Source organism: Ostrea edulis, chromosome 5 (assembly GCF_947568905.1).
Source record: "Ostrea edulis chromosome 5, xbOstEdul1.1, whole genome shotgun sequence".
Taxonomy (NCBI): domain Eukaryota; kingdom Metazoa; phylum Mollusca; class Bivalvia; order Ostreida; family Ostreidae; genus Ostrea; species Ostrea edulis.
In genome coordinates this window covers 56,425,656-56,705,096 of record NC_079168.1, presented here as the reverse complement: position 1 = coordinate 56,705,096, position 279,441 = coordinate 56,425,656, and the positions used below count along the sequence as shown (strand labels likewise).

At 35.4% G+C, this 279,441-nt stretch overlaps 6 protein-coding genes and 3 long non-coding RNA genes across 17 annotated transcripts in view; 5 read left to right on the top strand and 4 right to left on the bottom strand.

Annotated features, from left to right (window-relative positions):
- Positions 1–9,601: 9,601 nt before the first annotated feature.
- On the bottom strand, positions 9,602–24,806 carry LOC125661512 (uncharacterized). The gene is made up of 3 exons (XR_008802905.1): positions 21,840–24,806; positions 13,002–13,182; positions 9,602–11,969 (listed from the first exon to the last, which is right to left on the bottom strand). It is a non-coding gene; the product is annotated as an uncharacterized LOC125661512 (long non-coding RNA).
- A 19,117-nt stretch (positions 24,807–43,923) lies between these two features.
- On the top strand, positions 43,924–53,400 carry LOC125649205 (uncharacterized). Its single transcript, XM_048876501.2, has 9 exons — positions 43,924–45,105; positions 45,202–45,285; positions 47,235–47,360; positions 48,335–48,561; positions 49,547–50,657; positions 50,830–51,001; positions 51,300–51,580; positions 52,442–52,627; positions 53,243–53,400. The coding sequence occupies exons 1-9, from the start codon at positions 43,993–43,995 to the stop codon at positions 53,279–53,281; spliced, it is 3,339 nt and encodes a 1,112-aa protein (XP_048732458.2). The 5' UTR covers positions 43,924–43,992; the 3' UTR covers positions 53,282–53,400.
- Positions 53,401–63,680: 10,280 nt separating this feature from the next.
- On the bottom strand, positions 63,681–68,996 carry LOC125649221 (uncharacterized). The gene is made up of 3 exons (XR_007360624.2): positions 68,695–68,996; positions 66,459–66,582; positions 63,681–64,342 (listed from the first exon to the last, which is right to left on the bottom strand). It is a non-coding gene; the product is annotated as an uncharacterized LOC125649221 (long non-coding RNA).
- Positions 68,997–70,796: 1,800 nt separating this feature from the next.
- On the top strand, positions 70,797–85,247 carry LOC125649208 (hillarin-like). Of its 2 annotated transcripts, none has more exons than XM_056164867.1 (11): positions 70,797–70,975; positions 71,188–71,386; positions 75,819–75,896; positions 77,308–77,382; positions 77,576–77,680; positions 77,933–78,162; positions 78,287–79,361; positions 79,499–79,670; positions 79,894–79,994; positions 80,142–80,312; positions 85,081–85,247. In XM_056164867.1, the coding sequence occupies exons 2-11, from the start codon at positions 71,195–71,197 to the stop codon at positions 85,123–85,125; spliced, it is 2,244 nt and encodes a 747-aa protein (XP_056020842.1). In that variant the 5' UTR covers positions 70,797–70,975; positions 71,188–71,194; the 3' UTR covers positions 85,126–85,247. The 2 variants fall into 2 exon arrangements, with proteins under 2 accessions (XP_056020842.1, XP_048732468.2); XM_048876511.2 differs by having other exon boundaries at positions 70,798–70,975; positions 77,576–77,683.
- LOC125649215 (heat shock factor 2-binding protein-like) lies at positions 85,056–128,072 on the bottom strand. 2 transcript variants are annotated; one of them, XM_056164868.1, is made up of 10 exons: positions 128,005–128,072; positions 127,754–127,852; positions 127,300–127,438; positions 126,891–126,994; positions 123,272–123,421; positions 120,185–120,317; positions 119,843–119,966; positions 119,517–119,620; positions 87,613–87,713; positions 85,056–85,385 (listed from the first exon to the last, which is right to left on the bottom strand). In XM_056164868.1, exons 1-10 carry the CDS (start codon positions 128,053–128,055, stop codon positions 85,275–85,277), a joined length of 1,116 nt encoding a protein of 371 aa, XP_056020843.1. In that variant the 5' UTR covers positions 128,056–128,072; the 3' UTR covers positions 85,056–85,274. The 2 variants fall into 2 exon arrangements, with proteins under 2 accessions (XP_056020843.1, XP_048732511.2); XM_048876554.2 differs by lacking the exons at positions 85,056–85,385; positions 87,613–87,713 and adding exons at positions 116,748–117,078; positions 119,314–119,414.
- Positions 90,375–98,219, bottom strand: LOC130054589 (uncharacterized). Its single transcript, XR_008802904.1, has 2 exons — positions 94,576–98,219; positions 90,375–91,686 (listed from the first exon to the last, which is right to left on the bottom strand). It is a non-coding gene; the product is annotated as an uncharacterized LOC130054589 (long non-coding RNA).
- LOC125649216 (hillarin-like) lies at positions 98,781–116,939 on the top strand. Of its 6 annotated transcripts, none has more exons than XM_056164865.1 (14): positions 98,781–98,996; positions 99,095–99,195; positions 99,407–99,599; positions 99,692–99,757; positions 101,186–101,263; positions 105,601–105,678; positions 107,888–107,962; positions 108,156–108,260; positions 108,513–108,742; positions 108,867–109,941; positions 110,079–110,250; positions 110,475–110,575; positions 110,723–110,893; positions 116,773–116,939. In XM_056164865.1, exons 3-14 carry the CDS (start codon positions 99,414–99,416, stop codon positions 116,815–116,817), a joined length of 2,382 nt encoding a protein of 793 aa, XP_056020840.1. In that variant the 5' UTR covers positions 98,781–98,996; positions 99,095–99,195; positions 99,407–99,413; the 3' UTR covers positions 116,818–116,939. The 6 variants fall into 6 exon arrangements, with proteins under 6 accessions (XP_056020840.1, XP_056020839.1, XP_056020841.1 ...); XM_056164864.1 differs by having other exon boundaries at positions 108,156–108,263; XM_048876556.2 differs by having other exon boundaries at positions 98,857–98,996; positions 99,071–99,195; positions 108,156–108,263.
- A 1,801-nt stretch (positions 128,073–129,873) lies between the features above and the next one.
- LOC125649204 (S phase cyclin A-associated protein in the endoplasmic reticulum-like) lies at positions 129,874–219,744 on the top strand. Of its 2 annotated transcripts, XM_056164863.1 has the most exons (30): positions 130,013–130,276; positions 132,613–132,727; positions 138,740–138,987; positions 143,140–143,243; positions 144,525–144,656; positions 145,339–145,562; positions 147,156–147,739; positions 149,914–150,090; positions 151,883–151,952; positions 153,649–153,772; positions 154,588–154,699; positions 157,702–157,842; positions 163,274–163,375; positions 169,840–170,036; positions 170,338–170,419; positions 170,979–171,137; positions 174,886–174,987; positions 177,228–177,358; positions 179,929–179,994; positions 180,468–180,594; positions 180,868–180,980; positions 182,991–183,114; positions 183,605–183,852; positions 184,422–184,568; positions 200,032–200,269; positions 207,727–207,876; positions 214,867–215,058; positions 218,555–218,612; positions 218,764–218,852; positions 219,466–219,744. In XM_056164863.1, the coding sequence occupies exons 1-30, from the start codon at positions 130,148–130,150 to the stop codon at positions 219,469–219,471; spliced, it is 4,491 nt and encodes a 1,496-aa protein (XP_056020838.1). In that variant the 5' UTR covers positions 130,013–130,147; the 3' UTR covers positions 219,472–219,744. The 2 variants fall into 2 exon arrangements, with proteins under 2 accessions (XP_056020837.1, XP_056020838.1); XM_056164862.1 differs by having other exon boundaries at positions 129,874–130,276; positions 218,764–219,744.
- Positions 219,745–274,216: 54,472 nt separating this feature from the next.
- LOC125649211 (insulin gene enhancer protein isl-1-like) overlaps positions 274,217–279,441 on the top strand; it is a 30,612-nt gene continuing 25,387 nt past the window's right edge. The window contains exon 1 of the mRNA XM_048876545.2: positions 274,217–274,948. Coding sequence (XP_048732502.1) covers positions 274,942–274,948 — 7 coding nt within the window. The 5' untranslated portion in view covers positions 274,217–274,941. The remainder of the gene's footprint in view (positions 274,949–279,441) is intronic.

Here is a 279,441-nt window from a genome sequence, read left to right as displayed (position 1 = left end):
TGTTTTAAAAATTCTAATATTTCCAAATGATAAGGTCCAAGCTTTATAGAAATTGAATCAAACAAAAATGGCTTCAAACGAACGTTTTGAATAAAAGCCGTATTAGAAAAATGTTAAGTTTTGGATTGTACGCAACACCAGATCAATGGGCTTTCAGTCTGCAACTGGCCCTAGTTTATACGTGGAAGGTATCCCTGTAATTCCATTATAGTATGGACAACTGTGTTTCAAGATATATATGTCTCGTATTATAACTTTTTTATTTCATGTTAAAAACCAGACCGAAAGCTTTGTCCAGGCGCGTAGCTGCTTAAACACAACAGCGTACACATTTTAGAGATCTTTGCCATTAAAATATTTGTGCCTCGAAAATAACTGCATTATATAGACCCGATTTATAATTTAATCGGCTTCATTATGTTATTCAATCAAAGAAGATGGGTGACTTTATCGAGCCGAGAACTCGCAGAAAGATAAATATCAAAGGTAAAATTGAAACTCCAGAAAAAGAAATATTGCATTCTAGTTCCGTCCGTCGCCCCCCCCCCCCCCCCCCCCCCCCCCCCCCCCCCCCCCCCCCCCAATGCTTTTTCGATGTGCCCATTTCAAAGGAATATTGAAAAAATCCTATTTAAAATCGCGAAAAACGCACAAAGTAACAAAAAATTCGACTTTTCCAAGCAGATTTTCATATGGAGTGGGTCAAGTCTACATGGTGAACGGAGTAAAATATGTTGGTACATGTTCAGATGTTAAATGTTTTGTAAATAAAACTTAAGTATGGACACTTGACTCACTCTATAAAAAAATTACTTCTTGTGTTTAACTTTTGTCGTATTATCAAGAAAATTTCTATGTCCATGTCGGGTGACTTAAGATGGCTTGAAATTCGGAGATTATGCATGGGATGGATAGCCGAGGTGGTATAGCGACTGCCTCATTGAATTTTTTGGACAAGTCCATATTGCATATTTGGTTCGAATACCAATTTTTCCTAACTATTTTTTTCTTGTGAATTACTAGACTTCCCATAATTAATTGTCTCCGGCATTTTATGCTAAGTTTTACTCATAGCATGCAGTCTTAATAATGATCACAAGTAATTGATTCCAACATGCAGCTAGTGAATAAATGTAAACAAGTGTGGGACTTCTTGTGAAGTATGGATGTTGTTTATGTAAACGACAACTTGAAGGAAAGATAAAAGAGAACAATTTCTTGAAGATATCATGACAAAAGCCAAACACGCAACCAGTGTAGACTGTCTAAAAGGCACAGTGAACTACAGTTCAGTACAAAAGCAAGTCAAGTGTGTTTCTGTGCTGGGAAATCTAACAGCAAATGTGCGCTCTGTAACTGTAAAACTGGCCTCCGAGTTGTACTAAATGAGACGAGAACTGATGGCTTTATTATATTCGGTATATTTGTACCAGTAGGTTGTAAATGCTGTTCAAAACATTTGTTGGGGGAAAAACTGAATCCAAATCAAAGCATTAATACTGCACCATACAGAAAACGCTATTCCACATTTGATTTACACCACAAAAATCTGAGGTGTCTCATTCACATTGGTTAATATGGAAATTATGCGGAGGATGTTGCGAGCATATATACAACTTGTGATTTGGTACTGCTTTAGGTACTCCAGGCATCAGTGTAATCATGTGTGTGTTAAAAACCGCGTATTTATAATGTCTGGTATACATGATACTGTCCGTGAAACAAATTCTGATGATGATTTTGATTGATTATTCTTCAGTATGATCTATATATTTGTATACATGTAATTATAAATATTTTAGACAGCGTTTTAGTACGGTACTGTATTTATTGTAAATACGGGTACCATCAATGCGGATTTTAAACTCCCGATTCGCGACCAGTGCCCAATCATGAATAGGATTATTGTTCGCCAAGTTCACACATCTTTAAAGTCTATTTTGAATTTCAAATCGTTAACACGTCGAATATCACTTTAAAGTAATTCGATCCATCCTCGTGTGATCACGGTCATAAGATTTTGCAAAATCATTGATTTATTTATAGATTTATTCATGATAGGAACATAAATTTTGTTGCAGTCTTTTCCTATAATTATTGTAAAAAAAAATCTTGTTAAAAATGAAATATTTCAAAAGTCTTAAGTTATAGATGAATAATTAATGATACGTTTCAAAATATTGAATCCAAGGACAATAACTCTGTTTCTATTGATTTCTTTATCAAGTCTATTATGCAATATATTTCCTTTATTTTTTACAGACATTTTGTCTATATTTGTGAAGATACAGTTTCATGAAATTGTTATGAATGCTACTATATCGTCATAACCAGTTTGTATGGAATTTTGATAACGCTGTTTAAGGGAAATTGCAATTTTCTGACGGTGACATATGATTCTGTTTATGCACGTCTCACATCTTTTTGGGGGGGAAAAGTGTGATGACCTATGTATTTTATTTGATAATTTGTTAATTTCAATCTAATAAAGGGAAATAAATACACATTTTCAACTTGTATCAGATAAAACTGCGAGTATGGAGTTACCTCAAAATGTACATAATATATGTATATGTAGAAGACCGCTTAGGATCTTCTATCTTTGGTATTAGTAACAATTGCCATAATATAGCAGTCGCAAACAACATGAAAAGTTGGACAACAAAACAAATTGTAAAATCACTCCGAAGTCCACATGGAGTGTTGACATTATAAAACACTTTAGAAAATAATTTTGTGAATTCTTTCGATTTTGGAAGTTGACAAGAAACCATGTTTCTATGCACAAAGAATAGGTGATTTCATTCGTAAAACCGGGGGCTGGGCCCCCACCAGGACTTTGCCCTGGACCCACTGCCATTCTTTGCGTAGACTTCATTTTCTTTCCGGCTACGCGCCTGTTGTCAGTATGATAAAGCTATGAAAAATAATATCTGACTATTTCGACTTGTATACACTGGTATTTAGGGAGTACTGATCTATTCAATTTATCACAGCAGTAATTGTCTTATCAAAATGAATTGTAATTCCATATGATATATATAAGGCCAAATAAAAAAAATATGTGTGGTTCCGGTTACCCGACCGTTCCTAGTTTTTACCCCCGACCCTAAACTTTTTTTATGACTGTTTCCAAAATCAGTTATCGTATTTTGCCGAATGTAATGCACACTTTTTTTCAAGATTTTCTTTTATGAGAAGGGGTGCGTATTATATACAACTATGTATAAATTTTTGACCCGTTTTCCTTCAGGTGTAGTTTGACTGCAAGTTCATTCATAGTCAATATATAGATACAGCTAAAATGCTAAGCTGTAAACACTTACTACAGGCCATCTAACATTAGACAGAAAGTAACTTAGAACTAAAGAGCGCTTACATAAGCAATAATGCAAATTTCAGGTTGTTTGAATATACTGAGCGATCACCCTCCTTATTTTTGTAAAAGTTGGATAGATTTAAGAACTTGGAAGTGCTTGAAAACAGTACTCTGGTTGAAATATCATTTCCTACTTTCATGTTCAAAAAGATGATTTTGGCAAATGCACCGATTATTTTTTATTTTTGTTGTTGTTGTCTTTTCCATATTTCCACAGGAGCTAAGCCCGTTTTGGGCCCGAACTATGTGATACCATTAATATAGAAAGGGGTCTAACTCTGAATCAGATAAAAACTTCCCACTTGCTCGTACAAAATAATTCTTTATTGCGAAAGACATACATATTATAGCATTATAACAAAATTGAACATGGATAATAATTACAAAGCTTACTTGAAGGGAACAGCACTGTTGTACCTATAATAATTGATAGAACCGACCGAAGCTGAATGTTAATTTCGACTCGGACATGAATTATAAAGGAGCACTCCGAGATTCGGCGGAATCCGTCCAAATATCCAGCCAAGCCGAATCTCAGCTGAGATTAGAATAGGGGTGATCAAACTACCAATATATCAAGTACCTATGATCTGAGCGTCTGCATGTTCAATATTGAACCAGCATCTCAGAGCAGAGAGCTACAGGTGAAAAATTATTTCTGTCGCCGTCCAATCGACCTTCTGGATATTGATCTACGACATACATGTAGATTATTTGACGTACAATTATCATAATGAAAGGTGAAGATAACGAACAGTGATCAATCTCATAACTCATATGATACAAAATAGAAAATTGGGCAAACACGGACCCCTGGATATAACAGATGGGAACAGGCGCCTAGGAGAAAGTCATGATCCCCTGTCGACCGGTCACACCCGCCATGAGCACTATGTATTGATCAGGTATACAACGTAATCCGTAGTCAAAAATCAGTGTGCCAAGAACGGCCTAACAATCGGTCTGAAACAAGCCAGACAGCATTTGATTGTATTGGCAAACTACATCCATGTACATGTACACATGTATATCATTATAACGACCATTGATTTACGAAATGCTGACTTTAAACGAAACTGTTGAAACTTCTGTAACATCAACTTGTTTGTCAATAGCCTACCTCAATTTAAAAACTGATCATACGCAGAACAAGTTCTTGCATATCGAATCAGTTTTAATATTTGAAGTTGACGATGGAGATGCTAAAATCATTCCGTTTGTCATAAAGCTGAGTTGTTAGTTTGCGTTAATATTTATTTTCAATAAAATATCTAAGTACGAAGCAGATGTGGAGGACTCTGTGGTGTCTTTTATTTCGAGTTCACAAGGATATATCGAATCGACATATGAATGAAAATGATTATAGTTAATAGATAAAAGGTCCTCATTTATATCTAAATGTCAAATTGAAGTTCACAGCAAGAGAGGTTTTTTTCCCCCCATATAAAGCCTTTTGAATAAACTCTATAAGAATATAAAAACAGGTCAGCTGCATGTAACAAAGGAACACAATTCGTGTCCATGGGAAATGCAAACAGACTGTTGGAAGACCTGATCACCAAAGACTACGAAGATATTGTCAATGAGGAACTTCAGCATATTTTTTTTTCTATTTCAGAGTGTACATGTGCATGGAATCAGAGTGGTGTTTAATCAGATTGGTAGATTTTGGATGACTGATCACTAGATACGAATATTTCCATTTTTGTTGAAGAAGCAACTGTTTATGATGTCAGAAAGTCTAGTCTTTAATTTATCGTGAGGAATGGTCATGGAAAGTGTTGAAAAGGCATACGTTTCGAACGATGTTGTTGATCTGAGAAAATGTGTGCGATTTCAAATTTACTAAAAGTTCTTTAAAATTTTTCAGAACCCACACTTGATTTACACCAGGCCACTTCTGACACAGTACGTTTGAAGTTTCTCCTTCACAGCTATTAACATTTTCGTGAGGAGCAAAGATAGAGGCTTGATAGAACATTTACTCGATCCAGCAATATATCTTTCTTTGTAAGGTTTTTTTTTAATGAAGTTTAGGAATCCAGTATAGGTACGGTAACTCATATTCATCCGACCCATTGACTGGGATATTAAATGTGTCTAAAACTGAAGCATGATGTTGAATAATTACATCTTTTGAAAGGGCAGTTAGAGTAAAAGTACGATTACCGAATGTGGAATTAATGCCAAGTTCGTTTTTATGCCCCTGAGATCGAAGATCGGGAGGCTGGTAAAATTTCATAATTTAATGCAATTTAATTGTTTATTTGTATGTATACCACTTAAGTAAACATGATTATATAATAATATTGCAAAATTTATCAAAAGTATTTGGTTTTTAGTGATATTTTGACCAGAAAACAGCATCAAATTAATTGAAGATTTATGGCATCCCGATCCCGATTATTACTATTTCGTTTGGAGAATTTACGTTTGATTGATAGTTATTCGGAATTCATGATCTTTGATTTTCTTGCCCCCCCCCCCTCCCCTTTGGTTGTTTTGGGTGTTTTTTATGCCTTTTTAAACCTCCCTCTTCAATTCATCAATTTATTTTAGAATTTGTTTCTTTGTCCACTGGCCAATTATTGATTCAAATCAATTGAATAATTGCTGGCCTTAAAACACACACACAAACACACACACACATACGTGTAACGCGTGTCAAATGAACACCTTAACTTCCCACCTGCAACTGAACACTTCTACAGTTATTGGTATTTTAGTACGAAAATTTACTATTTGGTACTAAAAACAACATAGAAGACATTGCTGCGGTCGAAATTTGTGAAATATCGTTTTATTCACTCCTTGAATTTTTGCTTATCAAGTGAACACTTTCCTTTACACACGGTCAATTGAACACTTTCCTTTACACACGGGCAATTGAACACTTTCCTTTACACACGGGCAATTGAACACTTTCCTTTACACACGGGCAATTGAACACTTTCCTTTACACACGGGCAATTGAACACTTTCCTTTACACACGGGTAATTGAACACTTTCCTTTACACACGGGTAATTGAACACTTTCCTTTACACACAGGCAATTGAACACTTTCCTTTACACACAGGCAATTGAACACTCTGACACACACGGGCAAATGAACACTCTGACACACACGTGTAATTGAACACTCTGACGCACATGGCCAATTAAATACTCTGATACACGCAGCCAGTTAAACACTCTGATACACACGGGCAATCAAACACTCTGAAACATACAAACAATCATTCTCACCACGCTAAATAAATAAGGCCAAATCTCTAAAGCTTACAAAAAAGCGTGAAACGATGATATAAATCGAAATTGGGATGGGATAGACAGGGAATCCACACATTTCGTTGAAATTATCGCCGCAAGAAAATAAAAAAAAGGGAGGGGGGTAGTATTGATTGGATGATTGATTATATATTTTACGTCCCGTCGAGAATATTTTATTCATATTGAGACGTAACCAGCTTTAAGCGGAGTACCACGAATTTAGACCTATCCAATGTATCCATAGGGTTCAGGGTCGTAGCAGTGAGGGTTCTTTGAAATATCGTGCCAACACCTACTACATGTACGACAAGGGATATACGTTTATAAGGTCACATCCAAAAGATCCGTGATTCTCACTTCTAAATGTCGAGCGTTTGGCGAAGGAGCAATTAACACTACCAATTTTAACGTCTTAGGTTTGACGCATGAACGATGCTTGAACTCACGACCTCCCGGTTACGAAGCGAACGCTCTACCATTGAGCTACCGCGACCGGTCGGGGGGAGGGGTAGTAGTGTCCATAATGATGACTTTTAATGTAATAATAACTTATGATAATCATCATTATATATATATATATATATATATATATATATATATATATATATACACTTCTATGATTATAGACTCCCTCGTTTGCCAATGCATGCTGTACGGGCCAGACTCTGTAGTAATTCGACCAAAAAGTATGATAAATAAAATCAAAATTCTGTAATACAGTGCCTAAAGGATCTAAAACAAGTATTCATAATTATATACATTTTTTGTATCACTTTAAGTTTTTTGTTGACTTTTGACATGAATAAAAATTAGATATCTTTGTAAAGAAATGTTACGCGATATCTTAATTCCACTCTAAAAGGGAACATTTTCATGAACATTCTGTTTATATATGTAACTACATAGATGTGACCTTACAGAAAACTTTAATCAAACGTTGCAAAAACCATAAATTCTTTGAAAATCCGGTTTATAACACCAGTTTATATAACATAACTTCAGAATCAGGATTTGTTCCCGGTTCCTTTATATACTGTTACAAAAATATCTACATGTTTATGATATGTACATGCACATTATGTCAATTTTGACTATCATCTCACCTTGAAATATGAGGACAAAATTGTAATAGAGAACTCCCAAAAATCACGATTTTGCTTCATCTTAGATATTTTTGTTTAGAGATTTCGTGCCTTTGGCACTCATTACGCCCTTCCCTAAACGTGTTGGACCCCCCCCCCCCCCCCCCCCCTCATTAACCACGTCTGAAACACACCGACAATTGAACCTGGTACATTGCGCATAAATTGAACTATTATAACGGAAGGTAAAATTCAAGTTACATATTTGTAAGTTTTATTGATGAACTTAGTCCAGTCTCGAAAGGCAAGTAGAGATTTAAAACATTCCCTGAACATCGGCAATTCGCGCCTTCGAATGAGAAATAATCTCCCTCATAAATGTGATTTGGACCCCCACTCCTTTCCCTGCCGATCTGAGGACAGAGATGACCAATTGCAAATTCAAGGGAATATATTACCTTCTGTTTTTGTTCAAAAACTGGACGTGTCCTCTCATGACCTTTATAATACAAATTCACCAGGTTGATTTTTAAAATCTTATTAATGTTTTACATAAGCTCAAATTAAAGTCCAATAATATACGCACATCAAATCAATTATCTCTCTCATTAATTCAATTGATGCGCACATCCATGTGGTGGAAATATTGCTCGCAAAAATTAATTTAGAGCTCTGTATGAATGACTTGATTATCTCTTTTAATTCAATGGAGGATCTTTTTAATTATATATACAAGGCTATTTCATAAGCAATTAATTCGCGCATCATCTTTTTTTAAAAGAGCAACAATTCAATTAAAGAAATCATTCAATTGTGGATATCTTGAATTGAAGATTATATCTCAATTAGATAATCTCTCTAAAATAATTATTCCACGCATCAATTTAATTAATGATATCATTAATTCAATAGAAGAGAGCAATAATTCAATTATTGTGCACATTAAGTGATGTTAGCATTAATGAATTATTGCTCTCTTCAATTGAATTGTAGCATGCATTAATTCTATTGTTGGTATCATTAAATTATAATTCATTTGAGGAGAGCAACAATTAAATTATTGCGTGCATCAATTCAGCAGAATAAATAATGATATCAATAATTCAATTCATGCTCGCAATATATATATAATGCAGAATTGAAGATATTAATTATTTGAAGAGATCTTTGATTGCAATGTTGCGTGCATGAAATGAATTGATAATATCTTCAAATAATTAAAGATATCTTCAAATATTTGAGTTTGTTAATTTGGCGCTCCATAGATCTAAAACTATTCCTAGTGGATTCTGGTGCTTTCTGACTCAGACATCATAACAGCTCTTGCCACAAATGAATCTCACCATACAAGTGATAAAAACACACTTGAATATGTTGCAGAAAAATAAAGATCAGGTGGGTCGCATATACCTATAGCCACCTCTCTTTTAATTTCTTCATAGGATTCATATACTTAAAGGGATTTTTCTCCTTGAAAAGGTGATATTTAAAAATATGTCACTTTTCAAGGAATTTTATAATCCCCCAATAGTATGTACCGGGGTAATTTCTAAACTGTTTGGTGAAAATGTTGACAATTAAGAATCAGTCACTGGTTATCCATGTGGAATTTAGCTATCTCATATGAATAAACTTTTGATTATTTTACTACAATGTACCATATTAACCAATTTCGGAAATAATTCCTTATTTGTCTTAAATTTTGATTTGATATAAAGAGCAAACTGAAATGATAAACCAAAGTTCACATTGAACACCAGTGAGGCAATTGTATACAAATATCAAATTCATATATTACAGAATTCATTAAGATATTTGAATTATTCTAATCTTTTAATATTCCATGGTAGCAATGAAAACAGCAGGTCTTTTATTCTCAGTCATATATTTTATTATATTACAGGAGATGTTATATGTACAATTAGTATATATATATATACATTATACATGTAATTGCATGTGCCAAAAAAATGTATACATACATGAGTAATTCAACCACAGACATTTCAATAAATTTGCATTTAATACATTGAATGTAGTCCTTTGATTAAATAATCAACACAGATGGATCCATATGATAATACATGTATTTGTAAAAGAAAAAAAAAGAGTTCCATTTCTCACACAAATGATATCTGTACAAATATCAAAATCAACAAGAGGCCCAGGGGCCACATCGCTCACCTGAGTCACCTTGGCCCTGCTGTTTTGATTTTTAAATGCTATTTTATCAATCTTATTCTCATGAATAATGTGACCCAAACCTACCTCTAAAGAACACAACATTACTAAAATGAAATCATATAACACAAAGATATGACAAGCATGATATTGCTGTTCTGGATAAGACCAAGGTATGAAGTCATAGGTCTTGGTATGATATGAAAGACTTAGCCATAAGTAATCTATATACAATACATGAAAGCCCTATCTAAAATAGTCCTGGATATACTTAATAAGTTATACTTTCTTAAAAGTAGGTCAAACTCAGAGTTCAGGGTCACAAGGTCAAAGAACATAATATGATTGATTGTTTTAGCTGTTTTCCGCCACACTCAACAATTTTTCAGTTATCTGGTGGTGCCCAGTTTTTATTGGTGGAAGAGAGAACCCAGATACAATGTACCTGGGAAGAGACCACTGACCTTCTGAGAGTAAACTGGGAAACTTTCTCACTTACCGGTGCAAGCAGGATTCGAACCCACGCCAACCACTGAAGAGACATTATTTGTCGAAATGCGCATCTGGTGCATCAAAATTGGTACCGTATAAGTTTTACCTTAAACACAATGTAGTTCAGGACACACTGAATAGGTCAGATTTGTGACCTAAAATTGTATAATTTTTCTAAAGCTTTTGAAAATTGATAATGCTATTAAAGCCTAGTCTGATCCCTTACACTCCATTTCAATAGTTAAGCATAAAAACAGACTGGAGTGGATGGGGACCAAACTTAAGAAAGCTGTGAGATTAGTTCAATATTCAAACCTACAGTTTTTGAATAATAAGTATTTAACCCAACTGGGATGATTTCATCCAAAATATTTCACTAAAAATATTTGTGGGGATATTAGTTCACACAGACATTATGTTTCAAAATGAGTACGAGTATGGAAATGAACTGGGGTTCAAATTGACTGGCTACGTATACCTAACATGGCTACATCAACAAAGAAAACCACTTGAAGCTGTGAGTTTTTAGGTTATATGTGGGTTTAAGGAATATTTGAAAGTATGCTTGGAAACAAGTATAGTGGGAAAATATGTTAGGAATTATTTAATATTAAATTCATGAGACAGCGATGCAGGAATGCAGTGATAGAGGGACTTAACCATGCACTTTTTTTCTGTGCCGTAAATTGAAGATTTTTAATACGGGGCTCATCTGAAGCTCTAGCGCTCTGACTTGCCCCAATATCTTCTCAAAGAGCTACGATTTTGGGTTTAGTTCTGCATCTAGTTTTTTAGGAGAAGATTTTAAAAGATTTTCCTTGTATATATTTCACATATAAAACTTAGATCCCCTATTGTGACCCCACTCTACCCCTGTGAGCCATGACCTTTAACAAACTTGAATCTGTACTATATATGAATGTAAAACTTTGATCCTCAATTGTGATCTCACCCTACCCCCGGATACCATGATTTGCACAAAACAGGAACCTTTTATGTGAATTCAACTTTCCTGGTCCAGTGGTTCTTGAAAAGGTTTTTTAAATGACCCCACCCTATTTTTGCATACCCTTTATCTATTGATGATGCATACCAAGTTTGATTGAAACTGGCCCAGTGGTTCACTCTGGAGAAGAAAATGAAAATGTGAAAAGTTTACAGAGAGACAGACGACAGGCAAAGGTGATCAGAAAAGCTCATTTGAGCCTTTGGCTCAGGTGAGCTAAAAAAGTATATAAACATGTTCAATGTTAAACCTGTTTGTTGTATTGCTTAACAGCTCCATTGCCAGCATCTACCCTTACTGAGCTTACAGTGTCAGACCTTGATATCATCATCATCACTCATTTTGACTATCCAGGCCAAATTAATATTTTTGCAAGGGTGAGGCCTGGCTGTCCTGTCGAGGTTGAAGTTTGTACTTCCACACTTGGCGACCCAGTGGATTGATCCTATCCAATCCTCTAAACTCTAGGTCTCGTTTTAGGATCTCATCCCATGTCAGCTTTGGTCTACCTGTGAAGTTCTTTTCTGTTGATCATGATGCATAACATTCTGACAAATCTGCAAAAATATTTAGAGAAGTGATTAGTAAAAGGTCTTCGTAAAAGGTAGCAAGAAATGTACAATTAGATAAAAATCATAATTTCTATTTCTACAAAGTAAGTGTTTATCAAATGATCAGCTGTAAATATTAATTCACACATCAATTATCATTTTTAAAGATTCAAAGTGATACAGATATCAAAAACATTTTATGACAAATATATCATAACTTCAGATTGTTTTTATGAAAAACAAATGTATCCCCAGCTCCCCAAATTGGAAGTGCTCCAAATGAAACCTCCAACCCCTTAATGCACTGCATGGTATGGATGATAAAGCATGAGCAGGAACATAGACATTATGAACTCCAATAATTAAGCCACATAGGAGAAGGGTTCACAAACTATTTTACACCCTCCACCCCTACAATCCACTATATTAGGGACAACATTTGGATCTTTGATCTGTCCCTGCAATATGCACATCGCAAATGGCATTGAAGTATTCTACAAAATTTCAAGTCTATCGGATAAGCCGTATAGGAGAAGTATTCACAAGCTATTTTAACATCCTCCACACCTCTTAGATCTACTATTAACTTTTAGAAAAATAATTGGACACTCCTGTCCTGACAATATGCACATCTACAAATGGCAATGAAGCATTGTACAAAGTTTCAAATCTATCCAATAAGCCATATAGGAGGAGAAGTGTTGACAAGGTATTTTACATCCTCCACCCCTCTAAGATCTACTATTAACTTTTAGGAAAATAATTGGATCCTTCCGTCCCACGAATATACACATCTACAAATGGCAATGAAGCATTGTACAAAGTTTAAAGTCTATCCGATAAGCCATATAGGAGAAGTGTTCACAAGATTTTGTGGCAGACGGACAGAAAGTACAAAAACAATATGTCTCCCCTTAAAGAGGGGAGACATAATTACAGTACTGCAGCAATATTTTCACTGTATTTCAGTTGGAGGCTGTCAAAATACAAATTATCAATATACTCTTAAGGTGCAAATCAAAACTTGTATATATATACCTTTTCTCAATACATTTTAATGCGTTTTATTTCATCTCTAGTGGACTCTCTTTAGGACTGGCTCATTTTGCTGGGAATATGGGCATCTAGCTATCCTGGTGCCATGCTCTTTTTAATGAATATTGTATTTTCTAGGTTATGTCAAAGCCACTTTTTCTCTTTGATGCAAAATTATGTTTGACTGAAATTAAAGTGAAGGTTATTTAACAAGAAATCTAGTAGACACATTCAAGCAATACCTGTTCCCTACCACTACTAACTATATATTTATTCAACATATGTTCAAATTCAATGGAACCACTGGACTTCATATACTATTTTGTCAAAATGCACAGTATTAATGAAGAGGGTGTTACAACTTACATATACCAGATAAGACGTATCATTAATGTTCTACCTAATATATTAATATCTGCTCTAGAACCTGATTTTCATGCACCCATGTTATGATGGACTGTATTATGGTATTTATCAAGCTCTTTCATCTGTCTGTTAGCTTTTTTAAAAATTCAAAATCTTAGTTTATCAATCCTTATACCCACTCAGGTGATCTAATCAGTAATTAAAAAAACTGATTAATCTTTTTGAACATCATATCTAGCAAAGATACTTACGTACATATGTAACTTTAAAATGATACTTATGCCTTGTTCAAACAGCGGTTTTAATGCATATTTTGAATTAAAATTTTCAAACTTTAATGCGCATCAAATATACTTCGTAGAATAGATATAGGTCCCTCCATAATGACAAATTTGGGTCACATGCATCATACCCCTGGTTAGCTATAGATTTATATTTATGCTAATTTTGACTGAAAAACTAATTTTAAAAAACTTAATTGATCGCTAAAAATAGTGAACATTAAGTAATTAGAAAATGCCAGATGTAGATCTGTGCTCTGCAGAGACATACTGGGTCATATATGCATAAAGAAGAAAAAAACTATAAAACAATTCTCTTTGATCCACTGTAAATTGTAGGAAAATATTCGATCCCTGGGTCAGAAGAACGTGAACAACATTAAATGATAATGAAGTATTGTACACAATGGCCTTCATTTTTGCAGTTACTGCCATTACACCGGAAGTAGGGGGCGTGCTTACTGATGGGGTCCCCCCCCCCCCAATTGTGGCCCCATCCTACCCCCGGGGGCCATGATTTGAACAAACTTGAATCTGCACTATGTCAGAAAGTTTTCATGTAAAAATCAGTTTTTCTGGCTCAGTGGTTCTTGAGAAGAAGATGTTTAAAGATTTTTCATATATATTTGTATGTAAAACTTTGATCCCCTATTGTGGCCCCATCCAACCCTCGGGGTCCATGATTTGAACAAACTTGAATCTGCATTATGTCAGGAAGCTTTCATGTAAATCTCAGGCCATCATTAAAAATATTTTTGTTTGATGTACTCTGACTCACATTTTTCAAGGTGGGTCGGTAGGTAGGTTTTTTTTTTGTTTTTGGTTTTTTTTTAACGTCATGCAAATTTGTAATATTTTCTTTTAGAATAAGGAGAATTTTCTATTTTTCAAGGGACCCCCCCCCCCCCCAAAAAGTTTTAAATTGCTGGAAAAAAATGGTCGGGTTGGAGCAAATTTGATTGGTCGGTCGGAGTACATCAAACAAATCAATGTTTATTTTTGGCCTCAGCTTTTCTGGCTTAGTGGTTCTTGAGAAGAAGATTTTTAAAGTTTTTCCCTATATATTTGTATGTAAAACTTTGATCCCCCCTTATGGCCCCATCCTACCCCCGGGGGCCATGATTTGAACAAACTTGAATCTGCAATATGTCAGGAAGCTTTCAGGTAAATTTCAGCTCTTCTGGCCCAGTGGTTCTTGAGAAGAAGATTTTTGAATGACCCCACCCTATTTTTGTGATTATCTCCCCTTTGAAAGGGACATGGCCCTTCATTATACCCCCCGCAACAAGTTGTGGGGGGGGGGGGGTTATACTGGAATCGGGTTGTCCGTCTGTTCGTCCGTCCGTCTGTAGACGCAATGGTTTCCGGACTCTAAAGCATTATCCTTTCCACCTACCGTCACCATATCATACATATGGACTACCCATGGGATGAAGATGTTCCCTATCGATTTTGGGGTCAAAAGGTCAAAGGTCAAGTGCACTGGACAGCGAAGTAGCAATATGGTTTCCGGGCTCTAAAGCGTTATCCTTTCCACCTACAGTCACCATATTATACATATGGACTACCCATGGGATGAAGATGTTCCCTATTGATTTTGGGGTCAAAAGGTCAAAGGTCAAGTGCACTGGACATCGAAGTAGCAATATGGTTTCCGGGCTCTAAAGCGTTATCCTTTACACCTACAGTCACCATATCATACATATGGACTACCCATGGGATGAAGATGTTCCCTATTGATTTTGGGGTCAAAAGGTCAAAGGTCAAGCGCACTGGACATCGAAGTAGCAATATGGTTTCCGGGCTCTAAAGCGTTATCCTTTCCACCTACAGTCACCATATCATACATATGGACTACCCATGGGATGAAGATGTTCCCTATCGATTTTGGGGTCAAAAGGTCAAAGGTCACGCGCACTGGACATCGAAGTAGCAATATGGTTCGGTTTGTCATGCCATTTGTTTTTTACACTCAGAAAAGAGGTAGTTTATACCTATTACCAACACCCTTTGGGAGATTGGGGTAAGCGGGGGATATTCTTAGTGAGCATTGCTCACAGTACCTCTTGTTTGAACAAACTTGAAAGCCCTTCACCCAAGGATGCTTTTGGCCAAGTTTGGTTGAAATTGGCCCAGTGGTTCTGGAGAAGAAGTCGAAAATGTGAAAAGTTTACAGACGGACAGACAGACAGACGACAGACAAAATGTGATCAGAAAAGCTCACTTGAACCTTTGGTTCAGGTGAGCTAAAAATCAATTAAAATATGCAAATTCATTTTTGGGTTGAATGTATTAATTGTTACACAAATTTACTACATGTATATGTATCTATAGTTTACAAATCATTACATTTTGCTAAATGATATAATTATTCTACACATATCATCTAAGATTTTAATTATACAAAATAAGATCATATAAAATCTGTAAATAAATTATGGATCAACAAAATTGTTAAATACTAAGATCTGCTTTCATATTTACTATACTTAAAGGTCATAGGAGACGATTTTCAAAAAATATTTGTTTTGCACGAAAATGTGTTCTTCTTTAATTACTTAACATATGTAAAGAAGTCATTCAGAAAAAATCGTAAGGTAACAGGCGCTACAGACCGTCAAATGTTGCCGTGGTGTGAAGTATCAAAATAGTAAGATGACTTATCTCCCTTGCTTGATGACGTCAAAAGAGACCAGCCTGACGCAAATGTGTATTTGTTTATACTAACAACTGCGGGTTTTAGCCGTCAAAATGTTCAATGTGCTTACATTCAACTGTAATTTAGCAAGTCAGGTATTTCTATATACTTTTGTCTAAATGATCCAACGTTCAGAAAGACTTGGGTGTGAAATCTACACCGAGAACACAGAACTCGAAGTTGTTTGACAATCATTTTACGCGATTACGGGGGTTGATGAGGATCAGTTTCGTTATTGTATTCACTCTACTTTGGCAAAAACTAATGGGTTTATGAAATTAAATCTTCGACCAGATGCAGTTCTAACTATTTTCGACTAGGCTACAAACCAACGGCAAGCACGGCGAAGACGAGAAAATCCTGCAAAACGTTGACTGTATATAATGACGGTAGACTACATGTAGTACAGATATTCATAATTTAGTATAAACATGCACGATCTGATTAGTTTAGAAATGAAATCTGACTATGAAATAGTTATATGAAGCTCTTCTGATCAGAATTTTTCTCTCTGAATACATAAGTAAATAAATTGAAGATGAATAGGTCTAACTTTATATGTTGAAAGTTGCATTATCAGACCCCCCCCCCCCCCCCCTTTTCTGTTTGAAAAAGAATGCTCAAAGCAAATGGTGGAACATATTGAAATTACAAGTTTTTATATCGGGTGAAATAAACCAATTTTTACAGTCATGCAAGAGTTGGGGGATGATTTTTCTCCCCTTTAAATGAAGCACTTTACACGTTGGTTTCCTTGTTAGGGTAAAAAAATTAAACAAATAATAACGTTAAAGGCCGAGGGTTTTGAACAACCGGTCAGTTGAATGAATCAACATGTAAGAATTAAAGCTCGATAAATTTATTTTGTATAAATGAGAACGTTAGCCATTGATAAATTAGGCAGATTATTCTTTTTTCTACGTTTTCTTGTATCCATTTGACTGCCTTCGTCGGATACCCAGTATCCGACGATGTATGACAGCCAAACATATACAGTTTCCGACCTGAGTTCCTGCATACTGTGCAGATTTTCTAGCTATGTACAGCTTATGAACCGATCATCGTCCCACACCCCACGATGACTCAATATATTCCAGAATTCTTTGGCTACCTAAAGTTGTCTGTGTGACTCGTCCATAACGCATGGCCTACAAAAACAGTGAGGACATTCGGATTTTTCGACAGTTCCTTCAATAACTGGTCCAGACGAAGAATTCGTTTTTTCTCTGGCTTCCAGTTCCAACCATTATACGCAAGAAAGAGCCCTTATAGTGTCTAATGTTATGGTAAATTATTTTTTCATATACATGTAGGCCCCAATGTCGCAAATTTTATTGTAAAAGAATGTTAAAGCCATTTATATTTATTAGATTCACCTGTTAAACTAAAATAGCTGTACACGATACTTGTAAAAATCCTATGAAAATAAATTTAAAAAATGGCGCTCACGATGTGTGTAAAGGAAATTTCGATCTGGCTATAAAATATATCCGAGTCAGGGTGGAACTTGGGCGCATAAAACCAAAGGGGGATGAGGGGGTGCCCACCTTTTTTGTCAGTCAACCTTCACCCCCCCCCCCCCTTTGGGGAAAAACCGATGCTGCGTCGCTGTGTCTGCATGGGATTAGAAAGCGCAAGTAATAACTATCTATATTTCTCTTATTGTCATCAGAGAATGTACTCTGGAATTATCATACATTTATCATTAACCAGTCAGTATTGTTTCAACCGATTCGGAATAAATAGGATCTTGATCGATCTTCTTCTTCGTCCTCCGATGAAAAATCGTCGATGTGGCTGGCATTTACATTAATTATGAGTTCAAAGTGATATCCTTGTATAACAAACTATGGTTCCCCATTCAAAAACTCCTCCAGTTGCGAATAAATCGTCTATGGATGTGCTTTTGTTTTGATTCGCAAATCTGAGTGTGGTCTCTTATGACGTCACAAATTCAGGAAATCAGGAACGATAATCGTGTAACGATTTTCTATTCCGACTACCTTTGCACTTCAATTTCTTCGAGTTAATATTGTTTTTAATCTTTAAAAAGTATTTTTATGAGGAGTCTATGAAACAAAGTTGATAATTATGGAGAGAAAACGTATTGTTAAAAACCGTCTCCTATGACCTTTAAGGCCACATAGAATTTCATATTTACAGATTATCATCCACGCCCACCCCTCTCAAAATTATCCACCCCATTGTTTTTTATTCTACCTTTTTTTTAAAAAAAAGAAGTTGAGAACAAATATTTGGCTTGTATATCAAACATTTAGAGCATTTCAATGACTGACCCTAACATTTTGGCATGTTGTGGTTATATTTGACATGTTTCTATTATAAGGGTACCCAAAGATGTGGTAGTTGTGAAGGACTGTTGCAGTGTGATATGACATGTTCCATGAAAAAGGCTTGTATTGACTCCCATTTGGAATGTTTTTTCAAAGTGCCAAACTGTGGTAATTTTTTGTGGTAACTGAAAATATTAACACTCAGGATGAAGAAAATGTAAAAAATAAAATTATAAAAGTATTCTTTCACTTTTAATTTCATTTTTTTAAAAACGGTTGCTAACGTCACATTTTTATGACGGAACACTTGACGGAAAATGAATTAGCAATTAATAAATCTTCTGTTTACTAAATAAGTTATGAAATTATTTAACTACATGGCTCTCTTAATGAAAGGTTTAAATGTAATCTATATACATTACATCGAGACCAATGTTTGTTGTGCTTTAATAATGACTCCGAATCTTTTATTTTCTGACAATGCTAATGTCGGTTCTTGACGGAACTTTTTTTATGCTAATGTTATTGTTTGACGGAACAAAATCTTGCAGAACTTTTTCGCAGTGATGTAAATCATGATAGAGTATAAGTAGTTTCCCATGATGAGTTTTTATTGCAATAAAATAGTCTTTGAATTCATAAACCGGTAGTTTGACGTACAATTTAGTACAAATAGAACGATTTCTTATGCTAACGTCAGCAATTTTGACAGAAAGTCTATCGCTTGAAGTTTTACGGAAATCTGGATACCTCATTCACTCAACCTGCCATTCAATTGGAAAATCCCATTACAACGCCCCTTGCAGGGAGAGGTGTAGTAATAATAAAGAACCACAACTCTTACAATGGTTTGGTAAAGAAGTGTGCTAATGTCACATTGTGCCGAGTAGAGTTTGACAGAATGATGTTAGACCAAATATCAATGTAATTTCTTAAGTTAAATATTTTGTTTAAAGAAAATAAAATCTGTTCCACAATTAGATTATGACTTTTAATGCTTAATTCCAGAAAAATAATCAAAGCAAATTGTTTTGCAGTACATCTCTATGTACATATGTACATTAGTGCTAACGTCAATATGTTTGACAGAACGAAAGTTACAAAAACTGCTTACTTTGAATTTACTTTTGAATAATTTGTTTTCAAAAATAGTTTGCAATTTTTTTGATAAAAATTAAGTAAAAGTACATACATTTTTTTACATCTTTTTCGCCCCTTGTTTTCTTATTTAAGTTGAAATAAAGTACCCGAGAAGTTGGATACCACTTCTCATGGGAGTTAATTCTGTCAATTTTTCTCATATTTTGAACATTCACATTCCAAAATAATTTTAACGATTTATGTGTGGCAAAATATTTTTGATTTTATAATTAACTCTAGTCCATTCAAGTTTGTAATTAAAAACATTCTTTACTTTTTGAGCATATTTATTTTTAAATACGGAGGGGAAAAAATTGACGGACATTTTATGCTAATTTGGTGGAATATGTCATATGCATTTGGTCAAGTGACTGCACATGTATGCCTTGTTAAAATTGATTAATGGAGATGCTATTGAATGTGAAAGTATGCGATACCATGCCATTTCCCAATTCTGTGTTTGGAACTTTTATTATTGAGTGTGCGTGTCTTAGACTAGAAGAAGATGATGGCAAACTGAATTGAATAATGTTAAGCAAAAGAACTACAGTACAGTGACTGTTGCTTTGCGGTACAATGATGGTAATTATGACTCATTAATTAGCGGATACGGCAATGGCATATCCTGATCCTGCATAAACTGCATATTCAAACAAGAGGCCCATGGGCCACATTGCTCACCTGATTCACCTTGGCCCATATTTAAAGATTTGTTCTACATATTCGCTTCTAAAACTTTGATCCCTGTTTAAGTATTGTGGCACAACCTACTCACGGGGCCATGATTTCTCCTACCTAAAATCTAACTCCAAAAAACCCCACACAAACATAGCTTGTAAAGGGGATAGGAGGACGTGCCTGGTGTTTAATAATTCAATGTGTACAGGCATTAGAAAAATGTGTATATGCAAAAACATACTTTAAACTGTATGCAAAATAATACCCATGTCTAGTCCTATTATAACATTGGAAGGAAAATTTGATCTGGCCACCATTGCTACACGACATTTTAAGTTACGAAAAATAAAAAATTTACATATGAACACCTAGGCTGTGTCAAGCTGAGTGAGCAAGTTTGTGCAGAACGAACAAAAATTACACCAAACACAGCGACACCTTTTCGAAATTTTATTTTTACAAACTTGAATCTGCACTACAGAGCTGTATGTCAGGAAGCTTTCATCATGTAAATTATGTAAACTACTCTGGCCTAATGGTTCTTGAGAAGAAGATTTTTATGGCCCCATTCTACCCCAGGGGGTCATGATTTTAACAAACCTGAATCTGCACTATGTCAGGAAGTTTTTATGTAAATTTGTACTTTCCTAGCCCAGTGTTTCTTGAGAAGATGATTTTTAAAGATTTTCCCTTTATATTTGTATGTAAAATATTTGATCCCCTATTGTGGCCCCATCCTACCTATGGGGGTCATGATTTGAACAAACTTCAATCTACACTATGTCAGAAAGCTTTCATGTAAATTTCAGCTCTTCTGGCCCAGTGGTTCTTCAGGAGAAAATTTTTAAAATGACCCAACCCTATTTTTGCAATTTTGTAATTATATCTTCCCTTTGAAAGGGGGTGTGGCCCTTTATTTGAACAAACTTGAAAGCCCTTCACAAAGGATGCTTTTTGTCAAGTTTGGTTGAAATTGGCCCAGTGGTTCTTGAGAAGAAGTCAGAAATGTGAAAGTTTACAGACAGACGGACAACAGGGGATTGGAAAAGCTCATTTAAACTTTCAGCTCAGGTGAGCTAAAAATTACTATTATTCAAAAAAGCGCAAAAGAATGTTCAACTTCAGTGTTACATGAAAATGTACTTCAAAATCACTTAAAAACAATTATAATATTGCTGTATGAAAATTTTCTGTCCAAAGAAAACAATGTAAAAAAAAATATGAAGTAATCTACACTCTACAGCAACATGTGAGGATAATGAACGGGAAATATATATTCTGAAAAATAAAAAATACACCACCTGCCCCATTTTTGTCCAAGCAAGGATGGAAATCTAAAAAATAATTTTATGACTATGTGGCCTAAAATATTTTGTATACTTACTAATTTCAAAACTCGAAAAGGAAATGTTATCCATGTGAAGCACTCTGTTCATCCTCTGGGGAAGACAATCTTTGATTTGCAGTTTGTGTCATGACTACACCATGATATCTTCTAATCTCGTCATACTATCAGAAAGTAGTTTTGGCAGTTGGCAAGTGTATCAATGGTGTAACTTCTTCATGATCAGATCTTCTATACTGTGTCATATTCAGCATAAAGTAACACGGGCTATCATCTAGTTCTGAGGTACTGAGGAAGGGCTGTTTTTCTCAACACAGCCTTTCTTCTGGTATTCTTAGGGATACTTTATTCATCTTTTAATTACATTTCCTTCTTGGAGATTAAAAGTTGAAGACCACTGAAAGAAAAAGAAGTGATTTAATGAGTTCCATGTACAACTGTAGTTTATCGAATGTGCTGACCAGAATATTATCTAACTGTAGCCCCCCTCCCCGATCAAGCATGCAATGTCATACATGTATCTGAAATCAATACTTATAAAAATTAATTAAAATTAAAATGTTCAAATCTACAATCTTGTTACACATCTCCTATATTTTTTACTTATCATAACTTTGAATTTTTAATAAGTGTGTCCTTTTGTCCACAAACTTTAACAACCCCTCATAAACAATTTACAAATATGATATCAGAAATAATAATCTAAAAACATTATCCTGTTGTTCATAGATGCCATCAACACCAAGAGTATAACAAATAACAAAAGCTCTCCTGACATTGTCCCATTCTGAAAGAAATGATGTGCTTATATCCCCAAAGGCAGGGGGTTACCCTGAATTGTGTCTAGAGAGAGGAATAATATTTATGGAATTAACCAAAAAATTAGTTATAAATTTTTAAAATTTTTAGCTATGAATTTATGTTAAAAAATTGGTAGCTCAGTGGTGAATGTATGTTCGTTCGCCCATGACGCCGTTCGCCCTTATTCCCGTTCGCCCAGAGTCCGATCGCCCTAAAACTTGTTCGCCCATGGTCCGTTCGCCCTCTTATTAAGTTGAATGTCTGAAACATAGGAATTCTTCATTTTTCTATACATATTTTTCTATAGATGAACCAAAAAAAATATTTTTCACGTATGCAACGGGTCTTACTAATGACCTGTCATACCAAATACCTGACAAACAGAAATTTACGACATTTGAAGGTTTTATATTAAAGTTCCATCTCCTTATAAATCATTCTTGAGATCAAAGGACTGGTTTGTAGTTGAAAATCAAAAAATTCTTCAAAGATAAAACCGGTGCTCATATCCATAATGGGCCTATTAACGTCTCATTGTCTTCAATATTGCTTTCAAAACATCGAGAATCGTTAAGAAAACAAAGGAGCTGATTCCCCAAATTACAGTATTAAAAATAACATACATTTAAACTAATTATGTCTTTTATAAACACTACAATCAGAATTAAAATACCAGTCTATTTATTTAAGAAACTTAAAATTGTTAATTGCGAAAAAAAAAAATCGATACGTAATAAATGTCTTAAAAAATAAAAAAAAGCTTAATATATACTATATACTATATATATATGGTGAACGGGATATAGGGCGAACGAGGAAAAGGGCGAATGAGAATTATGGCGAACGGACTCTGGGCGAACGGACGGACGCGAACATGTAGAGAGGGCGAACGAACCCGATACCCTCAGTGGTAACAGAGCATTTGCTTCATGATGAAGAAATCATGGTTTCGAGCCATGCTAATGCACTTTATTTAGGGTGTAAATGTACGTAGTTAGGTGAATGCTCCATCGTCATATTTAGCATTCAAAAGAGAAAGTTGCTGGTCTTTCAGATGAGACCTTCAAACACCACATGCATGCGTCTAAATGTGTCGCACTTCATATTACTGAAATATTCTCTACAGGTATTATACTAAAATCAAACAAACACATATAATCATATACATGTTAAAAATCTTAATTTTAGAAATTTCTTCTTCTGACAAAATGATGCGCAAGCATATAAATGGAAGCTATGCCACTATATGTCATGACACTGTACAGCTTGATCAGTTTATACATCACATAAACAATCACAGATGTAAACAATCAAGAAAAACTCAGTACACAACATCATCCTTTAATTTTGTATTGTAGCTGAAGATCATTCTTCCAAGATCGAAATGCAGCTTGGAAATGATTAGCGAGGGTTGAATTATTCTTAAAAAGTAGATTGAAAGCAAAAGGTAACTGCCAAAGTTACCAGGAGACAATAATCCATACATCGTTCGAATTTCCTCCATTGCCACCTAAAGTGCACGTGTAAACCACGCGTGTGACACCACAGCCCGACAGGCTACATTGTAAACAAGTAAAACGCATTCAGAGTAATAGTTTTACATATCATATTCTGTTTGGTTTATAGTCTTAGTAGTTACATACCTATGCGGTACGCCTGTACCATGTACGTACTGCAAGCAGTGCGGCGTAATGTACATTTGCATCCTCAGGGATTTCAACCCGGACAAAGTGGAACATGCCAATCCCAATACATATACATCTTTCTTTTTTATTTTTGCATTTTTATTTATTTTTCTATTTATTATTTATGTCATGGCGTTGGAAAAAACTTCAAAGTAGGGAGACAGATGTAAAGGGGTATACGTTCCAATCATCCAAAAAATGTGCCGTGTGGGGGGTGGGGTAGGGGGGTTGATTCCTAAGGACCTGGCGCATTTCTTTTTGTGAAATTCTATCCAAAATCAATATGAATTCTTAGTATACAGAGTACATTAACTGCAAAGATTATATTTCAAAAAGAAAAAAACCCCAAACAGTTCACGCAGATTTATCACTTTTATCATCGAAATTTTCAGTAACTCGGGTACTCTGTCGCTTGTACATAACACGATCGGTATGAAACACCATTTAATCAGTCTATGTAATAAAAAACCCATTGATAACATCCAAAAAAATTCTTTCAACCGTGTTTACTTACCTCAGATGGGCCAACTTCTTTCCCTGGAAAACTCCATGGCATTATGATGATATCACAAATGACGTCATTTAAAACAGAGCATGCGCACTTCGAAAGTGTGTAAGCCATGCTCGCAAGGAAAAAAGATGGACGAGTGCTAAATCTTTACACACCTGTTACACACATCTCATAAATCCTGTTAAGTAAACACTTCAGGATTTTGATGGTAGATGACCTATATAATGATTTTATGCTGATTTTTATAAAAATCCAACTGAACACCACCATTTCCGTGTTCCTTTGGCCGACCCCGTGTTGATTTACACGTGTGCCTTCTTATTCACTGGTTCAATTGACAGGGCTTACAAACACACACACACACACACACACACACACACACAGTGTTGATTTAAAACAACAGCGATAATAATCAAAGAACTCATCTTTATAGCTGTAATCATTTCATTTTTATGTAAATCTATATACCACTGAATGATTTATTTTCCGTCAGGCATGAAATTCACTGTTCAGTTGACTCAAAATGACTTAATACTTTAAAAATAAAATAAAGTCATAATCTTGGAAAATTAAATGTAATGCACTGGTACTTTATGTAAATATGTAGTTAAATTTGATTGGGATCAAACGGTAAACTGTAATTCAAAATAATTCCTAAAATAATGAAAACAAACACAATATATTCCAGATATATATTTATAAGGTTAAACTAAAGTAAGAACACCTACAAACAGCAATTAAATTGCATTAAATTATGAAATTTTACCAGCGTACTCTAAAGTACTCTAGCGTACTCTGTTTAGTAGGACCGCTGTAGTTCCGTCATTCTGTCATCCTGTCTGAAACGTTAACCTTGCTAATAACTTCTGAACAATAAGTGCTAGAGCTTTAATATCTAACTTGAATATTCCTTGTGACAGGACCTTTTCGTGGATATCAACATTTTTGACCCTGTGACCTTGACCTTGGAATTTGACCTACTTTTTGAAAACTTTAACCTTGCTAATAATTTTTGAACAGTAAGTGCTAGAGCTTTGATATTTCACATAAGTATTCCTTATGACAAGACCTTTTCGTGGGTACCAACATTTTTTACCCTTTGGCCTTGGGAGTTTGACCTACTTTTTGAAAACTCTAACCTTACTATAATAACTTTTAGTGCTAGAGCTTTGATATTTCACATGAGTATTCCTTGTGACAAGACCTTTCCGTAGGTACTAAACCTGTTGACCTTGACATTTGAACTACTTATTATTTTTTTTTTTTTACATTGGTCATAATTTCTAAATGGTAAATATTAGAACTTTCATATTGCACATGAGCATTTCTTGAGACAAGATCTTTCTACTGGTGCCAAGATATTTGTCCTTGTTACCTTGGCCATCTTTGGAATTGACCATTATCGGGCGCATTTGTGTTTCACAAACACATCTTGTTAAAAAATACAGTTGTAATAATGAGCCTTACAAACAAATACAATGTTGTTACAAGCTTTGTCAGCTAGAACCAAAACATATTCCTCATGTAATTTATCTAATTCTTTGATCACTTCTGGTTTACTAAACACAGAAGGATAGATGGTAAGTATTTTTGTTTTGATGTGTCTAATACGGGATTTTAATATTTTTCTTATACTTTTAATCCATTCTGACAAGGAATCATTTAGCCCATCAACTGGCATAATCTTCGGCAGAATTCATATGGGACCGGTCAATACAAAAAACGTTGCTGTTCTATATCTAATGCATAATTTAAACAAGAGGCCCACAGGCCTTAAGGCTTATTGGTCACCTGAATACTAGTGAAAAAGTATCACTACTTCCACAGGCTATGAAATCTAGAAAAAACTTCCTGTTCTGAACATCTAAGCTAAATTCTAATGTTCAGCAATAGTATATATAAAGCAAGATGTGTTCTTAAAACTTCACTGCCCTCAAAAGTGCATACACTGATGAAAGACTTTAAATAATAGGTGTATTGATATTAAAACATCAAAAGATATGACTAATTTGGACCCATAACCCAGGGTTGTGAAATTCACCATTTTTTTGGTACATCCTTCTGTGCTATTCATAAGTATGCATTTGGATTTTATACAATAACAGTAAACTTACACATAAATACTATATACTAAGTTTGGCCCACCCTGGGGTCAGAACCCCTACCCCGGGGATCATGAAATTTACAATTTTGGTAGAGGCCTTCCTGCTCTACATCACTATGCATTTAGTTTTTCTTACATATGTGCGGTTCTTGAGAAGAAAATTTTTGAAAATTGGTCAATTTTGGACAGTTTTTGCCCCGCCCCTAAGGCCCTAGGAATCCTGAAATTTACAATTTATGTTCCCCTCGTTCCAAACGTTTCATACCAAATTTGAAAAGAATTGGAATGATAGTTATCAAGAAGAAGCTAAATATGTCTATTGTTCACATATTTAATAACTGACCATTTTTGCCCCACCCGTCACTGATACAAAAACCCCACCCCTGGGATCATAAAATTTACAATTTTGGTAAAGGACTACCTGTTCTTTCTAAATATCTATTTACTTTCAATTCAGTATCAATAGCACTAAAGAAGATGTTATTTGAGTGTTTTACACATAAACACTATATACCAAGTTTGGCCCTGCCCTGGGAGTCAGAACCCCTACCCCGGGGATCATGAAATTTACAATTTTGGTAGAGGCCTTTCTGCTCTACATCACCATGCATTTTTTTGGTTTTTCTTGAACATGTGCGGTTCTTGAGAAGAAGATTCTTGAAAATTGGTCAATTTGGGACAGTTTTTGCCCCGCTCCTAAGGCCCCAGGGATGCTGTAGTCCTGAAATTTATAATTTATGTCTACCATGTCTTAAAGATTCTTCATACCAAATTTGAAAAGAATTGGAGTGGTAGTTATGAAGAAGTTAAAAATGTTCAATTGTTAACGCATGACGACGGTCACCTGAGTTTACTCAGTAAACTCAGGTGACCTAACTAAGTGTGTGTACTATCTGATAAATAAATACATAAATATGTATGATTTTTCTTCATTATCATTGTTACAGATTACAAATGATAGTCCTTGATGGAACCTTTACTCTTCTCCTTATTAATAAAAAAAAATCATCATTTTAAAAATCTCTGGAGTTCTTCAAAATTATCTCTTATTTTTTTGTCCCCATTGTTATATCAGCTGAGGGATTCAAGCTCCTGAAAAACTTTTGTTTACTTTCTCATGTTTGTTTAGTAATTTGTCTAGTGACGTTACGAATCTCATTATTTTCAACTTAGTTTTTTCTTCTTTTGTTAATTTTTTGTTTAAAGTGTTTTTAAATTAATGTTTCACTGAATAGTACATACAAGTATTTTTCACATCTCAGTATTCTCTATCACATTATCAAAGATGTCAAAGATTATCAAAGATGTGTTTAGACTTCAGTTAAAGTCTGGTCTGTATCCTTCTACTCTAGTTATGACCAACATGATATACCATTTTTATTTTCTATGACTGAAATCCATCTTACATGTATAAGTTTTGCAATTCTATTTACAGCTGAATACTTATTTTGTGATTTTTAATTACATTACATCCATGTTTTAATATTAAAAAGGTCTAGTATTTTATTGCAAATTGCCTCTATAGTATATTCAACTTTGACAAGAAATAAAGTATGCATTCAATTCAGTATTATTGTTTGTAAGATAGATCTAGCCTACGTTCTAGGATTTATATTTTTCTTTTCATTGATACATTTGCAATAAGAATATTGCTGTCCTATCAATGTTGAAAATTAATAAATTTTGGTGTAAAAAAATAATTTAAAAAAAGAAAAGAAAAAAAAAACCACAAAAAAAACAACGTGCGTGTCCTATCGCATTTTGCACCAGTCCCAACTCCCCAATGAATATTGACTGGTCCCAAATGGAGACGAAGTTCTGTCTCAAATTGAAAGGTCGATGTTCTCTGAATTAGGACCTTTTAGAATAAGTGATTTCAGGTCCCCATTTTAACTATATATCCATATATACATGTCCAATTGTACTATAGTTGAAAGAAGACGAATAATAAGAAAACGTAGGTGGATTAAAAAAAGTTAAAAGATAACAAAAATGAAAGAAAAAACTTATATTGTGCTTCGCGAAGTGGAACACGAATTACATTGCTCACGACTTAACTAACACCGATTGCGCCGGTCAGTGAGAAGAAACAAGTGTTTATCAAAATGCCATCAGGTTTGACGCCTCCCCCGTCTCTTATGGGCAGACTCCTTAACCAGAATCAATGGACAAGGTTTTTGTATAGTCACTGGTGAGTTAGGAATAGTTTTCAGATGATTTTTGGCAATGTTTGTTTGCAATGAATTCGGTGATGACATGACCCGTGTCCTTGAGACTAACTCGGGGATTCTCTATTTTCTATGTACAAAGATCTATACATTTTATTAATAGCGTTGAAGTTCTACAATTGAGTTAACCCAAATCATGTTATTTAGAATTTTAAAACTCGAATCACTTAGGAAACCTTGACAGCAAATTCAACAACAGAGTAAATTCGAACTAGTCGTTTCTGTTCATATTCTGTAAAATACTCATTCCTAGCGTTATTTATATTTGTTTGAATCTTTTATCTATGAATTTGCTTTTTGTCGAAATGGATTTAAATTTAAAAAGCCCTTGTGACCATGTAGATAAAAATGGTGTGTATTTATTTTTTTAATTTGAGACAATCACCTTTCTAAAGCTAGTACTTGAACAATACACATTAAAAAGGCATTCATTTTGAGAAAAAATATATTTAAAGTAAAGTAGGGCTGTCACAGTTCCTAATATTTTCGGGTTGGGTCATTCAGGATTTTTTAATTCGGGTTAGCTTAGGGGCTATATAGCTATTTTGAAAATGTTATAGATAAGATAAGATAAGTTTATTCCAATTTTGGGCCCAGAGGGCATAACAGTAAAACAGTTTATAAAGAAGGAAATTCAAAAAAGAAAAAGTTTACAACATTAACTACAGGTTACATAGACTGCAAACTGCATGTGGATGCAGCATGGTGGGGAAACAAGTACTTACATATATGAATTGCTAATCATGTATATACACAAGTAAATGGACAGTATCAGTATTATACCAACATATGAATAATAAACTATAATGATTTTTGCAGTTTTAAAGCATCACTTCTTTTTCTGAAAGTTTGCACTAAATATTCACTCAATTTGACAATTACTGGTTTGTCTTCATTAATCATCAACCAAGTAAATTTGTCCTTATTTGTTAGATAGATAAAATTTTTGTTGAGCTTGTATATACCATTAAAAAACATTTCTCTCTTCAACAAACTCAACATAGAATGGACAATCAGTAAGGAAATGAAATTCATCTTCTACACAATTAAGGTTACATAATTCACATATTCTTTGTTTGTTTCTAAAGAAATCTTCTGGCCAGAATTGGTTTTTGTAAATTCATATCTTCCTCTTTCAATTCGAAGGTCATGTGCACTAATTTGAAATCTACATAGAGTTTTTCTTAATTCCTGTTATATACAAGTTAAAATCAAAATTCTTTATTGTATTTTGTTACAATAATTACACACAGGTGTTGACTCTGCTTTAGACTTGACATCCATGGTACTAGAAACAGCATTGTAATTGCTGGTCGTTGTCATTCCATGCTTTCAATGTTTTGTCATTGACAATGTTGATCCTATGACGTATTCTAAATGTGTCTGACATATTTTACATACTGTCATTGTTTTGTCCACAATGCCATCATTAAATAATTGACCAAAATGCAACCACATTTGAGGATTTTGATGCCGTTTTATTTAAATGGATTTCTAATGATGATTCTATCATAAAAACTGGACCCTAACCAAAATCAGGGATCGAAATCAACTTTTTCACTGCTATAATGTAGCAAATTTTAGCTAGTGGATTATTTTCCATTTAGTGAAATTGAGCTTTTACCAGCATTTTTCAATTGATTGCCCCCCCTTTTTTTTTTACAGGAATTTAAGAAAACAAACATGCCTCTATATTAAGATATATATGAAAATAAAGTGCATTAATAAATATAAGATTCAGAGTTCTTTCATTTACCATTTAATGAATTATTAGAAAACATATCATTGGTGCATGGTTAGGGCCATAGGGTACATTTGATCGACGTACTCGCTGTCCAGAGATCTACCACCTATTTACAACATAACATGGTTTGAAATCTTTAAGACTGACTGTTTATTGTTAGCATCAATTCAAAACATATATTCAAAACATTTGGAGATTACATTTTTCAAAAATCTAGTTGAAAAATGTGCAACAAATAACTTAGCTGCAGAACTGTAGCTCTCTGAAAAAATATTTTGACTATTATGTCAAAATATTTTTTCAGAGAGCTACAGTTCTGCAGCTACAAATAACTCTCAGTGTTTGATACTGGACAGCAGTACACCGCCTGAAGTGGTGATACTAACACCTTTGAGTAAACAAGGACGAGATCATCATGATTGTTATTAATGTTATTTAAATCAGATGTCTCTGAGACACCCTAAGTATACTTGAAGTACTTTAACATCATTGACTGAGATGACCTTAGCCCTGGTTATTTATTTGATCCAGTTTACTTCTTCAATACGTTTATAATCATTCTGTAAAGTGTTTCTATGCACAAGATGAAATTATTGGAAACTCCAAAGTACAGTAAATAAACCGAGGAAATCTGCAAAAGATCGTTTTCTCACTCGCAAATAATTGCGACCCCTTGTGATTTTTCACTTGCAATTTCAATTTTTAACTCGCATTTAGCGAGTATTTCCCCTTAATTTTGTTGCCTGAAAATACAGAAAAATTGAACCGCACTCGACCCAAACAACACGACCCGTGGTTTTTGGTTATTTTGGGTACCCGCTGCAGCCCTATAGTATAGGCCTAGTTTGGTCCTTGAAAAATATTAAAATTGTAGTGGATTGAAATGAATATATACATTTTTTAAACTTTAGTTAAAATCATACGTGAGTGACAAAAGAGTGCTAATATTTGCAACGAATTCTGCACCTTTTCATGTTATTTTAGGCCCAAAAAAAGAAGTAATTTTCATTGCTTACAGTAGTTTCTTGACTGAGAAACACAATTTATTTGTTTGTTTGTTTTACATCCCTTTGAGAATTTTTCACTCTTGACATATTGAAACCCCTATTGTAGGTGTAGTATTAATACAAATTTAAAATTAAATCCTATGCATATTACTTTTTTATTAAAATTTTTAAAATCCCTGTAAAGTTGAAATTATTCATGTTTATCACATGATATATCTTAGATAACAAGCATTTCTCAAAACAACAAGTATTAATATATACATATGTAAAAATAAGATTCACTCTTTATGAAAATAAGGTTAGCTTAAAATGATTTTCGGAGGCCAAATTTGATCTTCATAAATATAGTACTTTGTGAATATGTTCAAAGATGTACTTTTAGACCCAGAGTATGAGGATGTGGTGTACAATTATGCAACCTTTCACATATAGGCCTATATGCAGAATTTTGATTTCGTCTTGCAAGGGTATCATTTAGTCCCACCCAGTGAGACAGTTGTAAATTGATTTGTTACATAAAGAAAAGTTCATTATGCAAGGCATTGTTTAGATGATTTTAATACACATTAAATCATCCTTTAAAATGTTGATTTGCTGCACAATATGACTTCCCATAATCCTCCCTCAGGAAAGAAGTATACTATGCATTGAAATTCAATAAATTGATGGTCACTTACAAGACTAGTATCTCCACTGCAACTTTTGATGCCATGTTTTGAACGTGGTAATTTAGATTTATAACAAAAACCCTAGGGGTGTTAAGTTGGACAGATTTGGATGTGACATGTTATAGCAGACCAACAGTTTTGTTAAGGATGGCTTTTTCTTTAGACTTTTTAAAATCTTATTGAATCCTTTTGTAGGCGCCGAAGTGTGGGGATATTTGGAGTGACGGGTGTCTTGGGTGTTGTGTGGTTGTTTGATGTCCAGCTATCCAATTATCTTCTGTATGTGCCCGTCTTTAGAAAAAAGTTTGAGAAATTAGCTTTACAAAAACCAGATGATGAAGAAGAAGAATGATATTTGATGTAATAGATTATGTAAGTACATGTAGATGCATTCTCATAAATAATAATTGTGGTAGGTATTATGTAGTAGGTAACAGTTGCTAGTGATATGATAACCACTATTAATGATACACTGTTAGTGCAGTGAATACCAAAAACTATTTTCAGCACTAGTCTGTGGCCCAATTATTTTGATATTACTATAGCTATCATTTCTGTAAATGTATTGTATTTGGAGTGTACAGTATATTGCTTTTCAGATATACATGTAGGGTAGGTTAGTAGGATTTTAAAAAAAAATATTGAAATGTGTGCAATTTCAGTGGATAATTGATGATAAATGAAAACATGCCATATACTATGATCCTGAATTAGTGCGTAAATGTCTCAAAACTACAATATGTCTGCACTTTTTGACATCTTAAGTTTTCTAGCATCAATATTTTAGGGGAAACCAAGGGCAGAGGATTTAATTATGATTGAACCACAATCCCAAGCTGAAAAAATTATGGTCAGGGATATAAAAAAAAAAAAAAAAAAAAAAAAGGGGGGGGTAGGTTATGGGAAACTGGAACAACAAAATAGATTTTTTTATGCCTTAGTGGAGGGTCTCTTCAATCAAAGACGCAAAAAAGATTATCAATTTTCCTTCAAAACCCATTCATTTCTGATACAAGAGTAGTATTAAAACAACATTACACATTAAATGGTCTAGCAGCGACACAGCAGCTTTAATGTTACATAACAGCATGTATTGTATATGCAAGTTGGATTAGTTCAAAATTTAAGGAGGTATTCTACATCATCATAATGGTTGACTTCCTTTCAAAACATGGATGAAAAAATCAATATCAGCAATATCTGACTTTTCCTTTTTAATTTAAATACCCTAGCAGAGTAGCTCAGAAGGTTAGCATACCGACTGCTGAACTGTAGGTCGCAGGTTTAAGTCCAGCAGGGGTTTTATTTTTTTTTTTCAGATTACCTTCTACTAAAACTGTATTTTTTGACAAAATAAAGTAAATTTGAAAGTTTTCAAGTTCAAAATATTGTTGTACATATCCTCCACTTTTCATCTACATCAAATTTCTCTGGTGTAGCATACCTCCTTAAGCGTGTTACCAGCTCTACGTGTCGTTCTAAACTGACTTTAACAATGTTACCCAAATAAAACTGGTTCTGTTGAACCGTGTGACTGAACATACCTATACCGGTATTCGAATTTCCGGAATAATCCATTCACTATCATTACAAAGTAGAAATTGATTTCTTTCTAATTCGTTCCTCAAATGAAAGAAATCACAGATGTTCTGATATTGGAATTTAAAATGATTTTTAATATAAAGAACCACAGTAGTTAATAACAGATAATTGGCAACATTGAATATATTTAAAGAGCTGTACAGTTATATGTTTTCTCTATTTCAGGTTTGCCATTAACTTAATACAAAGACCAGTGTAACAGTTGTCATACAACAGAATGCAGATTATGATGAGGAGGTGGAACTCTGTAAATAAAACATTTCTTCTGTAATCTTGTGTTCTAATGACTGTTTGTTTTTAAAGATAAAGATAATAAATTATAAATTATGAGTAGGGCAATCACGGACCCCTGGACTCAACAGAAGTGGGATTAGGTGCCTAGGAGGAGTGACTGAGCATCCTCTGTCGACCGGCCACACCCGCCGTCAACCTATATTTATGCCCCCCTTTGAAAAAGAGGGGGCATATTGTTTTGCACCTGTCGGTCTGTCGGTCGGTCGGTATGTCGGTCGGTCTGTAGACCATGTGTTGTCCGCTCAATATCTTGAGAACCATTCACTTGATTATAATGATATTTCATATGTGGGTTAGTTATGAGTAGAAGAGGATCCCTATTGTTTTTCAGGTCAAAAGGTCAAAGGTTAAGGGTCAATCTACTCTGGACATAGGAATATAATGTCCGCTCAATATCTTGAGAACCCTTTGCTTGACAGACATCAAACTTGGTACACCAGTACATCTTCAGAAGAACATGACCCCCCATTGATTTTGAGGTCACATGGTCAAAGGTCAAGGGTCAAACTGGATATAGGAATATACTGTCCGTTAAATATCTTGAGAACCCTTTGCTTGACAGACATCAAACTTGATACACTGGTACGTCTTCAAGAGAAGATGACCCCTATTGATTTTGAGGTCACATGGTCAAAGGTCAAGGGTCAAACTTGACATGGGAATATAATGTCTGCTCAGTATCTTGAGAACCCTTTTCTTGACAGACATCAAACTTAGTACACTGATACGACTTCAGGAGAAGATGACCACTATTGATTTTGAGGTCACATGGTCAAAGGTCAAGGGTCACTAGACAGTAATATACTGTCCGTTCAATATTTTGAGAACCCTTCGCTTGACAGACATCAAACTTGGTATACTGGTACATCTTCAGGAGAAAATTACCCCTATTGATTTTCAGATCACATGGTCAAAGGTCAAGGGTCAAACTGGACATTGGAATATACTGTCTGCTCCATATCTTGAGAACCCTTTGCTTGACAGACATTAAACTTGGTACACTGGTACATCTTCAGGAGAAGATGACACCTATTGATTTTGAGGTCGCGTGGTCAAAGGTCAAGGGTTAAACTGTACATGGGAATATACTGTCCGCTCAATATCTTGAGAACCCTTTGCTTGACAGACATCAAACTTGGTACACTGGTACATCTTCAGGAGAAGATGACTACTAATTATTTTAAGGTCACATGGTCAAGGGTCAAATTGGACATAGGAATATACTGTCCGTTCAATATCTTGAGAACCCTTTGCTTGACAGACATCAAACTTGGTACACTGTTACATCTTCAGGAATTGATGACCCCTATTGATTTTTAGGTCACATGGTCAATCCACTCTTGACATAGGAAGATATTGTCTGCTCAATATTTTGAATTGATGATGCTACTCTCAATTAAATGATGTGTGTGTGTATAACCCTTTTCAATTTTGCACCATGGGGGGCATATGTGTTTTACAAACATCTCTTGTTTGATCTGACAGATTGATTGATTGAATATTGTTTAACGTCCCTTTCGAGAATATTTCACTCATATGGAGATGTCACCAATGCTGGTGAAGGGCTGCAAAATTTAGGTCTATGCTTGGCGCTTATGGCCTTTGAGCAGGGATGGATCTTTATCGTGCCACACCTGCTGTGACACGGGACCTCGGTTTCTGCGGTCTCATCCGAAGGACTGCCCCATTTAGTCACCTCTTACAACAAGCAGGACTGAGGACCTATTCTAGCCCGGATCCCCATGGGATGATCTGACAGATGAACAAAGTAATCCGCAATCAGAATCAGCGTGCCAAGAACGGCTTAACAATCGGTATGAAACATTTCAGACACCATTTCACCCAATGATAGGTTGTATTGGTAAATTAGATCGTTATAACAACCATACAATTTGCGGAATGCTGACTTTAAACGACTGTTGAAACCTCAGGAAAATCAACTTATTTGTCAGTAACTTACCTCAATTTAAAACCTGACCATATGCAGAATAAGCTCTTGCGTATCGAATCAGTTGAGAGAAATAAACACCATATGCAGGTGACAATGGAATGTCACCATACGTAAATATGGGAAGTTGACGAGGGAGTTGAAGTCATTCCGTTTGTCATAGTAAAGTTGAGTTTGCCGTTTTGAATAGTCAGATTTCTGTAAGATTTTGAGATGATTGATTGTATATTGTTTAACGTCCCACTCGAGAATATTTCACTCATTTGAGGGCTGTTCGATATGTAATGTGTATTTTACCACAACGTGATAACGCTTTGCACGATTTTGTGGATGATAATAGTCTTGAATAGCTCTGTTCAATACCTTTCCAACGGTTTAAACACGAGCCTTTAGCTCCACATAATATTAAACTTATAGTCATTTCAATAGAGCCAGTCGTTGACCACTGTTGTAAAAATGGTTGGGAAACAGGTTGAGAATATTGAAGAAATGAGAGCTTGTATAAAAGTTTGCATAAAACTCGGTCATTCGGTAATGCAGATTTTTACTACTGAAATTGGGGGAAGTTTATGGGTCTGATAAGGTATCTTATGAGACAGTTCGTAGGTGGAGAAAGAAATTTCTGACTGGCGCAGTCCGTCAAAGATGCAACAAAATCTGGCCGACCTGTGACTAACAGGTAAGGCAAAAGTCGGGGAAATAATTTAAAGTGATGGCAGATACACGATTCGTGATATTGCCAAAGCTGTTGGCATATCGATATCGCGGGTGCATTTCATTTTGAAAGTACAAAATATTTCTGCCAGATGGATACTGCATATACAGGCTTTCAAGTGACATTTTGCAAAAAATAAGGGCCATTTTTAGGGCAAAATTAAAAAAAAAAAAAACAAGGGCCTTTTTTAGGATTTTTAAGGGCTTTTAAGACAAAAATAAGGGTTAAATTTACAAATCAATAGGAAAAAAAAAATGTTTTACCATTTGCAAGAGCAATAATACAAAAACTAATTACCCACTCAGAAGATCATACCAGTGGTCATCAACAGCCATATTCGGCATTCAGCACAAACCATGATATAATTCAGGTGGACTCCCATGGCTCACAATCGATGCTGAATATAGCTGAAAACCATCAAGATGTCTTCTGAGATGTACATTTAATCAACATATTCATTTTCTGAAAGTATACTAAGACTAAATTTGATAAATTCCAACACTTTATGTCAAATTTATTTAAACTTTCAAAATTTGAAAATGTGGGAATTTCAACAAAAAATTAGGGCTTTTTTAGGACTCTGAAGCTCAAATAAGGAAAATAGAGGCTGTTGTAGAAAAATAAGGGCCCGCTTGAAAGCCTGCATATATTGACAGATGACCAAAAACGAGTAGAAACCGCTTAAGCAATTACTCAAAATGTTTCCCAAATTCAATCAAAGACAATTTCCAAACATTGTTACTGATGAGGAAACATGGGTTCACTATTTCGAACCAGTAAGAAAAATTAGAAACAAAACATGGCTAACTAAACACGGTAGAAGGCCTATAGTTGCCAAAAGAACTATACGCACAAAGAAGGTTCTTTATTGCATATTCTTCTCATGTGATGGTATAGCCGTACAAATTCCGCTGCCGAAGGGCAAAAGTATTACCGAGATGTTATCTAAAAAAAAAAAAAAAAAAAAAAGCTCAAGAAATATCATAAACGACGCCCTGTGTCACGATTTAGGCATGTTCGTCTACTTCATGATAATGCTCCATCACATACATCTGAGCTTGTGAAGCAATTTTTGAAGCCGGAGAAGGTTACCGTCTTGCCACACCCACCATACTCTCGAGATCTAACCCCATGCGACTTTTTCCTTTTTCCAAAACGTAAAAAGTTCTTATCTGGTCGTTGAATGTTCAATCCCTTAACTCAGCCATCAGTCAGTGCCTCAAAGGTCTACTTAAATCAGCGTACCGTGACGCATTTCAAAAAGGGATTCACGGGTTGAAATTGTGTATTTCAAACCGCGGAGAATACTTTGAAGAGATGTAATGTTTATGTCACTACTTGAGTCGAATGCTTTTGAGATATCGTAAAATACACATAATTACATATCGGACAGCCCTCGTTTATTATATGGAGACGTCACCATTGCCGGTTAAGGACTGCGAAATTTAGGCATATGCTCGGCGCTTCCGGCCTCTGAGCAGGGAGGAGTCTTTATCGTACTACACCTGCGGTGACACGGGACCTTGTTTTGTACGGTCTCATCCGAAGAACCGCCCCATTTAGTCGCCTCTTACGACAAGCAAGAGATACTGAGGACAGCTATATTCTAACCCGGATCCCCACGGAGCTTTTGAGATGACCACCGGTGCCATGCTAATAGTATCTCACGGGTGGTCATCTCAAAAACTTATGGATATCCATAACAAGTTATGAAGGTGATCTGCGAAGAAATCAGATTTTGGATATTTAAAACGTACATTGGTTCTATATTTATTTTTCATTTGGGTATAAAGAGGAAAGATAATAAGATACATAAGATATATATATTTATTATACCTCAGAATGTTTTTGCTATATAAATGTTAGGTGAATAAATTTGCTATTTCTTCTGGATAACGCTAGCCGTGAAATAGTTTCTGAACTATCTATATTTTCCCGCGTTTTCTTTTCTGTGACGTCAAAGTCTGATAACTCTAATATGATAGGGTTATTGAACTTATTATTAGTTATAAGTTCAATAACCCTTTTATTATATAGCTAAAGTATTTAGTTGTTAAATTATATCCCTTTTCACTCAAACTACTCCAAAATAGACGAGAATTCATCAATATTGGCATCTAAGGTGAAGGTGTGCAAAACAGCATTTATTATATAACTAATAAATAGTCTAATATAAAATCTGCGTAAAATCTAGAGAATGGTAGCGTTCAATATCCTGAGAATTTATTGAACGCTAACTTTACATTGCGTAAATTGTATGCGCCCGAAACATTCCGAATATGAGCGTTCAATATTGACGTTACTGTAATGACGTAAACAAGCAAAAATGGCAGACGACGGTCCTCCGAATTTGACAGAGCCGGTATTTGATATTTACTTAAGCATTATGTTTTACTGTACATAAATTATGATGTCCCCATTTACAAAATCAGTTTGCTTCATGCATTAATGACGGGTTAAGTATTGAACAGTTAAGAAATGCATGCTGTTATTGCACACTGGCAATATTGATGAATTCTCGTCTGTTTTGGAGTAGTTTGAGTGAAAATGGATATAACTTAACAACCAAATACTTTAGCTATATAATAAAAGGGTTATTGAACGTATATAGGTGAATATTGGCACTCGTTGGCTGTCAAAATGCACTCGCAAGCTCGTGCATTTTTACAGCCAACTCGTGCCAATATTCACCGATATAAGTTCAATAACCCTATAGTATTTCTTAACTGTTCAATACTTAACCCGTCATTAATGCATGAAGCAAACTGATTTTGTAAATGGGGACATAATTTATGTACAGTAAAACATTAAAAAATGTATGCTTAAGTAAATAAATTCTCAGGATATTGAACGCTAACATTCTCTAGATTTTACGCAGATTTTATAATAGACTATTTATTAGCTATATAATGATATAGTTTACCACTCGGATCACCTCGGTTGATTCCATCTAAGTTAATGCCGTATGTTAGTTTACTTCACTTTGGTATGTCTGACACAAGTAAAGTCTACTTCGGTATAATAAAACACCTATTTACTGACTATTCTGACAATTGCAAGTTTATTGTCCCCCTCGACAGCAACTCTTTCCCTCGGCTGCGCCTCGGGAAATATAGTTGCACACTGTCTTGGGGGACAATAAACTTGCTATTGTCCCCATAGCCAGTAAATAGGTGTATATATATATATATATATATATATATATATATATATATGTTATCCACCCACACTTCAGGTGCCTGCATGTTCTAAACATTTAGTGGTTCATATCCCAAGACTACATATGCCCTATCGTCGCTATCCGTTACCTTCCCTACCTCAGTGACGTAGTGTAAACGGGGACAATAGGTGTTGCTTCTTAGATCCGAGCCGTATACTCTGCGTAAGTCTTTAAAATACTCATAGTATACGACGCGGATCTAAGAAGTCTGATTCTAATTAGATGGACAATTTGTAACGTCATTTCGCTTTCATCGTCTTCGGTACCGTTTTACAAGGAATGCTTGTTAACTATGTCAGTTTCTCACTCAACTGCTGTGTCTTCAGTTGTTTTATTTTTCATTTCCCGAGTAATTTTTAATTTAATTTAAAATTTAAAAAAAAACTGTGCTATGAAAGCGTGCTTGATAAACATACAACTATGACGTACTTGATTTAGGTAACAGAAGGGTGACGTAACAATTGTTTTACATCCTGTTTTATGACGTCACTATTTCTGTTTCTTAGTAAAGGTTGCAGCGATATCCCGTTGTGAGTTTACAATTTTAATTTCTTATCACAAAAATTTTCAGCTGATGTTTGAAATAATATTTTCTAAGGTTGAATATATCAAACGAAATGAATAAAATCATCTATAGCTTCGCTAGCCAAGTCTTTAATTCGCTTACCCTCATGAGAATAAGGGAATCGGACACTTGGCTAGCGAAAATGGATTTCATAATGTGATTTTAAAATTACTTTTATCCAATTAGTTGACAATGAAATTTTTACTCCAGGTTGATACAATGTATCTTTAATATTATATGGTGTTATATGTACATGCATGACGTTTGTAAAAATTCATGACATATTTTTCTTTACATCTAATGTGCAATTTATGACCTTGTTCGTATCAGATTTACTATACAGATTTGCCTGCCATTAGCGCGAAAGAGGTTATAGGAAGGAGGGGGCACGCTAACTATATCTATAAAACTAGCAAAGGTTTATACTTTTGCTTTGCACTCAGTACAACAATTTTCTAAATTATTTTTGATAAATGCCAGTTAAAATGTTTTACAACACGACACAAACATTAGGGTGGTCTGAATACATTGATAGCATTGTGAAAAAGGCTTACAAAAATCTTGGATTACTTATGAAATTAAGATTTTCTGTAGATATCCTATCTCAGGTGTATATTTCCTTTATCAGACCACAAGCTGAATATGCTAGTCTGGGTGCACAAAAGCAGACGTAGAAACAAAAATAGGAAAAAATTCTTTAATTGCAGCTAGAATAGTTGTCTTGCATTAATTGCTTCGAGAAATGCGTTTTACCTAGAAAAAAGCTGGGAACCTTCGGAAATTAGTAGAAAAAGAGTTAAGCTTGTAACAATATATAAAATACACAGTACTTTAGTTTCCATGTATCCACAGAATATTGCACCTGATATTAGAATCACAGTTTCTGGATATTCCACTTCAAATTCTTTGAATTATTCATTATCAAAACGCAGGTTGAAATTAGTCAGCAAATGTTTTATTCCTGATACTTAGTGTTCATACAAGGGAAACAACTTCTATTGTAAAGCTTTTTAAAAATGTCTGCTAGACAGTTGTAAAACTACCAAAATGCTTTTCAAATGGATTTTTTTTAAATATATATAATTCACACAAGGTTGAGACAAACTCTAACCTTATACCGTAGACAATCCAAATCGTTCATATGCTTACCATTTGTATTTATATACTATACAGCATGACACTGTTTAATGAACAATCATTCAATGATATGTATATATATTATAGATGTGCATTCGCACAATGTATGGCAATTTATGAATTATTGTAGTTATTCGGAGAGGGCTATATAAGTTTTTTTATGTCCCTAATTCTTTTGATGTTTCGTCAATAAAATATGTTCAATTCAGTTAAATTGTATGATGTTGCAAGGTATGTAGCTGGGTAACCAGCACTTTAAATCAATTCCATCATCATCATCATCATCTCTGTATGATGGGATATGACCTTAAAACAGATACCGTGTTAAGGCAGGCGTTGGCAAGATAAACTCTCACTGCCACGCCCGAAAACGCCACACATTGGTCAAAATTTGTGACTCCTCACCTTAACGCCGGCGACATCTCTACACAAGTGAAAAATTCTCAAATGGGACATAATAGAACATACAAACAATACGAAATTTGTATGAATAGCTGTTTATTTACAAAGTATTAGCCTCTGAAGTGAAAGCCTGTTGAAGGTAAACCTCTGTAGTGGACAGGCATAGTCTTCAACCACTTCAAGTGAATGTAGACTTTATACCTGTCCACTTCTCTAAAGAGAATATGGTTTAAGAGGTACCAATTTACTACTGAATGAGGAATCCCTGCTCAAGATGTAAATTTTGCTTGAAGTGAGCGGTCCTCCCTGCTTTTCTCTGTTGAGCAATAGTTGTGAGGTCTATCCATGCTTACTGCACATTCTCAAACTACAAGTGTGTTCGTTATCAGTGCGTGCTTGTTGTTGACATTGCGTTGGTGTGCGGTCCTCATTACCTATGCAGGTGTGTCTGTCCTGCTTGTGTATGTGGAAATGAAAATATAATTTTAGAAGAAAAAAGCCAGAAACGTCGTGTGTGTCCTCAAAGCTGCACTTGTGAATATTTACACGTAATTCCACATACGAACACCTCGTGACCCACTTGTGAAAATTTACACGTAATTCCACATACGAACACCTCGTGACCCACTTGTGAATATTTACACGTAATTCCACATACGCACACCTCGTGACCCACTTGTGAATATTTACACGTAATTCCACATACGAACACCTAGTGACACACTTGCACGTTACATTACAAAAACATATACTATTTAAATCAATGTATATCTACCCCCACCTGTCCTCGCAGAATGTTGTCATGTTCAAAAAGTTTTTCAGGAATGAACTACATGTATAACGAAACACTTGAATGTATTCATGTAACAGACACGTAGCATCACGTTTTTCAAAGCAGGGGGAGGTGGCGACCAGAGAAATGTTAAAATTTCAAAATTTAAAAAAACACACCCAAAAACACACACACACAGAGAGAGAGAGAGAGAGAGAGAGAGAGAGAGAGAGAGAGCTCCCAACTGAAATACTTTTGCCCACTTTTACATAAACTTCAAATTCCTCGATTGTGGGGATTGGATGGTTCTTTTCACTACAAGGGTTCAACTTATCAGTTCAAGCTTTCATTCTTACATTTCCAGCACCATTCACTACTGCTATAAAGAAAAGTTCGGAGGAGGCAGTCAGCCAATATGTCTTACTTTACATGTAAAAATAACAGAAAATGTATGTTGTGACTACCCCTCCCCCTCCTTGTTGCTACGTCCCTGTATGAATTGCAGAACATATTAATTCAAGGTAAATTTGCAAATTTTACATGTAGTAATGATGTACAGGTGAATATGCGATAAAATAGCCTAAAACTATCTCTATTTACAGGTAAGCTAATGTGCGATATACATGTACATGATGATAAACTGATAACATGATAATGCAGGTAGATCTATGTATATTCAGGATACATGTACATAGTCTTGTTATCTTGATTATTACATTATTTTTTGAACAAACGTCGTTCATTGTTGATATTACTTTTCCTCTATAACAGGTCCACTGTAAAGTCACAATGTCCAGCAATCACACACGTGATCTAACCGCAATCAAGGTAGGGAACTCAGCGCGAACTTTTACGAGATATTCCGAGGAATCGGTGACAAGGAGGAGAACTGAGAGCAGCGGGAGAAGTCTGACCGATCCAGGAAAACCAGAGGAAATCAGAAGTGTGCTACCTCTTGAGGGCAATGTGGGACAACACCCAAGGATGGAAACGCAAAATAAACGCATCCAAACTAAACGCTTCAAAAGAAAGAGTGAATCGGAAACGTCACACAACCCCGAACACCGAGCGCCACAAGCTGATCATACTGTGATAAGGAACGGTAAGATGTTATCAAATAATAAGGAAGAAGCATCGAAAAGGGTGAAAGAGTACGTGGTGTGCAAATCAACAATTGATGGAAATCATTTCAACGAGGAAGGAAAAACGGTTGGTAAGAAGAATACACAAGAACCAAGTTCACAAAAGACTGTTAGTGGTGCTAAACATGAAACTATATTGAAAGATGGAGGGTGGGGCACAGAAGTCAAAACAATGAAAATTAAAACCTTTTCACGGACAGCGAGTGTCGACAATCGGAAAGACCAAAGAACGAAAATTCCAGTCTCTCAAAACTCGAAACCTTTTACCAGTAATGAAGAAAATGAGTCTTTTAATGCTAAAAGGACATCTTCTCCACGTTCAAGTGAGACCGGAAATTTGAATACCTCTGTAAAGACTTTAGAAAAAACGGAAACTAGATTGTCTGACGAATATACATCTTGTAAATTAACTTCGTCGCATATTTTACAAAAGAAATCTTCATCCAATAAGTCAGTCACGAGACATAGGTCTGAAACAGGGGGTCCCACTGCAGGGTCAAGCCAGGTATTAGCCGCGTCAGCGGCCAGGAAGCTACGACAGAGGAAGGGGTCACAGATAGAGGGTGATACTGAAACCCGTGCGGTGCGAGAAAATAATCCTAATGTATCGGCTGGTCATAAAAATGGTGTATTAGTAAACGAAAACCACGTATCTGAAAGCAGACAAACGTCATCAGAGAGCAAGACAGGCCGCCACTCCAAAGAAGATTCGCAAGAGAGACCAAGATCTAACATCATAAACACGAGAAAACTCTCACAGGTAGCTATATACACTTCATCATACTTATAACATTGTATTGATGCTGTCTTAAATGTGTAATGCCAATTAGCATATAAAATGTTTGGTATCTTAAAGTTAAGAAAACCCAGGAAAACCATAGTGACTAATGTGAATAGGAGATCGAGCGGGAGCAGTACAGGGTCCTCTGACGAACAAAAGGTAAGTATGACAAGTACTAGAACACCAGTACAGGGTCCTCTGACGAACAAAAGGTAAGCATGACAAGTACTAGAACACCAGTACAGGGTCCTCTGACGAACAAAAGGTAAGCATGACAAGTACTAGAACACCAGTACAGGGTCCTCTGACGAACCAAGGTAAGCATGGCAAGTACACTGGAACACCAGTACAGGGTCCTCTGACGAACAAAAAGTAAGCATGACAAGTACTAGAACACCAGTACAGGGTCCTCTGACGAACCAAGGTAAGCATGATAATGATAAGTACTAGAGCACCAGTACAGGGTCCTCTGACGAACAAAAGGTAAGTATGACAAGTACTAGAACACCAGTACAGGGTCCTCTGACGAACAAAAGGTAAGCATGACAAGTACTAGAACACCAGTACAGGGTCCTCTGACGAACAAAAGGTAAGCATGACAAGTACTAGAACACCAGTACAGGGTCCTCTGACGAACAAAGGCAAGCATGACAAGTACTAGAACACCAGTACAGGGTCCTCTGACGAACAAAAGGTAAGCATGACAAGTACTAGAACACCAGTACAGGGTCCTCTGACGAACAAAAGGTAAGCATGACAAGTACTAGAACACCAATACAGGGTCCTCTGACGAACAAAAGGTAAGCGTGACAAGTACTAGAACACCAGTACAGGGTCCTCTGACGAACCAAGGTAAGCATGGCAAGTACACTAGAACACCAGTACAGGGTCCTCTGACGAACAAAAAGTAAGCATGACAAGTACTAGAACACCAGTACAGGGTCCTCTGACGAACTGAAGGTAATTATGACAAGTACTGGAACACCAGTACAGAACCGCCGCGGTGGTCTAGAGGTTAGAGCGTTCGCCCCGCATGCGGAAGGCCGGGGTTCGAATCTCTGCCGCGACAAGTTTAAGTCGTTAAAACAGGTAGTGACAGTTCCATCGCCACACGCTGGCATCAGGTGTGGATGTCACGGGTCCTCGGAGATGACCTAAAATCGAACGAGAACTTACAAACTCAGGTCCCGTATCAAGGTAAGCGTTGTCGTGATCATGGACTCGCATAGTCTGAGTTCATGATATTCGTCTAGATTTGATGTGGTCCATCTAAAGCAGATTTCGATAGCATTGACATACTCTACCAAAGTATATACCTACATTTGATGTCGGTGAAATGTTCACCTAAAAGGTACTGTTATTTGATGTCGGTGAAATGTTTACCTAAAAAGGTACTGTTGTTTGATGTCGGTAGATATCTCGTTTTTTGTCAGTGAAATGTACACCTAAACAGGTGCTGTTGTTTGATGTCGGTAGATATCTCGTTTGTTGTCAGTGAAATGTACACCTAAACAGGTGCTGTTGTTTGATGTCGGTAGATATCTCGTTTGTTGTCGGTGAAATGTACATCTAAACAGGTGCTGTTGTTTGATGTCGGTAGATATCTCGTTTGTTGTCGGTGAAATGTACACCTAAACAGGTGCTGTTGTTTGATGTCGGTAGATATCTCGTTTGTTGTCGGTGAAATGTACACCTAAACAGGTGCTGTTGTTTGATGTCGGTAGATATCTCGTTTGTTGTCAGTGAAATGTACACCTAACCAGGTAGTGATGATTGATATCGGTGAAACATAATCTTAAGCGGTCTTAGGAAACTACGCACGAAAAACTCCAACAGTGAATTATTTTTATCAGTGTATTCCCACTGAGTTTTACACAGAGTGCATACACTAATGTATGTTGTCCTGATAGGGCCATTTGCAAAGGCGTGACAGCGCGTTAATCACAACACGCCGTCACACCAACAAGCAAATGCGCCATTACGCTAACACAAGTTTACACAACTCGCCTTTGCGCCGACAAGCAACGCGCCGTCACGCTTTTGCAAATGGCCATATCCAGACTTCATGATAAAGTAGTCTAATGAAAGTTGGTTAATTTTATTTGTAGAGCTTGCAGCTGTCTATATGTGAAGAACACGACGTTTTACCGTGGTATCCGGAACCAACACCATGTAACAAATCGATAGCATTGGATGCTGAAGATTTCACAACACTGGGACACCGTGTTCTTCAGGTGTGGAATAATCTCTAACAAAAAATACCACTACTGTAATTGTTTGTTGATACACATTCTAATACTATAGTTAAGCATGTTTATGAAAACATTGATACTTAGATTTATTATGGAAAAAAAACATGGATACTTTCGATTTATCTGATTAGAAAAATGAATAATTATGGTGATGTTTTTGATAACTTATTTTAACGTAATAAATATTTCAACAAAAAACGAGTATTAAAACTATGGATTACTGTATCTGAATGTTGATACATTCAAATACCACATCGCTAAAGAATTGATACTGTCATTATGGTCGTAATAACAATCTAGTTTGCCAATACAACCTATCATTGTGTCAAATGCTGTCTGGCTTGTTTCATATCGATGTTAAGTCGTTCTTGGGACACTGATTTTGACAATGGTTAACTCCGTTTACCTGATCAGTTCAGTTCAGATCAGATCAAGATATAGGGCTCACAACGGGTCCGACCGGTAGACAGGGGATGCTTACTCCTCCTAGGTACCTGATCCCACTTCTGGTATATCCAGGGAACCGTGTTTGCCCAACTCTCTGTTTTGTATTGCTTATAGGAATTATGAGATTGATCACTGTTCGTTATCTTCACATTTCATGTAGCTATATAAAAACGTTGATACTTTGATTTTCTTGGTAACAACTTTGAATTACGATGATAACGAAAACTTTTATATCTATGGAAAAGGACGTGTTTACAAAGTACACCCAGTCTCTCTCAGCAATATGACTAAACGATACGTTACGAAGACAAACTATACTCAGCGTCTTTTGTTAAAAAACCAAACTTTATTTCTATACATCCCATGGTTTCAAAGATAAAGCTTGCTCTTTATAGATCTTCATTATACAGTATGTGACAAATTATTTTCAATTTCAAAAAATATTTATGTTCTGTTTGTACCGATTTTGATACACTATAATAATTAATTGATTGCCCATCGCTAAACAGGCATCTTCTGAAGCGGAGTGCTTTGAGTCTCTACTGGAATTCCTCTGTGGAAATCTGGAATCGGACGTTGCACGTGTTCGTGCCATTTACTGTTGGATAGTCAACCAACGTCTTCCAATTATTGATGACGTCAACGACATTGCCGCGCCGGAAACCCCGTTTGGATACCTGTATCTCATAATGCACAGAAAGAGATCATATGCTGAACTGTTCTGCAAAATGTGCAGGTAATGGTGTGTTTGATTTATTGCGTGGCTCGTAATGATTATTTTCAAAATTTGATGTACATTGTATTTCTAAAAGGTCGTGTTAGGTATTTCTCTATCAGATAGTTAGCCAGTGATTTCGCATACAATCCTATCTTTTCTTTTAACTGTGCAACATTAATCCCTGAACATGACTACGTCCCCCCTTTTGCTAACCTTTATAAAAGTAAAGAGAATGCACACACTGGGATTTTTGATCGGTGTATCATAACCCAAAGCTGAACGTACACCTGCTCGTAGAATTGTTAACATTAAAATGGCCCCGAAGTTTGACCAATGCATGGCTCCAATTCAAAGCAGAAAAGGGGTTCTTTTTCGTACTAACACCTAACGTGACACCAAACCTAGGTTTTCAAGGCCATGTCTGAAAACCCCACAACTTTTACTTCTGTCGGGTGTCTGGCGAAGGATCAGTCGCTAGTGGTGTTAAACGTTCTGCCGGATGTCTGGCGAAGGATCAGTCGCTAGTGGTGTTAAACGTTCTGCCGGATGTCTAGCGAAGGATCAGTCGCTAGTGGTGTTAAACGTTCTGCCGGATGTCTGGCGAAGGATCAGTCGCTATTGATGTTAGACGTTCTGCCGGGTGTCTGGCGAAGGATCAGTTGCTATTGGTGTTAAAAGTTCTGAGTTTGACGCAGCGCCAAGATTAAACACAGGACTTTCCGGTTGAGAGGCGAGCGCCGCTACCACTGACAGAACATGAAAAGTAGAAAAAATATAAGAATCCATTATCAAACAATGTCGAATGATCAAATAATTTTTATGCAATAACAGATGTTGTAAGTAATAAGCAAACTGTAAATGAAGTAAGAGATCATCTCTTAATGAATCTCCTTTTGGGCGGATTATGAAGTATAAATTACAATACACAGTGTCCGAAACATGAAAATTCATTCTGTGACACGTGTCCAGATTTTTTAAAGTGCTGATTTCTATTATGATTTAGGTACACAAACATTCCATGCGTAGTGATACGTGGCATTACTAAGGGCGTCATGTACGATGTTGGTGACGTCTTAGACAATGAAAAACACGGGAATTCCTGGAACGCCGTGTATGTGGAAGAAAACTGGCGGTTTATACATTGTCACTGGGCATCGAGAGCAGCCCGAGGATACTGCTCTGGACAATGGACCACAGTAGACTGTCCGGAATTTCACATGGACAATACAGAAGGAGAAAGTCGATCGTACATCGTCAGTACACTTATAAACGACGTGTACTTCTTCACTGAACCTTCAGTATTCATCAACAAGTGCTTTCCCTTCGACAGTAGATGGCAACTATTACCAAAGATAATCACTAAGGTGGAATTCGAATCGCGTCCATTTCTGCAACCCGCGTTTTATTCTATGAAGCTAAAGTTAGTGGATGAAAGCTTACCGTGTGTTCTGAACATTCATGGAAAGTTTGTCTTGCAAATCAAAATGCCATGGGAAGGAGAATCTAGTTTGCGCTTTTCTTATAATCTTTTTCGTCTGCGGAATGCAGCAGATGAGGGTGAATACGATTATCCAACTTTAGAAAGATACACTGTACATTACTGTTTAAATGGCATTGCTTTCTTTGAGATTCGCTTTCCCCCAACATCTGTTGGTGAATACAAACTTCAGATTTATTGTACCGACCAACAAATGCGGCTCCCTTCAGAATGGGTTTGTGATTTTAAGATTATATGTGAGAGGGGGATGGACCATAGCGTGCCATTACCGGTGGTTCCTAGGATTGGCTGGGGCATGAACCCAGAGCTAGCAAAACACTGTATCACCGCCGTTTCGCACAGAGGAGGCTTCTACTCATTGGACGATGGTCACATGACATTTGTTTTCTTATTCCCTGAAGACAGCTATGCTCGTGCCGAACTAGTCAAAAACGGAAGTTCTAAAACAGATTTTGTGAATAACGTCAAAGTTAAAAAGCAGGGTGTGGATGTTCAAATATTTGTTGAACCCCCATGTCAAGGTGAATTCGCTTTGCAAATATTCTCTCAGATGCAGGGAGCTCAAAACTACGTGAATGTGTGTAACTATATCCTGGAAAGGACCTTCTTTGCTGAGGTAGGTACACACTTAGATATCGCAATGCTCTCAACACAATAGGATGGTCGGTCACAGGTTCTGTATTGTGTGTGTAAATTATTAAATCTATTACACAGCATCCGAAATTTCGCGATGTTATTGTAAATATTAAGTTGTTTGAAGATTTTGCTGTAACTGTTGAATGTTTCAGACAAGATTACAAAACGAGTTCAGAAAAAATATCTCATCTGCGATTTCGAGGAGAGATGTGACAGTACAGGAACTGTCTGAAGCCATGGAAAACTATGTGAGAAGTGGAGCCAGGGATAGTGGAGAATTGGAGGCTGCGAAAAACAAACTAAATCGACTAAAGCTGAGGGAAGGTAACTAATTAAATTGCCGCCTTTTGTTTATTCTTCAAGTATTATCTCAAATAGCATACCAGTATCTTGTTGCATGCATCGTTATACACAAAACTGTTACATGTATATTGCTTATAGGAGTTTGATCACTGTTCGTTTTCTTCATCTTTCATGTACAAGAGCTGTTTTTACTCTAAGTCTTCAGAAGTGCAACATTATCCTTACATTGTCTTGGGTGTAATGAAAGACTAAATATCATAGATTGTACAGATTTCCTACATATCAAATCGTCATTATATGACATTCATTCTATTTATAGAGCTCCTGGGAGCGATAGCATGCAGAAGTATAGACAGACTTGAAAAAGCTCTGAAGGGTGTAAGCGATGCCAAGATGGATAAAGACGTGAGTGGTAATGTAGTAAAAGGAGAGAAATTGCTGTCTCATCTGAGAAAACTGAAGCGGTTTCGATCTGCTGTTCTGGAGATGGATTCTAAAACAATCTCTGAGCTTCGCAGTTACCTTAAACCACCAATCCCAGTACACGGGGTCATGATGGCCACCTATGTTCTTCTTGGTGTCGACGAAAAAGAAATCAAAGTAAGTTATTCTGGAAAAAAAAAGTTTTACAAACTCTGTATATATATATATAACATATATACAATTAGAATTGGTCAACAGTATGATGCAATACGTAATGATGCAGTTTGTTCTGAAATGTGTCTAAAGGAAACATTTCTTTTGGATTAGCTTTAATATTGGACTGAAATCTTGAAATTCAGGTAAAATGATCCATTACTAAGAAAAACGAACATTGACAAATTACCATAATTCTTTTTCAAGCGAAGGCTTGAAAAGAATGAAAATGTAACTTGAATAAGATGCCTCTAATGCATTTATATTTTCATGAATTATGCACTGCTGTCAATCGTAATTCTACCTAAAATGCATTTATATTTTCATGAATTATGTACTGCTGCCAGTCGTACTTCGTTCATGGAGATCTAAGAATATCGCTCTAACAGTCCTAAAATAATGACCATTAACGACCAATCAAATTGTCGTCTGCAATTTAGTAAAAATTATATCTACTTTTAATACCACATGTACGGAAAACGTGTACTTATGAGAACATCAATAGAGAGGAAAAGGTTAGCATATGTTTTAATCAAATGTTGTGAAAGTTATGAAATAAGTGATTGAGTAACGAAATCTTAAACTCCCTTTGAATTTACGAACCAAGCCGCACTCTGTTTGGTAGACATATCCAATAATACATCGGTCACCAGAACGTACATGACACTCACTTCGTTTTCTTAGATACCAAGGACCTAATTCAAACTAGACTAGAACTGGCACATGTATGTGAGAACAAATATTATGTGATAATAAACAAAACAAGCTTCATTCTAAACGTGCAGCAATCAGTTGGATTATTATACTGGTGTTTTTTTCTTCCAGAATTGGTTCGGTGTCCAGAATCTAATAGGGAAGACAGGACGAGAAGCTCTGAAAAAACGGGTGGAAAATTTTGATGTGAAAACTGTGAGTTTGGAGTCTCTGCACAGGACCAAGGAAATACTAAGAAATTATGACTTATCCATTGTGCAGGATGCAAGCGCCGGGGCCGCCACTTTTTATCAGTGGGTAAGTTATATACGTAGTATCGCTGTTATTTAACCTACCAGAACTCCTTAGTGTTGAGGGTAACCATCGTCGGAAACCCACGGTTGATTACGCTTCGTTCCTCTCTCCATCACCCGTGGGTCCATTCATTCCTACTCGCTCGTTCTCATGAATAATAAATGAGGCAATTTGATTGGGCACTCATGGAAAACTCTAAGCGAATTTGTCCAATCAAAAAGACGCTTTCAGCCCAATTTCGGTATACAATTGCTGTGATAGCAAAGTTAAGTTAGTGCTACCTTTAAAAACAGAAGAGTTCCATTGCTATAACGATTACTTTGATAGGACGATATTTTAAAATATTTATTCATGAGAACGAGTGAGTAGGAATGAATGGACCCACGGGTGATGGAGCGTAATCAACCGTGGGTTTCCGACGATGAGGGTAACAAGATTCTGATTTGTTTATTGATGTACTTATTTTACTATTTTCGAAACTGGCATCTCCATTGCTTTATAAGCAAAAAAAAAAAAAAAAAAAAAAAAAAAAAAAAAAACCCAACAAAAAAAACAACAAAAAAACAAAAAACAACAACAAAAAACTAAGCACTTGAATTTCTGTTATATATATTTCAGACAATCAATATGATTAAGGATATTGAGGAGCAGCATTGAACCAGCATTAATAGTAAAACATCAAGCATCTTCCGGAATGATTGGACAGTGGTTTTGTATTAACGGTTGAACTGACTAGCAAACTGTGTAAACAATGTTTTATTAAATTACATGAAGAACAATAGTTACAATATCAAGAATATTGTAATGTATTGCCGATGCTTGAATCTTACTAATGGGATTTCTGCAATATTCGGGGGGGGGGGGGGGGGGGAGCATGCATCGCATAATTGTGTGAAATATTTGGTGTTATTTTTTGTATTGTGATTTAACAACTAATTAAAAACAACTGTTATACACACTAAGAGGGACTTTAAGTATCACTGTTTCAACAGGTGAGTACATCTTTTGTGCAAGAGACACAGCGCATCATGATCAACTGCATGCTGCTGCGATTTTTTATCAGAACTTTTAATTAGATGATGATCATCTCGAATAAACCGTTTCCATTACCTAATATAACTGGATTTAGAATATAGTACTGGTTCATTAGGTGGAGGATGGGAGTAGAAAGTTGACTTACATATGATATCATCATTACATAGTCTATTGAAATCTGACAAAACGATTGCAAGTTTCTCTTTGATTTGATGCATCTAATATTACAGTGGGGGTTTTTATGATACAAACGAACAAAGCGATATCGCAGTTGTCTTTTTGGTTTATATTTTATAAAATAAAATGTGCAATTTAAGTGAGTGAACAGTGATCCTGTGGTACTGAGGCAGCTTATGTTTTTGAGCTACATATATAGGCCTATTCACCAGCCTTTGTCGTGTGTCTTTTTTATGATCGATGTGAATGTCACAAACTGAAGTTTATGACCTTAATTTAAAGTCCCCCCAAAAACTTCATTGGAAATTAAAGTATTTCGGTTTGGTATGTTTATATATTACAAAGGAATACCACAAATGTATATACCAATATTTGGAAACAAATAACCGTTTTAAAAACTCCAATGTACTAAAAAGTGCATTGGTCAAGTGATCAAATCCTGTGAAGGCTTGAATGAAAAGTTGAAAGATAACGAACTGTGACCAATCTCATAACTCCTATAAGGAATACAAAATTAAGAGTTGGTCAAACATGGACTCTTGGATATATCAGAGGTGGGATCAGGTGCCTAGGAGTAGTAAGCATCCCCTGTCGACCGGTCACACCCGCCGTGAGCCCTATATCTTGAATTGGTAAACAGAGTAATCTACAGTCAAAATCAGTGTAAAGATCGGCCTAACAATTGATATGAAACATGTCAGACAGCATTTAACCCAATGATAGGTTGTATTGGCAAACTAGATCGTTATAACGACCATAGTATTGGTGAAACTTGTTTGTCAGTAGCCTGCATCGATTTAAAAACTGATCATACGCACGACAAGCTCTTGCGTATCGAATAATTTGAGAGACATAAACACTACACGTAGGCGATAATGGAATATTGCTACATAAATATGGGAAGTTGACGATGGAGAAGCTGAAGTCATCCTCATTATAAAGTCATAAAGTTGCGTTATTGGTTTGCCGTTAACGTTAACATGTTGGAGAAAATATCACCAAAATAATGAGTACGAAGCAGGTGTGGAAGACTTTATGGTGTGTGTGATCGGTCGACAGAGGATGCTTAATCCTCCTACGTACCCGATCCCACCTCTGGTATGTCTAGGGTCCGTGGATATCCTCTCCAAATTCTCGTCGATATAATTTGTATATAAATGATGAGTTAATTTAGTTATCAGTTAAACTTTTAATTACTTCTAATGAAATATGTATTGAACATACACACGAAGTTTGATTGTGCGTCTTCATGTTGTTTATTTTTCATTGTAAACGCTCAAATACGATATATTGTGATGCAATTGGTAATTAATATCTTGTTGATATTATTTAAGTAATCTATAATTACTAACTGTGCACAATATGCATCGTAAATTCATGTTGTATGCTTATACGAGTATACGTTGTCCAAAACTTTACCTTATGTTTTATACTGGCCGTTCGCCAACTTTCGATCTCCGATGGATGTTTAAACTTTACTTTTGCTATAAGCCATTTCATCAAGGGAATCAGTTAAGAATGCATTCTTTGTTATTTATTGTGCTAATTGTTAAGCTCGTTTGAATTTTACATGTCATTTGACTTAGAAATTATAAACAATTACTTAGTTTCATTTACAAACTCCACCATTCGCCTGCATGGACCGCACTGCACGGAATACGATTCAGCGTTGTGATTGGCTGAATAATAACCGAACGCCTCCTGGTAGTTTAGGACGCGGTTAGTATAAAACCAGACAAAGTTGAATTATTTGGCGGAGATTGTATCTCAGAATTCGAGAGAAGACCAAGAGAAATGTAAGAGAGAAAATTTATTAAGAGAAGATGGATACCGATAGGAGAAATGAGACAAATTTAATGAGAAGATTTTATAAGTTCTAATATTATGTATTAGATATATTTATTGATTAATAGTTTTCCTCCAAGATTACACCACGTGTTGATGTTTGGTGATACTCGTGACGAAATACTGAAGTTATGAATTAAAGTTAGGTTGAAACTAATCAAATCACAGTTTAAGACGTGAGGTGGGAAAGAGAAATTTGTAATTCATGATTTATTCACTTTCCACCAAATCTTCCGATTTCCTCCGAAACATCCATTCTTATTCATTTCATAGAGATCGGCCATAGAATGTGGATATCATGGAAGATTAATGCAATTTAGTTTTTTGTTAATAAATTGTTGAAAGATCATATTCACCCTTATTTTTATATCATGATATGGTCTGGAGGTATCGGAAGCTAAAGCTAGACGGACCCAGTACCTTTATAGTACACACATTCTCAGTGTCTGTACTCTGACGCAGGTTGTTGGTACAGCAACGAGTTATGAAATTGATCACTGTTCGTTATCTTCACCTTCTCCTTGTTTCTTTGCTGGTGGACACTTCTCCTGAAGATACTTGTCGCCCGATATGAACAATAACGATTGAATACTGGCTCACAAGTCACCCAGTATAAAATTTGTCACTTTGTGGAGTCTATAAAGGGCACAGGGTCCAAGACAATGGTTAGTGTCCCTCGAGTTATTTTCGAGATATCAAAGATTTATCATATGTACAGTCGTCAAATAGTCAGCTTTTGAACAAAATGAAAAGTCATATACCCAAATTAAAGGTTAAGATATTTCATTAAGAGACATTTTTATGATTCCTTTTGGATCTCATGTGCTCCATCTCAAAATGTTCAGTAAAACCTGTGATATATTGATCACTAGGAATTTATTTTAATAGTAATCTCATCGGATGTAGTTTCTGTACCAAATCTCTGAAATTGGACCTGCAAATCTTTTAATGTTGTCTATGCAATTTTTTTCTTATTTATTCTTTTTTCATATTCCCATAATCATCAGTAAAAGTAATGAAGATACATATTAATCATTTTATACATTCTCACACCATATTGCACTCTTTCACACTACTATCATACAGTATAATTGGTTGAATACTTCTTATTCTAGGTTACAGATTAAAAATAGTTTTCCAGTTTTCCCAAAGTCTGTCAAATTTCAAAACTTCACATGATTTGATTGCTACAAATTTCTCAACTTTGTATTTGAATAAAAGATAATATATTAGTCCAGTAAATATGGGGAATTTTGTTTTGTTTTGAACAATTCAAAATATATTGTTTGGTATACAAAATTACGAAATTAACAACTTTATTAAACAAACTGAGAGGTGTTTCACCAAAATAACATTAGTGACATTAAAACCAATTCTTTTTCATGTTTTTCTGAAAATATGCATGCTAAGATTATTCCAAAGTGATAGAGTATCAGAACAAGATATAAATATATGTTGTATTGTTTCTACATTTTCTTTACAAAATGAACAACAGTCATCTGAAATGATACAGATTTTCTTGAGGTAATATTTCGTAGGAAGAAGCTTGTAAAGAATTCGGTACTGCAACCACTGAACTTGGGTATCAATGCTTGTTTTAAAACAAACTTTAAACAACTCTTTGACCCAAATATTGCTTTCTAAATGTATAGATAATTTAGTGTTCCATTTTTTAATTGATTTGGGTATGAGGTTATTACTATTTATCATATCATATAACACTTTGGAACATTTGTCATTCACCATTCACCAGGTTAGATTCAAAGTAAAAAGGAATAAATGGTGTACACTTTTTTTAACATCTTAAAAGACATAGTCTTTAAAAACTTTGATATAGTACTGGTAATATTGTTGTATTTCATTGTACATAGTCTAAATTTTTGTGAAAAATCTTGTAGTAATAAAACATTTCCATCTTCATCTAAAAAGTCTCCAATTATTTTCACACCATATTGATACCAAGTTGATAAATGCCTATATTACAAACACACATATTTGTATTATGTCATATTGGGATAAAACTGAGTTTTTGCACGGAATATTTATCATCCATTGCTCGCATCATTGGTAACCATGATTGAAAAACATCACGTCAAAAGTCATTGCTATGGTTTATAACAGTATAAATTTATTCATCTCCAAAATCTATATTTTTTACCACCTCATTGCCATGGCCAGCCAAATTTTTCAACACCAGAATAAAGATTGAATTCTATGATCATAAATGTTGCCCATCACAGACTCTTTAAACCTCTGCGGGCTATGGATAATAATCCTTCCGAATCGTGCTTCAGTTTTAGACACATTTAATATCCAAGTCAATGGGTCGAATGAATAAGAGTTACCGTACCTATACTGGATTCCTAAACTACTTAAAAACCCTTACAAACAAACATACATTGCTGGGTCCAGTAAGTGCTCTACCAATCCCCTATCTTTGCTCCTCACGAAAATATTAACAGCTGTGAAGGAGAAACTTCAAACTTACTGTGTGACTACATATGCCAGAAGTGGTGTTAATCAAATGTGGATTCTAAACAATTCTTAAGAACTTTTAGTAAACTTGAAATCGCAGAATTTTTCCCAAATCAATACTATTAAAACCTATGACTTTTCAACACTATACACGACCATTCCTCACGATGAATTAAAGACTAGACTTTTTGACACCATAGACAGTTGCTTCTTCAACAAAAATGGAAAAAGGAAATATTCATATCTAGTGATCAGCCATTCAAAAACTTACTTTGTTAAACACCACTATGATTCCACGCACAAGTACTCTGAAGTTGAAATAAAAATATGCTAGAGTTCCTCATTGACAATATCTTCGTGGTCTTTGGTGATCAGGTCTTCCAACAGTCTGTTGGAATTCCCATGGGCACGAATTGTGCTTCTTTGTTAGCTGACCTGTTTCTATATTCATATGAAGCAAAATTTATTCCAAAATGTATACGCGAGAAGAAGAAATCTCTTGCTGTGGCCTTCAATTCGACATTTAGATATATCGACGACGTTTTGTTTATTAACAATGATAACTTTCATTCATATGTCGATTTGATATATCCCTGTGAGCTCGAAATAAAAGACACCACAGAGTCGTCCACTTCTTCTTCATACTTAGATATTTTATTGAAAGTAGAAATTAACGGTAAACTGACAACTCAACTGTATGACAAACGGGATGATTTCAGCTTCTCCATCGTCAACTTCTCATATTTATGTAACAATATTCCATTATCACCTGCATATGGTGTTTATATCTCTCAACTGATTGGATACGCAAGAGCTTGTTCTGCGTGTAGTCAGTTTTTAAATCGAGGCAAGCTATTGACAAACAAGTTGATGGTACAGGGGTTTCAACAGTCTCGATTGAAATCAGCATTTCGCAAATTCTATGGTCGTTATAACGATCTAGTTCGTCAATACAACCTACCATTGGATCAAATGCTGTCTGACATGTTTCATACCGATTGCTAGGTTGTTCTTGGTACACTGATTTTGACTACGGATAGCTCCGTTTACCTGATCAGGATATAGGGCTTACGGCGGGTGTGACCGGTCGAAGGGGATGCTTACTCCTTCTAGGCACCTGATCCCACCTCTGGTGTGTCCAGGGTTCCGTGTTTGGCCAACTATCTACTTTGTATCGCTTATAGGAATTATGAGATTGATCACTGTTCGTTATCTTCACCTTTCATTTGTCAGCTGGAACCAAAACATCTTCCTCATGCAACCTATCTAATTCTTTTATCACTTCTGGTTTACTAAACATAGAAGGATGGATGGTACGTACTTTTGTTTTAATATGTCTAATGCGCGATTTTAATATTCATCTTATACTCTTAAGTCTTAACCCATTCTGACAATGTATCAAGTTCTTCTTTTTCATATTTAGCAAATATGAAACAATCTAGGTCACAGGTGTCAACCGAGTGCAAGTAAGTAAAGAAGTAAACATTGAACTCTCTAGAACAATCTAGGTAACAGGTGTCAATTTGAGTGCAAATAGTAATACACACCAATAAACTTTCCATTGCCTACTTCTTAAATGTCTAATTTTATAATTGCTATTCAATTTGCCAGGAATTTTATTATAGAGTTGTACGTGTTTAACTCTATGACACCATCTGTTGTGAAAACAACATTGAAATTCAACAGCTTCTTTTGGTCTTGTTTTTCGTAATGTGTATATGAACTGATATATAGATATATTTCAATTTTGAAAATATGGCAATAGGCCTTGATCCAAGGATCAATTGATTGTAAGACGCGATGGACCATTGTTAAAGAAATACTCCATTATCAGCAGAGATGAGCTCTTTTCAAAGAACGATCGATTATAAGGAGCAGTGAACCTTGTTCAAAAAGCAATCGATTGATTGATTGTATATTGTTTAACGTCCCTCTCAAGAATATTTCACTCATATGGAGACGTCACTATTGCCAGTCAAGGACTGCAAAATATAGGCCTATGATCAGCGATTACGGCCTTTGAGCAGGGAGTGATCTTTATCGTGCCACACCTGCTAGGACACGAAACCTCGTTATTTGGCGTCTCATCCTAAGGACTGTCCATTTAATCACCTCTTACGACAAGCAAGGGTATGGAAAGCCGTAGGGTATCCCCACATTATTATTATTTTTCCCTATATAAAATACCAAAATTATAATCTCTTCCAAAAATAAAAATTTCCCCCTATTTGCCGATATTATTATTATATCGCAGCGATAATAATAATCTCTCCCGATTCTCAGATACCAAATTATAATTTCATCCCCAAAAGAAAAATATTCTTCATTTATGACATTATTATAATTATAAATACTGCCGCAATAATTATAAACTGACCCGATTTAAAGTCACACATTATCTTTATAAATATAATCTTTCCACCACAATAATAATTACTGAACATCGCCAACAATAATTATCTTTTTTATTTGAACGCTATAGAATATAATCTGCAGTGACAATAATAATTCTGGACCAGCCAAAAAGACAAGATTATTATTGGTGGTGGAAAAGATTTGGACGTTTGAAACAGAAAACGTTTGTCTGAATCGGATTCACAATAATAATATCCGACTTCAGATTTGCAGATATTATATGAAGCGTGAAGGCAGATATTATTTCATGCGTGACTGTGCAAGCGGTTGGTCGAGAGGGAAATCACGTGACGTAGTTTCACTTTGACTTTATTATGGAAATGATTGTTTGTCGAAAAGGTATCCTGGTATGTTTTTCTTTTGGAGGATGATAAATGTGAATAATTCAATGAATAAATCTTTGTTGGAACTGGAGTATAACATTTTATATCTTTGTGACATGATAGATTGAAAGGGAATTTTATCAAACACACTGGCCAGCTGCACAGGCAGTTTTTTTTCGTAACACAGGCCACCCTAGGGCTTAATTACGCAAAATGATATAGGGCTCACGGCGGGTGTGACCGGTCGACAGGGGATGCTTACTCCTTCTAGGCACCTGGTCCCACCTCTGGTATATCCAGGGGTCCGTGTTTGCCCAACTTTCTATTTTGTGTTGCTTACAGGAGTTACGAGATTGATCACTGTTCGTTATCTTCATCTTTCATGGATCTCTTTAATCTGTGTTTTATGTTGATTTCTTAATGTACTGAATAGGGTGTCATCACATGAGGTGTCCATTTCTGGTACAGGAACAACCCTATCCGGGGAGTGGGCGTGTCAGTACTAAGTAGCACCTCCACCGCTAAATCCCACATCATTTTGTATACATGACCATTATGGCACGCCGAATTCACAAAAATGAGCTAAGCATATAGTTTCACAGTTGATAAACTAGGTTTATCGACTGTAAACTATAGTTTACGAACTGTAAACTATAGTTAACGATTCGTTAACTATAGTTTTCATCCGTTAAACTATATATAACGGTTGTTAACTATAGTTTACAAATGCTAATCCAAGTTTATCTGTCTTTAAATAAACGTTAACAATAGATTTTGCTGATAAATACAGATTCACATTTGTAAACTATAATTTACATTCGTTAACTATAGTTCACAATTGTTAATCCTAGTTTCACAAATTGTGATACTATATTTATTAGATAAACTATGACTTGTAAACCGTAGTTTACAATCGTGAAACCGTATTTATCAGATAAACTATGTTTTGCAATCGCTAATGATCGTTTTCATTGTTAATTATAGTTCACGCTTGTGAAACATAGATTATCTGTTAACTATGGTTTACTGATGTGAAATATAGATTAACGTCATTAACTATAGTTTACGGTCCGTAAACTATAGTTTGTCAACTGTGAAACTATGTTTAGCTCATTTTTGTGAATTTGGCGTGCCATAGACCATCCTTCTGCTTAGATAATTCACAAAGGTGGTACTAAGTACACATACGTCATGTAGTTAATTGTTTCCCAGCTATTCACAAAACCATCCAAGGGTGCATACAATGTATAATTAAGGATGTACCTTACATCGTCATAATGACTGATTTCCTTTTAAAACATGGATGAAAAAAATCAGTATCAGCAACATTCATCTATTCCTTTTTGGTACTACCTAACCAAGTAGCTCAGTAGGTTAGCAAACTGACTGCTGAGCTGTAGGTTGTGCGTTCGAGTCCCCAGATTTCTACTAAAACTGCATTTTTGACATTAAAATGAAGTAAATTTGAAAATTTTCAATTTCAAAATATTGTTGTACATATCCTTAGGATTACAAGGAAAAAGCTTTAAAACCCCTGGCTTATATTTGCCATGATTGTCATGCAATAAATTTGTGCACGATTCAGTTATTGCTTTTCATTAATCTAATTGATGTGTATATCAATGTGGTGGAGATACTGCTCACATTCAAATTTGGAGCTCAGTATAAATGATATCCAATTATTTTAATCTGTTTTTGTATAAGAATTAATGCATAGAAATGTTGAATTGATGATATCTCTAATTATATAGTTGCTCTCTCTAAAAGAATTATTGCATACATCTGCAGTCAATTAATGTTATATTTAATCCAATTGTAGAGAGCAATACATCAATTACAGTGCACATTAAATGAATTATTGCTCTCTACAATTGAATTGTAGCTTGCACCAATTCATTTGTTGATATCATCAATTCATTTGAAGAGAGCAACAATTCAATCATAGCGCATATCAATTCAACAGAATAATTACTGCTATCATCAATTCAATTAATGTATGCAAAAATTCTGAAATGAAAATATGTTAAAATTATTTGAAGAGATCATTGACTTGTTGCATGCTTCAAATGAATTGATAGTATCTTCAAAATAATTAAAGATGTCTTAAATTATTTGAGTTTATATTGATTTGGCACTCCATACAGCTGAGCCAAAGACCTCAATAAGCTTGTCTGATCAGAATGTCATTGTTGCAAGTCCTCTTTCAATTTTTCATTTGGCATTTCAATGAAACTTAGTAGAAAGTATCTTTGAGTAAAGAACTTTTAAGTTTGTTCATTTCAGGTTCCATGCCACCCCCAAAAGGGAAATGGACCTTATATCAATTCATGAAATATAATAAAAACCAAAACATGTTAAAGCATCTGCCATATTCAAGTGGTCCAGTGTTTCTTAACAAAGAATGACTACCAGAAAACCATCCATATAAGAAGGTTAAACATTTTTTCCCATTGAGACGTACTGGTAGTACATACACAAGAAAGATATTTCATTGAACTGAGAATCAATTCCAAAATACTTTTAAATAATTGTTATAATGAGGGTTTTAGGAGAAATCAACACCAATCATGGTTCAAAGAGTTATATTGTCTTAATCACATTAACCCTAAAATATTTAAACAATGTCACATGGCATAGTCTCTAAAACATATATATACAAGTATGTGGATGCATACTGTAATTTACATTATAGCAACCAACATGACTATTTAAGATCAGAACCTTGCTTTGGCAACCATAGTCTATTAAAGCACAAACACTTTAAGTATCAAAGACAATTCAATAAATACATGTATATAATTTATTACACAATCATACATATCTGACATTAATAATACATATCAGAAGGTGCTAAACATTTTGAATATATAAATACATAGTAAATAAAAAAAAAATTCTGTAAACTTCTCCTGTGGTTAGCAAGTTTAACAGTACAAAGGTATGGCTTGGACAAAATTCATGGATGTTTTTGTAGGGGATGGGAGAGTTCAAAGAACAAATTCTGTTCATGAATAGCCTTTAGCATTCATACCAAATGAAATTCTGTAAAGCTCCACATTTAAAATATTTCAAGGATAAAAAAAACACCCCCAGAAAATGTGAATACATGAAAATGTATCTGATTAGTTAAATACATAAAACTATGGAACAGAAATCAGCTGGCAATAAAAGCAAGTGTACAAAGTCATGGAAACAAATGTATATTCTACAACATCTTATGATGTTAAAGAATCATCAAATGCATCATGCACTCCCTCAGATATATGTAGAGATGATGAGCAGAGGTCCAGTCTCTCAAGGTGTCAGGCAAAGGCAGATCATGCTGATGCAAAATAGATGTTGCCACACATGTAAAATCTTCATCAATATCTTGGAAATTGTTTAAATACGGGTCTCTGTAAATGAGGCGCTGTATTTTGTTGAACAGCATAGAAGTATTGTGAAGCACCTAAAATAGAAAAAAAAATCTATTATAATTGCACAATGAATCTCTAGACATATTCAACATACCCAGTATATAAATTGAACAAGAGGCCCACAGGCCTAAATTTAACGGTCACATGAGTACTAGTGAAAAATTATCACTACTCCCAAGGGCTATGGAATCTAGAAATAATTTCCTGTTCTGAAATCTAATCTAAATTTTAACATTCAGCAAAAGTATAAAACAAGATGTGTTCTTACAACTTCAATGCCCTCATAAGTGCATACATTGATGAAAGGCTTCACATAATACAAGAGATGTTTGTAAAACACATATGCCCCCAGGGTGCAGAATTGAAAAGAGTTATACACACACATCATTTAATTGATAGTAGTATCATCAATGCAAAATATTGAGCGGACAATATCTTCCTATGTCAAAAGTGGATTGACCATGTGACCTCAAAATCAATAGGGCTCATCTTCTTCTGAAGATATACCAGTGTACCAAGTTTGATGTCTGTTAAGCAAAGGGTTCTCTAGACATTAAGTGGTCAGTGTATTCCTATGTCCAGTTTGACCTTTGACCATTTGACCTCAAAATCAAAAAGGGGTCATCTACTCCTTAGGATGTACCAGTGTACCAATTAAGTTTGATGTCTGTCAAGCAAAGGGTTCTCAAGATATTGAGCAAACAGTCTATTCCTATGTCCAGAGTAGATTGACCTTTGACCTGAAAAACAATATGGGTCCTCTTCTCATAACCAACCCACATATGAAATATCATTATGATCAAGTGAATGGTTCGCAAGATATTGAGCAGACAACATGTGGTCTACCGACAGAATGACAGGTGCTAAGCAAAATACCCCTCTTCTTTGAAGGGGGGCATAATAGGTATATCAACATTAAAAGATTATACTAATTTGGACCCATCCTAGAGTCAAAACCCTGGGTTGTGAAATTCACCATTTTTTGTACATCCTTTTCTGCTATTCCTTGGTAAAAATGCATTTAGATTTTCTACAGTATCAGCAAACTTGCACATAAACACTATATTCTAAGTTTGGCCCCACCCTGGGGTCAGAACCCCTACCCCAGGGACCATGAAATTTACAATTGTGGTAAAGACTTCCTGCTGCACATCTTGATGCATTAATTTTTCCTAAACGTGCGGTTCTAGAGAAGAAGATTTTTGAAAATGGGTCAATTTTGGACAGTTTTTGCCCCACCTCTAAGGTCCTAGGGGTGCAGGAATCCTAAAATTTACAATTTATGTCCCCCTTGTCCAAAAGATGCTTCATACTAAATTTGAAAAGAATTGGACTGGTAGTTATCAAGAAGAAGTTAAAAATGTTCAATTGTTAACACATGACAGCGGATGACAACCAATTTAGTATCAGGGGTCCGTGTTTGCCCAACTTTCTAATTTGTATTACTTATATGAGTTATGAGATTGATCACTGTTCGTTCATCACCTTTCATTGTAATTCCAACCTAAGGGTCATGACATAACCTAACTTCAATTCACATACTGTATACCAACTTCTATTCATGACGATTAGTTGACAATTTAGCAATTTACAGCTGGTTCTCTGTGACCAATATTCGCGACCAAGATAATCTTAAACAAATACAAAATACATTAATGATAAAGTTCTCGCAAACTTCACGAAAATTTCTCACATGCGAATAAAAGTTGGTTTACAGTATCATGGGTATGCCTCTCTGAATGCATAAACCTACTTCATGGGCCACAATTTGACTAAACTTGAATCTACACTATGTCGTCAAGCTTTCATGAACATTTCAACTTGTCTAGCCAGTGGTTCTCAAGATAAAGATTTTTAAATGACCCCACCTATTTTTGCCTTTTCTTGATTATCTCCCCTTTGAAGGATGGGTAACCCTCCATTTAAACATCCCAATTATCCAACTTTGAAGGATTATTTGTGCCAAGTTTAATTGAACTTGGCCAGGTGGTTCTAGAGAAGATAAAATGCAGTTTACAAACAGACAGATAACAGACAAGAGGTGGTCAGAAAAGCTCACTTGATCTACTAATAATAAATATATCATGTCACGGTGTGCGTAAAATCTCACATAAATATATACATGTAGCACTATTTTATTTGTGTTACCTTGATTTGCTCCAGATTTTCCCTAAGTAACTGAATTGCCATTTCCTTCTAAACAGGATTCAATGAAATGCTGCAACGATTCCATTCTCTGTTCCAGGATCCACACAGATCTTTTGAGGACACCCTTAAAAAATATGACAAAATCTCAAACTTTAAACTTCCATGCATGGAATTTTAACATCAGAGCAGATTCTGTCTCATTTCAATTCTTGTGTAAAGGGACTGTCGAGGGTAATTCCATACATTTTATATCCAGGTCCAAAAGGAAAACAAGTTCTCAGTGTTTAGAAATAATTATATTCTGTTGTAGTTGAACATATATGTTATAGATATAAAACATTATCTTATGAAATCCAAGGGCAGTGGTGGGTTTAAGGGGGGAGGGGGGATCCAAGGGCAGTGGTGGATTTAAGGGGGGGTTGCAGACACCCCCCCCAATAAATTTTCAAATTTAAGGTAAATCGTGGTATCTTGTTTAGAAAAGTATAATAAACGATAAAACTGATACTTATTTCACCTTATTAAAAATAGAAAATAGTACAAATGACTTAAATAGGAGATGTATTTCAAGCCCTATAAAATCTGTAAAAATCCAGGAGCTTCGGGGGCTTTGCCCTCTGGGCCCCCACCAGGGCTTTGCTTTGGACCCCCTGGAGGGCTCAAGGCAGCCCCCAGATCGCCTGCCTAATAAAGTGGTGACATTAATATTTAGTAAATATTGTTAATTGAAACTGAAGCAATTTTTTGCCATTGGTGTAACATGAGGTTAAAGATTATGATACTTTATCAAATTATCAGGAACTGAAGTTCTCTGATTGGTCCAGACTCTCTTTCCAAATGGGTGTAACTCAGAGTGGGTTCACCTCAAATGAAGTTCCAGGAGGTTTATTCGGGTTCCCCTCTTAAGAAACTGTAGATTTGCTTACAATTTTATCAACCAATCAAATTGCACATTTTAACGGATGTGTCGTTGTGAAGATACACAATGGCAGACGCCAAGTATCAAAGAGACAAAACACCTTTATTACTTATTGATGGAATATTAATTGTTATAATACTCTTTTCCACTTTTTAAAAACAGTTTTGATTCAGAAACTGTTTACATATACCTAGTAATTATGGTGTTTTTTTTTTTTTTGTTTTTTTTTTTTTACACAACACATCTACTTTTGTGTTTATATTTGCTGGAGGCGGGAACTATATAGACTATAGTGTCAAAAATGTTGTAAAATTCCTGATTATTCAATAAAATGTTTATTGACTTTTGAATTCAGTCTACTCTGTCTTGGTCAACCAATACCCGACTGGTTCCATATAGTTACGAGTAGACCTCATTAAAAGTCAATAATTGTATAATGTGATCAAGCAACTACAATAGGAGAGAGCAATATCAGTTACATACAACAAATGAATTCTACAGTATATCTACAATTGAATTTAACTTTCCTAAACATTTATCACCATAGAACATTAAATACCAAAGGGGGGGGGGATAGTGGTATTATTTGGTGAACAAAAGTTATTTTCCTTCCATTTAACATGACTGCATTTCAATTCACTGCCAAGGGGGGGGGGGGGGGGGGGGGGCGGGGGGGGGGTGTTCCATGAACATTTTCATAGTAATGTAACAGTTAAACTTTATGTTAAAAAAAATAATAGGAGGGTCCCCTCCCCGAATACTATGTGCCTGGGACTGTACAATTTAATTACATTCTAAAATATCATTATTGTGTCTCCATAATATACTATATAGATCTACAGAGAGACAATTGTACCGAGATGTTTGGCACCCCCCCCCCCCCCATTCTTCGACCCCACCGAAAGCAACTGGATGACTGCGACAGTCTGAATACCCTTGCCTTATTTTATTTTGAGGACAACAGGCTACTACTACTAGCGACTAAGTTGTGTCACTTATACTTCTATCAGTGATAGGGTCATAATATACATGTACATGTAGTGATTCATACATATCTATCGGAGCATTTTCAAGCTACAAATAAATGATGGGGCTACAATGGCTTGAACACTCTTTCAAGAGGAAGATGCTGGTGACATCAGTTGTAACAGGGAATTTAGAATGAATTCATTAAAACCCACTGATAATGTCCCTGTACCTGACCCTATGACCCTAGTCTGAGAATATGGCCAATGTTAAGCTTTTTAGAGCTCCTAACAGATGATGAGGTACCTGACCGTTGCACATAATCACACATGTATGTTATTGTAGCCTTACCTCTATCCATGAGTCAATAAGTTGAATAACGGTTAGGTCTGTCAGACAATAAAGTACTGTAATCATACGTGCCGCTTGCGTCACGTGCTAATCTCTCTCAATGGGGTGCTTCTTTTCGTCACGCTTCAAATAATATCTGCCTTCACGCTTCAAATAATATCTGCCTTCACGCTTCATATAATATCTGCCAATCTGAAGTCGGAGATTATTATTGTGAATCCGAGTCAGACAAACGTTTTCTGTTTCAAGCGTCCAAATAATAATCTTGTCTTTTTGGCTGGTCCAGAATTATTATTGTCAGTACAGATTATATTCTGTAGCGTTCAAATAAAAAAGATAATTATTGTTGGCGATGTTCAGTAATTATTATTGTGGTGGAAAGATTATATTCATAAAGATAATGTGTGACTTTAACGTAGTTCCACACTCCTGTAACGTCATAGGATTTTGCAAAGTCAATGATTTAATGACAGGAACATAAATTTTGTTGGAGCCTTTTTAAATAGTTATTGTAAAAAATCTTGTTAGCCATAAAATATTTCAAAAGTCTTAGTTATATTTGAGAAGTCAATGATATGTTTCAAAATATTGAATCCAAGGACAATAACTCTGTTTTCATTAAATTATTTTATCAAGTTCATTATGCGATAGATTTCCTTTATTTTTGACAAACATTTTACCAAGGTGATAAGGAATCATTATCTGTGTCTTTTCATGAAATTACATAAAATTTTAATCCCGAGTGATTTTGAATAGCTCAACTGTATGGTGCCAGACTTCATTTTTTTTATGGGGGTATACATACTCTGGAAGCTATAGATTTGAAATTATTAAGGAAAGGTATGGATTTTTTTCCATAAATAACTATAACAGATATACATCTACTAATATAAACAGAAAAAATGATATGTAAACCATGCAATAAGGAAAATACGTCCCCATTTGTTTGTTTTTTAACATTTTGGAGAATAACGCTAATTCAATAATTTTGCACATATCATTCTAAAACTTGATGAACATATTGAAAATGACATGTGTTTTAGTTATTGACATGTTTCCCGATAAATAAATGCAATTCAAAAAATATTTTGTTGTTTTTATTTTAAAATAACAACAAATAACTGTTTCCAATAAATTTCATAAAAATCTACATATGGGTACACGACTTCAGTAGTGTCTGTAATGAAAATTAATATGGAAATCCTTAACTGTTTTGCCTTTTTTCATTACTCTGAATGTTAATTTATTGATTCCAAACAAAAAATGCTACCTAAACCCCAAAATTCCAGGACTAAGGACCCACCTTAAATCGAGTCAGTTTTTATAATTATTGCGGCAGTATTTATAATTATAATAATGTCATAAATAAAGAATATTTTTCTTTTGGGGATGAAATTATAATTTGGTGTCTGAGATTCGGGACAGATTATTATTATCGCTGCGATATAATAATAATATCGGCAAATAGGGGGAAAATTTTTATTTTTGGAAGAGATTATAATTTTGGTATTTTATATAGGGAAAAATAATAATAATGTGGGGGTACCCTACGGCTTTCCATACAAGGGGTACTGAGTGCCTATTCTAACCCGGATCCCTAATTGATTATCAGAGGCGATGGGCGCTTTTCAAGGAACAATCGATTTTAAAGAACAATGGAATTTGTTCAAGGAACAATTGATTATAAAGAGCGATGGACGCTTTTCAAGGAACAATTGATACTAAGATGTGATGGACGTATTTCATGACAAGGTATAATGGGCTCTTCATGAAATGGTCTTGGGATCCCTGTAATTCTATTATTTTCATAATGGATTTGCGGAAGTATTCGCCATACTGACATCTCACAAGCCATATCGTGTATCTGTCCTTCAGTTTCTGGTGTTAGACAGCAATTGTTGTAAACATTTTGGTGGACTTTTCTGATTGTGTGAATAGAGGGTTTATATATGCGCTTTTAAATATGTCGGGTAATTACTATTTTAAGTTTTAAATATCCCGGTAAAGTTCATTGTAATTGTTCTTATTTTGTTTTAGTGCAGTGTTGATATTGGGTTACCATTAGTTTAAAGGAAAAATCAAGGTAAGACAAGACAAAATTTTTATATTTATGAAATTTCTAGAGATGAATATACATGTCGTTTGCTAATAGGCCACCATTTTTTGATTGCGTTAATCATTGAACTTGAAGTGTAGGCTCATCGAAATCAATCAAGGTAAATGATGGGGAGTTTCGTCAACGCCTCCCATCCGATTTACATGTAGGATTGTGTCAGGCCAGGTGAGAATCCCTTTTCAGGATTGCAGATATTTATAGAATTTGTCTCGCTTGGTTAGAAACTACGTCGTGTATAGATGATAATGGATTCAATCGCTACTGAATCCAAACAAATCATAGTTGCTTTCATATGATTTAAAAGATGGAGAATTTATATAAAAATCGAAGAGTCGAGCACATTGATATGGAATTTTACACTGTACTTGTTTTCCTAGGTCTAAAATGGTATCAAGAGAAATCATATTAAGGGTAGTCGGAGCAGTAGGCTTATTCTTCTTTTTGTACGTCGTTTTCAAGACCTCTCGACGCAAGAATGGCCACAAAAAACCCAAGATCAGGCATTCACAGTCACAAACGGAAAGAGTTCACAAGACATCATCTGATACTGACGATGGCTGCAACAATGGCTTGAAGGTGAAAATGTAATATATATAACTTTATCCATTACAATTTGTTCTAACCAGTACTACTATTTCATTTTGCTGTTTATTTTAAATGTATTTACAGGAGTGTGCAAACATTCACTAATGTAGATTCATCATACATATTGATAACGAAGTTACCATGCGCGTTATCTAGTTTTCAAATCATAGTTAAAGAATATGAAGATAATTCAGCACATTGTTGAAATGCTAGTTGATCTATATTACCGAGGTATCTAATGAATGTAAATAATAAAGATCAATGTATGATCAAGGCCCAGTATGGCATGTCAAACGTTGCAATCGGCCCAGTGTAGTGATATTTAAATGTTAAAATAAACTAAAAACCTTGAACCTAGTATAAGCTTCTTTCATACATTGATACCTTGTCAGAATGGATAAAAAGTATCAGGGGAATATCAAAATGACATGTTAGATCCCTTATAAGAGTTGTGGGATTGGTCGCTGATCGTTGTCTTCACTTTCCATTAGACACATCAAAGCAAAATTGTGTGTCGTCTTTTCTTCTGTGTTTAGTAAACCAGGACTGATAAACGAATTAGATAGGTTTCATGAAGAATATGTTTATGTTCTGACTGACAAAGCTTATTACAACATTGTCTTTGTTTTTAACGCCCCTCAGTAAAACTGTGTTTTTTCCTATTTCTGCTCCTCAGAAAATTATTACATTGAAACAGCTGTTAATTTATTCAATTAAACTTGATTTGTCTGTTGGTCTCAATACAACATATGCAACACAAATCAATCATTACATAAAATAGATAAATAATCATGTCTTCTAACACTACCGATAAAAAAAAAGTTGAATACTAGTAATGGAAATAAATAATGACCTTTTTGCAATTGAAATAGGGAAACATTTATGATGTCAAATTTGAGAGTTTGATAGGACATATTAGGAGTAAATTTTCCATAATTTTTAAGGTCTTAAAATTTAGAATGGAACTTAAAAAAGTGGGGGCTGGAGATCAAATTTTTAAATTATTGGCGAAAATATTGAATTTTATACAAAATTTTGAGCAAATTAATTTAAACATTTTTAAGAATCGGTGTTCTGATTGGTTACTAAATTCCAACATTTGAACTAATTTAAAGACTCAGCTACTTGTACAATAAATCATAAAACTGAAATACACGTATAGGAGTATAAAAATAGAAGATATATTGGATGAAACAGAAACTGTAATATCTCGTAGACTTAGAACTTTTTGATTAATTACGCCTCCCATCACAAAATATAGTCCCTGTAAAACCCTTTCAACATTTGAATTTACACAATTTTTTTCACCTGGATAGGGTTCATGTGTAATATGTGTGCATCAATGGGATCAGTATTGAACCAGTAAATACTTAGTTGTAGCATGAAAGCTGAAGATAACGAACAGTAATTAATCTCATAACTCCTATAAGCAATACAAAATAGATAGTTGTGCAAACACGGACCCCTGGACACACCAGAGGAGGGATCAGGTGCCTAGGAGGAGTAAGCTTCCCCTGTCGACCGGTCACACCCGCCGTGAGCCCTCTATCCTGATCAGGTAAACGGAGTTATCCTGCGCAGTTGTGCTCAAAAGCTAACTTCCTTAACAATAATCATTTGATATATCCCAGTGAACTCGAAATAAAAGACACCACAGAGTCTTTCACTTCTGATATTTTAATGAATATAGATGCTAACGACAAACTAACAACTCAACTTTATCAAAAACTGGATGAGTTCACCTTCTCCATCGTCAGCTTCCCATATCCCGTGGGAATCTGGGTTAGAATGGGTACTCAGTACCCCTTGTCGTAATAGGCGACTAAGTCATCAATGGGGCAGTCCCTCGGATGAGAACGCAAAAACTGTTGTCCCGTGTCACAGCAGGTATTGAATGATAAAGACCCCTCCCTGCTCAAAGGGCGTAAGCGTCAAGCGAAGGCCTAAATTTTGCATCCCTTCACCGGCAATGGTGACGTCTCCATATGAGTGAAAACTCTCGAGAGGGACGTTAAACAATATACAACCAAGTACCTCTATTTAGCAACATTACCTGTATATGTTGTTTATATCTCTCAACTGATTCGATACACAAGATCATATTCTGCGTGTGATCACTTTTCAAGCCGAGGCAGGTTATTGATAAATAAATTGATGTTACAAGGATTTCAATAGTCGTTTAAAATCATCATATCGCAAATGCTATGGCCATGAGTTACCATGCCTATACTGGTTTCCTAAACTTTACAAATCACATAAAACATAGATACACCGCTGAATCCAGTAAATGTTCTACCAATCCCATATCTTTGCTCCTCACGAAAATATCAACAGCTGTTAAGGAGAAACTTCATTTGTATCTCTGATTATATGCACAAGTACTCTAAAGTTAATATTGAAGAGATGTTGAAGTTCCTCATTAACGATACCTTTGTAGTCTTTGGTGATCGGGTCTTCCAAAGTCTGTTGGAAATCCATGGGCTCGAATTGTGCTCCTTTTTATTTTTTAGCTCATTTGTTTTTATTTTTATGAGTCAGAATGTATTTAAAAGCTTCTACATGAGGAAAAAAACTTGCTATGACCTTCATTTCGACATTTAGATATATTTATGTAGCAATATTCCATTATCACCTGCATGTAGTGTTTATATATCTCAACTGATTCGATAAGCAAGAGGTACTTCTGCGTATGATAAGATTTTAAATCGAGGCAGGCTAATGACAAACAAGTAGGCTACTGACACACAACCTGATGTTACAGGGGTTTCAACAGTCTTGTTTAAAGTCAGCATTTCGCAAATTCTATGGTCGTTATAACATTCTAGTTTGCCAATACAACGTATCATTGGATAAAATGCTGTCTGATCATGACTTGTTACATACCGATTGTTAGGCCGTTCGTGGTACACAGATTTTGACTGCGGATAACTCAGTTTACCTGATCAAGATATAGGACTCATGGCGGGTGTGACCGGTCGACAGGGGATGCTTACTCCTCCTAGGCACCTGATCCCTCCTCTGGTATATCCAGGGGTCCGTGTTTGCTCAATTCTCTATTGTGTATTGCTTATAGGAGTTATGAGATTCATCACTGTTTGTTATCTTCACTTTTCATCGACGACATTTTGTCTATTAACAATAATCATATTCGTTTATATATCGATTCGATATATCCCAGTGAACTCGAAATAAATGACATCACAGGGTCTTCAACGTCTGTTTCATACTTAGATATATATTGGACATAGATGTTAACGGCATACTACATATGTAAAACTCAAATTTATGACAAAGTGGATGATTTCAGTTTCTCTATTGTCAACTTCTCATATCTATGTAGCAATATTCCACTATCATCTGTATATGGTATTTATTCGATGCGCAAGAAATTGTTCTACGTATGATCAGTTTTTAAATCGAGACAATTGTTACAAGGGTTTAAAGTCAGGATTTTGAATATTCTATGGTTGATTTAACGATCTAGTTTGCCAATACAACCTGTTCTTTCCTTTTTGGTTTAAAGCTGTCTGACGTGGTTCATATGTTTGGTCGTTCGTTACACACTGATTTTGACTACGGATAGCTCCGTTTACTTGATCAAGATATAGGGCTCACGGCGGTGATCGATTGACAGGGATGCTTACTCACTCTGGGCACTGATCCCACCTCTAGTATATCAGGGGGTCCGTGTTTGCCCAACTCTCTATTTTGTATTCCTTATAGGAGTTATGAGATTGATCATTGTTTGTTATCTTCACCTTTTCTTGCATGTATATTGATCCTTAGTAGAAATATAAAAATCACAATCATGAATGTAAGTAACTAAAACCATAGGATTGTCATAGGTATTAGTAAAGTTTGGTTTTTAGAAGAAAATGGCATGCTTTTTTACTTTTCAATTTTCATACTCGTCAATCTTTGGTCAAAAATGTAGGAAATATGGCAGTTTCATTACAATTGGCAGTGACCTTCATGCAAATTTGGAACATGTCATTTGATAAAATTTCGAGATATACACGATGTGGTTTGTTAGATATCGATCTACAATAGCGGCATTCATAGATTACAAATAAATCATTTTATGAGTCATATTCTTTGATGGACATGCCGTTAATGCAGTTCTTGCAAAAAATTGCTAAAAGTGTACATTTAAAAGAAGACAAGTACTTAAAGTGTAGTCTCAAAGATGTGTCTTCTTGTGAATTCGTATCTTATATACATCCTGATCAAGATATAGGGCTCACGGCGGATGTGACCGATCGGAAGGGGATGCTTACTCCTCCTGGACACCTGATCCCATCTCTGGTATTCCCAGGGGTCCGTGTTTGCATAACTTTTTATTTTATATTCCTTGTGGGAGTTTTGAGATTGATCACTGTTCGTTATCTTCGCCTTTCATATATCCTAATTTTTGTATCCTTAGAGAGCAGAAGATAAATGTTCGCAGACAGAACCCCCCACAAAACTTACAGATGCCTTCCCAAATGAGTTCTCCAGCAAGGTAACGAACAATTATTTGGATTTTGTTACAATGATAGAGGAACACTTTTCCGTTTCGTATTTGCTGCAATATATGAATTGATGACTGTATATTCATATTCTCACTTGTAAGTCAGACAGTCGCACACTCTTAAGTCCGACGTGTATGTGTGGGTATACTGCATGGACCACTGAAGTTCTCGCCTACAAAACCTGCATGGTTGGATCTATGATATGATATAATTCTTAATTTAAAAATGAGAGGACAAAAATGATGCACCAGATACATTTATATAATGTATATTGTAATTTATCCTAGTTTTATTGCTAAAATGAGAGAAAATACAGATATGAACCCTTAATTAAATAAAATACGGACTTAAATCTTTGTGACAAATGAGGTCATTATACAAAGTACATGTATGTGATTCAGTGACAAAATCGTCATGTGTTTATCAGATCATTTCTTGAAGTTTCCACAAAGCTTTTTGCCTAAATCTATATATCATTTGACTCGCTCAATGTCATTTGTTAAATCAGCAGGGTGTTATATGTCATAAAACTAGATTCCCTATCAGTATCATAACATATATTTTGAAAATAAAATAGACTGTCTAGCACATATACATAAATTAAATATTCACTGATAATCCAGAAATTTTTATTAGCACATGTGTCGGGTAAATCATGGTGCATTTTATTTCCGTAAGCATATCAATAATCATATTCTTATGGATTACTTCTCATAAAACGTCTAACAATGAAATATCCAGCAACTCCTATGACTGGACTGCTCGGTCCAACATCGAATTTAATGGAACGTTTGACGACATTGCATCGATCAAGGTGGCTGAGCGGATTTAGTACGCCTGGTGTGTCCGGGGGTCCGTGTTTGCTCTTCTCTCTGTTTTGAGCGGATTTAGTATGCCTGGTGTGTCCGGGGGTCCGTATTTGTTGTTCTCGTTTGGCTGAGCGCATTTAGTACGTCTGGTGTGTCCGGGGGTCCGTGTTTGTTGTTCTCTCTGTTTTGAGCGGATGTAGTGCGTCTGGTGTGTCCGGGGGTCCGTGTTTGTTGTTCTCTCTGTTTTGAGCGGATGTGGTACGTCTGGTGTGTCCGGGGGTCCGTGTTTGCTCTTCTCTCTGTTTTGTATCGTTTATAGGAGTTATGAGATCGATCACTGTTCACTAAGATGTTTATCGATGGAGACTCAAAGGTTGTACATGGGTATAACAAACTATTTATTCACTAGGTCTCGGGCAACATGTGTTTTGTTTGACCCTCGCACAAAAATGTAGTTTGCCTCAGATAAACAAAACATTGCTGCCCTCGACTTGTCATTAAATGTATATTATGATTCGACATCAGTAAATGATGAACAATATAAATTAGAATATAATACGATGAAATATATGACCTTGTCTTTCTATGTTAGAGAACAAAAGAGAAATGCTCGCAAACAGAATCTCCAAATTACATCGAATCCACTCTCCAAAAGGAGTTAAGCAAGGTATTAAAACATGTTTAATTTTCTATTTTAGATTTATATGAAATATTTTATCTACATATAAAATGTTGAATTGTAACAAAATAAGGGTAGTTGAAATGGTTAACTTTCGGATATCTTATCCTTGTTCTAACTTGCAGGTTGATATTTTGTTTTATTTTCTGTTCTGTCTGACCTTTGTTGATCTCATTTGCAGGATGACGTCATAGAGGGATATCCTCCCCCAAAACCACCGGATGGCACCAAATCTGAAATTTTTTCAACTCGAAAATTTTCCGAATTGAAGCAAAATGCTCTCAAGGTGGTGCGTCAATTGTTTATGTTCTGTAGAATAAATAAGATTGATTTGTATGGCCTCTTTGACCTTGGCATAACTTTTGAACGGATAATGCTAGGGCTTTCATATTTCCCTCATGTATTCTTTGTGACAAGACCTGTCTTTTTGTACCAGAGTCACTTTGTTGTCATCAAAGTTTTGTTGGGGGCATCAGTGCTTCATAAACATATCTTGTTGATATTATAATTATATAAACACATTTCTAAACAATTACAGATTCCCATAACAGAATTACAGAGTTATGAATCTCTGCTAAATCACCTCTGCGGAAGTTTGAAATCAGACCTAGATCGTGTCTACGCAATTTTCTGTTGGATTGTTAACCAACGACTACCGGTAATAAATGATGTTAAACATATCCCAAACACAGAATCGCCTGAAAGTTTCCTATATCGCATTGTGCAAAGGAAGGGTACTTTTGCTGAACTTATGTGTAAAATGTGCAGGTATTGTAAATGACTTGTTTTCTTCAAAATTTGAACCTTTCATCTACACCTTGTTTCAACTTTTCATGTGAAACAAAAGTGAAGAAAAAATGTTGAATTTTCAAATATCCTCTTCCTTTTGTAGACATATTAATATTCCCTGTGTCGTAATCCACGGCTTTGAAAAAGATTTGAGATATGATGGCGAGGCAATGCAGAGGGAATATCATAAAAATACATGGAACGTTGTGTATTTAGAGAAGAACTGGAGATTTGTTCACTGTCACTGGGCATCAAAATTGATAAGGGTATATCCTTATGAAAAACTGGTAGGCGAGCAAAAAGAAAGTTGGTCGAATAACTTAATTCCAGCTATGCATGATTTCTATTTTTTAACCGACCCATCAATTTATATTTATAAGTTTCGTCCTTTGGATGACCGTTGGCAACTTTTAAATGAGACCGTCAGCCAAGCAAAATTTGAGTCTCTTTCATACCTGCAACCAGCTTTCCACATTCTCAAACTGGAGCTGGTAGAGAGGGATATCGATTGCATTGTGCCTATATCTGAGACCTTTACTTTGAAAATCAGAATCCCTCCCCACTGGCTTGGTAAGCTATTCTTTGATTACAGAATATATCGCTTGCAAATATGTGAAGACGATTTTGAACAGCCGGACTTGAAGCGGTATTCTCTCCACTATATCATCGACGATATTGCTTTTTTCGAAATTCGGTTTCCTCCGATGGCTGTTGGGGAATACAACCTTCAGATATATTGTAATATTCACTCTGATAACATGTCGCCAGACCTCGTTTGTAAATTCAAAATACTCTGCGAGAAAGGACTGGATTCCATAGCTCATATCCCCATCGATTCTCGAGTTGGATTTGGTAGTTCTTCAGCGTACCCCAGCAAGCATGGTGTAGAAGCACTATCGCACACCAATGGTCTATATCCTTGGGTTGACAACGACATGGAATTTAATTTCACATGTCCCAAAAGTAGTGATGCAAAAGCCTTGCTGAAGAAAATTGGTGGTGATGATGACAAAGACTTTGGGAAGTATGTCAACACTGAAAAGAAAGACAACATTGTTAAGGTTATTGTGTATCCCCCCGCTCAGGAACAAGGAGAATTCGTTTTAAAGATATTGATTTCGGATCCAGAAGCTTCTGAATTTGTGAATGTTTATAACTATCTGCTAGAGAGAACAGAGGTAAAATATATTTTGCAATTGATAACTTCATTTTTTCGACGCCGTTTTTAAAAGCAATATTCGTAAATATCCAAACCTCTATGGGCCACTTTTTTGAAAATGTGAGCATATTTTAATTCATTTTCTGTTCCCTATAGTCCCAAATCCAACGGAAGGCAAGGGAAAACCTGTTGAAGTTACTAAGGATGGACAATGTTAAATCTGTAGAAATTCGGAAGGCTAAAGAAGAATTCCTAAATAATAAGGGGAAGGATTTGGGGGAGGTAGAAAAAGCGGATCGGAAAATCCATCACTTATCACTTAAAGGAGGTACATGTACTATCAATAGAATATTGATTTAGTCTTGCAATGAACAATATGGTACTTTTGATTTTATTCTTATAATATTCCTTTTCCAAATATAATGCTTTTGGATAAATAATATTTCTTAATTCACTTGATGTCAGTTGTTTTTATACTAATTCTAAATATTCTTATATTTTAAGAACAATTTTTCATAACTCAACAGATATTCATTTTATTTACCTTGCAGCTTTAGAAGAATTGCGAAGTTATCGCAACCCGCCACTTTCCGTAGTTACTATTCTGCATGCAACGTATATTCTGCCTGGACGGAACGAGAAGGATATTTTGGTGATACATTTCTTTCATATGATTTACTTATACTCATCTTAGTGGTTTTTGTATACAGGTACTGAATCCATTTTGTCATTCTGCCAGAGACAATGAGAGTATTTAACCTTGAAGTCAGAACTTCCAATTTCATTTTTTCGTGTCTAGGAATGGAGGCATCAGAGAAAACTTCTTTGCAATATAGAAGTAACCCTGAATGATTTTGAAGTAAGACATGTTTCATGCAAGTGTTTAACAACAGTGAAGGAAACATTGAAAGACATGGATCAAACTAAAGCTGAAAATGCCAGTGCAGCAGCGGCTAGACTTTATGAGTGGGTAAGTACATGTACTTTTTTTCAGTTTTCATCCGTTGTAATCAGATAATATAAAGGTGCATGTACGCATTTCTATATTATCTGATTACAGCGGATTAAAACCAAAAATTTCAACTTATCCATAACTACTAGTTATTATGAAAATTTACCCATGCATTTAAAAAAAAAAAAGTATAAATACATGCATGCATAGATTGATATAGATCATCAGGGCGTCAATTTACCCCTAGGCAATAATATCACTTAGGTTCGAATTTATTATGAAAGAGTAAATGTGTTGAATTTTAAATATAAGGTACCCAAGTTCAACGATGAAAAATCCCTAAACCAAATGGTAAATAATTCTACTCTGTATTCTCACTTATTAATGCATATCGAAAATCTATTTCCAAATTCCGTATATGTTTCCGAGATACGCAGTTTTAAATCAATTCAGAAAGTTGCCGATTATTTTTTATTCGAAAGTTACCAAAGCTCTGACAATGTGCCACTAAACAGAATGTTGTTCAACATTAAATATCATTTTTAAGTTGAATTCCTTATCCCGAATTCATAAACTGAAGTAATAGGCTTCAAGTGACTGAAAATCGAGGACTTTATTGAATTATAAAAACGTCAAACACGTGGTTGGTGCCGATGAATGGCTGCAAAATTTAGGCCTATGTTCGGCGCTTACGGCCTTTCAGCAGGAGGGGATCTTTATCATGCCACACTTACTGTGCCACGAAGCCTCAGATTTTATGGTCTCATCCGAAGGACCGTCCCATTTAGTCGCCTCTTACGACAAGCAATGGGTACTGAGGACCTAATCAAACACGTATGTTAATGTGGTTTCGATAAAAATAGACATAGTAAGAGTTGTTCATAAAAGCAATCCCGTGGAGATCCGGGTTAGAACAGGTCCTCAGTAACCATTGCTTGTCGTAAGAAGCGACTGAATGGGGTGGTCCTTTTTTTAGGGGTTCGAGTTTTGTTTGAGCTATTTTATTCTCAAATCCTCATAAACTTGTGTGCATAGCAGCTGGAAATCATCATTTATGCAAGATATGATATAAGTATTTGTACCCACAGCGTGTGAACGAAAATCTTATTTGCGTCTTGCTGTACGTAAATGTAGGAGTTCAACAAAGGGAAACAACTATAGTGAGCAGCTCGTAAATTGTGTATTAGCTGAGAAACGTTTAAACATGCATGTCTCCCTGTGGCAGTGCATACCACATCCTCCAGGGTGATAGTATCTAGCAACGAGAAGCATTACTTGACAACGGATTGGTTGTTTGATGTACGTTCAGTCGAGCATTTTTCACTCATATTGATACGTCACCAGCGATAGGTGAAGTTCCACAAAATTTAGACATATACATGGCGCTCAGGGCCTTAGCAGTGAGGATTTTTCACGTGCCAACGCCTGCCGTGTCCTCCGTTTTCAAGGTCCAATCCAAAACACCCGTAATAGTTTTAAATGCCGAGCATCTGGCGTAGTCCTAAGCAATCACTACCTATATTTACGTCCTAGTTTCCACGCGGGCATGGCACGAGCGGGGCCTAAACTCATGACCTCTTTGTTACGAAGCGAACGCTCTACCACAGAATTGTCGTGACCAGTTTTGACATAGGCGTTTTTATGTAAATAGTTCCTTTTTCTCTAGTCGAGAAAAAAAAATCTTGGATGTAGGTCTTAGATTACAAATATTTGCAAGGTAAAATTCTAAATCGCCTACAACGTATTGTCGACAATCTATTTGCCGTCATTTATATTTCTTTTTTATGTTAAGTGTGGTATGTTTTATATAAATACATACAGTTTTGGTTGAATAAAACGTTTTATTCATGAAATAGCTGCTTCAATTTGATGTAAACAGAAAATTATGGAGACTTGAAAACGGTTTAGATTTGCGACTAGAGAGAGAAATGGAACGCACATCTTAGAGGCGATTGTCAAATCATAAGCCTATTTTTTCAATGGCAGCTTTGGTACTACTGGTAATTCGGTATAAATGTATATAGTTTTTCGTTTTGTTTGTTTTCTTTTTGTATCATAATGTGTAAACTGTGGGCGACGCCATTGTTCTTGTGATGTGACACATATAGATGCAACACATATAGTGACATATTATATCCGATTACCATGGGGATCCCGGTTAGAATAGGCCCTTAGTACCCCTTGCTTGTCGTAAGAGCCGACTATATGTAAATGTGGCTGTCCTTCAGATGAGACCGAAAAAAACCTGAGGTATCGTGTCACATCATGTAATTAATGGTGACGTCCCTATATGAGTGAAAGATTCTCCACAGGAATGTTAAACAATATACAATCATTATAACAGAGTAGACTTTTCGCGTCTTGACGGAAAAGGCAGATGTTCCATTTGGTAGGTGAGGGTAACAAATTATAAAAATACCACACACGTCAAATCGATGCTCGTACGGTTCGCCAAAAATGTGGTCGAATAAAGACTTGTTCATTAAAAGAAGAAAAAACCCACCAATAATCCGCAGTCTGCCAGGTTCTATAGTAATTATATAACTCACTCCATTTGTTTGGGATAAATAATACCTGCCTTATTAATATACCCGCGCATTCTAGGCTGGGGATATTTTTTTCATTTCATTGTTTTTGTCTTTGATATCTTTACAAGTTGCAATGATAGGCAACGCGCCTTAGTTGTAAACAATGCACGTACGAATACGGAACTAATTGATTTTTAATACGTCAATTTCAACGGCTGGGAATTACGACAGAATTAAATAAAATGTAAATATAAACGTTAGCGCTTCATGAACCAAGTCGGCGTGAAACATCACAGTCCATATCCTCATGCGTTATCAAAAATGAAATGCATTCTCAAATGTTATCAGTTAAATTTCCCGTTTCCACTCCAGACCATTACCGTATTTGTGATAAGATAAAATTACTATCAATGTAAGATGAGATATCATATTCATATATACGTAAACATATAAAAATCGGATATTCAGTAGCGCCTGAAAATGGATCGAGAGAAGAAAACCGTGAAAAAATAACCATCAACGATTTCAAAGCCGTATATACAGGGTTCGTGTTTGAATTCCATTGATGACATTGTGCTTAAAATAAAGACAGTAATCACAAACATGCCAATAGGAAAAAAAAGTTTTATTTTATAAGATTGTATGTTACCAAAGAAATACGTGTACATGTATTTCGAAAAAAAAAAATGATTTAAGGTATGCGTAAACAGAATAACAATTATGATAGCCACAACCAGTGGAGCATATAAAAGGTGAAGATAACGAACAGTGATCAATCTCATACCGCGTATAAGGAATATAAAATAGAGAGTTGGGCAAACACGGACCCCATGACATACCAGAGGTGGGATCAGTTGCCTAGAATGAGTAAGCATCCCCTGTCAACCGGTCACACCTACCCTGAGCCCCATATCTTGATCAGGTAAACAGAATAATCCGCAGTCAAATCAGTGTGCCAAGAACGGCCTAACCATCGATATGAAAAACGTCAGACAGCATTTGAACCAATGTATTTTAAGGTTGTATTGGCAAACTATATCATTATAACGACCATATAATTTGCGAAATGCTTACTTTAAACCCGTTGAAACGTTGAAACCCCTGTAACATCAACTTGTTTCTCAGGAGCTTGTCTCGATTTAAAAACTGATCATATGCAGAACAAGCTTTTGTGTATCGAATCAGTTGAGAGATATAAACTCCATAATGCAGATAATAATGAAATATTGCTACAAAGATATGGGGAGTTGACGATGGAGAACCTGAAATAATCCCATTAGTTATAAAGTTAAGTTGTTAGTTTGCCGTTAATATTTATTTTCAATAAAATATCTAAGTACGAAGAAGATATGGAGGCCTCTGTGTTGTCTTTTATTTTGAGTTCACAGGGATATATTAAATCGACATATGAATGAAAATGATTATTGTTAATAGATTATTTCGTCGATATATCTAAATGTCGAGTTGAAGGCCATAGCAAGAGATTTTTTTCTTCTCATGTAGCTTTTGAATAAACTCTATTTGATAAGAATATAAAAACAGTTTAGCTAGCAAAGGAGCACAATTTGTGCCCATTGGTATTCCAACAGACTGTTGGAAGACCTGATCATCAAAGACTACAAAGATATTGTCAATGTAGAACTCCAGCATATGTTTTATTTCAACTTCAGAGTACTTGTGCGTGGAATCACAGTGGTGTTTAAGAAAGTTATTTTTGTATGACTGATCACTAGATACTAATATTTCCTTTTTCCAATTTTTGTTGAAGTAACTGTCTGTTATTGCATAAAGTGTAGTATTTAATTTATCGTGAGGAATGGTCGTGTAAAGTATTGACAAGTCATACGTTTTGATGTTGTTGATTTGAGATAAGTTTTATGATTTCAAATTTACTAAAAGTTCTTTAGAATGATTAAGAATCCACATTTGATTTACACCACTTCTGAACATTGGCTGAATGTACATATATTTGTAAATCTTTCAAGTAATTCTGTAACAAATGCCATGAGGGGAGAATATGCTTATTTGTATTTGATTTATTGATGAAGTTATAGATTTACACGTTGATTTTGGCAGTTGTAACTTGAATCATACAATCAATGCAGAAATATTTTAAATTTGAATTTTTTAACTGATCGATCGAACATTTGTAAATGCAAGAGAACAGTATTGGGACATTTCACAAAGCATTAGATCTTTTTCGTTGAAGTATTTAGTAAAAAAAATTCGTAAGTAAAACAAGTTTCTTTTATTTTCAGGCAACAAGTGTAATCCGTAAAATCGAGGAACAAAACAGTGAATGAAACTAAAAGTCCAAATCAGATACGTGTATGACAATTACGAACGAACTGTTCACACTGTATATATCAGATATGTGTAGCTTTTTAAATTAGTTTTTAACATCAAAATATAGTTTTCAAAGCCGTGGTCTCATTATGTTGTACGTGAAGGATCACTGCTGGTGTCTGACGTGGTTTTGGATGTCTGAGAAGATCTCCTTGGCCAGTTCTCTGATTTCTTTGTTTTTGTCACTCTGGAACTCCTGCAACACGGACTGGGGCAACTGAAAGACATTTTTGATATTTCTAGAACAGCTAAAACATTCAACTTTCATATAAAATTGATACACACACACACACACACACACACACACACACAGAGAGAGAGAGAGAGAGAGAGAGAGAGAGAGAGAGAGAGAGAATTTGGAAAAGGGTGAATAATTGAAAATTTTCAAAGTCTAAGGACAATTACGTTGATGAAAATAAGTCATTCGACATGAAACTCGAACTTGATCTGTACGTCATCAACATAAAGAAAAAGAAATAATGTCTGATATTATAGTACATTATCTTCAAGAACAGCAATTAAAAAAAAAGTCCGGAAACCTGACTTTGAAACAGAATGACGGATGGAGAGGGCCCCGATCATTTCCTCGCGGGGACATAAAAATTGTTCTGGTATAAACATAGTTACATAAACTTAAAACTAACCAATGCTTACTTTAATAGCAGATCCTACTAAAAAAAAAAACAGTAAGAAGTATTTAAAGTCGTTAGGGATTTGTTATCAAGAACTTAATTACAAGGAATTCTAAATATTGATATCATTGTTTAAATCAAGAATTCAAATTCCTGATTAATAAATAAATCTTGACATCAAGCATTATCTATAAAAGGGACCCTAACTATTAAATTATATTAATACTTTTCTGATACAAAGGATCTAGCTGCAGATGATGTGTAGCTCTCTGGGAAATATTGGGACAAACCAGTTCGGTTCGCATGGGGCTTTAATGAATGTTTGGACCGCTGGCAATACTATCACGTGGGTTCCAATTTACTCTTACTCTTTATTAGTAAATTCGAACTCAAGCGATATAATTGCCTGTGGTTTGGACACAAGTGTAGTGAGAAAATATGTTGGGAATTGTTTTCATATTTTAATTTTTGAGACAGCGATGCAGGAATATAGCGATATACTCAATCTTGCGCACTAAAAAAAAAAGAAAGAAAAAGATTTCCACCCAGAATCCTCTGTTGAAGATTTCTTTCGTCATTTGGTATTGTAATAATTGACAATTTTTCAGTCTCAATCACTCATTTGTTTTGTTCAGATTTTTAATGACAGCAAAAACGAACTACGGTGAGCAGAGAGTTTTGGGTAATAGAAGCTGATAAACATAAAAAAGATTGTGCAGTAAATCGATGGTTTTATAAGGGCTGTATCTGTGGCTCTCAGGTCAGGCCCAATATTTTTCCAGAGAGCTACAGATCTGCAGCTACAAAGGATCATGCATGCATCTACTGATATAGAGATGTCCAAGGTAAACAATTGAAGTTTATAATGCAAATTACAAATGATCAAATCTTTTTTATTTATGCTAACGTTATCTTTCAGCAAGACCAGGGGTGGATCCAGGAATTGCGGTGGGGGCGCAAGTTTATGAGGCAGGGGGTCTGGGGCCGCCTTAAGGCCCTAAATGGGTCCAGGGTGAAGCCCTATGGGGGGAGCAGGGGGCGAAGCTCCCGTATTTTACAGATTTTATAGGGCTTCAAATATATCTCCTCTGCAGTAATTTTTACTATTTTCTGTCATTTTTGATAGAGGGAAATCAATAAAATGACGCAAAGGGTTTTTGAAAAAAATGTAAGATCTCCCAATAAAAGTCATTCGATAAATCAAAAGATTTTGTCATTTATTGCTCTGAGAGTGGAAGAAATTGTTTCTTTTATCGTTTACATTTTTCTAAACGAGAGACCACGTGTCTGCCCCCCTTAAATCCGCCACTGAAGAGTTTCCGTTTTTGACGAAGGAGTGAAATTACATACTTTTAATAAATCAGTGGTTCTGTATTTATTTTTTTCATTGGGTAGGGGTGAGGTTATGTACATACAATGTATACATGCTATCCGCACTTCAGGTGTCTGTGTTGCAAAACACCCTGTGTATAATTGAACTACATATGTACATCCACGTACAGGCAAAACGCAAATCTACGAGTAAATGTAAAAGGATACCTGGTGACATGTCTTCGAGATTATTTCTTTCATTCACATGGCAAATCAAAACTTGATCATAGGCGAATCTAGACGGATTGGAGAGAGGGGGACTCTTGACATAATCACACAGAAAACGGAAGTCCTTAATGCTTTAAGATGACCTCCTCAACCATTAAAAATCAGGTTTCTATTCATGATATTCTATAGTGTGAAACCATAGGCGATAAATTTAACTACATTTGCATGTTGTATTATTATTCTAAAACACAATCCATGAAGACTGTTTCTCACCTCCTCAAGTAGTTCGTGTATGATATTAAGGCTGTCGCCAACTGACATCATAGACTGGATCAACTTCAGAGTATTCACTTGATTTTCTGTTGCTACTTCATCTTTTGTGAGTAAAATAACAGTAATTTTATCTTATTACTGACTTTTAACTTTATCATGTTTATAGTTCACAAAGTGATGTATGGGTGGGAAACTACGAGTACCTTGTAGAAGCCAGCCTAATAATTCATCATCCCGCGTTTCGAAGACAGGTATTTTTTACCTCTCTGGTTGATGCTAACATTATAAAGTCACATTAGAATAAGACTACCAAGAACAATGGGCAATGTATGACATCAAACCATTAAATTTGAATTCTTAATTTTGATTTAGAGAGTTAGGCCGCGTTTGCCCAGTTATCTACTTTGTATTGCTTATAGGAGTTATGAGATTGATCACTGTTCGTTATCTTCACCTTTCATGCTTTAAAATCAATAGTGACGGTAATCAACTTCTCAACATTTCAAGTCCCCAAATCATTCCAACTTGTTCATGAGAATAAGAATTCCAGAAAAAAATTACCATTATACTAGCAACCCAACTTTAAGTACCCTTTTTCGTAGACAACGAGAAGTTCACTGGATCAGGACTCTAGGTACTGCATTTCCATATGGATGTAATGATAATGTATACGACTAGCCGAGTAGAAAATAACGTGAATGTAATGGGACTTTTCCCCAAATACACCAAAACGTAAACGCACTCATGGATATCGTTCATGTCAAAGACCAAATATACAAAATGTCACACTTGATTTCCTTTTACCTTACGTCAACAGACAATAAGGTCGACATCATATTCGCACAAAACTTTATTCTGTTCCATTGAGAGTTTTGAATAAGTTATTTGAAGAAGCCAAAGCTAGTCCATGCTTGAATTTTGTAACACCAAAATATAAATTGAATTCTATGATCATAGATGTTGCCCATCAGAGGCTCTTTAAACCACTGCGAGTTATGGATGATAATCCTTCCGAATCATGCCGTCAGATACTTAAACTTAAATTTACTAACAAAGGAATAAATGCTGCCAAAATAAGCAACATTCTTCGTCATAAAACAATGAAATATTGTGTTCCAGCATATTTCAAATTCAAGTCTACATCCTATACTTCCTACAAATATACTTTTACTATTCCATCCAAACTTTTTAATTACAAACACTTTACAGTGCCTAGATATAGACCACCTTATACATACTAGTAATCAACCTAGGTGTTTTTGTTCTTCGTCTTCTTTCAACTGTAGTCCAGCTGGACATGTCATTACTGGCGATGTTGATGTGGTTGACAACGTGGAACTGAAATCACTTATTTTTAAAGGTCGTTAATTCTGAGAACCCCGATCTTTCAACTGGCGAAAGAAATTCATCTCTATTATGAATTCTGTCGAAAATTTTATCAGACGATGGGCTACATTAGAAAAAGTAGAACATGATACCTTGTCAGAATGGATAAAAAGTATAAGAGGGATATTAAAAGCACGTATTAGACACATCAAAACAAAAGTTCGTACCATATATTCTTCTGTGTTTAGTAAACCAGACGTGATAAAAAATTAGATAGATTATATAAGGAATATGCTTTTCTTGCAGCTGACAAAGCCTATAACAACATTGTCATTGTTTGTAAAACTCAATATTACAACTGTATTGGAAAGGAACTCAGCATTGGCCCCACATTTGGTATCCCTAATAATACTCCAACTGCCTTTTCAAGGGTTGAAATTCTTCAAAATTATACTCCACTTTTAAACACATTTAATTTCCAAGTTAAATGGGGCAAATGAATATGAGTTACCGTACCTATACTGGATTCCTAACTTTATAAACATAAATACATTGCCAGATCAAACCCAAAGCTATATTTGCTCCATCACGAAATTATCAACTGCTGTGAAGGAGAAATTCAATCGTATTGTGCCACAACATTTGCCAGACGTTTATCTTGTCTTTATATTATCACTTAAATACCTAAGTCATTTTGTGGTACCAAAATCGTGTCATTATTCCTTTAATTGCACTAAGAGTATTTCGTTATATGATGAAATATCTAGTCCAAAATATAATGATGCATATTAGAAACCTTTTGCAAGAGGTGTAGCGCCCGTAGAGCTTAGAGCCCCGGGTAGAGAGTGGTGCACATACTAATAATTTCGTGAATGAAGAAGCAAACTCTTTTACAATGGAATATTAAAATGTGTGCATACATTTTGAGGGCTGGGGGATAGATGATTTCTGTAAATGCACATGCATTGAGTATCCAGTTTTACTTTCGGTGATTTATTTTGTAGGTACTTGGATCATTCGACAATGCGATTATTGGCTTCTTCGGTGACAAAAAGCCATCCAAGGAATGTCACTCGCGTATTTATGTACATGTTCATATGTATCAAACCGTACGTAATGATGAACTTATTGTTAAAAAACTATTCCATGTTCGTTAAATGGCACATTAGATCTGCGGACAGACTCAAAGCCACATGTTTTCACTCTGTTTACGTTCTTGGGTCGTTGTGACGTCCCAAAGTGCAGATTTCAAATTCGATAAGAGAGACGAAATTTTCAGAAATTGGTCTCTTTCGGCGTTGATTGATAATTTTTCTGGATATCTTTTATACTTACATTGTATAAAGTTTGATTTGAGATATACCAATGTTTAGATTTTTCATTGAAAATGGTATCGTTTAACACTGTTTCCTGTGACCTTTAAAATGCTGAAACATATTTTATTCTAATTATACAAAAATACTTACATAAAAATGTGTCATGCATGCCCAATTTGTTAACAGAGCTGCTTCTTATGATATGAATATACATGTAAAATAATGACAATGTTAAAATAACACCTTAAGATGTTCAGAAACAGAAGACCGTGTGAATCTCACATAAAATGATAACTTATCGTGAGTTCGCTGAATTTTGGATAAGTGACTTGAGGTCGTCATTTTCAAGAATATCTACATCACTAGTAATGTCATGTCCAGCTTGAAGATAGTTGAAAGAAGATAAACATATAGGTGGATTATGTGTGATACGGTCTATATCTAGGCACTGGTTGTAAATAGAAATGTTTATAAATACGTATACATGCGAGATGAACTCGAACGAGGTTATGAGTCTATTTTGTCTTTGTGGGGTTATTGCTACATTGTACATGTATATCTACACGGCTTACGACTGTCCGGCCAACTCCTAAACCCATTCTATCAACAGATCTTTCTCATGATGATACGCCAAGTTCCTGTACATCACCTCAACCTCTCCTTTTGCCTTATCAAATATTGCCATATTCCTCTGACCACCTCTTCTCCATATGTTGAGTGCCACCTCATCAATGAAAACTTTCTTTAATAATCTCACTGACAAAGTTCTTTATGTTCCTTTCTCCCGGTGTATTTTTTCCCGTCTTTGTGGAGAATACATAACATATACAGGAAGATAGTGTGCTTGTGCTGCTCCATCTTTCCCCCAAACATTACCGAGTTTGGATCAATGTAATGCTCATTCGTGTCGAAGTGCACTACCATTTCCGATCCAATTGGTCTTTGGGTGCGTCTATGGGACCCCTTCCATAAGCTTTTTCGATAAACATTTCACGAATATCTCGACAGACTTTAGGAACACAATTATTTATGACGTGTTCGCCCTTTTTATGTCCACTTGGTAGTTTCATATCAGCTGGAATGAACGCTGTTGTCCACAACAAACGCTGCTTTGAAAGATTTTCCAAATGTCATTTTCTGTGCATCAACTAAGCTTATGGTGTCCCTGACCTCCTTGGATCTTCCCTTTTTTCCATCTTCCAGAATAGTTTGCAAAATTGTTCTTGTGTTCTCTTCATCTGCTCCCTAGATAACGAGAAATTCAGATAGAGTAACCTCATCCACATTAATGCCCTTTTCTGCAGCTCTTTTGGTGTCCCCAAGACAGAGAACAGCGACTGCTTCATAGGTGCTTTTCACCGACCCAATAATGGGAACGTAATCATGAAGAGAAACAACGTGTTCCTCATCCTGTGTCTCATGTGTATGCCAACTGAAAAGAGAATGAGCTGTTTGACAAATTCTCATTTTTAAAAAACGTCACTATAATAGCTTTTTTGATATACATTGTATATGGCAAGGCGTGATATTAGGTATCTTGATATGCCATCAATTTCTAGACGTCACGCTTAAGGAAGTCAGCTACTTTTACCTTTTGAATCCGGACAACCGAAGATTTCATTGTTTTCGTAAATATCTTCCGAAAATCTGTGTTTGAATTAGATATCTGACTAATTTACAACTATCCACATGAAGAGGAGTAATATCAGGTTTGTTGATGTGCAATAATTTTCAAATATCACGTTTAAGGAAGTCAGCTACTTATACATTTTGATTCCAGGTAACCTGAAACTTCAAGTTTTTCGCAAATACATGTATCTGAAGGAACTCTGTGTTTGTAATAGATATCTTACTAATCTATAACTATCCACGTGAAGAGGAGTGATATTAGGTATCTTGATGTGCCTACGATTTTCAGATATCATGCTTAAGGAGGTCAGCTACTTATACCTTTTGATTCAAAATGACTTCAAATTTCAATATTTGCGTGAATACATTAAGGAACTCTGTGGTTGTATTAGATATCTGACTAATATACCATTGCACATTGAGAAGGATTGATATTAGGTATCTTAATATGCCTCCAATTTTCAGATATCACGCTTAAGGAAGTCAGCTACTTATACCTTTTGATTCCACGTATCCTGAATTTCAAGTTTTTCGTAAATATCTTTAAGGGACTCTGAGTTTGTATTAGACATCTTCCTAATTTACAACTATCCACGTGAAGAGGGGTGATATCGGGTATCTTGATGTGCCATCAATTTTCAGATACCGGGTTTAAGGAAGTCAGCTAATTTTACCTTTTGATTCAAGTTAACTCAAAATTTCAATATTTGGGTGAATATCTTAAGGAACTCTGTGTTTATATTAAATATCTGACTAATTTGCCATTGTAAATATGACAAGGAGTGATATTGAGTATCTTGATATGCCATCAATTTTCAGATATCACGCTTAAGGAAGTCAGCTACTTATACTTTTTGATTGCAGGTAACCTAAAATTCCAGGTATCTTAAGGAACTCTGTGTTTGTATTATTTGTCTGACTAATTTACCATTGCACATATGACAAGAAGTGATATTAGGTATCTAGATATGCCATCAATTTTCAGATATCACGTTTGAGGAAATCAGCTACTTATAGCTTTTAATTCAAAGTAACCTGAAATTTCAGGTTTTTCGCAAATATATTAAGGAACTCTATGTTTGTATTTGATATCTGAACAATTTACAATTGCACATATGACAAGGAGTGATATTAGGTATCTTGATATACATGTACCATCAATTTGCAGATATCACGTTTAAGGAAGCCAGCTACGTATACCTTTTGATTCAAGTTAACCCGAAATTTCAATATTTTGGTGAATACCTTACGGGATTCTGTGTTTATATTAGATATCTGGCTAATTTACCATTGTACATATGACAAGGAGTGATATAAGGTATCTTGATATGCCATCAATTTTCAGATATCACGCTTAATCAAGGAAGTCAACTACTCATACCATTTGATTTCAGGTACCCTAAAATTTCCGGTGTTTCGCAAATATCTGAATGAACTCTGTGTTTGTATTATATATATCATACTAATTTACAACCATCCACACGAAGAGGAGTGATATTAGGTATCTTGATGTGTCATCGATGTTTAAATATCACGCTTAAGAAAGTCAGCTACTTATACCTTTTGATTGCAGGTAACCTGAAAGTTCAGGTTTCTCGCAACTATCTTAAGGAACTCTGTGTTTGTGTTGGGTATAAGAAGCTGACCTCCTTAAGCGTGATATCTGAAAATTGATGGCATATCAAGATACCCGATATCACTCGTTCTCCTATATGCAATTGTAAATTAGTCAGATTTTAATATAAACACAGAATATCTTAAGGTATGCACTCCTCTTCACGTGGATAGTTGTAAATCAGTCAGATATCTAATACAAACACAGAGTTCCTTAAGATATTTACGAAAAACTTGAAATTTCAGGTTACCTGCAATCAAAATGTATAAGTAGTTGACTTCCTTAAGTGTGATATCTGAAAATTGATGGCACATCAAGATACCTAATATCACTCCTTGTAATATGTGAAGTGTTAAATTAGTCAGATATCTGAAAATTGATGGCACATTAAGATGCCCGATATCACTCCTTTTCACATGGATAGTTGTAAATTAGTCAGATATCTAATACAAACACAGAGTTTCTTAAGATTTTTAGGAAAATTTGAAATTTTAGATTATAATGAATCAAAAGGTATGATTCATAAGGTGTGTGGATATCTTGATATGTCATACATTTTCAGATATCACACTTAAGGAAGTCAGCTACTTATACTTTTTTATTCATATGTGCAGTATGCACATATGAATCAAAAGGTATAAGTAGCTGACTTCCTTAAGTGTGATATCTGAAAATGTATGACATATCAAGATATCCAATATCACTACTCGCCATACATATCGTTGTAAGTTAGTTAATTATCTAATATAAACACAAAGTTCCTCAAGGTATTCACATAGATCTTGAAATTTCATTATACCTCTAATCAAAATGTATAAGTAGCTGATTTCTTTAAGAGAGTTATTTCGTTACTGCCTTGACATGGACAACAGACACAAACTTGACCAGAAAACCCTCTAAAAAGGGGAGATTTTGTTTCTAAATACCATCCAGTCAAACACAAACTCCATTTGGCGTGCTTGTCATGACCATTTAATGAAATATTGGAGAAAGTACAAATATAATACAATGTATGCGCCGATGATGATAATATGGCAGCATAAGATAAATGAATAAAGATATTAAGCAAAAAAATACCATCTTGATCCAAAGGAGCCTGGAAAAAACAGTACCCCCCGGAGACAGCATTCTATGCAAAATTATGCCTAACAGTCAACAATCACTCTGGACAGGAACTTTGGAAGTCTGCAATGCACATCCACAGTCAATGAACCTCAGCCTGTATTGATCCACGTCATGACGCTGAAACGAGAAATTAACAAACCGGAAACGACAACCGAAGAACGAATTGACAGAAATACTAAGGGACATGAAAATTAAGGGGAAGAGGGAGGGTGGGTGTAAATTTTTAACGTCTGCTCTGTTCGAATGACGAAATAAAAAAGAGTAATCTATGACATGCGCGCAGAAATGAGTATAGGAATTTCGTACGAGGAACCCGATGCATTTCGAATTTAATCAAGATAAAGCTGCACGAAATAACCCGGTTTATCCATATTAGATAAACCCCAATATCTGAAAACTAGTGGCATATCAAGACACCATATATCACTTCTTGCCATATGTATAGTCGTAAATTCGTCAGATATCTAACACAAACACAAATGTCCTTATGGTTTTCATACAAATGTTGAAATGTCAAGGTAACTCGACTCAGATTGTAAAAGATATCTAAAAATGGATGGTATATCAAATGAATGAAGGTCTGAATTCAATTCGTATATCATTTTCAAAGTAAACACCCAGTTGGAAAAGTTTATTCGTATTTTGCATTTGAAAGTTAAGTAATTGGAGGAAATTGAGCATGAAGTTTGGAATTTCATACCACTCCTCTTTAGAAATAAACCCGATAGATAATAATTTTCAAACTAGTAACCTTTATCTGGTAGCTGACTATAAGTAATTATAACTTTTATATTTTGTAGTATTTGACTACGAGTAGCTAACTTTTCTTACTTTTAGTAGCTGGCTACTAGTGGCTAATATTTCCTGGTTCAAGTAGCTGGATAGTAGTAGCCAACTTTTCTCTTTTCAAGTAACCAGTTACTATTAGCTGGTTACTAGTAGACAACTTTACCAATCTAACTGTGTATAGCCTGTTGTTGACTTTGGTATTTGGAATTAAGTTAAAATCTTATATAAGTTGCATCATTGATTGACCAATAAATAGTTACTTCGTATAATTATACGATTCTTTTCACTTATTTCGTTTATCTCCGGGTTTGATCGAAATTTCTCTAAATTTTGCCAGCTTTCGCGGTGTAATTTTCGCGCGTTTTTAAGGAAAGGAATTCTTTGGAACACCTTTTCTTAAATAAATTTGCTCTTACACTTCCCAAAATTTTTCTGGTTCAAAAATTTGGTGCTTGCATCAATGTTTCTTGTAATCTTTGTAATGAATGAAGAAGGCAGACATACAAACGTACAGAAAACATCCAGACGGGGAGACAAAATTACCAAAACATTACTCTATGTCATTATCATAAAATGCCTACTGGTATCACATGACAATCGTTCGGTAAGGAGACGTCAAAATGCAACCAAATATGCATGTGTAATAGGAGATTGTTTTCCTACGCTTTAGATATGCACTACATAACATGGAATTCGGTTAACTGCTGTTTACCAGTATTCTTTGAATACATGGCTAGATTTAGATTTTCAAGTGCATAAATTCCTAGGAATTAAATTTTTCATTAAATATCTTATATTTCTTGTTGTAGGACTGCGTGAAATAGTCTTCCACTTCTTTTTTTTAATATCAAATATGAAATGTTCATTTTGCAATCGGCTCTTACGTGGGGATTTAAAAATAATTTGAGAAGGAAAATATTTTTAAAGCAGTTTTGTATTACATTTGCATTTCATTTTTAAAGTTACAATTGTATCAAGTTATCCATATTCAAAACTAGAAATATGTCCATAGGACATGAATGCCCCGCCCATTGGACATTTGTAACGCAATATGAAAATAACAGGCCCATGGGCCAAGATCGCTCACCTGAGTCAACTTCGCCTATATCCAAAAAATTTCCCTATACATGTATATCAGCATGTAATTAAAAATTTTGATCCTCTATTGTGGCCCCAACCTACCCCTCGGGGTAGGATTTTTACAAACATGAAATCTGCACCATATCAGAAAGCTGGACTAGTGGTTCTTGAGAAGAAGACTTATAAAGACTTTTTCCTAGACATTCCCTTGTAAAACTTTGATATCCCTATTGTGGACCCACTCTACCCCCAGGGGCCATGATATCTACAAACTTGAATATGCACTATGTCAGGAAGCTGCAATGTAAATTTGAACTTTCTGACCCAGTTGTTCTTGAGAAGATTTTTAAATGACCCCACCCTATTTTTGCATTTTTGTGATTATCTCCCTTTTGAAGGGGGCATAGTCCTCCATTTGAACAAACTTGAATCCCTTTCACCCAGGGATGCTTTATGCTAAGTTTGGTTGAAATTGACCATGTGGTTCTGAAGAAGATGAAAATGTGAAAAGTTTCCAACAACAAGGAAAGTTTTGATCGAAAAGCTCATTTGAGCCTTTGGCTCAAGTTAAATAAAAACCCCAGTGATTTATCGGTATCTTCTCATGGCCTGATATTCTGACCCATTCACAATAGAAAATAGGTTGAGTTTTTTCCTTCATTTTGTGGAAAAATTAGACTAATGCAATTATGCAAATTAAGGATGACCATAGGGGGAAATTGAAGGGGAAATATCTTCTTTATGTAAAGACTTTATAGCTTTTCAATGGAGAGAAAGTTGCTGCGCACTTTCTCATTCACCTAATCAATGAATTAGAAGAGAAATGCAGTGCTTTCACAATAGGGAATTCACTTTGTTGTGTTATTATCAGGGTGTAAACCTTTAATGAACTTAGTCTGGTGTGGTGCTAACCTTTATATAGGTAAATCTGAGCTGTGGTCAAGTCATATCACAAATGTATACAAAATAAAGAGAACCTTTGAAACACTCTTCTCTATTGTCATTAAATCTAAAAACTTTATACAGTTAAATCTTAGTTGTTTACAACTAATATCACACATAAATGAAAAGGAAAACCTTTTGAACACTCCCTTATCAATCTAATTCATTATTTCAATGGCAAAGTGAAGTGTTCCAATAAAAAAATGTCCCCTTTTCTGAAAATGTTTTTTCCCCTCCCTATCTTTAAACTATCTAACTCAAGTATCACCCATTCATTTCACTCTGAATATAATTCAAATTTACCAAAAATCTAAGAAAATTGCAATAAAGATAAATAGCAATTTTGCATTGGTTAAATGTTGCCTAGTTATCAATAGAAAGATTAACATTATTTTTTAAAAATATATACTCGCATGAAATGCTGATCCTCATTTATATACATGGATATCATCCACTGACATGACAAACACCAATCTAATTAAATTTAGATTTCCTCTCCTATACTATATGCCCTGGCCATATTCAAAAGGGGCAAAAAATAATTACTTTGAAACTGAGCTAACCACCAAACAGGAAATAGTAAGCTCAATGTCACAGGGAAGGTCAAGGAAAAAAATACCACAGCTGAATAGCTACCACTAATATTCATCAGTGGAAGAGTTTTCATTAAATATAGTTGCCTTGAAATTGAGCTAAACACCAAATAGGGAAAAGTGAGATCAAGGTAAAAGGAAATGTCAAGGTAAAAGAAATACTGATGCAGTTAAATATATGATGAAAATATGTATCAGCACACAAGGTATGACGAAAATATCTGGAATGCTTTCATTGAAACTGAGCTAAACGCAAATTGTGACGGAAGGACATACGGACGGACGCACGTAACATAATACGTCCCGTCTAACGACGGACTTATAAAAACCAATCGATTATCAGCAGCGATGGGCGCTTTTCAAGGAACAATCGATTCTAAGGAGCGATGGGCGCTTTCCAAGGAAAAATTAATTGATTATAAGAAGTGATGGACGCATTTCAAGGAACAATTGATTACAAGGTGGCATGGGCCCTTGATTAAATGGTCTTGGGATCCCTGTAATTCTAATAATTTTCATAATGGATTTGCGAAAGTATTCACCTTACCGACATCTCACAAGCCATGTATCTGTCCTTACTGATTTTCTTATGTTTCTTTTAACATCTATACGTGTGTTTTATTTAAGTTTCGCAGTTTCGATTCAGCGTGTACCACTTTGACATACAGTGTGTAATGTATATATACCTCTACCTGATCAACACAATATTTTGCGTGAATATAAAAAGCTGATATTGAGTTTCTTCTTTTATAATCTTATTCAAAATTTATTCAGTTGTTATAAACATTTTGGTGTACTTTTCTGATTGTCTGAATATAGGGTTTAAAAATCGGTCGAGTAATTATAGGATATTTTTAAGTTTCCTGGTAAAGTTTTATATTTCCCGGTAAAGTTCTTTGTAATAATTTTTATTTCACAGAGGTGTTTTCGTTGATACTGGGTTACCATTAGTTCGACGGAAAAATCAAGGTAAGACCAGACGATAATTTTTTATTTGTGAAACTGAATTTCTAGAAATGAATATACATGTATTTTGCTAATAGGCAAGTATTTGATTTTTTCATTAGTCATTCAGTTTGAAGTGTAGGCTCACAAAAATCAATCCTATGAAAAGCTGAATGGTGTGGATGTTTGTCAGCGATTCCCATCCGATTTAGGATTTTGTCGGGTGACTATCTATCTGTGTAGTCTTCTTCACAGGATTCCAGATGTTTATAGAACTTTTCTTGCTATGTTAGAAACTACGTCGTGTATAGATGAACTACTAAATCTAAACAAATCAGAGTTGCTTTCATATGATTTAACAGATGGAAATTCGTATCAAAATCGGAGAGCCGAACGCATTGATATTGAAATTTACACTGTACTTGTTTTTCTAGGTCTGAAATGGGATTAAGAGAAATCCTATTACTGGGGGCAGTAGGCGTCTCCATCTATTTGTACATCATATTTAAGACCTCTCGACGCAATAATAATCATATAAAAACAAAGAGCAGGCATTCACAGTCACAAACGGAAAGAGTTGACAAGACATCGTCTGATACTGACGATAGCTGCAACAATGACTCGAAGGTGAAAATGTAATATATATTACTTTATCCATTACAATTTGTTTCAATCAGTACTACTATTTCTTTTTATTGGAATTTTTCATTCATTTACAGACGACAGCTGACAGAAGTGTGCAAACAATCACTAATGTGGATTCATCATGCAGATTGGTAACAAAGGTACCGTGCGCTTTGTCTAGTATACAATACATATTTAAAGTATATACCGGTACACATGTACGAAGCTAATACACCACATTGTTGAAATGCTAATTTATCTATTATACCGTGGTTTACCATGCATGTAAATGATAAATACATGTATATTTAAAAAAAAAAACATCAGTTTTCCGTCTTTACGAACAATCTTAAAAAGGAATGTTAAAGAGGCATACTACACAGTGAAATAGACCCATGTATACACGTGTGTGGAAGTTTATGCAAATATATTGCAAAGTACTTTTCTTTTACACACACACACATGTAAAATTCTCATTAAAGTCTTGTTCTCCCGAAACATGTGCGTCTTTCAGTCGTGGAAATTGTCATCTAAAATATGAGTCATATTCTACTCACATGGACGTGGTTTTATGAAAATTTGGTATGAAAGAAAATGTTGACCTTAAAATATGTATATGGCCGGGCTATAGATTAGGAAGAGCGTTCTATACAAGTTTTGACAATCATATATGGACATGCAACAATTTGTAAATAGATAAATGCTTTTAAAACTGTTTGAAGGAATTAAAATGTCAGTTCCTTTTAGCGTAATCAAACCAATGAGACAAAAGATGTAACAATCGCAACTTGTCAGGTCTTTCCGGCTCAGGAAAGGCACCTCGAGGTTGTTTACCCGCTTTCCGGAAAAGCACGAGAACGCGATCTTTTCATTTTCTTATTTTTGAAAGATTGATAGAAAGGTTGTAATTTTTTTTTACGTAAATTAGATAAGCACTAAATTATTTCCCTTGCAAAGAACCAATGAAAATATTGCAAATTTTCACATCATGTATTTTCCACCCATCACTATTGAGAGGAAATGCATAGTCCGGAGACAGAAAGAAGTTCAACTATATATACCGTCTTCCATGGAAAACTGTAATCAAGATAGAATAAGGACCCAGTGTAGCCCCCATTTTTCATTTAATATCAAAATAGATTAAAAACCTTGAACCTAGTATAAGATTCTTTCATATGATCCCTTAGTAGAAATATGAAAATCACTGTCGTGAATGTAAGTGACTAAAACCATAGGATTGTAACAGATATGACCAAATTTAAGGTTTTAGAGAAAATGGCATGCTCTTTATGTTTTCATTTCAAATACTTGTCAAGTTTTGGCCAAAAAATGAGGAAAGTTGGAATTTTCATTAATATTTTGACCTTCATGCAATCATGGAACATGTCATTTGATAAAACTGATACTTAGTTCCGAGATAGACATAATCTGGTTTACTAAATATTTATCTACAATAGTGCCATTTATAAATTGTGGCTAAACATTTTACGAGTCTTATTCTATGGTGGACAATCGCTGCTTCATTTCTTGAGATGTTTCTTTATATGAATTCGTATCTTATGTAGATCCTAAGTCTTTTGTATCCTTAGAGAGCAGAAGATAAATGTTCGCAGACAGAACCCCTCACAGAACTTACAGATGCCTTCCCAAATGAGTTCTCCAGCAAGGTAAAGGACAATTATTTGAATTTTGTTACAACAATTGAGGAACACTTTTCCATCTCCTATTTGTTGCAATACATGAATGAATGACTTATAATTCATATTCTCGCTTGTAAGTCAGAAAGTCACAAACTCTTAAGTTCGATGTGTAAGTGGGTAAATTGCATGGACGACTAAATTAAAGTTCTTGCCAACAAAACCTGCATGGTCAGAGTTACATGCAATAGATTGACATAATTATAATTTTCAGGAAAATGTGCAATGTAACTTTTATTTTGAAATAATGCATTAGATTACACAATGTAATACAGTAATCCATCCTAGTAGTGTTGCTGAAATGAGAGAAAATACATAAATTAGGCCAAAACAGGCCAAAAATTCCAATTTGGATGAGGCACGCAGGTATTTGTTCTTACTTGGCTGTAGCAAGATTTATCTTTCCTTTTTATGTTGACTGTAGCATGAGTTACCTTTTCTTTTTCATATATAGAAAAAGCAATGGAATTTTTTTTATATATAAAACATACCTTCACATTACTTACTATTAAGTGTACACTATTGTTCTTAAACACTTGCACATCAATGTGTTTTTTCCTATTTCTGCTCCTCAGAAAATTATTACATTGAAATAGCTGTCAATTTATTCAATTAAACTTGATTTGTCTGTTGGTCTCAATACAACATATGCAACACAAATCAATCATTACATAAAATAGATACATAATCATGTCTTCTAACACTACCGATAAAAAAAAGTTGAATACTAGTAATGGAAATAAATAATGACCTTTTTGCAATTGAAAAAGGGAAACATTTATGATATCAAATTTGAGAGTTTGATAGGACATATTAGGAGTAATGTCAATTTCTAAAATTTTCCATAATTTAATTTAGAATGGAACTAAAAAAAAAAGTGGGGGCTGGAGACCAAATTTTTAAATTATTGGCGAAAATACTGAATTTTATACAAAATTTTGAGCAAATTAATTTACACATTTTTAAGAATCGGTGTTCTCATTGGTTACTAAATTACAACATTTGAACTAGTTTAAAGACTCAGCTACTTGTACAATAAATCATAAAACTGAAATACATGTATAGGAGTATAAAAATAGAAGATATATTGGATGAAACAGAAACTGTAATATCTCGCAGATTTAGAACTTTTTGATTAATTACTCCTTCCATCACAAAATATAGTCCCTGTAAAACCCTTTCAACATTTAAATTTACACAATTTTTTTCACCTGGATAGGGTTCATGTGTAATATGTGTGCATCAATGGGATCAGTATTGAACCAGTAAATACTTAGTTGTAGCATGAAAGCTGAAGATAACGAACAGTAATTAATCTCATAACTCCTATAAGCAATACAAAATAGATAGTTGTGCAAACACGGACCCCTGGACACACCAGAGGAGGGATCAGGTGCCTAGGAGGAGTAAGCATCCCCTGTCGACCGGTCACACCCGCCGTGAGCCCTATATCCTGATCAGGTAAACGGAGTTATCCTGCGCAGTTGTGCTCAAAAGCTAACTTCCTTAACAATAATCATTTGATATATCCCAGTGAACTCGAAATAAAAGACACCACAGAGTCTTTCACTTCTGATATTTTATTGAATATAGATGCTAACGGCAAACTAACAACTCAACTTTATCAAAAACTGGATGAGTTCACCTTCTCCATCGTCAGCTTCCCATATCCCGTGGGGATCTGGGTTAGAATGGGTACTCAGTACCCCTTGTCGTAAGAGGCGACTAAGTCACCAATGGGGCGGTCCTTCGAATGAGAACGCAAAAACCGTTGTCCCGTGTCACAGCAGGTATTGGACGATAAAGACCCCCTCCCTGCTCAAAGGGCGTAAGCGCCAAGCGAAGGCCTAAATTTTGCATCCCTTCACCGGCAATGGTGACGTCTCCATATGAGTGAAAACTCTCGAGAGGACGTTAAACAATATACAACCAAGTACCTCTATTCAGCAATATTTCATTATCACCTGTATATGTTGTTTATATCTCTCAACTGATTCGATACACAAGATCATATTCCGCGTGTGATCACTTTTCAAGCCGGGGCAGGTTATTGATAAATAGATTGATGTTACAAGGGTTTCAATAGTCGTTTAAAATCATCATATCGCAAATGCTATGGCCATGAGTTACCATGCCTATACTGGTTTCCTAAACTTTACAAATCACTTAAAACATAGATACACCGCTGAATCCAGTAAATGTTCTACCAATCCCATATCTTTGCTCCTCACGAAAATATCAACAGCTGTTAAGGAGAAACTTCATTTGTATCTCTGATTATATGCACAAGTACTCTAAAGTTAATATTGAAGAGATGTTGAAGTTCCTCATTAACGACACCTTTGTAGTCTTTGGTGATCGGGTCTTCCAAAATCTGTTGGAAATCCATGGGCTCGAATTGTGCTCCTTTTTTATTTTTTAGCTCATTTGTTTTTATTTTTATGAGTCAGAATGTATTTAAAAGCTTCTACATGAGGAAAAAAAAAACTTGCTATGACCTTCATTTCAACATTTAGATATATTTATGTTGCAATAATCCATTATCACCTGCATGTAGTGTATATATATCTCAACTGATTCGATAAGCAAAAGGTACTTCTGCGTATGATAAGATTTTAAATCGAGGCAGGCTAATGACAAACAAGTAGGCTACTGACACACAACCTGATGTTACAGGGGTTTCAACAGTCTCGTTTAAAGTCAGCATTTCGCAAATTCTATAGTCTTTATAACATTCTAGTTTGCCAATACAACGTATCATTGGATGAAATGCTGTCTGATCATGACTTGTTACATACAGATTGTTAGGCCGTTCGTGGTACACAGATTTTCACTGCGGATAACTCAGTTTATCAAGATATAGGACTCATGGCGGGTGTGACCGGTCGACAGGGCATGCTTACTCCTCCTAGTCACCTGATCCCTCCTCTGGTATATTCTGGGGTCCGTGTTTGCTCAATTCTCTATTGTGTATTGCTTATAGGAGTTATGAGATTCATCACTGTTTGTTATCTTCACTTTTCATCTATTAACAATAATCACATTCGTTTATATATCGATTCGATATCTCCCAGTGAACTCGAAATAAATGACACCACAGGGTCTTCAACGTCTGTTTCATACTTAGATATTTATTGGACCTAGATGTTAACGGCATACTAAAACTCAAATTTAGGACAAAGTGGATGATTTCAGTTTCTCTATTGTCAACTTCTCATATCTATGTAGCAATATTCCACTATCATCTGTATATGGTATTTATTCGATGCGCAAGAAATTGTTCTACGTATGATCAGTTTTTAAATCGAGACAATTGTTACAGGGGTTTAAAGTCAGCATTTTGAATATTCTATGGTTGATTTAACGATCTAGTTTGCCAATACAACCTGTTCTTTTCTTTTTGGTTTAAAGCTGTCTGACGTGGTTCATATGTTTGGTCGTTCGTTACACACTGATTTTGACTACGGATAGCTCCGTTTACTTGATCAAAATATAGGGCTCACGGCGGTGACCGATTGACAGGGGATGCTTACTCACTCTGGGCACTGATCCCACCTCTAGTATATCAAGGGTCCGTGTTTGCCCAACTCTCTATTTTGTATTCCTTATAGGAGTTATGAGATTGATCACTATTGTTATCTTCACATTTTCTTGCATGTATATTGATCCCTTAGTAGAAATATAAAAATCACAATCATGAATGTAAGTAACTAAAACCATAGGATTGTCATAGGTATTAGTAAAGTTTGGTTTTTAGAAGAAAATGGCATGCTTTTTTACTTTTCAATTTTCATACTCGTCAATCTTTGGCCAAAAATGTAGGAAATATGGCAGTTTCATTACAATTGTGGCCTTCATGCAAATTTGGAACATGTCATTTGATAAAATTTCGAGATATACACGATGTAGTTTGTTAGATATCGATCTACAATAGCGGCATTCATAGATTACAGATAAATCATTTTATGAATCATATTCTTTGATGGACACGCCGTTAATTCATTTCTTGCAAAAAATTGCTAAAAGTGTACATTTAAAAGAAGACAAGTACTTTAAGTGTAGTCTCAAAGATGTGTCTTCTTGTGAATTCGTATCTTATATACATCCTGATCAAGATATAGGGCTCACGGCGGATGTGACCGGTCGGAAGGGGATGCTTACTCCTCCTGGGCACCTGATCCCATCTCTGGTATGCCCAGGGGTCCGTGTTTGCACAACTTTTTATTTTGTATTCCTTGTGGGAGTTTTGAGATTGATCACTGTTCGTTATCTTCGCCTTTCATATATCCTAACTTTTGTATCCTTAGAGAGCAGAAGATAAATGTTCGCAGACAGAACCCCCCACAGAACTTACAGATGCCTTCCCAAATGAGTTCTCCAGCAAGGTAAAGAACAATTATTTGGATTTTGTTACAATGATAGAGGAACACTTTTCCGTTTCGTATTTGATGCAATATATGAATTAATGACTGTATATTCATATTCTCGCTTGTAAGTCAGAAAGTCGCACACTCTTAAGTCCGACGTGTATGTGTGGGTATACTGCATGGACCACTGAAGTTCTCGCCTACAAAACCTGCATGGTTTGAGCTATGATATGATACAACTCTTAATTTAAAAATGAGAGGACAAAATGATGCACTAGATACATGTATATAATGTTATTTTGTAATTTATCCTAGTTTTATTGCTAAAATGAGAGAAAATACAGATATGAACCCTTAATTAAATAAAATACGGACTTAAATCTTTGTGACAAATGAGGTCATTATACAAAGTACATGTATGTGATTCAGTGACAAAATCGTCATGTGTTTATCAGATCATTTCTTGAAGTTTCCACAAAGCTTTTTGCCTAAATCTATATATCATTTGATTCAGTGAAAATTCAAGAACACATGGGGAGAAAACAATCAACCATATCAATCCATGAATATCTATATTAAAGGCAGTGGAGTCACATCATAATTAAGGAAATATGTAATAAGTGACACGCTCAATGTCATTTGTTAAATCAGGAGGGTGTTATATGTCATAAAACTAGATTCCCTGTCAGTAACATAACATATATTTTGAAATTAAAATAGACTGTCTAGCACATATACCATAAATTAAATATTCACTGATAATCCAGAAATTTTTATTAGCACATGTGTCGGGTAAATCATGGTGCATTTTATTTCCGTAAGCATATCAATTATCATATTCTTATGGATTAATACTTCTCATAAAACGTCTAACAATGAAATGTCCAGCAACTCCTATGACTGGACTGCTCGGTCCAACATCGAATTTAATGGAATGTTTGACGACATTGCATCGATCAAGGTGGCTGAGCGGATTTAGTACGTCTGGTGTGTCCGGGGGTCCGTGTTTGTTGTTCTCTCTTGGCTGATCGTATTTAGTACGCCTGCTGTGTCCGGGGGTCCGTGTTTGCTCTTCTCTATGTTTTGAGCGGATTTAGTATGCCTGGTGTGTCCGGGGGTCCGTATTTGTTGTTCTCGCTTGGCTGAGCGCATTTAGTACGTCTGATGTGTCAGGGGGTCCGTGTTTGTTGTTCTCTCTGTTTTGAGCGGATGTAGTACCTCTGGTGTGTCCGGGGGTCCGTATTTGTTGTTCTCGCTTGGCTGATCGGATTTAGTACGCCTGCTGTGTCCGGGGATCCGTGTTTGCTCTTCTCTATGTTTTGAGCGGATTTAGTATGCCTGGTGTGTCCGGGGGTCCGCATTTGTTGTTCTCGCTTGGCTGAGCGCATTTAGTACGTCTGATGTGTCCGGGGGTCCGTGTTTGTTGTTCTCTCTGTTTTGAGCGGATGTAGTACCTCTGGTGTGTCCGGGGGTCCGTATTTGTTGTTCTCGCTTGGCTGATCGGATTTAGTACGCCTGCTGTGTCCGGGGATCCGTGTTTGCTCTTCTCTATGTTTTGAGCGGATTTAGTATGCCTGGTGTGTCCGGGGGTCCGCATTTGTTGTTCTCGCTTGGCTGAGCGCATTTAGTACGTCTGATGTGTCCGGGGGTCCGTGTTTGTTGTTCTCTCTGTTTTGAGCGGATGTAGTGCGTCTGGTGTGTCCGGGGGTCCGTATTTGTTGTTCTCGCTTGGCTGATCGGATTTAGTACGCCTGCTGTGTCCGGGGGTCCGTGTTTGCTCTTCTCTCTGTTTTGAGCGCATTTAGTATGTCTGATGTGTACGGGGGTCCGTGTTTGTTGTTCTCTCTGTTTTGAGCGGATGTAGTACGTCTGGTGTGTCCGGGGGTCCGTGTTTGCTCTTCTCTCTGTTTTGTATCGCTTATAGGAGTTATGAGATCGATCACTGTTCTTCTATCTTCACCTTTCATAAGTAATCTTCACTAAGATGTGTATCGATGGAGACTCGAAGGTTGTACATGGGTATAACAAAATATTTATTCACTAGGCCTCGGGCAACATGTGTTTTGTTTGACCCTCGGACCAAAATGTAGTCTGCCTCAGATAAACAAAACATTGCTGCTCTCGACTTGTCATTAAATGTATATTATGATTCGACATCAGTAAATGATAAACAATATAAATTAGAATATGATACGATGAAATACATGACCTGATCTCTCTATGTTAGAGAACAAAAGAGAAATGCTCGCAAACAGAATCTCCAAAATACAGCGAATCCACTCTCCAAAAGGAGTTAAGCAAGGTATTAAAACATGTTTAATTTTCTATTTTAGATTTATATGAAATATTTTATCTACATATAAAATGTTGAATTGTAACAAAATAAGGACAGTTGAAATGGTTAACTTTCGGATATCTTATCCTTGTTCTAACTTGCAGGTTGATATTTTGTTTTATTTTCTGTTCTGTCTGACCTTTGTTGATCTCATTTGCAGGATGACGTCATAGAGGGATATCCTCCCCCAAAACCACCGGATGGCACCAAATCTGAAATTTTTTCAACTCGAAAATTTTCCGAATTGAAACAAAATGCTCTCAAGGTGGTGCGTCAATTGTTTATGTTCTGTAGAATAAATAAGATTGATTTGTATGGCCTCTTTGACCTTGGCATAACTTTTGAACGGATAATGCTAGGGCTTTCATATTTCCCTCATGTATTCTTTGTGACAAGACCTGTCTTTTTGTACCAGAGTCACTTTGTTGTCATCAAAGTTTTGTTGGGGGCATCAGTGCTTCATAAACATATCTTGTTGATATTATGATTATATAAACACATTTCTAAACAATTACAGATTCCCATAACAGAATTACAGAGTTATGAATCTCTGCTAAATCACCTCTGCGGAAGTTTGAAATCAGACCTAGATCGTGTCTACGCAATTTTCTGTTGGATTGTTAACCAACGACTACCGGTAATAAATGATGTTAAACATATCCCAAACACAGAATCGCCTGAAAGTTTCCTATATCGCATTGTGCAAAGGAAGGGTACTTTTGCTGAACTTATGTGTAAAATGTGCAGGTATTGTAAATGACTTGTTTTCTTCAAAATTTGAACCTTTCATCTACACCTTGTTTCAACTTTTCATGTGAAACAAAAGTGAAGAAAAAATGTTGAATTTTCAAATATCCTCTTCCTTTTGTAGACATATTAATATTCCCTGTGTCGTAATCCACGGCTTTGAAAAAGATTTGAGATATGATGGCGAGGCAATGCAGAGGGAATATCATAAAAATACATGGAACGTTGTGTATTTAGAGAAGAACTGGAGATTTGTTCACTGTCTCTGGGCATCAAAATTGATAAGGGTATATCCTTATGAAAAACTGGTAGGCGAGCAAAAAGAAAGTTGGTCGAATAACTTAATTCCAGCTATGCATGATTTCTATTTTTTAACCGACCCATCAATTTTTATTTATAAGTTTCGTCCTTTGGATGACCGTTGGCAACTTTTAAATGAGACCGTCAGCCAAGCAAAATTTGAGTCTCTTTCATACCTGCAACCAGCTTTCCACATTCTCAAACTGGAGCTGGTAGAGAGGGATATCGATTGCATTGTGCATATATCTGAGACCTTTACTTTGAAAATCAGAATCCCTCCCCACTGGCTTGGTAAGCTATTCTTTGATTACAGAATATATCGCTTGCAAATATGTGAAGACGATTTTGAACAGCCGGACTTGAAGCGGTATTCTCTCCACTATATCATCGACGATATTGCTTTTTTCGAAATTCGGTTTCCTCCGATGGCTGTTGGGGAATACAACCTTCAGATATATTGTAATGTTCACTCTGATAACATGCCGCCAGACCTCGTTTGTAAATTCAAAATACTCTGCAAGAAAGGACTGGATTCCATAGCTCATATCCCCATCGATTCTCGAGTTGGATTTGGTAGTTTTTCAGCGTACCCCAGCAAGCATGGTGTAGAAGCACTATCGCACACCAATGGTCTATATCCTTGGGTTGACAACGACATGGAATTTAATTTCACATGTCCCAAAAGTAGTGATGCAAAAGCCTTGCTGAAGAAAATTGGTGGTGATGATGACAAAGACTTTGGGAAGTATGTCAAGACTGAAAAGAAAGACAATAATGTTAAGGTTATTGTGTATCCCCCCGCTCAGGAACAAGGAGAATTCGTTTTAAAGATACTGATTTCGGATCCAGAAGCTTCTGAATTTGTGAATGTTTATAACTATCTGCTAGAGAGAACAGAGGTAAAATATATTTTGCAATTGATAACTTCATTTTTTCGACGCCGTTTTTAAAAGCAATATTCGTAAATATCCAAACCTCTATGGGCCACTTTTTTGAAAATGTGAGCATATTTTAATTCATTTTCTGTTCCCTATAGTCCCAAATCCAACGGAAGGCAAGGGAAAACCTGTTGAAGTTACTCAGGAAGGACAATGTTAAATCTGCAGAAATTCAGAAGGCTACAGAAGAATTCCTAAATAATAAGGGGAAGGATTTGGGGGAGGTAGAAAAAGCTGAACGGAAAATCCATCACTTATCACTTAAAGGAGGTACATGTACTATCAATAGAATATTGATTTAGTCTTGCAATGAACAATATGGTACTTTTGATTTTATTCTTATAATATTCCTTTTCAAAAATTTCATGCTTTTGGATAAATAATATTTCTTAATTCACTTGATGTCAGTTGTTTTTATACTAATTCTAAATATTCTTATATTTTAAGAGCAATTTTTCATAACTCAATAAATATTCATTTTATTTACCTTGCAGCTTTAGAAGAATTGCGAAGATATCGCAACCCGCCACTTTCTGTAGTTACTATTCTGCATGCAACGTATATACTGCTTGGACGGAACGAGAAGGATATTTTGGTGATACATTTCTTTCATATGATTTACTTATACTCATCTTAGTGGTTTTTGTATACAGGTACTGAATCCATTTTGCCATTCTGCCAGAGACAATGCGAGTATTTAACCTTGAAGTCAGAAATTCCAATTTCATTCTTTCATGTCTAGGAATGGAGGCATCAGAGAAAACTTCTTTGCAATATAGAAGTAACCCTGAATGATTTTGAAGTAAGGCATGTTTCATGCAAGTGTTTAACAACAGTGAAGGAAACATTGAAAGACATGGATCAAACTAAAGCTGAAAATGCCAGTGCAGCAGCGGCTAAACTTTATGAGTGGGTAAGTACATGTACTTTTTTTCAGTTTTCATCCGTTGTAATAAGATAATATAAAGGTGCATGCACGCATTTCTATATTATCTGATTACAGCGGATTAAAACCAAAATTTTCAACTTATCCATAACTACTAATTATTATGAAAATTTACCCATGCATTTTTAAAAAAACTATAAATACATGTATGCATAGATTGATATAGATCATCAGGGCGTCAATTTACCCCTAGGCAATAATATCACTTAGGTTCGAATTTATTATGAAAGAGTAAAGGTATTGAATTTTAAATGTAGGGTACCCAAGTTCACCGATGAAAAATCCCTACACCTAATGGTATATATAATTCTACTCTGTATTCTCACTTATTAATGCATAACGAAAATTCATCTCCAAATTCCGTATATGTTTCCGAGATACGCAGTTCTAAATCAATTCAGAAAGTTGCCGATTATTTTTTACTCGAAAGTTACCTAGGCTCTGACAATGTGCCACTAAACAGAATGTTGTTCAACATTAGATATCATTTTAAAGTTGAATTCCTTATCCCCAATTCATAAACTGCAGTAATAGGCTTCGAGTGACTGTAAATCGTAAAACTACCTGCGCTTTCACTTATTACGGCCATTTTGACCGGTGCAACTAATATCACCCAAAAGTATTTTATTGAATTATAAAAACATCAAAAACGTGGTTGGTGCCGGTGAATGGCTGCAAAATTTTGGCCTATGTTCGGCGCTTACGGCCTTTCAGCAGGAAGGGATATTTATCATGCCACACCTGCTGTGCCACGAAGCCTCAGATTTTATGGTCTCATCCGAAGGACCGCCCCATTTAGTCGCCTCTTACGACAAGCAAGGGGTACTGAGACCCTAATAAAAGACGTATGTTAATGTGGTTTCGATGAAAATAGACATAGTAAGAGGTGTTCATAAAAACAATCCCGTGGAGATCCGGGTTAGAATAGGTCCTCAATAACCCTTGCTTGTCGTAAGAAGCGACTTAATGGGGTGGTCTTTTTTTTAGGGATTCGATTTTTGTTTGAGCTATTTTATTCTCAAATCCTCATAAACTTGTGTTTGCATAGCAGCTGGAAATCATCATTTATGCAAGATATGAACGCAATGGTAAGTATTTGTACCCACCGTGTGTTAACGAAAATCTATTTTGCGTCTTGCTGTACGTAAATGTAGGAGTTCAACAAAGGGAAACAACTATAGTGAGCAGCTCGTAAATTGCGTATTGGCTGAGAAACGTTTAAACATGCATGTCTCCCTGTGGCAGTGAATACCACATCCTCCAGGGTGATAGTATCTAGCAACGAGAAGCATTACTTGACAACGGATTGGTTGTTTGATGTACGTTCAGTCGAGAATTTTTCAATCATATTGATACATCACCAGCGATAGGTGAAGTGCCACAAAATTTACACGTATACATGGCGCTAAGCAGTGAGGATTTTTCACGTGCCAACGCCTGCCGTGTCCTCCGTTTTCAAGGTCATATCCTAGCTGATAATTCGGTACACATGTATATAGTTTTTTGTTCTGTTTGTTTTCTTTTTGTATCATGTGTAAACTGGGCGACGCCATTGTACTTGTCATGTGACACATATAGATGCAACACACACACACACACACACACACACACACACACACACACACACACACACACACACACACACATATATATATATATATATATATATATATATATATATAGTGACATATATCCGATTACCGCTATTTAAACATATTTTAGTGAGAAACTGAACAGGATTGGGCAACAGGCAGAGCCTATGTAGGCCTTCTCCCAATTCGATTACCGTGGGATCCCGGTTAGAATAGGCTCTTAGTACCCCTTACTTGTCGTAAGAGACGACTATATGTAATTGTGGCGGTCCTTCAGATGAGACCGCAAAACCTAAGGTTTCGTGTCACATCATGGAATTAATGGTGACGTCCTTATATGAATGAAAGATTCTCAACAGGAATGTTAAACAATATACAATCATTATAACAGAGTAGACTTTTCTCGTGTTGACGAAAAGGCAGATGTTCCAATTGGTAGGTGAGGGTAACAAATTATAAAAATACCACATACGTCAAATCGATGCTCGTACGGTTCGCCGTAAATGTGGTCGAATAACGACTTGTTGATTAAAAGAAAGAAAAAAACCACACCAATAATCCGCAATCTGTCAGGTTTTATAGTAGTTATATAGCTCACTCCTTTTGTTTGGGATAAATAATACCTGCCTTATTTAATATACCCGTGCATTCTAGGCTGGGGGGATATATATTTTTTCATTTCCATTGTTTTTGTCTTTGATATCTTTACAAGTTGCAATGATAGGCATTCCCTCGTGAACGCGCCGTAGTTGTAAACAAAGCACGTACGAATACGGACCTACTTGATTTATAATACGTCAATTTTAACGGCTGGGAATTACGACAGAATTAAATAAAATGTAAATATAAACGTTAGCGCTTCATGAACCAAGTCGGCGTGAAACATCACAGTCCATATCCTCATGCGTTATCAAAAATGAAATGCATTCTTAAATGTTATCGGTTAAATTTCCCGTTTCCACTCCAGACCATTACCGTATTTGTTATAAGATAAAATTGCTATCAATGTAAGATGGGATATCATATTCATATAGATGTAGACATATAAAAATCGGAAATTCAGTAGCGTCTGAAAATGGATCTAGAGAAGAAAACCGTGAAAAAATAATCAGCAACGATTTTAAAGCCGTATACAGGGTTCGTGTTGGAATTGCATTGATGACATTGGGCAAAAAATAAAGACAGCAATCACAAACATGCCAATAAGAAAAAAAAAGTATTATCTTATATGAGTGTATGTTACCAAAGAAATACGCGTACATGTATTTCGACAAAAATGATTTACGGTATGCGTAAACAGAATAACAGTTGTGATAGCCACAGCCAGTGGAGCATATGAAAGGTGAAGATAACGAACAGTGATCAATCTCATAACTCGTATAAGGAATATAAAATAAAGAGTTGGGCAAACACGGACCCCTGGACATACCAGAGGTGGAATCAGGTGCCTAGGAGGAGTAAGCATTCCCCGTCGACCGGCCACACCCACCCTGAGCCCCATATCTTGATCAGGTAAACAGAGTAAACCGTACCCAATTCAGTGTGCCAAGAACGGCCTAACAATCGATATGAAACACGTCAGACAGCATTTGAGCCAATGTATTGTAAGGTTGTATTGGCAAACTAGATCATTACAACGACCATATAATTTGCGAAATGCTGCCTTTAAACGAGACTGTTAAATCTCCTGTAACATCAACTTGTTTGTCAGTAGCTTGTCTCGATTTAAAAACTGATCATGCGCAGAACAAGCTTTTGTGTATCGAATCAGTTGAGAGATATAAACTACATAATGCAGATAATAATGAAATATTGCTACAAAGATATGGGGATTTAACAATGGAGAACCTGAAATCATCCCATCTGTTATAAAGTTAAGTTGTTAGGCCACATAAAATTGAAATTACGGTTCTCAGGCCCGCGCGCATCTGTTTTGAGGTGCCCGCATTGCAAATTTTATTGCATTTTTAATAAAATAAAAAGTAGGTAATGCGGCGACGTATCCGGAAGAAAAAAATTCCGCATTAAATTTTTCAAAACTTCCGCATTATTCGGAGCTCCTCCTGTCTCAGTATACGAATAGCTGTATTTAGCAGAGAATACCGAATACCGGAAATCTTCGTTTGTCGTGCGCAATAAAGACTTCCGATGTATAACAACGTGGTTGCAGCATTATTTTGAGAATGTCTATTGTGTCAATAAGTATTCGACAAGGAGCAGTGTTCATTCTACCATGGACAATTATAGAGGGATATTCGGAGGGATGTACCTTCCTAGATCTTTATGAGGGTGTGAAAGCAATGAAGTTCGATTTGGGAAGCTGGACGTTTCCTGAGAAATTAAAAAATGCCGCTGTCTCCGTTAGTGTCGGTAAGAACAAGAACGAATTAGACTCTGCAATCATTACAAATAAAGTATCGTCAACGATACCTGTTTTCGGCCACTTTGTGAGATATACGGTGTGTGAAACCAAGCCCGCCGATGTTTCTGCACATTTCGACAATGATAGTGCCGATGATCATAATAATAATGCCAAGGATTGTCAAGAACCGGGAAGAGCCACCAGAAATATCAACGACGTGTTGGTTTTTAACGCACGTAAACTTTGCCTTCCAGAGCCATTCTCTGAAGATGCCAAAATTACAAACAATAAGCGAATTGTTTACAACAAAATTTTATATTTGTTGGGAAACGCAGGCTTGGGTTTTACACCAATGACAATAGATGAAGGTAAAGATTTCATAAATGCTTTAACTAACTGTATTTGGACAATAGACCCATTTGTTGATACCCTCAGAGATCGGTGTTTTGCTCTTCCAGTTCTTTTTGAAAATCTGTTTGGTTACAATGTACCCGAAAACCATAAACATAAGAGGGGTGAGTTGAGTCAATCAACCCTGTTGTCGTTAGCTTGCCATTTAGATGCTTGTCTAGAGAAAACATGGATTTCCAAAGTGATGTGGGCACCTATCAGGACTGCTGCTCAAACATTATCAGACAGCTTTCACAAGTATATTGAGTATTTAAAGCAGAAAGCAGAGAAAATGAATGAAAATAGACAACTCATGTTTCCTGTGAGAAGCTTGGATGAAACAAAGAGTGTAACTGAAACCAGTGACGGTACAATAAAGAATTTGCTTGATGTTATATGTTTTATGTCAAGTTGGCAAATAAAAAAAAGCCTCCCTCATCTGTTTTGGTACGAATAAAAAGAAGAAAAAAAAGCCTCCCTCCCTCATCTGTTTTTGAGAAAATTGGCCTGAGAACCAGAGAATTAATTTTATGTGGCCTTACTTTGCCGTTAATATTTATTTTCAATAAAATATCTAAGTACGAAGCAGATGTGGAAGACTCTGTGGTGTCTTTTGTTTTTGAGTTCAAAGGGATATATTGAATCGACATATGAATGAAAATGATTATTGTTAATACATAAACGTCGTCGAAATATCTAAATGTCGAGTTGAAGTCCACAGCAAGAGATTTGTTTTCTTCTCATGTAACTTTTGAATAAACTCTACTTCATAGAAATATAAAAACAGTTCAGCTACCAAAGGAGCACAATTCGTGCCCATAGGTATTCCAACAGACTGTTGGAAGACCTGATCACCAAACACTACAAAGATATTGTCAATGTAGAACTCCAGCATATGTTTTATTTCAACTTCAGAATACGTGTTCGTGGAATCAGAGTGGTGTTAAAGAAAGTTATTTTTGTATGACTGATCAATAGATACTAATATTTCCTTTTTCCATTTTTTGTTGAAGCAACTGTCTGCGATTTCAAAAAGTGTAGTATTTAATTTATCGTGAGGAATGGTCGTGTAAAGTATTGACAAGTCATACGTTTTGATGTTGTTGATTTGAGAAAAGTTTTGTGATTTCAAATTTACTAAAAGTTCTTTAGAATGTTTTAGAATCCACATTTGATTTACACCACTTCTGAACATTGGCTGAATGTACATATATTTGTAAATCTTTCAAGTAATTCTGTAACAAATGACATGAAGGAAGAATATGCCTATTTGTCTTTGATTTATTGATGAAGTTATAGATTTACACGTTGATTTTGGCAGTTGTAACTTGAATCATACAATCAATGCAGAAATATTTTAAATTTGAATTTTTTAACTGATCGATCGAACATTTGTAAATGCAAGAGAACAGTATTGGGACCTTTCACAAAGCATTAGATGTTTTTCGTTGAAGTATTTAGTAAAAAAATTCGTAAGTAAAACAAGTTTCTTTTATTTTCAGGCAACAAGTGTAATCCGTAAAATCGAGGAACAAAACAGTGAATGAAACTAAAAGTCCAAATCAGATACGTGTATGACAATTAGGAACGAACTGTTCACACTGTATATATCAGATATGTGTAGCTTTTTAAATTAGTTTTTTAACGTCCAAATATAGTTTTCAAAGCCGTGGTCTCATTATGTTGTGTGTGAAGGATCACTGCTCGTGTCTGACGTGGTTTTGGATGTCTGAGAAGATCTCCTTGGCCAGTTCTCTGATTTCTCTGTTTTTGTCACTCTGGAACTCCTGCAACACGGACTGGGGCAACTGAAAGACATTTCTGATATTTCTAGAACAGCTAAAACATTCAACTTTCATATAAAATTGACACACACACACACACACACTGAGAGAGAGAGAGAGAGAGAGAGAGAGAGAGAGTGTGTGTGTGTGTGTGTGTGTGTGTGTGTGTGTGTGTGTGTTTGGAAAAGGGTGAATAATTGAAAAATTTGAAAGTCTAAGAACAATAATGTTGATGAAAATAGGTCATTCGACATGAAACTCGAACTTGATTTGTACGTCATCAACATAAAGAAATAATGTCTAATATTATAGTTCATTCTCTTCAAGCACAGCAATAAAAAGTCCGGAAACCTAACTTTGACGACGGAATGACGGATGGAAAGGGCCCCGATCATTTCCTCGCGGGGGCATAAAAATTAGTTCTGGTACAAACATAGATACATAAACCTAAAACTAACCAATGCTTACTTCAATATCGGATCCTACTAAAAAAGACAGTAAGAAATATTTAAAGTGTTAGGGATTTCTTATCAAGAACTTATTTACAAGAAATTCTAAATATTGATATCATCATTTACATCAAGAATTCAAATTCTTGATTTAATAAATAAATCTTGACATCAAGCATTATCTATAAAAGGGACCCTAACTATTAGATTATATTGACACTTTTCTGATACAAAGGATCTAGCTGCAGATGATGATTTGTAGCCCTCTGGGAAATATTGGGACAAACCAGTTGGGTCCGTATGGGGCTTTAATGAATGTTTGGACCGCTGGCAATAATATCACGTGGGTTCCAATTTACTCTTACTCTTTATTAGTAAATTCGAACTCAAGCGATATAATTTCCTGTGGTTTGGACACAAGTGTAGTGAGAAAATATGTTGGGAATTGTTTTCATATTTTAATTTTTGAGACGGCGATGTAGGAATATAGCGATATACTCAATCTTGCGCACTAAAAAAAAAGAAAGAAAAAGATCCCCACTCAGAATCTTCTGTTGAAGATTTCTTTCGTCATTTGGTATTGTAATAAATGACAAATTTTCAGTCTCAATCACTCTTTTGTTTTGTTCAGATTTTTAATGACAGCAAAAAACGAGCTACGGTGAGCAGAGAGTTTGGGTAGTAGAAGCTGATAAACATAAAAAAAGATTGTGCAGTAAATCGATGGTTTTATAAGGGCTGTATCTGTAGCTCTCAGGTCTGGCTCAATATTTTTCCAGAGAGCTACAGATCTGCAGCTACAAAGGATCATGCATGCATCTACTGATATAGAGACGTCCAAGGAAAACAACTGAAGTTTATAATGCAAATTATAAATGATCAAATCTTTTTTATTTATGCTAACGTTATCTTTCAGCAAGACCAGGGGCGGATCCAGGTATTGCGGTGGGGGCGCAAGTTTATGAGGCAGGGGGTCTGGGGCCGCCTTAAAGCCCCAGATGGGTCCAGGGTGAAGCCCTAGGGGGGTAGGGGCAAAGATCCCGGATTTTACAGATTTTATAGGGCTTCAAATATGTCTCCTCTGTAGTAATTTTTACTATTTTCTGTCATTTTTGATAGAGGGAAATCAATAAAATGACGCAAAGGGTTTTTGGAAAAAATGTAAGTTCTCCCAATAAAAGTAATTCAATAAATCCAAAGATTTTGTCATTTATTGCCCTGAGAGGTAGAAGAAATTGTTTCTTTTATCGTTTACATTTTTCTAAACAAGAGACAACGTGTCTTCCCCCCCCCCCCTAAAATCCGCCACTGAAGAGTTTCCGTTTTTGACGAAGGAATGAAATTACATGCTTTTGATAAATCAGTGGTTCTGTATTTATTTTTTCATTGGGTAGGGATGGAGTTTTGTACATAAAATGTATACATGCTATCCAGACTTCAGGTGCCTGTGTTGCGAAACACCCTGTATATAATTGAACTACATAAGTACATCCACGTACAGGCAAAACGCAAATCTACGAGTAAATGTAAAAAGATACCGGATGACATGTCTTCAAGATTATTTCTTTCATTCACATGGCAAATCAAAACTCGATCATAGGCGGATCTAGACAGATGGGGAGAGGGGGACTCTTGACATAATCCCACAGAAAACGTTAGTGCTTAATGCTTTAAGATGACCTCCTCAACCATTAAAAATCAGGTTTCTATTCATGATATTCTATAGTGTGAAACCATAGGCGATAAATTTAACTACATTTACATATTGTATTATTATTCTAAAACACAATCCATGAAGACTGTTTCTCACCTCTTCAAGTAGTTCGTGTATGATGTTAAGGCTGCCATCAACTGACATCATAGACTGGATCAACTTCAGAGTATTCACTTGATTTTCTGTGGCTACTTCATCTTTTGTGAGCAAAATAATAGTAATTTTATCTTAATACTGACTTTTAGCTTTATCATGTTTATAGTTCATAAAGTGATGTGTAGATGGGAAACTACGAGTACCTTGTAGAAGCCAGGCTAATAATTTCATCATCCCGCGTTTCGAAGACAGGTATTTTATACCGCTCTGGTTGATGCTCACATTATAAAGTCCCATTAGAATAAGACTACCAAGAACAATGGGCAATGTAATACATCAAACTATTAAATCTAGAATTGTTAATTTTGATTTAGAAAGTTTACTTCAAATGACAAATGGAATTCCTTGCAATAATACAAAACAAGTACAATAAAGAGACCTACTCACCTCGTGACAGGCTCCAACAAAATTATAATGATGACAACTGCAGTTAGATTCTCTCTTGATCTTTTGAAATTCACATACTTACTTTTTCAGTCGTGAACTCTTTCCAGTGGGCGCTTCCTCCAGAACTATGATGTACGTATCGATCAACAGACACCCATGTGGATTGTTAATTAAAAAGTCCCTCCCAAAAGCAGAGGCCGCAATATCTGTAGAATAGCATTTGATTTTGTTTTATTTTTCTTCATTTAATCATCATTTCATCATCACAATAATTTTTTATTTCAAATTAAATAAAGTTTCAAAAGAGAATGAAACAGATATTCGTATCCGATATTTTTCATGTTTTTGCAGAAATGCGACATTAAAAGTATGACATAAAATAAACTTTAAATTGGGAAAAATAATAACATATAAATAGATTTACTAGTGATGATCCCACATAGAGCGTGCACAAACTGACTCTCATCAGATTTGACGTCAGGCCAATCAGATTTGTAGGTCATGACGTAACTGCTGAGCGTATTCGAAACGAGGGTCAGGAACTCTTCTACTTTCCTCTGTACACATAATTCAATAATGCTATATTTACTCTCCTTTGGTTATTGTATGTTTGTTTGTTTTACTTCCCGTCTTTCCGTTTACTCCCATATTTGAGACGTCACCAGTTGTAGGTGAAGTACCACAAATTTCGACATATGCTCTGCGCTGATAAGGCCGCAGCAGTTAGGGGTTTTTAACGTGTCAACGCCTGCCACGAAACGGGACCTCTGATCCAAAAGACCCGTGATTCTCACTTCTAAATATCGAGTGTTGATGTTATGCGGGTTTATTTTTACTACTTTTACTTTCGATATAAGTGGAGCAGACTGAGTGAAAATAACAACCGTCCAAGGGTGTATTACTTGCCGTAATATTCATCCATCATACATAAGATCACCTTCATTTATTAGTGTTTTATGTTTTTAGTTGAATACCCAAAATAAAATTGAATTCAAGTTGTCTTATTGTTCAAATGTATTGATTTTTATATATTTTGCATATTTCTTAAAGTATTATATTTTCTGTGCAATACAATGTATTGTTTTGAACGTCAATACATACAGGGGCAGCTAAAAGTCCTTAAGGAAAATTCGAAGAAAATGTAACAACAGAAAATTCAATTTTGTTGTTGGATATAGAATTTACCTCACTCCTGAGACCGGATTTTTAAAATTTTTTATATTCACGAGTGAAATAAATTCTATGTCCAACAAAACACACACACGCACATATATATTATATATAAAGCACTAAATAATCACAACTAGGTACTGAAAATTTTCGCCCCAGCCCGGGGTCGAACCAGCGACGTACGGCACCCACCGCCTAGCAAGATTGTTAAACCAGTGCGTAAGTCCACTCGGCCACAACGACTTCCCTAGAAAGGAAGTTTTGTTATGCTCCTAAAGCGCTACTTATACACACTGATGCAATCTCACACAGTCGCTGTGTCATTCAAATATATATATATATATATATATATATATATATATATATATATATAAATGTCTCTCTCTCTCTCTCTCTCTATATATATATATATACAAATCTCTCTCTCTCTCTCTCTCTCTCTCTCTCTCTCTCTGTGTGTGTGTGTGTGTGATAAAACTCGCATGCTACACGTGTAGTTATCAAAATACAGTAAAACCTGTCTGACTCAACACCTATGTATTCCGTTTCACTGAGAATGCAATCTCCTTCAACAAATTATAATTTCCCCCATGTTCTTTACTCTGTGTAATCTAACTTCCTACAGCTAATCCAACACAAAAGCCTGCAGTGGTGATGGCGTTCGCTTTGTAATCGGGAATTGCCGCGTCAAACAGCCCGACATTAGAAGTGAAAGCCATGGATCTTTTAGATGTGACCTTGAATAGAGGTCCCATGTCACGGGAGGCGTTGACACGATAAAGAAACCTCACTGGTACAGACTTGAGCGTCATGCATAGGTCTAAAATTTTCATTTACAACTGGTGGCGTCTTCACATGATTGACAATTTCGAAAGGGGGGGGCGGGGTTACAACGACGTACAAACGAACAAATGTATCCTATATCAGAACTAGTTTTAGATCTGATCTGTCCCAATATTTTCTCAGAGCTACAGTTCTGCAGCTAATCAAAACATACAGGTTTCACTATACACAATAGAAATTGTCGGAATGTATATAGGAGACAACCCAATCCCCTAGAAGGCAAGAGACCAATGGGCCTCTAACCTCATAAAAATCACTTTGCTAATATACAATCTGATTAACAAGAGTACTGCAAACGGTACATCACACGCCCGTCTGACAGTGAAGACAAAATTTGCAATATCTGTATCCATAATACATGTAAGAAAAAGTGCAGGAAACTATTTGATCTTCTTTAGCCCTAAAGTGGTAGATCAATTAAGGTGAAATGAATCTGTATTTCTCTGAAAGGAAAGTTGTGGCTACATTTTAGGGCAATACCTGTATCCATAACGAAAAAAAAATATGGAAAACTGTTTGATCTACTTTTAACCCCAAAGTAGATCATGGTGCACCAATCCAGCTGAAATGCAAAATGAACTTGTATTCCTCCAAGAGGAAGTTTGTGATGAAATGTCAGGGCAACGTCTTTCTCGGTAACGAAAAAAGTCCGAAAATCTGTTTGATCTACTTTTAGCCCTAAAATAGGTCACGGTGCACCAATCCAGCTGGAACGCTTCTTAAGAGAAAAATTGTGACCAAATTTCAACTCTGTACATGCATCCGTTACGGTAAAAACTACAGAAAACATGACCTCAGACGAACCCACGGATAGCGTCACAACGTAATAAATCCCAGGCGTATAAAAACAGATCCTTTGATCGTAGCGATCAAAGGATCTGTTTTCAAAGGGTCGTATTTTTAATTAGATTGGCTCATACATAGAGTTTGGGACACTAAAAGTGGAAATCTTTCAACCTTTATTGTACATGTAGTCTTGTATTGATTAACTTGAATCTGCGCTAAATGAGGTTTTACCCTTGTGGCTCATGAGAAGATATTCAAAGATTTTTTTTTTTTTTTTTTTTTTTTTTTTTACATGGTTTCCCTATATAAAACAAAAAATAATTGCGCCTATACCTGGCTCCGGAGCTCAGGTTTGAAGAAACTTGAATCTACGCGTATACGACATAAGGATACATGAATATCAATTCAACAAACTGTAGTCTTGTGGTTCTTAGAATGAGATTGTCAAAATTGTTCCTTTGTATTCCTATAAAAAGGATGCTTTTACGTGAAATTTAGATAAAAATCACCTAGTAGTTTTTGAGAAAAAGTCGAAAATATGACAAATTAATTACTATGACGATAGACACAGGATGGGGAAAATTTCCATTAAATAAAATTTTGGATTGTTGGATTTGGATTTTCCTTGAAACAAAGTTCTCGACTTGGTGTCTGTTCTTCATTAATTTCTAACAAATTTGTGAATTAGTTTGCCAATACAAATATAAGTCACCCCAATAAGGATGGATTGTATGGTATCCTCATTTCTGGAAACTCTCCATAACAGAGTGCAGCAGGCGGATCCGAGACTGGAGCAGTACTCTGACTGCTGGCTTAACTGTTGAGTCAGCAAATCCACCTTGTGGCGTAACCGAATGTTCTCCTGCAATCACAAAAGATAATACACATAAATACCAACATAACGGCACAAAAGCTCTATACCAACCAAAGGAAGGAAACACCAACAGATACACCCACACAACAGTACAGAAAGTCTACCAACCAAAGAAAGGAAACGCCAACAGATACACCCACACAACAGCACAGAAAGTGTACCAACCAAAGAAAGGAAACACAAACAGATACACCCACACAACAGTACAGAAAGTCTACCAACCAAAGATATGAAACACCAACTTATACACCCACACAACAGTACAGAAAGTCTACCACCCAAAGAAAGGAAACACAAACAGATACACCCACACAACAGTATAGAAAGTCTACCACCCAAAGAAAGGAAACGCCAACAGATACACCCACACAACAGCACAGAAAGTGTACCAACCAAAGAAAGGAAACACCAACAGATACACCCACACAACAGTACAGAAAGTCTACCAACCAAAGATATGAAACACCAACTTATACACCCACACAACAGTACAGAAAGTCTACCACCCAAAGAAAGGAAACACCAACAGATACACCCACACAACAGCATAGAAAGTCTACCACTCAAAGAAAGGAAACACCAACTTATACACCCACACAACAATACAGAAAGTCTACCACCTAAAGGAAGGAAACACAAACAGATACATCCACACAACAGTACAGAAATTCTACCACCCAAAGAAAGGAAACACCAACTTATACACCCACACAACAGTACAGAAAGTCTACCATCCAAAGAAAGGAAACACTAACAGATACACCCACACAACAGTACAGAAAGTCTACCACTCAAAGGAAGGAAACACCAACAGATACAACCACACAACAGTACAGAAAGTCTACCACCCAAAGAAAGGAAACACAAACAGATACACCCACACAACAGTACAGAAAGTCTACCACTCAAAGGAAGGAAACACCAACTTATACACCCACACAACAGCACAGAAAGCCTACCACCTAAAGGAAGGAAACACAAACAGATATACCCACACAACAGTACAGAAAGTCTACCACTCAAAGGAAGGAAACACCAACTTATACACCCACACAACAGCACAGAAAGTCTACCACCTAAAGGAAGGAAACACAAACAGATATACCCACACAACAGTACAGAAAGTCTACCACTCAAAGGAAGGAAACACCAACTTATACACCCACACAACAGCACAGAAAGCCTACCACCTAAAGGAAGGAAACACAAACAGATATACCCACACAACAGTACAGAAAGTATACCACCTAAAGGAAGGAAACACAAACAGATACACCCACACAACAGCACAGAAAGTCTACCAACCAAAGAAAGGAAACGCCAACAGATACACCCACACAACAGCATAGAAAGTCTACCACCCATAGGTAGGAAACACTGGTTTACACAATGCTTTCACAACAGTACAGAGATAGTGAATAGCTGAGGTACGCCAAACCTTAGTCCAGTGTAGTCAATCGCATTTCATTACGTGTCTTACGCTATATACTAGTTTTGGACTAAGTTAAGACATTCTACGTCTTTGGCATGCCGCAACGATTCTGTGCTCATGCGCAGATCAACGTACTGTAATTATTCCCTTTAGATGGATGTAAGCTATGCCTGTCCAGTTCTCAAAAGATAATAGTACTGTAATGCGAGGGGTAAAGAAAGAACAAGATTTACAATGACTTGCATGTAGAACTGTTAGCTAAAATATATCATAGAGACATATATGTACCAACATTACATAGAAGACCAATATCCATGTCTATCTGTGACGTAGGACCCCATATGAATTGTGGATGGATATTGTTTATTTAATGAGCTGTGTATTTTCGATCCCTGAAATTTACACTGTTTTCAAATACATGCATTGTCTTTTTCTTTTACGAATAGTATTATATCCATCTGCATTTGACAATTTCTAGTTAGCAATCGACAATATACAAAATATATCAAACACTAGCAATATCATTTTCTAGTAAATCCTCCTTTGGGATCATTTAAAAACGACAAATACTTTAATAAGCTGGAAAACATTTTTTTATTTAGATATTTTGAATATTTATGACCTGCAGCTCTATCTATTCTCCTACAAATAGACCAAAAAGCAAGTGATAATGTTATTTTGCATATACAGGCGGAATTCTGAACACCCTCTGATTAAAATGCTGGGCTCCAAGGCCCAGATCTTTTAAATTAATTCTAAAAGGTAATAAAATAGTATCTTATATATCTAACTAGTTTATACAGGTAGAGTAACACGGAAACACTTACTATAGGTATTCAAGGCAAATGAGAAAGAAGATAGTTTGGAGCTTGATATTGAAACTAGTAAATCTAAACCAGATTCTTGAAAACAAAGATACGAAACAGTTTTTGTCTTTTTCTTCTTTACACCACTATATGAAAATACCATCTACTTTATAGCTCAACATCAACTCTGATTGGCAAATGATAAGAGACTTTTGAAATATTGGGTTAAACTTTTAGATACAGACAATTTTTGTTGTTGAAATCATTGTATAATCATACGTTAGAAGATATTGACTTACATCACAATTTGGTTAACTGCTTACTGTAGAATTTAGGACTTAATTATATTTGGAATGAAAAAAAAGTGAGCAAGCTCACATACCCCACGCTCCAACATTGCTTGACAATGCCTCACATAGTGATTGGTAATGCTATGTATTACTGATGGGCAATTAGACAAAAATCACAAAAAATGAAAGAAAGAATGCCTCGCATAATGAATGGTAAATCTAAGTTCAAAGGGGGCTTAACTCGATCCCTGAAAAATTATTGAATCAGAATTTCCTGGGAATATGCTCATCTACACAGTGTGTCTTTATTTACAACAAAGTTTCAAGAAATTCTGTTAAGGGGTCTTAGAGGAGTTGAGCTGACAAGAACAGGACAGGCAGGCTTGAAATTCTAAATTCAAAAGGGGCATAACTCCAAGAAAAATTATTGAACCAGAATTTCCTGGGAATATGCACATCTACACAGTGTGTCCTTATTAACTACGAAGTTTCACGAAATTCTGTTAAGGGGTCTTAGAGGAGTTGCGCTGACAAGAACAGGACAGGCGGGCTCGAAATTCTAAGTTCAAGAGGGTCACAACTCTCAGAAACATTATCGAATCAGGTTATAGGAAATCATCATTTCTTTCTAGTTGTAATCAATTGTTAAATGGTTCATCTAAATACAAGAGATGCATTCATTTTTTGAAAGGTCACCAATGTAATCTATATAAGCGTCCTCCTGTTAGTTGCTATCTCCAGTACTTGTTAAGAAAATGTTCTAACCCGGATCCCCACAGAAACATGTTTACCAGATAATTTTATACAATATTGAGTAAAATCTAGAACGTCTTCAAATAAATTGTTGATAGAAAAGGGTTGATACTCAAACATTACAAGTTCCGCAAGGGTCCGGGTTAGAATAGGTTCTGTTCTCTTTCTCTCGTCACCTGTTTTTCCAGTTGACATTCTGCCACCGCCGTTTCACATCGGGTCCGTAGATACGATATCTCTGTCAAGTTGCTTTGGTTCTGTTGTCTGATCTGTTTGATCTCTGTCGATAGGTAAGAAAATGTATATCGCTACGATACCTACTTCAAAACATTTCTTTTTGACCACTTTTCTGCAGTTGTTACTGTACCAAGGAAGATAGGGACATATTCTTTTACGATGCACATGTAATTGTAAATGAACAACATGTATATTTGTGATTTTAAAAGCAGATGAATTGTATTTCGGTACATGTGTGTATCATCATGAAATGTGATTCGTTAAAAAACATATCCCAGTATATATACAACGTTAACAGCTGGAATCGATTGTTCCCTTGATCATGAAATTTTTGAAATCTGATTTAACCATCTTTCAGTGTCTCAGTTGCATGTAAAGAGGCGGCAGCTCTACCAGCTGCAGATTTAGGTTTGGTTGACTTTGTCGTCAGCTTTTGGATTTCAATGACAAGTCTGGACAAATCATCTCGACTGACCAACAGCAAATCCTGTTAAAAAAAATTCAAATGGCTTCATTTATCCCGTAAAATCAGTCATGTTGATATTACATTTAAAAATATTATGAAAATATCTATGTACACGTGTATATTATATATCATGTAGTTATAATATGTAATTGTTAAAATTGTATATGCTCCCTGAGGGCCCTCAAGATTGGTGAATAAATAAATATAGGCTAGAGACAAGTCTCTGTATGTCCTTACTGTATATATAGGCCTATTAGTCCAATGTACACGCTCCGAAGGAATGTTTTAACTTATAAATGACCCCAGTTTAGTGATTTACCTCTGACATTAATTTACCTGTGCTGAATTTTGATGTTCTATATTTTCCTCTCTATACTTTTCCCAGCTAGCAAGTATCGAGTCATGCTTTGTATTTACTTCAGAAACAAAGTGGCTCTGAAATATCACAAAAGTTTTCCTCAAGTTTATAAAGTTATGTGAATCTAACATTTCAATAAAGATATAGTGCATTGGATTCGCTAATTGTGTTCCTATATATTTGGAAATGTTAATCTAATTAGTTATATAGGCCTAGATATAAAACTAACCAATGTATTTTCGCTTTCCTTATTAATCTGGTTCCCATTAATCTTTGCCATTTTAAATTTCCCACTAACGAAAGACATTTCCAAGGGGTAACGGGACATTTCGCCCTCCGACGTTTTCAAATATAACAAGTTAGTTATGCGGCGTTTAATACGATTGCATGCTAGGGAATGTTACTTAAAAAAAAGTTTACATGTTTAAGTTCAATTTAAGATGTATACTCAGTTCGTTTCATCAATGGACGAATTAGAATCATTGCTTTGGAATACTGTCTTTATAACATTTATCAACACCTTAGACCAGAGACAGCACATCCGACCAACGAACCTAGATTTTTTCCTTTTTATGATAATATAATTAATTCTCAACAGTGGCCAATGAAGATAATTCTAAAGGGAGTTTGTCACCTTTTCCTCCAAAAAAGGAGTACGTGAATCCAAATAAAACCCAAACTACATGTAAGCAAGAAAAATAATCATTTTTGTTAAAATATTCAACCGAGGGGGGAGGGGGGGGGGGGTTGCAAGTCACCGAAATCCCCATCTAGATCTACCACTGAATAAATAAAATACCCACCATAGAAAAATATTCCATTTGCTTGTACGTGTATAATTTTCGCCCCCAGCCCGGGGTCGAACCAGCGACGTACGGCACCCATATATGTCCCTTCAGGACAAACGAAAACAATTACATAATGTGGTCAATATCAACAGAGCATAATAACAAAAACTACATATAAATACATCTAGCACTACAACTACACTAATCTACAAACATATTTACAACGCAGACTACATGTTTTTGGTCTTTAGGCTTGTCAATCAATGTTAAAAGTGGAACGAATTAGGACATGTCTTATTCGTCCAAAGAGCTGATCCAAAAATTTTTGGATATATATATATATATATATATATATATATATATATATACTGTACATGTACGTCGGGGGATTTAAGATAAATGCATATTTTGACTGAATAGATCAGTGCATATGTATAATATATATATATATATATATATATATATATACACAGATGGTTGAGTTTTATCACACACACACACACACACACACACACACACACACACACACACACACACACACAGAGAGAGAGAGAGAGAGAGAGAGAGAGAGAGAGAGAGAGAGAGAGAGAGAGAGAGTTCTTTGTTCCAAATGTTCACTTTCCTGTCATTGTTCCACCTATCCTTATATAATGTGGACACTTTTTCTGAAGAATTTTTGAAAAATAAAATTTTTATAATACTTTTTTGAACGATAGGTTATAGAAGAAGAACATTCATAACATAAAATTTAAAAAAAATTAACACTCAACCACAAATCATTAAAAAAAAATAATGAGTTTAATAGATCTGATATCTTTTCCACGAATGGATAGAATTATTTTTAAAGTAGGCCTATAAAAACAGTATCTCCTAATGACAAGGCATATTCTTGTTGTTTTCTCTGCTGAGTGGACATAAAATTTTATGGGGCGTCTACAAATTATGATTGACCAAAGCATACGTTAAAATCATAGATGCAATTATACTATATATTTATGCAATTATTAAACCTTAAATTATATCATTTTCCTGTAAAATGGCAATGGTTTAAAGTGTTACTGTTTATCGTGTTTTATTACAATTATATAAACACAAACAGAATGAAACCATTTGTATATAGATTAATCAGTACATGTATATGAATGTTGATGGACATTGACTAATCGAACTTTGCGCAGTTCAGTCTTAATACAGTACGAAAAGTCTTCATTGCGAAACGTCCGAGGGTAAAATGCCTTGTGGCGAAACGTCTTCATAGGCGAATCGAACTCTTTCCGAGGTATTCCGAACGATATATTTTCGTAATTTTAGGGAAATATAATACTTCACCACTTGGCATGTATTATCATGTTAATATCAGTGTGTTATATAACAATGTTCAGTGAAATATGTCTTTATCATATCAATCAGAAATGTCAAAAATATTTCTTCCTTTTTTCTCATTCACTGCGGTCCAGTTAGTTAAACAGACGAGGAGTTCCGCATAAATATTTGCATCGAGATAGCGTTGTTATATCAAGTGTATTTTTGGCACCTATGACTTATGACCGATTTTTACCTTACTTTATATGACTGCATAGCACCATGAGTGATAATAGAAGAAAAAGATACAATCCAGGGCAGCGCTCGCGGCCAGATAACAACGAGAACATCCACAGAAACTCATCTGCCCCTTTGCGGGGATCCAGTCGGAATAGCAATTCACAATTCAGCGTAAGTTCTGAAAGGAGTATTTGGTATTTAGTGTAGTTTAGTACACAAGTTAGAATGAACATGTGTATTTGTGGTTTTTAAAAAATGTTTTAGGAACTGTAGCTCACAATATTAGCATAATATTCGATGCATTGTACTCCTTCCCAAAAATATATGTTCAGACCTGCTCCAGAATCCACACGTGCTAGCTACTCAAACAAACTCACACTTAACTTTTGCGTGCATATAACCATGACGACTATAAATTAACTATGAAATATTTCTCTGAACTTGCAATTTTTCGTATCAGAATAGGTTAATACATACAACACTTAGAGAGAATGATGTCTCATGCAGACTGATACAAATAGTCATATTGGAATATACAGATTGCCACAGTGGTACATTGGTACTCTATAGTGTGTGATTGGGGAGTTTGATGTATGTGATGCTGATTCCCTATATAGTATGCTAATATACAATCCAGACTGTGGTAAACTCATACAGTAACTTGGACAAGGAATAATTAAAATATATCTTATGATTTATGAATGAAAATGTCTTAGATATTTTGGATTGTATTCAGCAACTCCCTGTCATAATATTTTCCGGGCATACCTAATTGAAGACCTACGGGTAATTGAAGACTTACAGAAGACCTACAAAAATGTGGACTATATACATCAAAACTAATATGATTTTCTGATTAAGCATGTCTCAAATATAAAATGAACACAAACAATTTTGATAAAAATTAATTTTAAAGTGTATTTATAAAGCTCGGTATGGGGAACAATTTTTTTTCTATTAGACGACCTAGCGCAAGAGCGATAACTCGCGTAAATATATATCTACAAATCAGCTGTTCAATTGTTAATCATTTCTTTTACAATTTTGAAAAAAAAATTCTGATCTTTTAACAAAGAAAATATACAAGAAAGGATTATTAATTGAACAGCTGATTTGCAAGTGTGACATTTATACGAATTATCGTTCTTGTGCTAGGTCACCAAGAGAGAAAAATAGTTGCTCCTAACCAGCTTTTAAAATACACTTTAAAACTTATTTTGATCAAACTTTTTTGTTTATATTAGATATTTGAGACATGCTTAATGAGAAAATCATATTAGTTTTGATGTAAATAGCCTATATTTTTGTAAGTCTTCCGTAGGTCTTCAATTACCTGTAGGTCCTCAATTAGGCAGGCCGTATTTTCCTCGTATATTGACAACCAGCTGCAAAAGGTACATGTATGTAATGGATTCGGGTTACACCAGTCTATAAATTCATGTGTTCTAAATTGCTGTTTTATGTTTTTGTGGAGTGAAAATCTTGAGCACATTAAGTTAGGGAAGGAAAAGTGTCACACAGAGTCTAAAACTTGCCATTTGGGATATGTAGTGGAGTGAGGGAGAGGGGTGTGTGATATCAATTGTCAGATACATATGTAGCATCTGCGTGGTAGTAGACAAGATGTAGAGGGTGACTAAGTTTGAATACAGAAGGACTTTAGAAGAGTTAATACAAGTATTTTCACCCTTCCAGTTACATTTCATGCTGTCACTCTGTTTGTTAAATAGAATTTTATAATAGTAAAGATCCTGGTTTAGTTTTAAAAAGATGCATTGATGTAGAGGTCAGATGGATTTGATCATCAGAACTTGATATTTGATTGGTTGTGCACCTGACTAAATAATGAGGTGGTCTGGTTCAAATCCTGGTCTGGTTTGTTAAATTTTCTCTTTTCCTGTGTTCTGAACATGATGTACATGTCATTTATAGTTGCTAGTACAGTTTGACACATTCAAGCAATATTGTATTGAATGACTTGTACTTCTACTTTTTTTTTTTTTTACCACAATGACAGTTCTTTTTAAGCTCCAGTTGATATAGCATAAGATAATGAAGACCAGTGTGGTTAAAGTTAAGCTGTACTGCAGTGGCAGATACAGGGATTTTTTTAGGGATGGGTGAGTCCAGCACTGGTCATTCCTTTACCCTCTAGTGATAGTTCCTCTTCCGGTGAATTTTGAATTTTCACAGGAAGATTGACTATTCATGTTGTGAAAATTACAGGGTGGATCCACTATTATACCCATGACTTCACCCCTCCCCAGAACCCCCTGACCCACTCAAGCACAGCTCAAATAAGTTCTGTTTTCATGGTTATGTGTTCGAGACGAGAGTTCCTGTAAGGGTCATATTTGTGATACTTTAAGTTTACAACTCATGAAGTTTATCATTTTAGAAGTGGATGCAAGTATGGGAAATTATTGAACGTTAGTTATCAAACAAAATACACTGCATCAGTGCCACAAGATTTTTCTAATGTTGACTATATTTTATGTAATTTGCAGCATCAGAACGTGACTAGAATGAATAGTTACGACCATGTTCGTAAAATTGTTCAGGAGGAAGGAAGGACTGCTAGAAATTTAGTCATCTACAACGTCCCTGTCCGACAACACACAGGTATGGATCATTATCAGTTTGTACAACCTTAATCATGACTGGCTGGTGTTACTCTAGTCAATTGTTAGCCTTTTAACATGGAGAAACAAATAAGTCATAGCACTGACAACATACAAGACAAAATCATGACCACCAGGAGTAGGGTCGGGTCGCAATAGGGAACAAAGTTTTATATGGGGATAAGTAGGAAAACGTCTTATAAAATCTTATTCTCAAGAGCAGCTGGACCAGGAATATTTGTATCAATATGCAAATAGCATACTCAGGGGAAGTTACAAGTTTCTTTAACGTAGTTCCACACTCCTGTGACGTCATAGGATTTTGCAAAGTCAATGATTTAATGACAGGAACATATATTTATTGTAAAAAATCTTGTTAGCCATAAAATATTTCAAAAGTCTTAGTTATATTTGAAAAGTCAATGATATGTTTCAAAATATTGAATCCAAGGACAATAACTCTGTTTTCATTAAATTATTTTATCAAGTTCATTATGCGATAGATTTCCTTTATTTTTGACAAACATTTTACCAAGGTGATAAGGAATCATTATCTGTGTTTTTTCATGAAATTACATAAAATTTTAATCCCGAGTTATTTTGAATAGCTCAACTGTATGGTGCCAGACTTCATTTTTTTATGGGGGTATACATACTCTGGAAGCTATAGATTTGAAATTATTAAGGAAAGGTATGGATTTTTTTTCATAAATAACTATAACAGATGTACATCTACTAATATAAACAGAAAAAATGATATGTAAACCATGCAATAAGGAAAATGCGTCCACATTTGTTTGTTTTTTAACATTTTGGAGAATAACGCTAATTCAATAATTTTGCACATATGATGACATATCATTCTAAAACTTGATGAACATATTGAAAATGACATGTGTTTTAGTTATTGACATGTTTCCCGATAAATAAATGCAATTCAAAAAATATTTTGTTGTTTTTATTTTAAAATAACAACAAATAACTGTTTCCAATGAATTTCATAAAAATCTACATAGGGGTACACGACTTCAGTAGTGTCTGTAATGAAAATTAATATGGAAATCCTTAACTGCTTTGCCTTTTTTCATTACTCTGAATGTTAATTTATTGATTCCAAACAAAAAAATGCTACCTAAACCCCTAAATTCCACGACTAAGGACCCACCTTAAATCAACTATCCATGGTAGGTTTGGGTCTTAATAATATGGATTCAAAGTTTTGCATGAGCATATATGAGGAACATTTTTATGCCACCTTCAAAGAAGAGGGGCATATTGCTTTGCACCTGTCGGTCGGTAGACCACATGTTGTCTGCTCAATATGTTGAGAACTATTCACTTGATTGTAATGATATTTCATATGTGGGTTGGTTATGAGTAGAAGTGGATCCCCAATGTTTTTCAGGTCAAGGGTCAATCTACTCTGGACATAGGAAGACATTGTCTGCTCAATATCTTGAGAACCCTCTGCGTGACAGACATCAAACTTGGTACACTGGTACATCCTAAGGAGTAGATGACCCCTATTGATTTTGAGGTCACATGGTCAAAGGTTAATGGTCAAACTGGGCATAGGAATATACTGACCACTCAATGTCTAGAGAACCCTTTGCTTGATATACATCAAACTTGGTACACTGGTACATCTTCAGAAGAAGATGACCCCTATAGATTTTGAGGTCACATGGTGAAAGGTCAAGGGTCGAACTGAACATAGGAATATACTGTCCATTCATTATCTTGAGAACCCTTTGCTTGTCGGACATTAAACTTGGTACATGTTCAGGAGAAGATGACTCATTGATTTTGAGGTCACATGGTCAAAGGTCAAGGGTTAAACTGGACATAGTAATATTTTGTTTCCTATATTTTAAGAATTAATTGCCTGATTGACACCAAACTTGGTACACTGGTACAGCATAAAGAGTAGATGATCCCTATTGATTTTTAGGTCACATGGTCAATCCACTCTTGACATAGGAAGATATTGTCTGCTCAATATTTTGAATTGATGATACAGTGGAACCTCGTTATTACGTTTTCCATTTTGTCACGATAAAATAACGTAATACCGGGGGCAACGTAATAAACGGTCCCAGTGAAATCCGTTAAAAATATCATTTGGAAATTGTATATCGTCCGTTGGTACTCCGTGAACGGGTGTGTGAATATATCTTTACTGTTTCTTTGTTTAAAAGACTATTATACTTTGTTTTATTTACATCTTATCTTTAATGTCCGTAATTCTTCATGTTCTTATCCCTTTTCTTTATTTCTGGTGTAGGATACATAAGGATGTTTTGATAAACGTTGTTTTTTCTGCATTCGTTTGGACCGCCATTTTGTTCAACTTTAAAACAATGCATTCATGTAAATTTCTATCAATAACTCGTTCCGGTTCGTATTCAACATTCGTATTAAAAAAATAACAAAACATCATTTTATTAAGTTCTCTAAATACACAATAAAAAAAAATCCCACCCCAAAACAACAAAACTATAGACAGAAAACGCACACGATACCCAACACTTACACACTTTTCTCACCAACGATAAACACGGAGAACAATTTAAGCGCAATCCACATAAAAAAAAAACATAATGATGCACGAAGATTTCATTTATAACGCTAAATGATGGCACTAAAATCACGTGCGCATCAAGGGATTTTAGAATATTCACTGAGGTAAATGCCATGCGCGAATCGGCCGATAACACAGGACAGTTTGATTGGTGTATGTATGGACGAGATTTACGAACACCCAAGCTGCATGTCCAAACAACGGACAATTTTTTAATTGACCACCTTTCGTCACCTATGTCCAAGCAGTTACCCAAGCGGTTTTAACAATGCTACGATAAATCTTGTCTTTCATGTTCGGTACCAAAGCTGTCCGTAAATAGAGTTTTAATAGCGAAGGTAATCACACTATGCTGAACACTCAGGTGGTTTGAGAAATTATTTCTTCGATTATCAAAATATGAAAAATGAAGTAAATTTCATAGAGTACAATGTCTAAATAAACATTATTTAATTGTTTATCACTGGCTTCGATACGAGGTATTCACCTGTATTGATGTCGCTAGATCTATCGAAGCGTGATCAGTCAAGCATCTCTAATCCCCAAACAGACCAGGAAATTTACGTGGTGACTGCCTCAGACAGTCAAGGTGTGAATGGCTTATTATTTTGAGAATCTTTATTGAATAATTAGGGGTTTATTACGTTTTTGTTGGAATTTTTACAACGTAATACCGAGTCCCGGCATCTTAGGGCAACATAATAACGAGGTCTATTTTATATAGGTTTGTTAAGAAATGGTTTTGTGCTTTGAAATTCCAACGTAATATGCGGACTAACGTATTAAAGGGGGAACGTAATAACGGGGTTCCACTGTACTACTATCAATTAAATGATGCATATGTATAACCCTTTTCAATTTTGCACCATGGGGGCATATATGTTTTACAAACATATCTTGTTTAATGTCTTCTTGTCAAGAAGAACTGGGCCATGATTAGTAGGCATGTAGTGTAGATTTAAGTTTGTTTGAATCATGGTGCTGGGAGGTAGGGTAGGGAACCATTTAATATCAAAATTTACATATAAAGAAAATCTTTCTTATGATTAGTCATATCAATATGCAAGCATTCTAATGTAATGCAGATTCTTATATTTTATCAAATCATGGCCCCTGGGGCTAAAATAGAGATTCAGAGTGGACATGTAAATGTGTATGTAGGAAATTAAAAAAAATCTTTTCAAGAGTAGCAGGGTCACACTACATCATATTGATATATAATATTGGTATATTTATTTTGTTTATTTTTTTTAGCTCACCTGAGCCGAAGGTCTGATCATAATTTGTCCTTTGTCGTCGGCGTAAACTTTTCACATTTCTTCTTCTTTTCCAGAACCACTGGGCCAATTTTAACCAAACTTGGCAAAAGGCATTCTTGGGTGAAGGGCTTTCAAGTTTGTTCAAATGAAGGGTCGTGCCCCCTCAAAGGGGAGATAATCACAAAAATGCACAAATAGGGTGGGTTCATTTAAAAATCTTCTCAAGAACGGAAGAACCACTGGACCAGAGGAGCTGAAATTTACATGAAAGCTTCCTGACACAGTTCAGATTCAAGTTTGTGAAAATCATAGCCCCCGGGGTGGATGGGGCCACAATAGGGGATCAAAGTTTTACATACTAATACACTGTATATAGAAACATTCTTTAAAAATCTTCTTCTCAAGAACCATTTGGCCAAAGAAGTTTACATTTGCATGAAAGTTTCCTGACATAGTGCAGATTCAAGTTTGTAAAAATCATGGCCCGTGGGGGTATGTTGGGGCCACAATAGGGATCTAAGTTTTATATGCGAATGTATATGGAAATCTTTAGATATGAGCCAAGGTGACTTAGGTGAGTGATGTGGCCCATGGGCCTTTTGTTTATTCACCAATCAAGGGCCCCCAGGAGGCATACAATTTTAACAATTAAACATTATAACTACACGATACAATATACACACGTTAAGAATTTCTAAATTGAGATTGGTCTGGAATTGGCTCATGACAATACTGATTGAAAATGCACTGTATAACAAGGATGCTATAATATACTTTAATTTTTTGCCTTCAGTATCTTTGCCATTTGTAATGATAAGTCATTTCATCATGAATGTGATGCAGTTGTGAACTATGTGCATATGAAACAGCGGGGAATTTTGACAGAAACGAAAGTACAATGTAAATATGAATAATTACATTTTTGAAGAACCGCAACTTTTAACGTCGGAATACTTTTCATGAACACGCTTCCTGACGTATGCTGACTGAAACGTTGCAGTTATGTATTCTCAAAAATGAAATTTATTTTTTAATCAAACATTCCCAAGTTGTGTGGATTCAGGGGTATTTATTTATATTTTTATTCTGGGGCTAGAATCAGGTAACAAATTATACATGATGATAATTAAAGGGGAACAAATCTTAAACTCTTCTCTAGTACAGAAAGACCAAATTAGTAATATTGATATTGAAGCTTCTCTGTGTTGTGTGGGTTCAAGTTTGGTTTATTGTAGCCCCATGGTTCTAGGGTGGGTCATGATATGGGTTTGAATATTATTCATGGGCATATACTTGAGGGTAAACAATCTTTTAAAAAATCTTCTGATGAAGAACAGGATCAGGGTGACTAAAGTAAGAATTTTTATGGCCCATGGGTCTCTTGTTCCATAAGTTGCATCTTAATTATGTTAACTAGGTCATCTGTAACAGTAGAGAATCTTATGACTCTCAACATAATAAAATAGTTTCTCAACAATTTACACCAATACATTCAATTACACCACATCAAAATGCATCAGATTTGACATAAACCACTTACCCTGGGTAATTAAACCATACTAAAAGCATAAAACAAATCCATAGGGAGTCTGTAACCCAAATATGATGTGAGAATGATAGAAATAGATCAGGCCTGTGTTCGGGACAATTCTGGGCTGATATTGATTTTATTTCTGTATCAATACACAACGATATGCTACACACTAACATCACAGCAGTCAAGTACTCGTTAAATAGTCTTCAGCATTGGACAGTAAAAGTCGGAAGCAATTCCTCTTTAGTCCAGTGGATCCTGCATTTTTTGTCTGTTATTATTGTATGTGGTTGGGTGAGAAGTGTGATGACATAAAATAGTCTGTGTTTACTGTCAGGAGGATTTAGTTTGAGTCATGAGGCTATCACGAAGTCAAATCTTGGGTAAGTCTGTCAGAAATCTGTCAGTTTTAATCTTGAATCTGCAACCTTTGTTTTTGGAATCATTTTATTCCACTATACTAAGTGATGCAATTTTTGTTTTAGTAAGATTGGTTTTATAGAGTTAAATTATACACCCATAAAACCTGCATTCACAATGAAGTTTTATGACATATTTCAATGTATACTTGTTGGAATATAAAATTCCAGTTGTTTTAGTTTGTTGTAGTGCTGTAGAATCAATTTGAATTGCTTTCAGAATATTACAACAAGAGGCCATTAAAAGATCAGATTCAACAGAAGAATTCCCGAAGTAAATCACGATCTGTGTCTGAATATGACTCCAAGAGTTTCCAGGATCTGACAAAGTCCCCAAAATCTGATTCTGGAACAAAGAAAACTGACCGCAGAGCTCGCTACTGGAAGTTTCTGTTCGACAATCTACAGCGAGCTGTAGACGCAATTTATGATACGTGTGAGACAGATGAAAGTGTTGTAGAATGCAAGGTACTTTTAAAAAGATATGTGTTTCTATCTCAATTTAAATTAAATCTCACAAGTGAAGCTCTGACAAGTAAATTATTAACTTTACATAAAACAGATTCAGGGCCAATAAATTTGATTATATGATTGAATAATTCTGTGCTTTCCAAATGGCAGAGATCTAATAACCCTGGGAAAATAGAATGTTTTTAATATGTTCACCTGCATGTGCCTTAGAGGTGAATATCAAATTTGATTTCTATAACATTGAACCAAAAATAATTGGGTTTTTTCAAACTTTATATATAATTGTTTATTATGTTTGGATACTTAAAGGTTAAGACAACTCTAAAAAATTTACATTACAAATAATAGGATTAATTATATGATAAAAATTTGTCATACTATTCTGTTGATATGCGGCCTAGATAAGCTTCAGTACGAATTTGAAAACGTTAAAAATTGAAATTCCCGTCATCTATAGAGGCTACTATGATGTGGAACTCTTTTGTATTTAAGACCACAAAAATCAATAATTTTGACGTCTGTTCCGGTTTTGATCATCAAATATGTGCATGTGGTAGATTTTGCGAACAAATAGGTTGATGCCTTCCTGTCAAGATGGTAATTGCCCTAATGCGAAGGGGAGATGTGAAAAAAAAATTCGGTTTTTTTTTGTTTTCAAAATTCCTGACCCAACCAAGTCATATGTAAAGAAAAGATTACGTAAATTGTGGATCAATCTTTTGCGTAATGACAAGTTTAGGTTTGAGACATTTTTATGAAGAAACATGTACCGTCTGTCTGGTCTGCGACTCGACTGAACGTCTTCTTTTCTTAATTTCTTCTTGTGAAAGAACGGGCTCAAATCTATACGGCTCCAAACTTTACTGTTCGTGACTTGTCATGTTTACAGTGCTGCTAATGAAATAAACCGGAACCAACAGTGTTACATCATAAATTAAAACTTCAATGGCCGTTCTCTTAGCAGCGGGTAATTTAAAATTATATATGATAAATTGATATTGATTTAATTGTTAAGCAAGGATTGTTGTTGTTAAAGACTGTCATTTACGATATCATTAAAGGACACAACGCATGTTTCTAAACTTCTTCATTTTTTCAGCAAAATTAATTCTTTTTATACCTAAACTACTTTAAATGTGTTTTTAATGAAATATTTTGCATAGTTTTCGAGTTTGAAAGTGATGAAATTCAAATCTTGCGATATGCATATTTTCTTTCGCTAGTTTACGCACCATTATGTGTGACGTCATATGCGCCCTCGGGTTTGAAAACATCTATTAGCCATTTCATAAACAGATTAGATTTAATCGACAAAAAACGAATTATCACATTAATGACTTGTAAATAATAATGCATTAAGATGTTTTGTGCCGTGCTCGGGTGTTCTAGTTGTCGGTAGAAAGGATTTAGACTGAGTATTTTTCAATTTTTCGAAGGAAGGTACGAGAAAAAAGACGTGGATAATTTTTTTGTTCGAGCAAGAACTTTATCTTAAAAAAAACACACCCAGTCACCTTTTCAAAAACCGCTTAGACAGAGACCCTGATAAACTGCGAGAAAATGGATATATCGAAGCTATAAGCATGGGTAGGCCTATAGCATACATTGTTTTGCTCTTCAAATTCAATATACACTCGGATCAACTGACCTTCAGAAAATTTGTAGTTGAAAAAACGGAGGATGATAGTAATGGAAATGAATGATGATAGTAACGTAAGAACTTTCGTTACTATTATCCTCGCTGTTTTTTCAACGACGAATTTTCTGTTCATATGAGCCGTATAAAAGATAAAATAACACCTGATCATAATTGTTGCTAGTGTATGATATTTCTTACCTACATATCATTCACAAATAAACAATACAAATAGATATAATAAGTAAATGTGATCTTTCCAGAATTTCCTTCTTCCGCCATCTTGGGATGATACATGTAGTAACGATCGTTACTATCATCAGTTTAATACCAGTGCACTTCGTACTTCCGAAAGACGTGCAGATCACAATTCAAAAATAATAATAAGATTGCTTTATCAAAATAAAATAAAATTATTTCCACTTTAAATTTGAATATTTTTATTGATTTGTGTGTGTGTTGTCTTTTTCTTTCTTTCCAAAATGCATGCGTGACAATAGCTTGGCATAGGGCCTAGTTGTCAATTTAACGTATCATAATTTGTCTAATCCAAAAATAAATAATGATTGCACTGTTTATTTTAGAAAAACAGCGCCAATTACAGATGTATAAAGGAATAACATCACCAGTTTGTAGACAGTGACCCATATAAACATTATTTACTCGCAATATTGCCGATTTCATACACGCTTTACTCGCTATATTTGGGTATTTACATCGTTATATCTGTGCACTGGTGGCAAACACATATAAAACTCGGACAATTTGTCAACATCGATTTAAATGTTGCCCATGGTAGATAAATTAGGCCCCTAAAAGTTGAGTTTTTGATAATATCTCGCAGTACTTTCACAATCCGAAGGGCGCATGTGACATCACTGTACCACATGACTACCTACCTAATTAACTTGACTTTTTGAAATCGGGGCTTAGATTTAAGTCTGTATTGTGGTTAATTATCGCAAAATTTCAGCGAACGAACTATTAGAATTAATTACTATAAGCATAAAGAAGACGAAATGCATGTAATGTTGTATACTTTGAAAACATGAGATGTGTCCTTTAAGTAATACTTTATTCATAAAAGCAACATTGTGGTAAGGGTTGCCTTTCCCTTGAATGAAAACTCGCGTCTCCACTCACTTTCAGACTATCATGAACTGTAATCATGGAAAAAGGTGACTTCCATTTACAAACTACAATTGATGAATTATGATAATTTATTTTAATGAAACCAAAATTACCCAATGTACAATAGTTATTCTCAGGTCGCTATAGCATCACATTGACCTAAAAAAAAAATGTCAATAATTGAATATGATGTATTCTGGAATTTAAAACAAAAAATGTCAGGTCAGGAATTGAATAATATGTATTTTGGAATTTAAAACAAAAAATGAAACAAGGAAAATGCATATAGTCATACTATAATCTGAAATGGTGTCGAAGATTTCTATTACCAGTAGTCTTGAAAATATTGGTGATGAATAATTAAATATCTATTCTCCTACACAGAAATATTGTTATACTGTAGAGGGAATCAGATTCTACTCGTGTTGCTGGGGTTGTGACCATGAATTGGATTAAATTTCCACAGAAAGCAAAAAATTACCATGAATAATGTATAACAAATGGATTCTCGTGGGTTGTAAGGCGAAAGAGATAAAATTCTAGCTTACAATGTGGATTTCCTTGGTTATGATATATGATTATAGGGAAGTATCAAAGCAATATAGGCAGTTATTGATTGAATTTTTAGAAAAACAAGTTATTTCTATGCTAGAAGTAAAAATTGTGATCAACTTCAAATGCTAATTAAAATTCATTTGTATGTATATACAATGTACATTTAATAAATGATTAATTTGAATGTAGTCTGTAATAATTCTTTTTATCCATTGTATGTCTTAAAATTTTTCCTAATTACACATCTGCCTCACTATCGGTAACAATGACAATTAATGCGAATTTTGTTTTTGAAAAAAATGGACACCGACTCTCCAAATGATGGTGAAGCAGAGGGTATAGTGTTTTATAAACACACTTTGGTCGTCATGGTGTACTTTTAAGAAATAAATTTAATAATTTGAAAATACATGAGGGTATGAACTGCTACGCTTCACACTAGCATACTTCATGCTTCATGAAGAGTAAGCCGGCGTATGACTATCATTACAGTACAATATATGTAAAAATATCAAAGGCAAAAACGATATTGAAAATGTAAATATTAACTCTTATAATCGTCAACTCACATCATCAGGATATTGTAAACAAACATGTACATGTAATACATGGGTACACAATTGAATTCATATTGGTTAACATTTTTATTTTACATCATGTTAATATACTGTGCTCATTCTAGCTGGCTTTTGTGGGTATTTAAATTGAAATTTTACTTATATAATACAGTACATCTATTGAAGTCTTAATAAAGGATAGTTTTTTTTTTCTCTCAGGACAGCTCTATAACTTTTGTATTTCTTCAATTTCATGATTTTTGATGACAGGAAGTGATCATGATGCTGGACAACAGCACCCGTGATTTCAAGTCCCTGATTGAGCGGCTCCACACAATGAAGGCTTATGAGGATGCCACAAAAGAGGGGGACAGGTAGGGGCATTAGAGAGAATTAAAAAACAATGAAAACAAACTGGGCATATAGTGTAAGGATTCTGATGAAAATTCTGCATAATTCAGTAGTCAACATATGGTATTTTCCCATCTGTATTATGTATAATATGCAATTGGAATTAAACAGCAGACAGGCTGCAATACACAGTATATAAGTCATATTTAAACAAGTTAATTTCTTTGTCAACCAACTGAGCAACATATGAGACAGAGATTTTGAAATCTGCCGGTTCCGCCGGCAAAACCAGTAAATATTTTTAAAGTTCGGTGATTTTTGGTATATAATTGACCGGTAATGTATGAACGATCAATTTGGAACTTTAACCTCTTTACGTGCATGGTTTTTAAATGTAGTTGTGAAATCGACTAAACATTTGAATCTGCGTATTTAAATGAGTAAATTCAAGTGCTTTTATGATTTGGGATTGGGTACCAAACATTTAAAACAAAAAAATAGACATTGCAAGTGTGAAATTAGACGATTTCCTTGTCATATGTTTTTGGATCATATTCGAAATATTAGTGGATATGGATGGAAGCTGCTTATAGTACAGTAAAACTTTTGTTATTTGAATTCAACATAATTGTCATGGGGACAGCTGCATTAGCGAGATTTAATGGAATTCACACAAATACACACACTTTCGCAGTCCTTGGAGAACAAGTCTGCTTTTCAATAAGACATTTGAAGCCATATGGATGGCATTCAAACAGTCTGAATTTACTATTACCCCAGTCATGAGGTCTTGAATATTGTGGCTATACATTAAATATTTATTTGTTTTAAAGTTTTGTTTGTTTGCGTTTTTTTTTTTATTCAAGTAACTAAAGTACTGACCGGTAAATATTTGTTCAGACCAATAAATTTCATCAATTCACCATCCATTTGACCAGTGATAATTTTTTTATTTCAAAAACTCTTGAGATCAAAGGCTGCATTCAAGATTATAGCATCTACATAGGGATAGATAGTGCTATGAAGTTGAGCGAAAATCTAGGCTAGCCCTCTGAAGGAATAACAAGCGTTTATTCATACAGTGCATTCATTAGACGTAGCTATCTAACTTAGCAGTTAGGCTAGCTGCTACAATCTTGAAAACAGCCGTGGTGATTTATAATAGAATATTCATGCATTAATTAGAATTTGACAAGAAACTACTACAAAGATTCTAGAAGAGTAAAGTTTTGTATGTATTGGTTAGATATTATATCAGTTTGATAAAAGTTCTTCATTTAGTTAACCATTTGCTTTTATCTCAGGCCAACATCAATAGCGTGGGAAGTAAGGAAGATGTCTCCAGGGAAGACCACCAGTCAAGGACAGGGACCAGCTAATACTCCAACAAGCCCTGCCCAGCGTGTGCTACAGTTCACAGACCAAAATAAAACCGAGTAAAGTTATCAATCTCAGTTCAACTCAGATAGGGCTGATGTAATTAGAATTCAGTGACATCAAACTAAATGAAAGAAAAGTGGAATAAATTGTTACGGTTTAGCATTCCTATATACCAAATACTGTATAAGAGGAAATTTTTGTCCCCATTTTATTTTTGCCTATTATGCCCATACTCTAAATGGATGAATTTCAATTTCCTCATTATTCGAAAGTAGAAAAAACAACTTTTGGTGAATTTAGAATGAGATGAAATTGCTTTTCATGGGTGATAATGCAATGTCTTTATCTTCATTATGATGAAGATAAAGTCTTTATGATATTTTTAAATTATTTAAAGATACCATATTTTATGATCACAGAATGAGCTAGATTCAATGTGGTTCTGCTTGAAAATACATGAACATTGTAAACATGTATACATTGTGCATATATTAGAAATAGCAACACGTGTTAGAATTCTAGAGAATAAATGCAGAATTGCAATGTAATGGTGATATATAGACACGAAACCACAAGGAAAGGAAATATGTGACTGGGTCACTCCACATTGTTGTCTTTATATTGTCTTTTTCAAACAAATCAATATCACCAGACCCAGACATTTTATCATAAAAACGGTTCTAGAAGGTGTAGATGTCATGTATTATTGTTTCAGCTTCTTCATATTTGTTTTTTCAGAGCAGAGGGTAAGGGAGATGGCAATAGCTGGGCTGATAAGGTACGAGGTAAAACCAGCCATACCTCTCCCCAGATGGAGGGGTTCAGCACTCCAACCCCAGGCTCTCCACAGATACAAAGTTCCAACTCTCCTGTGTCCCCAGGGCCGGTCCTACCTTCCCCACCCCCAAAACAGAATGGACACATGGACGATGTGGACACAGATGGCAGTACTACCATAGAAGGTTTGTCAGTAATGTTTTGTTTTAAATGTTGCATTTTTATGAATGAATGGTAGCCTTTGTTGTTGTAGATAGAATTAATGTGAAATTAACTAGAACTGAATTAATTGACACATTTTTATACACCTGTCTTTAGACAGAACATATTATGGTACAGAGATACATTCGGGGTTTTCTGTTTCTAATTTCATTTCTCTATCACATATCAAACTGAAACTTGCTATGAGCTTCTTTGTGGATCACTCTAGATCTTGTTGCAATTTTGATCCATTTCGACCTCTCTTGCAGGAGTTTTGTCCATTTATTTCAAAATTATTGTAATATGGAGGGTACATAATTTGTCCAGCTAAATCCTCCCACAATTTTAAAGTGAGGAGCTTCTTGTTTTACAAAGTGTTTGTATGGATATTGAAGATGTGCATGTGGCAAGGGTTTTGATTTTCTTCAACTTTTGAGAAAATTACAGGTTGTTGAACTTGGTCCGTTTTGAGAAAATATTGCAAAGAGAGTACATGATTTGTTCAGTGAACTCCAGCCACAGTTTTCAAGTGAGAACCTTCTTATTTTACAGAGTGTTTATATAGGTATTGAAGATGTGCATGTGGCAAGGATTTTGATTTCCTTCAATTTTTGAGAAAGTTACAGGCTAGTGAACTTAGTCAGTTTTGAGGAATTATTACATAGGGAGTACCTGATTTGTCTGTTTTTCCTTCCACAGTTTTCAAGTTGGGACCTTCTTATTTTACAGATTATTTTATGGGTATGGAAGATGTGCATGTGGCAAGGATTTTTATTTTCTTCAATTTTTAAAATAAAATCCAGGTTGTTGAACTTGGTCCATTTTTAGGAAATATTCATATTATGCAAAGAAAGTATGTCACAGCCTGATGATGGCTGATACTACTTGGAACAAAGTTCTACAAATTTTGGCTTAATAAAAACATCCCTTGTAAGCATTTTCATGGGCGTATTATGTACCGTTTGCCGTACTCTTGTCCCCTACTTAACAGAGAACTTCAGCCTGAATGTTTATCTTGTGACTGTCCATTTCAAATGAACTGATTTTTCGCCCATATGAAATAGACATTTTAATAATGTGCAATCAATGCAAGAACCTTTTACGAATAAATATCAGTAATCATATTATTATACAATTTTTACAAGAATGCAATTTTTACAAAAAATCTGAATAGTTTTATAACACAACTGCTTACATGTTTATAGATGAAATGTTATATCTTTTAACTGTTTACATATTTTCAACTTTTATGTCCGTCGGATGAGATGTTAAGGAATGTCTTTTGTGAAGGACACAACAGGTTGTTGTTGATAGTCTTCTACTATGACTGCCTCAAATAATTTTTCCCAAATTTCAATTTCTTAAAACGGGTGTGTTTGGGGCCTGTAAAGTTTTTTTTACTATTGATGCTCATATTCCTCCCCCACCCCCACCCCCACCCCACCCATTCTATGTGCCTGTGACAAGTAAATAACATGGCCACTTGTTAGAATGGACATGTAGAAAAAAAATTAATGAAGGGTCCTGTTGATCTTTGCTTCTTGTCTCCTATTTATTGCAACAAATTGTATCTCTAGATGACAATGAGGGCTGGGAAACTGTACAAAGACCAGCTAAAGGACGTGTCAGAAACTCCCCCTCCCAGAGGTCACTAGAGAATCTGTCAGGGGTCGGGAAATCGCCTGCCAAACTTCAGCGAACTTATTCAGACCCCCACACAGGAGGACAGAGGAGACCTCCATGGAATCATGGGGGAGGAAAAGGAAGGACCCCACCACAGAAGACTGTGTTCCGGTCCTCCCAGGGGGATGGACGGGACAGCGAGAAAGAGAACCGCCCCCAGACTCTGACACTGACCAAATCAAGACTCGATTCCAGCAGAAGTGGTTCTACTGGATCGCTAAGTAAGCCCACAATATCCTACAGTAGTACTGTCCAGAGTAGTCGATCTCCACCTACTATACAAAGAAAATCTCCGTCCACAGTACCAACCAAGCAGGCCAGGCTTGATGGGAGGGAGGTGAATTCTAAGCCCGAGGTGTTCCCCCCAGAGGTGAAGGAGGAAGTGCTGGTGAATAAAACTGAAGAGGGGGGCAAGGCCGTGTCACCGGTTATGGAGGAATCTGCTACAGAGGATGAAGAGGCTATGGTCATTGATAAGGTTTGAATGCTCTCAGAATATTGTGAAATCACTCATTGTTGTGGATTTTCATTGTTTTCATGATACAGACATACACTGTATAACGAATTGAAATTCTCTACAGAGAAAGCAAACAACCATAATGAATGACAACTGTTCACAAAATCAAGACCCAGCACGCATGCTGTTTTTCTCAGTCTATAAAACTTTGATTGCACAAAAATAGATATTTTATATTAGTCCAACAGGTCCTTTAAATTTCTGATGGACATTTGGTCAACAGAGTAGTAGTGTCTGACGGGAGAACATGTCTGACCTGGCTTGGATTTCTCGAAAAAATCTCAAACTTAAGATTGAGTTTTCTTTAATTTGAGACTGAGTAGTCAAAAATCTCAGACTTAAGTTTAAGTTTTCTTTTATTTGAGTAGTCAAAAATCTCAGACTTAAGTTTTGATGTAAAAAAATTTTTTCCAAGAAATCCAGGCCAGATTGTTAACTTCATCTGTGCTTAGATAAAATCAATGATGAACACATGTACTTTACATACAGGTACATATAGGTATATCCTCTACGGTTTCTAATCTGCATGTGTGATCCACTCTCTTACTGTTCAGTATCATTTTCTTCATTGATTGTTCAACAAAATGCTGTATGATCAAACCAAAACTAAAGTTATGGTATCTTTTCTTCATAAAGGAACAGTAGTATTGAAAAATCCCTAGTTTTTAGATTAAGATATTTCGATGATATCGTGTTGATATCATATCATGATCGTTTTTGTATTGGTTGTATGAAGACTAAAATAGGTTTGATTTCTCTTCCTGTTGATATTGACAATATCCTTTTGATATCGAATCATGATCGTTTTAAACATAGTGTTAGAACTGAAATAGAAATTATTTCTCTTTCTGGCGATATCATCGATATCAAATCATGATCGTTTTTGTAATGGTTGTATGAGGACTAAAATAAGTTTGATTTCTCTTCCTGTCGATATCATTGATATCAACGATATTGTGTTGATATCGAGTTACGATCATTTTGGTTAAGGTAGTGTTTACATTATGCTATGAAGACTAAGACTATTGATTCAAACACATCTAAAATAGAAATTGTTGATATTGATATGATATCATTGTGAGAATGTCGATAGCAACGATATCGACATCGTAGGCAGACTTGAACAAAGACTATTAATTCAAACACATATAGAATTCAAATTGTCGATATTGATATATTGTGAGAATGTCGATATCAACATCGTAGGCAGATATTATGCTGTGTATACTAAGACTATAAATTTAAATGCATTCAATTTAAAAACTGTCGATATTAATACGATATAGTTGTGTTAATGTTGATATTGCCGATATCGGCATCGTAAACAGGCACGGTGATATTGACTTGATATCAATTTGATATTGTCGATATCGAAATCGGATTAGATCTTGGATATGAGTTTAGGTGGATCAAAATTTGCATAATGCATGTATTCAGGAAAGAAAATCTTTTAAAAAGTTTTCTTTTGCAGAACAGCAAGGTCATATTAGTCATATTGGTATTGAGACATCCCCATATTGTGTGAATTTAAGTTTGATATTATGTTGTGACCCCTCTGGGCTAGGTTTGCTCACAAAACAGGGTCAAAATTTTTCATGGGAATAAAGATTGAAAGAAAAATCTTTTAAAAATCACAAAAACTGAATAACAGCAGGGCTAGAGTGAATCGGATGAGTGATATGACCTATGGGCTTCATGGTTCTTTTTTTAAAGATGTACAAAATGTGACATTTTTCCAAATTGTATTTTGAATACTGTTTGATTGAGTACTGCATATTTATAGAAAAAATAAGATAATGACTTCAACTGAAAATAGAAGTATTTGTCAGTAAAATTAAGAGGTATTAGAGGCTCATACTTTGCTCAATGATTGCTTTTGACCAGAATCAGAAGACTTGACATCCTTTTGACCATTTCTAGATGCACACTTGCATTATCTTTGCATAACACTTCAGATTTATGTTCCACTGTGCATTGTGTGATACTCAGATGAGCGTTAAGACCCATAGGTCTATAGTATAATATAGATAAAACAATAACTTTGAGATAAAGGCAAGTTTCATTTCATTCACAGAACATGAAAATAACTTGGAGCAAAATCAAAGCAGTGTATAGTATTACAAAAAACATTTTAGGCACTGGTCAATGCAATGGAGGAGGAAGAGGAACTGACCAATCAGCTGGAGGAGGAACAGCAGCAAGCACTTCAGACCGCAATAGAGGAGGAAGAGACCTGGCTGAAGGAGCTTGCCCGCGAGGAGAACACCGTCATTGATGTGGAAACTGAGACGGAGACAGAAAATGAACTCGGGGTGAGTGGTACGAACTCAGGGTGAGTGGTCAGGTACAAACTCGGGGTGAGTGGTCAGGTACAAACTCGGGGTGAGTGGTCAGGTACAAACTCGGGTTGAGTGGTCAGGTACAAACTCAGGGTGAGTGGTCAGGTACAAACTCGGGGTGAGTGGTCAGGTACAAACTCGGGGTGAGTGATCAGGTACAAACTCGGGGTGAGTGGTCAGGTACAAACTCTGGGTGAGTGATCAGGTACAAACTCGGGGTGAGTGGTCAGGTACAAACTCGGGGTGAGTGATCAGGTACAAACTTGGGGTGAGTGGTCAGGTACAAACTCGGGTTGAGTGGTCAAGTACAAACTCGGGTTGAGTGGTTAGGAATGAACTCGGGGTGAGTGGTCAGGTACAAACTCGGGGTGATTGATCAGGTACAAACTCGGGTTGAGTGGTTAGGAATGAACTCGGGGTGAGTGATCAGGTACAAACTCGGGGTGAGTGGTTAGGAATTAACTCGGGGTGAGTGGTTAGGTACAAACTTGGGTTGAGTGGTCAGGTACAAACTCTAGGTGAGTGGTCACTGGGGAATGAAATCATCCCTACTACCACTTTGACACTTATGATTTTGAGCTGCTAATAACTGAACAAAACTTTGAAGCAAATTAAAATTCCAGGTGTCTGCATGCACCTATTTAAAACATTAATTTTTTCGCTTCTACACAGAGTTTAACAAATCTCAAAATGGTAAAGCTCCATGGCATTGTAACAGGAATCCATCGTGCACAAGTACACTTTACTTACTTGACAATTTATACATAAAATATGTGATCATGTTAGAACTCTCTAAAGATGTGTGATTTCAATGAACAATATAAAAACCAAATCAGCATTTTTACAACTATTCTAGAATAATTTTGACTTGTACAACATTGCTTTGATTTGAGTCCATATTAACTCACGATTGAACGTATCTAATACATGTATGTGTAGTAGGTCAATAAACTATATTCATACAGTATAATGTTCAATCTTCAGTTTTAATAACCTATAAATTGAGATGAATAAATAATATGCTACACATTTCTTTACAATTGAACACTATAGCGTTGTCAATATGATGTGCTAAAATTGGCAGTGCAATGTCTCGATCGGTATGTGCTGTTTTACAAACACATCATCACGTAGATAAAATAACTACCTACATGTAAATACGGAGGTGTTGACAGAACACCAGTAATCATTTTAATCAGTCTGGCTAATGTATCTTTAAAATTTACACCTTGCTAAAATTGTTTGACACTGACCTTCCCAAAAAAGAATTAACATCTGGATTAATGATAAAATCTTCAATGCATTTCAACCTTTTGGGATAAAAGCTGATCATCCGGATCTGGTTTAAAGATGCAAAGCAGCATGTCAAAATTCGGTTTGCCTAAAAATTGTCAGGAAATTAGTTTTATAGATGAAAATAATTCAAATTGTCTGCATTATCGATGACCATTGACAGGAAAAGATAAACTCCTGCAATGATCTTAACTTTAGACTTTTTGAAACTCTCGGGAGTGGTCTTATATAGAAAGAAAAATATCCCATCGTGTGCTTTGAAGTTTAGCGGGAATATTTTGCATTTATTGTTTAAGTAAACGAACACTTCTTATAGACACATATACATGTAGTAGATATTTATATAATATAAATTGAAAACAGAATGGGTGAGAAGCCCCTGTAGTCCCACTGGCTGTATTGAACATTTTGATTAGAAACAAACACATCTAACCTATCCTTTCTAATTGGAGAACCTTGCCATGTTTTGTAGAACACTATGAGTTCTCTGGAATCCTCCCAGCCTTCAATGGATTGGGACACATTGTGTGCTCAGTATGAAGGTAAGCATTCTATTTTGTGAATACTCCCTCGCACGTGTCACAATATCAAAGCAGGGGTAAGAGTCAGAGGCATCTCGGATTAGTTATGAACTTTATGATTGTTGATTGATTTCAATATCCATGGTGATAATGATATCGGAAGCCTTCTCCCTTTTCAAATATCTTAATTGAAATGCATACATAGTTAATTCGTTTATTGTGGGTTTGTGTTCAAGCAACAATCAATTATGAAAAATGGTATCGATAATCGGAATCGACGAGCCAAAAACGATCAGCAATCAACTGTTGGCGACAATCGTTTCATCACTATAACACAATGTGTTATAAAGAGTAAAAAATGTGCATATTCAGGTGACCATTAAGGCCCATGGGCCTCTTGTTTGACCATAAAAACCGAAGGAGAGAGATCCAATTTTCAAAGTATAAAGAAATGCACTCTTGCTCCAGCACCATGCGATACTGCTACACATGATTTAAGTTCTCCATTGTGTTTTATCAGGTGACTGTTAATGCCCATGAGCCTCATGTTTGTGGTGATACAATGTGTATTTCACGTAATTTTCAGTATGTGAAAAGTTCATGTGTGGTACATTAGTCTCACAAATCATTAAGAGTGTGGTTAGGATTACATTGACTGTTTGCAGATGTTTGTATGATGTCACAGAACTACAGGCCAAAGTTTGCCTCAGAAATTATACATGTAATACAAGCTGATAAGCTCCCTCAGAAATTATACATGTAATACAAGCTGATAAGCTTCCTCTCCTATTCCACAAATTTCATTGTCTTGATACAGATATTTTACGCATATCAGTAACTGGTGTTAGATCATGCTTACTTCTTGTGTTTCCCAATCAGGAAAGTATTAATGTAAAATACCACTACTATCACTAATCTGAAATTACATCATTTTCATGGTATCATAACTACATGATGTGAATGTGTTGTACTTTTGTTTCAGAGGTATATGTGCCATAGTAAACAGTATTTTGTTTGATGTTAAAAACCAGGCCAACATTTTGTTAGTATGATAAACTATGAAAAATGATATGATTTGACAGTATTTTGACAAATTATATTAAAGGAGTACTGGTCTATTCAATGCAAGGGAAAACAAATTTTCTAAAATGTATATTTATGAAGGAGTGACGTTTATGGTGGATGTGCATAAGTATAAGAAAATATTAGAAAATCATGGAAGATGATGATTTTGCTTACAGTATGTAGTCGCACTTAATAACATGAAATTTAACTCCCCTTTGATTGCGGAGTGAATTTCTCTACTGTGTTTTTTGTCTGACTTTCTTTTATCGCTGAAGTCCCGCCAACAGTCTGCAGGCCATCCACGCTTTCACATCGCCATGTAATTGTTTACTTTTTATCATCAGCTTGCGACATCATATGATCATGAATATTTCAAAATGGGGTGTTCTCTATCTAACTCTTGAGAAAAGTGATTCTAAAAATGGGAAATTAGTTTGATTACCTTTTAACCTGATCAAGTAAATTGATTTGCATAAAGTGTTTAGCTTGATATAGAATGCTGTAAAACACTTTTTTTATTCCTACGGTAATATCCATATTCATACAGCATAGTTTACATAGTTTTAAAAGTTTCAGGTGCAGAAAATAATTGTCACACATAGTTCTTTTGTTTTTCTCAATGGTAAAACTGTAAAGTCTTTGTGCTTTGTAGCACAGTCAGACAGCGAAAAAAACAAGTCGTGGGGAGAGATGGTGGAAGAAGATGAACAGGAAGCCAGAACCCCGGGGCATGCTGTGCACATGCATGAAAAACTGTCCTCACCCTCCAGAAAAAGGTATTGGATACTATTGATTGTACATGTAAGGCCCTTAAGCATGCAGCGTACAGTATATAGATGAAAAGTTACCCTTACCATCCAGAGAAAGGTGACAATCAAGCTCCTTTTGTTGCAATATAATAAATAATAATAATAATAATAAATTTATTTTGTAAATATATAATGTATGCTTCTCTTGGTTCAAAGTATGCCTCTGATTGTACTAAGTATGCTCCTCATGATACTGTTTATGTTTCTCATAGTACAAAGTATGATACTCATGATACTGTTCATGCTTCTCGTGATACTGTTTATGTTTCTCATAGTACAAAGTATGATACTCATTGAACAATGTTTGCTTCTATTTGTTTAATGTATACATGTGTAAATGTATATCTTATCCACTGAGGAGAACATATAATGTGCATCTTACAGAACTCTTGGACATGTCCTATTCATATGCTAGAAATGATATGTACTCGTGTGCACTGGAGCATTACTACTCCTAGCACTAAGCTAAATGTTGGTGAAATTCAAAGTCATTAAGTGTTTTGAACTATGATTTTTAGGGGTTTCCCATAATGAAAGGTTTGAAAAACTCTGTACTGGTAGCTAGGAGGTGGACCCTGGAGATCATGTACTTCCTGATAACTGTAGGAGAATTCCATACAGAACATGAGAAATGTACTTAAAATTTTAGGTTGCTCAACCAACTTGTCTGAAGGTTTTAAGGCTGTAATATTTTTCAGGTCTAGATTTACATGCATGTTAAGAGTATTTTGACTAGAAATAGACATGCTGAAAAATCTAACTGCACATTTTGGAAATGACAGGTCCCCAACAGAATCTAGAAAGAGACATGAACAAAAACAGGCCAAAGCTCGGGAACTGAGAGAGAAATTGATGCAGGATAAAGCCGAGAGGCTGAAAGAGATCTCAAAAAAGGTATTTAAAGTATTTAATGGGACAGACATTTTATGTTACATTGTACATATTCACTGATTATTCCTGCAAAAATTGAGAATTGTTAAGTTGAATCCTTCATGAGGTTTGCATTTCCCCAGTTTCCATGGTTCTAAGTTGATGAGAGAGTCACAGGGGCACTGGTTATTCATATAAAAATTGCAAAGTTTAATCCTTCTCTAACCATGAGGTCTGTGCTTTTGTAATGACTGTTTGATGTATAATATGTAATCGATGGTATGACACCAAGAAGGTACATGTATCTACCCAGTACCTATGAGGCTCGTTACAATAATAGGGTTCGAAGGTACCTATCTATATCAATGAAGAAAATGTATAATAGTTAATACAATGATTTATTGATAGTATCAAAAACATAAGTATAGTCACAGTTCAATTGTTTGACTGAAATGTCTTAGTATTAAAACACTGATGGGAATCCGGTGTCGATCGGTGCCCGGTGCTACTAGGTGTCCGGTGTAACTAGGTGCCCAGTGTTGGGTGCTACAGGTGTGGTCATTCTCGAATTAGTATACGACTACTAGATTATAATGACAAAGTCTGAATCTCTGACATATAGAACATTGTTAACTAAGTACGATATCTAAGTAACTCGGTGCAAGGTGCTTCTGCACTGACTCTAAAACTACTCTGTGCGTAATATACTAAAGTCCACCACCCTAAATCTATAACCTATAGACTATTTATTCAATGAACAGGGATACATCATACACATGCCATGCAAATCTACCACTACCAAGTATGCATTCATACAGAAGATATAATTAATCAATTCTAAATTCAACGCACCTGAAATATGGGGTGACAGTGCAACTTTACACCAAGCTATAAAATTATCTAAGTTTTCTAATTTATTAGAATGGAATAATTCAAGATCCAACTAGATCCGTTAAAATTAACAAATAACTTCAATACTAACTATTAACTATAAAATAACTGGGAGAGACATTCTTGTGTGTCTTCCAAGGATAGAATCCCGAGTGCACTGACTATCAAAATTCACGTCAAGAATTAATTTTGAATTTCTAAGTAATCAATAAATATAATATTGCATGTACTTTAATTCTCTAAAATTCCCTTTCTTTAGATAATTTCTAATTTAAAGCTAAGCACTTCGTAATTTAATACTTAAATATTTGCTAAAATAAAGGAAATACCTCAACTTTGGTGCAGCAGTCGGTGCCAACTTTCTTCAAAATGGAATTGCAGGATTCTTTCGACGCAGACTATGATTTGTGGCTTTTATATCAATGGTACAGCTGATTACATCATGTACTGTACATAAAACTCCTAAAACATGCTTTCCTCAATAAAGTGAGATCTTCTGACTTACTAATATAATTCATATATAACTTGTTAATTTATCTATGATTTTTAATTTAATCTAAGCATTTTATTTATAAAGTTTTATTCCTAAAACTATTGACATGTCAACGTGTCATTCCTAAATCCGGAAAATATCCGTCTCTATCTTACAGATTCTGTAATTATCGTGTGAAAAGCCTTTCCTCTTTATACATCTAATGACATCCAGGTAATAAACAAAAGAGAATTTCTTATACTTTATATTTAAGTGATATCAGACATTAGCTTTATTGTAATTATCCTAATAAAATGTATCTCATGAGCGCAACACTTTCCCCCAGTTTCTATGGAGCTAAGCAGACGAAAGTCACAGACTCCCCCTTGATGGAATATCTATCGCAAATTACCACCCACTTCACCCCCACCCCCCACTGGAATTCAAACTGGTGACCTCACATTTACAGACCCAACACCTATGATGATTGAGTCAGCCACACCACGAAGTAAAATGTAGACCTGGTTCCATCAGGTTAAATGTCTTTTGAATAATTTGACATGTTGAACTTGCATAAAGTTAGATTTCACAAAATATTTATAATTACAAAGTACTGGTAAATAATCCAGATCTCATTAATATTCCTGATCAGCATGATTTTGAAATAAGATATGGCACCCAGTGTTTAATTCTGTGAAAGAATCATTATTTGTCTACTGAATGTCATTTATATCTGTCTACTGAAATACATGTACAATCATTGACATGTGGTTAATACTATACACTGTTTTGAATTATTGAAATTGAAAGTTTGAGATTGACAAAATCCTAGTTATTTAATAAGTGTGTTGATGCATTAGATTGGCTTTTACTTGAACATGTTGATTTTTATGCTCGGAGGATTTTTTTTAGTCTACCTATAAACCTAAGGGTGGGTTATACTATCACCTTATAGCTCTTGTTTCTGTGTGTAGGTGGAGGAGGTGCTGGCATACTATCACATTATAGCTCTTGTTTCTGTGTGTAGGTGGAGGAGGTGCTGACATACTATTACATTATAGCTCTTGTTTCTGTGTGTAGGTGGAGGAGGTGCTGGCATACTATCACATTATAGCTCTTGTTTCTGTGTGTAGGTGGAGGAGGTGCTGGCATACTATCACATTATAGCTCTTGTTTCTGTGTGTAGGTGGAGGAGGTGCAGGCATACTATCACATTATAGCTCTTGTTTCTGTGTGTAGGTGGAGGAGGTGCTGACATACTATCACATTATAGCTCTTGTTTCTGTGTGTAGGTGGAGGAGGTGCTGGCATACTATCACATTATAGCTCTTGTTTCTGTGTGTAGGTGGAGGAGGTGCTGGCATACTATCACATTATAGCTCTTGTTTCTGTGTGTAGGTGGAGGAGGTGCTGACATACTATCACATTATAGCTCTTGTTTCTGTGTGTAGGTGGAGGAGGTGCTGACATACTATCACATTATAGCTCTTGTTTCTGTGTGTAGGTGGAGGAGGTGCTGGCATACTATCACATTATAGCTCTTGTTTCTGTGTGTAGGTGGAGGAGGTGCTGACATACTATCACATTATAGCTCTTGTTTCTGTGTGTAGGTGGAGGAGGTGCTGACATACTATCACATTATAGCTCTTGTTTCTGTGTGTAGGTGGAGGAGGTGCGGGCATGGAAGGAGGAACTGTTACAGGAGAGGAAAGGCACCATACAGCGGAAACTAGAGAAGGCGGAGGAGAGACGTCAGCTTCAGATGAAGATCAAGGCTCAAAAGGCACATGAAGAGGAGGCTAAGGTGGGGGATCTTTAACACTCTACTGTCAATCATAGCCTTAAGCTGCTGTTGTCCAATGTTAAGTTTTATAACAGTTCACTGTCAATTATAGTCCTGGGCTGGGTTTCACAAAACTATCTTAAGATCTGTCATAAGATAGATTTTAAGAGTGTCTTAAGAACTGACTTATGACAATCATAAGATACAGCACTTCCGTTTCACAAAACTATCTTAACTTTAAGAAATCTTAAGATAGGTCTTAGGACATTGTTATGCTCTGTACATTGTAAAATACTGTGTTTTATCATCTTTTAACTGCACTGGTGAGTTTAAAATGCTACATGAAAGATTAAAGTATAAAATGTAAATAGGAAGTTGAAATATTGCGATTTTAGTCATTTGTAATTATCTAATGTAATTATAAAATTTTTATACATTGTACTTCTTTTTCAAATTATGTGACCTTACTCTTTATTTTGTATTTCAAAAGTTACATTCGGTTTGTGTACTATTTGATTTCAGAAATTGTGATACAAAATTGAAAACATTGTATGATATTTTCTATAGAAACACTATATCAAAAGTCTGATATATATTTTTTTTTATTTTCTCCCTCATTCCTCTCCTCCGAAAATAAAATATTTTATTTTAACTAATTTGAAATCTAAAGCCAAAAAAAAAAAAAAGACAATAGGATTGATGCGTTTGTTACAAGTTAGCAACGCCGCACTTGTTTTACTCAACAGAATGATATACTGAATACAAAAAAGGTTTTCCATAAACAAGGGTGTGGATCGATGGGTAGGGAAAACCATAGACACAGGTAATACTAAGGCAAATTTACATTATAACGAACGTTGTATTAATCGAACAAAATGCGTACGCATGTTCGACTATACATACATGTATATGCTGGGCGCAAAAGCTTTCTTATGTGAAAAAGCCAATAACGGAATGAAATGAAATAGTACGAAAACTAACAATAAGATAAAACCGTGAACAAATAGATTTACCCAACACTGCTTTTGTGTCTACAAATAATAAATGAATGGTATTCGAATGCATTTACTTGTGACCACATAGCGGCTACAAAGTCTGTGCGCATGTGCTTGGACAAATCGGAGTCAAAAGATTTAAGATGTCTATGAAACGATGTCCAAACTTTTCAGCTGCTGAAATATCAGTATTGTTTGATGAGGTGGAGGGAAAAAAAGACATTTGTTTTCAAAACAAAACTACAATTCCTATGCTATGAAGTCACTTCTAGAGTCAATGCTGTAAAGTCAACAGATTATCAGTGATTATGTCCGGTAGGGGGAAGAAATGAAGAAAAAGTGGACCTGCCTAAGCAGCGAAAGTAGGAAAACGTTAGCTGTGGGATATTCTAAACGAATATTGAGTTCATCATAAAAATTACATGTCGCGGTATACGAAGCTTATCAATGATGTCCACATCCTCCATATAGTGTCTAATAGATTGTTTCTGTCCCTGAAACCACGTTCCCTCCGGATAAGCTACCTATCTCTTAGGAAAACATAGTTTAGTATAGACTTAAGACAAGTATCTGGATGTCTTAAGATTTCTAACAATCATAAAATTATCTTAAGATATGACAGATTTGTGAAACAGCTATGATGGATTTTGGTCTTAAGACAGATCTTAGTCGTAAGATAGTTTTGTGAGATTGGCCCCTGAAATGCTGTTGTCCCAGGGTGTGTGTGTGTTAGTGTGTTCTAAAACAGTTGACTGTCAATTACAGTCCTGAATTAATGTTGTTCCAGGGTGTGTTAGTGTTGTCCCAGAGTGTGGGGGTGTTTGTGTTGTCCCAGGGTGTTGGGGGTGTGTGTTGTTCCAGGGTGTATGGGGGTGTTAGTGTAGTCCCAGGGTGTGGGGGTGTTAGTGTTGTCCCAGGGTGTGTTAGTGTTGTCCCAGAGTGTGGGGGTGTTAGTGTAATCCCAGGGTGTGTGTGTTAGTGTGTTCTAACACAGTTGACTGTCAATTACAGTCCTGAATTACTGTTGTCCCAGGGTGTGTTAGTGTTTTCCCAGAGTGTGGGGCATTAGTATTGTCCCAGGGTGTTGGGGGTGTTGTCCCAGGATGTGGGGGTGTTAGTGTTGTCCCAGGGTGTGGGGTTGTTAGTGATGTCCCAGGGTGTGGGGGTATTAGTGTTGTCCCAGAGTGTGGGGGTGTTAGTTTTGTCCCAGAGTGTGGGGGTGTTATTGTTGTCCCAGAGTATGGGAGTGTTAGTGTTGTCCCAGAGTGTAGAGGTGTTAGTGTTGTCCCAGAGTGTGGGGTGTTAGTGTTGTCTCAGGATGTCGGGGTGTTAGTGTTGTCTCAGGATGTCGGGGTTTTAGTGTTGTCCCAGAGTGTGGGGGTGTTAGTGTTGTCCCAGGGTGTGTTAGTGTTGTCCCAGAGTGTAGGGGTGTTAATGTTGTCCCAGGAAGTGGGAGTGTTAGTGTTGTCCCAGAGTGTGGGGGTGTTAGTGTTCCAGGATGTGGGGGTGTTAGTGTTGTTCCAGGATGTGGGGTTGTTAGTGTTGTCCCAGAGTGTGGGGGTGTTAGTGTTGTCCCAGAGTGTGGGGGTGTTAGTGTTCCAGGATGTGGGGGTGTTAGTGTTGTTCCAGGATGTGGGGGTGTTAGTGTTGTCCCAGAGTGTGGGAGTGTTAGTGTTGTCCCAGAGTGTGGGGGTGTTAGTGTTGTCCCAGAGTGTGGGGGTGTTAGTGTTGTCCCAGAGTGTGGGGGTGTTAGTGTTCCAGGATGTGGGGGTGTTAATGTTGTCCCAGAGTGTGGGGGTGTTAGTGTTCCAGGATGTGGGGGTGTTAGTGTTGTTCCAGGATGTGGGGGTGTTAGTGTTGTCCCAGAGTGTGGGGGTGTTAGTGTTCCAGGATGTGGGGGTGTTAGTGTTGTTCCAGGATGTGGGGGTGTTAGTGTTGTCCCAGAGTGTGGGAGTGTTAGTGTTGTCCCAGAGTGTGGGGGTGTTAGTGTTCCAGGATGTGGGGGTGTTAGTGTTGTTCCAGGATGTGGGGGTGTTAGTGTTCCAGGATGTGGGGGTGTTAATGTTGTCCCAGAGTGTGGGGGTGTTAGTGTTCCAGGATGTGGGGGTGTTAGTGTTGTTCCAGGATGTGGGGGTGTTAGTGTTGTCCCAGAGTATGGGAGTGTTAGTGTTGTCCCAGAATGTGAGGTGTTAGTGTTGTCGATTGGTATGGGGGTGTTAGTGTTGTCCCAGAATGTGGGGGTGTTAGTGTTGTCCCAGAGTGTGGGAGTGTTAGTGATGTCCCAGAGTGTGGGGGTGTTAGTGTTGTCCCAGAGTGTGGGAGTGTTAGTGTTGTCCCAGAGTGTGGGGGTGTTAGTGTTGTCCCAGAGTGTGGGGGTGTTAGTGTTGTCCCAGAGTGTGAGAGTGTTAGTGTTGTCCCAGGGTGTGGAGGTGTTAGTGTTGTCCCAGAGTGTGGGAGTGTTAGTGTTGTCCCAGAGTGTGGGAGTGTTAGTGTTGTCCCAGAGTGTGGGGTATTATTGTTGTCCTAGAGTGTGGGGGTGTTAGTGTTGTCCCAGGGTGTGGGGTATTATTGTTGTCCTAGAGTGTGGGGGTGTTAGTGTTGTCCCAGAGTGTGGGGGTGTTAGTGTTGTCCCAGAGTGTGGGGGTGTTAGTGTTCCAGGATGTGGGGGTGTTAGTGTTGTCCCAGGGTGTGGGGTATTATTGTTGTCCTAGAGTGTGGGGGTGTTAGTGTTGTCCCAGAGTGTGGGGGTGTTAGTGTTGTCCCAGAGTGTGGGGGTGTTAGTGTTCCAGGATGTGGGGGTGTTAGTGTTGTTCCAGGATGTGGGGGTGTTAGTGTTGTCCCAGGGTGTGGGGTATTATTGTTGTCCTAGAGTGTGGGGGTGTTAGTGTTGTCCCAGAGTGTGGGGGTGTTAGTGTTCCAGGATGTGGGGGTGTTAGTGTTGTTCCAGGATGTGGGGGTGTTAGTGTTGTCCCAGAGTGTGGGGGTGTTAGTGTTCCAGGATGTGGGGGTGTTAGTGTTGTCCCAGGGTGTGGGGGTGCTAGTGTTGTCCCAGGGTGTTAGTGTTGTCCCAGAGTGTGGGAGTGTTAGTGTTGTCCCAGAGTGTGGGGGTGTTAGTGTTGTCCCAGAATGTGGGGTGTTAGTGTTGTCCCAGAGTGTGGGAGTGTTAGTGTTGTCCCAGAGTGTGGGGGTGTTAGTGTTGTCCCAGAGTGTGGGAGTGTTAGTGTTGTCCCAGAGTGTGGGGGTGTTAGTGTTGTCCCAGAGTGTGGGGGTGTTAGTGTTGTCCCAGAGTGTGAGAGTGTTAGTGTTGTCCCAGGGTGTGGAGGTGTTAGTGTTGTCCCAGAGTGTGGGAGTGTTAGTGTTGTCCCAGAGTGTGGGAGTGTTAGTGTTGTCCCAGAGTGTGGGGGTGTGTGTGTTGTCCCAGAGTGTGGGGGTGTTAGTGTTGTCCCAGAGTGTGGGAGAGTTAGTGTTGTCCCAGAGTGAGGGGGTGTTAGTGTTGTCCCAGAGTGGGAATGTTAGTGTTGTCCCAGGATGTGGGGGTGTTAGTGTTGTCCCAGAGTGTGGGAGTGTTAGTGTTGTCCCAGAGTGTGGGGGTGTTAGTGTTGTCCCAGAGTGTGGGAGTGTTAGTGGAGGGCTATAACGGTTCCCTTTAAATTTAGCACTGAGTTACTGTTATTATTATATGTACAATGTACGTGTTTATCTTCCAGCAAATTCGCAGGATCTTGTTCCCAAGTTTTACATTCCATGTCCGTCTGTCTTTAGAAAATAATGGTTTCTATACCATAAGTGAAATACCTAAAGCTGATAGTAAAAGGTCATATTGAAACAGTTTATTGATTTCTAGGCCTTCAAGTCAGAGGTGTCTTGATCTTGATATAATGACCATACCTATTGAATTTAAGTCAAAGGTCAAGGTCGCAAGGTGTTGTATGGGGAAATGTTGAGTAGGGCTAGAAAATTTTGTCACATTAGGACAATTCTAGTTTAAAGTTAAGAGAAATGCTTAATAATGAATATGAAGCATAAAAAACTTCTGTAGACCTTGTTATACCAAATATTTGCATAATGTAGCTTAAATTTGCCCTATGTACTTGGCCATACAACTGGTACAAAATAAAAGAAGGATAGAGGGTAAAATTTATCTGCATACTTTTTATTTTATTTGATCTTGATTATATAAAAAAAATTCTATGTAGAAAAGGAAATATTTTATAAAGTAAAAACAATGACACTTATGTGAAATGTATAGTCTTAACATCAATCGCTGTCTGAAACAATGTTCATGATGTAGGGATATGAATTGAAAATTTCTTCAAAGATTTCATACGGCTTATGAATGGCAAGCTTTACGTGGCCTGATTTTGGTTTGCATGGCAAAAAACCTCTCTTTTTTTGCAGACTCTAAGCATATTTTGTCAGGGATGGGATGAGCTTATTTTCTTTGTACTTTTTCTAAGGGCAAAGAAATTGAATTCATCAACACACTGGAGGCCCAGAACAAAAGGCATGAAATAATGTCCAAGCACCAGGTGTCAGAGGCTCGGCTACAAGACATACAGGTGGGTTTCACACTGCAGTCAGTGTTACACATACAGGGTAGTATCAAATGGATTTCATGCTGCAGTGGTGTGTGGTTGGTATCTTACATTCCGTTATTCAGTAATAACATACAACTGAATCTCACACTGCATTTATGCAACCAGTGTCGTACACACGCACACAGTGTCATCATTTACTTCCACCTTGTATATTACTCATTTGTATTTTTAAGTATAGTCAGAATTTCTTTATTTATGCCACTGTAATCGGAGATTGGGGGCATATAGTTTTTGGTCCGTCTTTTTGTCCATAAAAACTTGAATCTTGGCCATATCTTTTGAATGCTTAGTGTTAGGTTTTTCATATTTTACATGTGTATTCCTTGTGACAAAACCTTTCTTTTGGTACCAAAATGTTTGACCTTGGAGTTTGACCTATTTTTGAAAAACTTTAACCTTGGCCATAACTTTTGAATGCTTAGGTGCTACGAGGGCTAGTCAATAAGTAACCAGCCAAACTTATTTCCGGTTGAGATCCACCTCTTCTTTTTCGATGTAATTGCCCTCTAGTGTGATGCACTTAGACCAACGGCAGGTTGTTTTTTTAAGGTCTTGATTTCAAGGGCCAGGGCCTTTCCAGTTGGGAAAAATAGCGGCATTTGCTTGAAATTGGGAAAAATGTTTCATTCAAAGAAATAGGGGAAAATCCAATTCAGAGTACTTTAAGGTATAATTGGGCTCCTTTTGACTTTAAATTTGGTCAAAGCTTACCTCATTCAAATAAGCAGAGGCCAAAAAATTAGGTTTACTTAAGAATTTTGAAGCTGTGGGAGTGTGAAGAAGATTTATGAATGATTTGGCTACCCTGCTTGATTTGTTTTCATTGTTTGGGAATTTCAAAGTAAAAATTGGGGAAAATACCTGCTTTTTAGCATTGGGAATGGGGCTTTATTTCGGCCCCCTACAGACCCTAAAAAATCCCTGAACGGTGTTCAAGTGCCATCAGCCCATAACTGAAAAGTCAGGGTCCTTTCCATTGACCCACTCCTCAACTGCCGTCTCGACTTCTTCATCAGAATGGAAATGACGTCCACGGATATCCTTTTTCAAGTTTAGGAATAGGAAGAAGTTGCTAGGAGCTAGGTCAGGCAAATAGGCAGGATGTGGTATTAATTCATATCTGTTTTGAACTAACGTGCAATTTGTAATTCAAACACCCAGTTTGTTAAAAATGAATGGTATGATTATTATTGTTACAGCCTTTAGCTAATCATCAAATAGAAAAACGGTAATACGACTAAATAGATGAACAACTTCATAAGTTTCTTTAAATGAAAATATACGATATATTTACGCTTACTTTTTACCACTTTCAATTTATTGGTTAATTTTGTTTTGTTTTAACAGTCTTTTAAATTGCAAACGGGGTGTATTGTTGTTTATAATTCTTTGATTTGAAAGAGAAAAATGTCAAGGCTAAATGTGACGTCACAATGCATGATTTACGTCGGCTGGCGTTATATTCCCCGCTTTAAATGAATAGGCGGATCCTGTAGAACTGTTATCCTCGTATATCCCCCTTTAATATTTAGATGTTATTGGGCATTTAGTGCAAGGAAAATTTCATAAATAATATATATTTTGAAATGAATTATTGTTTATAATTGTTTGGTTTGAAAGACGAAGAAAAAAGTCCAGGCTACATCTGACGTCACTATGCACGGTTTACGTTGGCTGGTGCTATATTCTCAACGTTAAAGGAATAGGCGGATCCTGTAATTATCCTCATAGATATCCCCCTTTGATACTGGGCATTTAGCGCAAGGGGAATTTCATAAATAATACATATTTTTAAATGAATTGTAATTTACCGTACTGAACAGAATTATGACTATCACTTGGGACACGCCAATGAACATATATCATGCTTCGGTCTCGGTCCAACGTTCTCACCGTATATATATTAATGAACCCAAGTCTCATCTATGCAAAAGAAAATCGTCTTTTGACCTAAAACACTTCAACAAGGCGTTGCATGCTGATGCTCTGGTTGCCATTTGTTCATCGCTAAGGGATTTGGGGACCCAATGGGCTGTTAGCTTGCGCATACCTAAACGATCATGTAAGATTGTTGAAACGCTACCATGTGAAATGCCTAATGCCTGCACTATTTCTTCCACCTGAATTCGCCTCTCAGAGTATACCAGATCCCGAACTTTCTTACACATTTCTTTGTCGGTGGCATCCAGTGGGCGTCCAGACCTGGCTTCATCTTCTAAAGACATTGTACCGCGTTTGAATTCTGCTACCCTGAATTTAAACTGAGCATAAAATGGTGCAGAAGACCCATAAACTTCGGCTAACTCACTGTGTATTTCCTTGCCTGTTTTACCTTTTAAATACAAGTACCGATTTATAGCATGGTACTCAACTTTAGATGAAAAGCATGCCTTTGCATCACTAGCTATGTTTGACATTCAATATCTTATTAAAGAATGACTCTATACACGTGCAATTTTCGTACCCAGGTATAAAACATGTATTGAAACAAGGCATGAAAATTGTGACAGTCTCGGTCAATCGGAAATGGGATATGCTGGTTACTTATAGACTTGCCCTCATAGGACTTTCATATTTTTCACATGTGTATTCCTTGTGACAAGACCTTTCTATTAGTACCAAAATTACTTTGCTGCCATATGGAGGCATCTGTGTTTCTTTAACACATCTTGTTGGTGATAACAATTTGATGCAAAATTATATTGTATTCCTTTAATCGCAAAAGAAATTGATGTCATAGAATAATATGTTTTCATCATCCATATGAATATCTTACACCAAATTAGTAAAAATTAAATCACAAGAAAAAGTACATGAACACATATTTACTTTTGATACAAATATTACATTAATTTTTGCGATGTATACAACAGGGGATACTTACTCCTCCTAGGCACCTGATCCCACCTCTGGTGTGTCCAGGGGTCCGTGTTTGCCCAACTATCTATTTTGTATTGCTTGTAGGAGTTATGAGATTGATCACTGTTCGTTATCTTCACCTTGCATACATGCATCAGTCATATACATTATATTAACAAGCACGCAGTTGGCTTACTGAAATATTTTCCATGTATTCTTCAATTTTGGATGCTGTTAAAAGTTGATTAACAAAACACTAAGATATATAGATGATCTGTTCAACAGTGCTTACAGTCATACTGAATGTGCTTGACTTTTTAGTACAGTGTATATGGTACTCTGTTGTTTGTCAGTGCATACATCATTGAAAGATTTGCTTATAGCATGATTTTTGTAAAATCTTGCATGTTATATTGAAAAATATGCTGAATTTTGCTGGTGTATACAGGGTTATTTCTGCCACTTTTTTTCACCCTTCTACACCACCACCCCCCATCCCCTGTTTTAAATTAAATTTTCCCATAGTTGTGGTAGAAGAGAGATAACTTTGCCTCGTTACAATTTGCCGTCACTGGCAAGGAGGGCAAAAATAAAATGGGGGCAAATATTTCCCTGCATACAGTATCAGCAGAAAAAGTTTTTTCTGTTAGGTTATAAAATTGCTTTAACAAATGCAAGAATCTTAATAGAATGGATATTGGCATATTTCCTTTATATGAAATACTGTATCTAATAAAATTGTTGATTGGTTCATATTCCACAGAAAAGTTCACCTGTTTGTAATAATGCTACTTTACATGACTGCATGATTTTAGAAAATGCATGAAACTAGATTACCTTGTCATCATCTGTCTATCTATCAGTCGTTTTCTCAGACTTCTTATTGGTGACCACTCTCTTATTGTTGCAATACAGGTTCCACACTACTCTGGGAGTTTTGTGTATTCTTAGATATTGCAATTGTCATATTTACAAATCAAAAGCTTGAGTTTTACTGTTTTTAATCAATGAATATATTATTGGATCCAACATTGCAGTAGATTTTCAGAATTGGATACACAAGATATTTAATAGACTAATTCTTAGCTCACCTTAGATGAAAGCTCAAGTGAGCTTTTCTGATCACATTTTGTCCAGCGTCCGTCTGTCTATAAGCTTTTAACTTTTACAACTTCTTCTCCAGAAACAGTCAATTTCAAGCAAGCTTTACCATAAAGCATCATATGGTAAAGGGGATTTGAGTTGTTTAGATGAAGGACCACATCCTTTTCAAAGGGGGAGATGATTAAGAAATACATGTTGTGAAAACGTAGTGACCATATGGGATCAAATTTATTCATGAGGAAATTTTTAAAAATCTTCTACTGATCATCAAGCATGATTAGTCATATTGATATGCAAACATCCTCAGGTACTGCAGTTTCTTCAAATCATGGCGCTGGAAGGGGGTGTTGCTAAGAGGAGGTTTCAATAGAAGATCAAATTTTGATATTGGAATATACAGTATATAATCTTTGAAAAATTTCTTATCAAAAGCCATTGGCTATGATTAGGGCTGTTCCAGAAATGATCAAATGGGGGGGTCGGGCGGCAAATGATATTTTTTTGTGTGGGTGGTCGTATTTTTTCATATTTTAATTGGTCCGTGGTGGGATATTGTTAATAAAATATTTATTATGGGTAGTGGGTAGTTTCTATTGTTTTATTTTGTGCTACGTGGGTGTTGAGTTTTCAGAATATTTTTATTGTCGCTCTTGTCGTGTTGGTTACAAAACGTCGGAGGGAAAATTGAAAACGTGCTTTCGAAATGCTGCTTTCGAAATCGAAAGTAACATAGAACTATTCGAGTTGTCGCTCTTTGCAGCGCATAACTTTCCATTACAGCACTCTTCAAATTAGAGGCGCGTTTAATAGGGTCCCTTTGGACGTGATGGCGGCAAACTCTGTTCTGTAGATTATTACAGTTTACAGTGCATCGATTTTGGGAATATTTTGAAACCAATAGGTATTCCGTTTTCTAATAAAAATAGGCAAACCTTAGTTGATTTATACGAGGGTACCGATGCGTTATATTTATCAGTCGGTGTGATAGTGATATAGAGGCCTCCGGGTGCGGGCTCCATTAGAAGACGAACGATTCGTGGAAAAACATATCCATACCCATTTCATGATAATAGCATCGTTTGGACTCCCAATCTTTCCAACATTCCCGCCAAAGATGCCTTTGATTGTTGATGTGACATCGTTTCTTCAGAACTACTGTGATACAATGTCGCACAGGCATTACCGCGTCATTGACTAGAATGTTTGTCCCGAAAACCTCGTGAGATTTGTACCGTTTTCATTTTTAAAAATATTTTTGTGGTGGGTCTGGTTATTTTTTTTTTTTTTATTAGATGGGTCATTGTAAAATGAGTTTATTAATTTGATGGGTCATGGGGTAATTTTTTAATTTTTTTTATGGGTGCTTGGTATATACAAAAGGTGCCTCCCGACCCCCCCATGTATTTATTTCTGGAATAGCCCTTATAGTCATATCAATATGCATGCTTTCAAATGTAGTGCAGATTCATACTTGACTAGGGTTAGGCTTCAATAGGGATTCAAAGTTTTGCATGAGAATATATAGGAAATTTGAAAGATCGAAAGAAAAACTTTTCAAGAGTAGCAGGGCCACACTAAATTATGTCATTATGCAAATTTTCCCAAGGTGTGTGCACTTTTTAGTTCACCTGAGCTGAAAGCTCAAGTGAGCTTTTCTGATCACCTTCTGTCCGTCTGTAAACCTTTTACATTTTTGACTTCTTCTACAGAACCACTGCACCAATTTCAACCAAACTTGGCGAAATGCATCCTTGGGTAAAGGTCTTTCAAGTTTGTTCAAATGAAGGGCCATGTCCCCTTCAAAGGGGAGATAATCACAAAAATATAAAAATAGGGTCTGGTCATTTAAAAATCTTCTTCTCTAGAACCACTGGGTCAGAAGAACTGAAATTTACATGTAAGCTTCCTGCCATAGTGCACATTCATGTTCAAATTGTGGCCACCAGGGGTAGGATGGGGCCACAATAAGGGATCAAAGTTTTACATACAAATATATAGGGAAAATCTTATTCTCAAGAACCACTGGGCCAGAAAAGTTTACATTTACGTGAAAGCTTGGGGACATAGTGCAGATTCAAGTTTGTTAAAGTTTTGGAGATAAAAATCATCTCCAGAACAGCAAGGTCATGCTGTGTGGATTCAAGTTTTGTAAAATCATAAACTATAGGGGCTAGCTAGGTTGGATGATAATATCTGGTTAAAATTTGTCATTGGATTGAAGGTGGTAAAAATCTTCTGATGAAGAACAGCAGAGCCAAGATAACTGAGGTGAGCATTGTGACCCATGGGCCTCTTGTTATTGAAGATGAACTATTAGTCTAAATAAAACCAGACACAGGTTTGGATGATGACCGTCTACGGCTTGAACCAGTCAGATACTGTAGCATTTCCAGTGGTGTAGATTTATACATGATTACATTGTATTTTTGATAAATGGAAATGTTTTCTTCATTATTTGACAGGATGAGAGGCAGCGACGCCATGAGGAGAAGTTAGCAAAGGAAGCTGCAGTGGAGGAGCGGAGGAAAGCTTTAGAGGCAGACAGACAGGCCAGGCTGAAGGAAATGGAGGAAAAGAGGAAACAGAGGTCTGCTCGGGCAGAACAGCAACAACTGGAGCGCGAAAAGGAGAGGCTGGAGAACATCAGGGCTAAAGAAAGGTCAGGGGTCAAATCAGATTACTCCACCATCAAATCAGGTCATTCAGGGGTTGATTCTAGATCCTGGTACGGATGTAACTAAAATAGTGTTTCTGAGAATGATTTGATGAAAAAAGTCAAATGATTTTTGAAGAGGCAAATTAATTCAATAACACTGTATAAAATTAGCAAGATGCATTTCATATTCCATAGTGCTACTACAGTATCTTTGTAAGTTTGTAAGTTTGCACAGGTACTTGAGGAAGAAATTAAAATGTTTTGAGTATATTGATAAGAGTACTTGTTGTTCTGTTTATAACAGAGAAAGAGAAGAGAGACTAGCCGTGCTGAATGCACAACACCAGCAGCACATACAGGAACTGCAGAAGAAAATACAGCAAAAGGTGGAAATGTTTAATGAAACAATATACAATACAGAATCTGTCAGTGTCTAATCAGGGGTGGGGGTTGTGGGGCAGGCATACTCACCAATTCAAATACCATGAATAAGAAACAGTATTAGGATAAAGACTGACAACTTTTAGACCACAAAATTCGGGGCCCAATAGAACTTGCTGTTTATTCTAATACCACCAGAACTTTCAGTTATTTGATATGTTTCTTTTATTAGACTATTTGGTTTATGTTTGGTTGAAGTAAAAGTTTGTGAGGGTTTTATTTGTGTGTGTGTGTGTGGGGGGGGGGGGGGGGGGGGGGGTGCTGGTTGAGTGTATATTTTGCTTGAGGTAAAAATACAACATTTTTAGGCAGTGTAATACTGTAGATGATTTAATTCATATTTTATGTGAAGTAAAGCCAGAAATATAGCTTGGTATAGAATTCAAATAAATGGTGCATATTTTCAGAGAGCCCAGCTATTTATAGATAATTTATTGTCATTTTGAAATGCAGCAAACTGAGAATAATTCAGAGTGATAACGTTTTATATTTATGTTTGTACAGCAAGATGAGACGAGTCAGCGTCACCAGGAAAATTTGCAACAAATCCGCGAGAAGGCCTTCGAGATGAGTATACTGAAACACTCCACCGAGGAACACAACGAGGCCCCAAATGTTGTACCCTACGATCACAAGAAGCTGTGTATTATCTGTAATGTACTGGTAAGAACCTTACAAACACGAATGTTGTACCCTACGATCACAAGAAGCTGTGTATTATCTGTAATGTACTGGTAAGAACCTTACAAACACGAATGTTGTACCCTACGATCACAAGAAGCTGTGTATTATCTGTAATGTACTGGTAAGAACCTTACAAACACGAATGTTGTACCCTACGATCACAAGAAGCTGTGTATTATCTGTAATGTACTGGTAAGAACCTTACAAACACAAATGTTGTACCCTACGATCACAAGAAGCTGTGTATTATCTGTAATGTCCTGGTAAGAACCTTACAAACACGACTGTTGTACCTTATCACGCCTCAGACAAAATTGTTGAAATCTCATTGGTCAGATCTTGGTCACATGACGCCGTGAAAAAAACCGTATCATGCGAGTAAAATCTGTATTGGGCGAGTAATTTTATTTATCGTCGGGTTCGACTTGCAGCCGTGTCAAAAGGAAAGACATTTGACTAAGTTGTATGATATAGACCCCCACATACAGTTAGAGGTCTTCGACGTGATAAATTCGTTACACAGATAGTTAGTGACCTGATACGGAAAAATACATGGTGTGAAAAGAAAACCCGTATCGGGCGAGGCGATACAGAAAAATACATGGTGTGAAAAGAAAACCCATATCGGGTTTTCTTTTCACACCATGTATTTTTCCGTATCAGGTCACTAACTAACTGTGTAACTAATAATACCATCTCAAAAAGCTCTGTATTATCTGTAATGTGCTGGTAAGAACCTTACAAACACGAATGTTGTACCATACGATCTCAAAAAGCTCTGTATTATCTGTAATGTACTGGTAAGAACTTTACAAACATAATCAGTATATCATTGTTACACTGCTCTTAAATTTACACATTATCACAGTATTTGAAAGGAAACGTAATATTGTATTTTACAGTCAATATATATATATTCCTTTAAAAATTGTTTACTAACTGGTTATCCCAGTAGATTAAAGTATTATTTAGTCAATCTGTAGATCACGAGTTCGAATTTGGTAGGGTTTTAATTTTCTATCAATTTCACAATAATTATACCCCCCGCAACAAGTTGTGGGGGGGGTATACTGGAATCAGGTTGTCCGTCTGTCCGTCCGTCCGTCTGTAGACGCAATGGTTTCCGGACTCTAAAGCATTATCCTTTCCACCTACCGTCACCATATCATATATATGGACTACCCATGGGATGAAGATGTTCCCTATCGATTTTGGGGTCAAATGTCAAGCGCACTGGACATTGAAGTAGCAATATGGTTTCCGGGCTCTAAAGCATTATCCTTTCCACCTACAGTCACCATATCATACATATGGACTACCCATGGGATGAAGATGTTCCCTATCGATTTTGGGGTCAAAAGGTCAAAGGTCACGCGCACTGGATATCGAAGTAGCAATATGGTTTCCGGGCTCTAAAGCGTTATCCTTTCCACCTACAGTCACCATATCTTGCATATGGACTACCCATGGGACGAAGATGTTCCCTATTGATTTTGGGGTCAAAAGGTCAAAGGTCACGCGCACTGGACATCAAAGTAGCAATATGGTTCGGTTTGTCATGCCATTTGTTTTTTACACTCAGAAAAGAGGTAGTTTATACCTATTACCAACACCCTTTGGGAGATTGGGGTAAGCGGGGGGGTATTCTTAGTGAGCATTGCTCACAGTACCTCTTGTTTTTTCATTAAATTAGGTAAAATTTAAATATTTTGTAAGTATCAGATTATTATACATATCTTGTACTTCTCATACATTACAATGAACTGAGGTTTATTATTCCTCCTTAAATTTGATATAGCCATTAAATGTCATTAATTTATATTTTTTTCACTATTCAGAAATCATTGCATGTAATAAGATAAGATAAGTTTATTCCAATTTTGGGCCCAGAGGGCATAACAGTAAGACAGTTTATAAAGAAGGAAATTAAAAAAAGAAAGAAAGTTTACAACATTAACTACAGGTTACATAGACTGCAAACTGCATGTGGATGCAACATGTTGGGGAAGCAAGTACATTATATATGAATTGCTAATCATGTATATATACAAGTAAATGGACAGTATCAGTATTATACCAATATATGAATAATAAACTATAATGATTTTTGCAGTTTTAAAGCATCACTTCTTTTTTTGAAAGTTTGCACTAAATATTCACTCAATTTGACAATTGCTGGTTTGTCTTCATTAATCATCAACCAAGTAAATTTGTCCTTATTTGTTAGATAGATAAAATTTTTGTTGAGCTTGTATATACCATTAAAAAACATATTTCTTTCTTCAACATAGAATGGACAATCAGTAAGGAAGTGAAATTCATCTTCTACGCAATTAAGGTTACATAATTCACATATTCTTTTGTTTCTTTCTAAAGAAATCTTCTGGCCAGAATTGGTTTTTGTAAATTCATATCTTCCTCTTTCAATTCGAAGGTCATGTGCACTAATTCGAAATCTACATAGAGTTTTTCTTAATTCTAGGGATTCTAAAAATATATAACTTTCCATAGTAAAGTTTTCTTCATACGAAAAATATGTTGTGAGTTTTCCTGATTTATGACCCTCTTCATGTCGTTTTGACCAGTAAAGTAAAAATTGTTTCCGTACCTGATTCTTCATTTGTTTTTTGAAAAGTGAGAATTTGAGATTTTTACAATTGGGTACCAAAATGCCAATTTTTTCCTTAAAATAATTAATGTTTTTGTACCAACAGTTTATATTATATGAATTCAGATTGATATTCTCTGTATAAGCACTGTATAACAGGGATGATTCTGGGCAATTCTCAAGTCTATGCCAATATAGTAAAATACTTTGGATTATAGAACAGAACATAGGATATCTACCCAATTCAGAGATTATTGCAATATTAGTACTTCTTTTACTGACACCCAGTAGATGTTTACAAAACTTAATACAATGTATTCAGGTTTTCTACCTCCCAATTTTTAAATATATCATATAAATCTCTGTCTTTTTCCAGCATGCGTGTTGAAAGTGTCCCCCATATCTCGCAGCCATACAAGGCGATGGGTTTTACCATATGGTCAAAAAGATGCAAAAATGTTTTAATTGGTGGATCAATAGATTTGATGTCTTTATAAAGTTTGAATGAGGCCTTAAGGTCTTTATTGTATAGATCAGATTTTGCTTCTTTGAATGAACCACAGGAGGATAATATTACTCCTAGATATTTATATTTGTTAGTACATTCAATACATATGTTACCGAACACAAAATTTTCTTTAATTAGGTGTCCGCTTTTATTAAAAATGACTACTTTTGTCTTATTGGTATTAATTTCTAAGCACCAATCGTTGTAATATAATAAATGTTATTATGAACAAGATATTAAGAAGAATCCATTTCATAATTTGTGGTAGGAAATGTTTTCTAGGTTACGATTTTGTCATAATTAAATTTACTCATGACCAATGTGGTTAGATGATACAAAATATAACCTCATTTTGTAATCAGCCTTGCTCATACATATGTATTTTGGATTTAGAAGGTAGATCAAAATAAAGAGGAAATGCTTCTAATAATGAAAATATTGTACCTTGCTCACATGATGTTTTTTGACAGGGATGCAATATGATTTTATATTGAATTTTCTTTTTACATGATGTTTAAAGATGCATAAACATGCAGGATAATTGATATTCATTCTGAATGTTTTACTCTTACCGGGCTGCATTGAGAGATTGATTTGCCGTTCATTTGTAGATAACCTCAGAAGTTTACTTGCTGAGTCATCTGCGAGGAAAGAAACACCAACAGGCACTACATGACAACAACTCAGGGAAAGCCATGTCTAAACAAGAAATTGTAAGTCCTGGAATGAAGACGTGAACAGCTTTTGTCTTTCGGAATTTCACTTCATGTTGCAAATTACAAGGAAATATAAGAATCAGTATATTTCATTCATTCCATCCATGTGAAGTTTCGATTCAGTTAACTGATCTTGGTACATTTTCTAGTAAGATAATGAATGGTAATTTTTATGAACTATGAGATGTTATGTGTAATGTATACATTAAACATTGGTAGAGGGATTATACAGTACTGAACTTTGCAGATGTTACAGGTTTTCAAATGCCAGCTATCACAAAAATGTAAACAGATTTAATTTCTTATGAGATTCCAGTACTGTGAAACTCTAAACAGGAAACTTGTGATGGAAAAACTATAGTGTGGGGGTGCTTTGCAGTAAGAGGTGAATAAATGTGAAAAAATAGTTCTCGAATTTTATTTTGTCCCCCACTTTTCTTGTCCCCCACTTTTAGCAAAAAGGTGGGGGATGTTAATTTGGGTCTGCCTGTCATTCTGTCTGTCTTTCACTCTGTCATTTCCAGACTATCTCTGAACGTCCTTAAGGTTTTGTAATGAAATTTCATACATTAACTCGCTATGACTTGAAGAAGACCCCTTTAGAATTGAGGTCGAAAGGTCAAAGACAAAGGTTAGAAATTCCTATATTACATGAAATGGTTTCCAGATGATAACTTTAGTTTTCTCCGAGCTTGTGCAATGATGCTCAAGGTAATGAATATTTATAACATAAGAAAGACCTATTGATTTTGAGATCTAAAGATGAAAGGTGTCATAATTTTGACTCAAGATAGGAAAAATTTCTCATTTTCAAACGAACATTGACATGTGAAAAAGAAACACAAATGAGAAATAACTTTATTCACAAAGAAAGGACACCATTCACACTCTACATGCTCACTAGCACACGAAACTCAATGACAATAAAACAATGTACTTTGCTTTAAGATACACAGTCTATTTTATGAAAACCCTGACCAGTATACATGTAAGTAGAACGTTCATTGGTTCACAATACGATGCGTACATATGGTAAGGATACATGCTCGTGTTATGTCACCACTTGGGATCAGTAGTTGTAATATGTATTACGGAGATTTCTCATCGTGCCTCACCCAGGTATAATACGCTGGTACTGTCATTCCACACAGGATTTCACACAGAAGAAACGGCACCATCAACACCTAGAATAGCACCACCACACAGGACATTTCTATAACCACATAGGTTTTCACACAGAATAAACGGCACCACCAACACACAGAACGGTACCACCACACAGGACAGTTCATTGACCACACAAGTCATTTATATGACCACACAGACATAACTTAAGTGCTCACTGTATGAAGGACAACTTTTCAATGACCCGTGCTGAACTGACGCACCACTATAGAACTGGTTTAACAAAACATGTAACCTCGTGGTGATTTTTTTAGGCCATTTTTGGTTCGAATTTTTGCTCTTTCTCCTCCCAAAAATTGCCAATTTTTTCCCCAATAATAAAATTATGAAAGGAAAACATATTTGGAAAAAATAAACATTCGATGTGAATTATACACATAAGACTTAACAAAGAGTTATGGGAATGATGATTTGGATAGAATAATTGAAAATTTTAGAAGGTTAAAGAAAATTAGATGTGTAAAATAAATATAATTATTATAATGTTTGATGTGATTTTAAAACTTCTTTACGATGAAATTGATTTTTTTCCCCAATTTGACTGAAATGTCGACAATTGTTCCCAATTCGAAAGCCACAGGACCCTTGTTAAAAATTTAGAAAAATCACTGCCTCACTCTGACCTGAATATACATGTAGTTACTCTCGCATACTGATTATGGTGCACAATTAGGGACAAAATAAATGACCATGTACAAATTGTGACAACAGGTCACGGTCATAATTCATGTAAGATATAAAACAGTTTTATACTGTAAAGTAGCCCTGGTGATGATATGTTTACTTTTTAAGAGCAAGAGTCTGTTTTTATACCCCAGTAATTGGAGATTCGAGGGCATATGGTTTTTGGCTGACAAGGCCTTTCATTTGGGACCATGTCAGCTTTCTGTCCTTCTGCTTCTTTTTTTTTATAGGTGTTCCACCCACTTTTTCTGTCCTTGCACAAGGGATACAAATTCCCCGAATTAGCTTGTTTCTTGTTCCTTTAACAATATGCATTTCGACATTCAAAAATACTGAGGAATGATTTTTCTTTTTTTTTTTTCTCTCAGGAAAACTTTAATCTTAAACATATTGTGAATGCTCCAAGTAACAGCACACACCCCAAGATTGTGTCTGAGAAAGAGAGACACAAGTCCATGAAGAAACGGGCAAAAAAACTACGGCAGAGAATGACTACACGGTAAGACCTGGAGAACTGAATTACCATACACTGTATGAAATAGTTCCTGTATAATCATACACTGTATAAAATAGTTACTGTATTGATGTAGGACTCAAATAACTGAATAAATATACACTGTATTAAATAGTTACTGTATTGATGTAGGACTCATGCAGATAAAATTAATAAATATACACTGTATTAAATAGTTACTGTATTGATGTAGGACTCATGCAGATAAAATAGTTACTGTATTGATGTAGGACTCAGATAACTGAATAAATATACACTGTATTAATTAGTTCCTGTATTGATGTAGGACTCATGCAGATAAAATTAATAAATATACACTGTATTAAATAGTTACTGTATTGCTATAAATTTTAAGATTATATAGGAAACACAGACTGAATTAACAAGATTTACATTTTATATTGATATTACAGGGAATTATATACATGTACTGTTGAATATAACATGTAAAATTAATTCATATGCTCATGAACTCAAATTCTGTACAAACAAGAAATTCAAACGGATAAAAGTTTTTTAAAAAGTCAACTTTTTCTATCAAAGCATGGAAGTTATACCCCACAAAAAGTAGCGTACAGTGAAGCATGCACAACAATCTGATTGTATGTACAGGTAATGATTGCTTGTACAGGTAATGATTGCATGTACAGGTAATGATTGCATGTACAGGTATATGATTGCTTGTACAGGTAATGATTGCATGTAGTACAGGTAATGATTGCTTGTACAGGTAATGATTGCTTGTACAGGTATATGATTGCTTGTACAGGTAATTGCATGTAGTACAGGTAATGATTGCTTGTACAGGTAATGATTGCATGTACAGGTAATGATTGCTTGTACAGGTAATGATTACATGTAGTACAGGTAATGATTGCTTGTACAGGTAATGATTACATGTAGTACAGGTAATGATTGCTTGTACAGGTAATGATTGCTTGTACAGGTATATGATTGCTTGTAATGATTGCTTGTACAGGTAATGATTGCTTGTACAGGTAATGATTGCATGTACAGGTAATGATTGCTTGTACAGGTAATGATTGCATGTACAGGTAATGATTGCTTGTACAGGTAATGATTGCTTGTACAGGTAATGATTGCATGTACAGGTAATGATTGCATGTAGTACAGGTAATGATTGCTTGTACAGGTAATGATTGCATGTAGTACAGGTAATGATTGTTTGTACAGGTAATGATTGCTTGTACAGGTAATGATTGCATGTACAGGTAATGATTGCTTGTAATGATTGCTTGTACAGGTAATGATTGCTTGTACAGGTAATTGCATGTAGTACAGGTAATGATTGCATGTATAGGTAATGATTGCTTGTACAGGTAATGATTGCTTGTACAGGTAATGATTGCTTGTACAGGTAATTGCATGTAGTACAGGTAATGATTGCATGTACAGGTAATGATTGCTTGTACAGGTAATGATTGCTTGTACAGGTAATGATTGCTTGTACAGGTAATGATTGCATGTAGTACAGGTAATGATTGCTTGTACAGGTAATGATTGCATGTACAGGTAATGATTGCTTGTACAGGTAATGATTGCTTGTACAGGTAATGATTGCATGTACAGGTAATGATTGCATGTAGTACAGGTAATGATTGCTTGTACAGGTAATGATTGCATGTAGTACAGGTAATGATTGTTTGTACAGGTAATGATTGCTTGTACAGGTAATGATTGCTTGTACAGGTAATGATTGCATGTACAGGTAATGATTGCTTGTAATGATTGCTTGTACAGGTAATGATTGCTTGTACAGGTAATTGCATGTAGTACAGGTAATGATTGCATGTACAGGTAATGATTGCTTGTACAGGTAATGATTGCTTGTACAGGTAATGATTGCTTGTAATGATTGCTTGTACAGGTAATGATTGCTTGTACAGGTAATTGCATGTAGTACAGGTAATGATTGCATGTACAGGTAATGATTGCTTGTACAGGTAATGATTGCATGTACAGGTAATGATTGCATGTAGTACAGGTAATGATTGCTTGTACAGGTAATGATTGCTTGTACAGGTAATGATTGCATGTACAGGTAATGATTGCATGTAGTACAGGTAATGATTGCTTGTACAGGTAATGATTGCATGTAGTACAGGTAATGATTGTTTGTACAGGTAATGATTGCTTGTAATGATTGCTTGTACAGGTAATGATTGCTTGTACAGGTAATTGCATGTAGTACAGGTAATGATTGCTTGTACAGGTAATGATTGCATGTACAGGTAATGATTGCATGTAGTACAGGTAATGATTGCTTGTACAGGTATATGATTGCTTGTACAGGTATATGATTGCATGTAGTACAGGTAATGATTGCATGTACAGGTAATGATTGCTTGTACAGGTAATGATTGTTTGTACAGGTAATGATTGCTTGGGTTATAATTTTGGTTGGATCCCCAGGAAAGCATAAACAGTACTCTCAAAATATCTTTGCTATAAAGTCAATCAGTGTTTCCCAAAATGGCAAAGAAAATGCATTGAGAGTGAGGTGATAGACTTGGTTTTCTTCCTTACTTTTTCAGAGGACATGAGTATGAGAATTCTTTATCCCAGAAACAGCAGCAGGCTGAGTCAGGACACAAAGCAAAGTAAGAAACAAATATTAATACTGTCCTGTAATAGATATGTATATATGTAGAGATATTGATTTAAACAATATTTTATTCACAAATAAGTAAATATTTGGCAGTAGGCACAGCCTATTTTAGCCCCCAGTAGAGACATATTCTTGTTTTGACTATAACATTTTCTGTATAGAATTTGCCATGTAAAAGTAAGAATGAAATCTGGCACTCATTAGCAATGAGTCTGTAATGCTCTGTACCTTCTATTCAGACTGCGAGAATTTGTCGTGGACACACTCCATCTCATTAGAGCATAACCTTTCTATTTACACTGTGAGAATTTGTCACAAACACGCTCCAGACATATGGCAACTAAGCAGGACATTAGTGAAACTGAGCAGGACATTAGTGAACCTAAGTCTTTATTTTTGGTGTGCATGAACGTAAATTATGATTGACCCCATTGACCATCACAATTGAGTTTGGTTTATTTATAGAATTCACAAGATAGTCCGGGACATTAACAAATATCTGCAGACCCAGGACTCTGGCCCCTGGCCCCAAAATAAAGTGTCTGCCCTGGACCGAGCCCTAGGAGAAATCAGCAGAATTCTGGATAAAAAGGTACAGATCCTTTACCCCTATTAGTATGCATTTAGATTAGTGACTCATCATGTGTAATGCATACACAGGTATGGTGTACCTTTTTTATGCAAATATTCATTTCAGAGTTAACATCCTTCTGTTCCGAATCCCTTCATTGACTTTTTATATTGATTATAGACATGGTAATCTATACAGTAGTTTGTCATATGCAGTTGAAGTGTGAATGAACTAGTACATGTTGTATGCCAGTGTCAGTTTTGGATACAAAATTGTTGCCATTTTCATCCCCAGAGTGGACAGGATCAGACAGCCCTGCGAGTCCTCGGTGGCCTGTCCAGTCTCTGTCGACTTCTCAATGTGTTGGACAATTCCACACCTGACCTGCCACCTGTTATCCCGCCAAAGTAAGTCACACCTGTTATCCCGCCAAAGTAAGTCACACCTGTTATCCTGCCAAAGTAAGTCACACCTGTTATCCTGCCAAAGTAAGTCACACTGGGATGTTATCCCGCTAAAGTAAGTCACTGTGATGCAGATTGTGGGTAGAATTCAAAATACATGTATCACAACATATTTTCTTTGTATATCATACACCAACTCTTATTCACATGCAAAAGAAATTTACAGGCACCACTTTCTCTGGAATATTTTTCACCAAGAACAAGTCATTTTGTTAATACATAAAGTATACAGTTACATAGATGCACTTGCATAGATATTACTTGAGCTTTGAAATACTTTTGCTTTTGGAGATCTGTGAATATAAGTATTCTAATAAAAGTTTGGGTAGAGTAAGGGCTATTCCAGAAATAAATACATGGGGGGGTCGGGAGGCACCTTTTGTATATACCAAGCACCCATAAAAAAAAATTAAAAATTACCCCATGACCCATCAAATTAATAAACTCATTTTACAATGACCCATCTACCAGACCCACCACAAAAATATTTTTAAAAATGAAAAGGGTACAAATCTCGCGAGGTTTTCGGGACAAACATTCTAGTCAATGACGCGGTAATGCCTGTGCGACATTGTATCACAGTAGTTCTGAAGAAACGATGTCACATCAACAATCAAAGGCATCTATGGCGGGAATGTTGGAAAGATTGGGAGTCCAAACGATGCTATTATCATGAAATGGGTATGGATATGTTTTTCCACGAATCGTTCGTCTTCTAATGGAGCTCGCGCCCGGAGGCCTCTATATCACCATCACACCGACTGATAAATATAACGCATCGGTACCCTCGTATAAATCAACTAAGGTTTGCCTATTTTTATTAGAAAACGGAATACCTATTGGTTTCAAAATATTCCCAAAATCGATGCACTGTAAACTGTAATAATCTACAGAACAGAGTTCGCCGCCATCACGTCCAAAGGGACCCTATTAAACGCGCCTCTAATTTGAAGAGTGCCGTAATGGAAAGTAAAAATATGCGCTGCAAAGAGCGACAACTCGAATAGTTCTATGTTACTTTCGATTTTGAAAGCAGCATTTCGAAAGCACGTTTTCAATTTTCCCTCCGACGTTTTGTAACCAACACGACAAGAGCGACAATAAAAATATTCTGAAAACTCAACACCCACGTAGCACAAAATAAAACAATAGAAACTACCCACTACCCATAATAAATATTTTATTAACAATCCCACCACGGACCAATTAAAATATGAAAAAATACGACCACCCACACAAAAAAATATCATTTGCCGCCCGACCCCCCCATTTGATCATTTCTGGAACAGCCCTAATTAGAATGTAGTCACAGGAATATGGAAATCGTGATTTTCATTATTAAAGAATATTAATGTTTTGTCTGTGATAAACCTTTGCTGTTTCGCTGTTTTCATTTCTCAATGACGGCACTGTGACAAGCAAGTGACCTGTCAACTTGATATGAATGCCTATACTCTACATACGAAAAGAAAGAAGTTTTATTACAAAGTATGAATATAGACACAATGGAAGCATGGGCGTAATTTCTACTACATAAACACACTAGACATTTATTCCTTAAGAGGTAAATTAGAATAATCATTAATGAAACAATAGATATTCTGTGTAATAATGTCAGTGGTGGTATTGGAATTTTAAAATTTTTGCTCATGTACATGTAGCAAAAAGTTACAATTTTGGTCAAAAATCATTATAAAGAAGAAAAATTAAAACCCTCATAATGCATGACCTTTAATTTCACAGCCTAAATGCTTAGTCCACTGAATTGACAAGATAGATGATGAATTTTGAAAGGAAAAAGATTTTCTGATTTTATTTTTGGATCAATGACTTACTTCCATTTAAAAAAGAAATTGTTATGATGTATCATTCCTACTCAAATGCTGTCACTTGATGTTTATAATGAAAATGAATTGGACGAATGTAGATTGAATCTCATTTTTTTATTTTTAGAACCTTGACATTAACCAGCAATGTGTGCAGACAGGCATGTAAGAGTAACTATGACAACTGTCATTACATTTTGCTTACCAACAAGACTGGAGTCATCACAGATCTACTTATACAGAGACTAAGTGTGAGTAACTAGGGAGTGGTCAGCCAACTTCTGGAACAAATGATAGATTTGGAGTTGATGCCTCCTAATTCAGAATATGTTTATATACATTTTAAATGTATATGTACATGTACATGCACATCTTAAACAGAAATATATGTTTTCTCACCTGAGAAAATTCTTAAATCTATTTTTGGCCAGCAAATTTGAAGATGTTTTTGCTGTCAAGAGAAAAATTTTGAGAACAAAATTTATTTGAGAATTTTATTGTTTTTTGGTTAAAGGGCATAGACAGAAATTCAAAAATTGTTTTGGAAAATTGCAGTGTTTGTGAAGAAATAGATGTAGAAAATTGGTTTTGAAGCAAACCATTTTAGATACACCATGGCAGACATTTTAGGGGTGTGTGTCATTTTCTAAGTGGTGCTAGATATTTGTTATAGTATCATTTGCTGTACTTCAATGTTAGATAATTACAGCTATATATATGGTACCCCATTGTCCATTACAGTTCTTATTACCAGACACTCAGTCTCGCCCAGGGTCTGGTCTTTCAACAAGCAGTACACAGTCGACAGGAAGTGGGGCCGGTAACAAACTCCCGTACGATGCCTTCGCTCTCAGTCTGATGCAACTCATGTCGACAGTTTTGTCCTGTCTTGCCAAAAATAGCCCCTTATCTAATGTAAGCGAGGCATCGGCTGAGAGAATGAGTGGTACTGTGGACACCGTATCCAGCAGGGGGAATGATCTGATTAGGTAAGTCACCAATCATTAAGGTACTGTGTCCAGCAGGGCAATAATCTCATCAGGTAAGTCATTAATCATCAAGGTACTGTGTCCAGTAGGGCAATAATCTCATCAGGCAAGTCATTAATCATTAAGGAACTGTGTCCAGTAGGGCAATAATCTCATCAGGTACATGTAAGTCATTAATCATTAAGGTACTGTGTCCAGTAGGGCAATAATCTCACAAGGTGAATCATTAGCACCTTGAGGTAAGCTGAATTCTGTACACATACTTTAATTCACATTATTTGTCACTGATGGTGTGATCGAAAAAAGTGAACTTGAACTTGATAAAAAAAATTATCAATCTGAACTATATTTAAAGAAACTGGGAAATCTTATTTTAACCATATTGACTCACAAACTTTATGAATTGCAATTGATAGTGAAAAAAGGGATTTACAATCACTGCATACACTGTAGCTAAAATTGTATTTGTTGTACCATATTGCATTGTGCATCATCAATCAATGACCTGATGAATTTCTGTTATTGAGAGTTATCTCTCTTTTGCTGACTTGATTTTTTTTCCCTCCCAGTTACATCGTTAGTGTGGGGATTGTGGACAAGCTGACACAGTATTTCCGTAAAGTTCAGGGTCCGATTGATGACGATAGAGATGGGGCAGAGTTCTTACAGCATTGTCTAGGGCTTTTAGTAGCCATGACAAAGGTTATGTCTAAACGGTAAGTGTGCTTGGTAGATATTAAATGATACTGTATGGGATCAAGGTCATATATTTAATCATTTAATCTGTCTGTGCCAACGGTCAAGCCTAAATGGTAAATCTTTGTGGTAGCCATGACAAAGGTCATATTTAAACAATATGTCTGATTAATGCAAAGGTCAAGTTTGTACTGTCTGTGACAAAGGTCATGTCTTGCCAGTACATACATGTATGTAAGTCTGTGTGGTAGCCATGACAAAAGTTATTTCTTACAATGTTTTTGTTTGTGTCAAAGGTCATGTAAAAAGTAATTTGACATTTAATACTTTTTAGATTTCGTAGTTTCTGTTTTTAGGTCACCTGAATGACTCAGGTGACCTATTGCTATTTATGTGCGTCCGTTGTCGTCTGTTAACAATTGAACATTTTTAACTTCTTGATAACTACCCTTCCAATTCTTTTCAAATTTGATATGAATCATCTTTGGGAATAGGGGACATAAAATGTAAATTTCAAGACTCCTGTATCCTCAGGGCCATAGGGGTACGGCAAAAACTGCCAAAAATTAACCAATTTTAAAAAACTTTTTCTCTACAACCACACATATACACGTATAAGAAAAACTAAATGAACAGTTATGTAGAGCAGGAAGGCCTCTACCAAAATTGTAAACTTCCCTGGGCTAGAGGATCAAACTCCAGGGCAGGACTAAACTTGATATATAGAGTTTATGTGTAAAACATTTAGATAACATCTTCTTTAATGCTATTAATACTAAATTGAAACTGAGTATTTGGAAGGACTAAGTAATCTATTACCAAAATTGTAAATTTCATGATCCCAGGGTTTTGGTATCGGAGTGGGGCCAAAATGGTCATAGTGATTAAATGTGTGTGTTAACATTTGAACATTTTTAACTTCTTGATAAATACTCTTCCAAGTCTTTTCAAATTGGAAAGAAGCATCTTTTGGACAAGGGGGACTTAAAGTGTAAATTTTAGGACTCCTGCACCCCCAAGAACTTTGGGGCAGGACAAAAACTAAATTGAAACTTATTGAATATTTAGATGGAGCAGGTAGTCCTTTACCAAAATTGTAAATTTCATGATCTCAGGGGAAGGGTTTTGGCACAGGGTGAGTCCAAAATTACCAGTGATTATTGTCTTCATCATTTGAAAGACTTCTTTAATTTTGCTAAAAATTAAATGCATATTTAGGAAAAGCGGAATGGGATGTACCAAAACTTTGAATTTCGCAACCCGGAGCTCTGACTCTAGGGTGGGTTCAAAATAGTAATACATTATAAGATATATTTAATATGTAAAGTCTTTCCTCAGTATAGGCACTTTCTGAGTCATTATTTTGTGTTTTAAGAACACATCTTGTTTTATACTGCTGTTGAATATTAGAATTTAGGTTTGATATGCAGAACAGGAAAATTATTACAAATTTCATAGCCATTGGAGCTAGTGATACTTATTTAAGTAATACTCGGGTAACTGATAGATATATATATGAAACAGATATTGATATATATATGTAACAGATATTGATATATATATGAAACAGATATTGATTTGAAAGAAAATCTTATCTGAGTCTTTGTCCCAACTTAAGAACCACTCATCCAATTTTAAATTGAAATTGGCACAAAACCTGATCAAACAAAGGGTGATGTCCCTTCCTAGTTTAAAGAGGATAATCGGTAAATATAGGATGGGGCATTTGAAATCTTCCAAAATAGTCATCCAACCAGAAAAGACAAAGCTTATATGGAATCGTTTTTCTGTACAGGTAGTGTAATAACTTTGTTCAAATGGTGGCCATGTTGTCAAAAGTGTCCACAGCCTATGGAGGTTTGATGTTATACCCTAGATTTAGAATTTACAAGGGAAATGTTTTCAAGAACAAGGTTGCAATTAGTGTTCGAGAGTCGGAAGAAATTTACAATCGATTATCGAATCGAATCAGAGGTATCTTTTCGATTCATTATCGAGATTATACAGAGAATTCAGATTAATTTGTTTAGTAGTATTAAATAACTAACAACAAGGCAACAGTTTTATTTTCACCTTTAATTTCTAAATTATTTAAAAAAAAATTCTTAACTGAATTATCAACGTTTCGACTTTTGTTTTTGTCTGCTTTATCAATATTGTGGCCATGATATTTGTCAAGATGGAATTGTAAGTTCCAATGCCCAAGGAAATATCAATAAATGTATACAAGAAAATTATGATAAATTTCATATACATGTACCTGGTTTTGGAATAGAAATAACACATGTATATTCAATAAAATTACTTTGAACTAAAAACAAACAAGCTTGTGATCACAGGCGTAGGCAGTTTTATCTGTAAAGGTCTACCATGTAAACAACCACAGGTTCGCTACGCTCGTGAAGCTCAGTGGTTGTTGTTTAACTTGTAGACCTTTACAGATAAACTGCAGACTCCTGTTGTTTCCATATCTGTTATGTTTGCTAGGTGGTCCTTCGTTTTTCTTCATGTACATGTATACAAAATACTTCCAGACAACAGAACGCATTGCACCGGAATACAGATAGATCTCTGCGCTGTCGGCCATTGTACACTATTTAATTTTAGAGTTATCGCCCGTTCCGCAAATTAAAAGAAAAAACCAATTGAAACTGGCGCAATAAGTGTTTACCAGCTATCGGTCTTAGATTTCAGCTATCGATTGTCACCATCGGTAGCAATCTAACGACGATATTCGATGGTCGGCGACTATCGCTGAATCAATAGTTACAATTGATCAAATTAATGCAAGAAATCCTCATAGATACAGATTGTTCAAACCTTGCGGGTCAGCATGAGACCACAATAGGAGTCTCTCAAGTTTTTCACAGGATTATATGAGGTAAAATCTTTGCATTATGGTAGTATAATATTCAAACATTCTTACAGTAAAACTCATTTAGTACAAACACAGATACAGCAAACTAACAGATATAATGAAGTTTTTGATTTACAATGTTTTTTTAAGGGTCTGTAAGGGACCAATGCTAAAAGCAGATATTTTCCCCAATTTTTGCTTTAAACTTCCCAAACAATGAAAACAAATCAAAGCAGGGTAGCCTTATTGTTCATAAATCTCCTTCACAGGCTCACAGATTAATAAACCTAAAAAAAATTTGGCCATTGCTTATTTAAATGAGTTAAGCTTTGACCAAATTGAAAGTCAGAAGGAGTCCAACTTTACCTTAATGCACTGGGTTGGTTTTTTCCCTACGTCTTTGTATGAAATGTTTTCCCAAGCAAATGTCACTATTTTTTCCCAATTGGAAAGGCCCAGGATCTTGAAAACAGGACCTAAAAAATCCCTCTTTTAATCCTTGGCAATGTTCTTCATGTTTCCTTATTTAGAAATTTGTTAGGACATTAGCAAATTTAGGGATACAACGAACTGATTTTCATTCCTCAGATGCATTTAAACAATGTATTTGTACCTGTTCATAATGATTTTTTCCCCTAGAGAATCCTTTTTATTACATGTGATTATTTACCATATTTATTGGATTGTTTCTACTTCTGTTTTCCATCTAACATCCCTCACAACTACAATTTTAGATGATCATTTGTTTGTTAGAAATCACTCATAATTAATACTGTCTATTTATAATTTTAAATTATTGTGGGTACCCATCAGTTCAAAATACCCACAAACAAGCACATGTGTTTGCATAAGTGGCAAGCAAGCCCTGCTTTAGGTGTTAAAAATTCCACTCAAGCCTATTTCAAGTATGTTGTTAATTCCTAAAACTAGCCAAACCTAAACAAATGTTTATTTTCATCAAATATGAATCAAAGGTGACACAATGATTATCATTTCCTTTCCTGTGAAATTTTATATAATTGAAAAAAAAATTATGGTCAGTTTAAATTGTATTATTGGATCAGCTGTCAGATTTCAAAATGGCTGACTCGAACATTACACAACTATAAGCTGTACTATGTCCTCAAAAGCGAAATTTTGCACTAATAATAAAAGTAAGTAATTGCAAGTGTTTTTTTTAAAAGTAGTGAACTTAGATGAATATGGGTGGGGGCATTTATTTGCTCTCCTCATACTGAATTCATTGTAAATTGTAGAAATCATTCATTATATGGATATAGCGAATTGCAGATCCATTGGACCCCAGGGATTTGCTGTAACAGAGTTTTACCATATGTATATGTAACTTATAGTTATGAAGTTATGAACCCATGAGCAGGAGAGGGTGTGCACTAAATATCCAGTGATTGGTTGTTTGAATAATGTATATAAGCACCTTGAAACATGTTGTGTATGTATAGCTGTTAAACTGCTATTAGTGTTCCAACCATAATATCTTATTGTTGTGTTAGTAAGGCAACTCAGGTAAATGTCATGGCCCATGAGCCTCATCATCTCATACAGCAAGCTTTTTTTTTCCTGGTGGAAGAAGTGATAAAGTATTGTTGTAACAGTTGAATATACTGCAATCAGAGTGGCCTTACTACCACTGAAATGAGATTCCTATTTGATGTTGTTTGCATTATACCACATCTGGAATATCAGCAAGAACCATAAGTACGGTTTTCATCTTCCAAATTTTGCAAAACCACAGCGACAGTAAATCCCATCTGTCTATTAGTCATTTCTGTCACAAACACTTCAACCTGGCCTTGCAAGTACTTTAAATTCAGGCTTCATATTTGACATGCACATTCCCATGACAATTCCTGATAGATACCAAATGGAACCAATGCCCCCTGCATAAAAGCTGACATGAGGAACCAAAAATAAAATTCAGACGTATGCAGCTGCGACTTGATATTTACACAAAAGCAGTGCAGGATTGTTTTTTTTTTACTGGACCTCAATTTATTTGGTCTCTACCAGATCTCATTGTTACAGGTGTAGAAAAAAAAATGTTACAGGTGTAAAAGTTTAATTGCTGAATGATTGATATCATGCACTGGTGATTCCTTATAAAAAGTATCCAATTATGTGCTATTTGTCAATATTAAATCAAATTTTCCCAAATATGAATACTATATTCAAAGAGAAGTATCAAATCTGTTAATAAAACAGAGATTGTTTTTCTGATTTGACCTCTTCTTCACCTCTTCTCTTCAATGTAGAGTCATCTTTAAAATGGCATATTAAGCATGAAATGTAAAATATAATCAGATTAGGGTTTAATATCAGTGGCAAGCTCCATTCAGTATCTCTATATATTTTTCTGTCATTTCTGTGATCTTCAACATCAAGATGGAGTTAAGGTTTATAATGAGATAAATACAAGTAAAGACGATTTACGCATTGGACTGAAATCCCTTCCCATGAAGAGTGAGGTCTAACTACGGTAATCTTACGCTATGTGTACATTTAGTTACTTTTGATACACATGTATATACATTGAAATTCAATGACATTCTGCAGAGTGCAAAATCCAGCTCGATGACCAATCTGTTTACATGTAACATAGATGTTGATATTTCATACAGAATTATATGCTTAGAACCTGCACATGCAACAATTCAATTACTGTAAAACGCGCTTATAGTGAAGTGCTGAGGACAAACAATTACTGTAAAACGCACTTATAGTGAAGTGCTGAGGACGTATAATTTTGATTCATTATATTAAACATAGAAATTGATCATTATATCCATGAGTAAGTTCATAATATGTTTTAAAACTACTGGGACTGAATATCACTTTGCTGTAAGTGTGAATTCATTATGTTCTCTGTAATTGTGTTTTACTGTAGTGAATCCTTCAACACAATCATTGGTCAAATATACTAGTACAATTGACAAAATTTTCACATTTAATTGAAATGTTATATTTCTTTAGAAAATTATGATTTGTTGTTAGTTTATTTTATCTGACAATCTAAAAATACAAAATTGTTCTCCAAGAATTAAACATTTTTATATTTCCCGATCTGGAGTTGTAAAATCAAAAATAGAAAGAGAAAACTACATCACTTGTCTAATGGTGTCATTTTGTTAGCCACAGTAAAAATCCACCATATCCAAAATACTCTGGATTATGTTGTGTGTCTTTTGAACACTTAGTGTATCCGTATCATATCAAGCACACTCGTGACTAGTCACTGGACTGTGCTTGTTACTCTAGTCACTGGACTGTGCTTGTTACTCTAGTCACTGGACTGTGCTTGTTACTCTAGTCACTGGACTGTGCTTGTTACTCTAGTCACTGGACTGTGCTTGTTACTCTAGTCACTGGACTGTGCTTGTTACGGTGTGTGTACTTATAGAAAATGACATTTCATTTGTTTAAAAAAAAATCAATTAAAGATGTGACAATAAATAGTAATGTTAAATTTACAAAATTTAGATATATTGAGATAAAATTCTTTCAAATTGGTTTGAAAGTCTGAAAAGACAAAATCACAGATGAACAGCTGACTGCACAGTGACATAGATCATGTTGATTAACAGGTTAACAGGAAAAGATACATATCTCTAATGATGTCAAACGTAAATTTAAGACACATGATGTACTGATATGGGTACACAAGGTTTGTGTTGGTGCAGCATATGCTGAGCTTCACATACTGTAAATCATCAAATTACCAGTAACAGGTGAATTAATGAAAATCTTTGTATTAACTCAGCAGATCCGGCCAAAGGCTCAAGTGAGCTTTGTACATTGCCAGTAGTGTTGTAAAATTTTCTTAATTTCATCTTCTCAAAAGCAATGGGTCAGTTTCAGCCAAACTTGGCACAGAGTATCCTTGGTCCAGATTCAAGTTTATTCAAATGAAGGGCCATCTCCCCTTCCAAAGGGGGATAATCAAGAAAATGTCAAAATTATGAATTTAAAGGTCCTCTCATTAACCACTTAGCCAGAAAAGGTGAAACTTACATCACATGTATGTGGAAGTTCCCTGATTCAAGTTTTTTTTTTTTTTTTTAGCTCACCTGAGCTGAAAGCTCAAGTGAGCTTTTCTGACCGCCTGTAGTCTGTCCATCTGTAAACATTTTACATTTTCAACTTCATCTCTAGAACCACTGTGCCAATTTCAACCAAACTTGGTAAAAGGCATCCTTAGGTGAAGGGCTTTCAAGTTTCTTCAAAATGAAGGGCCATGTCCTCTTTAAAGGGGAAATAATCACAAAAATGCAAAACTAGGGTGGGGTCATATAAAAATCTTCTCAAGACCACTGGGCCAGAAGAGCTGAAATTTACGTAAAAGCCTCCTGACATAGTACAGATTCAAGTTTGTTAAAATCATGACCCCTGGGGGTAGGGTTGGACCACAATAGGTTATCACAGTTTTACATACAAATATATAGAAAACATCTTGAAAATCTTTTTCTCAAGAACCACTCGGCCAGAAAAGTTTACATTTGCACGAAATCTTCCTGACATAGTGCAGATTCATGTTTGTTAAAATCATGCCTCCGGGAGTAGGTTGGGGCCACATTAGGGATCAAAGTTTTACATGCAAATATACGCAGTTGTGTTAAGTAGGGCCATAGAAATATGTCAGGGGAAAAAAGCATTAATAAACAGATCAATTTTCGACAAATTCTGTACACACAACCCTTTTATACCAAAACAATATGTATATATAATTAAGTGCATATTGACCTCCCATACATTTTTCACCAGACCGACAATCTCTACATCAGCTGCATATCACGTGATCAAATATCAAGATAAAATCGCACCGTGTATGTATAAATCGTTCCATTGGCATGATATCCAGATATCAATGCAAGTTGAAGTTGATATAACTTCAAAGCACATTAATTTCTTAATTTGAAAAGTGATGAGAGCAAGTTTATAGTGACTTGTAACTTGTAATTTTTGCATTGAATATGCGAGATGCAGCGATTTTTGCATATATGAAGTTGAATCTAGCCTGAAAAACATGTTTTCTGTTGAAGACACAACTTGCTCCCCTAACTTTCCTTTTGCACTGAAGTTCTCATGTCACATAAATCAAATATCTTTCACTCAAAAACCTTGGGGTGTCGTGCCAATGATGGAATTTTTATGTACGGAAACCCTGTTTATGCAAATGAGTCCATTGTGAAAGTCATTATACGTGCACATTAGGGACGATATCAAGATCGCAATATAATATGGATATTACTTTAGTATGTATGTTATATTAAGAAGAAATTGAAACTATTTCAATATCAAAGATAATTAATATAACCCATTTGACAAAAACTTTTACACGATTACGGTTCATCGTTTGACAGTGGTGGTAAATAACGAAAAAATATTTTGACATTTCCAACCGCACAAGGACTGTAGATATGTGTGTCATGGCCTTCGTCATGATGTATTTTTCATTGTGACGTCCTGTAATGTGCCAGTGCGGTAAAGTACATTTTTTACAGCACGGGTATTTATGGAGAAAGCCTTAACTCAGCCACGTATAGGGAAAATCTTTAAATATGGGCCAAAGTGACTGAGATGAGCGATGTGTCCCGTGGGCCTCTTGTTTGAAGTCGTGTCTCCCAGGGATAGAGTGGGGCAACAATAGGGATTAAAAGTTGTACATGAGGATAGATAGGAAACTCTCAAGAACAACAGGGCCGTAATTAGTCATATTGCATGATTAGTCATATGCAAGCATTTTCAGGTTGTTTGGATTCAAGTTTGGTCAAATCATGGCCACCGGGGCTGGGTAGAACTACAATAGGGTGACAAAGTTTTAACGAAGTTGTACATGCTAGAATTGGGGATCAATTTTTACATAGTACATGAATATAGAAAAAAAGTCTTTCAAAAAATCTTTTCCAGAACTCAGCAATAAGACCATGCATATTGTAATATTGTTATAGATGCATTCATGTGTTGTGTCAATACAAATTTGGTCAAGTCGTGACCCTGTGGAGCTAGAGTGGGGTCAAATTTTTTTATGGGAATAAAGAGGGTGAAAAGCCTTTTTAAAAGTTGATGAAGAACAACAGGGCCAATGTGACTCATGTGAGTATTGTGGGGCCTCTTGTTGATTTTAGCCAAAACTCAAGATCTTTTCTAATAAATATTTATCATCAATTTTGTTGTCATAAACTCACATTTTTAACTTCTCTCAAGAGCCATTCACTAGGCCAAAATCAACTAAACCTATGCCATATTCTCTCTCCCTTATGTGGAAATTGTTAGGAAATATCGATTAGTTGAAATAATCTTTGGATATATAATGAAAAACTTCGCAAGAGATACTGGACCAGAAAAGTAAGAACTTATATCTTCTTGAACATTGTTACAACTAAAACTCTCAGGGCCAGGGTAAAGTCACGATAAGGGTAGTTTTGTACAGGAAATTTCTTTAGAAATATATCAAGAACCAGGTGTGTCAAATTGATATGCAAGCATCCTGATGTAGTTTCAAGTTTGTTCATTGAGTCATGAACCCGAGGAAGGGGTCACAATAGAGGTTAAAAAATTTAAATAAAACACGCAGGAAATTTCAGTTTCAAAAATCTTTATTAAAGGGACTGATTCACGATTTTCCCCCAAATTTTGTTTTTCACTTTAAATGATCAAATTATACAGTCCAATATGTTTAGAAGGTTTCATAAAAAGATTAATGTTTTTTATCATGACAAAAGCTCATTATAGAGAGTTTATTATTTGTTTTGAAAACAAAGATTGAGGTGTGTTAATTATTGTTTATGAAATTTTCTAAATAAATGGATATTGACCCAAGTTTATTATACCCCCCGCAACAAGTTGTGGGGGGGGGGGGGGGGGGGGGGGGGTATACTGGAATCGGGTTGTCCATCCGTAGACGCAATGGTTTCCGGGCTCTAAAGCATTATCCTTTCCACCTACTGTCACCATATCATATATATGGACTACCCATGGGATGAAGATGTTCCCTATCGATTTTGGGGTCAAAGGTCAAGTGCACTGGACATCGAAGTAGCAATATGGTTTCCGGGCTCTAAAGCGTTATCCTTTCCACCTACAGTCACCATATCATACATATGGACTACCCATGGGATGAAGATGTTCCCTATCGATTTTGGGGTCAAAAGGTCAAAGGTCAAGCGCACTGGACATTGAAGTAGCAATATGTTCAGGATGTTACTTCAACAGGGGTTTGAATATTTTACATTGGAGAAGGAAAAACATTGTATGAAAATCTTCCTGTGTTACAATATGACTGCAATTTGGCTTTATGATATTTATGTATTTTCAAACATTGTATATACAGTTTGTTCAAACCATCCACCCCACCACCTGACACAGGGCAATGAGGAGCCGTAAAGGTTACACTATGTTTTTTGTGCCCCTGTCAAGAAATGGCTAAGACTTATGATGTTACCCTTTTCCATCATTGCATCATAATTCAGTTTCTGTTCATTATCTCTGCTACATATGCACATTTTTCAACTAAAATTTGATATATAGATACACCATGACTATATATGCAGGTCAAGATTTTATTTGGCTCTAGCTTCATTTGGTTGAATAAATTTTAACAGAGTTGTGCCCCTTGGACAACCAATTCATAGTTTCCACTAATTATTGCGGTTATGCATGGACAATTCTGAATGGAAATTTGGGATATGGATATATCTTGAGATCACACAGGTCATTGAATTGAAATTTTGGGATATACATATGCAGGTCAAATTTATATCTGGTTTCATGCAGTCTAATAATTTTTGGAGATTTAATGAGCCACTTGGACTTTTTAAAAATTTCCAACAATCCAATGATGTAGACATTTTGAATTGATCAATGTTGATTTAGATATATCACTTACTTATATAGGCCTGGTTGGATCACTCTTGGCAGGGTTGCTGTCCTTGGGCGGGGGCATTCATGTCACTCCGGCACATCTAGTTTAATCTTCTCATCAACATATAGTTGAGCATCTATGTATAGTATAGGATCAGATTTGTTAGAATTATGACCCCAGGGGCTGTAGTGGGCCTACTACAAGGATTCAAATCATTCCAATGGCAACAAAATAACTTAAGTCATTCAATATATAGTTTATATATTAATTTGTCCAATTGCCATATTGTGGCCTGTATTTTGGCCTTTATGAGTGGTCTAAATTTGAGACACATCTTTCTATGAGCAAGGTAATTCAGGTGAACATCTCTTATTTATTGTTAAAGTAACTTTAGTTCGAGAGTGTTCTGCTCACTATATAGACTGTCTGTGCTGAATTAATGGGCCTGTATGTTGTTTCTTTAAAATATGTCGTTAATCCACAGGGCTACATCTGCTAAATAGGAATTCTTTATATTAAGCACATTATGATATTTGTATTAATCATTTAGAAATTAGGAATACTTTGAAACTTGTTTTTACTGAACATTAGTCATAGGAAAGAGGGCTTTGAATCTTGTCATAAAAAGCAGATACATCTCAACACTGAATCCCTGCTGATGTCCATAGATGTCCAGTCTGTCTTTGGGGACCTGACTTTATACCAGTCTCACTGGCAGCTTGTCAACATTTTTACCCTGATCTGACTTTTGCTGCCAGACACCTCTGTAGTTGGTTGAATTTCCTAGGTTTTCCCTGTAAGCTGTAATTACAGTCATGCATCTGTTTTGTGCTTTGTCATATCCACGTTCCATGTATCACTTGTCTAGTGTTTAGGTCGAGAAGGGACCTGTAATTATCTGGCTGGAGCAGTATGGGGACCTGTTATTATCTGATGAGGGCAGTCAACTTATGACAATGATGAGTCGGGAGTTCCCATGGTGTGTAATTATCTGTTGTTTGGGGGAGGGAACCAGGAAACCTGATACTGATCCCCAGGGGAGATAGCCTGAAGATCAGAAAATCAGAAGTGCACTTCATCAAATTTGTTCGAACAGATTACATTGTTTTAATAAAAAAAATATGCATATATTCATATCTGCAGAATTTCATATTCATATTTACTATTTACCAAAAACTGAATATTGTTTTATCCAGTTATGTATCATAACCTCGATGTACATTACATAATTATATTTGATATGTCATTGACATTTGCAAATTATATGCTGGAAAATGTGGTATAATTCTTTTAAGTCAAAGACATTCTGAGTTGGTTGACACAAGAAGTATATTACATCATGTAGTACTATTCCATGTCAGAGCAGGGGGGACCCCTCCTGCAGGCCAAAGCAGGGACAAAATCCCTCCAGGAAGAGACACAGATTTTAATTATCAGGCTTTGTGAGAGGTGCATGAAGTAAACAGTATGCTCAAATGAACACATCTGTCATAATTTATTCATAGTTAAATATGAATTTAATTTTCAAAAGTGAAACACATTTCTATAAAATTGGTTGAAAACATTTTCTGATTTATTTTTTTTATTCATGCATAAAAAATCTGTCCAAATTGCCCAACTGTTCCTATATTTATTTTTGGCTCTATGTTTAGAGCATGATAGATATTGTTACATCTGTCGCTGAAGGTTTCTCTAATGAAAATTCGGATAAAAAATCATTTCTCTTCAAGGTATCTGAATTGTCCAATTAACTGTCTTTCATTAGTGCCAATGAACCATGTATGTGATTTTATGTCAGAGACAATTTATCATTTCATATTTCTATGAAGGAAATAAAAAATGTTATATTGACAGAATGGAGTGAGAATGTAATTTTGAGAGGAAATGTGTTTTCAATTGCACAAAAAAACCACCATGAATGCAATTATTGCCTCTTCTTTCTGCTGCATACAACTTTACATTTATGTAACATTGTTCAGGTAATCTATGATTAAATCTAACGTGCAGGTGTTTTTTCCATGTGTTTTCACAGTTGATATCTTAATTAAGGTAATCCTATTTCAGACGAAAAAAGAAAAATCATCCAAACAAAACGAGATTTCCAATTTTCTTGTTCGCTGATACAGATTGTGATAAAAAATACTGTGTGTTCTTTGATCATGAATTATTGAAAGTTAAATTGTTTGGCCATTATTTTTTTTAGTTGAAAAGTTTAAAATATCATGGCTGCTGTCTAGTAAAGTTTGTTACTTACAGAAAGAGTAACAGCTATAGGTAAACTGCCTACCTTCACGGTGACTGCACTGCAGTTATATTTTCATTTTGAAGTTTCTCATTAAAGTACTGTTTGTTGTTTACTCAGATGGAGGATGTGGAATATCTGCAGACAACAGAAACATTTTGTGTGTATTTTATATTGAATAGAATTTTATCTAGGAAATGTGAAACCATTGGAGATTGTTACTGACAGTTCATCTGATTCATTATACTTTTATATTTTTTCAGGGTTGTCTAAGATTGAGGATAATGAATTATTTATTTTTATATAAAACAAAATTGATTCTGAATTCCAAAAGTTAGTAGCTTTAAAACCAAAAGCATGCTGTTGCAGATACTAAAAAACGGAATAATTTTGATGATGGTTTTTAGTAAAATGGATTTGAGTTCCAGGTTGTCATTATTCCACCAAATTAGCCCATTTCATGTGGGCCCAATAGCTGGCATTAAAACATAATATTATATTCCTTGCATGTGTGCATTTCTAGGATAGAAAAAAATACAAAATCTGTGCAAGATAGAAAATTGGTTTAATTGTAAACACTGTGGCCGCCAAGTAGCAGCGATATTAAATTATCTGCTCAAATGACCAATGACAATGATAACACATTAGGCCTGTCAGAATAATTCCTAGCTTTACATTCCTAATCTATATCAAATATGACAACCTTAAATCTCGCCAAATTATATTGCAGTGAATGATTAAGTTAGGCAGCCTCATCATATTCCGTCTGGGATTGCCTAATGGTTCGTTTGGGGGGACTTATTGCAGGCCATCATTCGATTACACACTGGACTTAAATCTCATTTCAGCCCTCCCCAAGCACCAGGCTTCACCAGCCACTACAATTCATATAATATTGATAAAATATGATTCATTTATGGATAGAAAATAATATGTTCTTCATACTGAAAATACAATTAAATCCCACAAGATATAATTAGAGCTGTCGCATTTATCTGATAAATCTATTTAAGACTATCATTTTTTGTAAATAAAGACCAATAATTTAATGTTTCCCAATGTTTTATGGTTTTGTGTTTGCTCTCACATCTGATGCAAGATTTCTTTTCTGCATTTCTGCAGAGCAAAATTTGGAGATTTCTTTCTACTTTATCTGTTTCTTTCCCCCATAAAATGATTAGTAATATTCACAATAATGATAATTTGTAAAAGATTCAGGTGTTTCTATCTGATACATGTACAATCCATAGACTTTTGGAGGGATTAGAGAGATATTCTGCATATTATGAAACCGATGTCTTTGTGAGTATTATGGGAGTATGAAATCGATGGAAGCATGGGGTTGTTTGTGTAAATGGCAAAGCTGATAATGCCAAAATTATCCTCATACTTCGTTGTTTTTATTTACACTCCCCTACCCCCTTACAATACAAACAAACTAGATATTTATTCCTTATCTTTATATTTTGTAGTTTTTATATAGACCTAGATGTGAAGTTTAAAGGTCACTTGTGTGTCACGCTGTTTATATGGAGAATTATTAACAATGAAACATCAAAGATTAATTACTGACAAAACTTTCAATAAGTAAAGGTAACTACAGTTGAACTTCTGTATCTAGAACACTGATATCTCAAATACCTTGGATATGTCGAAGTAATTCAAAAGTCCCAACCACTTATTCTTCAAGAATCTTACCCTTGATATCTCATATCCTTGGATATCTCAAAGTTTTTTCTCAGTCCCATCGAGTACGATGTAGCGAGGTTTGACTGTATTAGTTGATATAAAATATCAGGCTTATACATGCATGGCTGCTAAAATAAAGTTCCCAATATTATGTACTTTGAAGAAAATGTTTATATGATTTTAAAAGCATGATACTAAGTTGAGGGATAACTTCATACATTTGTCATGTTGCTACAGACTTGCATCCAAGTATCATAACAGTATGTAATACCTTTTTGTCATGTCAATGAAATGTGACCAGCACCAGTGAGTATTTCATTAAAAGGCTATGTGACATCGAGTTTTATCTGAATGTTGATGGAAACAATAGAGATTATTGGAATACAATGTCAAATAATCCAACTTAATTGACCGAAGATTCTAGGGTATTTTAATGTTTTGACTCAGCATTACCAGTATGATGCATAATCAAAGCATCCATGGTACAACTTGTTGTCGGCTATCAAAGCATCCGTGGTACGACTTAACCTTGCATGGTTATCGATTTCCATTTTCGCTTACAGCCACAACTGCCAATTCCCCCTGTGTGTCTATATGTGTCCTTTCTCTACTACTATATATGTCATGTTTATGGAACTTGTTGATTCAAATAAATATACTAAAATTATTCAAATAGCAAAGGCAATATGTTAGACAATGGTAGCAGTTTGTTTGGTGTGGGTTAAACATTGGAGTGTTATGTTAGACAATGGTAGCAGTTTGTTTGGTGTGGGTTAAACATTGGAGTGTTCAGTTAAGTAGATCATTTCTATGTTTTAGGATTGCTGCTATTTTTGAGAAAAAGAAACTTGAGGACCCAACTCAACTGATCAGTACGTACGAAGCAACAGAGCTTGTGGGCATCGTGTCCCTGCTGTACGGCATGCTGCTTCACTCAGGGGCTCCCAGCAGAGGTGAACTCTCACCCCCTGAGTTACCCCAGCACACTTTGGCTGTCATACTAACAGGGATAAAGATGTTGAACAATATGGCCACATTCAGCTTGGAGATGCTTCAGGTAATATGTTCTTTTCCATTTTTGCATTTGCTCATTGCGCATTCAGTTTGTGATCACTGTTCATAGTTTTGTATTCACCATTCATGCTCACCTTTCAAAAAGCATTCGGCGTTGGCCCACCTAGCATTCACCATACGCTCAGCGTTCATTCAATGTTCACTTACTAATCAGTTCTTGTTTCTTCATTATCATTCAGAACTCCAAAGTGAAAGTAGAATTTGAAACCATGCCTGTATAATTTCTGGATGTCATTACATTGCTGATTATGAGGCTGTATTCTTTCCTATTTCACATACAATATCAATGCATAAAAAAATCAAATAACACATGAAAGTTTCAATGTATTATTAGTCAAAGTCTATTACCAAGATATTAATTGCCCCAATATTCTTGATTTAAATTATCATGAAAATGCAAAGAATTCTAAATATCATAGAATATGATACCAAGCATGTATTTTTTTCATGTATCTGTACATGTGATACTGTACACAGTGTACATGTAATTTGTTTTTATTTGCACATGCTTGCTACATGTGACACGTACTGTTAAATTTACCAGTATTTTATGAGCAATATACATTCATTACATGCACTGTACTTTGTTTAGATTGAACATATATTGGGAGCTATTTCCTGATTGTTTTAATCTATTTTTGAGTCAACAACTGAAGAATTTTTCAAAGCTTTATGGGCCCATGATTTGAGTCATTGAATTCAAAGCACCTGCTCTTGAGCAAGTTTAAGTCATTGACCTAAAACAGTGTAATTAGACCAATACTCTTAATTAAACTGTATTCTTGATTAAAAAAGAAATTCATAAAGATGTAAATTTTAAGGTACCAGTGATTTTAATTTATGTTTTAAAAAGTAGGTTTTGAAATGAAATTAACTTATACTGTTCAACAATCTAATTAAAATTAGATCCTTTGATCTGCTCACGTTTACACAAGGATCTAACGAAACTGCATATAGAGGTGAAATCTAGTAACCTTTTAGTCTAACCAATCAGTGCATTGGCTATTAAATCAATCTAATTAAATTGGCTGTTCAACTGTATGTATGAATGTTATAGTAAGTCAACAGCGAAGGACTATAGGCATTTGCTGTGATTAATCATGAATAATTATCATTAAACATGGTAGATAACTTTTTTGAATAATCAATTAATTATTTTTCGAATCATTAATTGCTGTTTGATTAATCATATGCAAACTATTTTTTCTTCATGCAGGAAATATCAACAGTTTTTATATAAATGTATATCTGAATATGTGCATGTTCCCGTACTTGTACAAATGTATCATATCTTTCTCACAACATTGAGGTTTTTATTTTTATTTTCTTCAGGAAGTGTTCACAACCAAAACCAAGATAGCTTTTAATCTAATCTGGTGATGTCTGCACTACAAAAGTTATTCATTGATTAAATATACTTATCTTTTTTTCTTACCTGTTAATGCTATATAGTACAATGCAAGGAAGACACCCTAGACATTGGGAATAAATCTTTTATCAACGTTTGTGCACCATTCATGATCTGTGTTTGCTCATCATTAAATGTTCACCAAGTTGCGTTAAGCATTCACACACCATTCATTCAGTATTTGCTCACTCATTATTCGCTCACCATTCAAGTGGAAATTAGGGGCTCTATAAGGTGAAGCCGGAGGAAGGAGGAGGAGGTATTAGTCCCCATAGGACAGATCTAGATATAAATCACAAATTCCCATAATGTAATACAATGTACAGCTAGCTAAATCATTTCCAAATTACGCATACTTGTTTTAATGTCTATATTTAATTGATTGTGTAGACAGTATTATATAGGGGTGTAAAAACAATGGAAGTTACTGGGGTAATGCATTGTATACTGTAATGTGCAAGACCGATTATATGATTCCATTGTTTTCATAACCCAATGATATAAAACAACTAGATATTTATTCTTTCATAGCTAGGTCACCTGAGTCACTTGGGTGACCAAAACTATTGGTCTGCGTCAGTCGTCATTCGTTGTCCATTAACAATTGAACATTTTTCATTTCCACTTGATAATTACCATTACAATTCTTTTCAAATTTGGTATGAAGCATCTTTGGGACAAGGGGGACATAAATTGTAAATTTCAGGACTCCTGCACCCCTGTGGCCTTAGGGGCAGAACAAAAACTGCCAAAAAATGATCAATTTTCAAAAATCTTCTTTTAATAACTACACGTCTATAAGAAAAACTGAATGCATAGTCATTTAGAACAAGATACCAAAATTATAAATCTAATCCCCAGGTAGAGGATCTGGCACCAGGGCGAGGCCATATTTGGTATATAGTGTTTATGTGTAAAACATTTAAATAAAAATCTTCTTTTCATGTTATTGATACTAAATTGAAACTAAATATATAGATATATAGAAGTAGCAGGTAGTCCTTTACCATAATTGTAAATTTCTTGAAAGCATTGGTGGGTGTTTCCATTCAAATTATCATAGTGATTATTGTCTTTATCATTTGAAAGACTTCTTTATTTTCCTGATACTGAATTTAAAAAACTGAAGGTATGTTTAGGAAAAGCAAAAAGGAATATACAAAAATTGTGAATTTCACAACCCTTCAGAGTTCTGACTCTAGGGTGGGTCCAAAATAATATAAAATATATTATGTAAAGTGTTTTATCAGTATGGGCACTTTCAGGGACATTTGTGTTTTAAAAACATGTCTAATTGTTTTATACTGCAGGTGAATATTAGAATTTAGCTTAGATATGCAGAACAGGAAAATTATTATATCATAGCCCTTGCAGCTAATGCTACTTTTAACTAATACTCAGGTGACCAAGAAGGCTTGTGGGCCTATCTATGTTTTGTAAATTAGTTGGTTCATTTTAGGTTTTTCAGTCAAGATTACATGTCGGCTTTTATTGAAACAGCTGAAATGTAGGTTTATTAATGACAAAACATTGGTAAATATTAAATTCATTAATTTCAGAAACAGACAGTATACAAATTCCAGCAATGTGTGCTTATGCATCTAGTCATTTACACTGAGGAAATTGTCATTCAGTATAGTTGATGACCCAACCCTGAAGATATTGATACCATTGAAATCCAAGAAATTGCACCTTGTTACAAACTAATTAGCTTGATATCCTGAATCCTAACAAAGTAATTAGCATGATATCATGAATTGGGATTAAACACTGTATGCTCACAAAGCCTGTGTTCATTCTCTATAAACAGGTGAGTGTAGGTTGATCAATTACAGCACAGATACTAGATGTCTCAAATTGTCCTAGTTGGTTTATCCTTGGTTTTTATGGCATCATTGAAATGTACTGTTTAATGGAATTTTGTGATTTCTAATGTTTGCATGCTATTGTCTTCAAAATCACTGAAATAAAATCTATGCAGCTGGTTTGAAACATGGTAGAAGTTACACAGTCATATTCAATTGTAGCCTTTGGAGAGAGAAATAATTAAGAATCGAAGGATGACGTAACAGAACTAGGTGATGTTCAATTAATTTCATAAAATGGCACAAGGAAATGCTTCTAATAGCACCTCAAATTCAAAATGTGCTTGAAAAATTACACAGACATTCCTTCGTAATAAATCTTTCATTTATTAACTTCTTCATTTTTGGTTGGCATTGACAACAATTTTATGCTTTTAAGGTCAAAGTGATGTTTCTCAATAATATATAATTTTTCATGACATTTCAGGTACAAATTCACTTCCATCATATCTTGTTTCTACAACACAATTTGGGGTATATTGCTCTAGGTTTGTTTTAAAGTTATAGACGTGTCTCTCTTATTTCATTCCCCCAAAAATTAGGTATGGTAGGTAACTAAAACATTTTATTTTATTTTTTTAAATATTTTATTCGCAATCTGAAGTTTTTGATACACTTTCAGTACAGGTCTATATACATTACAAATACTTTTCACACATTTTGAAGATCAATAGTATTAAAATGTAAATCGGAGAAACTCACAATGCAAAAAGAAAAAAATTCCAAATTCAGGATTTTTTTTTGATTTTTTTTTTTTTATACATGTATATCATCTATAGAATATTTAGAGTCGACAGCAAAAAGGTAGGGTCGGGAAACTGGAAACACAAATGTGTTTTATTTTGGCCTTAGCATATTTTGAATTCAAAGTTCCTGGTTCAAGTGGCAAGAAGAAACGTGAAGTAAGCTCTTATGTGTTACAAAAGGTTGTATGAATATATGGACATTTCTAAGTTATTTCAGCAAAGAAGGGGAGACAAATCTTGGGATCAATTGGAGATCAAACCTTACTAGTTAGATGAGCTAGCCAGGCAGATATATGAAATATTTTGATATTATACTTACAATATAAAAAAACCTATTACTACAATATCATAAAATTTAAATCTATTTCGGAAATCAACAGAACTCTTCATATAGAGGAGACAAAAAAATAATTTAAGAAATCAATTTCCTTTTTGAAGGTACATGAGGGTATCAGCGCTTCATGAAAAGTATGCTGGAGTGAAGTGTTGCAGTTTATTCTCTCAATGTATTTTGAAAATTGAAGTTTATTTCTATGTTACATTTTACTTTCATTTCTGTAAGAAAAATAGATGTACTATATCTTATCATGTGCATTGTTCACAACTGCATTGCATTCATGAAGAAATGGTTATCAATACATTGTACACTGTACCTTTTTTTCCAGTCAGAATTCCCAGCTGTTAAAATAGGCGTACTATATTTTTCTCTATTGTTTACAGCTGCAATGTGTTCATGAGGATATGGCTATCATTACAATTTGTAGTGATATCAGAGGCAAAAACATTAGAAATATAAATAGTATACTGTGAAGTAATCTAGATGTGCACAAAATTGGTCATATATTATAAAATTCCAATTTTAAATATGGAAGTTGTTCAACTTATGCATAGATGTTTGCATGGTTTTTTTTATGTCCTCTTTGTGCATTTTTTACTCATCGAGAGGTATTAATTACCAGCTGTAGGTGAAGTACCTCAAATTTTAACCTATGCATAGAGCTCATTAGGCTGTAGCAGTGATTGTTCATTACCATCTAGTGTGACACAGGACCTTTGTTTTGAAGGTCATATCTGAAAGACCCTTGACTTTCACTTTTAATGCTGGGCTTTTGGCTGAGGAACAAGCACTACCTATGTTAGTTGTCTTAGGTTTAATGCGGCTCTAGGGTAGAAAATAAAACGTGGGACTTCCCAGTTAGCTAAACTCTAGCAAAATATACATATGGAATAAAATTATAGTGGGCTATATTTTATATTGCTTTTTTAACAAAACTTGTTGAGTGATTCTAGTACTCAAAATCACATTTTGTCTGTGAAAACATTATTTACACTTTAATCTTGTGAGAACAGCCGTTCACGAAAATTTAGTTAGTGCAAATAAACTCTTACAAGAACTCTTAGAAGACTCATGCAGTAAATAATAATTCACAAAAGTTAGTTGTCTCGTGAATAAATACATCTTTGCAGTATCCTTGCGAAAATAAGGTTTCACAAAATAAAAGTGATCAATCTTCAGAACAAGAGGAAATGATGCGATTGTGATTTTGGATGTGCAAATCATTGCCTAGCTGTATTTTAAACATATCAGCTGTTTGTAGTTTCAGAGGAGTCGGAAACAGTCTCTAAATTAGCATTAAACATTGTAGATAATGATAGTACACTGTATATTTGAGTGATTTTACCAAGTAAACTTGCTTTATCCATTAATTTCCATATCTTTGTCAAATTGCTATAAACTTTTTAGTACCATTTAAATAATATTTTATGGTACTACCCCAGTACTGAAAATGTACAGATCCAGAAGCATCCAACTATACAGTGCAATGCTGAACAGTTGGGAATGGAACAGTTTTCATTGGGAGATTGAATGCAGCATAGTTAGGAACAGAATGCTCTTGATTTGTGGTTAGAATACTAAACTGTTTGGGGTGGCATGCTTTTAATTAAGGGATTGAACGTTTTGAAACAGAATACTCTTGACTTGGGTATTGAACTTTTGGGAACAGAACATGATTGAGCAGTTGGGAGTGCATGGAGCACTCTTGATAGGGAATGAATCTTGAACAGTGATAATGGAATGTTCTTGATTAGGGAAATGAATGATTGGTAATGAAACACTCTTGATTTGGGTATACTTAATGATTGGGAATGGAACATTCTTGATTGGGGAAATGAATGGTTGGGAATGGAACATTCTTGATTGGAGAATTGAATGGTTGGGAATGGAACATTCTGGATTGGGGAAATGAATGATTGGGAATGGAACATTCTTGATTGGGGAAATGAATGATTTGGAATGGAACATTCTTGATTGGGGAAATGAATGATTGGGAATGGAACATTCTTGATTGGGGAAATGAATGATTTGGAATGGAACATTCTTGATTGGGGAAATGAATGATTTAGAATGGAACATTCTTGATTGGAGGATTGAATGGTTGGGAACAGAAGACTTGATATGGGGAATGAATACTGAGTAGTTGCGAGTGGAATGCTCTTTATGGGGAAGTGAACACTGAAGAATTTTAATTCAACTGCTGTTACTGTACATGTGAACAGAACAATTCTTGACTGGAGAGTATACACAGGGCTGAGATGGGAGCAAACGCTTTGGCTTTGATTGCAAAGTTTGTTATATTCGTACTCTCTCAGCACTTTGTTTTCCGAAACAATGTATGTGATCATTAGTTTACAAAATTTGGAAGGAACTGGTGATGAATTCAAATAGAAATTGAATAAAACATTTACAGTCTTTAGGATGTTAACTGTTTGTTTTGTACAAGTGCATTTTATGATTTGTTATTGAAGTAGAGAAATAGATACAATGTGTGTCTTAAAATAAAATTGTTCAACAGTTAGTTCACCACACATGAAAGTGGATAGAACTTATTGAGAAATTGTTTTCATTAAAAATTGATTTTCACTTGTTGAACTATGAAAGTTTTTCAATCAGTAAATATGTAGTAGTGTATATAGCTAGGGAATTAAACCAGCCACCTTGATCTTCTCTTCTGTCAGTACTAACTGTATCTGGTGTGGCTCTATTGCCATGCTGATCTATGATGAGGCAGATTCCAAAGGAGTTCTGAATAGGAAGGAACAGTTTGCACGACCAAACACTTTATCAAAAATGAACTGTTTAATATGAAAATAGTGCTGAACAGTTTGGGCTGGACGCAATTCTAGACCAAAAGTGAAAAAATTTATGTATTGTAATAGGACACAACAGGGTCTGTACATTAAATCACACAAAAGTGTTGTGGTATTGTATATACTAATCAAAATCGCTCACTTCACAGAAAGCACTAGAAGAGGGAGTGTCCCTAGAATTCAGACACATAGCCAGCTACCTCCAGTGGTACCGCAGCAAGATGTGGTATTTATGTAGTACTCAACTAATCATGATTTTCTCATTTTGTAGAAAGCACTAGGAGAAGAAGGGATGTCCCTAGAGTTCAGACACATAGCCAGCTACCTGATGTGGTACTGCAGCAGACTGCCCTGTGAGGAACTGCTTCATGAAGTTATTCTTTGTGTTGGGTACTTCACCATACTCAACCCAGAAAACCAGGTTAGTGCTCAGCCTACAAAACCAGGTAGTATGTAGTACTTGACCGAGATACCAAGATTACTGCAATATTATTTGACTCAGAAATTGTGAGAGTTACTTCACTATTGAAGAAATCAAAGATTACTGCGAGACCCAGAAATTACGGTTTGTGCTTGCATGACCAAAAAATCAAAATGGTACTTGACCCAGAAAATTAACCATATCTGTAATATTATTTGATTCAGAATTATTACAGTGAAAATGATTGCAATGAGCATGGTTATAATGAAATGAGGTTTATGATGAAGCTGGTTCAATTCCCTTTGGTATTTCAAATGAAGGAAAACTACGTTGTTATTGTTTATAGGACTTATGACCCTTTATTTTTAATATTAAAGGGGAAGGCAACCCAAACAATTTTTACATGATAAATGATAGGATTAAAATTTTATAGCGAGCCAGCGCAGAGCGCTGGCTCGTACTGCGAGCTCTAATGACTAGAGCGCGGGAAATAATCCGAGCTAAATCTCAACCTCTAACAAGAATTTTGTTTTGACGCCAATCCCAGAAGTCCCTCGTACAAAATGGCGGATGGTTCGATTCGTAAAATAATAATAAAAAAAATCTTTGAAGTATTACAAACCTTTCTTATTTGAAAGGAAAGGATGACAATCATATTCTTCCCCCTTTCTTTTTCTTTTTAAAATATTGTCTAAAGAAATGTAAACAGTCACGTCATAACTACCAGGCTACGTCACAACACGCTCGTTGCATTTCCCGCTAAACTGGTTCCTACATTGGCGAGAAGAGCAAGACAGTAATCCTATGTATTGACAGTGAACCAGATCAGTTTTCCTTGTTTTCAATATAATTTTTTTGAAATGTATTCAGATATGTTGCGCTCGCCCCAACGGTCACACCGTAATCATATTACTATTCTGTTGAAATATGGCCTAGATAAGCATCAATACTAATTTGAAAACGTTTAAAATTGAAACTCCCACCATTTATAGAGGCTACCATGATGTGGAACTCTTTTGTATTCAAGACCACAAAAATCAATAATTTTGACGTCACACTGTCTGTTCCAATTTTGATTAGATTCTAAGATCTTAATTGATAGATTATCATCCCCGCCCGCCCCAATTTTTTTTTTTATTTTGCGAAACTTGCGATTTCCAGAAAATGTTTATGTCCAACTTGGGTTTTTTTTTTACATTTTTTGTTTACATTTTCGGTATAGCAACGTGAAAAGTCACATGAAGAATATGGTTACTTGCATTCTTACGAGCGTAAATCTTGAAGAAGTTTGGTATCTTCTTGTGTTTGAAATTAAGCTTAACCTGGAATTCATATGTGAAATAAGCATAGATTGATATCCATCTTGCATTAGATGAAGCACTTCTGTTGACAAAAACTCGTTTGTCATTAATATTTTTCTCAGAAAATAAAAATTGAAAAATAAAATCCTCCCACCCGCCCATACTTTTTGGTGACACTGGATGATAATCTACTAATTAAGTTGAATTGGCCATATGGTAAATTTTATGTATAAATAGGTTGATGCCTTTCTGTCAAACTGCTAATTGCACTAATGCGAAGGGGAGATGTGAATTTTTTTTTCGAAATTCTGGACCAAACCAAGTCATCTGAAAAGAAAAGACTATGTAAACTGTGGATCCATCATTTGCGTGATGACAAGTTGAGGTTCAGGACATTTGTATGAAGAAACTTGTATCGTCTGCCTGATCTGCGACTCAAATGAACATCTTCTTTTCTCAATTCCCTCTTGCGAAAGAACAGGCTCAAGTCTATACGGCTCCAAACTTAACTGTTCGTGACTTGTCTTGTTTACAGTGCTGTTGATAAAATAAACTGGAATCAAAGGTGTTACGTCATAAATTAAACTTTCTCAATTCCCTCTTGCGAAAGAACAGGCTCAAATCTATACGACTCCAAACTTAACTGTTCGTGACTTGTCTTGTTTACAGTGCTGTTGATAAAATAAACTGGAATCAAAGGTGTTACGTCATAAATTAAACTTCAATGGCTGCTCTCTTAATTTAAAATATATGATAGATTAATATTGATTTAATCGTGAAGCAAGGATTTCCGTTGTTAAAGACTCTCATGATATCAGTAAGTAATACTTTATTCATAAAAGCAACAATGTGGTTAGGGTTGCCTTTCCCTTTACGATCATAGGTATGAAAGGTTCCCTTGACATTGGAAGAACACTTTTACGTGAAAACTAAATCACTATCACTCTTTCCGAATTCTGAATATATATTGCTACAGGAAGACATGGTGCACATGTGACTCCCCTTGTGTTTCTGTCCAATATTTTTGTACACAATCATTGAACATCTTGTACATACCTGATTTTGTGTTGCAGTCTGCTTATAACTGTGGGAAAGTTGTAGAATGCTGCAGTCACAGTTAGAAGGGGAAGGATTTTACAACTCTAGACACATGTTGTTGAGAGGGATACTTTGTTTTGAACCCCAGTTTTTCAGTTCTATCTCATCGTGATGCAGCGCTACAGATTTGTTAAGGAGGAGTTTTATGTAATCTCTGAAGGGTTTCGGTGATAAATGGTGTTTACCTCTTGTCTTCTCACTACACACTTGCTAGAAGAATAAATTTATGAAGTTTCAAGAAAAATTTTCAAATTCATTTTTATTTGTCAGGTAATTATTTCATGTTCTTTAGTACATCTGACATGCTGATGGCATGATAGGACTCTTTTAGCAGCTTGAAATAAGTTTGTACTTTCATTTGGACAACATTTAGGCTTTTTGGTCATAGTATTTCAAATAGGGAGAGAAATTTTTGAGAGTATAAAACCCTTTTTCAGTACATTGTGTGTGTGTTTATTAATCTATATATAATATGTTGTACGGTGTGACCATTGAGACAAGCGAAGCCCATTAATATTTTGCAACACAACTTATAGACATTTTATCCGCCTCTTCATTTAACACGGGAAATATAATGCGGTGGATGTAAACAGTTACATTGTGACGTCATATTAGCTGCAATGTTTTCTTCATCTTTCAAACCAAGCAAAAACAAAACATTTGAAGCTATGAGAAAGCTTGTCTAGAATTCAAAAACGTTTATGGTACTTTCTAAACAATCTACATTGTAATTATTTTTAATTACGGGATTGCCAATCATCAGTATACCGCAGTGACAGCGACATTTTTCCAGAAACATTATGGGTAATACTCATCTTTTTTCAGCTGATGAAGAGCAAATCACGTGACTCATGTGTAATCATTGGAGCGAGCTCGTCGTGTCACTTCACGATGCGAGCTTCACTCTCTATAATTATGATATAAATTATATACTCACGCACACCACACACACTTTAAATGGATAAATTTTGCCAATAAACTCCAAAATGCTTGATCCAGAGTTACTGCTTGCACCTTTGATATTTTTTCATAAACGAGATGAAGTCCATGAGCTATAACTGGATTTTTCTTGAGTAGTAATTATGAAATTAATTTAAAACTTGTGTTTTCTATAAACTACCTTGAAATAGCAAAATAGAGAGTAATTAAGGGATGGACATGCTTCAAATGGCATCTATAGATCTAAGCCAGTGCGATTTATTTTTAATGACAGCTTTATAAAAAATAATACTATATGAAGTAAATCCGTAAATAGTGCTTATGTTTATCAATGCTTGATTTTGATCTTACAGAAGAAATTTTTTATAATTTTTTTTTATAAATGATGTGCATTTGTTTCTTTAACCCGTGAATTTAGTCTCGAATCAGATGTATGGAAATTTCCAGAAACTCCGAAAAGTTGCTTCAGAATTACTGTTTGCACCTTTTAGCAAACACGAGGTGAAGTCCATAAGCTATAATGGAATTTTGATTGATTAAAAATTAATTAAAAATCTTTCCTTTTCCTTTTCGATTAACTACTTTGAAATAGTGAGGAAAAAAAGAGTAAATTGGTAGACATGCACACTTTGATGCATCTAAGCCAGTGCGATGGAACCATCATTTAAAAAAAAAAAAAAAAGTTTTAAGAAAAGAGAAATAAAATTAAAAATCCAAGTTTTGTGTTGCATGTCAGACTGACTTTATAGAGGTGAGACTGAATCATTTTCGCTGCTGCCATCTTGTCACACGTCTTCAGCTCTGTGTCATAATTCCAAACATTAAAACCATGTGAAGAGCAGTTTTCTTTTGACAACACACTTTGGAGTGATCTTTGTTTTTAACAGCTGGAGAATCATCAGGGGAATTGGTATGAAGACCAGCAGTTTTCTTTGTCACCTAATCAGAATTAATGTGCAGTTGCTTTTAGAAATAAAAATATGCATCTTACTCTCATTTAAGTCCAGGCACCAAACAAACTGAGAGTCTAGCTAAACTCAGTAAGCAATTTTTCATTGTATTTGAACCTAACATAAGAGGTCATGAAGTAATTATCCCCATAGTGTTGGAGGTTGCTAATTTTGAAACTGATAGAAATTGAAATGCTGGAGAACATGGTGTGTGAATTTGATTAATGCAGTTGGTGTTAAACAAATTACTGGGATCAAAATCCCATTGACAGTTCTGAAATGGCTCATTTAGAGAATTAAAGTTTTGACAGTGATGTTGTATGCAGGGCAGACCAAGATTCATTGATAAAGTAGGGGCTTCTTAGATGATAAGGCCAAATAGACTGAAACTAGCCAGGATATAGGAGTGAATTAGATAAGGACATTTTATAATATTTCCGAAACAAGCCAAATGCAGGTCATGCCACAGTCTTATTAGCATACCACATACTATTTTCCACCAATTCTTGGATCTACCCTTTAGTGTTTTACACATGATCTAATTCATGAATTTAGTCTGATAGGTCCTTATTTCTATATATACAATGGATGAACTCGATTCAAAAATCTATCAAAGCTATTACTTTCTTTCTAACCATGTGTGAAGAAGAGGTGCACAATGCATATACTTTATACGAATAAGGCCAGCTAAAGATGTCCAAGAGTTAGATATGTCTAGAATGAATTTAAAATTTCGACCTATTCCTTTCATCAGGGATGAACTTATTACATAGTTTACATTTAATACATGCATAAGATTGATATTTAGTACGTATATACCATTAACCTTGCTACATATTTAATCTTTCTGCAACTTTAACCTTGATCATACCTTTTGATTTAAAAATGATAGACTTCACATTTAGTAAACTGAAACACCAAGTTAAAGTAAATTTTGTTCTATCTAGTATACAGGTGAAGATCAAATTTCAAGGTCAATTTTTCTTCAGTAGGATGTGGTCATTCTGTTTCACAAATGCTTCTAGTTTTCATTTACATGTACTTAAAAAAGATATATAGAAATACTGTTTTACATTAGGTATATGTAACACATATACATATAAAAACAGATTATCTACAATACTTTTTATGACCGGTAAAGGGAGATTCAGTGGTATATACTGTGGAACATCATTGTTCATGGGGAATTGATGTTCGTGGATTTCGTGGGTCACTCTTACCCACAAATTTATGTATCCTCGAACATTTTTTAAACCAAGTCTCCTAGTGACATCGTATCACTTACCCCTGAACATTGGCCCCCACGAATTAGAATGATTCCACAGTAGTTTTTGTTCTCTCTGTCCATCTGTTGGTCTGCAGAAACTTTAACCTTGTCCATAACTTTTGAATGCTCTCATATTTCACATGTGTATTCCTTGTGACAAGACCATTCTCTTTGTACCAAAATTTTTTACCTCTGGATCTTGACCTTTGGGGTTTGACACACTTTTTAAAAACTTTACCCTTGGCCTAAACGTTTGAACAGTTAGTGCTATGGCTTTCATATTTCACATGTATATTCCTATTCCTTGTGACAAGACCTTAATTACTTTGGGTACCAGAATTACTTTCCTGTCATGCGGAGGCTTCAGTATTTCACAAACACTTCTTGTTTACTTAAATTCATTGTAGTGTTTCATTAAGAGATAAATTTTATTTTTTGAAATACATGAGGGTATGAACTGTGATGCTTCACGCTGGCACATTTCATGAAGCATTGTGTTGGCACTTTATGAAAAAAATGTTCTGGCATGAAGTGTTGCAGTTCATACATTCGTGTATTTTCAAAACTGAAACTTATTTTTTATTTTCATTTCTGTTGAAATTCCCAGCTATTAAAATAGACGTATATTTATCAAGATTCATTCGCACATTGTTCACAATTGCAACACATTCATGAGGAAATGGCTATCATTGCAATTTGTAAAGATATTAAAGGCAAAAACATTGGCAGGGATTTTTTTAGGCCCATTTTGGGTCCGAATTTTGGCCCTTTCCCCTCCTAAAAATTGCCAATTTTTTCCCAATTCAGCTTGCATTTTTCCCAATAATAAAATTATGAAAGGACAACGTATTTGAAAAAAATAAACATTCGATGTTAATTATATACATAAGACTTAACAAAGAGTTACGGGAATGATGATTTGGATAGAATAGTTGCAAATTATAGAAGGTTAAAGAAAATTAGATGTGTAAAATAAAGATAATGTAATGTTTGATATGATTTAAAACTTATTTACGATAAAATTGAGTTTCCCAATTTGACTGAAATGTCGACAATTGTTCCCAATTCGAAAGCCACAGGACCCTTGTATAAAATGTAGAAAAATCACTGCATTGGAAATGTAAATATGTGTATTCTGAAATATCAAGGGTATATTCCAAATAAAAGTTATCACATTTATCATATATCAGATAATTTTGGCACGTTGGTAATCTTTACTTTCTTTGTGTATGAAAATATAAAAATGGTAAAATTCCCTTTTTTATGAATCAAATTTCATAAAAAGAAAAAAACCACATAAAACATAAAGGGCTAATATTTCAAATTGATGTTCTTGAGAAAAATCGACTAAATACGCCTGACACCAAAATAACCCTGCACATGGCGTCCGTCAGTATACTAATATCATAATGAATTTTTGACAATTTTATTTCAGATTGTTATCCAGTCTGGCCAGTCCCCTACAGTTCTGCAACAGATGTGTTCCTTACCGTTCCAGTATTTCAGTGACCCTCGTCTGACCGGGGTCCTGTTCCCCACCCTCATTGCCTGCTGCTACAACAACAAGTCTAACACAGCTATACTGGAACAGGAGCTTAGTTGTGCACTGCTGTCAAACTTCATAGAGGTAATGGCAGTTAGCATATGTAAAGCAACATTTGTGGATTGGTTGTATTGTGTTTTATAATCCATGGAGAATGTATTTCACTGAGTTTTGACTTTTGAGATGATGAGTCATAACAATTAAAACATTGCTGTGATGTCATTCCTTTGTTCAGTCTTAGAATTTAACATGTACTTGTAATATCAGACTGTTTCAGTACTGATATCCTTCAAAACTGGACTGTCTCGGGTAAATCAACAAATAAAATTCAAAGGGCAATCAGTGGCAGATTTAGGGGGGGGGGGGGGGGGGGGGGGCACAGCCGGCGTGCACGCCCCCCTAAAATTTTCAAATTTAAGATAAATCGTGTTATCTTGTTTAGGAAAATGTACTAAACGAAAATAAAGAAGCAATAATTTCTCCCATTCCCGGAGAAATTGATGACAAAATCTTTTGATTCCTTGAATTACTTCATTGGGAGAACTTAATTTTTTCCCAAAACCCTTAAAATTTGTGTCATTTTATTGATTTAACCTTACAAAAAAATAATAGAAAATAGTACAAATGACTAAATAGGAGACAGATTTCAAGCCCTATAAAATCGGTAAAATCCAGACCCCTCTGCCTCTTAAAGTGGCGCCCCCGTAACCACAATTCCTGGATCCGCCCCTGGCAATTGTTTTCTTAAAAGTATGATGTATTCCTCATACAGAACTGTATTCAGCATATATATATTTAATACTGTACATATGTCACTGGTTACTGATATCATATTTCATGTACATGTATTTATTACTAACATTAAGGGTATGGACATAGTCTAAAGCAGTGGAAGGGGGGGGGGGGGGGTCTTTATTGCATCATCAATGACACAACCTTGGTATATTTAGTACAACTTGCAGTTTTCAATTCTGATGGCAACATGACAAAGCAAGGGTCCTTGTCAATTTTGAACTTCTAAGTGTGACCTAATTGAAGTTGCTCAAATCCTTTTTGTTGTTTCTACCCAATTTTAGATGATGTGATGATTTTTTGTTCTATTTTTAAAAGCAATACCCAGCATAAATGAAAATTCTTTTTCTGTGGTCTGTCAACTGACTGACTTTTTGTAAAGCTTTGTTGACTTATTAACATAAGAGCCATTTTCAAATGTTGGCTACACCTGATAACAAATTCAGATTATGAGGAAGATTACAGGGACATGTTGATATCAATTAATAACTGATAATGATAGCATCAAGTCTTTTGCATGTTTGTAATGAGGTAAAAAATAGTTTTTCAAATTATTGATAGGATAAGAAGAAAAGACTGGCACACATTTTATCAAGTTGATTGAGGACGATAATTGAGACATCTGTAGATTATTTTTATTAGACTGATGAGGTGTGAATTTCATTTTCCTTAAAACACTGCCTCCTTTGAACTCTGATACGGTAGGATAAGTACATTCAAATATTTATGAGGCATGTCGTCATTTTCTTCAGAAAGAATAATACGAAAATAAAGCACAATTAAATACAAAGGTGGCTTTTGTGAGGTGGGTTTTATAACCATTTAATCCCTTCTGTCAGTTTTTGGTCATTTTCATTTCTGATATTACTTTGCTCCATATACATGTATGATGACAAAATCTTGAATAGAAAGAAGTACTTTTAAATTGATATGAAAATACCAGACATACATGAATGCTTCCTGAATCCAGGGTTTTGGTATTGAGTGACTCTTTTTGTTTTTCTCATTTTGATGTTTTGTTAAAAACATTTCAATATACAGTGATATCGTTTATGATTTTGCATTTGATAAACAATCTGTATTCAACTCTTAGTTCATCTATTAAGTTACAGTTATGATGGTATCAGATTTCAGATATTGATCCAATCGCGAACTCATTTCTTTTCTTCAAAACCATGAAGAAGTTTATCATTTATCCATTTTTTGTCAATGAGTGAATTTTTGGAGTCTAGTATCCCTACTGACTTATATCACATGCTAAGTAATAAATAAATACTTGTTGTTTATGTTATACAAGTAATGTTGCAATATCCACATCATGTCCAGTCATTACAGATTCATAATGCAAGTAGTTAGAGTCATACATTATGTGTCCTTTATATGCTCCTTACAGATTTCCTCAGACATTTTCTGCTCATATATCTTAATTCTAGTATAAGTTTTTAGAGTTTTGTGTTAAATTTTCAGTAAAGTTTTAAACAAACAAATTGAATTATTTCCTATTTATCAGATATTGTCATAATTTCAATAATTGTTTCATTTTGTTTATTTCTATTTTAATCCCAAGTCTGATAAAACATACCCCTTAGTTTTCAGCCTTTAGACTAATATTGAGGTCATGGGTTGATAGGGAGTGTGGTATGGAAAAGGATACATATTCTTTATCTAGTGAATATTTCTTGACCATCAATGAAGGAAAACTTCTTTGGTCAGGGTTAGCCAAACTTCAAAATCTGTAGAATGAAAGACAAGAATTAGATTTATTTTATTTTCTACAGATGATTTTAGGAGATAATTCAACATCTCAATGTGGTGGTGGTGTATGAGTGCTCCGTGGGGATCAGTCCTATAGTCATCATGCATGGGGTCTACTTGTATTGTGATGAGTACACTCACTTAATACCTATTGCAGATCCACTTCAGGTTTCTTAACAAACCTTCTTCAGACTGTCAAAATATTTGATTAATTTTCCAGAGATCTTAGTATTATGTTATCCCCCATTAAGTGGGAGGGAATGCAGGGGGTATTCATTACACACCTAAAAATCCAGTCATTGGTAACAAGTGAGGCAAATTAATTCAGATGATTACCCTTCTTTATTAGGGATATCAATTGGTCCATTTCCATGTCTTATTTTGTAGTTAATGTTGATAACAAAAAGGTATAATTTAGGGATGAGTCTAAATAATCAAGAGAAGCTCTACACAGAGAAAAATCAGGTTTTCCAAATAACTTGAACTGAGATGATTACCTCATCATGTTTAACAATAAAATAAGGTGATTAGAACTAGGCTCATCTTAGTGGGTCCTTGAGTTTTAGTGTAGTTGGATTACGCTTTAAAGAGGTTTTCATGGAGATGCTGATGAGTATCCGGACTCCAATGTACAGGAGTTTGTGTACCTTTACAGCTGAGTGCTTGGAGTTTCCACTTTAAATTGTGTCTTTATTACGCCATTGTAAGGAAGTTAGTGATATTATAAATGTTTTTGTGCATGTGTCGTAGCTGGACAGCATCAGTTCCAGATGTGTGTGAAGTATGGAATCTTAAAAAACCCAACGTCACATGGGGAAGTGCCACTTCACTGTGGTGTGCCTACGGGTTTTGTCTCGTAAATTCATTCATCGACATATAGATATGCTAGAAGAAAAGGTGCACTTTCAACAGTCAAATGTGGGTGTGGCACTTGTAAAATCTGACAGTCTTTCTTTATTTACATATATTGGGGAAAGGGGTGAGGGATAAGAATAAAAGTCATTGCTATATTTTATTTATTTTTGTATCTTAGGAGAAGATTTTGGAAGCTCAGGCCAAATCAACAGTTAGTTCTTCTACGTCCAAGAAAGGTTAGCATCAATTAGTGTAGGAAATTCTTACTTGTGGTAAACTGTAGCACTTCTTATGTCTGATTGCATACTTTGTTGTTAAAGTAATATATGTCTCTATTTCCAATAGTTAAAACTGTGTTAAATTGATTGAATGCTTTTCTGTGTCCAGTTCCAGAGAAGGATTGTGGTGATCAGAGGATGTCCCTACTGGCACGGTTTCCACAAGAACAGCTGACTGCTGCCCAGGAGTACTTCAAGGTCGGGTCAGCTTAGATAGGTCATTGTCACCTGGGGACTGATGGCCATCCAAGATGTGTTAGCCTCGAGTTTACATGTATAAGTAAATTTATGATGGAGGAAACTGTATATATCTAGGGACCATTTACATGCACTGTTTGAGAATTTTGTGGAAAATGTGTGTTCATTTAAACCTTTTTTTATTTCATTTCCTTATTTTTGTGTATTATATGTGTATGATTCCGTCCCAACTTATGCAAATCCATTTTTTTTTTTTTTTTGTTCAAGTTTTTACTTAGTCCATATTGCATTGATTTTTAACATGCTTACTTATGAATGTTTATTTGCAAATTTTTGTTGGAATATGTTTAAAAAATTTGTGTATTTGTAAAATCCACATACACATATTTTAAGTTGAAAACTTGCATTTTATTTTCTGTAATTCATTGTGCATCATTTTCATTCTGGCTGTGTTGCCTATACATATCAATTGTCTGTTCATCTATTTGATAGATTTGCATGTAAAAAGTAAAGAATTCTAGTATTTTATGTATTAGCAGTAGTTTGTTTTTCATTTTGTGATTTTTCTTAAGTCAATGATTAGTTATGTTTATACACAAAAATGTATCTGTAGATCTGAAGAAGTGATACTGGAGGTGGAATACATTGTGATCATGTAAAGAAGTCTCAGAACAAATTGGATGATATTTGTACAAACACCTGAACATGTCTGTGATACAGAGACACATTCTACATTGTGTTAATTAAGCACTGTGTGACTGTGTGTACTCATAATGATCGGTTATTTGGACTTTGAATGTGATGCGTGTCTGTTAAAGATGTATAAAAGTGTGAACATTTTTGGATAAGCTTGTGTTGTCTATTTTTTAATCTATAAAAAGTATTAATTTTGTTTTTGTGTTTTATTTATAGTCATTAAAAACTTTCATGAAACTGTCTAGGGTAGCAGGCCATACACTTGATCTAGGACTGTCCAACATATTTTTATACCCTCTTACAGAGTTGTGGTTGGGATGTAGTCCAAATATAATGGTAGGCAAAACATCTTTAAAATCCTGTGTTAATTTTTTCAGAATTTCACAAAAAGATCTGATAATTGCTTTAGCAATGAAACTTCACGTGAAGAATCTCTGACTAACAAACGAGTGGTTTTGTTTTAAGCTCACCTGAGCGAAATGTTCAAAGGACCTTTACTGATCAAAATTTGTCAATAATTTTTCACATAATTAACTTCACAGAAATTGTTGGGCCAATTTCAGCCAAACTAGGTGAAGGGGATGAAAGTTTGATTGAAACTTTCAAAGAGAGATTGGTTTAGAATTATGAAAACATGGATGTTACATTTTAAAATGTTTTTTTTCTTGGAACCAGTTGGCCAATTTCAATCAAACAGAAGTATCCTTGGGTGAAGAGGTTCATGAAATATTGAATGTTTCTTATTAGAATTTTCATCAAAACTTGGCATAAAGTACCCTTGGGTTTAATGGATTAAAGTTTATTCAAATATTTTTAAAAGAGTCATGAAAAGTTGGATGCTAAAATTAACTTCCTAAGAACCAGTGGACCTATTTAAACCAAACTTACTATAGTAACTCGAAGCATTCTGAGAGCTTTCAAGGGGAGATGATTAGAAAATAGTGAAAATGAGGTTGGTTAGTTAAAAATATTTGCTTGAACCATGCACTGGCTCTGCACTATCATATTTCATATTTTTTTAAAATTGTGTTTTTTTTTCTTGTATAGTTTATAAGTAACTGGGGGGGGGGGGGGGGGGGGGGGGATTTCAAGAAAGAAAGACCACACTATATACGAATATCTTGATGGGTTCTGTTAAAGTTTCCCCCTTTCTGACCCACTGTTTGAATCTATACATGTACATTGATAGGTAGAGAAAAAATTTTGCACTGTACTTTTGGTACTAATACATGTACATTATATAGGATGTGTTGGTAATATTTTAGTCAACTCACCAAAGAAAGGTAGTCCATCTCTTAAAAATTATTTACTCATTTCAATTTATGTCATTTCCAGCATCAAATTTTTTGTGCCGCCATTTTCAAAATGGCCACAATGTGCAGAAATATTTCAAAAGTTAAAATCTTACATTTTGGTTCTGGAGTCAATTTAGGGTCCCAAGTTCAATTCTAGCATCAGTATTTCTTTCCATTCAAGTGATTCATAATGGCCGCCATTTCAAACTGGCTGCCAAAAAAAATCAAGTTTATCGGATTTCAGCCAAATTTAGTTTTAGGGTTAATTGAGGGTCCCTAGTTCATTTCTGACATCAAAATTTTGACATTTGTGTTGCCATCCCAACACAGTTCTAGCTTAATTATTATTCTGATTTTATTATTATTATTCCTCTTCTTTAGTTTACGAAATTATTTGGTAATAGTTGCCTTTAGAATGATGGTGAAGTTTGAAGCATGGGTTATCAATTCTGAAATCATCAGAGGCTACCGAAGTGTAGTTAAACCTGTCAGAAAAGTCAAAATGTCGTCTTATTCTCCATTACTTTCTTACTTTCTTCGTATTGACCTTTTTAAAAAATAAATTACTAAAGTAAGTCTTTATCAAATTTTCTTAGCCCAATTCAAACAGCATATTTCTGTAAAATTTCTTCTAAAATATCGACTGTACAAGTCTTCCAAATCCATTTTTATAACTTAAATTCCCTTAGCACTCTATTTATTTACATGTATACTGTACAGAACGACTTGGTAAATATATTACGTCTTTTTAACGTCTGGGACTTATGACAGAAATGAAAGTAGATTGTAAATATACGCAATAAATTTCATTTTTGAATGCAAGTACTGTACAACACTCGTGCCGGAATCCCAACGCGCTTCATGAAGTATGGCGGCATGGAGCGTCAAATTCATACCCTCATATTTTGAAATAAAATCTATTTCTTTATATATCGTATATTTCACCGTTCCCTACCACAGGGGCTAAGCCCGTTTTGGGCCCGAACTCTGTGATACCATAAATATTTATGATATAACAGAGTACGGGCTTAGTCCCTGTGTTCCCTGCGCTTGCACGGGTTGCAACTAGTATTTTGTAAATTCTAAGCATTTCAGAAGGATTAATGAGTCGAAAAACGGCATTCATCCTTTTTGAATTTGCAACAGTTTACAAACTTGTAAAATTCTAAGTAAATCTTTTATCTATTTCTGTGAGAAATGAAAAATGGCTTTATGTCGCAGCGCAAAGAAGCTTTACGTTTGAGTATCACGGATTTTCTCAGAATTATACATAATTGTTGCTTCTTGCTGTTTAATGGGAAAACTGGACGTTGATTCTTGAGAGAGCAAAAACTAAATAACTCATGATTATGGAGTGTCGTGATGCAATTCTAATGAAATTATTATACGATTTCAGGGGAAAACTCGCATGGTTCACCGATAACGGGATTAGACTTGGAGACCACAAAATACAAATACTCCGTACGCAAAAGTCGAACGCAACCCGCGTAATCCACACGGTTCAATAAGTTTCAATAATTTTAGAAGACAATGCATTATCATTTTGTGGAAATAAAGTATGGGAGATTTGTTTTCAATTACTGTTACGAAATTGCCCAAGCAGGAGATATATCCTCCGTAATTGAGGATTGGATAAAACGAAATGATGCGAAAGGCTGGTTAGGGACGGGATAAAAGAAGTCTCCGGCACGCTTAATCAGGTAGGGCTGGGAAATATGAAATATTTGTCTCCACGATACGGCGTGAATTACGGATTCCGTTTCTTAATGACAGCTAATTACTCCAGCCTCTGGGATTCCTGATACTATAGACAAGCGTCCTTGTTTGATCAGAGATAAGGACACACCAAAGATTAATGGCGGCTTGATGATAGTGCAGTAAGATATGAAGAAAAGATCGAAAGGTTAAAAGCAGAACTCCTAAATCCTTATAATGATAGGATTTATTAAATTTAGATAAAGTTTGCAATTGATTTTACATTTCATTAGCAGCATCTTATACACACAAGTACAGGGAATCCATTCGTTTCTGACAACGAAACCCAACATTTAGTTCAACTATATGTTTGTACATAGTACTGTGAGTATCTGCACGGTCAGTAACGTCAATACTTACCAATATTATATGAAACTGTTATTTGAAGTAAACTGAGACAAACACGCCAGATGTATTTACAAGGATTCGAAATGGTTAAAGGTGGGTAGTTCGCCGTGACCCTATCCGCGATAGGATTAATTGCATATCATACAAAATAAGAGACGCTTTGCTCTATCGGTCACAGACATGCAAAGGAATCTTCAGAGCTGGAATTTAAAAAAAATCATATTTGAAAATACATGATGCTATGAACTGTGACACTTCACGCCGGTATACTTCACGAAGCGCGTTGGTGCTTCATGAAAAGTATTCCAGCGTGAAGTGTTGCAGTTCATACCTTCATGTATTTTCATAAATCAAATTTATGTCATATTTTCATTCTACTTTCATTTCTGTCAGAATTCCCAGCCGTTAAAATAGACGTACTATATTCATCAAGTAGTTCTGTATTCATACACGCATTGTTTACAACTGCAGCGCGTTCATTAGGAAATGTCTATCTTTACAATTTATAAATATATCAAAGGCAAAAACATTGAAAATGTGAATATTAAGAAATGTAACAACATTTGCGGTTGGTGCAGTCTACTTTAACATTGAAAACATTTCGTGCATTATGGTATAAATTTGATCAAATATGGCGTGTAAAACGTTGCAATATTATACAAATCTTGATTTATATGCGAATATATTGATTTATATTCAATAATCTTGTTATTTACATGCGAAAATCTTGATTTATATTCGATAATCTTTTTATTTACATTCGATAAAGTTTTATTTATATTCGATAATCTTGATATTTATATTCGATAAATTTTGATTTATATTCGATAATCTTGTTATTCATATTCGATAATCTTATTATTTATATATTATAATCTAATATAAATATAGAGAAAGATTTATTGAATATATATGAATAGCAAAATTGTCGACTATATATGATAAGATTATCTAATATAAATAGCAAGATTATCGAATATGAATAACAAAATAATCGAATATGAATAACAAGATTTTTAAAAATAGAAATCAAGATTTATCGCATATTAATCAAGATTTATCGCAATTAAATATCAATATTTTAAAATACAAATAACAAGATTATCGAATATATATCTAGCAAGATTATCGAATATAAATAACAAAATTATCAGATATGAATAACAAGATTTATTGAATATAAATAAAGATTTATCGCATATACATGTAAATCAAAATTATCGAATATATTATTTCTTTATTGCTGAAGACATACGTCTTATGGCATACATGTTTACAAAAATGATAAACAAGTTAACAATTGTATTGTATGGCATGGCATGACATTATATGGTATGTTACACAATACTGATGTGAATTTATAGACAGAGAATGCTATATAAGTAAATCTTTACGTAAATTAAAGGCACGGTAAAGATATTTCCCCAAATTACACAACTCATTGAAATTTTTTACACTTAATAATTGTATAAGTTTAAAAACAGATGGGTTTTTCCAATAATACCTCTTGATATATTTCCTGCGCAATTCAATAAAGTAAGGACATTTTAAAATAAAATGAAATTCATCTTCAATATCTAAATTACAAAGTTTACAATAGCGGTTATTTTTTGCTACATTAAAATGACGTCCACTCTCAATGGCAAGATTATGCGAAGACATTCTAATTATATTAATGGGTTTTGTTTTGTTTTTATAAACATGTGGTATAGCCTTCATCAAGTAAAATTGCAATGAAAAATAGTCATAAATGTACATATAAATTTTACATCTTGGTGAGGAGTTGATTTGTTCAACAATACTCTGCACAAAAATATCAGAAATTCTTTGCTTAATTATTGGGAAATAAGTATTACAATATACGCCATTATATTCTTGATTACACCAAATATGACCCAAACCTATATCAAATAGTTTGTTTTTTTATATGGATAGCCCAATTAATCACACGATTTCCATCCTTGTCAGCTTCTTCACGTAAACTTTTGTAACATGTTTTCAAAATACAATTTTCACTTTGTAATAATTTAAACCAAAATCTAAAAATTCTAAACCAGCGCACAATGTTCATGGGCAGTCTGCCTGTTTTTATATACACCATAGCATTATTTGTAGTTTTCCTGACACCCAGTACAGACTTCAAATATTCCAAGTGCACTTTTCCAACATCTTTTGCACTATGGCTACCCCAAACTTCACAACTGTAATTAAGTATACTTGCAACATATGTATCAAATAAGGATAACATTGTTTCTGTGTTTAAATACATTTGGCTGACTTTAGATTTCAAGGAAAACATTGCTTTTCTGCCCTAACTGGCCAATTGCTTTTGTGTGGTGCTAAACTTTCCATTGTAATTCATTAAAACACCCAGGTATGTGAATTTATCAACAATTTCTATAGGCTCCCCATTCAGATGCCACCTTTCATTACTGCTAATTTTACTCCCATTTCTGAAAATAACTATTTGTTTTTTCTACATTCACTGAAAGATCCCACTTTGTGGTATAAGTAAAAAGTGTATCCAGCATGCTCTGCAAATCATTAGCACTTTCGGAAAAAATAACCATGTCGTCTGCATACATCAAAACAAACAGATTTAATTCTTGTATTTGTACAGGGATCATCCCTTTTGTTAAGAATTCGATCTCAAAATCATTAACATATAATGAAAAAAGTATGGGTGACAATACTTCCCCCTGTAATAAACCGACACCATTTTTGAAAAACTCAGACAGCATTCCTGCTGATCTGACACAAGACTTCATATTTTCATACATCACACGAATAATACCGAGTAGTTTCCCCTTTATGCCAACAGTGCTAAGTTTTTTCCATAATTTTATTCTTTCAATTGAATCGAACGCCTTTTTAAAATCTATAAAACAGCAGTACAATTTTTTTTCTTACGTAATGTCATATCAATAGCCTCCGCTATGCCCCGCTTTGACTGAAAACCAAACTGCGCGTTGGTAATAACATCATTGGAATTTGACCATAACAATAATCTCTGGTTCAAAATAGAAGTAAATAATTTACAGAAACAACTAACTAAGCTAATATCTCTATAATTATTTGGGTCTAATACATCCCCTTTCTTAAATATTGGATCAATGACCGACTTTGACCACATTTGAGGGAAGAAACCTGATGAAAAAATGCGATTAAACAATTTGTGAATAGTAGGTACAAGAACATTTTTAAATTCAATAAAATATTAATTAATCAACAAGTCAGTTCCATGCGATTTTTCTCTCTTTAATCGTTTGATAGCATCGGTGATTTCAGTCTCTGTTATTTCACAGTCAAGTTCTTCAAAAACACAGAGATTGTCGTTCGCACGCTCAGGATTGGTAGTCGCAGTCGCGTTTGAATTACTTGTTAGTTCCTTAAAGTGTTCATAGAAGACACCAGGGTTAACATTTTTGGGCTGTCCCTTTTTCCTTTTAAAAAGTCTGTAAAATGCCTTAGGGTTGTGTTTGCGCATACTATCAAGCATGTTCCCTTCTGCGCGTTGGTATCGTCTTTTTAATTTCGATGCTAAAGCTTTATATTCCTTCTTTGATTGCATGAGATTTTGATGCTTTACAGAGTTTTTATTGCGATTGAATATAAATAACAAGATTATCGAATATAGATAACAAGTTTATCGAATATAAATCAAAATGTTCGCATATGATATCAATTTAAGATTTATCGCATTTAAATTTTTTAAAAATTGCAAATAAATTTCAAGTTTATTATATCTAAATCAAAATTTCCGTATATAGATATCAAGATTATCGAATATAAATCAAGATTTTCGCATATGAATTACAAGAATATCGAATATAAAGCAAGATTTTCGCATATAAATCAAGATTTGTATAATATTGCAACGTTTTACACGTCATAATCAAGCACCAACTGCATTCCACGTTTCGATGGAGTTGTAGAAATGATATCTTATTTCTATATCTACATTTGTGGTTGATATGGAATTATATTTATATTTCTTTTTTTCCCTTCTATAACGATACAAACAACAGACATCGTACATGAATACATGTGAACCCTGGGTTCAGCTATCCGATTCACACGGGACGCAACACCGCGCGTTGACTGTTGACGTTCATTTTGGTTTTTTTTATTTCGAACGATATTGATATTAACAAAATGTAAGGGATTGGGCAGCAGGTTAATTTAAACCTCTCCCTAAATATTCCTGTTGACATTCTTGGAAAAGAAAAGAAATAAAAGCCGCATTCATGAATCTCGGACTAAACTTCTAGTTATTGTTCTAAATCGATCACAAATGTAAATATGAGAAGTAACTGTAAGGTATTTTCTGATACGGTCCGCTGATATTGACCCCTCTATAAACCCAATGACGCCCCACCCCACCCCACCCCCCCCCAAAAAAAAAAACATTGTTGTTTCAATGCGAAGCGTCACTTTAGTAATACTGAGGTATTTCCTGATATTCATATATATTTCATTTCTTAGACATCTGCGTGGCGTTCAGGGCCATAGCAATGAAGGTTCTTCAACATTCCAACCTCTACTGCGACACTGGACCTTAGTTTTGAAGGTATCGTCCGAAATACCCAAATGTCTCACTTCTACATGCCGAGCTTATCGTGAAGGAGCAGACACTGATCAAGTTTGACGCGGGGCTCGAACAAACCACGACCTCCCAGCCACGAAGCGATCGCTCCAATCACTGATTTATTTCTTTTTTCTTGAATGAATAGCATAATTGATATTATATATCTGTTTTATTGTGCACGTGATTAAATAGCATTAACCTAGCATTTTTGAAGTTATGGGGGAAATTCTTGAGTGTGCATACATCCAGACAGCATTTTCTGCTGAATTTTTGATATCGAAAAATCCATTTAAACCAAAAAAAATCACTTTCATGTATTAACATCAGAAAATAAATTTTTTATATCAATAAATCATTTTATGTTTTCAAAAAATCCATTTCTTCATACCAGAAAATGTTGATGAGGTTTTAATATAAGAAAATAATCAAATATTCGGTATCTTTTTTATACATAAGAAACTCCCTTTTTATGTATGTAAAAATATATTGTAAAATAGAATATATTTTGTGATGTCATAGAATAGAATATAATTACGATATCAGAAAAAGATGGGTTTTTTTTTTTATATCAGAAAATATCTCAAAATACTAAAAACGGCGCCTCATGTGTCAAAATATTTCTACACAGTATATGAAATACATGTAGACAACAATCGCTGCATGTAAATAGCACCATAAGATGTATAATGAGTAAAAATAAATAATGTATCATAACTTGAAGTTTTGGGATATAAACTGCATAAATAAACAGGGATTCTGGCAGCAGGAGGGTAAATCTAATACCGTAAATAAAACCGTTGAAACTCAGAAAATGTCGTATCGTCACATATTGTCGCTGCTGTGCGTTTACAAAATCATGAAGTTTTAAAAAATAATATAATTTTTTCATTTTTTTTTTTTAAATCTATTTAGAATCATCACCAAATGTTGGAAATAAGAAAAGGGGAAGGAGGTGGGGGCAGAAAAAAGAAAACGAAAGCTTCTTTACATAATGAAGATTCAAGTTTGTCCAAATCATGACCCCCAGGGGTAGGATGGAACTACAATAGGGTTTTTTTTTTACAAGAGAAAACAAAGGAAATATCTTCATCTCCAAAATAGCCGGGTCATGATTAGTCATATAATGTGCAACTCTAGTGAGCTTTTCTGATCACCTGTTGAACAGAGTCCGTCTATCTGTCTGTCTGTAAACTTGACACATTTTCGACTTTTACTCCAGGGGACGGTTTTACAAAACAACTTACGGCAAAGTCGCAAGACTTAAATTGTATTCCACAGTTATTACTTTAAGTGAATGAAGTAAAACTTTTCAGAGGCTTAATTTTCAACATTTTTTAAAAACATTATTTTGCATTTCGAGTGATTGACCTTACAATAAATGGAAAAATTCCAGTATGTAAAGTTGGTCGTAAGTTCTTTTGTAAAACGCGCCCCAGATCCACAAGGACAATTTCAACCAAACTTACCAAAAAACATCCTTTGGTAAAAGGGGATTCCAGAGTATTCAAATGATGGGTCACATACTTTTTAAAGCGAGATAATTAAGAAATAGTGAAAATATGGTCGCATTTTTTAAAAATCTTCTCAAGAACCACTGGACCAGGAAAAACAAAATCTATGTGAAAGAGACACTACAGCTCATTTTGCGCAAAAATCATAAAATGACAATTTTCCAAGAGCTTTCTCAAATTTTGTTGCATAGTTGAATGTATAAACTTTGCGAAATAACACTTTTCTTAAGTTGAAAATTATCCTTTAATTAAGCGCAAAAATTGATACTTTTTAACGATCCTGCACAAATACATCAAGACTCATCTTTTCGGTTTGCAAACGCATGCGCAGACAGTAAACAATGCAACATATCGCCTAATCTCGGTTAAGATTGAGATTAGGCTCGACTGAATATTTGGACTGACGCCTTCACCGAATCCCTCTGAGCAGTCCTTCATAATTCATTTCTGTAAACTTACTTTCAGCTTCAACCGGTCCTAGCAATTAATGTGCACTTAGGTGACATTGTTGTTCGCTTCAAATATGGTAGTTGACTATTAAACCAAATCTGTATCACTATTAATGCTGTATTACTTACCGTCTAAGTATACAAATTCCATAAAATAAACTGTCACTAAATTTTCCGTTCAAATTAAGACTTCTATGGCGCAATATTTTTATCTCCCAAAATTGAAGACTTCCTATAGTTTGTTTTTTAAATTAATAGCGAGATGCAAGTAGGTATGTAGAGATACAATGTATCAGTAACTAGATAAAACAGACTATAGGAACTCTTCAATTCCAGGAGATAAAATATTGTGTCATGGAAGTCTTCATTTGAACGGAAAATTTAGTGCCTATTTTCATTTTGGGTTTTTCATACCTAGACGGTAAGCAATACAAAATTAATAGTGATAAAGAGTTATTTTAACAGTCAAATAACTAATTTGAAGCAAATTTAACACCAGTGTCACCTAAGTGCACATTAATTGCTAGAACCGGCCGAAGCTGAAAGTAAATTTCCAGACATGAATTATGGGGGACTGCTCCAAGATTCGGTGAAGGCATCAGTCCAAATATTCAGCAAAGCCGAAAGCCGAATCTCAGCTGAGATTACATATCGCCCAGTGAGCGAAAGCGTACAGTGGATAGACCCAGCATTTTGACAGATTATGCGAGAAAAGGGGTTAAAATAGGACGGAATACAACTGATACGGATAAGTATGAAATGTACGTGGGGATAAGTACACTATAATCAAGAGCTATGAGAACCACACACAGGGCTTTAAAAGTAAGTGCTTTTTTATCTGACCACTTGACGTGTAAGTTGAAAAAACATTATGTACATTGTTTGGTCAAAATGGACATGCATGGAAGGGTTTCCGTAAGAATAATGATTTATAATTACTTAACCATAAAAAGCAAGGAATACTCCCATTCTTGAAAAGCGGGTGTGGACCTCTTAAAAGGAGGTATGCTACACCAGAGAAATTTGATGTAGATGAAAAGTGAAGGTTATGTACAACAATATATTGAAGTTGAAATTTTTCAAATTTTCTTTATTTTGTCAAAAAATACAGTTTTAGTAGAAGGTAATCTGAAAAAAATTTAAAACACCTGCTGGACTCGAACCTGCGACCTGCAGTTTAGCAGTCGGTATTCTAACCTACTGAGCTATGTGTTTAAATGGAAAATGAAAAGTCAAATATTGCTTATATCGATTTTTTCATCCATGTTTTTGAAGGAAGTCAGCCATTATGACGATGTAGAGTACTACCTTAAGGAATATTTGGGTATTTAGATAAGTTTATATACACAACACTGTCTTTGTAAATCACGTGATGTAAACTGTCTGAGTTAGCCTGAAGAAACCATGATCTTCAAAGCGCAGTCAACTGCGCTTTGAAGATCATGGTTTCAAATTGATGCATTCAAATTGTTATAAATTGTCAGTATCGTTTTATGACTTTTATCGATATGTGTTTTTAAAAAACGCTTGATTAAAATATGAAAAATGAGTTGTACAAATTCTCTAATAATGAGTGAAGATTCAAAATTGTTCAAACATGGTCCCTGGGGGGTAGGATGGGGGACACGATGGGAGATCAAAGTTTCACATGGGGAAATATGGTGAAAATCTTTAAGAATCTTCTTCTCAAGTAAACAGGGCCAAGATTAGTGATTATGAATATGCCAACATCCTCGGGTAGTGTAGATTCAAAGTTCAATTCATGACCCCGGGGGTAGAGTGGTGCCACAATAGGGCAACAAAGTTTTATGTATGGGAATTCATAGTGGAAAATCTTTTGTAAAAATCTTCTCAGCAGGGATATGATTAATCATATCAATATGCAAGCAATCTCAGGAAATACTGATTTCAATTTATTCAAATCACGCAAATATCCTTTTAGGGTAGGATGGGACCACAATAGGGAGTAAAATGTTTACATGGCAGTAGATAAGGATGTTTATACCCGCACTTTCTAGAGAAAGTTCAGGTATCTTGTTGTTACCCTTGTCCATCCGTCTGTCACATTTTCTTCCTCAAACTCCTAGCTCTTTTATCCTTAGCGGTAATCAGTTAACCTTAATTTTGGAATATGATAGGTGGTGTCCTGTAGATGTGCAATGAGGTTTCGGAATTTTCGATTTTACCCTGGGGGACAATGGGGATAAAAACGATGTTTTGTTAATCAAAAATCCGGTTCTCAGAACTCCTCATACATCTACGCAATAGCCAAATCATCACGTGGAAGATGATTGGTGGTGGCCTGTTGATCATCGTCGCAAACCACGGGTTATTGTTTCATATTGTTTCATTCTATTTCACACAAAATACAATGAAACAATAACCCGTGGTTTGCGACGATCCTTGTTGATATGCACTAAGTTTTCAGAATTGTTAATTTCACCCTAGAGGCCAAATGGGATCATGCTTAGCTTAGTTCCTTCTCTTCTTCTGGAGAATAGGGCCTCAAATTGGTTCATGAACGACGTTCAATATTTGGAACTCTCCCCCTCCCAAATAATGGTGATTGGTGGTGTCCTGTAGATGAGCAATAAGGTCGCATTTTCACTGTGGGGCCCAAATAGGGTCGAAAAACCAAAATTTAAAACACCTCGTTCCCAGAGCCCCCCTTAAATTTCACACAGTAATCAAATCACCTTTTGGAAGGTAATTAATGGTGTCCTATAGATGTGCAACAAGGTTTCAGAATTTTTCATTTTCACCCTGGGAGCCAACTGGGGTTAAAAACGACGTGTTCTTTTTTCAAATAGAAAAACCTCGTTCCCAGAATTCCTTTTAAATTTTATGCAGTAGCCACTTTGATTGATGGTGTCCTGTTGATGTGCAATAAATTTTCGGAATTTCTTTTTCACATGGAGGGGCAAATGGGGCGGAAAAACGACGAACAAATCCTGGTGCTCAGTGCATTGTGTCATGTGGAACATTAAGGGTTGGAATCTCAGCCATTTTAAAGATATTTGTACAATAAAAAAAATGATGGGGTTGGGATGACCCCGGGGCACTTGCCTGTCAGAATACTCAATGCATATATTGATATGTGCAGCATGAATTTATATGGTTTAGGGTCAGAACCTCAATTGTTTAGAAATGTATTTCAACAATTACATGAGTCCCGCTATGTACAGAGGCATACAGAGTGATTGTGTTGCAAATGACCCGAAACAATCAAAAGATTTAAGTGCAATTTTTTTTCAGTAATTTTCTCTTGTTCTGCAACGACTCAAATCTTAGCGTACGCCGGCTCTTTCACAAAATTCATCTACTTGTTGAATGTTTATATTTTTTATCCTAAAAGTAAAATATTTTTCCTACTTACTGAAAAATATATAGGTAAAAATTGATGGTAAAATTGTTGAAAGATTAAAACGAAACTATACATGTACGACATATACAGATTTAGCTTCGGACACTAAAGTCTAGAATTGCCCCTTCTATCTATAGTAGTGATGGTAAAGGGAAATGAATATAGTAGAATAGGAGCTAGATATTGATTTGGTTGATTAATGTGTTTATTATTGTAATGATAAAATATGTACATGTATTCCAGTCTCTATTATAACCTCTCGTTTTCCCCACTCTCTTTTCCGCCTTAAAATGTAGGGGGGGGGGGGGTGACAAATGGTCCGGCGCTTATGCTTTATAAAACACGAATGTTACAGGGGAAATAACCCTATGCATTTCAGGATGATAGTAGAATTTTGGTAGAGAACTAAATACCCCATCATTCTTATAGGGAATTTTCATCGCGGAAGGTTCTGCTAGCACGTGTGAGTTCAGCCTAGAGTTATAAGGTACAAATAAAAAGTCTCAATAAAGTGCGAACTTTCTATATCCAGAGTTAAATGTACTGGCTTTTATGTGGAAATCCCTTCAACAACCGCGCATATCAATATATGCGAAAAATGACAATCCGTTTTTCCTTGCTATATAGCTGTCGGTGTCCTTGATTACGCAATGACGTCAGGTTATATTGTTTTGGAAGATAAATGAGGCTTTGACGTTACGCACGACCCGGAAATGGAGGCCGGCAAGGTGAGATAAATCGGGTTTAATTGATAATTTGTCTCATCGACTCGACTCTGGAGCAATAATCAGATCAAAGATACCTGTATTCTGACAACGACTCATTAAAGCATCCCGATTCACCGAGGACATCAGTTCCACCCAATGCACTCCGAATAAACTTCCGGTCCCACAGAAAATGGCGGATCGGGAATGGAACACCCGCAGAGGTCTTTGTTTCTATCTTCTGCTTGTGAGATAGACGAGCGAAGAAGCGGAAACAGCGCAAGACTATCACAAATTACATTTTCGTGTAGACGCATGGACTGGTAAATTAGCTTCCGGTGAAGTGCAGGGTGGGAAGACGAACCTTTCAAAGATATTGAAACGAATGAACGCTCGAGAGTACAATAGAGCGGCTGTCACGCAAGCACACCGACTCTTGATTATTTGTATTCTTTTTTACATCGACTACTAGTCCTATAGATTTTTTATCGTTAATTTTACTAAATCGCCAAACTACCAACACATACCAATAGCAATCTTTGATTTACAAATTACATGGAACAATGTTTCGTAACATTCATTCAAAGCGATTTCCATAATCTTGAATAAGAATTCAACCTTTTTTCAATAAATACTAGATAAAGTGCAGTAAAAGCCTACCCACGGGTTTTTTGTGAATACAAGAAATTTCTTTCTCCATGCCGATAAAAATGGCAAATTTTAAGAGATATGTTTAACAAAATTCTTTGTATTGTATATAAATGATGGAAACATTAACTATATGTTTTGATTCCAAAGTAAATATGAAGGACTATAAAGTCTATTTTATCCAGATTGTTCAAATGATTGGAAGTGGACTATTAGACACGTGATTCCCGACTGGGGCCTGCCGTGCCGATCTTCAAAGTTGTCTCTTAGTTGTAAAACTCAGCTTTATAAGTCTTCGAAATCAGTTCTTAATCTGTTGGTAAATAACCGTCGCCTGCCAAAAGGGTGTACATTGACGGACGAAGAGATTAATGCGCCAACTCGGAGATCGCAGACAAACGAAGAAGGGCAGTGGTAGAAATTCAAGCGAACGAATTAACTATCGCCGAGGACAGTAGATAAAATGGTGCCTTCTGTCCTCCCAACACGATGGGTGTGTGAAAAGATCTTGAATGCAGGTTAGAGACACAGGAATGAAATGGTTTTTGGTTACGAGAGATGAATTGTATAACTTGATCACGACACTACTAATTTGTACTCGCTGCTCGTGCTCTCTACCTCGTTATATTCTTTCTGTAATATTGTCTCTTTATAAACAAATTCTAGAGCCATTTTCAAAAATCTAATGTTTGACAATACTTTGATGTGAATATGAATTAAATCTGCAGTATCAACCTAATTTAGAATAAATTGCACCAGTTAAATAAGTGTGGTATTGTAATTCAAAACTTGAGAGTTCACCGTCCGTCTGTAACCGATTTACCATAGTTATAAAGAGGTCTGCCCCCCACCCCCCACCCCCCTCGCGTCAGTCCATGAGTTTAATCTAAAAATATGTTTTATTCTTTTTCAACTTTACGGGCATTGATAATGATCAAATGTCACGATTATTCCTGAGAAAATTAGCAGATGACCGCTGTGTGAACGTTAGGAGATGACCGATGTGTGAACGTTAGCGGATCACCGCTGTGTGAACGTTAGGAGATGACCGCTGTGTGAACGTTAGCAGATCACCGCTGTGTGAACGTTAGGAGATGACCGCTGTGTGAACGTTAGCAGATCACCGCTGTGTGAACGTTAGGAGATGACCGCTGTGTGAACGTTAGCAGATCACCGCTGTGTGAACGTTCATCGATGTATAGGTCTCTGGTCTTTGTACATCTTCACGTTTTCCAACCAAACATAAAGTAGAAAAGTTTATATAAGGATTACATATCCTCATTAAACGCTATCTGGATTTAATGAACAATCTTAAATAAAATGCTATCAGGTTTGGTACATTATCTTCATTCTGAAGGAGGAATACTAAACCAGAGAAATTTGATACAGATGAAAAGTAGAGGATATGTACAACAAAATTAAAAACTTTAGAATATACTTTATTTAACCCCCAAAAAATGCAGTTTTAGTAAACAGTAATCTTTAAAAAAAAAATTGAAAACCCCCGCAAGACTCGAACTCGCAATCAATATATTTGCAGTCGACACGCTCACCTACTGAGCTACTCAGTTAGGCAATTAAATCGAAAAGGAATGCACAAATAATGCTGATATATTTCCATTCATGTTTTTAAAGGAAGTCAGCCATTATGACGATGTAGTATACCTCCTTAAAATTTGGAAAGATATTTTTATTTGACAGCCTAACATCTTGAGTATTTTGGATAAGTACACTCAACGAATATTCCAAGCATAGTAAAACACGATCCATTTTAAGCTTCTTAAAAACTGCTTGTAAAATCATCCAAATCACTACTTTAGTGACACAAGGATCCCCTGATGGAACATTTTCTGTCGATGATCTCTGCTTTATTTTGATTGGATGACACCCGCAGACGACAACTCGAGCCAGATTGATGACGCGGGTCTGACGTTTACTTCGTGCTTTTGGACGCCATGAAATCCCCAGGTGCCGTCTTATCGAAAAGAAGAGCTGCTAAGAGCTTTTTCGGGGTATAAAACGGCTACAGCACTTACGCATGTACAATATTTTCATCTAGATTGGGCATTAGGATATTTAATTACCTTAATGCAAAAATGTCTCAGAATTTTTAAGTAATGTTACGAAAAGTAATGAATAATGTTATGGTATTTGCAAATGTTTCAACAGAGCTATAAATAAGGCATTTCAGTTTCCTGCAATTGATATGGACTACAATGTAACTATCGAGGTAATGATAATGGAATGCTTTCCTGTCGAGGATCTGGCTTAATCCAAATCAGTACATGTATTAGAAAAGTCATCCTAAGTTAAAATTAAAGGATATATAGTATATGCATAGAATGCCAACAGAATTAAGATTGTATTAACTGGTCTATACAGTATAAAAAGCGTTTTTAACGAATGTTGACATGCAATTTTCCCCCTAAACATATGTAGTTCAAGACTCTGGATTTTTAAATTATATACATGTACTTTAAAGAGGAAATATATTTAAAAGATCCCGAAAAATCTGTATCTTGTTTTACGCTTTGATGTATAATATAAACGATAAAACTACAAAAATATGATATTATTTTTAAAATCAATATATAAACATTTGGCATTGTTTCTGTTATTGGAAATATTTGCTCGGTCAAGTATCGTATGGTATACGTATATTCGAGACGACGAGTCATCAAGAAACACTGACAAGTGAAAACGAAAACATTCTCCGACCAAAGGCAGACAAAATAAAAAGCATGTAGAATTTCTCATTCAAGATTGAATTTTATTTTTCAATATCCTACTCAATTTATATTGTTTTCTCCACCGTCAAAAGTAAATTTCCCATAAAGAAATCCATATTATCTATTAGGTATACATCGAATTCGATTTTTACGCATCCGAGAATTTGTTTCATCAATTCAGAGAAGTTCAGGCGTGGAGATTTCGCCCCAGATCTAAAATTCCTGACGAGTATTTGTTCCGGGTCGAACAAATAATGGGGATAAATAGAAGCAGCCGACACAATGTGTCCGCCATTTTCTTACTTCCGGTTGCCGGAAGTGCTTCAGCGCCCGGGATCGAGCGGTATTGACGACTGCGTGACAGAGCTATCGAACGAAGGACAAGTCTTTGAGGGGGAATTCTTCACTCGCATGTTCGCGTCGTTCTTCTGCCGATGTCTATCGGGTGCTAAAATATTGACATCTGATACAGAAACGAGTGTCAGAACAATATTGATGCGGGTTTTATCTCTTCAATGGATGAGGTCCTGTAAACGGGTCAGAGCGGGATTCTCTGCAAACATAACCCTTCTGTGATTCAATAAATTCACAAACAAATATTTTTCTGTGTTTTGTAAGTCATTGTCTTCAATTGCGGATCAATAAGACAAACAAATCGTCTCAATACGGAATCACGAGTTCCTATTTGTTCGGTTCGAGCGTTAGGCCTTCGCTTCCGCTGACACTTGAGAGAACAAATATTGATACGACGTTTAAAATTCTGTTTTTCTACTTATATTGGAAAATATAGGTGTATCCAAATAAACAATTCTTATCTCTGACAGTGAATTATATTAATAATATAATGACAATTTTATTCCTCATTTACCGAACCCTTGAAATGGTTTTACTCACAGAAACTATTGAATTTTAAATTTTCTATTTCATCATGAATTCCATTTTAAACAATATTGTGTAATCAATTTGAAATGCGTAGGTATTTTTGAAACCAAGTAAATAATCTGGTGTCTCACTCGTTTATTTATTTTTTCTTAAATCTTTTGGAAGTTTTCATTTGTTTACATTTTGTTACTTAATGATTGACAAAGTGATAATCATGATAACTTCTACATAACTTTAATAAGAATTACTAAATAGCACTACATGTCCTATATGAAAATGGAATGATTTGATACCATCAATGAAATTTCACATTATACTGTGAGACTATGCGAAAGACTGCATCACTCTGCACTCGTACTTCATTTGATTGACCGATGTTCTTCCCACGATCCACTCAATGTAACTGTTTTTAAATTGTCGATGTACCTTGAAATTTACTGCAGAAATTGTAGAATTTGTTAGTGTATCGTATTCTATTTTGATATGAAACAGAATGCAGGGGTTGACGCCAAAGAACTCCCCAAAGGGTTAACCCCTCCTTCTATTCCAAATGAATGCAGACTCACAAATGGCCCAACTAACATTGTGCAAATTTTCCAAACCAAGTGGTGGTTACTAAGTGGGTGCTATTTCGAGGATTCAGGGATATCACTCTCTCACTACCTCTGTCTATCTAAAATGGAGCCTATGTTCGTAGATGTCTCTTGATCATAATCGAAAAATAAATTATCTATACGCAACATTCCGAGCAATAGTTCTGATAAAATCGAGCGAATACTCGCTATCAAATTATGAGGAATTTTTCATACAAAGAAATCCAACGAATATGTCCTTTTTGATGCGTCTTTATGTTTTCTTGAATCTGACAGGTGATTTATGACGGATGGGTGGTCCTATATCCTGCGCAGCGTATTAGTGTCGTGTTTCCGTTGACTTCCGGTTCACCTTCATTTGAGTTACACGGGACACAGCTTGTTCATGTTTAGGACAGTCAAAAGAGGCGATCGCAATAATGGTCCTGCCATGATCACTGCTTAAATTAGAAGAATGAATAAACAAATAAGTAACTAAGATGGTGGTTTTGAAACAGCATGGATGCTTACTGATTCCACCTCTAGTATGTCCAAGGGCCCGTGTTTGTCCTACTCTTAATTTTTATTCTTTATAGGAGTTGTGAGATTGATCACTTGTTTGTTATCTTCACCTTTTAATCATTTATCATTTTGTTTTCTTTAGTTGAATTTAATCTTTTTTGTTGCCATATTTAGCTCAACTGATCCGAAGGCTCAAGTGGGATTTTCTGATCAAAATTTGTCCGTTGTCTGTCGTCGTTGTCTGCGTAAACTTTTCACATTTTCATCTTCTTTCCAGAACCGATGAGCCAATTTCAACCAAACTTGGCACAAAGCACCCTTGGGTGAAGGAGATTCAAGTTTGTTCAAATGAAGGGTCATGCCCCCTTCAACGAGGAGATAAGCACAAAAATGCAAAATAGGGTGGGGTCATTGAAAAATCTTCTCAAGAACCACTGGGCTAGAAAAGCTGAAATTTACATGAAATCTTCCTGACATAGTGGAGATTCAATTTTATTGAAATCATGACCCCCGGGGGATACTGTGACCACAATAATGGATTAAAGTTATTATCAAGAACCATTCGGCGAGAAGTGTGGAGATTTACTTGAAAGCTTCATGACATAGTGGAAATTCAGGTTTGTTCAAATCATGACCCCTGGGAGTAGGGTGGGGCAACAATAGGGGATCAAAGTTTTGGATGCAGATATATACATGTAGGAAAATCTTCTTCATAACCACTGTACCAATTTCAATCAATCTAAGAAAAAATCATCCTTGGGTGAAGGAAATTCAAGTGTGTTGAAATGAAAGGCCAAGCCCCCTTCAAAAGGGAGATAATCACAAAAATAGGGTGGGTCATTTAAAAATCTTCTTTTCAAGATCCACTGTGCCAGAAAAACTGAAATTTACATGAAAGCTTCCTGACATAGGTGAGATTCAAGTTTTTTCTTCAAATCTTGAACCCTGGTGGTAGGGTAGGGCCACAATAGGGGATGAAAGTTTTACATGCGACTGTATAGGGAACCAAACTTGACACGAAGCATCGTTAGATGCAATTATTGTCTACATATTATAACAAAAGGATTGAACACAAGTTCTAAGTTTTGATCTAGACAATAATTTAATATGTTCAAATCAATCAAATCAGATGAAATTTGTTAATATGAAAGGTTATACCCGTCTGCTACGGCATATGATAATTAATGAAGTAGTGGTCAAGTTTAATAATTAAGTTTGTTTGAAAAGTTTTCTTAACCAAGTTGCTTGTATAATGATAGTTTTGCTAAACCTTGTTTATTGCTAGGAACTGCTGCTCAGGTGAGCGATGTGGCCCATAGGCCTCTTGTCTCTATTTTCTACAAATATGTATTTTGCTATTGTGAAGAAAGTGATAAATCCGGGTTTTTTTTTATTTTGATAGTTTGATTAAATAATATATGTATTCAAATTACATTGTCTTTGGATTATTTCAATGTTGCTCTGCTAATTTAAACACCACAAAAATATTACTTTTACAGAAACATATATCCTTTGATTTTTTTATGTACTTTATTTCAAATTTATCCATGTGCTTGGTTGCATGGTATGCCTAAATAGCCATATCAAATTGGAACATTTATTAGATGTACAGAAATTCTGTACATACAGCACTCCTTTTACCCCAGTTCTAGGTTGTTGGTCGTGTCTCAAGGGCGGAGAACCAGTTCCTCTGATTAATCGTCTGCCTCTGTACACGGAAATAAAGGTCCCGCGTGACAAAATATTCCACAAAATGAGTTTGTCATAATCTTTCACGATTTTCATTCTTGAAATTGTAGATAAACTTTGTATAGACAACTGCACGACGACCGTCCATGGCTAAATTTATGAGCGCTTTCAGTTTGTGTTGCTATCAAGGTGACATAACTGACAAGATTGTCATCCTCCTTGACATATTTCTCCATCAACTGAAAACAAGGGAACTCGGAAGACTGTGGTTACTTTCTCGGTATTTGAATCAAAAAGGTTCACTTTTACACTTTTTAAATTATATTCATGTTTTTAATTCAAATGTTAGCTAACATGTGACATGGAACTGGACTGTATAAGATTTTTGAAAATCTTACTACAGATTGGAAAAAACAAACACTTTTTTCCACTGTAAGTTCTGTAATTAAACTCCAAACACATGTATAACGTTAAGGAGGTATGCTGCACCAGAGAAATTTGATATGGATGAAAAGTGGAGGATATGTACAACAATATTTTGAAATTGAAAACTTTCAAATTTACTTTATTTAGTCCAAAAATGCAATTTTAGTTGAAAGCAATCTGGAAAAGATTTAAAACCCCTGCTGGACTCGAACACACGATCAACAGTTCAGCAGCCGACGTGCTTACCTACTGAGCAATGTGATAAATTTTTGAAATGAATAGACAAATATTGCTGATATTTATATTTTCATCCATGTTTTAAAAGGAAGTCGGTCATTATGACGATGTAGAGTACCTCCTTAAAGTGCAGCGGATGAAATCGGACAACTGCGCGATTTAAACGTTGACACTGCAAAGGAGTAAGACAGTGTTTTCTGAAGTAGTCAGCACTGTCAGGTAGCAATATTCATATTCTAAAAGCAATGCTGTGCTATGTACATCAGCTTGATTTGAAAATAAAACTTAATATCCCAACAACATTTGCATCAAACTGTCGGTGTAGTAAGTATGAGATTGTTTATTCGAATACAGTATGTAACAATTACCAAGCTACAAAATGTCACATGCATTTAAATACACTGCGTAACAGTTGTAAAAGGTACCATGAAATATCTATAAGACAGATGGAGTGTCAATCCGAGTAGCCCCCACGAATTCAGGACCCATAATACATAGATATATTGGGGCATTACTCTCAATAGATCGATTGATACACTCTTCTATGTGGGAGGTAAGAAGAAAAAGTCATCATTCACCGTTAAATGTAAATCATACCCTACGCATGTGCATCGAGCTATGTCATACGACGCAAGTCTTTGACGCTGGTTCCGCAATACAAGTCGTTTTTGTCATTTTGTAATGTAAATTGTGTAATAAAATATAAATAACGAGATAACAACCAAAAATAAGATTACTATCTTTGCTCATGACCTGTGATTTGGAAGAGATGTGATTTACGAAAATTCTGTTTAATAATGCTAGCTTTTCATGTGCGTTTGAGTACAATTCACACCTTCCAACGACAAACAACTAATAAATATAGACCACAATGGCGAGTAATAGAGATGTGAATTTTTGATGCTTATCAGCGCTCATGAATCACGTTATAATCGCTGTTTTTATAAAACTTTATGGTTTTATATGCTCCGGATAGTTAGGCGCGTTATCCCTCAGAGAAATCTTGGGTTTTATATCAAACATTATCAAAGGCCTTCCTTAGATACATCACCAGATAAAATGTTTATATCCCCCGACATCTCTAAAATACATCTAAGATATGGACATCGATAAGTTACAGAAATGAATAATTAAACACTGCAAATTGCCATTTCTTTGGAATACTGACGACACTCTTAGAGTCTGTCGCCAGTGTCGGACAGCGTGATTAAATGCAGAGTTTTGAAATACCGAAGAAGAAATGTAAAAATTCCGGATCAAAGACGAGCTGTGACCGAAGCAAAGATAACTGAGGGCGGTCAGGACGTGTTTGACATGTCGGTGGCAGATTCGCCAAAAGAGAAACACCCGTTCTGTGCAACCATGTCTTGTCGTGGTCGTGAATTTCGTTTATTTATCACTCTGACCACGTCCAAGGAACAACCTATTTTTGTATCTGACATTTTGTCGTTGGTTCGGTTTATCAATGTCATTTGTCTCCCGCACAGTGGCACAAATTTGTCTTTAGGATAAAATAGTTTTCAATCAATGAATCATTTAACGTGCACCTCACATTGTCTGGTATAGATAGAGAGAAGGTAGGGAAAACATGAAAGAACCCTGCAATTGTCTTTGTTACATGTATGAGCAAAGTTTAGTGAAAACGTTCAATAAATCACCATTGAGTACAGTCATTAATTGGAGTTTCACAACCTCTCCTCCATTTGCTGAAAAAGACAACGCCTTTCCTGAAAATTTTAGAAATAGAAATTGGTGTTTTTCATGTCTAATGAAATAAAAAATCGGATGTTGTTTGAAATTTCAACTGTTCTATATGATACCAGAAATTTCAATTTATTTCGATCAATTTTATTAAGTAGAACAAAAACAAATGAATAAGAAATTTATGTCTTTCCAATATATGGAATGACCGTTATTATCGCCAATAAAACTGGTTTCTTTAGTACTTCAGGAACATGTGCTCCAGTTTTTATCTACGATTATCAATGCCACGGTATTTGAATAAAATGAAATAAAACCTCTATTGAATTTGATACAAAAATTGCGATTGTAGAGATTTAAATGAAAATAGTTTCAAAAGACGGCCTTTGTTTTTACACACTTTCTTTCCGAAACTAGCCGAGTGCTGACCATGCGAATTTCTTTTTAGCATATACACCGTCCTATACCCCACTAATTGTTGGATTTGTGCATTATCTAACTACCTTTTATTGTATTACACACGATTTAGCATAATGATTTCAGTATGATACATCCCTATTCCTGTTTGTACAGTCGATAAACTCGATGTCAAAACTTCCCGACGCTATTGGGTTGTTTTTTCAACCCTGTGTGAAGAAGGCGCACGCAATGCATAGATTATACATATTAGGCCAACCAAAGAGTTTTTTAAATTAGTCAAGAATAAACTTAAAAATTCGACCTATTCCTTTTATCTGGAATTAAAACAAATAGTTTACCTTGTATAAGTTATCATATATCGCCATTATAGACACATTAACCATGTTAGTTTGAGAATAAAAAATAATTATTAGTATGTATGCATCTTTACAGTTCCAGTTGAAATCATAATTTTGTCGCAGTTTTTATCTGTTGTTGAGGGAAACCATTTAATTGTTTACCCATTTCTTGATATTTTAGTATACACTAAATAAATGTCTTTTAAGATTTATTCGCACATCTTAAAATAAATTTCATTTTTGAAAACACGCGCACATACATACGTACTTACAGACAGACACACACACACATGAAGATGGAATGATTTTCTAATAAAACTACGTGTGAAATCGGATGCATTTCATCCGAATGAACTACACTGAAGCAGTGACTGAAAAACCTTGAAGTGCAAGAAAAAGTGATGGAATATCACGTCCATTAAGAGAAGATTGTACAGCAAAATCTCACCATAATTCGACAGATTAAAAGCATCCTAAAACGACTGTAAGGCTTGTAGACAGTTGGGTCCGGTAATCTTATTTTTGTTGTTATCTCGTTATTTTTCTGCTCTTCCTTGTTACTAGATGCTTAAGTGACAAGATGAGTCTGATTTCATATTAAAATTAATTTATGTGATACGGAATACGTTATGTTGCGTATTTGTCATAATAGTGGTGGTCTTATAAGCGGATAACATCTCAACAAACAGCAATATGGCTGTACAAATTATGTAATTTGTAATCTATATACCAGTTTTGTGTATTTATATCCACATTACCCGAGGCGTGCAGATAACAATGCCAATAATAAAGTTGTCTATAAGTCTTTTCTCTGCAAAAATATTTTATCATCTTCCGTCATCGCTTTTGACGCTTTGAACAGATATCGTAATTCTTCTCAAACACCTCGAATAGGAATAATTTGGGGTTAGTGAGACTTTGAAAAACTCATTTTCATTTTTTAAAATCATATTTCATTTTAATTCGGGTTTAAAGAAAACGCTTATTTAACGAAATAAACTTCAACTTTTTATTAGTCCCTGGCCATGAGGGTTCAGAAGGTCCATTTAGCTTAACAATATAAAGAATATTGAGCTAAATTCGAAATGTTGACGAGGTTGACCACACAAACGAGGTTCTCCTACTTCCCACAATTAGCAATGCCCCGATGGATGCCAACCGTAACTCGCCTCCACGAATCCAGGAATGTATATGATTTTGTCTAGGAAATTCGGTTTGATTATTTTCACATCAAGAACGCCGATTAGACATGAAGTGTTTATGTAATGATGGCCATGTTGTTTTACACAACGAACTTCTGTTTCGGTCGGCTATTTACCCACGTGTTTGCATGTTTTCTTGACGTGCGCCCAGCACATGATAACAAATAGCCATGTGCAAAACGCACCGTCGATATTTTCAGAAAGAAGGAAGACATTGGTCAAAAACATGGGAGAAAACAGACTTTGGGATCGGCCCTCAAACCGCCACTGTCAGGAGCACGTGGAGCCAATAACAGGACAAGGATAGAACAACATAGCGTGTTTGGTTATGTGTCAATTCATTATGTAGTACCTCCATTGTTTCAGAATGTTAATTTGTTTGGCACTGACCACATTTCGAAGTTTTTGTCCGTGTTTACTGTCGATGTCGGGAACTCTTGATGAATGGACCACTAGAAAATCAGAAAAATTAAACAAGAACCAAAGTTGTCCGTTGTCAATCTGTTTCCAATTCAAAAAATATATATTGTTGTATAACGTTCATAGATTCGTCATATCAAATAGTCCCCAGATCTGGACCGTAGATACGAGTTTTTTCCCTATCAAGTTCTTTCCCTCGTCGGCCTATCTGTATGATTGCTTTTTCAGTGTTTTGTCTAATATTTTCACAGTAATGATGGGTTTTTTCCGAACCATTTGTCCATTTTGAAACACATATGACTAAAATCATTCATGAGTGTAAGTGATTGGGATTCCAATCTTGAAACAAAGTCACTATGAATGTTTCCATAAAACTCCTACCTTAAGGTATTGGTTCAGGATGACAAGTCTTACTACAGTGTTTGAAAATCATTTGAAAATGTTCTTCCTTATTGCGTAGGTTTGGGGGAGTGGTATGCTTCAAGTCAGCGGAGGAGCCAAAAAGGTTACAGTCTATTGCTTAGGAATATGTACGTCTGTAACAAAAAGGCTACAGTATATTGCTTAGGAATATGTACGTCTGTAACAAAAAGGCTACAGTATATTGCTTAGGAATATGTACGTCTGTAACAAAAAGGCTACAGTCTATTGCTTAGGAATATGTACGGTCTGTAACAAAAAGGCTACAGTATATTGCTTAGGAATATGTACGGTCTGTAACAAAAAGGCTACAGTATATTGCTTAGGAATATGTACATTCTGGAACAAAAAAAGAAAGAAAAAAATAAGGGTTTATGCTTCCAGAGGGGATTAGAACAAGATTCGAAAGTTTTTGAATTACATGCAAGTTTTTCAAACTTAAGCAGAGTCATGAATTGAATTTAGATTTATGTATGTCCAAGGTAATAATCCCGAGGATATGGTGACCCCCAAAGTATTTACATGTATGTATTGCACAGATGTTTAAAATCTTCTCAATAAAAAGTCTAAATACATGTGTAATATTCAACTCTGTTCACCTTAATCTAACTCCAGGGTGAGACTTCAGTAAGCAGGGTGAGACTTCAGTAGGCAGGGTGAGACTTCAGTAGGCAGGGTGAGACTTCAATAGGCAGGGTGAGACTTCAGTAGGCAAGGTGAGACTTCAGTAGGCAGGGTGAGACTTCAGTAGGTTTAATCTAACTCCAGGGTGAAACTTCAGTAGGCAGGGTGAGACTTCAGTAGGCAGGGTGAGACTTCAGTAGGCTTAATCTAACTCCAGGGTGAGACTTCAGTAGGTTTAATTTAACTCCAGGGTGAGACTTCAGTAGGCAGGGTGAGATTTCAGTAGGCTTAATCTAACTCCAGGGTGAGACTTCAGTAGGTTTAATTTAACTCCAGGGTGAGACTTCAGTAGGCAGGGTGGGACTTCAGTAGGCTTAATCTAACTCCAGAGTGAGACTTCAGTAGGCAGGGTGAGACTTCAGTAGGTTTAATTTAACTCCAGAGTGAGACTTCAGTAGGCAGGGTGAGACTTCAGTAGGTTTAATTTAACTCCAGGGTGAGACTTCTGTAGGCAGGTTGAGACTTCTGTAGGCAGGGTGACACTTCAGTAGGCTTAATTTAACTCCAGGGTGAGACTTCAGTAGGTAGGGTGAGACTTTAGTATGCAGGGTGAGACTTTAGTAGGCAGGGTGAGGCTTCAGTAGGCAGGGTGATACTTCAGTAGGCAGAGTGAAGCTTCAGTAGGCAGGGTGAGACTTCAGTAGGCAGGGTGAGATTTCAGTAGGCTTAATCTAACTCCAGGGTGAGACTTCAGTAGGTTTAATTTAACTCCAGGGTGAGACTTTAGTAGGCAGGGTGAGACTTCAGTAGGCAGGGTGATACTTCAGTAGGCAGAGTGAAGCTTCAGTAGGCAGGGTGAGACTTCAGTAGGCAGGGTGAGATTTCAGTAGGCTTAATCTAACTCCAGGGTGAGACTTCAGTAGGTTTAATTTAACTCCAGGGTGAGACTTCAGTAGGCAGGGTGAGACTTCAGAAGGTTTAATTTAACTCCAGGGTGAGACTTCAGTAGGCAGGGTGAGACTTCAATAGGCAAGGTGAGGCTTCAGTAGGCTTAATTCAACTCCAGGGTGAGACTTCAGTAGACAGGGTGAGACTTCAATAGGTTTAATTTAACTCCAGGGTGAGACTTCTGTAGGCAGGGTGAGACTTCAATTGGCAAGGTGAGACTTCAGTAGGCTTAATTTAACTCCAGCGTGAGACTTCAGTAGGCAGGGTGAGACTTCAGTAGGCTTAATCTAACTCCAGGATGAGACTTCAGTAGGCGGGGTGAGACTTCAGTAGGCTTAATCTAACTCCAGGGTGAGATTTCAGTAAGCTTAATTTAACTCCAGGGTGAGACTTCAGTAGGCAGGGTGAGACTTCAGTAAGGTTAATCTAACTCCAGGGTGAGACTTCAGTAGGCAGGGTGAGACTTCAGTAAGGTTAATCGAACTCCAGGGTGAGACTTCAGTAGGCAGGGTGAGACTTCAATAGGCAGGGTGAGACTTCAGTAGGCAGGGTGAGACTTCAATAGGCAGGGTGAGACTTCAGTAGGCTTAATCTAACTCCAGGGTGAGATTTCAGTAAGCTTAATTTAACTCCAGGGTGAGACTTCAGTACTCTTAATCGAACTCCAGGGTGAGATTTCAGTAGGCAGGGTGAGACTTCAGTAGGCAGGGTGAAACTTCAGTAGGTTTAATCTAACTCCAGGGTGAGACTTCAGTAGGCAGGGTGAGACCTAAGTAGGCAGGGTGAGACTTCAGAAGGTTTAATTTAACTCCAGGGTGAGACTTCAGTAGGCAGGGTGAGACTTCAGTAGGCAAGGTGAGACTTCAGTAGGCAGGACAAGACTTCAGTAAGCTTAATACATGTGTAATATTCAACTCCGAAACTGCAGACTTTAGTAAAGCGCAAAGTAACACTTGGGAAATTAAATTATGTGGTATTAGTTACAGGATTTGCTCAAGTTCAAAACATTGATTACTGCTTAATTAGCAACACATAGCGTGATTTATGATTTGAACTGCTTAATTTAGCAACACATAGCGTGATTCATGATTTGAACTGCTTAATTTAGCAACACATAGCGTGATTCATGATTTGAACTGCTTAATTTAGCAACACATAACGTGATTCATGATTTGAACTGCTTAATTCAGCAACAGATAGCGTGATTCATGATTTGAACTGCTTGATTTAGCAACACATAGCGTGATTTTATGATTTGAACTGCTTAATTTTACAACACATAACGTGATTCATGATTTGAACTGCTTAATTTAGCAACACATAACGTGATTCATGATTTGAACTGCTTAATTCAGCAACACAGTGTGATTCGTGATTTTAACTGCTTAATTCAGCAACACATGGCGTGATTCATGATTTGAACTGCTTAATTTAGCAACACATAGCGTGATTCATGATTTGAACTGCTTAATTCAGCAACAGATAGCGTGATTCATGATTTGAACTGCTTGATTTAGCAACACATAGCGTGATTTTATGATTTGAACTGCTTAATTTTACAACACATAACGTGATTCATGATTTGAACTGCTTAATTTAGCAACACATAACGTGATTCATGATTTGAACTGCTTAATTTAGCAACACATAACGTGATTCACGATTTGAACTGCTTAATTCAGCAACACAGTGTGATTCAAGTACGGTTAAAAAATTCATAGAGCTCTCTCCCTCTCTCTTTCTCTCTCTGAAAAATTATAGCTCAGTGATTTTAAATTTGAAATGGATATTTATATCATCATTTTATTGTTTGGGGTCAATGTGTACTTGCTGAATGTGTGAACAGTCTGGTGTGGTTACTTTAGCGCCTGTGGTCGAATTATTGACGAAATGGAGATCCGTAGATAAACTCCACCCCCCCTCCCCCCCATTTTTATATACAGAAAACACAACAATGACGATAACCATGCAAACAGTAAGCTTGTAGATACGAAGATAAGTGACTTATGAAAAAGAATAAAACATTTTGTAGTGTGAATATCATTTTGAACATCCAGGAAATACATCCAAGTCTGTTGCAATTTTAAAAAAAAATCATTTTTTTTTTATATAACGCGGTTTCATCATCTTTTGTTACCTGTACATGTAGCAAACTACACGTATACTCCGAAATATGTTTAATACAGTATCTAGTGTTTTTCAGCAGTTTCATTCATCTGTATAACAATTGGAACTGAACAATAAAGGTGTTTTTAAAACATCTCCGGAACAATTTATTTTTGAAGCTCTAAAGCATTTCAGCACCAGAAAAAGTACTTGTTAAGATGAAATCCCACCAAAATTCAAAAGTACACATTTAGTCGAAATTCCACTAAAAGTCTCAAGAGTGTAGGTTAAGATGAAACTCCACAAAATTCTCAAAAGCACCGATTAAGATGAATACCCACGAAATTGTTGAGATGAAATCAAATTAAATTTCTCAAAAGTGTTGGATAAGATGAAATCTCACCAAATTCCAAAAAAGTACGTGTTTATATGAAGTCCCACCAAAATTCTCAAAAATACCCGTTTTATTGAAATCCCATCACAATTCTCAAAGTATCGGTTAAGGTGAAAACAAAATTTTCAAAAGTGTCAAATTCCGCCGAAATTCTCAAAAATATTTCTGTAGATGAAATCCAATTCAAAATCTCAAAACTATCAGTTAAAATGGATACCCACCAAAATCCTCAAAAGTGGCTGGATAAATACTGAGTATGATACGTCCATTTTAACGACTGGGAATTCCGACAGAAATGAAAGTAAAATGTACAGTGTAAATATAAAAGATAAATTTCATTTTTGAAAATACATGAGAGTAAAACGCTTCAAATATTTGGGTTTTATCTGGGTGAATTAAACTGTGCTAGAGAGTTAATTCTAAATAGGAACTGGTAACTATAGATATATTAATTTTCATATTTTGTATCTTTAAAATGATTATAAAAATGTATTCATGTGCAACTTTTTGAAGTTTTACATGCATGGGTATGAATTATTATACTCTTTTCATTCTGGTACTAGTTAGAAATAATTTTGAACACCATCGTTTGTTCAGATAATATTTCATATAAATGGCAATTCTTCTAAATTTACAGATAGGGTTGTGTTAAATTTACAGACAATTGGTGACACCATGGATATGAAATGCTCCATACATTGGTTTTCTTGAATCTGGACATTTGTTATTTTTGTGTCATGTCATTGATGTGTCTATTAGTATTTGTTACTCATTCTGTACACGGACGACAGTGCTATAAATACCATTGTTTTTTTTTTTTATCATGCTTTATTTTTAGACATTTACAATTACATCTACATAGAATAATTACCATTCTCCTACACCGAACCACAGGCAATCGCATCGCTTGGGGTCGAATAAACAATTAAAGAGTACTCTTTAATAGTAAATTCGACCCTAAGCGATGCAATTGCCTGTGCACCGAACGTTATAGCAGAAAAAAAGTTGATGAAGCAGGGCCTTCTTCGTCTTTGTAAACAGGAAGGCATATTCTTTGGTCAACAAAGAAAATTTGGGGGGAAAGTTTGTCATTATACTCGGATTGCATCAAATATATGGAAATATACAATCATATTGAAACATGATACCAAAGTTACTAGGGATGACTCGAGTCGGCTATGACTGTTTTTTAATAATGCAATTAAACATTGAAGTATTTTACCCCTTACTTTGAAAGAATCATACACATGTATCAGGATTCCTCTTTATTTCAATGAATAATGTCCTAAGACTTGATATATAAGAGAGGTTATTCTTGTTGAAGTACGCACAGATGGGTACATGTTTTTCTTCCTATGGTTTGTCGTACTTTGCATTTTTATCCACACCCTCCTTAAAGGTCTATTGTTTTGAAAACAAACTACTTATTAAGCTTCTGTTGGTGATCTTTGTGTGTGCGTGCGTGCGTGTGTGGTTTTGTCTGCATCAAGTATCTATTCTAGCCTAATTCTTGAAGTTGCTGGTGTTAAGGGGGTATACAAATAATGGACGAAGTGGATAATTGGTGTCATCTCCAAAGCCGATTATGCCGAAAATTTCCCATACTTGCATTGTTTATATATTCGTAGAAAACAAACAATCCGGACATTAATTCCCTATAATCATATTCTGTAGTACATGGGTTGTTAAATATAGTACACTGAACAACATATAGGTTCATTACATTGACAAAATATTGGTAAATGTAAACATCAAATACTGATAATGAGTGTGTAGGTTGAACTATTCTCCGAGTTTAAAAAAATACAGTGAAAACAATACAGGTGATTGTTGTGGTTAGTCTCTTTGTTTATACTGATGGAACGAATTAATTCAACGCATTATTGATATCTCGGAATCTTTGTGTAATAACCTTTCGGACAATGGTACCAGGTTTTATGTCAATGTGAAATTTGGCCAAAAAAAAAGTAATACGCTTTACGATAACCAAATCATACTGACGGGCAAAACAAGGATTTTTTTCTTTTTTCATATTTTTATGACTAGACCCGTTGGCAATGTGACGAAGACAAGCTACAATAATGTAATTACCGCGAAGATGCGCGAGTCTCCCCGCATGACGGCCATCTGTCTGTATCAGAGCACCCACCAATGTGTCCCTCGATATTGTCGTTAAACGAGCAATGGTGCCTGCATAACAGCAGATGATATTTTACATAAAAAATGCCCAGATATCTCCGTTAATATAATTTTCCTATGCCGGAGTGGAACAGGTACCCGTGAATACGAGGCGAGGTGTTTTTGTTGGCGACCTAATCGACAGTCACATATCTTGTCAATCTAACGTCTCGGTGGAGCGATGATATTACTGTATACAGATAGAGACATCAAACTTTAAATTCAGCTCTGATTATAAAATTCATTTTGTCGAAATCTAAATTTGCTACGCTTAATGGTGGGTAAGTCAACCGTATCGCGTTATTACGCCGTGTACCATTTCTCGGCTTACACCAGGTTCCGATATTAAAATGCCCCTCTTCCAATCGTTCTATTAAATCAGGGGAAATTTCTGATTTATGTAAACCTTTCGGTCTGTCGTTACAGATTAATATTGTCTTCTGTCGTCGTGCCTGCGCGTCCAAGCAAGAACTTTCTATAACGTCATTAACGTGATATTCAAAATGGAAAAATGTTCTTCCGTGAAATTTTGATGCGGATCTTAATTGTGGAAATTTAAATGTACGGATTGCAGCTGACTCGTCCTTTTAACCGTTATTTGAAGAAAGAGAGAGAGAGAGAGAGAGAGAGAGAGAGAGAGAGAGAGAGAGAGAGAGAGATTTAATCCTTTGTATCATAAAATCCCGATAGAAGAAGAATCCAATTAATTTCTACTGAGAAAAAGCTATGAGAAAACAAAACTACACGTGCATTCAATAGGACATTATTTCAAAAGAGTATTGCAATGTTTACTTAAACTTGAGCGGACGTCCGATTGTACACGTGTGACGCATGCGTGCATGCGCAACAAACACCAAAGTCAAAGAGAAGGAAAACTTCATTTTGTTTGCCAATTCTCGACGCACGTGCTTCTGTAATTTGTTGGCGAAAATGAAAATCTTTTTTTCTTTATCAAATCAAACATTTCGTCATTTTGGGGGGATATAAAACCACAATTCATCAAACATTATAGATTAATAATTCTTAAAAAACGCAGAAGTCCTGTCATGCTGTTGCTATGGAAATCCCAATCCAGACATGGATGTACTCATAGATTGTTCTGTAATTTTACATGTTGTATTTAATTTTTCAATATTATCTTGTAATAGTCATTATTACATGTATTATTTATTGACCAGAGCAGTATATATTTTAAGACCATTATATACCCCCATGACAGTCATGCTTTTGGTTCAAAACCTAGTGTGATTTGTGCAAGAATCTCAATGCAACTCATTTGTTATTCTCAATTGAACCAAGCTCATCTGTTATTCTCAATTCAACCAATTCTCAATTTAACCAAAATGACTAAAGTTCAGAATTCTTTTTCAAAAATAAATATCAGACTATTTTATTCATTATGTCGCCGGTAGAAATCAAGCTAGTCCCCCGTTCGATTGATTATAGTAGTTACCATACAAGTACATTAAACTTTGGTAATTCAGTACTAACCTATCAGGTAGTGAGAAACTTCAAATCTGTATCTGTGTCTGTGTATGTTGAACAAGGTATCAAAAATGGGCGTTCTGGATATCAATACACATAAAAGAAAGGCATGATAATTTTTTTCACAACATATTGATGTTGATGCTATAATTGAACCTGCATCATTTATGTATGTAACAGAGTTGATAATATCTTTAACGTAAGCTCAAATTGTCCACATCTTAAGAATAAATTATATTGAATAATTCTCTCCATTATTAATTAACTGAGTTGATCATTCGATATAAGCTAGTGGCAAAAATCAGTGTCAGCAGCTTGCGTCACCGTCACCCAAAAAGTTTTAAAAGCTTTTTCACATCAAAGGAGAATCCATACTCCAAAAACAATAGACACGCAAAAGCACCGGCGTATCTTTTACAGCGATCATAGAATTCTCATGAAATAGTAATACAAAAGACCGGGATTCTACATTGCAGATTTTGGCGACAAAAGCTAATCTGTTTTTTTTTTCGAGGCTCTATAATATCTTGAAATATACATAACATAATACGGTATTAATTCTTCAAGATTATGTTTTCCGATTAATTTCCCGACCGTAAACTGTAGATAATTCGATTTACCAATAAAATCACAACCATTCTCTGAAAGAAAATTCTCTCTTTTTTCGCCTGGATGGCAGATATATTCCCCCGGGACTCCTCTAGAGTATGGAAAGAAGCCGTTATGTTAGTGTTCGGAAAATTAAGTGTGAAGACGCCATTAGGTCTCCGACTTTAGTGGGTGACAACAAACTAACTGAATCATATAAACTCCGGAACCTTACATTATCGCACTTCGCCTTTCCGTCCGCCCGGTATAACTCGGCCTTTCTTGTTTTTGCTGGACTCGGTAATTTAATTTCATCTGGAAATCAAGACCCGGCAGTGTGAAAATATTGGATTTTATCGAGGGTGAAACTCGGCTCATTCGCTTTAACATCCATAATTGAAATAAAGAAAACATAAATTTATGGTAAATGTGATGAAATGATTTGGTTAGAGATCACAAAATGTAAATTTACTTTATAAAATGTAGCAAATTATTCGTAAGTGTTACTATAATTCCACCATTTGGATACAACATTTCTCAGAGCAGACAATTTAAAGATAAATCTTATATTTGTGAACATAAATCTGGGACAAACCTTTATTCAACCCCATCACATTTTCCACGATCGGTCGAAGACCTAGTCGGGTAAGACATTGTTAGTGATGGAGAGGACTACCTAAACCTCGGTTTCGCGATCAGAACTTGTACTAGACCTCTTGGTAATTACAGAAAAATACACATTTATATGAAACATTCCCTGGAAGTTTTCTTGTGATATCTACCTAAAATATTGGTACACGACATGGACTCTACCTAAAATATGGGTTATCATTCTACCTATACGTACTACCCATAGGTCAAAGTCACGGGGTCGCAAGAGGGGAAACAAACAATATTTTGATCTAGACCTAATATGTTGGAATTTTCAAACCAAACCAGTCGCTCACAGACTTTGATTTATGAAATTAAGGTAGAAGATCCCTTACTGGTTGGCAATTTAAGGTATACTACATGTATGTTTAAGATATATGAGTATGCAATAATCATTGTATTAATTTAGTCCTCATACACTCCCCAAAGTAGACAATTATTGGTCAACATTTTAAACGGTTTTTTATACGTTTTCCAAGCTTAAAACTGGCTTAAGTCTAGATAATTTATCCAATTTAATTTTCACAAATGTTGACTGATTCTCATCACACTGTGTTATAAGGGCATGCACACATTTTGAAATAAAGGGATTATGGTAAATTTGACGTCAACAAATGTGAATATCAAAAGAGATGATAAAAATGAATGGCTTTTGAAAAATGATTTTGATTAAAAACTTTGTTTAAAATACATGACTCTAAACATTAGAGGTATTAAGGGACAGTCGACATTGATAATACGCAGAAGCGTACCATCACCATGTGTCTGTACAAATAAGGGGATTTGATTTTAAATGTTCTAAATGACCGTAAGAAGCTATCTTTATCACGTCAGGGACCTTAGTTCTTAGATTAGTGACAAATGGTTTCCTCTCGGAGTCCATTTTCTGGCGTTGGGAGTCTCTCTTTCCGCAAAAGATAAGCCTAGACCTGGGCAGAACGCAACAACTTTAGATAAGCATGCAGCCATTTTTATCTTCCATTTTATTTTCATTTTTATCAATGACATTAAGATGGCTTTTACACCAACGAGTTCTTAATTCTGTAAGGAATTTAAAACAGACTTTTGATGATGTCGACCTGCAGTTATATATTTTTACATTTCCAATGTTTTTACCTTCCATATCATTACCATTTCCTGATGTATATATGCGATGCAGTTGGGAGCAATGTGCGTATGAATCCTGGTAAATATAGTACGTCTATCTTTAGAAACGGTTGGGAATTCCGACAGAAATGAAAGTAGAATGTAATAGCGCTTCATGAAGTATTCTGGCGTAAAACGTCACAGCTCATTCCTTCATGAATTTCATTTCTTTAATTAATAAAGGAACACTAAGTCCGAAGACTAGTAGATCTTCAAATGTTTTTCGTTTCATTGAAACGTATCACTACGCTATGCCTTTCCATGAAAAGTATAACATCTAAAGAATTGACATGAAAGCGCTTGTGTTTTACTAATGTTCGTGTTTTCTGTTTGATTTTTATATATTGAAAGTTCGAGAGAGAGAGAGAGAGAGAGAGAGAGAGAGAGAGAGAGAGAGAGAGAGAGAGTAAATTAGATAATAATTTCTGAAACAATATAATGCAACAATATAATACACCTATAATGAGCTTTATATGGCAAAATTATATTGATATTATTGATTTGATAAAACATGAAAGCAAATGAAAAATATTCTAAATTGTAAAATGTTATACTTTTTAGGGAATAACCTACTTTTTCATCAGTCTACTGATGAACATTTTCATGCATATATTTCAACTCATTTACTGTTTATGTGAAAGAGATGTGGAATACAAAACAGAATACATTTTCAAAAAGGAATTATCAAAGATTGAATTTGACTTTGCAGATTTTTGTTATGTATAAAATAAAACATATGAAACTAAGGCGTTTTATTAAGCAATAACACTTATCAATGGTGTTAACCGGCGTTTTCGCTCTATACTGTGCCATGCGTGCACCTTTTCGGGATTCTATAATGATATCCAGTATAGGAAGTCGTTAATTGCAACCATTTTCATACCATAATGTATCTTCTTTAATCAAAAGAGCTCCATGTCTTTTCATGGATTAACTATTTCCAGAAATTTGAGTTCAGCATGCTAACCTAATAAGTAATAGGGCATGTTCATCAAATATTTAATTAAGACAAAAGACTACCCGTTAAAAAACTTTCTGAATTTTGTTGTCTACTATATTATACATTACGAAGAAAATATTAACAAAGTTCAATATATATGCGGTAGACATATGATATTTCTTTTCAAATTTGATGCACTCTGAAATACTTGGAAAAGTGTATGTGTATATGTATGTTTTCGGATGTGGTAGATTGCCCGTATACCATAGGTCGTGAGTCACCTAAAATACCTGTCTAATTTGATGCAATAAAATATATATATCACTCCAAATAAATCTCTACAGATAGCATCTGATGAATTAATTTCAAATTATCACTCGACTCAATATTCACCAGTCGTAAAGCCGATCGCAGTGTGAATTACAGTCATGATCATTCGAATGTTTGCCCGATGGCGCATTCAACATTAATGTAGATGGCTTGGTTTTAGCATCGACCCCTTTCTTTTTCCTTTGGGTCTTTCATTTATATCTATCTTGTCCTTTTAAGCAAACAGCGAGGAGATTTGTGGAGATAACTTTGCTTCTGTAATGAAGTCTGATCAAGGTTTTCCCGTTATAATGTTTTGTCTTACAGTCAGATTATACAAGGCTTTCATTTAGAATTCACTATTTAATATTCATTACTTTCAGCGTTATCAAAAATTTTGTAAAAAAAAGTTTGTATGATTTCAAATGCTAATGGTGTGCAATGACATAAACCTTTGACTTATTTTGTGATATCAGTTACAGAATAATTTAAAGTTATCGAGATGTATATATCTACATGTATCAATCTTAATTTCTTCACAAGATCGGACGAAATAAACGCTATTATTTCTATTGCATTATAGTATACATTTATTTATTTAAGGTTTTTTTATCAACTACCTTTGAATTTAAAAGCTAATTACAACAATTTCATTACTTTTCACAATTTACATTCTTTCTAAAAATCTTTAGTTAAGTTAATCAACATTTCAGAAACCATTATCAAATTTTATCAATTCCGAATTATCACTAATCATTGCCCTCGTCATTTGTGCTAAGGTCTGGAATATGAATATCGGAGAAATTAAATCGTCATTAGAAATTCTTGAGATGTTTCTGCAGTAAGTCACAAGGCAAAATGAGTCTCCGTTGACAGAAGAGTTCCACGCTTCGCCACAGACGATCGGGTGAGATACGGCTGTTCTTGGTACCAAGTTGGCTTTATTGCTAATCATGACCAAAGAAAATAAAAAAAACTTATGATATAACCAAAATCATTTCCTTTATCTCTTGATATCTCTTGTGTGGTGGTAAATAAGCGTGGTTAATCATCCTCATTACTGTTGACCCGGAAACATTGCACCGATTTGGGTATCATTGCCTTTAGAAGGAATTTTTTAAAGTCATTTCATTTAATTGTTTTTTCAGCATTTCATTCCTCCTTATGAATCCGTGTACTTGAAACATGCATAAAGGAAAAAGAATGACCAGTTTTATGTTTAGAAAATGAAGTCGAACCAAAATTCAAAGAATTAATAAAATCTCAACATCTTTAATCTTGAACAGTGCGAGATTTAATTCATTAGAAGTAAGATTATTCCAAAATTTTGTTACCAGCAGTGGATCCAGATTTCTTTTTTTTTTTAAACGAGAGTATACACTTTCGATTTAAGGGAAATCTTGTCCATAGCTATTGTCTTTTAAAGGCTAAACGTAATCTTTACTGTCTTCTATAACAGAACGGTGATATTTCCATTGTCTAGGAACTCTCTTCTATAACAGAACGGTGATATTTCCACTGTCTAGGTACTGTCTTCTATAACAGAACGGTGATATTTCCACTATTTAGGTACTGTCTTCTATAACAGAACGGTGATATTTCCATTGTCTAGGTACTGTCTTCTATAACAGAACGGTGATATTTCCACTGTCTAGATACTGTCTTCTATAACAGAACGGTGATATTTCCACTGTCTAGATACTGTCTTCACGTTTAGAACGGTGATATTTCCATTGTCTAGGTACTGTCTTCTACAACAGAACGGTGATATTTCCACTGTCTAGGTACTGTCTTCTACAACAGAACGGTGATAATTCCACTGTCTAGGTACTGTCTTCTACAACAGAACGGTGATAATTCCATTGTCTAGGAACTGTCTTCTATAACAGAACGGTGATATTTCCATTGTCTAGGTACTGTCTTCTACAACAGAACGGTGATATTTCAATGTTTAGGTACTGTCTTCTACAACAGAACGGTGATATTTCCACTGTATAGGTACTGTCTTCTATAACAGAACGGTGATATTTCCACTGTCTAGGTACTGTCTTCTATAACAGAACGGTGATATTTCCACTGTATAGGTACTGTCTTGTACAACAGAACGGTGATATTTCTACTGTATAGGTACTGTCTTCTACAACAGAACGGTGATATTTCCACTGTATAGGTACTGTCTTGTACAACAGAACGGTGATATTTCTACTGTATAGGTACTGTCTTCTACAACAGAACGGTGATATTTCCACTGTATAGGTACTGTCTTGTACAACAGAACGGTGATATTTCTACTGGGACAGTGTAGGTACTCTGTAGTTTGTATTGGACTTTTGCGAGAAGGGCTGACCTTTACAATTTACGGCTGACTTTGACACAAGCTTAATATACGAAAACATTTTCGTGACATATTTGTACGTACATGAATAAGCGATGAACCGAGGCAATGTACAGAAATGTTAGTTTTCCAAAGAGTATCGAGTTGTTCCGGTTCCTTTCCATACTCGTACTATTTCTCACAGGCATTTGAGAAGCAGTAGATGATATCTGACGGTTGATTTTAGCCGATAAATGGACTTTATTTCCAGTTCACCATGACGATGCGAGAGATAGGACCTTGACATAGTTGCCTCTAAACGGTAGGGTTCTAATTATCATATTAAATAGAACTTTTCGCCGAAATTTTCGAGCGATGCAGCTGGTAAAACAGAAAACCAAGAGGGCGGCGTGATATACCTTGTAGATATCATGTTTACAGGAAGACATTTTTTTTAAATTATAGATATTTAATTAAAACGTCGAGTGTCAGTGTCTGTGCTATTTCTGTTACAGTAAAGTCTATGTGACCTAATATCCCCATATATCCCTCCTGCACCCCCGCTCCCATGGGGATCCGGGTTAGAATAGGTCCTCAGTACCCCTTGCTTGTCATAGAAGGCGATTAAATTGGACGGTCCTTTGGATGAGACCGCAAAAACCCGAGGCCCCATGTCGCAGCAGGTGCAGCACGAGAAATATCAGTCCCTGCTCAAAGGCCATAAGCGCCGAGCATAGGCCTAAATTTCGCAGGCCTTTACCGGCAATGGTGACGTTTTTTCTCGAGGGACGTTAAACAATATTCAAAAAATCAATCCTGCACCCCCGGAGCCTTAAGGATGGAACAAAAATTGATCAATGTTAAAGCATCTTCCCTACAACGTACCTCACATCTGTAATAAAGATCTAGGCCTCTACCGAAATTGTAAATTGAAAATGATCTCCGGGGTATACGTACTGACTCCAGGACGGGGCCAGACTTGGTATGTATAATGTTTATGTGTAAACCATTTTTGAATGTTATTGATAGCATATATCTTCTTTAATGCTATGCCGTGGACCCCTTGTTAGTTAAATATTTTAGATGAAATAATTCCAGATCCATCTCCGCTAAGTTTTGTTTTTATATGTCAGTATTGAAAAAATGCATCGGGGACAGGGGCCAGACTGATGGCTTTCATAACGTACTAGGATTACTTTTCAATATTTACATCCAATATTCGTGTTTATTATAAATGAAGACCGAATACGTACTTCATATTGGATAGAATGAATAGATATAAAAATCAACGGGGTTCGAATTGACTGCTACGTAACATGGCTATCTTTAAAAACGAAATCATTTGAAGTTGCGACTATTCGGTTCACATGGGAATTTGATAAATGTTTGGACAAAAATACTAGGAAAATATGCAAGAAATTTTTGATATTATGATGCCAGAATACAGCGACCCGCGCCGTAAATTGTAGGTTTGTATAAGGGGTGGATTTGTAGCTCTCTGGTATGACCAAATATTTTCCAAGAGAGCTACAGATCTGCATTAGTGCAGATGCACATGTAATTCAAAATTGTCAGTACGCTTAGCACGCACTGTGTTGTATCTGTGTTTGATTGAATAAACCTGTATAACAACTTCACATTTTATGATAAGAGAAAACGCAAACCTCCTGCATAATAAACTTACATGTACATCCGATTTATCATGTGTAAAGTTTGAACATGAATCAATGTAATGTTCGAGTTAAGATTTTACATCTACAATGTATGTATGTATGTATGCAAAAATGAAATGAATTGTTTTTATTTTTTAATAATTGTCAGATAAATGAAAGAAGTTCCTGTGGTTTAAAACCTAACAGTCGTACTATAATAATATTGTAACGTACATTGATCTGAACACGCTCACCGTTGCTTAGAGAAATACTACCATATCACTAGAAACGCTACATGTAGCTCGCTAGCGAAGCAGTAAAAATTCCCTACATACTGTTCGCTACACTTCCTACGCTCAGTTAAGCTTCGTTCCGAAACTTAGCATGGATCTTCTCTGATTGTTTGGCACCTCTTCGGCAAAGGCATCCGCCGTTCACGACGACAACCGCCGTCGTCCTGGGACGAAACCCCGTCCGTACATGGACACAAAGTCCCAGCGATACTCTATCAGAAGCAGGCCTCCCACCAAACACCAGCCACTACCCTGTCACGATTTTGTAACATGCAGCGGTTTGAACACACTCGTCTTTGCTTTTGCGTGATCAAGAGAAATCACCAAAAAAAAAAAAAAAAAAAAAAAAAAAAGCCTAGCTCAAGATCGAGGCAGTAGAAGTTCCCTGTATAAATGCCAACAAGTCGATATTACATATATTTAACGATATCGTGCTTCCATAACATACGTAAGTTTATTCGTTGATTGTGAAAGTCAGCCCTTCTCGCAAAAGTCCAGTAAGGGGTATATAAACATTATGTTGAATAATGACAAAGCAGATTATGCAGAAATCATTGACGTGCTTCCATATTGTTTATAATCTCATCATGAAAAACAACTTAGAGTTTATTCCTCATGATTTGCAACATATAGCTTTTTGTGTCATGTGGAAAGGTCAATGATTTTATTAAGAAATACAATACATTAAAGCAGCATATATTTTCTATTGATAAAACATTGGTAAATGGGAATATAGCGAGGTCTGTAACGTATTTACCGATTTCACAACTAGATCTATTGTCTTTACGAGTAACATATCTACCGTCTTCACATGTATATATATATATATATATATATATATATATATATATATATACATACATATACATATATATATATATATATATATATATATATATATACATATATATATAGCTTGTACTTTTCATGGGTTTTTTTACCTGTCAAAAAGTGCAGAGTACTTAAAAACTACACTTAAAATTAATATAATAAACTCCCAACAGGGAGACAGAATTTATTTTGAACATGAAGTAGAATTGAATAATGAATTAAATTAAGTTTTTATGTACTTTAATACCTCTTGAATAATATGTGCTTTGAATAATGATTGATGATGCAGCAATGAAAAAATCACAATTTTGATATTATTTTCTGTGGTGAAAGCAAACTGTAAAATAGCACAAAATTCATTTACATTTTCTTTTGAAATTCTGACGACATCTATTAAAAATTGAAGTTATATAAATGAAAACGGTTTCTGTCGCTATGATTTCTGCCGTCGTGCGCATGCTTTATTTACATACTGCACTATCAGTGATAGAAGGAAGGGAGATCGATAGATTTAATTTCATTGTGGGAATAGCTCTTCCCACAGAAGGACGGTACAGCATGAATATTAACGTATATACTAGCGTAATCTTGGTCTGCATTTCCACCCGTTGTTTTTGTTTTGTAACAACAATTTTATACCATTAATTTTATCTATAATAGAACTTGTATCATGAAAAAGGAGTCAAAATAAGTTGTAAATTGTTCAGTCCAAAATCCATGTTTGAATATATGTATTCTTTGTCCTAATTCATGGATATTCGTTATTTCATTGTTGTTTATTTCCACAATATATATTGTATATCAGTTACATTTCATGAAGTAAAATAAATAATTGATTACTTGTATAAATAGTAGTGAATTGTTATTTTCATCTATACTATAAGCTAAAATAGAAGAAAATAGATTCACACACATCATATACACATCACGGTTTGAACAAGTTTTCAGTTAAGAAAAAGGGATATTGAATTGATGCCGTATAGATTCGCAATCAAATTGATCTAACGTGACACCTGTAGATTCAACGTAGTGAGTCCTTTAAAAATGGACATTTTGACGATAAAAGATGATTTAATGATGTATAATTCGGTTTAATGTTCGAAAAATTGACCACTGTGTTTCATGTTTACCTTGTTAATATTGTTGCAGAAAAAACCCTGATTTATCTTGCGAGTTGCGGCCTTCAAAAGGACAAAAATAATAGTAACGAAATTGTGCTGATATTTGCAACTCTAACCCTAAAGGCTCCTGCGATAATATAATTGTGTTATAAACACCCGGGCTCCGGACCAGTAAATATACATTGTACCTGTATATAGTACAGACCCCACCGTAGATATTGCCTCGTGTGATCACTGACTGGGAACGTAGATTTAATCGAATTATAGATTGGAAATCAATAAATTTCAATCAATGATGGTCGACTTCCGTGATAAAATTACCAAGATAGGAAAGGTGTTTCTTCATTTACTAAACAACACGTACCAAATAAAAGTTAGAAATGTCTGTTCTGCAAGTGCACTCCAAACAAGACGAAATAAAAATACTTTAAAGTACATTTTGTCAAATCTTCACTTTGAACAATTATTGGTGGACTGTTGACTTTTCCATATTTATGTTACATGAAATGAGGTGGGATAAGGAGTCAGATCGATAAAATTTCAACAATTCTATACTAAAATGAAAATAAATAATTCATTATTTTTCAAAAAACTCATTCAAGTGATAAAATGCATTGTCTGGAAGATTATGCACGTTGAAATTTTTACACAGCATCGTGTAGATCTAGAAATGAAATGCGCCTGAAACTTTTTTCTTTGGCAAGTAATCTTTCATCTCATATCTTTTGACAACAAACAAGATCAAAGACGAAGACGGAATGCGTCTTGTGTAGACGTGAATGTCAATTATTGATTGTATGTAAATTTGCATTGCGTTGTAACATCTCCAATCAGGAAGATGCGCTTTGATGATCCTTTACCATCGCATACCGAAAAATGAAATTAAAACGGAGAAGGAAAAATAAAACCTCACCCAAAAGTAAATTTCTGAGGAGATGAGATGTGCTTTCCTTGAGAACTCCTTCGGGGCTTGGTACCGGGATGGATAATAGAAAAGATAGCTATCAGAGCCCCATGTCCGCCTCTCCGCTACTGCCAGGAGGCCATCGATGCGCAGTCGTGATACAAAAACCGCAGCGAATGATCATTGCGATCCCGCTCTTCCTTGTTTTCACACATTTATGTTTTATTTTCAATTATTGGTCTTTGGTCTTTTTAAATATCATTATTATTCTTTCATCTCTTGCAAAGCGAAAGTGAATGTAACCACAAAAATATACACATGTTGATTTGAATTTATCCGAACTGTGATATAATGGAAGAGACATAACGCACGGAAAGTTCAGATGTACCTGATTCATTATAATAAAATTCTTTTAAATCGGTCTTTCTCACATGATATCACATAAATGTACTACGATAGATGAATATATATTTTTAAAATCTCAGTGTCCCGCACAGAGCACACCGGGTAACAGTCTGTAGATTGTGAAGAAAAGACATTCTTTTTTTATTTCTATACAACAAAGATTTTTTTCTATCTTATTGTAAAAAAAAGTAGACAAATTGCATTCTTCATCTATAAAAAACGTTGTTTTTGCATTAATGCTACCACATGATTGCACGCGTCTTCCCTTTCCAGCCAAGAGGAGATATACATAATATTTTACGCTATCTCGCACATAATTAGTTACTGATTTTCTATATCTGTTTACATGGCAAAAATTCTCGAATACCGCAGCGATAGACCCCGCCCCAATCGCTGGGAGATCCGCGCGCGGTCACAAGGTTAGGGCCGTGACTGCCGTAAATGACGCCCCCTAGTGTGGACTATGCTGGTTTTCATTACGTTGGAAGAAAAAATCGCTGTGATTTTGATAAAAATGTTGTCAATTTAATAATATGAGATGCATTAACTTATGAAATTCCTGCTATTTCTTAAATGAAAAATCGCGGCATATTAACACATAAACTGGCGTGCTGGCTGGTAGAAATCTATTGTGACTGCGCGTGCGGCTCGGACGACGCGCGACCCCTGCTCACCGACCGCTATCCATCGTCTGTCTAAGGGAGGAATTTCATCTCATAAAGTGTCATAAATATGTATATTTGTCCTATTGTTAATACAGTGCATGCCGGGAATACTGAAACCAAACAAACCCGTTTGTTCTCGCGCCGCAAATCAGGATTTTTGTCATTTTAGCGCAAACGTATCTTAAAGTAATGTATTAAACGCACGTGCGGAGTTAGGATTCCTAATTCAAGAACCACATCTATAATTGAAATATGGTTCTTGTATGGTTATATATTTTACGAAACAGAGAAATAAATCAAAAAGTCGTTTTCTCGCACATTGATGACAGATGTTGTGTAAGGCAGCCTACCGAGAAAATTAAAACATTATGCTCAGAATTAAACAGCTTTCTGGGAGTTCATATTTTCAGTGATTTTGAAATGTACATAAAATGTTGACGGAATCATTGAGCAATAAAGAAAAAAGTTAGAATTTGAATTGGCTTCCACCTTTTTATCCCAGATGTTGTTGATGCATGTGTTTAGCAATTCTTGGTCTAAGGTTTTGTGTACTGATTTTCAAACTTGACATGTATGCGGTGTTTTTTGGGGGGTCAATAAAATCTTAAACCACGCATTAAATAAAAAAAAAAGTTGAATTCGGGGGGTGTTAATTTAGAATATTGACAAATCACTCGAAGATAAATATTTCACAATTTGTGAACCATTGTTAAAAATCGTGAGGAGTCTTTTTTTAGCATGTAGAATTCTTGGTTGTTGGTTGTTTTTCCCCCCAAATAAACAACACCCCCATATATATATATATATATATATATATATATATATATATATATATATATATATAGATAGATAGATAGATCTAGATATTGGTAGAGATAGATGGGTGGATGAATGGATAAATAGATAGATAGATATATATATATACATGTGTATGTGTTTGCATGTGCATGTATGCAAAACGTAGCTTAAATAATATCGGATATTTGCCTTGAATAACTGTATCGCTATCACTTTAAGAATATTTTTATTGAATGAATACATAGGTTCTTTTTGAGTAGAACAAGCGAATATCATACAATTACCGTACTTAACTACATCATGCACACCTGTCTTTGCGATTCATTTCAGAATCTTGTTTTATCATTATGAAGTCCGATTATTAACAACCAATACGATTAGTAGACCTTAAAAGAATGCGCACACCGACCGACCGTCCGCCCCTGGTCGCACCGGGCCGGGCAATGTTGTGACAATCCGTATCGTGTCCAACACTGTGGTCATTCGGGTACTTTCTATTGTCATCAGTTCATTTGGAACACGTGACAACGCACGCGAACGACAGGTCGGCCGCTTATAACAATAATTTTAATATGTAAGACAAGACAGTTGACCACACGCGAGTGGACATCGCTGTCGTGCCATTAATTCTTACACGGGGGATCTTTGTCTGACAAAGGTGCACTCAGAACATCTCGCGCCCCACGGTTAATACGGAGATTAGAGTTCCACATACGCGTTGTCGTAGAACGGCCCAGCTTTTGTCAAGAGTGCTCGGTTTCCCGTCAACAAACAAAAGTGCACTCACCTTCCCCATAACAACGATTTTTGTTGTTGGATTTATTTTTGTTTTTCTGGGCATTGTAAAAGAGCGATCAGACTATTCGGTCCCTTAAAACAATAGGCCACCTGTATCGTTGTGCTCTTAATGCGAGTTTGCCACGTGCCTCTCTCAACACAATCTTACTAATGAGCGGTTTTTAAAAAAAAAATCACATTGTCAAGTAGTTATATTATGAAGAGGTATCCCCATATTGAAAGTTAAAAATATCAACGTATTTATAATTCTATACTCAGTCATTATATGTCTCCTTAATTATTGATAAGTTGGAATATCATGGAAAATAGTGGTCATAGCTGCATCCGTGTTTGACGCGTGCGCAGATGCCCTTCTCAATGTCAGAAGATCGTCCCCAGTGGAAACCACATGATTAATTTGCTACCATTCCAGACTTGGCAAGTTTGCTTAATGTTTCCCTGTGGAATTTTTGAACATTGTCCCTACCATACAGGATCCATGACGATATTTTCGAAAAAGTAACGATAAGATCTCGGCGCGTTCTTCAGTGCGATCTGAATTTGTTCCATACTTGTCAGTTCATTTCTTACTTCATCAATTTGTTCCGCACTTTTGTTTTGATTGGCCATTGTCATAAAAATTATTAATCATATTTTAATTATTTAAAGCAACAAAATTCTCTGAATTATATTTTGAATGGTTTTATCTATTACTAGGCCATAGCGGGTATACACATGTTTTTAATTTATTGGGTACATACGTGAACGTGCATGCAAACCACAAAATAGTTCAATCAACATATATAATATTTTCGCCCACTCATGGAAGAACGACACAGTGACAGTGAAGGGCTGTGGAGGAAGTTCTGGGCGCCACCTTTCGCCTGGTGTCTGAGCGACTTTGACTTCTATAGTCGAGGAAGCAGCTAACACGCGAGACGAACCAAGCTAGAGAGCGGGCCCGGAGCCAGAAGAAACGGAAGCACATAAAACTTCAGTAGAATAACGTCAGTTCAGATTATACTATCTGCTTCTTAAACGTTTGTCTTTTTCTTCACCAGAAATCTTCAACAAATAACAGGACTCGGTCAGCGAAAGCAGATACTGAACAGAAACGATGCTTCTAAAAAGTGTTATTGGACGAGAAATGTCAAATCCTCAGTTCGTTGTCCTGATCTAGAACACCAATTGTATAGTTTTCCCTTACTGCTCGTGTGGGCTGTCGCTTTGTGTAATCAAAAAGTAAATAAAAGAAGCGCGAGACATGTAAAACTCTGACTTGGATTGGCATTGTGTAATTTACTTATATACACCGTGGATATATAACTTATGTCTGGTATGAAACTGGGTCCCGAGTAGTGGAAGTAAAGGAATCGACACCGCACAGAGGGTCAGATACACTAAAAGCTGCTAGTACATGGACTATTTCTAAATTGAAATAATAAAGTTTAGAGTGCAATTTCTAAACTATTGTTTTGAAATATCAGGATTGAAAAATCATAGACTACAAACTTTCTGATATTTTTTTCTTAAGAAAGTCTTATATGTTATTTTCATGATTATTGTTATATATCCTTATTTTTAAACTGATTTACCTAGCATTTCATCTTCAATGTAAAAACTTACTGTGGCTTTTGGAGGGGTGATTTGGTTAAAAGACCCTGACCTATATTTGACGAATTGACAGTGTGTTGAGCATCACAAATGATTAACACAGAAGGGTGGTTGACAAAGTGTGTTGAGCATCACAAATGATTAACACAGAAGGGTGGTTGACAAAGTGTGTTGAGCATCACAAATGATTAACACAGAAGGGTGGTTGACAAAGTGTGTTGAGCATCACAAATGATTAACACAGAAGGGTGGTTGACAAAGTGTATTGAGCATCACAAATGGGTGGTAGAGTCTGCGGATTGTTATATCCACATATATATCATGAATTCGGGATGAACAGACATAAAATTTGAATTTATTTTAGATGATAATTGAAATTCTGGATGGTATTCGTCAGGCAAAGGTCAATATTTAGTTATTCAAGATATGATTTTTAATGGTAACGATACCGCTGTCTGTCAATTAATACCAAAATTTTGTTTCATAAATAAGATATGTTTAAATAAAATTCTTGTCTCAAAAGTACACAATAGATTCATTAATACATGGTTTATTATCATTTTTGGTATATCAATTTACATCTCATTCGTTACTACAGACATCACCAGCAGGAGGCGGATTTAGACGGGGGCCTGGATCCCCCTTTGTGACCAAAAAATAAAAATGAAAAAAATTAGTAGAACAACAGCAAAAGTATGAAATTTGGAATATTACATACAAATAGAGCATAGAATATTTCTTGTTATGTGTTGATTTTGTAATGTTTTAAAGTATAGCTAGAATAATCCATGAAGTAACCCCAAAAACCTCAAATCCAGGAGCCCCATGACTATTGCCCCCTTTAAACAAACCCTGGATCTGCCACGGACCAGCTTTAAGTGAAGGGCCACGAATTTCGATCTATGCACGGCGCTAACGACCCTGACAGTGAGGGTTCCGAATCATACCACCGCCTATTGCGACACCTTGCATGTTATCTGAAAGACCCATGATTTTCAAGTCTAGTGCCGGGTGCTTGATGAAAGAACAGTCACTTACTAATATTCAAACGTCTTAGGTTTGATGCTTTGTTGGGATTAAGAATCGAACTCGGGTCTCACCGTTGCCATGCAAATGCCCTTTCCATTAGGCTACGGGAACCGGTCAACATTAATTTAAGTAATAGTGCAATTTCATTATCATGGATTCGTACAATGGAGATTTAATTTCAGATGAACGAAGACGTGCATGTGTAGTGAGCCCCACTGCTTATTCTAGTGACGTGTATGTGTAGTGAGCCCCACTGCTTATTCTAGTGTTGTATAGGTATATGTGTTCCATGAAAATGCTGAGAGTAAAATAAAGAGGGAGAAAGAAAGCGGATGTCACCAATGCACGTTCTCTGTAAATGATACATTTTCGTGAAGGCACCACAAAAACATGAGGACCAGTTATACTATACATGTATAGGCAGATTGAAAACTAACAGCCAGAAAAGATCATATTTGAATATCTTTGTATCAGAAACTTTGAAATGTATTGTTTTATTAAAATCAGTATTGTTAGCGGATATCAGTGGCGAATTTTCAAATTTAAGGTAAATCGTGGTATCTTGTTTAGAAAAATGTTCTCAACGATAAAAGAAGCAATAATTTCTTTCTTTCCCGGAGAAATAAATGACAAAATCTTATGACTTCTTAAATTACTTAATTTAACTTAATTTTTTCCAAAAACCCTTAAAATTTGCGTCATTTTATTAATTTCACCTTAATAAAAATGATAGAAAATAGTACAAATAACTTAATAGGAGACATATTTCAAGCCCTATAAAATCTGTAAAATCTAGGAGTTTCCGGGGGCTTCGCTTCCTGGACTCAAGCCAGGGCTTCGCCCTGGGCCCACTGGGGCCTCAAGGTGGCCCCCAAACCCCCTGTCTCATAAAGTGCCCCCCCCCGTAACTGCAATTCCTGGATCCGCCTCTGGATATAGTTGATACGAATAATGATTGAAATTTGAACTTTTGATGTAAAGACTGAAACAAAAAAGTGACATTTGTATCTATCCGAATACGAATGTCGCGTACGTATGGCAAAGTGTCACGTGTATACGTTCTATAACACTTAAGTTTCTCGCGACCGACCTTTCTCCCAAAATAAATAGACTTGCTTAGCGAATTCGAATTAAAGTCTCTAGATATAGTGCAGGTCAAAGGCCAAAAAGTAATGAACATAAAAAGCTAGGCACTACCCGGAAGTGGGTGTAACAGACAGTAGAAATGAGAGAATTCTACACACACTAATACCATTAATCGTTTATATTCACGAGGCAGTGGAAAGGGTTGTGTTATAATGATCTACATCAATGAAATCCTTTAAGGTACCTGCATATTCATTTTTTTTCGTTTCCAAATTAATATGGTTTGTGTATCTATAATGGCGATGTATAATGATTCTTACAACGTAAACTATTTTATTTCTTCCCCAAAATAAAAGGAATAAGTCGAATTTTTTAGCTCATACTCTCGGACATCTTCGGTTGACCTTATTTGTGTAATGTATGCATTACGGACACCTTCACTCTGGTCGGAAAGAAAACAATGGCGTCGGTGAGGTTCACCGACTGTAGGTATAGTAGTAAGGACGTATCAGGCTAAATTCATCATGCTACATAATGTGTAAAACACTAAAGGGTAGTTACATGCAGATATACATATATCCTAGGATTGCTGGGGAATTGGTACGTGGTGTGCCGATAAGACAGTCACGTGGTCAGTACTCAGCTGTTTCGAAGCACATGTGTGTAAAATAGACAGGTTGTATTTTGAAACTATTTTCATTTATATCCCTACAACCGTATTTTTTTTAATTTCATATTTAATAGGTTTTTAGCTCACCTGAGCTAAAAGCTCAAGTGAGCTATTCTGATCACCCGTATTCCGGCGTCCGTCCGTCTGTAAACTTTTAACATTTTTGACTTCTTCTCAAAAACCACGGGGCCAATTTCAACCAAAGTTGGCACAAAACATCCTTAGGTACAGGGAATTCTAAATTGTTAAAATAAAGGGTCAAGCCACCTTCCAAGGGAAAATAATCAAGAAAAGGTAAAAATAGAGTAGGGTCATTTAAAAATCATCTTCTCAAGAACCACTGGGCCAGAAAAGTTGAAATTTATATGAAAGCTTCCTGATATAGTGCAGATTCTAAATTGTTAAAATCATGGCCCCGGGGATCGGATGGGGCCACAATAGGGGATCAAAGTTTTACATACAAATATATAGGAAAAATCTTTAAAAATCTTCTTCTCAAGAACCACTGAGCCAGAAAAGCTGAGATTTATATGAAAGCTTTCTGATATAGTGCAGATTCAGGTTTGTTAAAATCATGGCCCCCTGGGGTAGGATGGGGCCACAATAGGGGATCAAAGTTTTACATACAAATATATAGAGAAAATCTTTTAAAATCTTCTTCTCAAGAGCCATTGGGCCAAAGAAGTTCACATTTACATGAAAGCTTTCTGACATAGTGTAGATTCAAGTTTGCAAAAACCATGGCCTCCAGGGGTAGGTTTGGGGCCATAATAGGGACTACGGTTTTACATGCAAATATATATGGAAAGTCTTCTGATATGCACCAAGGTGACTCAGGTGAGCGATGTGGCCCATGGGCCTCTTGTTTTTTTTTTTTTTTTTTTTTTTTTTTTTTTTTTTGTTTCATTCTATTCATAGAAAACCGGAGTATTGCTATCTTCATTAAAATCTAGCATAAAAATTGGACCATACATGTATATACCTTTGATTTTTGCCCGATTCTGATTATCTTGATATCTCTATAATCTGATTGGACGATCTCAAATTCTAAATTAACGACATCTTCTGGCCCCAGAATTTGTTTGTCTAAAACCACACTGACCGGAAAACGCACCTCAAAATAGATCACTGCAAATTAGAAAATCAAATAAAAGTTGTAGTACATCTCTAGAACCTTTGATGGTATATTTTGTTGAAATGAAGGTAGCCCAGATTGCTGTAAGTTGGCTGCTGTTAAATGCCAAGTTCATCATCTCTCATTTGATTAAAGAAGACAGGAAAATAATTAATCGTTTGATTGTGATGTGTTCACAGACTGTTCTTTGAATGCTTTCAGGGAAAGGTCATAATTTGGAAATATTTTTGTGCCTGGAAAATTGAGCATGAATCTGCAGAATTAATGAAAAGAAAGATTTGAGTAATGATCATTAATTGCAAGTCCAAGGAATTCGATGAAACAGGACTAATTTTATTTTTGTGCAGCAAGGTGATGAATTCGAAATAATGTAGATTAAATTTTTTTCCTTGTGTAAATGAGTATTTTTGACAAGAACCATATTAACATTTGACGATCAAAGCCCTCGTTCATGTAAATTGATTATAAAAACGATGCTTCCGAATTGCTGCGACGGCAATTGAAAGAGCGATTCGGAGTCCCTCGGGGCTGATTGTCTAAAGAGTTATAGCGAGTACAAAATAAAACTACAATTAGATGATTAGTTTGCAATGTCTTTTGAAGATAAATCATCATCAATGGCATTTTTGCAATTATGACTAGAACATGATTCTATACAACTACAAGGAATAAACAAGGGAGGTACCGAACGGATGTCGCGAAACAATCAAACCGTGATGGCAAACTGAAATTGTATACTATACAGAATGTCACCTCAATTACCTTAAAATTTCCATCTTTAATTATATATCGATCAAATTCTGAAAAATAAACCATACAGTGTTTGTTCTATTTCATAAATATGAACAGAGGAACTTAATTTTACTTGAACAGGCATGTTTTCCTCTTTCTACACACAGATCAACCATACACACGATTTAATATTTGAATATATTCTACTATGTACAAAATAAAATCCGTTTATCCGCAAACAAACTACATATACGTAATAGGTTTTTCAAAACATTGACAAATCCCAACCATGCAGGTCCTGTGCGCGTTTTATAACTATTCGATCAGACGATTTAGACACAAAACACACATTACTCTAAGATTCCTCCACACCACTGATCCAATTTATTTGAAAACTGAACTTGAGCGTTGTCAATATTCTTTCTTTCATTTTTTAAAATAAAAACGTCCTCAATTACTTCCGGTACATTACGTTGTATTTCTTACCGAAAACCAATCTATCAAATCAACTAGGTTTGACGTCATCTCTCTAATTTTCATGGTATTTTTTTTTTGCAAACATGACTTGAATGATATTCGTAGGAAAGTTCGTCGGTCAACATTCCGAATTTCCTCGGTGTTAATTCACATAAAATGGTCGTTGCTTTCGTCGTTTTGACTCTTGTGAAAACTAGCTTGAATGATGTCCGTAACATATAGCTCCCTGGCCTCTGCATCAGACGGACTGTTAATGAATTAATGGAGATGCGATCTTTCGCTCGGCTTCTTTGCCGTCCATTAAGCGATGCCATTAGCAAATTTCGCAAATGGAACTTTCGCTAAGTGAAAGCATGCATCAACATTTCGCAGAAAGCTCTGGCATAGCTTTCGAGAGGCAAGTGCTTCCAATATTTCTAATGACGGCGGTAGTTTTACGGAAAGTAAATAATAAATTTTGATATGTGCATTTGCTTCTATTTCTCATGTGTACATTAGATAATAATGCATTTCACCAAAATTACTTTGAACCCATCACAATTATAGGCGCTATTAAGGAGATCAAAAATGAATCGATTTTTTTATTCTTTTGACTTTCAGTAAGCGATGGTGACGCTTCATCTTTTGAGAACAGCGAAATCGTGTTAACCAGTAAATGCATCTTGTTTGTATATGTTTAGTGCAAAATCGTGTAAAATACTAAATGTATGAGCGGTGTTTTGGATTTTCAGGGCCCCCTAGGACTTTAAGTTAATGGAATTCTCATCTAGATATTGGCAAAATTATTTATGCCTCAATGTTAAAGGCAGACCATCAAATCTATCTTAAATATTTCACTTTCATTTGTGAAGATAAATTCAACAGTTGCAGGCAAATATTCGCAAGAGGAATCCGACACGCTTTTTTAAAACATGGGCAAATTTTCATCGTGTTTTTTTTCCCGATGTGCTCACAGCAAACATGGAATTTATCATTAATTACAAATATCACACGTTCATCATGATGAAAGTTTCTGGATATATGGTCGAGCATATCCTAATTTCGCACGTCAACGAAAATCTAAACTTTGGAAAAGTAACATGAAGATCCGTACTAAAACAAACATAGAGTGTTTGGGCATTTTAAGAATGCGAAGTGTATGTGGTGATTCCTGTCTTCAGTTTGCAAAAAGTCAAAAGTTTTGCCGAAGACGCGACCGTCTGCAGACCCAAGACGCCGCGAGAAATAAACAAGCCTTCTGGCGAAGCAACACCCAGCAAGTTACCTGAACGTCGGGTCACAAGAAAAAACAACACACCTGGATGCCAGGTAAGACCCGGAGGAAAAAAAAACCGCAAAGAAAGGCAGCTTTGAGTCAAATGGCATATACTTTTTAATTTTTTCCCCTTTTAAAAAATAGAGATTTTACATAACCATTTAATCTTCTTGAGGATGACATTCAAGAGGATTTCTTTGAGCAAACCATTTCGTAATTCTATCGTAATTCTGAAATATTGATGAAGTGAAACTGTGTAATTAGCTATGATTGTATCAGACGATCAAGTCAGTGATCTCAATAGTTTATAGCGCATGAATATTCTAGGAACTATTTTCTTTGATGTCAAGGCGTCAGAGCATGATTTTCTTCCGAGAGTGTGACAACATCTTTGCAATGCATTTATCACTGTGGGATTTTCAGCAACTTTTATTGGAATACAATAATGAAATTTTAATGCAGATTTGTAGCTTACGACATAAAGCGAATATATCTAATTCAACATTACCTTTCATAAGGAAAATTGCTTTTTATTTTTTTAATATATAATAACTCCGGTTTTCCTTAGTGATTTATTCTAGTGTTTTATCTTTGAAGTTATCATGTCTTTTTTAGTCTCTGAGCTTATCAATAAAAATTAAATGTTTTCATCTCGGATTAAAACAGTACCTCCTGTGTACATTAACAGCATTATAATTACTTTTTGAATTATTGAAATTAAATCTGTTAATCAATACATCAGTATTCAAAAGTGCCTAGTAATATTTACATTGAAAAAATATCCAAAGTAAAATATAGACTTCGAGTTCTTGTCGTAAAAGAAATGGGAATAAAGAAATAAATAAGTAAATAAATAAATAAATATCAATTACAATTCATGTACGTTAACTTTCTATAAAGGCAACAAAATTTTCGGGTTGATTTTATTTTACGATTGATTTTATCTCCTATGCTTGTACGATTTATAAAACGAAAGGTGATATATAGGAGGACTTTATGTAGTATCAGGAATTTAAAACAAAAAGATATCCATTTGGTCAAATGCTGTAACTTTAGACTGCTCTGTGTAAAAGAAAAAAAATGAAATCTAATTATTTCCGAAATTAATTCTTTCACAGCAGAAAATTAACAATTGCTCATATTGTAACGGAAAATTCCGTGAACAATTGACATCATGCAACCAGATAATGATGAAATAATTAGAAAATTATTATCATCCTTACAATTGGTGGACAATCAACGAATTGTAATACCGCTAAACACAAAGCAACAATGGCCGACATCTGTTTATTATAGTCTGAACAGGTTCGTCATGATTGCTGTATTCATCTGAAGTGTCTTTTGAGATAATACTAACATCGAAATCGAGGAAAAGCCATTACTTGGTTCCTCCATCCGTCCTTCGCGTAGCAGGGAGTCCATATTTAATACCTTTTATTATTTCCAAAACAGGAGAGTTCCTGCCATATCAACTTGAGATTTTTTGATAAGTGGCAGATTCTCACCTGGCTTATTGGTGACTGTTGGAAACAAAGAAATATAATAGATACATTTATTTTATTAGTTAGAGGATAGGGAAAAGGGAGAAAACATCTAGCGATGAATGTTCATAATTCCATGACACGGTGCATGTAAGTGGTGGAGTAACAACTGTAACTGCCTTCAAACAAAAGCAATGTAACATTGTGCCTTTTCACAGAAAATCTTACGATTAAGATGAAAATTTTAAAACACTGTAATTCTGTTATAATTCTACGCTCATATATTTCTGAATTAACAAAACTAATGCATACATAGGTGATGATACTCCATTCTTACTCGGGACACAGTTGCACTCAGAGACAATTTTTTTTTTTTATCTTAGTTGTAAGATTTTTTGTGTGAAAATAGCCACAGCTCTTCACTTTAGGTACATAAAAATAGCATGTCACAAAATACTTTTTTCCTTTTAGATATGTTTTTCCAGTAAAATGTTTCTTTTTCTGACATAAATTACAATCCTGGTCCCTTTGTTTTAATACATATTTATGTATCTATAGTCTACACAAAATAAAGCTAAATCTCAGACTAAATTGTGAAATAAAGTAATATTTCCCTTAATAATCCATAATGTATTATCATCTTTGATCATTTAATCTTTACGGCCAAAACTGACTTCGCTCCATTAAGAAAAGAACTTTATCAGATCAAGTAACTGCATTTCTAAAGTACTTAAGAGAGTCAGCTGTCTTTTTTTTTTTTTTTTTTTTTTACCGCTTTATCTCAGTAGAAACATTTTATTATTATTGACTAACCTGATCAATATTGCGAATGAAAACAATGATATTCTTTTAACCTTTAGATACTGAATATCTTCTTTGTTGTTATATATATATACTCAATATTGGTGGAAATATAAATCAGATGGTATGCACAATATGCATGTGTAATTTCATATGCATTTGAATTAATTGAATATAAAGGCACGCTGATACCGATATATGGATATATAAATTAACAGTATGCGGTAGTATTCGAAATCTAGTGATTGTCAGTGCAATGAACGTTCAAAGTATTTTTTCCCCTTTTTTAGAAATCGCAGTGTCACTTATAATTATGCTCAAGACTAAGTATTTCATTATAAATATCCTAGTGAAGTTGATGTTAATCATTATTACCATATTGCATGAATATTTCAAACAAAAATTACCACAGTCAAAATGGGATGCACCAGTGAATATCGACCGGAAGTAGGACACGGATTTTGTGCGGACCTGCAACATCCCGGTCTGAGCTCAATTTCCTTTTGCTGGAGCAATGGTTGTTTGATGGATATAATTTACGACGGCTTTGCATGTTTAACAGAGACTCCAGATCAGAAACCTCGTGAAAAATCCCAGAAAAATTCTAAGTACTTCCCGTAGGTTGAAGGCCGTCGTGGTTATAGATGAGGACCAAAATTTTATAACAGGACATAAAATTAATGCTGTCACTATCGGGTTACTTCAGTTTTATTTATCATCAATATTTATTTGCTTTGTTCGGATTCTTTTTATTTTCATTTGATCTCTTTTTCTCTTTCTCTCTCTCCATCATCATGATGGTATTTTAAATCCTCATAAGCAGGTCAGTTTACATATTTTTAATCCATAAATTCACACGCTTTCATTCATATCTATGTCAAACTCTTTTGGGTTTATGTGTGTAATCTCCCTAGAGAGAGCGGCGCATGAGCCCAGAGACAAAAATCTGCCAATCGACCCTCCGAGAAATGAATTTTGATATTTTTATGATATCAAAATGTTAATTGAAATCCAATCTGACCAGCAAGGCGAACGGGCAAAACACATCAATGACATATTCTTATCGTCATTGCCATCAGCACTGCCTTCGCAGAACCGAAACAAACTAATGATGCAGAATTTCCATTGTTTTATGCGACCCGTCATGGTCTCACGAGGCCGCTTATGTATGGTGATATAAAAAGGTCGGATATGATTCGAAAATGTTAAAATGAATTTGACCATCTGTCGGACGTTTGATGACGTTCGCTCATGTTGCAGTGACAGAGAAAATATTCCAATTCGTCAAATTAAAGGGACAAGATATAATCCGACTCCCAATCTCATAAAATTGCAGTACTATATGCTTCATTTCTATGGATTTTAAAAAGTCGCAGAAATATTACATGGGATCCAAATTACTAAAGTTTTTGTAGAAAATTTTCACTAATTTTTTACTATGCACTACATGAAAGTCTTTTCTATGCTGATTATAAAACATCTTTATTCAAATTTAGAATACTTTTTTTGTTATAAATACTTTTTTAGTTTGTGTAAGATAAGGAGTGATATGGAGCCAGATGTTGCCGGTGCGATGTAAAAAAAAAAAGAAAAAAAAAAAGGGATATAAATGCCGTATAAGGGATCCATTTTCAAACGTTCGGTGGCCAATTAAAGGATTTAAAATCACTCGAGCATGCGCATTGTTCCTATCGTGGGGGGATACATTGTATATCAGTCAACTGTAAAATTCCCTGTAACAGGCTGCACGGTTGAGGTTGTGATAGATCAGACAGTTACTAGCTTAAACATGTATTTCATATTGCACAATGTAAACAAATATTGGAAACAATGTACGATAAATAGTTATTCTCAAAATTGTTTTAATTTGGGATTGTAATAAAACAATGATCACAACACTATGATACTTTAATTGTCCAATAACAAATATTTAAAAGAAGGAAGAAAAAACATCAAAGCTACAACAAACATCAAAAGCAAATAAGGGTTATTTTTTTTTTTTTATAGTTGTCTGCTTGTTTGTGTAAAAATATACGTACAAATATATTCTCTCCTTAAAGATTTATATCATCTTGGTACATGTACTCAGTATAAGATGTGTATTAAACCTCCTGGAATAATTATAATATGAATAGAATTACCGAATATGGTGAAAGTCACGAATATATTTTTGGAAATCATGACACCTATTGTTTTCTCGGCTCAGCATATGCAACAATAAATGTGATTTATACCAGACAAAAGCATCCTGGTGAAAAAGGTGC

What these genes read in the sequence shown, in the direction of transcription:
- LOC125649205 (XM_048876501.2), top strand. Translation starts at nt 43,993, where the DNA reads ATGTCCAGCAATCACACACGTGATCTAACCGCAATCAAGGTAGGGAAC. An exon ending in CTGTTCTGCAAAATGTGCAG is followed by an intron (nt 48,562 to 49,546) that starts GTAATGGTGTGT and finishes ATTATGATTTAG; the next exon opens with GTACACAAACATTCCATGCG. An exon ending in AAAGGACCTTCTTTGCTGAG is followed by an intron (nt 50,658 to 50,829) that starts GTAGGTACACAC and finishes TGAATGTTTCAG; the next exon opens with ACAAGATTACAAAACGAGTT.
- LOC125649208 (XM_048876511.2), top strand. Translation starts at nt 71,195, where the DNA reads ATGGTATCAAGAGAAATCATATTAAGGGTAGTCGGAGCAGTAGGCTTA. An exon ending in GGAACGAGAAGGATATTTTG is followed by an intron (nt 79,995 to 80,141) that starts GTGATACATTTC and finishes TTTCGTGTCTAG; the next exon opens with GAATGGAGGCATCAGAGAAA. An exon ending in CGGCTAGACTTTATGAGTGG is followed by an intron (nt 80,313 to 85,080) that starts GTAAGTACATGT and finishes TTTTATTTTCAG; the next exon opens with GCAACAAGTGTAATCCGTAA.
- LOC125649216 (XM_056164864.1), top strand. Translation starts at nt 99,414, where the DNA reads ATGGGATTAAGAGAAATCCTATTACTGGGGGCAGTAGGCGTCTCCATC. An exon ending in CATGCAGATTGGTAACAAAG is followed by an intron (nt 99,758 to 101,185) that starts GTACCGTGCGCT and finishes TTGTATCCTTAG; the next exon opens with AGAGCAGAAGATAAATGTTC. An exon ending in AACAAAATGCTCTCAAGGTG is followed by an intron (nt 108,264 to 108,512) that starts GTGCGTCAATTG and finishes AAACAATTACAG; the next exon opens with ATTCCCATAACAGAATTACA.
- LOC125649215 (XM_056164868.1), bottom strand. Translation starts at nt 128,055, where the DNA reads ATGGCAAAGATTAATGGGAACCAGATTAATAAGGAAAGCGAAAATACA. An exon ending in TCTATGTGGGATCATCACTA is followed by an intron (nt 119,967 to 120,184) that starts GTAAATCTATTT and finishes GCTATTCTACAG; the next exon opens with ATATTGCGGCCTCTGCTTTT. An exon ending in AAGAGTTCACGACTGAAAAA is followed by an intron (nt 119,621 to 119,842) that starts GTAAGTATGTGA and finishes TGTTCTTGGTAG; the next exon opens with TCTTATTCTAATGGGACTTT.
- LOC125649204 (XM_056164862.1), top strand. Translation starts at nt 130,148, where the DNA reads ATGAGTGATAATAGAAGAAAAAGATACAATCCAGGGCAGCGCTCGCGG. An exon ending in ATAGCAATTCACAATTCAGC is followed by an intron (nt 130,277 to 132,612) that starts GTAAGTTCTGAA and finishes TGTAATTTGCAG; the next exon opens with CATCAGAACGTGACTAGAAT. An exon ending in TTCTTCTACGTCCAAGAAAG is followed by an intron (nt 218,613 to 218,763) that starts GTTAGCATCAAT and finishes TTCTGTGTCCAG; the next exon opens with TTCCAGAGAAGGATTGTGGT.